The 284,934-nt window shown below is 47.9% G+C and overlaps 8 protein-coding genes and 1 non-coding gene across 14 annotated transcripts; 3 read left to right on the top strand and 6 right to left on the bottom strand.

Annotated features, from left to right (window-relative positions):
- Positions 1 to 7,339: 7,339 nt before the first annotated feature.
- LOC133061101 (U6 spliceosomal RNA) lies at positions 7,340 to 7,446 on the bottom strand. Its single transcript, XR_009693931.1, has one exon. It is a non-coding gene; the product is annotated as a U6 spliceosomal RNA (small nuclear RNA).
- A 1,400-nt stretch (positions 7,447 to 8,846) lies between these two features.
- On the bottom strand, positions 8,847 to 14,454 carry LOC133060562 (phospholipase A2, membrane associated-like). Its single transcript, XM_061148066.1, has 5 exons — positions 14,349 to 14,454; positions 12,150 to 12,199; positions 11,821 to 11,965; positions 11,457 to 11,563; positions 8,847 to 9,321 (listed from the first exon to the last, which is right to left on the bottom strand). The coding sequence occupies exons 2-5, from the start codon at positions 12,187 to 12,189 to the stop codon at positions 9,179 to 9,181; spliced, it is 435 nt and encodes a 144-aa protein (XP_061004049.1). The 5' UTR covers positions 12,190 to 12,199; positions 14,349 to 14,454; the 3' UTR covers positions 8,847 to 9,178.
- Positions 14,455 to 31,067: 16,613 nt separating this feature from the next.
- Positions 31,068 to 36,022, bottom strand: LOC133060564 (phospholipase A2, membrane associated-like). Its single transcript, XM_061148068.1, has 5 exons — positions 35,911 to 36,022; positions 33,670 to 33,719; positions 33,112 to 33,256; positions 32,741 to 32,847; positions 31,068 to 31,552 (listed from the first exon to the last, which is right to left on the bottom strand). Exons 2-5 carry the CDS (start codon positions 33,707 to 33,709, stop codon positions 31,410 to 31,412), a joined length of 435 nt encoding a protein of 144 aa, XP_061004051.1. The 5' UTR covers positions 33,710 to 33,719; positions 35,911 to 36,022; the 3' UTR covers positions 31,068 to 31,409.
- Positions 36,023 to 54,826: 18,804 nt separating this feature from the next.
- On the top strand, positions 54,827 to 78,969 carry PLA2G5 (phospholipase A2 group V). 5 transcript variants are annotated; one of them, XM_061148073.1, is made up of 5 exons: positions 54,827 to 54,849; positions 73,048 to 73,096; positions 74,272 to 74,416; positions 77,069 to 77,175; positions 77,882 to 78,969. In XM_061148073.1, the coding sequence occupies exons 2-5, from the start codon at positions 73,057 to 73,059 to the stop codon at positions 78,004 to 78,006; spliced, it is 417 nt and encodes a 138-aa protein (XP_061004056.1). In that variant the 5' UTR covers positions 54,827 to 54,849; positions 73,048 to 73,056; the 3' UTR covers positions 78,007 to 78,969. The 5 variants fall into 5 exon arrangements, with proteins under 5 accessions (XP_061004056.1, XP_061004053.1, XP_061004054.1 ...); XM_061148070.1 differs by lacking the exon at positions 54,827 to 54,849 and adding an exon at positions 68,740 to 68,790; XM_061148071.1 differs by lacking the exon at positions 54,827 to 54,849 and adding an exon at positions 69,351 to 69,454.
- A 30,561-nt stretch (positions 78,970 to 109,530) lies between these two features.
- Positions 109,531 to 127,914, bottom strand: PLA2G2D (phospholipase A2 group IID). 2 transcript variants are annotated; one of them, XM_061147821.1, is made up of 4 exons: positions 127,845 to 127,914; positions 124,357 to 124,501; positions 122,491 to 122,597; positions 117,075 to 117,462 (listed from the first exon to the last, which is right to left on the bottom strand). In XM_061147821.1, the coding sequence occupies exons 1-4, from the start codon at positions 127,882 to 127,884 to the stop codon at positions 117,314 to 117,316; spliced, it is 441 nt and encodes a 146-aa protein (XP_061003804.1). In that variant the 5' UTR covers positions 127,885 to 127,914; the 3' UTR covers positions 117,075 to 117,313. The 2 variants fall into 2 exon arrangements, with proteins under 2 accessions (XP_061003805.1, XP_061003804.1); XM_061147822.1 differs by lacking the exons at positions 117,075 to 117,462; positions 122,491 to 122,597 and adding an exon at positions 109,531 to 109,647.
- A 17,702-nt stretch (positions 127,915 to 145,616) lies between these two features.
- LOC133060333 (group IID secretory phospholipase A2-like) lies at positions 145,617 to 153,201 on the bottom strand. Its single transcript, XM_061147823.1, has 4 exons — positions 153,126 to 153,201; positions 149,655 to 149,799; positions 147,788 to 147,894; positions 145,617 to 146,025 (listed from the first exon to the last, which is right to left on the bottom strand). Exons 1-4 carry the CDS (start codon positions 153,163 to 153,165, stop codon positions 145,877 to 145,879), a joined length of 441 nt encoding a protein of 146 aa, XP_061003806.1. The 5' UTR covers positions 153,166 to 153,201; the 3' UTR covers positions 145,617 to 145,876.
- A 21,989-nt stretch (positions 153,202 to 175,190) lies between these two features.
- PLA2G2F (phospholipase A2 group IIF) lies at positions 175,191 to 184,430 on the top strand. Its single transcript, XM_061147824.1, has 5 exons — positions 175,191 to 175,387; positions 176,032 to 176,084; positions 179,258 to 179,402; positions 180,793 to 180,902; positions 184,248 to 184,430. Exons 1-5 carry the CDS (start codon positions 175,278 to 175,280, stop codon positions 184,418 to 184,420), a joined length of 591 nt encoding a protein of 196 aa, XP_061003807.1. The 5' UTR covers positions 175,191 to 175,277; the 3' UTR covers positions 184,421 to 184,430.
- Positions 184,431 to 197,500: 13,070 nt separating this feature from the next.
- On the bottom strand, positions 197,501 to 223,024 carry PLA2G2C (phospholipase A2 group IIC). Its single transcript, XM_061148076.1, has 7 exons — positions 222,998 to 223,024; positions 222,623 to 222,701; positions 218,803 to 218,876; positions 212,652 to 212,737; positions 209,871 to 210,015; positions 207,860 to 207,963; positions 197,501 to 198,457 (listed from the first exon to the last, which is right to left on the bottom strand). The coding sequence occupies exons 4-7, from the start codon at positions 212,689 to 212,691 to the stop codon at positions 198,291 to 198,293; spliced, it is 456 nt and encodes a 151-aa protein (XP_061004059.1). The 5' UTR covers positions 212,692 to 212,737; positions 218,803 to 218,876; positions 222,623 to 222,701; positions 222,998 to 223,024; the 3' UTR covers positions 197,501 to 198,290.
- Positions 222,317 to 230,226, top strand: UBXN10 (UBX domain protein 10). Its single transcript, XM_061148075.1, has 2 exons — positions 222,317 to 222,424; positions 227,248 to 230,226. Exon 2 carries the CDS (start codon positions 227,263 to 227,265, stop codon positions 228,106 to 228,108), a length of 846 nt encoding a protein of 281 aa, XP_061004058.1. The 5' UTR covers positions 222,317 to 222,424; positions 227,248 to 227,262; the 3' UTR covers positions 228,109 to 230,226.
- Positions 230,227 to 284,934: the final 54,708 nt, after the last annotated feature.

Genomic DNA, 284,934 nt, shown 5'->3' on the forward strand with positions numbered 1-284,934 from the left:
CCTCCCTCCCTGGGCTGTTCCCCTTCTGGGGAGAAGTAGGGTCCACTCTTACCAAAGGCCATGATCATGGCCAGTAGCAGGAGGGTCTTCATGTTGAGGGTTCTGTGGGGGAGAAATACAGATAGACTGGCCTAGACCCCTCTCCCAGGTGATACTAGCTTCTGCCCGGGCCCTGACTGTCCTGCTCACATTCAACAGTTCGGATGAAGAGAGTATTTAAAAGAACCTGCAGACATGCTTCTCAATCCAGGCAGGTCCTGCGTGACTGCCTTCATCAGACACACAGTACACGTGGCGAGGGTGCTTCCCAGCTTTGGTAAACATTTCACTGTTCATGACCGCTCCTTCCCCCACGAAACACTAATGAGACCTGCATGCTTCTCATTTGAATCAGTGTTCCTGGAAGGTTGTGACCGGGTCATCAGAAGAAACTTGGAGATCTCTGAGGTCTAAGCTGTGTGTCTCCCATTAGATATGTGTTACTTACCCTCCAGACTGGAGTCAAGGCTTGGGGATTCCATTCATGGAGTCGGATCCGTAGTGTTTTTCTCCTGAACTAAAGCATCACCCTCTCTTTGAACCCTTACACAGGTACATACACATATACCTCCTCCTGCACACACACACAGTCTCCAGCTCATCCACTAGTGTAGACATTCTTTTACATAATTTATTCATGTACACGCACAACACACTTGTGCACACCATACCCTCTTGTCTAACCAAATCAAGCGTGTGCAGTCTTGTACTCTCATGGACACACATGGTCACCATAGCCACTCTGGAAGGCGGCCGATGATCAGGGATTGGGTATTCATTTCTGGCTATTTACTTATCAGAGGATCCTGAGTTGATGGCTCCAAGTGACTGCCTTGTTTATTCCTAACTCCAGTTAAATAGCTGATCCTTCTGGGAGCTTAGGATGGGTGGGCTAGGGGATGGGTGGGGATGCCATCAGTTGTTGGACTCAGAGTTTGGCACGCCACTGCCCCTAGGCAATCCTCTTTTTTCCCTTCTCATCAGCAGTACAGAACTGAGGTTTTTTCCATCTTTATGTGCCATTAGCTGATGCCAAAACTGAAGATTATTTTGTCATCTTTCCTGTGGTCTCTCTCTGAGTGAATAAATTCCCATAACCAGGTCTGGGTGTGACCCTCCTGAACCCACTTCCAGGGAAGGTCAAGGGCCATCAACTGCTGACCAAGGACTTTTTCTTTCTGCTGCTAAATATGCCAGTTGGTAATAAGAAGAAGGGCAGTTAGTGTTATTTATTCATTCCATAAACCAGTCATTCAAGAGGTACATACTGAGCCTCCGCAAAGTGCCAGGACCCCCGTGAACCTCTCAGAAGGTGATGAGAACTTGTCCTGTGACCAGGGACCCCGGGGACCCCAGCAGGGAAGGGACTGCAGTGGGGCAGGTGGTCCCTATCCTGTGACTTGGACCAGCACTTCCACCTTCTTGCTCCTCTTTCTTCTCCTTTCCTCCCCCCAATCCCCCACAATCTGGAAAAAGTCAGAGAGTGTTTTGGAATTTCCCTTTCAAATATTGCCGCCCCCTCATCCCCAGTCCTCACCCATTTGGAGATGGAGCTGATAGACACTCCTTGGATCTACTGCTCTTTCTTCTTCAGCCTCAGACAGACAGTGACTCTATTTCCAAAACAGATGCCTTTTTCAAGCCCTTCACCACTCTAAGAATTTAGCTGTGATGGCCTTCAGTTAACATTTCCCAACACCCATCCCTCAAAAGGCAGAGAGCAGAGCCTGTGATGCCCACCACCTTTCTGCTCGTTCCCCACGTTCTCCAGCCCCCACTCCAGGTTAGGCCCTGGAGACTGAATCTGGTCAGGAAAATGTGGGCATCAGTGCTGACGGCCATGCCAGGCTGCAATGAGGTAAATATGTGTGCAGTGCCCCAGGCTTTCTCTGCCCCCTCACGTTGGAACCAGAAGCTGGAGGCGGCTTGGATTCCTGAGTCACAGCATGGAGGACACTTGTCAGAGAAAGGCCTGCAGACCCTCAGTGGTCTTTGTCTGGGTGAGAAACACAAGTTTCTTGTGTTAAACAACTGATCTTTGATATCAGTGACTAGGAAAAGTGTTGCATAGCACTCTTAACCCCTTAATAAGCAGTGTTGTGGCTGGACCAGACCGTATGGTTGCTACTACTGGAAGATGTCCTTCAGCCATGATCATCAGAAAACTTTGAGAGAATAAAGGTTTATTACTTATAGGATCTGGAAGTTACACGGCGCACCTAGGACCCCACGGGGAGGTCAGGGGTAGAGAGAAAGCTGGAGATCTCGGGTCTGGGGTTCTACTTTTGTTGGGGTTGAGAGTGGGGGCCTAGCGTTTTGTGTTCTCATTCTTTGTTGGTGAATTTAAACCATGTGAGCATCACTGTAAAGTGCTGGAAGAGGAAAAACAAGTGCCCAAAAGAGTCAAATTAACCAAAATCTCCAATACAAAGGAGCCTTAGAGGGGAAGCAATATGGCAATTTATGTAGTCATGTGGCTGGTGAGGTATTTATTCTAGATAGCTGTCTTTGAAGTGGATATCAGGCATGAATCAAAGGTTGTCAGGCCCCAATTAAAGGTCATCAGGCACTTAATTTACAAAAAACCAAACAAATCCTGAAACAACTGTCAGGATGTTACGGAACTCAGGTCCGGCTGCCTGCCGCTTAAAAGGCCATAAAGAGGAGAGGTTGGTGGAAAGTTTGCTTTCTGTTGGATGCTGACTACAGGGTGGGGGTAGGGTACAGAGGGCAGACACCTGTCCAACAGATAATCAGGTATATTCTTTTACAGAGAGAGGGAGAGGGCTACATGCAGAAACTGTACAGTCAGCTCTCAGAGTTATCTTGAAATTGGTCATTGGTGGTCTGACCAGCATCACCTCATTGCTTTATGTACAGTTTATCTTTTGTAGTCAAAGAGATAGTTTTTCCAGTAAGCATGTGTGGATGTGAGAGTTGTACCATAGAGAAAGCTTGCATGCCAAAGAATTGATGCTTTTGAAGTGTGGTGCTGGAGAAGATTCTTGAGAGTCCCTTAGATTGCAGGGAGATCAAACCAGTCAATCCTAAAGGAAATCAACCCTGAAGGTTCATTGAAAGGACTGATGCAGAGGTTGAAGCTCCAATACTTGGGGCACCTGGTGCCTAATGCTGTTCAGTTCAGTTCACTAGCTCAGTTATGTCTGACTCTTTGCGACCCCATGGACTGCAACATGCCAGGCTTCCCTGTCTATCACCAACTCCCGTAGCTTACTCAAACTCATGTCCACTGAGTTGGTGATGCCATCCAACCATCTCATCCTCTGTAGTCCCCTTCTCCTCCCGACTTCAGGCTTTCCCAGCATCAGGGTCTTTTCAAATGAGTCAGTTCTTCGCATCAGATGGCCAAAGTATTGGAGTTTCAGCTTCAGCATTAGTCCTTCCAATGAACACCCAGGATTCATCTCCTTTAGGATGGACTGGTTGGATCTCTTTGCAGTCCAAGGGACTCTCAGGAGTCTTCTCCAACACCACAGTTCAAAAGCATCAATTCTTCGGCACTCAGCTTTCTTCACAGTCCAACTCTCATATCCATACATGACTATTGGAAAAATCATAGCCTTGACTAGATGGACATTTTTTGGTAAAGAAATGTCTCTGCTTTTTAATATGCTGTCTAGGTTGGTCATAACTTTTCTTCCAAGGAGCAAACCTCTTTTAATTTCATGGCTGTGGTCACCAAGTGCAGTGATTTTGGAGCCCCACCAAAATAAAATCTGTCACTGTTTCCATTGTTTCCCCATCTATTTGCCGCTAAGTTATGGGACCAGATGCCATGATCTTCATTTTCTGAAGATCATGAAAGCTTTAAGCTTTAAGCCAACGTTTTCACTCTCCTCTTTCACTTTCATCAAGAGGCTCTTTAGTTCTTCTTCACCTTCTGCCATAAGGGTGGTGTCATCTGCATATCTGAGATTATTGATATTTCTCCCGGCAAACTTGATTCCAGTTTGTGCTTCATCCAGCCCAGTGTTTCTCATGATGTACTCTGCATAGAAGTTAAATAAGCAGGGTGACAATATATAGCCTTGACGTACTCCTTTCCCAGTTTGGAACCAGTCTGTTGTTCCACGTGCAATTCTAACTGTTGCTGCTTGATCTGCATACAGATTTCTCAGGAGGCAGGTCAGATGGTCTGGTATTCCCATCTCTTGAAGAATTTTCCAGAGTTTGTTGTGATCCACACAGTCAAAGGCTTTGGCATAGTCATATGCAGCAGAAATAGACGTTTTTCTGGAACTCCCTTGCTTTTTCAATGATCCAGCAGATGTTTTGCAGTTTGATCTCTGGTTCCTCTGCCTTTTCTAAATGCAGCTTGAACATCTGGATGTTTACGGTTCACATACTGTTGAAGCCTGGCTTAGAGAATTTTGAACATTACTTTGCTAGCATGTGAGATGAGTGCTATTGTGCAGTAGTTTGAGCATTCTTTGGCATTGCTTTCTTAGATTGGAATGAAAGCTGACCTTTTCCAGTCCTGTGGCCACTGCTGAGTTTTCCAAATTTGCTGGCATATTGAGTGCAGCACTTTCACAGCATCATCTTTTAGGATATGAAATAGCTCAGCTGGAATTCCATCACCTCCACTAGCTTTGTTCGTACTGATCCTTCCTAAGGCCCACTTGACTTCGCATTCCAGCATGTCTGGCTCTAGGTGAGTCATCATGCCATCGTGATTATCTGGGTCATGAAGATCTTTTTTGTACAGTTCTTCTGTGTATTTTTACCACCTTCAGTGCTGAATATTCATTGGAAGTACTGCTGTAGAGGCTGAAGCTCCAATACTTTGGCCACCTGATGCGAAGAACTGACTCACTGGAAAAGACCCTGATGCTGGGAAAGATGGAAGGCAGGAAGAGAAGGGCACAAGAGAGGATAAGATGGTTGGATGGCATCACCGACACAATGGGCATGAGTTTGAGTAAACTCCAGGAGTTGGTGACAGATAGGGAGGCCTGGCCTCCTGCAGTCCATGGGGTGGCAAAGAGTCGGGCATGACTGAGCAACTGAACTGACCCTATCTGTACTGACTCAACCATTTCAGGCAACATTCGTCTTGAAGATACTAGACCTTGAAGAGCTAGACCAGTGTGAAGTGTTGATTACCAAATTTGTCCCTACCAAATTCCTACATTGAATCCTGATGTTCATTAAGATCTCAGGATGTCTTTGGGAACATAGTCTTTGTGGAGGTGATGAGTTAGGATAAGGTTATTAGTGTGGGCCTAATGCAGGATGACTGGTGTCTTTAGAAGCAGCAGAAGTTTCGACAAAGACACACATCTTCACTGGGAGAATCCCACGTGAAAGTGAAGGCAGAGATTGTGGTGGGGATGCTTCTATACACCAAGGAACCCTAAAGATGGCCAGGTCACCACCAGAGCCTGGGGAGAGGAAGGAACAGACCTTTCTCCACAGACCTTAGAAGGAATCAACCTCACTGACACCTTGATCTTAGAGTTCAGGTCTCCAAAATGAGAGCCCAGAAATTTCTGTGCTTAAGCTACTCAGGTTGTGGTACCTGGTACAAATTCCTAGGAAATAAAAAACCCTTCAGGGATCTCTGTGGGTCCTTGCAATTTGGGGTTTGCAGATAAAGAATGCCTCCTGCCATCTCAGTAAGGAGAAGATGGTGTGACCATTAAGCCAGCAGCCTCCCCTGGCAGTGCACCTTGAGGGGATTTGGGTCAGAGGAAAACAGGATACAGGCCCTAGATAGGTAAGGTGTATATCACAGGAATGATTGCATTAAGCCCAGATTCTTGCCTCTTTTAATACATAGAAAAGTACCAAATTCATTAACTTGAGATATCTGGTTTTCCTTTAGTTTGCAGATATCTTTTGATGTTAACTACCTGGGGCTTTTTTGGGGGGTTGTTGTTTGTTTGCCATTTTTGCAAAAATTCGTATATATCCTGGCTCCTCCCTTACCCCTGAAGACAGTCTTCAGACCTACCTGAGAGACTGTATCCAGGCTGAAGTCCTCAGTAAAGCCCCAAATTAAGCATAATTCTGAATGTTTACGTCCTGCATTTTTTCCATCAACATTTTTGCTCTCATGGCCATTTGTTTTAGGCCTACATGAAGTTCAGAGGTGATGGGCTAGACCTTTGCCTTTTATTAAGCAACTCAATTTCGGAATACTGTTGTTTCTATGGTAGGCAAACTGCCCCACCCCCATGTATCCTGGTGGCCCCCGGTACCATGTCCAGGTCCCAGCACTCAAGGACTCTGGTGACGTCACAGACTGCCTCTCCTTTTCCATCTCTCAGGATTATCCTAAGAATTCAAGCTTCATTGCTTGGTTTCATGTTCAGCCTCCTTCATCCAAGGACTAATTTTAGCACTTGGAGTACATTAGTGAAAAACAAAAATACTCTCATGGGGCTTACATTTTAGTGGAGAGAGACAGGCAATAAAACAAAAGACACAATAAGTGAATGATATGCAGCTGATCCTTGAGAGACACCGTGGTTAGAGGCACCGACCCTTTACAGTCATAAATTTGTGCCTAACTTTAGTTTGCTCTAGGTGTCAACGATTCCCCATATATGTCAGTTCAACTAACCTTGAATTATGTATTACTGTAGTGCCTATTTATTGAAAAAAAATCCTAGTATAAATGGAATCCAAATCCTTGTTGTTTAAGAGTCAACTGTGATTTTGAGAATGAGCTTATGGTTGCCAGGGGATGGATGATGGACAGGTACACACTCCTATATTTAAAGTTGGTAATGAACAGGGACCTTCTCTATAGCACATGAAACTCAGCTCACTGTTATGTGGCAGGCTGTTTTAGGGGAGAACGGATACACGTATATGTAGGGCTGCTCACCTGAAACTCTCACAACATTATTTATTAACCAGCTATACACTGATAGAAATAAAAAGTTAAAAAAAGAGTCAGCTGTGGAATATTAGGTGGTGATGAAGCAAGAGGGAATGAGGCAGCAGTGATGGGTGGGGGTGGCGGGAGTGTCACGGGGAAGATGGCTGCCGTTTTACACGGGATGGACTTGCTCACTCGGGACAGTCAGCGCTCGGAAAAGTTTTCTGCAGCTGCTGATAATTACAAGTGTCAGCCTATTACCAGTGGTTGCTTCCGATATCAGGATCATGGTTGAACTTCTATATTCTCTGTTTCCTACTTTTTCTTTACTCTGCTTTTTATTTATTTTTATTTTATTTTTTATTTATTTATTTTTTCATTTATTTTTATTAGTTGGAGGCTAATTACTTCACAACATTGCAGTGGGTTTTGTCATACATTGACATGAATAAAAATATGGAACGCTTCACGAATTTGCGTGTCATCCTTGCGCAAGGGCCATGCTAATCTTCTCTGTATCGTTCCAATTTTAGTATATGTGCTGCCGAAGCGAGCACTTACTCTGCTTTTTAAAGAAACTAATTTGAAAACACATTTACAAAAGGAAGTCTTAGTTGCTCAATCACGTCCAACTCTTTGCAACCCCATGAACTCTAGCCCGTCAGCCTCCTCTGTCCATGGAATTCTCTAGGTAAGAATACTGGAGTGGGTAGCCTTTCCCTTCTCCAGGGGATCTTCCCAATCCAGGGATTGAACCCAGGTCTCTCGCACTGAAGGAGGATTCTTTACTATCTGAGGCACCAGGGAAGACCCAAAGAGAAAGTATTAGGTGCTCAGTCACATCTGACTCTTTGCGAACCCACGAACTGTAGCCCATGAGGCTCCTCTGTCCATGGGATTCTCCAGGCAAGAATACTGGAGTGGGTAGTCATTTCCTTCTCCAGGGGGTCTTCCCAACCCAGGGGTTGAACTCGGTTCTTCTGCATTGCAGAAAGATTCTTTACAGTCTGAGGCACCAGGGAAGCCTATGAAAAAAAAGTTATGTAATAAATGAATAAATAGAAACCTCAATCAAATAGTGTCAGGAGACCAGAAGGGGAATGTTATCACATCCTGTAAGGATAGAAGGGTCCAGTGGGAAGAAGGGAAGACTCCTCATCCTTCCTGGTAAGGACTCAGCCAATGAAAAGCCATGGACTCTTTGTTTCCCAGAGCCCTTCCCCACCGTACACAGCCAGCAGCTCTGGTGATGATTATTAAAGACTTCTGGTCCAGGTAAGACTATCCAAGAGGTACCCTAGATTAGAAAAGCAGAAGCAGCTGGTGAAGGCAGGACTTGCTACCGAATCTGTGGGTCCCAGTGCAGAATAAAATGCAGGATTCCACGTCATTAACAATTTGAGATGGCTGGAGCAGAGCAGTGAGCTAGGCGCAGTGACTGGGACTCTGCCTGGGGCACAAGCCCAGGAAGCCAGCCCGGGGTGAGGGGATAAATGCCAGTGTTACACTGGCCCACCTCTGGGCTGGCAACATAGGAGAAGAACGCATGTCACAGGAGGCTTGGACTATAGATCCCCAAAACATCAGGAAGAACACTTCCGTTTTTCCCCAACAGGCCAGCAGGAGTTGCCTTTACCCAGTGTAGGAGAGGTGGGAGGCTGGGTTTTGCTTGTAATAATAAGGACAGACATGTCAGACCCAGTGCTTTATCCGTTATCCCTTTTACTTCTCCAACAAGCCTGTGCACTTAATACCAGAGTGATCTCTACTTAGATGAGGGAAGTGGTGGTGGTGGGGATTTGACTCAGCCAGTCTGACACTGAAGTTTGTATTTTCAAGTCCTTACACTTGTACTATTGTACAAGTACTGGTTTGTTCTCACACTAGAAGGGCCTGGGGGTAGTGTGTGAATGTCCAGGTATGCATGAGTACATATACACACACACACATATGCATATAGTTTGCCAAGTGAATTGCTTTATTCAGAAGAGCCAACCAGGGGTGTAGCTGCTGCAGTTAAATATGACTTTGGACTTGAAGAAGAGTGGAAAATGAGGAAAAATCTTGCTGTCCAAAAAAGCAGAGGAAAGGGGCCAGTATACACACCCAGACTTTGAGCTTCTCATTCTGGATGGAAGGTTTCTGTCCGGGGAGAGAAGGACTCCTGGCTGGGCTCTAGGGTGGGAGAGGGGTTTTTCTTCATTTGCCAAGGAACATGGCTAGGGTAGGGAGTCGGGTGCTAGGGAAGGAAACAGCATTTGGCGGAAAGGCTTCCAGGATGAGGGGCCCTCAGCACTGGGGAGTCGTCCCTTGGCACCGAAACTTGTTGTAGAAGCGGAACTTTTTATCATAGGTCTTCAGGTTTGCTGCGAAGCAACTGGCAGCTATTTTATCACATTGACACAGCTGACTCTTGCAATCATCCGTATCCTCTGAAATCACAATAAATAAACATAGAATGGATGTTCGTTAATATTCCATGAATTTTTATGGAAGTTCTTGGGGGAAAAGACAGCCCCTGTTCTCCCAGGGTTTCTAGTCTGGGACAAGCCCTGATGTCCAGGTATTGCTGACTGATGGGGAGACAGAGTTCCTGCCCTCAGGAAGCCCACACCCCGTCTCATGGGGACACCAGCAGTCATGCACTGGGATTCTGTGAAAAGCCTTGCTGTGAGACACTGTCTCTTTCTTCTCCCCAGCAGATGTGTTCAGGTCCACAGCCCCTGGCCCCTGGGGCCTGGGAATGGGTCTTGATAGGTGTAAGCCAGTCATGGTCACCCCTGTTTCCTTTGTAGTGATTAGTGTCTGGGGAGCATGTGCTCTTGCCCCGACCAATGAGCCACAAGGGAAAGTCTGCTGGGGGCTTCCGGGAAGGATGAATTTCCTCTCTCAAGAGAAAGATGTGCAAAAGGAAAACCTCTTCCGTAGGGTGAAGCCATAACTCTTGGAGCCCTAGACTGTGCCTTGGAATCACACTGCCAATGTGGCAGAGCAGACGGTTGGGAAAAGACTGGATCCTTGGCAACACAGCTGAGGAGCTGCCCCCGCCCTGGCACTGCCCTCTCCCAGACTCTGTCACAGGAGAGTCAGACTTCGCCCTCTCTGAGCCTCTGTTAGCTGGGCATCTTGCTGCTTGTCACCCAGAGCCTGCTAAAGCCACAGAGCCTTGTGGAAGGTCATGATGGGAAGACATGCTTTCTGATCTGGGAGACCTCAGGCTGTTGAGGAATAGTCCGTGGTTTCTCAAAATCTCACTCATGGGTCAGTAGGCCTGGGGCACTAGGCAATCCCTTCCGGCCACCACCCATCCCTCTCCTCCCCTCCACGGGCAAACTTGCTCCAGAACGTTGTCTACACTCGCAGTCTCTCTTCACTTCCCCCCCACCTCCCAACCCACTCTAATCTGGCCTTGCCTTCACAGATCCATGGGAACAGCTCCCACTGAGGTCCTCAGTGGTCTTTCTGCCTCTAAACCCAAGGAGCCCGGTCAGCCCTTATCCTGGAGGACCCGTCTATTAAACCGGCTGCTGCTAATCCTCTCCTCCTGGCCAGCTCCTCAACCTTCTTGGCTCTTCTCTTCCTTCTCTGACTGTCCCTCCTCAGTCTCCTTTCTCGGCCTTTAAACATCATATGGGTGGGTACCTCAACTCTCTCTGCAGCTGCCTCCTGAATCTGTGTCCAGACCGTCCCTTGAGCTGCGAGTTTTTTCACAAGCAGCCTGCTGCCCATCTCCCTGGATGTTCTGGAAGCTTCCAAGCTCAACATACTCCCAGTGGAACCCCTCCTGCTCTCTCCTACCAGGCCCTCCTCAGTTATACCACCAAAGCAGTAGTACAGCCAAGCAGCAACTCCCAGTAACCTTATCCAGTCAACCACCAAGCTCCACTGATTCCATCTCAAGGATATTTTGACAGGACTTTCTAACTCTTCCATCCTGACTGCCGTTGCTATAGGTCAAACTCTCCCATCTACTTTCTGCAAGATGGCAATGTCCTTTTCCTGGCTCCCCCTTCTCTCTATCTCCATCCACACTTGGCCAGAGCCTCTGAAATGCAATTCTGGGTTTTAACTCCTTTCCTTAAGGACTGTCTACCGCTTCAGGACAAAAATCTAAATACAACACAGCCTTGGGAACTTGACCTAGCCCCTTCCCGTCTCTCCAGCATCATCCCTCATCACTCTGTCTCATCCTCACGTTTCCCTTCTGCAGCCCAGAATGGGTACAGTTCCTTCTGGCCCGTTGGACTCTGCTGTGTCCTCTTTGTGGGATGCTCCCAACCAACTCTCCTTTCCCCTGACTCCTCTCAGCCTTGAAGACTCAGTTTAGAATTCACCACTTTCAGGGAGCTTCCTTGAGCCGCAGGCTATATTCAGAGCCCCACCAGCTTTCTTACTTCCGGTCGGAGTCTACCATGTTGTACGTCGATTTTCTTTACTTCCCAGTTCACTGTGAGATTCTTGAGGCAAGGACACTGTCCCTTTGTATCCATCTTTGTTGCTCAGCGGAGTGCCCAGAGGGAGACAATGAACCAAGGAGGCTGAGAGGAGTTGTCAGACTCTTTCTTACCGCAAATGATTTCGCCCTCTTGGTAAGTAACGTTGTATTTCAGGAACTTGTTGCGACAGCCGCGACTCTTCAGGTTTCTGTAGCAACAGTCATGGGCTCTGCAGCACCTGTGACAAGACCATGCTCTTGGGGCTTCCTCCCCAGGCTCCAGGGAGCCCAGTGCCCTGTGCTCTCAGGCCTGTGCTCTGGGCAGAGACCCCTGGACATTGGTACAGTCTAGAGCAGAATGTCCAACAGTCTGGTTGCTTTTTCATCCAGGACTTCCTGGGGTTCTGTGCAAATGGGGTAACGGGAGCTTTCCAGCTCCCGGCAGCCCTGGGGCGACAGGTGGGCAGAGGGCAGGGAGGGCTGGGGCTGGCCTTACCAATCAGTTGCATCCTTGGGGGTTCCTCTACCACCCACACCACAGTGGCAGCCATAGAGGCTATAACTGGTCAGAGCTGACTTTCCTGTCGTGAACTTGATCATTTTCCGGAAATCCAGCAAACTTCCATGGACCTGCAGCAGGCCTGGAAGAAAAGCAGCTGGTGATGGGGCCTGGGACCCTACCACCTCCCACTGCCTCTCCCTGCCACCCCCTTGCCCCCACTTCTGAGAGAGGGCCAGATGCGCTGGGAAGGGAAGCTGGGGGATGAGGGTGCCTCCCTCCCTGGGCTGTGCCCCTTGTGGCCAGAGGTCAGGTTCAACCCTTACCGATGGCCATGATCACTGCCAGCAGCAGGAGGGTCTTCATGCTGCGGGTTCTGTGGGGGAGAAATACAGACAGCCCAGCTTAGATCCTCTAAAAGGTGGTCCAGCTTCTGCCCCGGCCCCTGCTGTCCTGTTCACATTCAACGATCTTGATGAAGAGAGTCTTTAAAGGAGATCACAGACACGCTCTTCCATCCCAGGGGGGATCCAGCGTGGCTGCCTTCATCGGGCACACAGGACACGTGGAGGGGGCGTGTCCCAGCTTTGTCACACGATTTACTGGTCAAAACCACCTCTTCCCCCATGATACACTGCTGAGACCTCCATGCGCCTCACCCTCCTGAGAGTTCCTGGGAGGCTGTGACCAGATCATCCCACCAAACCGGGAGATCCCAGAGGTCGTAGGCTGTGTGTCCCCCAATAGATGTAGCTTACTCACCCCCACACTGGAGTCAAGGCTTGGGAATTCTGCTCATGGGGTTAGATCCACAGTGTTTTTCTCCAGAACTAAGGCAGCACCATCTCGTTCACACTTAAACACTTGTACACAGAACACACACCTACTCGTGCACATACGCTTGTGTATGCACACACACTCTATGCTCATCTTCTAGTGCAGACATCATTTTACACAATATGTTCACGTTCCCGCACAACACGTCTGTGCACAGATCCCTTCTTGTCGTACCAAATCAGGCACGTGCAGGCTTGGGCTCCTAGGTGCCTGCATGTACATGCACACTCACGTACACACACACAGGACACAACCTCTCATCAAGGCAGGCAATCATCAGGGATTGAGTATTCGTTTCTGGCTATCTACTTCTCAGAGGATCTCAAGTTGACTTCTCAAAGTGACTGCCTTGTCTGTTCTGAACTCTAGTTAAACAGCTGAGCCCTCTGGGAGCTTGGGGTTTGGTGGGATAGGGGATGGGGTGGGGATATCGCCAGTTACTGGACTAAGAGTTTGGCATGCCTCAGCGCCTAGGCAACCCTTTTTCTTCTTATCAGCTGGCAGGACAGAGCTGAGGATAGAAAAAAACTTATGTGCCATTAGCCGATGCCAAAATTTTAGAATATTTTGGCATCTTTCCAACGGGTCTCACTTCTGAGTGAATAAATTCCCATAATAGAGTCTGGGTGTGACCTTCCTGAACCCACTTCCAGGAGAGGGCAATGGCCATCTGCTGTTGAACAAGGTTTCTTTTTTTTTTTTAAATAGGCTATTTGGGAATAAGAAACGGCATTTACTTGTATTCATTCATCCCATAAACCTGCCATTCACAGGAAGTACATTCTAAGCCTCAGCGAAGTCCCAAGAATCATGGAAGCCTCTCAGGAGGTGGTGAGAACTCATCCAGGCGGGTAGGGACTGCAGTGGGGCAGGTGGCCGCTGCCCCTGACTTAGGACAGCGTTTCCACCTTCTCTGCTTGCTCCTCTTTCTTCTCCTCTCCTCCCCGCCCCCATCTGGGAAAAGCCAGAGACTGTCCTGGTGTTTCCCTCCCCCGAGACTGCTGCCTCCTCATTCCCAGTGCTCGCCTGTTTGGAGACGGGGCTGGCTGCTCTCTCTTCCTCAGCCTCAGAGAGACTAGCTTTCATTTTGAAAACTGATGCCCTTTTCCTGCCCTCTAATACTGCTAAGAATTTAGCTCCCATGACCTTCAGTTCACACTCCTCAACACACATCCCCCCAAAGCCAGTGTGCCAAAGCTATGGGGCCCATCCCCATTCTGCCTGCTCCCCCCACATTATCCGGGTCCCCCTCCAGGTTAGACCCAGGAGACTGAATCTGGCCAGAACACACGTGGGCATCAATGCTGATGCCCACTGCCAGGCTGGAATGAGGTGAAAACCATATGCGAAGCCTCTGTCTTTCCCCACCCCTCCTGGTGGAACTGGAAGATGGAGGCAGCTTGGATCCCTCAGTCCTTGGAGGACAGCTTGTTGGACAGCTTGGAGGACGCCTGTTGGAGAAAGTTCTTTAGACCCTCAGTGGTCTTTGCCTGGGCGAGAAATACAAGTTGGTTGTGTTAAACCACTGATTACCGAGATCAGTGACTAGCAAAACTGTTACATGGCGATCTTAACCCCTCAGAAACCAGTGTGGTGGCTGGACCAGACAGTAGGGTTGTTACTCCTGCAAGATGCCCTTCAGCAGTAATCAGCAGAAAATTTTGAAAGAATAAAGGTCTATTACTTACAGGACCTGGAAGTGACACGTCGCACCTGGGACCCCACAGCAGGTCAGAAAGCTGGAGACCACTGCTCTGGGGTTCTGCTTTTATTGGGGTTGAAGGCGGGGCCTAGGGGTTTGTGTAGTCACCCTTTATTGGTGAATCTAAGCCATGTGAGCATCAGTGTAAAGCATGGAAACAGGAACAACAGGTGGCCCAAAAGAATCAAATTAACCAAAATCTCCAATACAAAGGAGCCTTAGTGAGGGGAGGCATATGGCCCTGGCAAGGTCGCTATAGGCATGCGGCTGGCAAGGTGTTTATTCTAGATAGCCATCACTGAAGTGGATATCTGGCAATCAGAGGACATCAGGCACTTATCAGACCTTGTCAGGCACTAATTGAAGGTTATCAGGAATTTACTTTACAAAAACCCAAAAAACCCCCCCAAACAACTGTTAGGATGTTACGGAGCCTAGGTCCCGGCTGCTCATCACTCAGAAGCCAACAAAGAGGCCAGTTGGTAGAAAGGAAAGCTTGCTTTATTTTGGACGCTGACAATCGGGTGGTGGGTGGTGCAGAGGGTGGATGTCTGTCCAAATGCCTGCTCTCCCCGCTAGACAGTCTGGTGGCAGGAGCTTTCATAGACGGAGGAACCCAGTGGCGGTGGTTTAGTCACTAAGTCGTGTCTGACTCTTGTGACCCCCGCGACTGAACCTGCCCGGCTCCTCTGTCCAAAGGGATTCCCCAGGCAAGAATATTGAAGTGGGTTGCCTCTCCTTTCTTCAGAGGATCTTCCTGACCCAGAGATTGAAGCTGGGTCTGCCGCATTGCAGGCATGCTTCTTTACCGACTGAGCCACCAGTGAAGCCCATAAGGCAGAGGGAAGGGGCTATATAGAAACAGTACAGTCAGCTCTGACAGTCATCTTGAAATTGGCCATCAGTGGTCTAACCAGTATCATCTCGATTCTTTTAGGTACAAGAAATCTTTAGCTCCAGGCTTGGTTGGTTTCCATTTCCATGAGGACAATTCTTAGAATTGTGGCGGCTGATATTACAGCTAGAGCCTGGTCATCATGTAGGTGACTTCTTCCACCTGGCGGGGGGTTCAGTATCCGTACATGAGCGCATAGGAGATGGCTCTGAATATCATCTTCAGCCTTGAGGAGGAACTGAAAGTCCTTGGCTATGCTTACTGACTACATTATTCTTATTTGGTCTCCTTTGACAGTTTTCCTTTGTTTCCTCATGTGCTCACTTTTCTGATTAAACTTATTCTCTGGCTAAGAGTTTCCCACAGACAAAAGGCAGGCAGAGGATGCAGTGGGACGAAGACCAAAGGGTCCTGCTCGGGTTCAAGGCTTTACACTACAGTAACCTAGCTATACAGACTCATGGCCATCCCAGGCAGCATTCATCTTGAAGATACAGTTTCCTTGGAGAGCTAGACCTGTATTAAGGGTTGACTTGTGTTCCCACCAAATTCCTGCATTGGAGTCCTAACCTCCAGTAAGACCTCAGGATGTGAGTCTATTTGGAAAGAGGGTCTTTGTGGAGGTGATGAGTTAGGATAAGCTTAGGGCATGGCAACCCACTCCAGTATCCTTGCCTGGAGAATCCCATGGAAAGAGGAGCCTGGTGGGCTACAGTCCATGGGATCACAAAGAGTGGGACACGACTGAGTGACTAATACCATTAGGGTGGACCTAACGCAGATGACTTAGAAGGAGGGGAGGTTTGGACACAGACAGACACACATCTTTACTGGGAGGATTCCACATGAAGGTGAAGGCAGAGGTCGAGGTGGGGATGCTTCTATACCCCAAGCAATCCTGAAGATGGCCAAGTCACCAACAGAGCCTGGGGAGAGGAAGGAACAGACCCTCCCCCACAGACGTCAGAAGGAACCAACCTCACGGGCACCTTGGCCTTAGACTTCTGGCTCCAGAACTGAGAGACCAGATATTCCTATTGTTAAAGCTACTCAGTTTGGCAGTGTGTGTGTGCTAAGTCACTTCAGTCGGGTCCAACTCTGTGGGACCCCATGGGACCTCACCAGTCTCCTCCGTCCTTGGGGTTCTCCAGGCAAGAACACTGGAGCGGGCTGCCATGCCCTCCTCCAGGGGACCTTCCTGAGCCAGGAGTTGAACCCACGTCTCTGATGTCTCCTGCACTGGCAGGCGGGTTCTTTACCACTGGTGCCAGTTTGTGGTACCTGGTACGCTACCCTAGCAAATAATAAAACCTCTGGGGCTCTCTGCAGGTCTGTGAAATCTGGGATGTTGGACAAAGAATGCCCCCTGCCATCTCAGTAAAATAGGATGTGTGCCCATCAAGGCATCAGCCACTACTGACAGTTCACGACGAGGGGATTCAGGATGGGAATAGGATACTGGCCCTAGGTAGTAAGATGCTTATCACAGGAGCGATATCTTCAAACCCAGACTCGTGCCTCTTCCCATGTATAGAAAAGCACTAAATTTGTTAACTTGAGATGTCTGGTATTTCTTTAGTTGGCAGAATCTTCTGAAGATTGACTACCAAGTTTTCTTTGCTGTTGTTTATTTATTTATTTCTGTAAAACCTCTTATATATCCTGGCTCCTCCCTCACCCCTGAGGACAGTCCTCAGAGCTAATGAGAGACTGTATCTGGGCTGAAGCCCTCAGTAAAGCTCCAGATAAAACATAATTCTCAACGTTTAGCTTCTACATTTTTTTTTTTTTTCCATCAATAGGTTTTTGCTTTAACGGACATTCGTTTTAGACCTAAATGAAGTTCAGAGGTGATGGGCTAGACCTTGGCCTTTAGATAAGCACCTCAGCTTCAGAATACTGTGCTTCTGTGGCAGGCAAACTGCCCCACCCCTTACATCCTGGTGGCCCCCAGTATCATGACCAGGTCCCGGCCCTCAAGGACTCTGGTGACGTCACACATGCCTCTCCTTTTCCCCATCTTTTCAGGGTTTTCTCCTGAGAATTCAAAGTCCATGGTTTGGCATCTTATTCAGCCACTTTCACCCAAGAGCTAATTTAAGCCCTTGGAGTACATTAGTGGAAAAACAAAAATACTCTCACGGGGCTTACTTTTTAGTGTAGAGAGGCAGGCAGTGAAACAAAAGCCATAATAGGTGAGTGATAGACAGTTGATCCTTGAAAGACACAGGGTTAGGGTCGCTGAACTTCTGCAGTCAGAAACCTGCGCATAGCTTTACAGTGGGCTCTTGGTATCACAATTCCCCATGTAAATGAATTCAACAAGCCATGGATTATGCATTACTGTAGAGCCTGTTCATTGAAAAAAGTCTAGTGTAAATAGACCTGCGCAATTCAAATCCTTTTGTTCAAGAATCACCTGTGACTTCGAGAATGCGCTTACGGTTGCTGGGAGGAAGGGTGGGGGAAGAGATAGTTGGGGAGTTTGGGATGGACACATACACACTGCTATATTTAAAATGGATAACCAACGAGGACCTACTGTATACACATGGAACTCAGCTTAAAGTTATGAGGCTGGGTGGGAAGGGCATTGGGGGAGAATGGGTACATGTGTATGTGTGCCTGAGACCTTTCGCTGCTCACCTGAAACTGTCACAATATTGTTTGTTAATCGGCTGTACCCCATAGGAAATAAAAGGTTAAAAAAAGTAGAGTGGACCGTGGAATGTTATGTGAAGCAAGAGGGAGAGGGGCAGCAGGGGTGGAGAGGTGCGGCGAGACTGTCCCGGGGACGATGGCTGCTGCTTTACGGAGGGCGGATGTGCTCACGTGTGACAGTCACCGCGCAGAAAAGGGCTCTTCAATTCTTAATAATTCGAAGAGTCAAGAGTCGGTGGTTGTTTCCAATATCAGGATTATGGCTGAACTCTTTCTGTACTGTTTCCTAATCTTCCCTTTGTGAGGAAAAAATATTCATTACTCTTCTTTAAAAAACAAAAACAAAATCAACAAACCTTCTTATTTGGGAATACATTTACAAGAAAGTTATGTCAGACACAAATGAACAGAAGCCTCATTGAAATGCAGTCAGGGAACCAGAAGGGGGAGCATTCACACCCGTAAGGACAGAAGAGCCCAGTGGAAAGAAGGAAAGACTCCTTTCTCAGAAAAGACTCAGCCAATGAAAAGACATGGACTCTGTTTGCTAGAGCCCTTCCCCACTGTACACAGCCAGCGGCTCGGATGCCAGTTATGAAAGAATTCTGGTCCAGGCGGGAATATCTCAGAGGAACCTAGAAGAAAAAAAAGGAGAAGTAGCATCCAGGTGAGGGTAGGACCAGCTACGTAATTTGTGGGTCCCAGTGCAGGATGAAATGCAGGATTCCACGTCATTAACAACATTGAGATGGCTGGGACAGGGCAGTAAAGTAGGCGCAGTGCCCACTGGGACTCTGCCTGGGTCACAAGCCCAGGAAGCCAGCCCGGGGTGAGGGGAGAAATGCCCTGAGAGTCCCCGTGGTGGTCTGAATTCCCAATACATTGACCCCCCCCTTCAGCAGGCTGGCAACGTGGGAGGACATGCGTTACAGAAGACGGGACTATGCCTCCCCCAGATCCAGAGCAGTCCTGCTGCTTGCCCCCAGCTGGCCAGCAGGAGCTGCTCTTGCCCAGGGAAGGAGGGTGGAAGGCTGGGTTTTACTCGCAGTGAGAAGCACAGATGCAGACAGGCCAAGCCCAGTGCTTCACACCCAGGATCCCTTTTCCATCTTTAACAGCCTGTGCGCTTGGTACCAAAGTGTGGTCTCCTTAGATAAGGGCACTAGGTTCATGGACGTGGTGGTGGGATCTGACTCAGCCGTTCTGACTCTAAAGCTGGTATTTTTAACCCTTTGCACTGGATTTTCTTGTACTAATTTGTTCTTGCACTAGGAGAGCCAGGGAACACACTCACACAGACACACTCACACAGACACACTCACACAGGCACACACACACAGACACACACACACAGACACACTCACACAGGCACACTCACACACGCGCACAATTTGCCAAATGAACCGCTTTATTCTGAAGAGTCAACCAGGAGTGTAGCTGCCACAGCAAAACCTGAGGTTGGACTTGAAGAGGACTGAAAGGGTGGAAAAACTGCCTTTCTCCCAAGGAAGCAGGGGGAAGGGGCTGGGCATCCATGCCCAGACTTGAGCTTCTGCTTCTGGACAGAGGCTTCTGTTTGGGGAGAGAAGAGCTCCTGGTTTGTGTGTGGGATGGGAGAGGGGGTTTCCTTCATTTGCCAGGGAATGTGGCTAGGCTAGGGAGTGGGGTGCCAAGTGGAAACTCAGCTTTAAGAGGCAAAGTGTCCAGGCTCAGGGGCTTCTCAAGCACTTGGGCGTATTCCCTCCGCCCTGACGGTTGCTGTAGTGTTGGAGCTTTTTATTATGGGTCTTCTTGTTTCTTGTAAAACAAATGATAGCTATTTGATCACACTCACACACTTGACATTTGCAGTAGTCTTGATTCTCTGAAATCACAAGAAAATATACATGGGATGCATGTGTGTGCCAAGTTCAGTTTTGTCTCTTTGCGACTGTATGGACTATAGCCCACCAGGCTCCTCTGTCCATGGAATTCTCCAGGCAAGAGTACTGGAGTGGGTAGCCATTCCCTTCTCCAGGGGATCTCCCCACCCAGGGATGGAACCCAAGTCTCTTATTTCTCCTGCATGGGCAAGTGGGTTCTTTACCACTAGCACCATCCAGGAAAAACAAACACTGGATAGTTGGTTAATACTCTCGGGTTTCTCATAGGAAATCTGAGGGAATAGACACAGCCTGTGTTCTCCCAGAATTTCTAGTCTGGGACAAGCACCAATGTCCAGATAATTCTGATTGATGGTGAGACAGAATTCCTACCCTCAGAAGTCCATACCCAGTCTGATGGGGACACGAGCCATGAACTGGGACTCTGTGAAAAGCCTTGCTATTAGCCTTGTCTTTTTCTCTGCCTTAGCAGATGTGTTCAGGTGCAAAGCTCCTGCTTCCCGGAGTCGGGGAATGGTTCTTGATGGGTGTAAGCCAATCACGGTCATCCCTGATTCCTTTGTAGTGATTAGTGTAGGGGAAGCACGTGACCTTGCCCTGACCAGTGAGCCACATGGGAAAGTCTGTTGGGGCTTCCGGGAAGGATGAATTTCCTCTCCAAAAAGGGCCATGTGAGAAGGGAAAGCCTCTTCCATAAGGTCAAGCCATAACTCTTGGAGCTCTAAGTGTGTCTTGAAATTACACTGCCCACGTGGCAGAGCAGAAGGCTGGGAAAGGACTGGATCCTTGGCAACACAGCTGAGAAGCTGCCCTGCCCTGGCACTGCCTTCTCCCAGATTCTGTTACAGGAGAGTCAGACTTCCTCATTGTCTGAGCCTCTGTTAGGCGGGCATCTTGTTGCTTGTCACCCACAGCCTTCTGAAGCAGAAGATATTAAGAAGAGGTGGCAAGAATACACAGAAGAACTATACAAAAAAGATCTTCATGACCCAGATAATCATGATCGTATGATCACTCACCTAGAGCCAGACATCCTGAATGCAAAGTCAAGTGGGCCTTAGGAAGCATCACTATGAACAAAGCTAGCGGAGGTGATGGAATTCCAGTTGAGCTATTTCAAATCCTAAAAGATGATGCTGTGAAAGTGCTGCCCTCAATATGCCAGCAAATTTGGAAAACTCAGCAGTGGCCACAGGACTGAAAAAGGTCAGTTTTCATTCCAATCCCTAAGAAAGACAATGCTAAAGAATGCTCAAACTACTGCACAATTGCATTCATCTCACATGCTAGTAAAGTAATCCTCGAAATTCTCCAAGCCAGGCTTCAACAGTACGTGAACCATGAAACTCCAGATGTTCAAGCTGGCTTTAGAAAAGGTAGGGAAACCAGAGATCAAATTGCCAACATCTGCTGGATCATCCCAACAGCAAGAGTATTCCAGAAAAACATTTATTTTTGCTTTATTGACTATGCCAAAGCCTTTGACTGTGTGGATCACAACAAACTGGAAAATTCTTCAAGAGGTGGGAATACCAGACCACCTGACCTGCCTCCTGAGAAATCTGTATGCAGGTCAGGAAGCAACAGTTAGAATTGCACATGGAACAACAGACTGGTTCCAAATAGGAAAAGGAGTACGTCAAGGCTGTATATTGTCACCCTGCTTATTTAACTTATATGCAGAGTACATCATGAGAAACAGAGGGCTGGAAGAAGCACAAACTGGAATCAAGATTGCTGGGAGAAATATCAATAACCTCAGATATGCAGATGACACCACCTGATGGCAGACAGTGAAGAAGAACTAAAGAACTTCTTCGTGAAAGTGAAAGAGAGTGAAAAAGTTGGGTTAAAACTCAACATTCGGAAAACAAAGGTCATGGCATCTGGTCCCATTACTTCATGGCAAATAGATGGGGAAACAGTGGAAACAGTGACAGACTTTATTTTTTTGGGCTCTAAAATCACTGCACTTGGTGACTGCAGCCATGAAATGAAAGGACGCTTGATCCTTAGAAGAAAAGTTATCACCAACTTAGACAGCATATTAAAAAGCAGAGACATTACTTTGCCAACAAAGGTGCATCTAGTCAAAGCCATGTTTTTTCCAGTGGTCATTTATGGATGTGAGAGTTGGACTATACAGAAAGCTGAGTGCCAAAGTATTGATGTTTTTGATCTGTGGTGTTGGAGAAGACTCTTGAGAGTCCCTTGGACTGCAAGGAGATCCAACCAGTCCATCCTAAAGGAGATCAGTCCTGAATATTCATTGGAAGGATGCCAAATCCAATATTCATTGGATGCTGAATCTGAAACTCTGATACTTTGGCCACCTGATGTGAAGAACTGACTCCTTTGAAAAGACCCTGATACTTGGAAAGATTGAAGGTGGAAGGAGAAGGGGATGACAGAGGATGAGATGGTTGGATGGCATCACTGACTCAATGGACATGTTTGAGTAAACTGGGGGAGTTTGTGATGGACAGGGAGGCCTGGTGTGCTGCGGTCCGTGGAGTCGGACTCGACTGAGTGACTGAACTGAACTGACCCAGAGCCTACTAGACACATCACCTTAAGGAAAGGTCATGATGGGAAGACATAATTTCTGATCTAGAAACCTCAGGCTGTTAAGGAAAAGTCCCTGGTTTCTCAAAATCCCACTCTTGAGTCAGCTGTCTGGGGCATTAGGCAATCCCTTTCAGCCACTACCCACCTCTCCTCCCCTTCATGGCCAAACTTGCTCCAGATGGTTGTCTACACTTTGCAACCTCTCTTCCTCCCATCCACCTTCCAACCTGCTCTAAGCTGGCCTTGCCTTCACAGATTCATGGGAACAACTCCCACTGAGTCCTCAGTGGTCTTCTTGCCTCTAAATCCAAGGAAGCCGGTCAGCCCTTATCCTGGAGGATCCCTCTGTTAACCCTGGCTGCTGTTAATCATCTCCTCCTGGCCCAACTCCTTGACTTCTTTGCTTTTCTCCTTTCTGGGCCTTTAAACATCAAATCGGTGGGTCCATCCAACTCTTGGCTCTCTGTGGCCACCTGATCTGTGTCCAGACCTTCCCTTCATCTGTGTGTTCCTTTATCCAGCCGCCTACTGCTCATCTCCCTGGGTGTGGGAAGCTTGCAAACTCAACATGTTCCTGCCATCTCCTACCAGGCCCTGAGAGGGCCTGGTACCATCCACACAGCACTATAGCCACCCAACAGCTCCCAGTCAACTACCAAGCTCGGGTGACCCTGTTTCAGGGCCTGTTTGTGGCACTCTCCACCCCTTGCATCCTGACCCACCATTGCTACAGGTCAATAGCTTTCTGTCTCTTGTCTGCGTCTTGACGATGGCCCCCCTATCATCTGTCTCCATCCACACTCAACCAGAGTCAGTCCTCTGCAAGGGAAACCTGAATATGTCACTTCTTTTCTTGAGAACTCCCTAATTCTTTCAGACAAAATCTAAATACAATATAGTCTTGGAGACTTGACCTAGCCCCTTTCTTTCTCTCCAGCATCATCACTCACCACTCCGTCTCATCCTCACATTTCCTTTCACCAGCACAGAATGATTATAGTTCCCTCTGGCCCTTTGGACCCCGCCATGTCCTCTTGTAAGGATGTCCCCAACCCTCCCTCCCCCGACCCCTCACAGCCTGGAAGACTCAGCTTGGAGGTCACCATTCTTGGTGTTCAGAGTCCTTTGCCTCACTTCCTATCAGAATCTACCACGTTGTATTTTCATTTTTGTTACTCCCCAGCCCTCCGTGAGCTCCTTGAGGCAGGGACACTGTCCCTTTGAATGAATATCTAGCTCTGGTGCCCAGCACAGAGGACACTCAGGGAAATGGACACTAGAGGCTGGGCGGAGGCGTAGAACTCTTTCTTACCATAAACGATTAGGCCCCAGCAGAGAGTAAAGTTCTATTTCAGGCACACGGTACCACACCTACGATTCTTCAGCTTTTTGCAGCAACAATTATGCGCTGCGCAGCACCTGCAAAGAGCTTGTGCTATTGGGGCCGCCCCCCCACCCTCCCGAATCTCCAGAGAGCCCAGGGCCCCAGGTTACATCCCACTGACCCTGGGCAGAGACCCAGGCACATTCGAATAGTCTAGAGCAGAGTTTCTAGCAGGCTGGCTGCTTTTTGAGCGGGGACTTCCTGGGGTTCTTTGATCATGGAATACACCAACACGAGACTTCGACTCCCACCCCAGCCGGGGCCACAAGTGGGCAGAGACGGGAGGGCAGGGGGTGGCCTCACTGATCTGTTGCGTCCTTGGGGGATCCTCCACCACCACCCACAGGAGCAGCCCTAGAAGCCATCAGTGGTCACAGGTTCTCCTCCTGTCATGTACTTGATCTTTTTCTGAAATCTGCCAAGTTTCCACGGACCTGCAGCAGGGCTGGAAGGGCGCTGCCTGGTGATGGGGCCTGGGACGCTGTGTCCTCCCTGTCTCTCCCCCTCCCCACAAGACAACCTCTCTTCCTCCCACTGAGAGAGGGCCAGATGCAGTGGGAACGGAAGCTGGGGGTGGAGGTGCTTCCCTCCACGGGCTGCTCCCCTGCTGGTGAGAGGTCACTGTCAACTCTTACCAACAGCCATGATCAACGCCAGCAGCAGGAGGGTCTTCATGTTGGGAGAGTTACATACAGACCCTCCCAGGTGCTGCCAGCATCTGCCCCGGCCCCTGCTGTCCTGCTCACATTCAACGATCCTGATGAAGACGTCTTTAAGAGAACTCGCAGACACGCTCCTCAGCTCCAGGCAGGTCCAGAGTGACTGCCTTCATCAGGCACACAGGACACGTGGAGGGGGCGCTTCCCAGCTTTGCTGAGTTTCACTGGTCAGGAGCCCCGCCCCCCATCAAACACTGCTGAGACCTCCATGCTCCTCACCCACCTGAGAGTTCCCGGAAGGTTGTGACCAGGTCACCCCACCAAACTGGGAGATCCCGGAGGTCGTAGGCTGTGCGTGTGTCCCCCAGTAGGTGTATCTTACTCCCCCACACACACTGGAGTCAAGGCTTGCAAATTCTGCCCATGGAGATCAGGGTTTTTCTGCAGTGATCTGCAGTGTTTTTCTCCAGAACTAAAGCAGCACCCTCTCTTTCAACCCTTACATGTGTACTCAGCTGGTAAAGAATCTGCTTGTGGTGTGGGAGACCTGGGTTTGATCCCTGGGTTGGGAAGAGCCCCTGGAGAAGGGAAAGGCTACCCATGCCAGTATTCATGCCTGGAGAATTCCACGGACTGTATCCGTGGGGTCACCAAGAGTCGGACACAACCAAGCAACTCACTTTCATTTTCACTTGTACATGCACAAATACACAACTACTCACACACACATATGTACACACACACTCTACACTCATCTACTAATGTGGACATCCTTTTACACAATATATTCACATATGCACACATACCCTTGTGCACACATACCCTCTTGTCATACCAAATTAGGCAAGTGCAAGTTTGTGCTCATGGATGTATGCAGGTACACACACACACATACACACAGACACACACATACACACACACACACACACACACACACACACACACACTATAGGCACCATTGAAGGCAGCCAGTGATCAGAGACTGGATATTCATTTCTGGCTATTTACTTTTCAGAGGACCCTGAGTTGGTGTCTCCAAGTGACCACTTGTTTATTCTGAACTCCAGTTAAATAGCTGATCCCTCTGGGAGCTTGGGGATTGGTGGGGGTGGGAATGGGGTGGAGATACCCTCCTTAGTTGGGAGACTTGTAGTTTGGATCCCCCTAGGCAATCCTCTTTTTTTCCCTTCTCATCAGCAGTACAGAACTGAGGTTTTTCCATCCTATGTTTCATTAGCTGATGCCGAATTGTAGGTTATTTTGTCATCTTTCCTGTGGGTCTCTCTCTGAGTGAATAAATTCCCATAACCAGGTCTGGGTGTGACTCTCCTGAACCCATTTCCAGGAGAGGGCAAGGGCCATCAGCTGCTGACCAAGGATTTTTCCTTTCTGCTGCTAAAGACACCACTTGGGAATAAGAATCAGGGCAGTTGGGGTTATTCATTCATTCCATAAACCAGTCATTCAAGAAGTACATACTAAGCCTCCACAAAAATGCCAGGACCCCCATGAACCTCTCAGGAGTTGATGAAAACTTGTCCCGCCCCCAGGAACCCTGGGGACCCCGGAAGAGAAAGGACTGCAGTGGGGCAGATGACACCTACTCGCCTGACTTGGAACAGCATCTCCACCTACTCTTCTGGCTCCTCTTTCCTCTCTTCCTCCTCCTCCCCTTCTAGAAAAAGCAAGAGACTGTCCAGGGGTCCCGGCACTTTCACCCCAGGCATGTACTGCCGCCCGCTCATCCCCAGCCCTCACCTGTTTGGAGATGGAGCTGACTGACGCTCCTGGGATCTGTTGCTCTTTCTTCTTCAGTCTCAGACAGACAGTGATGCTGTTTCCGAAATAGGTGCCTTTTTCAAGCCCTTCACCACTGCTAAGAGTTTAGCTTGTGTGGCCTTCAGTTAATAGTCCCCAACACCCACCCTCCAAAATCCAGAGACCAGAGGCTACGGTGCCCATCCCCATTCTGCCTGCTCCCCACATTCTCCAGGCCCCCCTCCAGGTAAGGCTCAGGAGATTGAATCTTGCCAGCAAAACGTGTGCGTCAGTGCTGAGGGTCACTGCCAGGCTGAAGTGAGGTAAAGACCACGTCCCGTGCCCCAGTTTCCGTGCCCCGAATGGTGGAATCGGAAGATGGAGGCAGCTTGGGTCCCTGAGTCATCACACGGAGAACCCTTGTCCGGGAGAATCCTCAGACATTTAGTGGTCTTTGCAGGAGTGAGAAGTACACTTTGGTTTCTTAAACTATTGATCATTGAGATCAGTGAGCAGCAAGCACGGTGGTCTCAGACTATCAATAACCAGTGCTGTGGCTGGATTAGACCTCATGGTTGTTATGATTGCATGATACCCTTTCATGATAATTATCAGAAATCCTTGAATAAAGGTTTATTATTTACAGGACCTGGAAGTTACATAGCGCAGCTGGAGGCCCACAGCGAGTTCGAGGGAAGAGAGAGCCTGCGATCTTGGGTCTGGGGTTCTGCCTTTATTTGGGTTGAGGGTGGGGGCCTAGGCTTTTGTTGGCTCACTCTTAATTGGTGGATTTAAAATACATTAACAGTAATGTAAAGCGCAGGAAGAGAAAAAAAAATAAAAACCAGGTGGCCCAAATAGTCAAATTAACCAAAATCTATAAAATAAAGGTGTGGTTGGCAAGATGCTGATTCTAGATAGCTATTTTTGACATGGATGCCTGGCAACCAGAGGTTATCAGGCACCAACTGAAGGTTATCAGGAAAATATCTTACAAAAAACCAACACACTTGTCAGGCTTTACACTACAGTAACCTGTCTATTAACAGCCACCCCAGGCCGCTTTCATCTTGAATATAGTTTCCTTGAAGAGCTAGACCTGCATTAAGGGCTGACACGTGTCGCCGTCAAATTCCTACGTTGAATCCTGACCTCCAGTAAGACCTCAGGATGTGACTATTTGAAAAAGAGGTTCTTTGTGGAGATGATGAGTTAGGATAAGGTTATTAGGGTGGACCTACTGTAGGATGACTGGTGTATTTAGAAAGAGGGGAAGTTTGGACAGAGAGACACACAGACGTCTTCACTGGGAGAATTCCACATGAAGGTGAAGGCAGAGATCGAGGTGGGGATGCTTCTATACACCAAGGAACCCTAAAGATGGCCAGGTCACCACCAGAGCCTGGGGAGATGAGGGAACAGACCCTCCCCCACAGACCTCAGAAGGAACCAACCTCACTGGCACCCTGTTCTTAGACTTCTGGGCTCCAGAACTGAGAGACCAGAAATTTCTATTGTTTAAGCTACTCAGGTCATGGTACCTGGTACAAAGTCCTAGCAAATAACACAGCCTCCGAAGATCCCTGTGGGTCTTGGAAATAAGGGATTTGTGGACAAAGAATGCCCCCTGCCATCTCAGTAAACAAAGATGTTGTGGCCGTCAAGCCAACAGCCACCCTTGACAGTGCCCCCCGAGGGGACTCAGAACGGAGGAAAACAGGGTACCAGCCCCAAGTGGGTAAGGTGCGTATCACAGGAATGACTGCATCAACTCCAGACTCTTGCATCTTTTAATACATAGAAAAGCGCCAAATTCATTAAGTTGAGATATCTGGTTTTCCTTTAGCTTGCAGGTATCTTTTGGTGTTTAACTACCTGGGCTTTTTTGTTTGTTTGCCTATTTTTGCAAAAACTCCTTACATATCCCAGCTCCTCCCTTACCCCTGAGGACAGTCCTCAGACCTACCCAACAGTATGTATCCGGGCTGAAGTCCTCCGTAAAGCCCCCAATAAAGCATAATTCTCAATGTTTAGGTTCTGTATTTTTTTTTTTTTCAGTTTATTTTTGCTTTTATTTCTTTTTTTGTATTTTTTTCCATCAACAGATTTCTGCTCTCACATCCGTTTGCCTTAGGCCGAGAAGCAGGTACAGCGGTGATGCGCTAGACTTCGGCCTTCTGTTGAGCACCTCAGCTTTGGAATACTGTTGTTTCTATGGCAGGCAACGTGCCCCACCCCGTATATCCTGGTGGTCCCTGGTATCATGTCCAGGCTCCAGCACTCAAGGACTCTGGTGACGTCACACACTGCCTTGCCTTTTCCCATCTTCCTAGGATTTTTCCCAACAATTCAAAATCGGTGGTCTGGCTTCTTGACAGCCACCTTCATCCAAGAACTAATTTAAGCACTTGGAGTAAATTAATAAAAAAACAAAAGTACTCCCATGGGGCCTACATTTTAGTGGAGAGAGACAGGTTATAAAACAAGAGATACAACAGGTGAATGATACACAGGTGATCTTTGAACGGCATGGGGGTTAGGAGCACTGACCCTCTGCACAGTCAGATACCTGCCTGTAACTTCACAGTGGGCCTCAGTGTCTGTGACACCCCATGTACATGGCTCCAGCCAGCCTCAGACTATGTGGTACTGTTGTTGTTCAGTCCCTCAGTCGTGTCTGACTCGTTGAGACCCCAGGACTGCAGCACACCAGGCTTCCCTGTCCTTCACCATCTCCTGGAGTTTGCTCAAACTCATGTCCATTGAGTTGGTGATGCCATCCAGCCATCTTGTTCTCTGTTATTCCCTTCTCATCCTGCCTTCAGTCTTTCCCAACATTAGGATCTTTTCTAATGAATCAGCTCTTCGCATCAGGTGGCCAAAGTATTGGAGCTTCTGCTTCAGCATCAGTCCTTCCAATGAATATTCAGGACTGATCTCCTTTAGGATGGACTGGTTGGATCTCCTTGCAGTCCAAGGGACTCTCAAGAGTCTTCTCCAACACCTCAATTCAAGAGCATCAATTCTTTGGCACTCAGCCTTCTTTATGTCCCAACTTTCACATCCATACATGACTACTGGAAAAACCATAGCTTTGACTAGACGGACCTTTGTCAGGGAAGTATTGTCTCTGTTTTTTAATATGCTGTCTAGCTTTGTTATAGCTTTTCTTCCAAGGAACAAGCATCTTTTCATTTCATGGCTGCAGTCACGATCTGCAGTGATTTTGGAGCCCAGAAAATAAAGTCTGTCACTGTTTCCCCATCTATTTGCCATGAAGTGATGGGACTGACGCCATGGTCTTAGTTTTTTGAATGTTGAGTTTTAAGCCATCTTTTTGTAGTACTGTAGTGTATATGTCTGTTTATTGAAAAAAATCCGTGTATAAATGGGTTTGAGCAATTCAAATTCTTGTTGTTCAAGAGTCACCTGTGGGGTGTTAGATGGTGATGAAGCAAGAGGGAAGAGACAACAGAGATGGATGAGGGGCAGTGGGGGCATCCTGGGGGAGGTCCTGTTACTTTCCATGGGATGGACGTGCTCAAACAGGATAGTCAACACTCAGAAATGTTTTCATTTATTAATAATTATAAGAGTGAGCTTCATGTAAGTGATTGTTTCCAAAATCAGAATTGTGGCTGAACTTTTTCTGTACTCTTTCCTAATCTTCTTTTGTCAGGAAATATTATTTAATACTCTTTAAAAAAAAAAACTTCTAATGTGGAAATACATTTATAAGAAAGTTACTTAAGAAACGAATAAACAGAAACCTCAGTGAAATACAATTAAGGGGCCAGAAGTGAGAGGTCTCGCTTCCTAGAATGTTAGCAGCGCCCAGTGGGAAGAAGGCAAGAGTCCTCTTCCTTCCTGGTAAGGACTCAGCCCATGAAAACCACAGACTCTGTTTCCTAGAGCCCTTCCCCACTGTACACAGCCAGCAGCTCTGGTGGAGACTATTGAAGAATTCTGGTCCAGCTGAGACCATGTCAGAGGAGCCTTGGATGACAAGAGGGGATGTAGCATCCAGGTAAGGGATGGACCAGCTACTTTGTGGGCCCCCGTGCAGAACAAAATGCAGGACTCCACGCCATTAACAATTTTGTGATGGCTGGGACAGAGCAGTAAGCTAGGTGCAGTGCCCACTGGGACTCTGCCTGGGTCACAAGCCCAGGAAGCCAGCCCTGGGTGAGGGGATAAATGCCCTGAGAGTCCCATCGGTGGCCAGCATTACACTGACCCTCCTCTGGGCCGACAGCATAGAAGACTGTGTCTCACAGAAGACCTGGATTATAGATCCCCCCAAACATCAGGAACCACACTTCTGTTTTTCCTCAACAGGCCAGCAGGAGTTTCTCTTGCCCAGGGTAGGAGAGGTGAAAGGCTGGGTTTTTCTTGTAACCATAAGGACCAAGGCAGACATGTCAGAGCCAGTGGTTTATGTCCATTATCCATTTAACTTCCCCAGTAAGCCAGGGCACTTGGGACAAACCGATCTCCATTGAGATGAGGGCTCTGAGGCTTAGGGAAGTGGTGATGGGGATTCGACTCAGCCAGTCTGCCACTGAGGGAAGTGTCAGTCCCTCAGTCCTGCCCAATGTTTTGGGACCCCGTGGACCCCATGGAGCCTGCCAGGCTCCTCTGTCCATGGGATTTTCCAGGCAAGGATACGGGAGTGGTTTGCCATTTCCTTCTCCAGGGGATCTTCCCCAACCAGGCATCGAACTCGGGTCTTCTGCACGGCAGGCAGATTCTTTACCGACTGAGCTACCAGAGAAGCCCATATTTTTAACCCCTTACATGCTGTTCCCTTGTACTAGTTTGTTCTCACAGTAGAAGTACCTGTGAGTTACACACACACACACACACACACACACACACACACAGAAACACACTCACATACAGTTTGCCAAAAAATTGTTTTATTCAGAAGGGCCCACCTGGAGTGTAGCTACCACAGCTAAACATGACTTTGGACTTGAAGAAGAGTAGAAACGGAAGGAACAAAACCTCTGGCTGTCCAAGGAAGCAGGGGCAGGGAGCTTGGCATACACACCCAGATCTGTGCTTGTCTTTCTAGATAGAAGGCGTATGTTGGGGGAGAGAAGGGCTCCTGGCTGGTCTCTAGGATGGAAGAGGGGGTTTCTTTCATTTGCGAGGGAATATGGCTAGGGCAGGGAATAGGGTGCTAGAGTGGGGAGACTCAGCCCTGGGTGGTAAGGTGTCCAGGGTCGGGGGCCTCTCAGCACTGGGGGACACGCCCCGTGCAGAGAAAGTTGCTGTAATATTGGAGCTTTTTATTGTAGGTGTTCTGGTTTCTTGCAAAACAGATGGCGGCTTTTCTATCACATTCACAGAGTATGCGTCGACACACACCTCGATCCTCTGAAACCACAAGAAAATAAGAACAGGGTGGGGATTTGTTAATATTCTATGGTTCCTTCTGGGAATTCTGAGGGACAAGACACAGGCCCTGTTCTCCCAGGGCTTCTAGTCTGGGACAAGCATTGATGTTCAGATATTACTGGCTGATGAGGAGACAGAATTCTGCCCTCAGGAAGCCCACACCCAGTGTCATTGGAACACCAACCGCTGAGCACTGGGATTCTGTGAAAAGCCTTTCTCTTAGCCCCTGTCTCTTTCTTAGATGTGTTCAGGTGCAAAGTCCCTGGCCCCCGGAGTCGGGAAATGGTTCTTGATAGGTCATGGTCATCCCTGTTTCCGGTGTAGGGATTAGCATAGGGGAAGCACGTGACCTTGCCCTGACCAATGAGCCACACAGGAAGGTCTGCTGGGGGCTTCCGGGAAGGATGAATTTCCTCTCTCTGCAAAGAGGCTTGTAAAGGAAAACCTCCTTCGTAGGGTGAAGCCACAACTTGGAGCTCTAAGTGTGCCTTGGAATCACATTGACAACGGGGCAGAGCAGAAGGCTGGGAAAGGACTGGATCCTCGGCAACACAGCGGAGAAGCTGCCCCAGCTGACCAGCATTGCTATAGGGCAAGGGCTTCCTGTCTCTTGTCTGCATCATGACCACACAGCCCCTTCCAGCGGTCTCCATCCACCCTCAGCCAGAGCAAGTCCTCTGAAATGCAAGTCTGGTCGTGTCACTCCTTTCCCCAGGAGCGCGCTAATTCTTTAGGACAAAACGTAAACAGAACACGACACCTTTCCTCCTCTCCGGCGTTCTCCCTCACCGCTCCGTCTCCTCTCACGCTTCCCTTCCGCAGCACAGAACCGCTACAGCTCTCTCTGGCCCCCTGGGCCCTGCCGTGTCCTCTTGTTGGGACGCCCCAACCCTCCTTCCCCGTGACTCCTCTCCGCCTTGAGGATGCAGCTTGGAGGTCACCACTCTGAGGAGCCTCCCTCGGCCCCCAGGCTGTGTTCAGAGCCCCGCCTTTTCCTTACTGCGAACCGGAGTCTACCGTGTTGTTTTCCCTTTTCCTCACTTCCCGCTCAACCGTGAGCCCCTTGAGGCAGAGACCCGCCCCCTGTATCTGGCTCTGGTGCCCAGCGCAGCGGCCACAGGAGAAAGCGCAGAGGAGGCCGGCGCAGTGGGTAGGGCTTGTTCTTACCGCAGGTGATTTGGCCGCGGCGAATGGACACGTTGTAGTTCAGTAACTTGGTGCCGCATCCATGATACTTGAGCTTTTTGTAACAGCAGTCATGCGCCCAACAGCACCTGTGACAAGGCTGAGCCGTGGGGAGGCCGCCCCACGCTCCGGGGAGCCCAGTGCCCCGTGGTTCCCCCACCCTGACCCCGAGCAGAGAGCCAGGGCCGAGGGGCTAGCTCAGAGCACAGTTCCCACCAGGATGCCTGCCTTTCCAGCTGCGCCTCGCTGCTGTTCTTGGACGTGGGGACACCAGCGTGAGCCTTTGCCCACCCCCCCCCCCCCCAAGCTGGGCCACACGTGGGCAGAGACGGGAGGGCCGGGGCTGGGCTCACCAGTCTGTTGCGTCCTTGGGGGTCCCTCGGCCACGCAGTCCGCAGTGGCAGCCGTAGGCTCCGTAACTGAGCAGGGCTGTCTTTCCCGTTGTGTGTTTGATCATTGCCGCGAAATCCCACAACGCTCCATGAACCTGCAGAAGGGCTGGAAGGAAATTGCCTGGAGATGGGGCCTGGGACCACGTGTCCGCCTCCGCCTCTCTCTGCCGCTCCCCCTCCCCACAAAGGTCCTTGTCTTCCTCCCACGGGGAGGGGGACAGACACGGGGGAAGGGAGCCTTGGGAATGAAGGAGCCTCCTTCCCTGGGCTGTCGCCCTTCTGGTGAGTGACAGTGAAAGTGAAGTCACTCAGTCATGTCCGACTCTTTGCGACCCCGTGGACTGAAACCCACCAGGCTCCTCTGTCCAAGGGATTTTCCAGGCAAGAATACTGGAGTGGGTTGCCTTGCCTTCCTCCGGGGGATCTTCCCAACCCAGGGATCGATCCCGGGTTTCCGGCATTGTAAGCAGAAGCTTTTCCCTCTGAGTCACCAGGGTGAGAGGTAGGATGAACTCTTACCAAAGGCCATGATCACTGCCAGCAGCAGGAGGGTCTTCATGTTGAGGGTTCTGTTGGGGGAGAAATACAGAGAGAACAGCCTAGACCCCTCTCCCAGGTGATACTGTCTTCTGCCCTCGGCTCTGCTTTCCTGCTAGCATTCAGCAATTCTGAAGAAGAGAGCCTTTAAAAGAACTCGCAGACATGCTCCTCAGCCCCAGGTGCTGTCCAGCGTGACCGCCTTCACCAGGCACACAGGACACGTGGAGGGGGCACTTCCCGGCTTTGTCCAACTTTCCACTGGTCAAGACCACCCCTCCCCACAGTATACACCAATGAGACCTCCACGCTCCTCACCCACCTGAGAGTCCCTGGAAGGTGGTGACCAGATCATCCCACCAAACTGGGTGATCCCTGAGGTCTTAGGCTGTGTCCCACATTAGATGTTTCTGACTCACCCTCCACACTGGAGTCAAGGCTTGGGAATTCTGCCTATGGAGTCCAATCTGCAGTGTTTTTCTTGAGAACTAAAGTAGCACCCTCTCTTTGAACACTTACACTTGTACACGCACACACACCTACTCACACATCCTTCTCCAACTCACACACAAGTGAATGCATAAAACATACATTCTTGTGCTCACCTACCATGGTGAACCTCCTTTATCACAATATATTCACGTACACACACAACACACTTGTGCACACCATACCTTCTTTTCTTACCAAATCAGGCACATGCAGACTTGTGCTCATGGGTGCCTGCATGTGCATGCACACACATGTACACACATGAACACTATAGCCACTTCAAGGCAGCCAGTGATCAGGGACTGGGTATTCATTTCTGGCTCTTTACTTCTCAGAGGATCCCAAGGATCCAACATCTCCAAGAGATCGCCTTGTTTATTCTGAACTCCAGTTAGATATCTGATCCCTCTGGGAGCTTGGGGGTTGGTGGGTTAGGGGACGGGGTGGCCTTATGGCCAGTTGTTGGACTCAGAGTTTGGCATGCCTCTCCTCTAGGCAATCCCCCCCTTTTTTGCCTCTCATCAATCAACTAGCAGGACAGAGCTGAGGATGGAAACACCTTATGTGCCGTTAGCTGATGCCAAATTTTAGATGATTTTGTAATCTCTTTCTCCTGAGTGAATAAATTCTGATAATCAGGTCTGGGTGTGACCACTAGTTACCTCCCCTGAACCCACTTTCAGGAGAGGGTAGGGGCCACCTGCTGTTGACCGGTTCCTTTCTTCTGCTAAATATGCATTTGGGAATAAGAAATAGGGCATTTAGTGTTATTTATTCAATCAATCAGTCATCCACAGGAAGTACATATTAAGCCTCCGCAAAGTACCAGAACCCAGGTGAGGCTCTCAGGAGGTGCTGGGGATTTTCCCTGCCCCCAGTGGCCCCTGGGACCTCCGCAGGGATGGAACTGCTGTGGGGCAGATGGTCTTCCCACTGACATGGACCAGCATCTCCACTGGCCCTTCTCCTTCCTCTATCTTCTTCTGTTCTTCCTTCATTCCTTCTAGAAAAAGCTAGAGGGTGTCCTAGCTTCCCTCCGACTCCAGGTGTGTACCGCTGACACTTCATTCCCAGTCCTCCCCCGTTTGGAGATGGAGCTGACTGATGCTCCTTGGATCTTTCTTCTTCAACCTCAGGGAGTCTGTGACTCTATTTCCAAAATAGACACCTTCTTCATGCCCTTCACCACTGCTAAGAATTTAGCTCCCGTGGCCTTCAGTTAATAATTCCCAGCACCCATCCGCCAAAAGCCAGTGTGCAGAGGCGATGTTGCCCATCATCATTTCACTTGCTCCCCACATTCTCCAGGCCCCCCTCCAGGTTAGGCTCAGGAGATTGAATCTTGCCAGCAAAATATGTGCATCAGTGCTGAGAGCCACTGCCGGGCTGAAGCGAGGTAAAGACCACCTACAATGCCCCAGTCTTTCTGTGCCTCTCGTGGTGCAAACAGAAGATGGAGGCAGCTTGGATCCCTGAGTTCCAGCATGGAGGTCAGTTATTCGGAAGAATCCTGCAGACATGCAACAATCTTTGCATGAGTGAGAAATACGCTTTGGTTTCTTACACCACTTGTCTTTGAGATCAGTGAGTAGCAAACCTGTTGCATGGTGCTCTCAGCCTATCTCTAACCAGTGTTGTGGCTGGATCAGCCGGCGTGGTTTTTTATGATTGCAAGGTGCCCTTTAACAATAGTCATCAGAGATCTTTGAAAGAATAAAGGTTATTACTTACAGGACCCGGAAGAACACAGCACGCCTGGAGCCCCACAGCACCGCTGAGGGTAGAGAGAGAGGCTGAGACCTTGGGTCTGGGGTTCTGCTTTTATTGGGGCCAAGGGTGGGGGCCTAGGCTTTTTTGTGTTCACTTTTTATTGGTGGGTTTAAAATACCTGAGCCGTAATGGAAAGTGCAGGAAGAGAAAAAAAAAAAAAAAAACAGGTGGCCCGAATAGTTGAATTAACTAAATCTCTAAAACAAAGGTGTGCCTGGCAAGGTGTTTATTCTAGATAACCGTCTTGGACGTGGATGCCTGGCAATCCGAGGTTATCAGGCATGAATTGAAGGTTATCGGAAACTTACTTTACAAAAACCCAAACAGACACCCCAAACAACTGTCAGGGTTTACAGTACAATAACCCATCTATACCGACCAACAGCCAACCCAGGCTGCTTTCATCTTGAAGATACAATTTCCTTGAAGAGCTAGACCTGTATTAAGGGTTGACTCGTGTCCCCGCCAAATTCCTATGTTGAATTCAGACATTCAATAAGACCTCAGGATGTGACTCTATTTGGAAAGAGGGTCTTTGTGGCAGTGATGAGTTAGGATAAGGCTATTAGGGTGGGCCTAATGCAGGATGACTGGTGTCTTTAGAAGGAGGGGAAGTTTGGACAGAGAGACACACAGACGTCTTCACTGGGAGAATTCCACGTGAAGGTGAAGGCAGAGATCAAGGTGGGGATGCTTCTATACACCAAGGAACCCTAAAGATGGCCAGGTCACCACCAGAGCCTGGGGAGATGAGGGAACAGACCCTCCCCCACAGACCTCAGAAGGAACCAACCTCACTGGTGCCTTGGTCTTAGACTTCTGGGCTCCAGAACTGAGAGACCAGAAATTTCTGTTATTTAAGCTACTCACGTCATGGTACCTGGTACAAAGTCCTAGCAAATAACACAGCCTCCGAAGATCCCTGTGGGTCTTGGAAATAAGGGATTTGTGGACAAAGAATGCCCCCTGCCATCTCAGTAAACAAAGGACGGGGTAGCCGTCAAGCCATCAGCCACCCCTGACAGAACATCCCAAGGGGACTCAGGATAGGGACAAAAAGAGGATACTGACTCTAGGTTAGGTAGGGTGCATACCACAGGAGTGGTTTCCTTAAACCCAGACTCTTCTTAAGTTAATTAGTTAATTTACTGGCTGTGTTGGGTGGTCTTTGCTGGGTGCGGGCTTTCCTAATCGTGGTGAGTGGAGGCTGCTCCTTGCTGCGGTGCGCGGGCTCCTCAGCACGGTGCCTTCTCTGCTTGCAGCGCGCAGGCTCTAGGCAAGTGGGCTCTGGAGCTGTGGCTCACGGCCTCTCGAGGGGTTGATCAGTAGTTGCGGCTGTGCTCAGGCTTAGTTGCTCCCAGGCACGTGGGATCTCCCCGGACCAGGGATTGAACCTGCATCCCCTGCATTGGCGGGTGGACTGTAACCAATGGACCACCAGAGAAGACCATGGCCAGACTCTTGTGTCTGCCCACACAGAGAAAACACTAAATTCATTAGCTTGAGATGTCTGGTTTTTCTTCAATTAACAGTAATTTTTTGATGTTCTACTACCTGCTTGGGGTGTGTGTGTGTGTGTGTGTGTGTGTGTGTGTGTGTGTGTATTTTCAAAAGCCCCTATATATCCTGGCTCCTCCCTCACCTCTCAGTACCGTCCTCAGAGCTATCTGAGAGGCTGCATCCGGGCTGAAGCCCTCAGAAATGCCCCAAGTAAAACAATTCTCAAGGTTTAGGTTCTGCCTTTTTTTTTTTCTTAGTCAACGGATTTTTACTCTCCTGGCAATTTGTTTTCGGCTTAAATGAATGTTCAGAGGTGATGGGCTAGACTGTGGCCTTTTGTTGGGCACCTCAGTTCAGAATATTGTCGTTCACGGCAGGCAATCTGGTCCCCCTCCATATATCCTGGTGGCTGCTGGTATCGTGCCCAGGCCCCCAGTCCCTAAAGACCCTGGAGATGTCACCCACTGCCTCTCCTTTCCTCACCTTTTCAAGATCCCCATGAAGAACTCAAAGTCCATGATGTGGCTTCTTGTCTAGCCACCTTCATCCAAGTGGCTGCAGACGGTAAAGAATCTGCCTGCAGTGTAGGAGATCTGGGTTTGATCCTTGAGTTGAGAAGATCCCCTGGAGAAGGGAATGGCTACCCATTCTGGTATTCTTGCCTGGAGATTTCCAAGGGCAGAGGAGCTCGGGGGGCTAAAGTCTATGCAGTGGCAAAGGGCTGGACATGACTAAGCACCTAACACTTTCACTCTCCAGCCACCTTCATCCAAGGACTAATATATTTATTTATGTTTATTTAAAAGGATATCTTTTAAAAATACATTTTAAAAATATTTGTTTTTATTCATTTATTCGGCAGTGTCAGGTCTTAGTTGAGATATGCGAGATCTTCGTTGTGGCACGGGCAATCTTTTTATTTGTAGCACATGAACTCTTACTTGAGGCATGTGGGATCTAGTTCCCTGACCAGGGACTGAACCCGGGCCTCTGCATTCGGAGGGTGGAGTCTTAGCCACTGGACCACCAGGGACAGCCCCCAAGGATTAATTTAAGCACTTGGAATACATCAGTGAAGAAGCAAAAATTCTCTACTCTCTTGGCGCTTACATTTTAGAGGAGAAAGACCGACAATAAAGCAGGAGACACAACAGACAGTGATTCGCAGCTGATTCTTGAACAGCGCAGGGATTAGGCGTGCTGACCTCTGCACAGTCAGAAAGCTGGGCATAACTTTATAGTTGCTGTGCATAAATTTTAGTATCTTATATTCCCCATATATACAGGTTCAATCAACCTCAGATTATGTATGACCATAGTGCATTTACTAAATTTACATATTTTTATGGAAAAATAATCCATGTGTAACTGGACCTGCAGAATTCAAATCTTTGTTGTTCAAGAGTCAGCTGTAGAAATTCAGTTGGTGATGAGCAAGGGGAAATGGACACATGAGAGGAAGCAGGAGTGTGAAGACGGCTGCTACTTTACATGGGATGGATGTGCTCAAATGGGACAGTCAGTACTCAGGAAAGTTTTCTTGTGTTATTAATAATTAGAAGAGTCAGCCTTTCATCAGTGGTTGCTTCCAATATCAGGATTATTTATGGCTGGACTTTTCCTGTACTCTCTGTTTCCTAATCTTTCCTTTATGAGGAAAAGTTACTCATTACTCTTTTTTTTTTTAAAAATAATAATTTGGAAATACATTTACAGGAAAGTTGTGTAAGAAATGAATAAATAGAAACCTCAATGAAACGGAGTTGGGCAACTAGAAGGGGGAGCTTTCACACTCTGTAAGGAAAGCGTAGCCAGATAGGAAGAAGGAAACGCTCCTCTTCCTTCCTGGTAAGGACCCAGCCAAGGAAAAGCCATGGACTCTTTGTTTCCTATAACCCTTCCCAACTTCCCTTTTTCCTCTATAGAAGAGTTCTCCTTTCCTTACTGTGGAGGGACTTGCATGTGGTGCATCAAGTTTGCAGACCCTGAGTTATTCTCTGTGGGGATCCCAAATAAACCTTACTGCTGGAAAAATATCTGACAGTCCAGGTATTTGTTTTAGGTCAACAGTTGCAATGTAGAATTCCTATATCCCCCTCATCCCCCTAATGTTAACATTCCGCATATAGCCATGGTACAATTATGGAAATCAGAAAATGGGCATTATTCGCTAATCTACAGAATTGATTTGAATGTCACCTGTTTTCCTATTAATATCTATTTTTTTCTAGTCCAGATTTCCATCAAGGATCTCCTATCACTTGTAATTTTTAGGGCACCTATGTCTTTTTTGATCCGTGACAGCGCCTTTGTCTTTCTTTGCTTTTTGTGACCTTGAGATTTCTGAAAAGCACCACTTAGGCATTTTAGACTTCTCCTCAGTTTGGGTTTGTCTGATATTGTCTCATGATCAGAATGAAGTTATGCATTTTTTGGCAAGAATATCACAGAAATGATATTGTACCCTTCTCAGGAGATCAAATCTATGGTATGTGATATTGAGAGCTCTCATTGACATTTTAAAAAATATTTCTTTATTTTTAATTGATTAATGATAGCTTTACAATATTGGTTTGATTTCTGTCATACATCAACATGAATTAACCATAGGTGTGCATGTGTCCCCTCCCTCTTGAATCTCCCTCCCACCTCCCGCCCAGCCCCACTCCTCTAGGTTATCACAGAGCCCCCGTTTGAGTTCCATGAGTCATGAATCCCAAAGAAAGGCAATGCCAAAGAATGTTCAAACCACCACACAATTGCTCTCATCTCACATGCTAATCTAGAAAATCCCATGGACAGAGGAGCCTGGTAGGCTACAGTCCATGGGGTCGCAAAGAGTCAGACACAACTGAGCGACTTCACTTCACTTCACTTCACATGCTAGCAAGGTCATGCTCAAAATTCTCCAAGACAGACTTCAACAGCATGTAAACCATGAAATTCCAGATGTTCAGGCTGAATTTAGAAAAGGCAGAGGAACCAGAGATCAGATTGCCAACATCTGTTGGATCATCAAAATAGCAAGAGAGTTCCTGAAAAACATCTACTTCTGCTTCATTGACTAAGCCAAAGCCTTTGACTGTGTGGATCACAACAAACTGTGGAAAATTCTGAAAGAGATGGGAATAATAGACCACCTGATCTGCCTTCTGAGAAATCTGTAGCCAGGTCAAGAAGCAACAGTTAGAACTGGACATGGAACACAGACTGCTTTCAAATCAGCAAAGGAGTACTTCAAGGCTGTATATTGTCACCCTGCTTATTTAACTTATATGCAGAGTACATCATGCGAAATGCTGGTCTGAATGAAACACAAGCTGGAATCAAGGTTTTCAGTAGAAATATCAATAACCTCAGATACACAGATGACACCACCCTTATGGCAGAAAGCAAAGAGGAACTAAAGAACCTCTTGATGAAAGTGAAAGAGGAGAGTGAAAAAGCTGACTTAAAACTCAATATTCAGAAAACTAAGATCATGGCATCTGGTCCCATCACTTCATGGCAAATAGATGGGGAAACAATGGAAACTGTGACAGACTTACTTTCTTGGGCTCCAATATCACTGCAGATGGTGATCGCAGCCATGGAATTAAAAGACACTTGCTCCTTGGAAGAAAAGCTTTGATCAATCTAGACAGCATACTAAAAAGCAGAGATATTACTTTGCCAACAAAGTTCTGTCTAGTCAAAGCTATGGTTTTTCCAGTGGTCATGTATGGATGCAAGAGTTGGACTATAAAGCTGAGTGCTGAAGAATTGATGCTTTTGAACTGTGGTGTTGGAGAAGACTCTTGAGAGTCCCTTGGACTGCAAGGAGATCCAACCTGTCAATCCTGAGGGAAATCAGTCCTGAATATTCATTGGAAGGACTGATGCTGAAGCTGAAACTCCAATACTTTGGCCACCTGATGCGAAGGACTGACTCATTGGAAAAGACCCTGATGCTGGGAAAGATTGAAGGCAAAAGGAGAAGAGGACGACAGAGGATGAGATGGTTGGATGGCATCACTGACTCAATGGACATGAGTTTGAGCAAGCTCAGGGAGTTGGTGATGGACAGAGGAGCCTGGCGTGTGGCAATTCTTGGGGTCACAAAGAGTCAAGAGTTAGTGACTGAACAATGGCATCAGTATGTGCTCATTATTTTTATCTATGGGTTATAATTCAGTACAATCATTATTTGTTTTCTTGGTCAACATATTCCATCTTGGTTGTGGAGAGCACCTTCAAGTTGACAGGTATGTCCTTTTGGCACACCCTCATAATATATATATATTTTTTTTCTTAGCACATCCTTCCTGTCCCCACAAGATGTTTCAAGCTTATCTTTTATTTAACATTTCCAAGCCCTGGAATCAGCCATTTCTCCAAGAAGTCCTGGTTCCTTTCTTCCTTCCTTTTCTCTTTCTTGTTTTTCTCCCCTTTGATAATGGTATTTAGAAACAAAGATCTGGGAGCCAGGGGTGCTCATTGCTACTGGGATGTCACTGCTTCTGGGCCTTTTCAGCAGTCAAAGTTGGGAAGTAAAACATTCTCTCTCTCTCTCTCTCTCTCTCTCTCTCTCTCACACACACACACACACACTCACATGCAGTCACACAATGAGTTTGCATGGATGCCTCCAATTCCAATCCAACACCAGAGGATTCCCTTTCCCTATTTATTTAAAATTTATTTTTAATTGGAGGATAATTGCTTTACAAAGTTGTGTTGGTTTCTGCCATAATGTGAATCAGCCATAAGTATACATATGTCCCCTATATCTTGAATCTTCCTTCCACCCCCTTTTCCTATTTAGAACTTCTTTCTCTAACAGGAGCTTCATTATTCACAGTGTATTTACTCATTCGTCCAACTCTAGGGCAAATCAAGTAGTTTCAGAATTGCAAACCAATCCCCCTGTGTGTGGGGGAAATATTGTTCAGTTATTTAAATGGCATCTCCCAGTGTGTGTCTTCCTATTCTCTTGACTGTGTCTTTTGAGGTATGGAAATTTTTAATTTAATGAAATGCAATGTATTTAAAAAGACATCACCAAACCCAGGATCATCTAGAGTTTCTCCTATGTTGCCTTCTAGAAGTTTTGTAGTTTTGTGTTTTGTATTTAGGTCTATGGTCCATTTTGAGTTAATTGTAAGGTCTGTGTCTAGATTCTCTCTCTTTTTTAATTGTGGAAGTTGTTGTTCCAGCACCATTTGTTGAAAAGACTGTCCTTTCTCCATCAAGTTGCCTTTCTCCTTTGTCAAAGATCAGTTGATTTTATCTATGTGCATCTATTTCTGAGCTCTTGATTCTGTTCCATTGATCTGTATGTCTGTCCTTTTGACAATAATACACTGTCTTGATTACTGTAGCTTTCTAGTAAGTCTTGAAGTGAGGTAGTATCAGTCCTCCAACTTTGTTCTTTTACTTCAATATTGTATTGGCTATTCTGGATATTTTTTTAAAAATCTCTTCACATGAACTTTAGAATCAGCTTGTCAATATCCTTAAAATAACCAGCTGGTATTTTTATTGGGATTGCTTTGAATCTATAGATCAAGTTGGGGAGAACTGACATCTTAGCAATACTGAGACTTTCTGTCAATGAATATGGAATATCTCTTCATTCATTGCATTGTTTGATATTGTCCATAAGAGTTTTGTATTTTCCTTATATAACTCTTGTACATATTTTGTAAGAGTTATATCTAACTATTTCATTTTGAGTGCTAATTTAATAATATTATTTAAAATTTCAATTTTTAATTGTTCATTGCTAATGTATAGGGAAGTAATTGACTCTTTTATTGAAGTATATGTGATACTACATTATATTAATTTCAGATGTATAGCATGGTGATACAATATTTCTACAGAGTATACTCCATTAAAAGTTACAAGATAATGGCTGTAACTTCCTGGAAAAGCAAATGGCTTTTGCGTATTGACCTTATATCCTGTAATCTTGCTAGAATCGCTAATCAGTTCCACAGGTTTTTTTTCTTTGCTATTGCTGTTGACTCTTTGTTTTTCTTTGATTTTCTACATAGACAATCATATCTGTGAAAAAAGATAGTTTTATTGCATTCTTCCCAATCAGTATACTTTTGTTCCTTTTTGCATCAGCTAGAACTTCTAGTATCATGTTGAATAAGAATGGTAAGATGGGACATTCTTGTCTTGTTCCGTATATTACTAAAGAAGCATCTAGTTTTTCATAATTAAGTATTATTTTAATTGTAGATTTTTTTCTAGATGTTCTTTAACAACCTTACGAAGTTCCTTTCTAGTCCTGATTTCTGAGAGTTTTTTATCATGACTGAGTGTTGGGGGAAGAAAAGAGTGAGTGTTGGATTTTGTCAAAAGCCTTCTGTGTCTATTGTTATGATTAGGTGGCTTTTCTTCTTTAACCTGCTGATGTGATACAGCACATTAATTGATTTTCAAATATCAAACCAACCTTGCATATCTGGGATAAATCCCACTTGACTGTCAGGTACAGTTTTTTTCTTTAATATATTACTAGATTTGATTTGCTAATTTCTTTGAGAATGTCTGCACCTATACTTATAAGAGACGTTGGTCTATAGTTTTCCTTCCTTGTAATGTTTGTGTCTGGTTTTGGTATCAGAATAATGTTGGCCTTGTAGAATGAGTTAGGGAGTTTCTGTAAGAATTTTCTGGAAGAGATTGTAGAAAAGTGGTGTAATTTCTTCCTTAAATATTTGATAGAATTCACCACTGAAATCATCTGGACCAGGTGGTTTTTGTTTTGGAAGATTATTAGTTATCAACTCAATTTCTTTAATAAATATCAGCCTATTTGAGGGATATGTTTCTTCTTTATGAGTTTTCATACATTGTGTTTTTTTGAGGAATTGTCCCATTCCTCCTAACCTATCAACTTTGTCAGCATAGAGTTGCTCATAATATTTCTTTATATCCATGGGATAGATGGGATATCCTCTTGATATCTATGGGATCAATAGTGGTGACCCCTTTTTCATTTAAAATTAGTGTTTGTTTATTCTCTCTCTTTTTAGATGCCTCACTGGAGGTTATTGATTTTATTAATCTCTTCAAAGAAACAGCTTTTGGTTTTGTTGTTTTTTCCTGGTGATTTCCTGCTTTTAGTTCCATTGATTTCTCTCACTTTTGTTTTCTTTTCTCCCACTTACTTTGAGTTTTATTTGCTTTTCTTTTTCTATTTCCAAAGATGGAAGCTTAGACTATTGATTTTAGATCCCCTTTTATAATACATGCATTCAATGCTGCAAATTCTCCCCAAACACTGCCTTCAGTGTAACCTACAAATTTTGATGAGTTGTGTTTTCATTTTCATTTAGCACAAAATATCTTTTAATTAATCCTGAGACTTCTTCTTCGATTCATGTGTTATTTAGAACTGTGCTGTTTAATTGGTAAGTATTTTAAGATTTTTCAGCTATCTTTCTGTTGTTCACTTCTAGTTTAATTTTACTGTGGTCTGAGAGCACACATTGTATGATTTCTGTTCTTTTAAATTTAAGGTGTGTTTTATCACCCAGAATGCGGTCCATCTTAGTGAATGTTTCACAAGAGCTTGGGAAGAATGTGTACTCTGCTATTATTGACTGAAGTACTCCATTATTCTGCTGTTGTTAACGGAAGTACTCTATTAGTCTTTTAGTTGATTGATGGTCCTGCTCAGTTTTGATGTTCTGTTGATAGGGACATACACAATAAGGATTGTTATATCTTCCTGGAAAACCAACCTCTTTTTTTTTTTTTTTTTCCTTCAACCTCTTTATTGTTATGAAAATGCTCCACTTTATTCCTGGTGATTTTCCTTGCTCCGAAGTATGCTTTGCCTGAAACTAAGATAGTTGCTCCTACCTTCTTTTTATGAGTGTTAGCATGGTATATCTTTCTCCATCTCTTTACGTTTAAGCTATGTGTGTCTTTATATTTAAAGGGGGTTTCTTGTAGGCAACAGTCCTGGTTTCTTTGGAAGCTTGGTTTCTGAATTAGATGTAAACTCTGCAAATAAGTTACGGTCACAGGAGTCTTGAATTCAGAGCTGATTTAATGGGAAAAGAGCTGGGGTCTGAGGCATCCACGTTCCTGGTGCAACTTGTAGCAGGGGCATCGAGATTCAGGAGATAGTAGCTCCTGCAGCAGCTTCTCAATCTGACAAGTCAATTTCCTGATTGTGTCCAGGGCCACAGGTTGGCTCATTTGGGAGATTAAAGATCTTAGTGTCCAGGTAAGGAGCACCTTCCCTTGTTGTTCAGTCACTCAGTTGTGTCTGACTCTTTGCAACCCCACAGACTGCAGCATGCCAGGCTTCCCTGTAATTTGCTATCTGGCCCATTGAATCAATGTTGCCATCCAACCATCTCATCCTCTATGACCCTCTTCACCCAATTTTTTTCCCAGCATCAGGGTCTTTTCCAGTGAGTCAGGTCCTTGCATCAGGTGGTCAAAGTACTGGAGCTTCTGCTACAACATTAGTCCTTCCAATGAATATTTAGGGTTGATTTCCTTCAGGATTGACTGGTTTGATCTCCGTGCTGTCCAAGTGACTCTCAAGAGTCTTCTCCAACACCACCAAGGTTTGAAAACATCAATTCTTTGGCACTAAGCCTTCTTTATGGTCCAACTGTAGCATCCATACATGACTACTGGAAAAATCATAGCTTTGACTAGACAGACCTTTGTTGGCAATGTAACATCTCTGCTTTTTAATATGCTGTCTAGGTTTGTCATAGCTTTTCTTCCAAGGAGCAAGTGTCTTTTAATTTCATGGCTGCATCACCATCTGCAGTGATTTTGGACCCACGATAATAAAATCTGTCACTGTTTCCATTGTTTTCCCATCTATTTGCCATGAAGTGATGGGACCAGATGCCATGATCTTAGTTTTATGAACGTTGAGTTTTAAGCCAACTTTTTCCACTCTCTTCTTTCACCTTCATCAAAAGGCTCCTTTTCCCTTTCTGCCATAAGGGTGGTGTCATCTGCATTTATCTCAGGTTATTGATATTTCTGCTGGAAATCTTGATTCCAGCTTGTGCTTCATCCAGCCCAGAATTTTGCATGATGTACTCTGCATATAAGTTAAATAAGCAGGGTGACAATATGCAGACTTGTCCTTCTTTCCCAGTTTGGAACAGGTCTGTTGTTCCATGTCCGGTTCTAAATGTTGCTTGCTGACCTGCATACGGGTTTCTCAGGAGGCAAGTAAGGTGGCCTGGCATTCCCATCTCTTTAAGAATTTTCCGCAGTTTATTGTGATCCACACAGTCAAAGGCTTTGGCCTAGTCAATGAAGCAGAAATAGATGTTTTTCTGGAACTCTCTTGCTTTTTTGATGGGATTGTGTGGTACTTTGAACATTCTTTGGCATTGCCTTTCTTTGGGATTGGAATGAAAACTGAACTTTTCCAGTCCTGTGGCCACTGCTTAGTTTTCCAAATTTCCTGGCATATTGAGTGTAGCACTTTAATAGCGTCATCTTTTCAGATTTGAAATAACTCAGCTGGAATTCTATAACACCTTCCCTAGGGTATGCAAAATTGGTTCAATTAAACTGAAACTAAAAATCACTGCAGATGGTGATTGCAGCCATGAAATTAAAAGACTCTTACTCCTTGGAAGGAAAGTCATGACCAGCCTAAACAGCATATTAAAAAGCAGAGACATTACTTTGCCAACAAAGCTCCGTCTAGTCAAGGCTATGGTTTTCCAGTGGTCATGTATGGATGTGAGAGTTGGACTATAAAGAAAGCTGAATGCTGAAGAATTGATGCTTTTGAACTGTGGTGTTGGAGAAGACTCTTGAGAGTCCCTTGGACTGCAAGGAGATCCAACCAGTCCATCCTAAAGGAGATCAGTCCAGTGGGTTCATTGGAAGGACTGATGTTGAAGCTGAAACTCGAATACTTTGGCCACCTGATGCAAAGAGCTGATTCATTAGAAAAGACCCTGATGCTGGGAAAGATTGAGGGCAGGAGGAGAAGGGGATGACAGAGGATGAGATGGTTGGATGGCATCACCGGCTCGATGGACATGGGTTTGGGTGGACTGTGGGAGTTGGTGATGGACAGGGAAGCCTGGCCTGCTGCGATTCTTGGGGTCACAGAGAGTCAGACACGACTGAGCGACTGAACTGAACTGAACTGAAAGTGAAAGTTAACTGCATATGGAATTACCACATGGCCATTTGGGGTCTTTATGACACTGGAACAATAGGCTCAAAGGGGGTCCACTTAGTTGGAGTGAGGTACAAATATGGAAAGAGGGTGTTTGTAACACTTGAATGAACAAAAAGGCTCTGGAAGATTTCAATGGACTGGCTTGTTCAACTTCTATTTCAGCTCCTTCTAGTGCACCTTCCTGCACTGCAGAGGCTGGAAAACTTATGTTAGACTCCGTTGCAAGTAAGATGACATATGTTTTAATAGTCTGCCTTATCAGATATATTGGTTTGAAATTTGAAATAAGACCTGAGTTGAATGGGCAAAGGCTCAGGGTGGAAGACATCAGTTTGCTGGTGGAGTGTTGTAGTGTTTTGTGATTCTGGTGATGGAAGCTGTGACAACAGCTTTATCATTTAGCGAGCAGAAGCAGCGTCTCCCTTGGCGGAGTGGTTCTGTGATGTGACTCTGGGAGTATTTTCTGAAAGCTCAGCCTGCTTTTCCAGGACCCCCACTCCCAATGATTGTGTAGGGTGCACTGCCCTTCTGCAGATAGTGATCTTCTAAATAAATGAGATCTCCAGTCCTGAGTGGAGCTCTAGGGGTAGTTTGTTGGGCCCAGTCTAGGCAGCTGAAGCTGTAAGGACTATGACTGTTTACAGGAGGAAGTGTGCTGTTGGAGGATGTGAGAAAAGGCCATTTGGACAAAGTACATAGAATAAAATCAAAGTGGAGAGGTCAGAAAGGGCCAGATTACTGCAGGCTTTCTGGTCTTAAATTGGCTCAACCTATGGCACTTTGAAGCGATGTTGTAAAAGCTGGAATTATTTTTAAAAGATGGAATTATTGATCTGCTTTTATCTTCAATCAATTCAGTATTTTTGAGAGAGAGATACAATATAACGGCAGGTTTAAGCTACATGTGAAAGGACTCTCATTTTGGAAATGGTTTTAAGACCCAGAAGCAACCAGAGATTAGTGTTGGAATGACCTTTAGAAGGAGGCTAGGAGCTGGATAAAGCAAATCTTTCACTGTAGCATGGAATGGACTTAATGACCCTTCATGGACCATGCAGTTGGTGATTCCTTACCTCCCTTCTGGGTTGGCTGCAAATTTCCATTGCGCAAACCTCTCTCTGAAATTAGATCCAGGCACACAGATAAAACCACCTCTTCATCTTTTCCAGAGAACATACTTCATTCTGTTTTCCAGTTTAAAATGTTGATGCTTAGAATGGCCATTTCATATTTGCTTCACTGTGACTTGCTTGCTGCCCTTACAAATCTCTCAGCACAATTATGACTGTGGGCTTCTCCTTCCTGCCTGAAATAGTGCATGTGCGGGCGCAGACCCCAAGTAGTAAGGTAGCAAGATTAACTCTAGGCTCCCCCTGAGAGAGGCTCTGAGCTGCCCGATACGCTGCTTTTCTGGGTCACAATTGACTCACAACTGGATGGAACTATGATCTGAAATTTCTAGAGGCCCAGGGCCTGCAACTGAGATGATCCAAGGAAGGGTCAGGGAAACACCCACCCGTGGCTTCTTGAAGAGTTCCTGTTTGGTTTAAAACAAGAGCCTGATTTTCCCACAGCATATAAGTGGTCTGGTTTGTGCTGGCTGCCTAGCCTGTCATTTCCTTAGATGACTCTCTGAATCTATTCAGTTGTAGCAAAATCTTCTTTGGCTCCAGGATGGAGCCAGGAACTTCTTCAGCCAGACGTCTCCGAGGCTGTCTGATGTTGGAGGAAACTGTTTTTGGAGGTGTTCTGTCATCAGCATCCTGGGGTCTGTCCCAGAGAGCCCATCTGTCCTGGAACTGGATTTCCCTTGGTTTTGAGGCTTGAGGTCAGGCATTTGAAAGGCTAGAGCCTCATCTGACTCCTGCTCAATGGATTAAAGGTAGGATGAGCAGGGATGGAGAAGGAGAGGGCGGTGGGGCAGGGGGAGCTGGATGCAAGTGGGAACTTCAAACTTTTGCCCTGGAGAAGGAAGAGCCAGGTCCTTACTTGGAATGAATGTACTTAGAATGAAAATAATACATGCAGAGTTGGAAGGACCCTTAACTAGAATGGAGCGCTATTGCCTCAGTTTACAGATGAGGAAGTATGCCCGCAGTATGGGGACCACCAGGGAGCTTGTGTGTAAAAATTCCCAGCCTCACCCAAGACCTAAAGATCAGAATCTGTATCTTAAAAAGATTCCCAGGTGTTTCATAGGCACAATAAAGCTTAAGAAGCACTGCCCAATAGTGTGAGAGCCAGGCAGATGCAAAAAGGCTCCGAACAGAGAAAGAAAATAAAATCTTGACTGTATTTGCATCGTAGTCAAGAATGTGTAGTCACTGTGAATCATCAGGGGAATTCAGATCAAAACCGTAATGAGACATCACCTCACATTTTCAGAATAGCTGCCGTCAAAAAGATAGCAAACAACCAGTGGTGTCAGTGATGTGAAGAAAAACGGAACTCTCTTGCATTGTGGGTAGGAATGTAAACTGGTATAGTCAAGTGGTATGGAAGTTCCTTGGAAAATTAAAAATAGAACTACTATATGATACGGCAATTTCCCTTCTGGGTACTTAGTAGAAGAAACAAAAAGCATGATAAATGCACCCCGATGCTCATAGCAGCATGGTTAACAATAGCATGGTTAACGATATGGAAAGAACCCAAGAGACCATCCGCAGATGAATGGATAAACAAGCGAGGCATAGAAATGTGTATATGTACACACACATATACAAGGAAATGTTACTAAGCCACAGAAAGTGAAATCTTGCCACTTGTGAAAGCACTGATGGATCTAGAGTGTATTATGCTAAGTGAAATAAACCAGGCAGAAAAATACAGATGCTCTATGATCTCACTTATATGGGGAAAGTAAAAAAACAAAAACAAAAAAGACAAAATGAAAACAAACTCACAGATACAGAGAACGAATAAGTAGTTGCCAGAGGGGAGGGGTTAGGGGTTGGATGAAATAGATAAAAGGAATTAAGAAGTATAAGCCTCCAGTTATAAAATAAATAAGCCTCAGGGATGTAATATACAACATAAGAAATATGGTCAATAATATCATAATAACTTTGTATGCAGGCAGATAGTTATTAGACCTATTATAGTGGTCATTTCATAATGTATGCAAATGTCAAATCTCTACATAATACATCTGAAATTAGCATAATTATACATCAACTGTATTTCAGCTTTTAAAAAAAGAAAGTATGTAATCAAGTAAAAGCACATATTGCAACAATAGTTCTTTTTAAGTTAATAAACGTTGATTTTGTATTTTGGAACCATTTTATATTTACAGAAGAATTGTACAGAATTCCCATGCACCTCCTTCCAGCCTGGCCACAGACATAGTTTCCACTGCTGTTAACATCTTGCGTTAGTGTGGTACATCTGTTAAAAATGAATGAACCAATATTGATGCATTATTATTAACTAATGTCTACAGTTTGCATTAAGGTCGAGTCTTCATGTTGTTTATTCTCTGGGTTTTGACAAATGTGTAATGCCAAGTATCGATCAGCACCGCGTTTTACAGAATGGTTTCACTGCCCTAAGTATCCCCCTGGGTTTCATCTACTAATGTGCTCTCTTCATCAAAACGCTTGGCAAACACTGATCTCTTTACTGTCTCAATAGTTTCGCCTATTCCAGAATGTCATATAGTTCGATTCACAGAACATGTAGGTTTTTCAGATTGGTTTCTTTCACTTCGTAAGATACCGTCAGGCTTCTTCCGTGTCGTTTTGTGATTTGACAGTTCATGTCTTTTGTTACTGAGTGATATCCCACGGTATGGCTGTAACCACAGTTTGTTTATCCATCTACCTACTCAAAGACATCTTGGTTGCTTCTGTTTTGTGGTGATGATGAATAAAAATGCCATAAACATTTGTGTACAAGTTTTTTATGTGGGCATAAGCTTTCAACTCAATTGAATAAATACCTGGAGTGCAATTTCTGGATGGCATGGGAAGACTACATTTAGTCTTGTGGGAAACAGCCAAACCGTCGTCCAGAACGGCCGCACGCACCATTCTGCCTCCCCACTAGCAGGGTGTGTTCCGGCCGTACCACGCCCTCAGCAACACTTGGCATTGTAAGGATTTTGGATCTGAGCCTTGGCAATGGTGTGTTCCGGTTGTTTTAATATGCAATTCCCTAGGGACAGGTCATGTGGAACACCTTTTCACATGCTTCTTTGCCATTTGTATATCTTCTCGTTTGGTGAGCTGTCTGCTCAGACCTTTTGCCCACTTTGTAATGAGTTGTTTTCTTATTGTTGAGTTTCAGGTGTTCTTTGTATATTTTGGATACAAGTCCCAGTCTCTGACTTGTGTCTTTTATAGAGCAGAAGTTTATTTATTTTTTACTTTAATATAATCCAACTTAGCAGTTCTTTCCCATTTCCTCCACATTCAGTGATATCATATTGGTAGCTAGAAATGAGTCAGAGTGCAAATACTTACATGTTAGAAATTTGCAAACTCTACAAATCAAGGGTTTTTTTTTCCCCATCAGAACTGGTTGTAAAACATTAGTCAGTACACCCCTGCCTCCTGCTAACCTCCTATTGAATCATCCCAGTTGATCTATTACTTTTTTTTAATGTACTAGGGAAATTTTTTTTTAAATTTTGTATACATGTGTACAATATTGGTATTATATTTGTCTTTTGATTTAACTGCTCTTCTATTTCACATTTCCCCCATTCACTTAGTAGATATGGTTATGGTCCTTTAAAAAGAAATCTGGGTAGGAATTTCTAAATAATACAGTGTTTTCTTAAATATTACTGTATTATTTATCTATAAATGACTGATATTTATGATTAGACAAAGTTCTTATTATTGTTGGAATTTCATCATAAATTATTTGTTTAGGAAATAATAAACAAGTTTATATCTAAAATTAATAATTGCAACTTTTCTGTCAATTTCAAATTTTTCAAAATAAAATTTCAGGAAAACACTGTGAATAGTCTTTGACTCAGCATTGTTGCCTTTTTCAATATATACCTTAAAAGAAAACGGTTGTAGAGGGGTAGATGCGTGTGTGTGTGCTAAGTTGCTTTAGTCATGTCTGACTCTGCAACCCTATGGACTGTAGCCCATCAGGCTCCTCTGTCCATGGGATTCTCCAGGCAAGAATACTGGAGTGGGTTGCCATGCCCTCCTCCAGGGGATCTTCCTGACCCAGGGATTGAGTCCACATCTCTTATGTCTCCTGCATTGGCAGGTGGGTTCTTTACTGCTAGGACTGCCCATGGATAGAGTGGAAAAAGCAAGTTGCAAGATGTTAAGTTCACTATTATTCCATTTCTATAGAAATAAAACCAGGAAATAATGTTAAATATTATTTGTAGATACACATCAATTTCATGGATTCGATTACCTGTGGGCAAAGAAGGAAGGCTGGATATCGGGCAGGAGAGGGGAACTGGAAGAATTCCAATTTAATGCATAAGCTTTTAATATATTGTTGTTGTGTTGTTGGCTCTGCAACGTGGCTGTGGGATCTCAGTTCCCCAACCAGGTTTTGAACCCCGGCCACGGAGTTCTGTAAAAGAGAACAGTCCTGCCCGCTGGGACTCCAGGAAACTCCCCTACGGCTTTACATCTTTTAAAACAAAAACCTGAAACAAATATGGACTAAATCCAAAAGAAAGATAAAAATTATTCTTAACTGTGGTTATTTTAAATATTATCCTTAAGGATAGAAATCGTTCTGAAAAATGATTAACTTGGGTGGATTGTGGTTCACTTTTACCTTTATACATTTCTAGACTGCTTTTTACGACTTTTATCTCCCTCTCTGATCGTGAGGGGAAAAAAGAAGACAATATCTGTATTGTGTCAGGCACTATACGAGTCAAACCAGGGGCTGCCAATCTGAATGAAGAGTCCTTCTAAGCTCCTGGGAGGCTCCGGTTAGCTGTGCGACCTTGGCCAAGTTCCTGGACCCCTGTCTGAATAGCACTTTCGCCCACGGAGTTAATGTCTGTATTAGATGGAATAAATCACGTGTTCTGTTCAGCACAGGGCCTGGTGCTCAGTAAGCACCCCACAAATGTTAATTCCACCATTATTATTGTGGCTGCTGAGTTATTAGCTAATAACCGTGCACTGGGCGGGCCCCCGTCTCCCCGCTCCTGCCTTTCTTTCCCGGCACTTCTGCAGGATTTTCGGTGGAGGGCTTATTCCTGAGCTCTGTCCATCCTTAACCTCCAAGCTCCCTGAGCAAGGACTTCCCCACACCACTACCACCCCTTCCATTATTCGTCTCTGTACCCGCCTCTCAGCCCAGCGGCTGGCACAGGGCAGGCACTCGGGACATAATGCTGGTAGGAATTCAGAAATGAATGACACCAACTTAATTTCTGGCCACTGATGCCCCTTCTCAGAACTCGCTTCCAGAAGTACATTTGCGATAGACAGTGTTGTGAGGGTTTCGGGTGAACAGGGAGGGACTCGGCCACACACGCCTGTATCCTTCTCCCTCAAGCCCCCTCCCATCCAGGCTGGCACATCGGCTACACTGCATACAAAATGCTTTTGGTGTTAAAAAATAAAATAAAAAAAGAGGTATATTTTCTTCCCCGACTGCTTCAATACTTTCCCTTCTGATCGCTTTCCTGCCCACGTGTTTTCTTAGGCATCCCATCCCCAGGATCTGGGTCCAGGCTCCTGCCTCCGTCAAGACTGAGGAGCCCAGGGATGCAAACAGTCAGGTTACTTAGCAGACTGTCAGATCCCGCAGAAAGTTCCGAGCTCAGGGCCGAGGTGGCCGCGATCCCTCCAGGCTCAGGGGATTAGCAAGGCCTGTGCAGCCGGATAAGGCCGTGACCTGAATAATTCAGGACTCACATCTACCCCCGCTGGAATTCTTTGGGTGACTGCCCAGGCCCCTTTGGCAGGAGAGCCAGTCCCAGGCTCCAGGCTCTTGCTGGACTTCCTGCATCTGCCAGGAGAGCTGGGGGCTGAGCAGAGGGGTGCCCGGCTGGGTCTGGGCAGAATTTCCTCCTCCTCACCTCCGGGACTGCCTTCGCCGCGCCCTCTCATTCACGACTTTAGGATTCTGGAGGCCTGGAACCCGTTGGGATCTGCAGCCCGTGGACCCCAGTGCTGTGTCTGGAAGTGGGGAGCCAGCAGGGCCTGGGGCTGCAGACTCGGCCCAGTGAGGCTGCTCAGGGGAACAGGAGCTGAGGCCAGGCCAGAGAGGTCAGTGGTGGGCCAGGGGACCGCAGGCCAAAACGCGGGAGTGGGACGGGCTGAGAAGGTGGCGTCTAAGGGGCCAGAGAGGGGCCCCTGGGAGGGCCGGGCAGGGCACAGACCCTGAGGGGAGTTCCCTTGGGCTGTGGCGTCCTTTACCCAGAGTGCATCAAACCTTGTGGGCCGAGTCGCTCATGTTTTAAATTTTATTTATTTACTTTTGTCTGTGCTGGGTCTTCTTTGCTGTACGCGGGCTTTCTTTAGTTGCGGTCCGGGGGCTTCTCATTGTGGTGGCCTCTCTTGTTGCAGAGCATGGGCTCTGGGCACACAGGCTTCAGTACTTGTGGGGCACGGGCTTAGTTATCCCTCAGCAGGTGGGATCTACCCAGACCAGGGATCAAACCCATGTGTCCTGCATTGGCAGGTGGATCCTTAACCACTGGACTGCCAGGAAGTCCCAAGCCATGCCGTTAAGGAGACAAGGCCTCACCTAAAAGCAGACGAAGGTTACCCAGAAGCTCATTCCTAAGATTAGGGGCAAAACTGGGCAGGGTTATCTCCATAGGGTTCAAGTTGGGACTTGTGTTCATGTTAGTCTGACAGAATTGAAAGAATTTCTTTTAACTCAAACCACACAAAACTTTCCTCTTTGGGAAAAGGAATTGTCAACAACTATTTAATTGTCCTTAACTTTTACTGAACATCCTCTGTGTGCCGGAAACTTTGGTACTCGTGGGGAGAAAAACAGATGGGGAAGATGCCAGTCCTTGCTTTTGTAGGGAGGTTTTTCCTCTTCTTTCTTCTGTCTCAACCTAGCCCTTTCTCCCTCGAATCCCAGGGCCCCATCTCTGGAAGGCAATTTAACTTTGGTTTAAGTAGACATGGCTTTGGGTGTCAAATTTACAAGGTTCAATGCAGAGCTTTGCCACTTACCAGCTGTCTGATTTGGGTGAGCCATATCTTGACCTTTGAACCTCATGGTCCTAATTGGCAAACTGCATCTGACAGTTGTGCCTGGCTCAAAGGATCGCTTTAAGGACAAATGAGCTAAGCCACATAAAGAACTTAGCATGGTGTCCGTGCTTAATAAGCATTAGCTATTTCTATTAGTCATCCAGCAAACATTTTTTTCTAGGTTCCTAGATGCTGCCAGGGGTAGAGGTGAACAAGACACCCTCAAGTATTCACATAGCCTAATTTGTTCATTCGTTGGTTGATTCAGTTAGGCAGTCAATAAACATGTATTAAGGGCTTCCCTGATGGCCCAGTGAGTAAAGAATCCACCTGCAGAATAGGAGATACAGGAGACGTGGGTTTGATTTCTGGGTTGGGAAGATCCCCTGGAGGAGGAAATGGCAACCCACTCCAGTACTCGAGAATCCCAGGGACAGAGGAGCCTGGCGGGCTACAGTCCACGGGGTTGCAAAGAGTCGGACATGAGGACTGAGCGACTAAGCAGAGCACAAGCCTTATGCTGGGTGCTGGAAGGTCAGAGTGAAAGTGCCCACGCGGCTCAGAGTCTGGTGGGGAGACAGCGTAATGGAGCGTGGCTGATGCTGTGACGAGGGAGCTCGCAGGTTGCTGGGAGAGCACAGAGACAGGAAACTTACCCAGCTTGGAGCGGGGCAACGGCTTCGGAGAAGGTTTTATTTTAGCAAAGGTAGACCTGATTTCCTTATTATTCCTCCAACTTACAGGCGTGCTTCTGTTCCAGGACCTCTGCACTTTCTTTACCTGGAAACTCCTTCTCCAGGTGTCCTTATAGCCTGCTCCCTCCCTCCCCTCCTTCACGTCTCCTCTGTAGCAAGTCCTTTCCTGGCCACCCTATTAAATTGGTTACTCCCACCATGAGCCCCCTCCCACCAACACATGCACACACGCACACACACACCACTCCCATTCCTCCTTTCCTGGTTTTTTCTCCATATTAATACCTAACGAATTCTGTGTTTTTCTCATTGACTTGTCTAGTTCTGTCTGCTCCTACCAGAATGCAAAGTCCATGGGAGCCACAAGTTCTCATAGCCATAGTCCTCATCTGTTTTAGTTCATTGCTCTTCCCAGAACCAGAGCTTAGCACATAAGTGCTCACAAAATAGTGACAGAATGATAAGTGTGGGAAGTCTAGAAAGAGGAGTACGAGTGGAGGAAGAGAGGAAAGTGGATGGGGTAACAAGAAGGAAGGGAAGGAGGGGAAAGGGGGAAGAGAGAGGGAGGGGAAAGGGAGGGGGAGAGGGCCATTGTATCGGGGAACTGGCGGGGGGTTGCATCAGACTTCTTCCTGCCAACGCACTGGGTTTTGGGTGGACCCAAGGCAAGCCTGGAAAGGCGTGCAGCAGATCATGAGGGGCCGCGTGCCTGACGGGGAGACGGATCTTCTGACTTCGGCAGCACAGAGGTTAGGACGATTGACCCAGGAGCAGAAGAGGAAGCCGCGAGCTCTGCCAGGCAGGAATCAGGGAAGCCATCTTGAAGAGGCAGCCCCTCTTTGTAAGCCTGGGGAAGGAGTTCAGATGTTCTTCTAGGAGCCACAGGCATTCTAAAGACCTGTCCTCATCTACCCCATCCTAACAGTTAGGGGTCACATCACGACCTCTCAATTGAGCTCTGGCGTCTGCTTCCTTACCACCACACCGGAGCTCTGCCCACAGGAATGGCTCGGAAGGTGGTTGCTGGGTCGGGTTGGGGTTGAAAACAAGTGGAATGGCCTGGAATCCTGAGCACCTCAGGATTATGAGCCTAGAACCTGGGATCTTAGGTCTTGGGTCTTCAGAGCCACAGGTGGTCCTAGGGCTTCCTCCGCCTCCAAAACAGAGGGTCCATTTCTGCATGGGACAACAAGTAGGCTTTGCCAGGTGAAAAGGAGGGTGAAGAGCATGCCAGGGGGGCGAACGACAGAAACAGTCAGAGAGGAAGGCTAGTTCAGGGAATGTTTCTTGACAGCAAAATAGTTGAACTGATTTTTCAAAGATAAAGGAAAACACGTCCTTGCTATCAAGTAGGTGTTTGGATTTGCATTTTTAGCAAAAGTTTTGGTGAAAGTTGAAGGTGAGTCTGTTACGTGTGTAACAGCTGAAGATAGGGCTGGCTGTGTGCATCTTTAGAGCAAGCAGCCAGCTCACTGCTACTGCTGTTGTTCAGTCAGCCAGTCGTGTCCGACTCTCGTGACCCCATGGACTGCAGCAAACCAGGCCTCTCTGTCTCTCACCATCTCCTGAAGTTTGCCCAAGTTCACGTCCACTGCATCAGTGATGGCTTCCAGCCATCTCACCCTCTGACACCCTCTTCTCCTTCTGCCATCAATCTTTCCCAGCATCAGGGACTTTTCCAATGAGTCAGCTGTTCATATCAAATGACCAAAATAATGGAGTTTCAGCTTCAGCATCAGTCCTTCCAATGAGTATTCAGGGTTGATTTCCCTTAAGATTGACTGGTTTGCTCTCCTTGCTGTCCAAGGGACTCTCAAAGAGTCTTCTCCAACACCACAGTATGAAAGCATCAATTATTCGATGCTCTGCCTTCTTTATGGTTCAGCACTCACATCCACTGGGAAGACTATAGCCTTGACTATAGGGACCTTTGTCGGCAGAGTGACGTCTCTGCTTTTCAACACACTATCTAGGTTTGTCTTAACTTTACTGCCAAGAAGCAAACGTCTTCTGATTTCATGGCTGCAGGCACCATCTGCAGTGATTTTAGAGCCCAAGAAGAGGAAATATGTCACTATTTCCACATTTCTCCCACCTATTTGCCATGAAGTAATGGGGCCGGATGCCATGATCTTCTTTTTTTTAATATTTAGTTTTAAGCTGGCTCTTTCACTCTCTTCCTTCACCCTCATGAAGGGGCTCTTTAGCGCCTCTAGTTGTAGCCAACTCATGTCATGGCTGAAATCCAGTGGAGCTGCTCCTCCCTCCAGACTGAAGTGATTCATCCTTCCAATCATTGTCACCCCTCAAATAAGTGTTGGCCACCAAATAAGTGTTAGGCTTTGTGCTAGCAGCTGATACTGTGATGAAGAGCAAGACTGAGAAGCTTCCTGCTCTCTTGTGGAAGAGGTAGGAGACAGACATCATAAGCAAGTAAAAAAAAAAAAATTACATCAAAGAGAGTTAGAGATAATGGGAAGTGCTACCGAGCTGTAGAAAGGTAAAATGGGCATGAGAAATTGCTAAATAGAAGTTACTAAACTGCTAAATTACTCAAGTTTTGCTAAGTTAATGGGAGAAGTTAAAGTTAGCTGAATGTTGATAATTGGTGGAAGTTTACAAAAGAAAAAAATCCAATTTACTAGTTTTTTTGCATTGGAATATTTCTATGATTTGTTGGTTTAATCTTGAGGACTATGATCACTGAACATGAAATCATTTCAAGTATATAAAATTTTCATTATTTGTACCTAAGTGTTAATAGATAAATCATCTATAGCTTTGCAAAAGGAAAAAAATGGTCAAATAATAAGCTGCATACAACATAATAAAAAAAAAGACAATGATGATAAGTGCCATGCAGGGAAAAAAACAGAGCCTTATGGAATTAATGGAAGAGAAGGAGGAGCTGCCTTGGGTGGGTGGTCAGGGAGGGCACCCTGGAAGAGGAGGCATTTAAAATGAGACCTGGAGGATTAGGAATGAAGAGCACCAAGTCTTGCTAAGTGTTAGTATTCTAGGCAGTGCTGCTGCCTGCTTAGTCGCTCAGTCGTGTCTGACTCTTCGCAACCCTTCGGATTGTAGGGGACCAGCAAGTGCCACAGTTCTCCGGAGAAAAGATTGGAATGTTCATGAACAGGTTGATACGAGAGCACCCGCTGTCACGGAATGTCGGACCTGGAGCTCATCTAGCCCATGTCCCACTTAAGAGATGTTGCTCTTACAACATCCCTGGATGTGACTGGTGCATGAATGAGCATAAGGGGGACCCAAGAAGGTGCAGTTGCTCAATCGTGTCTTTGCAACCCCATGGACTGTACCCCACCAGGCTCCCCTGTCCATTGGATTTCCTGGGCAAAAACACTGGAGTGGGTTGCCATTCCCTTCTCCAGGGGCTCTTCCTGACCCAGGGGTGGAGCCCGCATCTCCTGCGTCTCCTGCCCTGCACGTGGGTTCCTTTCATGCTGAAGCAGAAGGTGGACGTGCAGAGCATTTGACAACTCTCTCCACGCTACAGAGCAACTGAACGGCTCCTGCTTTTTCTGTTGTTTTTTTTTTTTTTTTAAATAATGTTATCTTTTTTTAATATATATTTTTTTTTTTACTTTTGACTGGGCTGAGGGTTTGTTTTGGCACACAGCCTCTGTGCTGTTGCACGAGAGTTCTCTACTTGCAGCAACCGGGGCGGCTCTCTAGTCGTGGTGCACAGGATTCTCCTTGCAGAGCACAGGCTCTGGGGCATGCGGGCTTCAGCAATTGTGCACATGGGCTTAGATGCTCCACTGGCATGGGGGATCTTCCCAGACCAGGGATCAAACCCGTTTTCCCCTGCATCAGCAGGTGGATTCTTAACCATGGGGCCACCAGGGAAGTCTCTGTCTGTTTTTTTTTTTTTTTAACTCTTGCTAAAATGTAATTTAAAAAATACTTTTACAAACCTAGGAACCTAACCTTCCTAACTGGCGCAACAGACATCACATGTTTCTGGTGAATCTCTTGTGTTCCTGATATTTCAAGGCAGCTCCTTTTCCTGTGAAGTCCAGCGGGGTCATGACCTGCTCGCTCAGTCACCCCTCCCACCCCACACACTACATTTCTGTTTCCGAAAAGCAGTAAACAAGAAGTGCCTCTGGGGACAGGAAACTTGCCACTCTCAAGACAGCACATTATTTCTTCAAGACACTTGAGTTACTAGAAAAAACTTTTTGGCTCTAGCCCAAATCAGACCCCTTGGTGCGCCCCGGCCTGGGGCTGGCTCTGGGGCTGGCTCTGCAATGCAGCCATGTGGGACAACTAGGCTGCCCTTTATCCCCAAATAACCTTCAGGAGTTTGGAGACAGAGGGTGAGTACCACAAGCCCACTTCCAAATACCAGGTGGCCCCCATTCCTTCCATCTGACAGGCATCCTGAGATGCAGAGATCCTCAGTTTTCCAGAAGCCCTCCTGAAATTGGGAGTCAGGACCAGGCACATCCCTCCAGGTGAGATCAGCTAGGACCTCATTCTGGGCACCCACCCTTGCTATCACCATGGAGACAGCTGCTGCCTCTGTAATCTGACTGGTCCTGGGCATGGGGATCACTCAGATGATTGCTGAGCGGTGTCACCCCACCCTGTCCTTGTATGTTTCAGTTTCAGGGATCTTGGGATAAGACCTATTCAGTCCCTTCTTAGTGAATTCACATCATCTTGCTACAGATGGAGGTCATACTGGGACACTCAGGAACAGAGTAAAACTCCTTAGCCTGACCGACACCCAAGGTTCTTTGTGACCCACTCAGGTGCATCTTTTCAGCTAGCCTTTCCCACCTTTCCTAAATTCTTATTATACACGTATAGAAACTTCCCTTTTCTGGGAAATCAAGAGGGGCCATACCCCTCTTTCCTGGAGAAAAATAGCTATGATGAACCTAGACAGTGTATTAAAAAGCAGACACATCACTTTGCCGACAAATGTCTCTATTGTCAAAGCTATAGTTTCTCCAATAGTCATGTACAGTTGTGAGAGTTGGACCATAAAGAAGTCTGAGTGCTGAAGAACTGATGCTTTTGAACTGTGGTTCTGGAGAAAATTCTTGAGATTCCCTTGGGCAGCAAGAAGAGCAAACCAGTCAATCATAAAAGAAATCAACCCTGAATATTCATTGGAAGGACAGATGCTAAAGCTGAAACTCCAATACTTTGGCCACCTGATGAGAAGAGCTGACTCATTGGAAATGACCCTGAGGCTGGGCAAGATTGAAGGCCGGAGGAGAAGGGGACGGCAGAGGATGAGATGGTTGAATGGCATCACCAAATCGATGGACATGAGTTTGAGCAAGCTCTGGGAGACAGTGAAGGACAAGGAAGTCTTGTCTTCAGTGCTTGGCGTGGAGGACTGGCGTGCTGCAGTCCATGGGGTTGAGAAGAGTCAGACACGACTGAGCGACTGAGCGACAGCAATCCGTGCCCCAGTCCGCAGTGCGTTCCCAGCTCTGCACTCGGTGAATGATGTGAGTAGCATGAAATTGACCAGGCTGGGGGCATTTACACCACAGAAATTGGCAAACGTTAAAAATCAGGACTTTTTACCCCCCGGAGAGCCAGTTATTAAATATTTACTAGAATATCACTGCCTAACTCCCTTGGCATCATGGACTTGATGGACATGAGTTTGGGTAAACTCCAGGAGTTGGTGATGGACAGGGAAGCCTGGCGTGCTGCAGTCCAAGAGGTTGCAAAGAGCTGGATATGACTGAGCGACTGAACTGAACTGACTGAACTCCCTTGTCTACCCCATGTGTTTTCAGTTTCCTGAATGAGCTATCCTAATTCATACCTATGACTCCTGTACATGCTGTTCCTTCTACCTGAATGACCTGCCTCACAGTCTTGTCCTGGTGAACTCCAGTTCACTCTCTTTTTTTTTCATTTAAAAAATTGTGATAAAATACACAGAACCTAAAATTTACCATCCTAACCATTTGAAGTACATAGTTCAGTGGCATTAAGTACACGTATAATGTTGTGCAACCACCACCATCCATCTTCATAACTCTTTTCATCTTGTAAAACTGAAACTCTGCACCCTTTAAACATTAATTCCTCATTCTCCCTCCCCCAGACCCTGGTCACCAACCTACTTTCTGTCTCTAGGATGTTGATTACTCTTAAGTGTCTCATATAAATGGAATCATACAGTCTTTGTCTTTTTGTGACTGACTTATTTCAGAAGTTCCTTCCTGTGTAAGGCTGAGTATTATTCCATGGTGTGTAGACACCATATTTTATTTGTTCATTGACTCGTCACTGGGCACTTGGGTTGTTCCCATGTTTTAGCGATTGTAAAGAATGCTGCTATCATCCTGATTGTACAAATATTTCTTTGAGACTCTACTTTCAATTCTTTGGGACACACATCCAGAAGTGAAATTTCTGGGTCACATAGTAACTCTTCTTTGGGATTGGAATGAAAACTGACCTTTTCCAGTCCTGTGGCCACTGCTGAGTTTCCCAAATTTGCTGACATATCGAGTGCAGCACTTCCACAGCATCATCTTTCAGGATTTGAAATCGCTCAACTGGAATTCCATCACCTCCACTAGCTTTGTTCGTAGTGATGCTTCCTAAGGCCCACTTGACTTCGCATTCCAGGATGTCTGGCTCTAGGTGAGTGATCACACCATCGTGATTAACTGGGTCATTAAGATCTTTTTTGTACAGTTCTTCTGTGTATTCTTGCCACCTCTTCTTAATATCTTCTGCTTCTGTCAGGTCCATACCATTTCTGTCCTTTATTGAGCCCATCTTTGCATGAAATGTTCCCTTGGTATCTTTAATTTTCTTGAAGAGATCTCTAGTCTTTCCCATTCTATTGTTTTCCTCTATTTCTTTGCATTGATCGCTAAGAAAGGCTTTCTTATCTCTCCTTGCTATTCTTTGGAACTCTGCATTCAAATGGGAATATCTTTCCTTTTCTCCAAAAGGAAAAAAAAGATCTTCACGACCCAGATAATCATGATGGTGTGATCACTCACCTAGAGCCAGACATCCTGGAATATGAAGTCAAGTGGGCCTTAGGAAGCATCACTACGAACAAAGCTAGTGGAGGTGATGGAATTCCAGTTGAGCTGTTTCAAATCCTCAAAGATGATGCTGTGAAAGTGCTACACTCGATATGCCAGCAAATTTGGGAAACTCAGCAGTGGCCACAGGACTGGAAAAGGTCAGTTTTCATTCCAATCCCAAAGAAAGGCAATGCCAAAGAATGCTCAAACTACCGCACAACTACACTCATCTTACAAGCTAGTAAAGTAATGCTCAAAATTCTCCATGCCAGACTTCAGCAATACATGAACTGTGAACCTCCAGATGTTCAAGTTGGTTTTAGAAAAGACAGAGGAACCAGAGATCAAATTGCGAACATCCGCTGGATCATCAAAAAAGCAAGAGAGTTCCAGAAAAACATCTACTTCTGCTTTATTGACTATGCCACAGTCTTTGACTGTGTGGGTAACAAGAAACTAGAAAATTCTGAAAGAGATGGGAATACCAGGCCATCTGACCTGCCTCCTGAGAAATCTGTATGCAGGTCAGGAAGCAACAGTTAGAACTGGACATGAAACTATGGACTGGTTCCAAATAGGAAAAGGAGTACGTCAAGGCTGTATATTGTCACCCTGCTTATTTAACTTCTATGCAGAGTACATCATGAGAAACTCTGGGCTGGAGGAAGCACAAGCTGGAATCAAGATAGCTGGGAGAAATATCAGTTACCTCAGAGATGCAGATGACACCACCCTTATGGCAGAAAGTGAAGAAGAACTAAAGAGCCTCTTGATGAAAGTGAAAGAGGAGAGTGAAAAAGTTGGCTTAAAGCTCAACATTCCCATCACCTCATGGCAAATAGATGGGGAAACGGTGGAAACAGTGAGAGACTTTATTTTTGGGGGGCTGCAAAATCACTGCAGATGGTGATTGCAGCCATGAAATTAAAAGATGCTTACTCCTTGGAAGGAAGATTATGACCAACCTAGACAGCATATTAAAAAGCAGAGACATTACTTTGCCGACAAAGGTTCGTCTAGCCAAGGCTATGGTTTTTCCAGTGGTCATGTGTGGATGTGAGAGTTGGACTATAAAGAAAGCTGAGCGCTGAAGAATTGATGCTTTTGAACTGTGGTGTTGGAGAAGACTCTTGAGAGTCCCTTGGACTGCAAGGAGATCCAACCAGTCCATCCTAAAGGAGATCAGTCCTGGGTGTTCATTGGAAGGACTGATGTTGAAGCTGAAACTCCAATATTTTGGCCACCTGATGCAAAGAGCTGACTCGTTTGAAAAGACCCTGATGCTGGGACAGATTGAGGGCAGGAGGAGAAGGGGCCGACAGAGGATGAGATGGTTGATGGCATCACCGACTCAGTGGACGTGAGTTTGGGTGGGCTCCAGGAGTCGGTGATGGACAGGGGGGCCTGGCGTGCTGCGGTCCACGGGGTCTCAGAGAGTCGGGCACGACCGAGCGATGGACTGAACTGACAGTATCTCTACTTTTAATTTTTAAGGAGCTGTCGTATACGGTTTCCCATAGCACCTGTACCATTTTACGTTCCTACCAGCAGTGCACAAAGTTCCAAGCTTTCCAACCCACTCTTAAAGATTCAGCCAAGGCACCTCCTCTTTCAGAAAGCCTTCAGTAACCTCTTCATCCTGGAATGAGTTCCTTTAAGGGGCTTATACGGTATTTACTGAGCAATTATTAAGTACTAGGCTCTGAGCGCGGCACTTGAAACACGTTTGTGGAAGAGATGGTTTCTGCTCTCACGACACTCCCTGTCCCATTGCTGATGAACATGTGGAGAGGATGGAACTCAAGACTGAGTTCTATGGCAGACCCCCTAGACAGGCCACTAGGCAGAGAGCAGCAAAGAGTCAGGGTGGGCAGAGGAATGGGGAAGCCCACCACGGCAAAGCCAAACACATGTTCAGCCTGTGGGTGCAGCCACTTCTCAACTCCAGAGCCAGGACTGCCAGATCTTTTAAACAGAAGCTGGAACTTTGGATTTCAGGCTGAGATCTAATGTTTATACATTAGCTATTGACTCCATTTTTTAAAAGGAACTCTGTAAGACAAGCAAAGCATTTCCAACGGTTACATACTGCCCTGGGTTGAAAGTTTATAACCAAAGATCCAATTCGACTCATCAATTACTGGTAATTATGAACTGTAACTCGAAATCAGCTTTCACTTCTCCATCTGGTCTATAAGGAAATCATGTGACACTATGCTGGATTCCTGGGAAAATCCCAATCGTTATGTCTTTATTGGGTTTCAACCCCTTTGTGTAATGGAAAGTTCTTGGACTTGAGTGACAGGACAGGCTTAAGAGTCTGATTCCACTTTTTACTAGGTGTGACCTTGGGCAAACTAACATCTGCCCCTCAGTTTCCTTACTGGCAGAATGGGATCACAGTACCCCCACAAGATTTTGTGAGAGTTAATGTCACGAATGGGCTTCCCTGATGCCTCAGTTGGTAAAGAATCTGCCTGCAATGCAGGAGACCCCGGTTCAATTCCTGGGTTGGGAAGATCCCCTGAAGAAGGGAAAGGCTACCCACTCCAATATTCTTGGGCTTCCCTAGTGGCTCAGCTGGTAAAGAATCCACCTGCAATGCGGGAGACCTGGGTTCGATCCCTGGGTTGGGAAGATCCCCTGGAGAAGGGAAAGGCTACCCACTACAGTATTCTGGCCTGGAGAATTCCATGGACTATATAGTCCATAGGGTTGCAAAGAGTCGGACACGACAGAGTGACTTTCACTTTCACTTTCAAGGTCATGAACACCGAACTTGTCTTTTGCTTGCGGTGCTATGGAAGCTCACTGATACTGAGTTCTTCTCTTCTTCCTTCCTGAGCTGTTAGCCTTGTCATTCCTTCCAACAGGAATTACCAAAGTGGACAGTGTGTGTGATGAGTTCTATTACCTTGCAGAGACAGGCAAGTGTCCTGTAGAAGGAGCAATCAAGGAAAACTTCCTGGAGGAGGAAGACTCAATGTAGACTTTCTGGCAGTGAGTCCCGGGCAATCCTATTCTATGTGCCAGCCTCCTGGGAGGCATCAAATAGTTTGATGAGGTTAGGGGTGTTTCAGCCACCCAGGGTCTCAGGGAAAGACAGTATCAGGTGTCAACAGCTGCCCAGGTCTTTGACCCTGGACAAGACTTCATGAGACAGACACGCCAAGTGGCTCAGCATGCTTATGGGGTTTTAATTCATTCCACAGACGTTTCCTGTGGACCCCACGGTGGCTTAGGTGTTGTTCTGAGTGCTGGGGTCAGAAACTAACTGGAGAAGAATCCTGCATTCAAGAGTTAAAACATTCAAAACACTTGAAGCGTTTTGAGTGTTTTAATGCTGAAGCCTGAATGATTGGTTCCATTACCAGAGACAGGGGAGGTGGGGGGTGCTGAGTCAAGGGGGACACAGTGAGTTTAGTTTTGGGGTTCCTGCAGGACATTGAGCTAAAACATTGGGCAAGTATTGGCATTTTCATTGTGTTTATTTATGTTAAATGTATATTAAATTATATAAATTAAAATAGTCATTAGTTATAAATACATTATATGTATTTATACATATATACATTATATATAAATAATACATTACATAAGTACTTATATGTATTATATAAGTACTTATATAAGTAATACATTATATACTTAAATGTAAATAAAATTATAATTATATTTTGTTTTATATATAAATTATAATTAAACTGTTTTATATAAATATAATTTATATATAAATATAAACCAATATAATATTATTTATATAATTATAAAAGTATATTTAATAATTATATTTTAAAGTGTGGGCCAGGGGAGTGCAATGAGAATGAAGCTAGAGCCAGAGGAGTCATGCATTTACTCAACAAAGCTACCTGCGCACCTACTATGTGCCTGATGCTGGGGGTGCAGAAATGAAACCGACCCAGAACATATCTTCATGGGGCTCTCAGTTTAGTGGAGAGACATAACAGCAGTGATATTTATAGCAGTTGTGATCAGTAAATACCTCCTAGATGCCAGGCACTGTGCCGAATCCCTCTGCCTGCCTCATCTCGTTGAATCACCACAGTTATGAAATGGAGTTGCTCCTGTTATTGTCCTGTTTTACAGATGGTAAAACTGAGACCTCAAGAGGTCAGGTGACATGAGTAGTCAGAATTGACATTCAGTTTCAAGCCCTCTCTGTCTGACGGGCAGCTCAGGCTGTTTGACCTGACATTGTACTTTCTCCTCTGTGAATTCAATAATTTGTTCTCCAGTCAAGGTTACTGTTGTGTGAGAGTTAGTGCCAGATGCTTCACGGTCAGGGATTTCTTGGGACATTTCAGTTCAGTTCAGTTCAGTTCAGTTCAGTCGCTCAGTCATGTCCGACTCTCTGCAACCCCATGGACTGCAGCACGCCAGGCCTCCCTGTCCATCGTCAACTCCCGGAGTTGACTCAAACTCATGTCCATTGAGTCAGTGATTCCATCCAACCATCTCATCCTCTGTCGTCCCCTTCTCCTCCTGCCTTCAATCTTTCCCAGCATCAGCGTCTTTTCCAATGAGTCCGTTCTTTGCATCAGGTGGCCTGATTATTGGAGTTTCAGCTTCAGCAACAGTCCTTCCAGTGAATATTCAGGACTGACTTCCTTTAGGATGAACTGGTTGGATCTCCTTGCAGTCCAAGGGACTCTCAAGAGTCTTCTCCAACACCACAGTTCAAAAGCATCGGTTCTTTGGTGCTCAGCTTTCTTTATATACCTGTGTACAAATATGACCTGAATCCCTGGACAGGGATAACCCACCCTGCGAGAGAGGTAGAGAGGGGAGAGCAGGCCCTTTGCAAAGAGAGACGGGGGTGAGCCGCAGGAGGGCAGAGGGCACACTGTGGCCTCTCAAAGACCAGAGGGAATGAGTTTTAAGTGGGAGGAGGTGGTCAGTGGGATGGAGTGTTTGGGAGAAGCCCAAGATTGGGTTAGACCAGGTTTTGGGGGACCCCTGGCTGCTGTCTTAGGGATGCAACAGAATGCAGGTGCAAGGGGTTCAGAAGAGAGGGGGTGATGGGCAAGAAGAGGTATCTCTGTCCTGAATCTGGGCCTTTAGAAGAAAGAGGAAGCTGGAGAGAGGTTGGCAGAAGCAAGGGATGTTTTCTTTTTGGGGGGGCTTCCTTTCATTTGGTTTAGAAGGAAGAGGCTTGTGTATACCCGTAGGCAGAGGGAGGAATGGGTTGAGAAAAAACAATGAGAAAGAACAGAGGGGACTTTTTCCCACAGAAGGTAAGGCCCTTGGACATACTGTATATTTATTTATATTCCCAACCAGAAGGGAGGCTCCTGGGCACTGGGTCTCCGTCTTATTCACAGTGGGTCTCCAGCAATAACCTGGCAGGGAGTAGACACTCAATAAATACCTTCCATATTGAAATGAGTTTGTGGGGTTCCAGGGCATGGTGCTGGTTTTGTCTAGGTCCTGGGAAGAGAAGGGTTCATGAGGGTCCTCAGAGGGGCTTTCTTTCTGATGCTGCCTTCATGGTGGGAGAGAGAGAGGAAAAAGTCAAAGGCAGAGGGAGGAAGGAGCTCACAGCTTCTCAGAAAAGTGTGTGTGTGTGTGTGTGTGTGTGTGTGTGTGTGTGTGGGCGGGGGGATGTCAGGGGAAAATGGGCTATTGATGGAGAAGAACCTTGACCGTGAGTGGCCTCCGTGTCTGTCCTGAATGCCACCCCAGCCCCCGACTTGGGTCAGGAAATAGCTGCTTCTCTACACAGAGAGGAAAAAAAATCCCCAGGGGTCTTGAGGGGTGGAGTAAGGTTTTCTGTGCGTTAATAGGAAGCCTGGAGTTGACCCCGGCAGGGTGTGGGAAGTGGGCAGGGAGGCCCTTAAAACCAGCTGGGCCCAGTTCCTGCCTCTGCTCCAGCCAGAGGACAGAGAAAAGGAGTCGCTGGTGAGGAGTCTCCTTCTGGGGGCTGCTTGGCCCGAGGGGGCTGGGGGAGGGCACGCCGAGGGAGGGGGCTGTGAGAGATGTGGCCTCCCCGGTGTTGGAAGGGCTCAGCGGGGGCTTAGTGCTACCCGTCCTTTTCAGATGACAGGCAGGAACGGGGCTGGGGCGGGATCCTGGGAGCAGGGAGGCTGCTGCACGTGGACTTGGAGGACCTGTCCCCTCGGTGACCTGGCCACCCCCGGCCCCCACGTTTCCATGCTTCCGTCAGGCTGTCTCCTCTCTCCCTGTTTCTCTTACCGCAGCCTCTGCTCCACTCCACAATTATCTCTTGGCCTTGCTCATTCTCCTCCGTGATTGCTTGATAAAAATAGTCAACCCTACGTCCTCCTCCGGGAGCCTGGGCTTCGCGGATGTTCCGTTTTTCCAGCCTTTGCCACGTTCTCTCTGACGCACCTTTTGTGAGTGTTCAGACCCCTGTTTGTGGGGCCTGGTGCAGCTCCCCCAGTGCCGACAAGCCATGTCCCAAGATGTTCTGATGTCCACCTGTGATTCTGGCTTTCTTCAGGTATGTTGAAGCCAACGGATCAGGAGACGATTGCATTTGAGAGATAGTCTGTTACAGTTTCCAAGAGACGCGGACACACTGCACCTTGCAGGGCCACACAGGGAAGCACCAGGCTTCTCTCAGGAGGCAGAAGAAACGAGGGAAAACATGGCCTGATGGTGCGGAGAAGGCAAGACTGGGCAGGGGAGGCAGGTTAGGACTGGCCAGCTGACCTACTTCAAGCAGACGTCAAGCTGTAGGGGTGATCCCTGGCAGTCTGGTCCTGGCCCTGGGGTGATTCGGGCCAGGGGATTTATTAGCTCAGAGCGTGAGAGTGAGATAGAGGAAGTGGTTGGACAAGGGAGTTTAGGATCTGCTGGTCTGCATGTCAAAGCCTTGTTCACAGGAGAACCTTTTGCTTTATCTAGGAATCAGCTAGTCTTGGAGGGGCTGAGCCTAGCAGGGTCCCCAAGATGTCAAAGCGTCATGGAGTACAGAAAATGAACAAGATGATTAATACACAGAGGCTGCTTGGAAACGGTGCAGGAGGGCCAGTCAAAGGATAGAGTCATGGTCCCAGGCTGAATCCTTGGGCAACGCACTTCCCCTTCCCAAGCGTCCATTTCTTCATCTAAAATCAATAGCAGCTATTCTCTCATTCAACAAATGACTGTTAAAGGGCAGCCCATGCCAGCAGGTTTGACAGCACCCACTCAGAGCCATTGGCAGGTTTAAGCGGACACAGACGGTGTCTGGAATGTCTTAGTTGCCCAGTACACAGCAGCTGGTGTCCACTTTCGATCACAGCCCCAGGAAGCAGTGAGGAAGATTGGCCTGGAAGGTAGGGTCCGGGGTCATCTTCGTTGGCTGTTTAGAGCTGTCAGAGCAGACGCTGTGGGTGGACAGAACCCTCAGCAATGTTCCTGGAACTCAGAGGAGCTTCTGGACTAAGGATGGCGCAGACAGGCCAGCCCAGCCGCTGGGAGCCCTCAGGAGGTGGAGGTTGTGTGTGTGGAGCCAGGCCTTGGGAGGCGCCAGGGGCTCAGGGCAGAGGGCCAGCAGAGGGGCTGTTGAACTGAGAGATCAGAGAAGGCAGGGCATCAGAGTGAAATCCCAGCAGACCCCAGGCCAGCTGAGCAGCTCTGGGTGAACAAGGGCTTCGGGATCCAAAGAGGAAAGGGAAGCAGACAGCCATTGGTAAGAAACTCCTAAGAGGCCAAGTTAGAATCCATCACCGGCCCAAGACAGGAGGAATTTCCCTTGCCTTCTGGTGTGATGTTTATGGACTCTGAGTTAGGGATGCATGTATTTGCCCAAGGGAGATGCTGGGGAGGGAAGCTGGGGTCTCCAGGCCCGCAGGGTAGAGCTTGTGAGGGACTCCGATCCTCTCAGCTCAAAGGAGAACACACCCCTCTGGGAATGGAAGACGTGTGGGGCAGTGAGGGGTGCACCAGGCCTGGGTTTGAACCCCGCCTCCACTTTCTACCGGCTGTGTGACTCCTGGTGGGTGGTTTCAACTCTCTGAGCCTCCATTTCTTTTTCTTCTTCTGTTCAACATTTGTTTATTATTTACTTGGCCGAGTCGCGTCTTGGCTGTAGGACGTGCAATCTTCGCTGGGTCACGTGAGCTCTTTTGCTGCGTCACACGGCCTCTCTAGTTGTGGTGCTCGGCCTTAGCTGCTCCACAACGTGTGGGTCTTAGCTCCCCAACCGGGAACTGAACTCAAGTCCCTTCCATTGCAAGGTGGAGTCTCAACCCCTGGACCACCAGAGAAGTCCCTGAGTCTCCATTTCTTTACTGGCCAAATGGGAACTGTTGGGGAGGAAGAAATTTTCCTCTACCCAACTTAGAAGTTCTTCTGGTTGGTCTAAGGATCAAGTCAGGGTCAGACAGACTAACAGAGGAGAATGAAACAAAAATTTTGTAACACATTTACATGGGAGGGGTCCAGGAAAACAGGAACTCATCAAAATGGCCCAAACCCTCACCTTAAATAACCATCTTCAGCGAAAAAGACCAAAGAGGATGTTGTGGGTAGTGGTTTGGGACTTCAAAGGGGAAGAAGGCAATTCACATAAAGTTGGAAAGGCAAATGTTTGGTGTCCAAATGTTTGCTGGGCCTGCAGAGACTGTAGAACACAGGGCGGACTCTGATCCCTAGGCCCTGTCAAGCTTCCCCCACCACACCTATTCCCGTATTTCTTGCAGATATCTCTGGTGATAGCTCTATGCCTGGAATAGACTATCTAAATTCTTAAGGCAGCCAAGAGGGAAGTAAAAAGAAACCTTCTGTTTCTTAAAAATAACCAGCCTAAATTAACCCTTATACCAAAGAGAAACATTTAGGGGTACAAATTTTTCTCCCTTAGAACAATGATACCTAACCTTCAGAACTGTTGTGCACAGCCAGGGCTGACTTATTTTTTAGGTATACACACAGTGCCTGGGGCCTATGAAACTATTTTAATTTTTTTAAAAAAGAAACAGGACTTCTTCACATTTTATTTATTTATTTTTACTTTCTTGGCTGCACTGCATGACATGTGGGATCTTAGTTCCCTAACCAGGGACCAAACCCATGCCCCTTGCATTGGAAGCTCAGAGTCTTCAACACTGGATTTCTAGGGAAGTCTTAAAAATATTTTAATTTTAAAGTCAGGAGAAAAAATAAATATAATATCATGAATGTATAAGAATGAATCCAGCCTGGATTGCATTTGTTTTTATACCAACACAGCCATAAGATATAATTGGAAAGCACTTTTCAGGAAGGAACAATTGGGTTGGGGGCATTTCTGATGGGAAAATTCTCTCCTATCTCTATGGGGACGACACCCCACAGGTGCCCCTCTCCTCCTAGAGGTCTCCTGGGTCAAATCCTCGAGGTTTTTGCCTCCTCTTTTCAAGTTTCAGTTGCCTGTTTACTGCCCAGCATGAGAGGGTGGGGCCTGGTGGGCCACGGAGCGGCCCTCCCTAGCCAGGAGCAGGGTCCGAATAGGCCATGAGGACCTCTGCTGATTGACATGTCATGGGCTGTGTTTTCTCTTCCAGACCCTGGAGATGAAGGGCCTCCTCATGCTGGCTTGGTTCCTGGCTTGTAGTAAGTGCTTGCTCTGAGAGCCCTAAACTTGTGGACAATAGGGTGGTGGGAAGGAGATCAGTCACGGAGGGCCTGGAGACTTGATTCTGAATCTTGGCTCTGCCCTGAACGTGTCAATTTCAGTGACAGCCTTCACCTCTCTGAGCCTCTGTTTCCTCATCCGTGACACAGGATAACGGCCGACGGGCCGGGCTGGGGCAGGATCCTAGGGGGAGATATGGATAGATGGTGCTATGTGGAGGATTCGGGGCTTGTAGATGTGGGAGGCAGATGTTTCACTTTGATACCAAATTAAAATAAAATAAAGCTATCAGAAAGCAAGACTCTTACATAAATATTCCATTCCACGATCCTGGACATTGCCTGCTCAGGCCTGTCCAGGTTTTCTGCACCCTCCACCTGCTCCCCTCTCCCACCTAGAGGCGACAGCCCAGCATAGGGGAGCTCGGGTTTAGGCCTGTCCTACAGCCCCATCACCAAGCGCACGGCCTCTGACAGGCTGTCCTGTTGGTGCTTTGCCGGATCGCTAGAGACTGCAGGAGGAGCGGGAGGCCTAGTGCAAAACCCTGGGCAGGGCAGCTGCCCCTCTGAGCCGCCGTTTCCCATCTGTGAGGTGAGGGGGCTGGCTTTCGTGTCTCTGCAGGTCCCACGCTGCCCTAGGGTTCTGTGCCCCCTGGTTCAAACAGTGTTCGTTTCAGGGAGGGAAGGGTGTATCATCAGGAGAGACAGGAAGTGCCTGTCTGCCTGCTGCATACGGATATCATATTCATTATCCCCAGTATTCCTTGGTCACTCACTATGTGTCTGTCACTGTGCTTGAGAAGTACATACTTAACCCTGTTTCAACCCTCATGGTGTCTCCAAAAGGTAGACATTCATTGTAAGCCCCCCCATTTTGCAGATGAGGAAACTGGGGCTCTGAGAGATGAAGTGATACCCGCATTAGTGATGGAGCCGGGACCTGAAGTCAGTGGCTCCTTCTCTACATCCAGACTTCTAACCCCTTCTCTATACTGTTTGCCTTCAATTTTCTCATTCCTCGCCCATGAAGGGGAGGGTAAAAAAGGGTCATCCTGGTCCCTCCAAGCCCCAGGGTGAAAGGAAGTGTGGGAGCATGTGGGGAGGTGGGAGCAGGCCTGCCTGGGCTTCATCCGGGGACACGGGCTGTCTTTCAGCTCTGCCTGCTGTCCCAGGGAGCTTGCTGGACCTGAAGTCAATGATTGAGAAAGTGACTGGAAAGCCCGCCCTGGAGAACTATGGCTTCTACGGCTGTTACTGTGGCTGGGGGGGTCGCGGCACCCCCTTGGATGGGACTGATTGGTGAGCCAATTGTCATAACTGCACTTTAGGCTCCAGGCTCCGTTCCCACATGATCTCGTTTAATTCAATATCAATTCTGAAATATGAGCTTTTAAGCACCATTTTTATAGATATGAAAACTGGGTCTTAAAGAGGTTAACTGACTTGCCCAAGATGCATCCAGTAACTTCCAGAATCTCAGTGGCTAGTGTATCAGTTGACTTAACACTACATAAAATGTAGTAGCTTAAAACAATGACAACCATTTATTTGGCTAAGGTTATGCCACCTGGGCAGGGCTTGGTGGAATGACTTGTCTCTGCTCCACCTGGCTTCAGCTTGGGCAGCTCCTCTGAGGCTGGGTGATCCGATTTCTAGACGGCGCACTCCTAAGGCTGGTGAGTTGTCACTGCCTCCTGGCTGGGAGCTTAGTTGAGACTGTGGGCTGGGGGCCTCAGGCCCTCTCCCTTAAGCCTCTCTAAGGCTGTGTGGGCTTCCCCGCAGCCCGGTGACTCTTGGGTTCCCAGGGGGAGTGGTCTGCAGCTGCATGACAAGACAGCATGGCATTTTTATGACTCAGCCTCTGAAATGCTATTGCGTCACTTCTGTTTTTCTCTTGGTCTAGACAGTCACAACGGCTCTAAGATAGAGGGGGCCTAGTTTCCACTTCTTGACTGGGGAGTGGCAGTGTTCTAGAAGAACATGTGATATGGGAGAGATTGCTCTTTGCAAAATACAACCTGCAGGGTTAACAATTCTTATACAGCTAAACATGTATAAAGAGATGGGATATTTCAACAAGTGGAGGGCAGATGGAGTGGGAGTTTACAGACCAGACAAGCAGTGACAGGAAGCTAGAATGTTCTATGTGATGATGGATTAGAGTTGAAGACTTCAGTAAAAACTCCTGGCTAGCTTAATATAGGAGCTTCCCCGGTGGCTCAACAGTAAAAGAATTCACCTGCAATGCAGGAGATGTGGGTTCAACTCCTGGGTTGGGAAGATCCCTGGAGGAGGAAATGGCAACTTACTCCAGTATTCTTGCCTGGGAAATCCCATAGACAGAGAAGCCTGGCAGGCTACAGTCCGTGGAGTCTCGAAAGAGTTGGACATGACTTAGCAACTAAACATAAAATTTAATGTAGATGCAGATGATTACATGTAGAAATATGTAAAGATATGTATATATTCATGGGTCAGTACAGACACACATATTTTTTGCTCTGTCAGCTGAAAGGCCCTAAAAGAAACAATACTCCAGAAGCAATGAGCAACATGTAGTACCCAGACCTGGTTTCCAATACTTTTCTCCAATAAGAGGAACCAAGGCTTCTTGGATGGATGACTGACCCTAGGAATTGGGTAGGAAATATACAAGATGAACCAGAGCTTTTTGTAGTGCCCAAGAGTAACGAAGGACTTGAACAAAATAAACCTAAACCAAACCCCACATTGATGTGAATATGTCAAAGAGCATAGGATCCAAACAAGAGAGCTCCCAATGGCCAAAACTGGAACAACATAGGCAGCAAAATAAACCCATAACCCATCTTATGAGAAAAACATCAGCAAAATCCCAGTAGGAGAGCATCCTACAAAAGACTTGACTACCATTCCTCAGAACTGTCAAGGTCATCAAAAAGAAGGAACGTGTGACGAAATGCCACAATCAAGATGAGCCTAAAGAGACAGGACAGCTGCATGTGATATGGTGTCCTTTACCTGATACTGGAATACAAAAGGACATTGGGTAAACACTAAGGAAATCTAAGAAAAACTATGGACTTTGAGGATTAGTGAATCAACAGTGATATGTTATTATTTAATTAATGCTTATTTAATCATGTATCAATATTGGTTTGTTGGGTTTCCCTGGTGGTTCAGTAGAAAAGAGTCCATCTGCTGATGCCGGGGACGCGGTTTCGATTCCTGGGTCGGGAAGATCCCCTGGATAAGGAAAGGGCAACCCACTCCAGTATTCTTGCCTGAGAAATCCCTCAGACAGAGGAGCCTAGTACTATAGTCCATGGGGTTGCAAAAGAGTTGGATACGACTTAGTGACTAAATAACAACCAGCAAATTTATCTGTTAGCTGTAACAAATGTACTATACTCCTGAAAGATGTTGATAATAGGGGAAACTAGGTGTGGGGTAAAAGGGGGCATTTGGTACAATTGCCTCAATTTTTCTGTAAATCTAAAAAAAAAATACAGTTGTCCATGCCTATCATCCTTGAAGTTTAGTTTTTGCACACTTCACTATGTGAATCACATATCAATTCTAGGACCCAGATTTCTCCTGTTTTGTGACTCTCCCTAAGGCCTCAGGGCCCTTAGCTGGGACATTTCCTTCCTGCTGAGATGGAGAGAGAGAGAGTGGAGGATGACAGAGTGGGAGGTTTCTTTGGGTAGGTCTAAAAGTTCTGTGCATTTCCCTGGCCACCCGTCTAGTCATGTGACCACACATACCTGCAAAGGAGGCTGGGATATGTAGTCTCCCCATGGGCCCAGGAGGAAAGAGCCAGCCTGTGAACTGGTACAAGTGTGGGGCAACCCTACTGGAAAGACTTAGCCACTATGAGATTCTTTCTTGATCAGACCTTAACCACCATGGTGGCTTCTGCTCAAGGGACAGATGCCCTCTGCTCGGGATCTGAGGCTCTTGCATCGACAGGTGCTGTTGGAAACATGACCACTGCTACGCCCAGCTGGAGACACAAGACTGCGACGTCTTGACCCAGGCCTACAGATACAGGGTCTCACGTGGCTTGGTCATCTGCGGTAAGGCTGGGTCCTCCATTCAGGTGACCCGAAGAGCCTGGGTTCCTGCTGTCTCTGAGGTCAGCTGTCCCAAGAGCTCAGCTGGTCTGTATCTTGGCGGGCAAAGATGGGGGCAAGAGAGGCAGGATACAGCAAGTCAGCTGTATCTGACCTCCAAGGGACAGGTCCAAAGGTCTTAGGCTCAACATGCTCTAGGAGTCAGGTGCTCTGCATATTTCCTTTTGCTTCCTGTGGGTGGGTTTAGTGTCCCCCATTTTACAGAAGAGGAAGCAGACTCAAAGGATTGCCAAGTGCACACAGCTAGAGTCGGAATTCAAGCTCAGGTCCATCTGAGTTCAAAGTTAAATCTAGGGATGGCATCTCCTCTCTGAGAACTGGAGTTTCTCCAGAGCCAGGGCTGTCTCCACCATCACACTGGGAACTCTGGAGGGCATCTGTGTTCTCCATCAGACTGGAGACTCTCTGAGGGCAGGAGCTGGGTCTCCCTGGGCTCAAACCTCACCCTGGGCTGCTAGCGGCTGTGCCCCTTCCATCCGATTAAGCGCCCTCAGGGTAGAAGCTGGGTGCCCTCCTCAGGCTGAGAGTAGGAAGGAGACTGGGGTGTCCACTCAGGCTAGCAGGAAGTCTTGCTCCAGGGCCAGCCTGGAGTCAGTGTCTCAGAGCATCTCTTTCCTTTCTCATCCTGCATTTGGCATCCTGTTTGCAGAACACGGGTCCCGCTGCCAGAAGCAGCTCTGCGCCTGCGACCAGAAATTCGTCTACTGCCTGAAAAGAAACTTGAGGAGCTACAACCCTCTTTATCAATACTTTCCCAACTTTCTCTGCATCTAGTCACCCTCAGAGAGCTCCTCCTGGGCCAGGAAGCTTGCTCCCCTCACTACAGCATGGAGCTCACCCACTCTGCTGGGCTTCCCAGGGTGGTTCCAGGTCTGGAGTCTCGGTGGTCCCACTGGGCTTGGAGGAGCCCCACACCCACACTCTCTGGGCCTACCAGAGAATCCCAGGAGAGTGACTCATGTCACTGGATCAAGAAGGCCAGGGTTCCTGGCCTCCACTTGTAAGAACGCCTGTTCTGGGGCTGAAAGCGCACCCCTGACTCCAGGCTGGCCGTGTGTCTCCTCATCCCTGAAGATCAGTCTTATTTCCCCAGGAGAGTGGCTTTCCCAGGACGTGTTAACTTTTCAGTTCCGCAGTCACTACCAACTTGCAGAGAATTTTTACTCAAGCAGAATCAAAAGTGACTCCCATAATTCTGCTACAGAGATATTAAATAAAATTTCTTTTCAAGACTAACAGTAACCACAGATATTTCCTCCGCCATGGGGGATTGCCTGCATCTCTTTCTTGGCTGTTGGGGGCACTAGACTCAGCGTTAACCATGCTCTCTCGGAGGATGAAGGTGCAGATTAGTAACTAGAAGGCTTCCTGGGATGAGTGCCAATCCTTCTTTGGGGCTCATATTAAACCTCGGGGATCCTCTCTAGCCAAGCACTGGACCTCATTCTTCCTCTGTGGGGTGGGGAGAAGATGACAGACAATCGTGCCATGGTGGCCTTCCAGGCCAGATAGCACCTCATTTGAATGCCAGCTTGGCTTCTCAAGCTGTGTGGTTTCAGGCTCATTACTCAACCTCTCTGATTTCTGGTCTTTTTTTTTTTTTTTTCAAGAAATTGTAATGTTTCTTATGATGTAAATTGGCAACCCGAAAGCTGTCTTGATGCTGACCTGGGAATACTGAGGTTCTGGGATTTCCCAGAGCAAAACATTAAAAAAATAGTTTTGGTTTTTTTTAAATTTTATTGTGTGTTTGACCTTTGTTGGCAAACTGATGTCTCTGCTTTTTAATACGCTGTCTAGGTTAGTCATAGCTTTGGCAACTAGACATCGGATTCTAGTCTGAATTTGCATATATCCTGGGTGCCCTTGGGCAGGCCTCTTGACCTTCCTGATCTCAGCTTTCCCACAAGGGCAGGTCTGAGAGGTCATTTTAATCATAGCCCCACTCCATTAGTGGATCGTGACATGAGTTTAGAGGGTTGCATCTGGCTTGTGCATATGTGCATACACTTGTGTGCAAGCATGTGTGTGCATGCATGTGTGTGCATGCTTGTGTGGATAAAGCACAAGTCATAAAGTGCTGCGCCAGCACATTGCGTTTCTATCCTGGGCGTGTATGTGTGGGCGGACTGGGTCTAGGTGTCAACTTTATGACATTGTGCCGGTTGCCATCAAAACCATCTGAGAAACCCTTGTTCACGTGACCGCTCAGGGCCCGCCTGGCTCTGAAGCTGAAGAGTTCTAAGTGGCTTCCATGTCTTAGCCTTAATTATATGAAACCTCATAAAGGCTTCGCCCATGGGGCTGGACACCTGACTCCCTCATCTTCTCTTCAAATATTAGGTCAGGACCGGGCTTTTTTTTAATATTACACTTTCATTTTGTATTGAGGTATAGCCAGTTAACAATGCTGTGATAGCTTCAGGTGAATAGTGAAGGGACTCAGCGGCATATGCAGGTATCCACTCTCCCCCAAGCCTCCCTCCCATCCAGGCTGCCGCATAACATTGAGCAGAGTTCACTGTGCTATAAGTAGGTGCTTTTGTCTGTGGATCTCCAAGCCTGTGATGGCATCTGTCTCTAAATGTTCAATAACTACTCACAAAGGAAGAGGACATAGACACAGGTGTGGCACGGGGTTGGAAAACAGAAATCCAAGCCACTCACGGGGAGCTAGTGCGTAAGGGCTTTGGAATTAGACGGGGACTCACAGAGTGGCTTGGTGTACTTCCTCGCCATGTGCCTTCTGAGCTATGATTTCATTCTCTAAGCCTCGGTTTTCTCAGCTGTCAAATAGCTGATGACACCTTTCTCACTAGGTTGTTTTGGTATCATATTCGAGGATATGATGCACATAAATCACCTACTGCAGTGCCTGGCACTCAGTCAATGGCATGTGGCATGGGAGAGGACCATTAAACCCAAGCCTAAACGTTTTGGCTCCAAACACAAGCCCTAGGGGCCGAGGTCAGTGTCTAGGGCAGAAGGTGGCCCTCTCCTCATCTTCCCAGGCTGCCCGGCGAAGCTCTTGCCACAGTGGATGTGGCGATCGGTGAGCTGCGGCTGTGGGGGTCCCATCTGGGGCAGCACCAGCAAGCTCTCTGGAGGGAGTAGCCGCAGCTCTGGGAGAGGCAACGTCCACGTGGAGCCCCGAACAAGCGGCCCTGCAGCCCGTCCAGGGGCTGTGCATTCCTGCACGTCCAGCCTCTGACTGGGCTGTGCCCTGAGCCTGGAGCACCTGTGCCCACACCCGTCCCACCCTCCAAAGTGAAGCTGTTAGTCGCTCAGTCATGTCCAGCTCTGCAACCCCAAGGACTGTAGCCCACCAGGCTGCTCTGCTCATGGGATTCTCCAGGCAAGAATGCTGGAGTGAGTTGCCCTCTCCTTCTCTAGGGGATCTTCCCAATCCAGGGATCGAACCCTGGTCTTCTGCATTGCAGGCGGATTCTTTACTTTCTGAGCCACCAGGGAAGCCCTTCCATTCACCAAGGTCCAGCTCAAATGCTGCCTCCAGGTGACAGCTGTCCCATCTTCCCCAGCAGAGGGCATCGTTCCTCTTCTGGGTCCCCATAGAGGACCAGTCATTTGTCTTCTCAAACATGGGTCGTTCGTTTTTCAATGCATATTCATAGAGCTCCTGTTTGTGATGGGCGTGGCTGGGCCCAGGGGACACAGAGATACTACAACAACAACAACAACAAAAGCATATAAATCTCCTTCCCAAGAAGCTAGGTCTAGGGAAAGAGACAAACATAAAGCGGACGAACACTCCCCATGAAGGCGTTAAACCAGGATGCATCTAAGCAGGAAGGTGGTGGGCTAAGGCTTCAGGCCAGCCCCCTCCCCACAGATTCTACTCCGTCTCCACCAGGGCAAGCAAAGAGTATGGACCCTGGACATAAAGGACCCAGACCTCAAAGAGGTCACTCAGTCCACCTGCCAATACAGTGGGCCTTGTGACCCTGGCTCAGAGACCCCAATTTCACACAACTGCTTTGGGATAGGAAGGGTTAAGCATTTCATCCTAGTGGGAGAAAGCTCTGCATAGGTGGATCCCATGTCCTCTAAGCCTCCCCTAGGGGCTGGCAGGTAGAAGGGCTGCCTCGGAATCACCTCTGGTTGAAAACACAAATCCCCAAGCTGAATCAGCACTTCTGGTCTGGGAACCAGAAATCTGTATTTATAAATCTGCTCCAGGGTGAAGCATATAGTGGTCAGGTGTGGAGACACTAGGAGTTTGTACAGGTCTTAAAAGTTGAGCAAATTCTTCCTTGATATACTCACATGTTATCTATGAGAATAGCTGATGTCAGCCACAGAGGCTGGGACAAGCTGTGGTCCTGATTTTATACATTTCTAAATTTGCGACAGGGCCCCCAGGTATAAAGATGTGTTCTAATGAGAACAGAATTATGTATCACTGCCTTTGTGTCCCGAAAATGTGTATATCTTGTAACTCTCTCTTTTAATTTAAAAGTTTATTAATGTTTTCATCTTTTATGGTAGGGTATTCTCTTCAAAAGTATTACTCACCTCTCTGCATTTTAAACTTGTTACTTCATTACTGGCAGAGATTCTCTTTGACCAAGCTTTATCAGGCTCCTCTAAATCCTTTATGGACAGGATGCTGTCCTTGGACCTTGTCCTCCAGAACAAGAATCATAATCGAGTTTAGTGAGAATCCCCCGCCCTGGAAATCTGATCAGATTTCCCATCCCCACCATCTCCAGGTGATGTCTGATCATTCTGGGCTGCCTTCAGCAAGAATCCACACCTCCCCTTACCCATGGTGTCACCTCTCAGTCATTTTCCATCCATTGACTCTCATCCTCTCCTTGGCTATCATTCCCCACTTGTCCATGCTGTATTTGGACTTGACTCCAATTCTCTTCCATATATGTTCTCTTTTTTCCTCTACTGAAATCATTCTTGGTTAAAAATCTGCTTTTCCTGCTTTGACTACTATCCAGCTGTGGTTTTATTTAACAGTTACATCCTTGAGACTCAAATAGAATCAGATTCATCAAGGAACCACCCCCCTCTCCCCTGCCGCAAAACCTTTCACCTCAGACCATAGGGGGCATCTTTGAAGACTTTGTCTTCACTCCTGACTCACTGATTGGGGATCCAATCATGAGTCTGACTCCTGAGTTAGTGCTACAGAAATATGTCCAGGAAGCCCAGTAAGGACAAATTTTGGTTCCTAAGGTGCTGAGTAAGTTCCAGAAGCTTCACTGGAGCTCCGGGCACAAGGAAGCTGGGCTGGAGCCTAGGTGTCTCGGTTCTTAAGTCTACAGGCATTGATATTAACAACATAGGAGCTTCTCAGTTGACTGAAACATCCCTTTTCAAACCCCTACCGATTATATGCTCTATGAATTTGGTTGTGAGTTTATTGATTGTTTACAGTTTATTGAGTGTTTACAGGGAGCTGAAGCAATTGTCACTGCCCAGCATCACGAGAGAGCATCATACTATTTATATGTTGTTAGTCCAGGAAAAAATCAAAGTATGGTTTCCGTTGAATGCATGTGGCATTAGCAGCCCTGTGAAATAAAAAGATTATAAGTTGAACAATTGTATGTTGGGAACCACTGGTAAAGAAACATGTCTCTAGAAATTGTGATGTGTATTTGTAAAACTGGCTAGTCTGCTGTACCATGCTGGTATAGGACAGGTCACAATTCTCCACTTTATATAGTTTTCTCTGTAAAAGACAGGTGGCTAAAAGTTGTAATAAAAATATGACAATAAGGGGCTTCCTGGTGGCTCAGTGATGGAGAATCTGCCTGCTGGTGCAGGAGACACAGGTTCCGTCCCTGATGCAGGAGGGTTTCACATTCCAAGGAGCAACCAACCCCAGGCACCACAGCTACTGAGCCCACGCTCTAGAGCCCGGGGGCCACAACCACTTCACCCACGTGCTGCAGCTACGGAAACCTGCGTGCCCGTGCACCGCAACTGGAGAAGCCCCCACTTGCCACAGCTAGAGAAAAGCTCACTCAGCAATGCAGACCTAGCACAGCCAAAAATAAATAAACAAAATTATAAAAATATGACAATTAAACTACCAGAAATAATAAGGGGAACAATGTACGAAAGGAATTAGGATATATTTTGATAAGGAAAAATATAGAAGGTATGAAGAATGTGTTTTTCTTAAGAAAAAAAGATAGAATAGTTTTGTCCTAAAGTAAGTCAACTGGTTGTTCCAGAATGAGAAAGAGAAAAAAAAAAAAAAAAAAAAAGGACAAAACCTATATGGATATAGAAATTTGTGGGTTTGCAAAACATAGATTTTTATACATGGTCAAGTGAGTAAACTGAATTGACTTACTCACAGTGTTTTTTTAAACTTTGATATCAAAAGTACACTGATTCAAAATTAGACTTTGGTTTTCTCTGTGTTAAAAATGACAAAGATTTCTTGGAAGAATGATCTGTTCTTAATAAGAGATTGCAAAAGGTAATCTGCCTAGGAACCAATATTTTGTCTTATCAGAATAATTTCCTACAGTTTATGTTAACTTTATTGTTACGTCCTAGATTATTTAAGAGAATTAGGCTTCTCATTTAAAAAAAAGAGCTAAGGCTTTGTACATTGTTGACATCCTAGCCTTCTCAAAACCAAATACTAAATGAAATCTTTTTCTCCATCTGAACTTGAGGTTTCCAAGAGGACCCTTGAAAATTCTCAAATGATTTGCTCAGTCACCTTGTAAAGAGAGAAATGTTGAACATAGTTTAGTTTATTTACTATGCTAAGTGTCATGGAGAGCATTGTCAAACAAGAAGGAATACTTAACCTTCCTGAGTTTATATTTGAATGGGCAAAACATTATCTCATAAGTTGTATGAAACTTCTAGAAATTTGTCGGTGTCCTGACTGTACATGATATGTTCTGATTAAATGTTATCAGTCATAATTTTAGTTATTTTAAATGTTGGGTGCCACAGAAATAATAAAATTTCCTTGTCAAATGAATTTATCAACTCTTTACCAATGGCCATTTGAAGCCTTTTTTCATTCTTGTTTGACTCTGATTCTTCTTTGAAAATATTTGCAATCAGCCACAGGCCTGAATGCTTCATGATGGTATTATTTAAATAACTGAGTCCATACAACTGGACTAGGTCGCATAAAATTGCCAACTCAAGGTCAAGCAGAAGAATAATTAATTCAGTTCAGTTCAGTTCAGTCACTCAGTTGTGTCCGATTCTTTTCAACCCCATGGACTGCAGCACATCCGGCCTCCTTGTCCATCACCAACTCCAGGAGCTTACTCAAACTCATACCCTTCAAGTTGGTGATGCAATCCAACCTTCACATCCTCTGTCGTCCCCTTCTCCTCCTGCCCTCAATCCTCCCAGCATCGGTGTCTTTTCAAATGAGTCAGCTCTTCGCATCGGGTGGCCAAAGTATTGGAGTTTCAGCTTCAGCATCAGTTCTTCCAATGAACACCCAGGACTGATCTCCTTTAGGATGGACTGATTGGATCTCCTTGCAGTCCAAGGGACTCTCAAGAGTCTTCTCCAACACCACAGTTCAAAAATTATTAATTACATGGGGCTGAATGAACTGATGAAAGATGATTATGTTTTTTGTTTGGAACATTGCTAGTTCTTTAATGTACTACTTTCCAGACATAAGGAACATTTCCCCTTGTCTCTTAAGTTATCTGTATTTGTAACATTTTGGTAGATGATTCTTCTGTACACATGATGTTTACTTCTTATCTGAACCCTCCAAAATTCAGAAATTTTATTGAGTATTCTTATTTCCATGGCGACATTATTTGCATAACTTCAGTAAAAATCCATCCTCCTTGCAGTAGGAAATTATTGGAAACATTGGTTATATTATCAAGACTTTGGCTGGAATGTCATATTTGGCAAGATAGGTATAAAATCAAGGTATGACTGCAAAGTTTTAAGGACCTAAGGTTGACTTCATGGAAACAATGCTTCCAGCATTTACTTGGAAAAACTGTCCTGGTACTTGGCTTATAGGACTTCTAACTTTACAGATGAGTAGGGAAGGTCATCTCCTGGCAGGCCCAGGAAGCTTAGGGCATCTTGGGAACATCGAGAGGAGAGGTTTATTCAAATCTATCGGTATTGCAAGAAAAATCTGGTGGTCCAGTTCTTGGCTTGGCTTCCCGGCCTTGGGAGGCTTTTAAATGTCTAAAAGTCTTACGAAAGATTCCAGCAAAACAAGCTCAAAAAAGTCTGTGTGATCGGTTACCATTCTTGCTGCTCTTATGTAAGCAATCATGCCAAATATAGCAAGACAGGACTTACTTTGTAAACAGGAATAACCTTACTTTGGTGATCTTTGATGAAAAGGGGGATGGTTGTAGAGAGAAATTTTGTATTTCCATGGAAAACTACAGTACACATTGTGAGCCAATATCGGCTACAGTTTTCCAAATTTAAGCTTCCAACTATTCTCCCACCTTCTCAATATGGCATCACTGAGAATAAAGCTGCTGTCTTCCCAAAGCCCTGCAATCTGAAGCTGGAAGACTTGATATAAGTTTCAGAGAAATCACAACAGTTTATGTGTGGGCAACCTTCATGCCTGTTGCTGGGTGGGCTACTCAGAAAGTTCACTGGAACTCTGAGGCCCTCACCAAAGACCCAATCTGAAAACCAAGAAATCTGTTATATTTTCACTTCTGTCCTCAGTCTATCATCTAAAGAGGCTTCCATACCAACATCTAGAAGTATTCTCAATTGGTTCCCCTCTGGACTCAGAACCTGGGTTTGCAACTAGTAATCTTTGCTTTTCTTATTTTCATAGAAATTCTCCCACTAAATGCCCAACTGCTCATACTATCCAGCAAATATCCTCTACAACCAACTTTCAACAGATGATTTAGCTGATCATTAACGAGCCAAAGGTAACCAAAAAGAATGGATTTGTATTTTTCAGAGGAAAGAACATCTCATCTTTCCTTGAACAAGGCAGAGAATTGACAAAGATTTTCCATGACCAAACTTTAGTCAAGCTCCCCTGAGAACTTTTTTTTGACTAGACTTCATCCTCAAAAGTAAGAATCCTTTCAAGTAGGTTTAGCCAGGGCCCCTCCCCTCAGTATCTGATCACCCTTGAGATCTAATCAAATTCCTCATCCTCCACCATTCTTCAGGTGATATCTGATCACCCTGGCCTGCCTTCAGCAGGAATCTTGTTGAGTCCATTTAGCAATCCCCCCACTTTAATTCTGATATTTTTAGTAGTTATCCATCCACACGGACACCTACCCTGTTCCCTGACTATAAATCCCCACTTGTCCATGCTACCTTTTAAACTGAGTCCAGTTCTATAGGTGGCTTGCTTTACACTATTGCAATTGGTTCTGGTTAGAACCTGCCTTTTCTGCTTTAACTACTGTCCACTTCTGGTTATCATTTGACCTTATCCTTTTCTGGGAGATTCCTGGTTATTGTGTGAATTCCTCCACACTGACCTTCTCACCATATTCAGCTGCCCTATTCCTCTTTCAGCATTACTGGCCGGGGGATAGACTTGGATTACCCTGATATTGAATGGTTTGCCTTGGAAACGAACAGAGATCATTCTGTTGTTTTTGAGATTGCATCCAAATACTGCATTTTGGACTCTTTTGTTGACTATGATGGCTACTCCATTTCTTCTAAGGGATTCTTGCCTACAGTAGATATAACGGTCATCTGAGTTAAATTCTCCTATTCCAGTCCATTTTAGTTTGCTGATTCCTAAAATGTTGACATTCACTCTTGCCATCTCCTGTTTGATCACTTTCAATTTGCCTTGATGCATGGACCTAACATTCCAGGTTCCTATGCAATATTGCTCTTTACAGCATCCATCACCAGTCACATCCACAACTGGGTGTTGTTTTTGCTTTGGCTCCATCTCTTCATTCTTTCTGGAGTTATTTCTCCACTGATCTCCAATAGCATATTGGGCACCTACTAACCTGGGGAGTTCATCTTTCAATGTCCTATCTTCTTGCCTTTTCATACTGTTCATGAGGTTCTCAAGGCAGGAATACTGAAGTGGTTTGCCATTTCCTTCTCCAGTGGGCCACATTTTGTCAGAACTCTCCACCATGACCCACCTGTCTTGGGTGGCCCTACAGGGCATGGCTCATAGTTTCATTGAGTTAGACAAGGCTGTGGTTCATGTGATTAGATTGGTTAGTTTTCTGTGGTAGTGTCCTTTTCATTATAAGGGACTGGAATAAAAAAGTAGGATGTCAAGAAACACCTGGAGTAACAGGCAAATTTGGCCTTAGAGTACAGAATGGAGTAGCACAAAGGCTAATAAAACTCTGCCAAGACAATGCACTGGTCATAGCAAACACCCTCTTCCAACAACAAAAGGGAAGGCTCTATACATGGACACCACCAGATGATCAACACCAAAATCAGATTGATTATATTCTTTGCAGCCAAAGATGGAGAAGCTCTATACAGTCAGCAAAAATAAGACCTGGAGCTGGCTATGGCTCAGATCATCTTTATTGCCAAATTCAGACTGAAACTGAAGAAAGTAGGGAAAACCACTAGACCATTGAGGTATGACCTAAATCAAATCCCTTATGATTATAAAGTGGAAGTGAGAAATAGATTTAAGTGACTAGATCTGATAGACAGATTGCCTGATGAACTATGGATGGAGGGTCATGACATGTACAGGAGACAGGGAGCAAGATCATCCCCAAGAAAAAGAAATGCAAAAAGGCAAAATGGCTGTCTGAGGAGGCCTTACAAATAGCTGCGAAAAGAAGAGAAGTGAAAAGCAAAGGAGAAAAGGAAAGATATTCCCATTTGAATGCAGAGTTCCAAAGAATAGCAAGGAGAGATAAGAAAGCCTTCCTCAGTGATCAGTGCAAAGAGGAGAACAATAGAATGGGAAAGACTAGAGATCTCTTCAAGAAAATTAGAGATACCAAGGGAACATTTCTTGCAAAGATGGGCTCAGTAAAGGACAAAAATGGCATGGACCTAACAGAAGCAGAAGATACTAAGAAGAGGTGGCAAAAATACACAGAAGAACTGTACAAAAAAAGATCTTCATGACCCAGATATTCATGATGGTGTGATCATTCACCTAGAGCCAGACATCCTGGAATGTGAAGTCAAATGGGCCTTAGGAAGCATCCCTACAAACAAAGCTAGTGGAGGTGATGGAATTCCAGTTGAACTATTTCAAATCCTCAAAGATGATGCTGTGAAAGTGCTGCACTCATTATGCCAGCAAATTTGGAAAACTCAGCAGTGGCCACAGGACAGGAAGAGGTCAATTTTCATTCCAATCCCAAAGAAAGGCAATGCCAAAGAATGCTCAAACTACCACATAATTGCAGTCATCTCACACGCTAGTAAAGTAATGCTCAAAATTCTCCAAGCCAGGCTTCAGCAATATGTGAACTGTGAAATTCCAGATGTTCAAGCTGGCTTTAGAAAAGGCAGAGAAACCAGAGATCAAATTGCCAACATCCACTGGATCATAAAAAAAGCAAGAGAGTTCCAGAAAAAATCTATTTCTGCTTTATTGACTACGCCAAAGCCTTTGACTGTATGGATCACAATAAACTGTGGGAAATTCTTGAAGAGATGGGAATACCAGACCATCTGATCTGCCTCTTGAGAAATCTGTATGCAGGTCAGGAAGCAACAGTTAGAACGGGACATGGAGCAACAGACTGATTCCAAATTGGGAAAGGAGTACGTCAAGGCTGTATATTGTCACCCTGCTCACTTAATTTCTATGCAGAGTACATCATGAGAAACACTGGGCTGGATGAAGCACAAGCTGGAATCAAGATTGTGGGGAGAAATATCAATAATCTCAAATATGCAGATGATACCACCCTTATGGCAGAAAGTGAAGAAAAACTGAAGAGCCTCTTGATAAAAGTGAAAGAGGAGAGTGAAAAAGTTGGCTTAAAGCTCCACATTCAGAAAACTAAGATCATGACATCTGGTCCCATCACTTCATGGCAAATAGATGGAGAAACAGTGGAAACAGTGGCAGAATTTATTTTCTTGCTCTCCAAAATCACTGCAGATGGTGACTGCAGCCATGAAATAAAAAGACGCTTACTCCTTGGAAGAAAAGTTATGACCAACCTACACAGCATATTAAAAAGCAGAGACATTAGTTTGCTAACAAAGGTCCGTCTAGTCAAGGCTATGGTTTTTCTAGTGGTCATGTATGGATGTGAGAGTTGGACTATAAAGAAAGCTGAGCACAGAAGAATTGATGCTTTTGAACTGTGGTGTTGGAGAAGACTCTTGAGAGTCCCTTGGACTGCTGCAAGGAGATCCAACCTGTCCACCCTAAAGGAAATCAATCCTGAATGTTCACTGGAAGGACTGATGTTGAAGCTGAAACTCCAATACTTTGACCACTTCATGGGAAGAACTAACTCACTGAAAAAGACCCTGATGCTGGGAAAGATTGAGGGCAGGAGGAGAAGGGGATGACAGAGGATGAGATGGTTGGATGGCATCACCGACTCAATGGAAATGAGTCTGAGTAAACTCCGGGAGTTGGTGATGGACAGGGAGGCCTGGTGTGTTCAGTCCATGGGGTCACAGAGGGTCTGACACGACTGAGGGACTGAACTGAACTGATTCCTCTTTCAGCAAAGAGCTTGGGAGAAAGTCTGATGAATATTGTAGAAAGAAAAGTCACATCTCAAACTCATCAATTCCAAAACGATAGATTATGGGAAGAGGCAAACAATCCATTTAGCAGCTCTAAGAACCCCTGATTTAGAGAATCAGAAAATTGTCTGGTCCTCATGTTTAAAACTCTTCAAGTCATCATTCTAAACAGCCAATTTAATACATCTGGAATGTTGCATAATTGGTTTCCTACAAATTAAAGTGAGCTGGCTGGCAGACGCTGCAATTACTCAGGTTTCAAACAAACACATTGGTTGTAAACCTTGAACCTGTTATTATCTTCCCTAAGTATCTCTTTATCTAGAGACAGTGGCACTATCACACTGAACTGTCAAAGTTCTGACACGTTTCAGCCTGCAGACTCCCTTTCTTTTTTTAATTATAATTTCTTTAAAACATTTTTATTCTATAATGAAATATAGTTGATTTACAATGTTGTATTAGTTTCAAGTATGTGAAGTAACTCAGTTTACATATACCTATATTAATTCCTTTTCAGATTCTTTCCCCGTATAGGTCATTACAGATTATTGATTAGAGTTCTGTGTACTGTACAGTAGTTCTTTGTTGATGATCTGTTTTATATACAGGAGTGTTTATATACTCTTCCTAAACTCCTAATTTATCTCTCTTCCCCACCTTTCCCCTTTGGTAACCATAATTTTTTTTCTATGTTTATGAGTCTATTTCTGTTTTGTAAATAATTTCATTTGTATCATTTGTTAAAGATTCCACATACAAACGATATATGGTATTTGTCTTTGTCTGACTTACTTCACTTAGTATGATCATCTCTAGGTTCATTCATGCTGTTGCAAATGGCATTATTCTATTCTTTTTTATGGCTGAATAATGTTCTATCGTGTATATGTACCACTTCTTATTTATCCATTCATTCTGTCTATGGGCGTTTAGGTTGCTTCCATGTCTTGGCCCCTGTAAATAGTGTGCAGACTCCCTTTCTATGTAGAACATTCCAGAACATTTTTAAAAATTGAATGTAGATTATTACGAGATTGAATACAGTTCCTTGTGCTATACAGAACATCCTTGTTGTTCTCTTTTATATATAGTAGCATGTATCTGTTAATTCCAAAGTCCTAATTTATCCCTCTCCCCTTTGATGATGATAAGTTTGCTTTCTATATCTATGAGTCTGCTTCTCTTTTGTTAATAAGCTCATTTGTACTGTATTTTAGATTCAACATGTAAGTGATATCACATAGCATTTGTCTTCCTGTGCACGCCAGACTTTTTAATATTTTATGCTTCCCAAAGTGTTTTCAGATCCATAATTCAATACAGTCTCAAAACATCCCATTTTACTGGGTGGGAAACTGAGAGACAGAGAGAGAAGTGCAAGGAGATCCAACCTGTCCACCCTAGGACGTTAGCAGTGTCAGCGTCAGCCTGCTGTCACGGTGGGGAGAGTGCCCATTGGTGTCATCCACACGCAGGCCCTGGTCCCCCAAGCCACAGTGACAACTGTCAACTGGGAAAAACAAGCACAACATAAAAGTTGAGAGTTGTGTTTTATTCAGTGGACATTCTTAGGACTTCAAGCCTGCAAGGCATCATCTCAAGCAACCTTGAGAAAACAGCTCTGAAGAGGCAAGGAGGGAGCCAGGATAAAGAGCAGGTAGTTAATACTATCACTTATTATTATTATTACTACTATTTATTAACAGCTACTGTTCATAAAACTAGATATCTCAAGGAATCTAATCTTTTTCTTGGTTTCTTTAGGCTGCACTGCATGACATGCGGGATCTTAGTTCCCTGACCAGGGATTGAACCTGAACTCCCTGCTGCGGAAGCACAGAGTCTTAACCACTGAACTGCCAGGGAATTCCCTGGCCTTTTTCTGTCTATGGGAAGATGCAAGAGCACACGCTCACTGAAATCATTCCTTGGGTAAGCACCTCAGCTACCTGGAGCCAGTGCCCTGCGCGTTCACAGCCTGGGCTTCCTCAAACTGCACCTTTGGGGGCGGGGGTAGCCTGCTGACTGCAAGAAGGTAGGTGTTTTTGTTTCTTTCCTGAGTTCCCTCAGGGCTCACCATCGGGGGTAGCTGCAATTGTTGATCGCCGGGCATCCTTTGTTTACTGCTACGGCAGGCATCATTTTTAGTCCACACAGCCACAGGTGAGGCGTCTGAGGGCAGGCCGCTTCCCCATGGCTTGATCCCATCACAGGGCTCTAAGAAGCTGGCCTCAGGGAAGAGAAGCCCTGCAGGGGAGGAAGGAAACAAGGAAATGTTTAAAAAGGTGGTTCTGTTGTTGCACAACCACGACCAACATCACAACAACAGCTGCTCCGTGCTTCACAAGCCAGTCTCTACATGCCAGGCAGAGTGCTCAGTGATTTCCGGAGGTCTGTCATTCATCCTTCACAACACTTGTGAAGACCATAACGTAACTCCCACTTTATAGGTAAAGAAACTGAATCTCAGAAGGGTTTAATGACAAAATCCCATGCCCACGAGTCAGGAGACCCCCAGGACTGTCAACCCTTGTGTGTGAAACTGATGCTGAAGATTCGGCCTCTATGCACCAGTGTTGAGTTTGAATCTCAGAGGCGGAGTTTTGTGTGAAGTGGAAAAGAATAGCTTTATTGTGTTGCCAGGCAAAAGGGGGCTTCTGCCCTTGAAAACGGTGTGTCCCAGCCTGCTCAGTTTCAGCCTGAGCCCACACCTTGACTGATGTGTTAGAGCATTTCTCCTGCCAACCTTCCACGTGGCACATTTTCTCTGGACAGTCAAGATGGATATACTGTTGTTCACCTTTTTAAATTTATTTTTTCCATTTCTTTTTCACTCTGGTCACTTTGGTGTCAGTGGAGAATTGCAGACCAGTGTTGATGAAGAAAAATTTTTCCTCTGCTTTCTTAGGTTTAGTGTGTGTGTGTGTGTGTGTGTGTGTGTGTGTGTGTGTGTGTGCATGTGCACGTGTGTGCTAAGTCACTTCAGTCATGTCTGACTTTGCAACCCTATGGACTATAGCCCACCAGTCTTCTCTGTCCATGGGATTCTCTAGGCAAGAATAGTGGAGTGGGTTGCCATTCTGTTCTCCATGGGATCTTCTCTGCTACCGAGTCCAAGCTTGCTCTGCTTGCTGCATGATAGGCCAATGAACCTGAGAGATGAGGTGTTGAGGCAAGCAAGAGACTTTAATCGGGGAGCCAGCAGACCAAGAAGACGGCAGGTTAGGACTTCAAAACAACCATCTTATTGAGATCTGGATGCCAGATCCTCTTATAGGTCAGAGAGAAAGAAGCAATGAGGAACTAAAGTCAAAAGGCAGAATAGAGAGGGAGATGCAATGGGGAAGTAAAGTGAAAGGGTCTTCAGTCCTGCAAAACATCTCCAAGGGAATGTCCAGCCTTCAGAAGGGGGCATGTTCATCTCTTCTATTCACAGGTAGGAAGGGACAAACTATCTCTCTAAGAGCTGAACAAAGGCACTTTAGTTTATAGTTAAGAAGAGGGGCAGAGTCCTCCAGGCATTGAGTATGATTATAACAATAAAAACAAGTCAGAGAAACAGTTTCCAACATGGAGTCAGAATTGACTTCCTCCCCGCAGCAATTCCCCACTGTCAAAGTCCATTCCACAGTCTTGTGGAAAAAGGGAGTGAAGACCTTTCTGCTTAGTCAGATGGATCTTTCTGGAAGTGTCCGCCATCTTTGCCAGTGTTTCAAATGTTGAGATTTGTCTTCTTTTTGTTCCTCTTTTGGAAAGTGTCTATTTTACACATTTAGACTTAGAAATACTGAACTTCAAATCCACGAGACAAGATCTCAAGTTAAGAAATTCAGTGCATATGGGAAGATGTGTCGGGAGAGTGTATAATTTCCTTGGTTCTGTCTTGTGGCAGCAAAAATTTGAGGCGATGGATGGACCAGTGGTGCAGCTCTGTGTTACAGCTCAGTTTTATTTGGTGAGCAAAGGAACATACATCCTCGAGGCGTGAGGGTGGACTAACCCAAAAGACATGAACAGAAGCCCCCAGCTCAATTTTGGCTCGTCTTTTTATATGTTTTTTTTTTTTTTTTTCACCTCCCTCTGAGCCTGCCCTATGTAAATCGGGCTAGCCAGGAGGGCTGTTTGTTTTACTTGAGGTCCTCACTCTGGTCCTCGGACCTTCCTTTGTTCTATTTTTCAAGGGCTTTCCCCTTCTTTGTCTTTTATCCACCACCATTCTGGACTCCTTTTTCCTATTCTAACTATCTAACTTGCCCCCCTCAAGAGATGGGAGGCCTAATTCTTTGGGAATAAGGGTGTCGAGGTCTCTCTGGCTACTTCTTACTGAGCTGGATGGTGAGGGGCTTTGGGCCTCCCCCTCTTGCTAGTCTCAAGCCTCAGAGTCCTTATAGCAGTGTCCATCTAAGGGTGAGTGATATTTTCCATGGTCAGGTGTAGTTTTATATGTCCTTGTTGAACTGGCACTGCATGTTGTAGCTTGTTGACCTGGGCAGAGACAAAACGGGTTAGACAGTTGATAATACATGGAGCACTCATAAGCAGCATCAATATGGTGATAACAAGGATCTGTAGAGGCACTAGCCAACTCCAAGTTTCCCCTTGCCAGGAGAAGGATCCCCCCAAGAACTCATCAGCTCGTTCTTTGAGATCCTGTATCATCCAAATGTTTTTCTTGAGGACTGTGAGATCTTTTTTTAACTTGGCTGGAGGTATTTGCCCAGAAACAACACGTCTCATTCAAGATGGCTCAAGTCCCTCCTTGTTCAGGGGTCAGGAGATCTACCTCCTGCTTATTTTGAAGTACAACCTCTGCCCAGCTGTGCTGGCTCTTTAGAGCGATCCTGAGAAATCTTATCACCAGTAACTTAACTTTGGGGTGCTCATTAGAATGGCACTCATCTGTAGTCCTGAATAGGTATCTGAGAGCTCCCGGGGGCTCGCAGGTGTATTGAGTGTCCTCTTCTGTTTTCTTCCAAGGTTTGACCCCTGAGTAGTGAATCCAGGAATTGTGTCCTCGCCCTTGACTGCTGTGGGGGTAGAAAGCATTACAGGGTAGGGGCCCTTCAGTGAGCCTTTGGGGACCCATCTTTCCAAACTTCAATTAGGACTTGAGTCCCTGGAGCATATCGTGGTGGCTCTTTAGAATCTTTTGGGTCCTAGTTGACACCCCACAAGTGTATATATTGTTGGAATTGTCCAATGGCCTTGGTATAAGACTGGAGGGTTTGAGCCTCTGGATCTAGGAAGGGGTCATTGACACAAACAGAATGTCTCCCATATAGCATCTCATAAGGACTAAGACCAACCTTTTCCTTAGGGGCAATATGGGTGTGAGAAGAGCTATTGGTAAAGCCTCCTTCTATCCCAGGGAGGCCTTCTGGGTTATCTTCTTTTTTTTTTTTTTCATTTATTTTTTAGAGTTGGAGGCTAATCACTTTACAATACCGCAGTGGGTCTTGTCATACATTGACATGAATCAGCCATGGATTTACATGTATTCCCCATCCCAATCCCCCTTCCCACCTCCCTCTCTACCCAATCCCTCTGGGTCTTCCCAGTGCACCAGGCCCAAGCACTTGTCTCATGCATCCAACCTGGGCTGGTGATCTGTTTCACTATAGATAATATACATGTTTCAATGCTGTTCTCTCGAAACATCCCACCCTCACCTTCTCCCACAGAGTCCAAATGTCTGTTCTGTACATCTGTGTCTCTTTTTCTGTCTGCCATATAGGGTTACCATTACCATCTTTCTAAATTCCATATATATGTGTTAGTATGCTGTAATGTTCTTTATCTTTCTGGCTTACTTCACTCTGTATAATGGGCTCCAGTTTCATCCATCTCATTAGAACTGATTCAAATGAATTCTTTTTAATGGCTGAGTAATATTCCATGGTGTATATGTACCACAGCTTTCTTATCCATTCGTCTGCTGATGGGCATCTAGGTTGCTTCCATGTCCTGGCTATTATAAACAGTGCTGCAATGAACATTGGGGTACACGTGTCTCTTTCAGTTCTGGTTTCCTCGGTGTGTATGCCCAAGAGTGGGATTGCTGGGTCATATGGCAGTTCTATTTCCAGTTTTTTAAGAAATCTCCACACTGTTCTCCATAGTGGCTGTACTAGTTTGCATTCCCACCAACAGTGTAAGAGGGTTCCCTTTTCTCCACACCCTCTCCACCATTTATTGCTTGTAGACTTTTGGATAGCAGCCATCCTGACTGGCATGTAATGGTACCTCATTGTGGTTTTGATTTGCATTTCTCTGATAATGAGTGATGTTGAGCATCTTTTCAAGTGTTTGTTAGCCATCTGTATGTCTTCTCTGGAGAAATGTCTGTTTAGTTCTTTGGGCCATTTTTTGATTGGGTCATTTATTTTTCTGGAATTGAGCTGCAGGAGTTGCTTGTATATTTTTGAGATTAATCCTTTGTCTGTTGCTTCGTTTGCTATTATTTTCTCCTGTTCTGAAGGCTGTCTTTTCACCTTGCTTATAGTTTCCTTTGTTGTGCAAAAGCTTTTAAGTTTCATTAGGTCCCATTTGTTTATTTTTGCTTTTATTTCCAATATTCTGGGAGGTGGGTCATAGAGGATCTTGCTGTGATTTATGTCGGACAGTGTTTTGCTTATGTTCTCCTCTAGGAGTTTTATAGTTTCTGGTCTTACATTTAGATCTTTAATCCATTTTGAATTTATTTTTGTGTATGGTGTTAGAAAGTGTTCTAGTTTCATTCTTTTACAAGTGGTTGACCAGTTTTCCCAGCACCACTTGTTAAAGAGGTTGTCTTTTTTCCATTGTATATCCTTGCCTCCTTTGTTGAAGATAGGGTGTCCATAGGTTCGTGGATTTATCTCTGGGCTTTCTATTCTGTTCCATTGATCTATATTTCTGTCTTTGTGCCAGTACCATACTGTCTTGATGACTGTGGCTTTGTCGTATAGGCTGAAGTCCGGCAGGTTGATTCCTCCAGTTCCCTTCTTCTTTCTCAAGATTACTTTGGCTCATGGAGGTTTTTTGTATTTCCATACAAATTGAGAAATTATTTGTTCTAGTTCTGTGAAAAACACCGTTGGTAGCTTAATAGGGATTGAATTGAATCTATAGATTGCTTTGGGTAGAATAGCCATTTTGACAATATTGATTCTTCCAATCCATGAACACGGTATGTTTCTCCATCTGTTTGTGTCCTCTTTGATTTCTTTCATCAGTGTTTTATAGTTTTCTATGTATAGGTCTTTTGTTTCTTTAGGTAGATATACTCCTAAGTATTTTATTCTTTTTGTTGCAATGGTGAATGGTATTGTTTCCTTAATTTCTCTTTCTGTTTTCTCATTGTTAGTGTATAGGAATGCAAGGGATTTCTGTGTGTTAATTTTATATCCTGCAACTTTACTATATTCGTTGATTAGCTCTAGTAATTTTCTGGTAGAGTCTTTAGGGTTTTCTATGTAGAGGATCATGTCATCTGCAAACAGAGAGAGTTTCACTTCTTCTTTTCCTATCTGGATTCCTTTTACTTCTTTTTCTGCTCTGATTGCTGTGGCCAAAACTTCCAAAACTATGTTGAATAGTAGTGGTGAGAGTGGGCACCCTTGTCTTGTTCCTGATTTTAGGGGAAATGCTTTCAATTTTTCACCATTGAGGATAATGTTTGCTGTGGGTTTGTCACATATAGCTTTTATTATGTTGAGGTATGTTCCTTCTATTCCTGATTTCTGGAGAGTTTTAATCATAAATGGATGTTGAATTTTGTCACAGGCTTTTTCTGCATCTATTAAGATAATCATATGGTTTTTATCTTTCAATTTGTTAATGTGGTGTATTACATTGATTGATTTGCAGATATTAAAGAATCCTTGCATTCCTGGGATAAAGCCCACTTGGTCATGATGTATGATTTTTTTAATATGTTGTTGGATTCTGTTTGCTAGAATTTTGTTAAGAATTTTTGCATCTATGTTCATCAGTGATATTGGCCTGTAGTTTTCTCTTTTTTTTGTGGCATGTTTGTCTGGTTTTGGAATGAGGGTGATGGTGGCCTCATAGAATGAGTTTGGAAGTTTACCTTCTTCTGCAATTTTCTGGAAGAGTTTGAGTAAGATAGGTGTTAGCTCTTCTCTTAATTTTTGGTAGAATTCAGCTGTGAAGCCATCTGGTCCTGGGCTTTTGTTTGCTGGAAGGTTTCTGATTACAGTTTCGATTTCCTTGCTTGTGATGGGTCTGTTAAGATCTTCTATTTCTTCCTGGTTCAGATTTGGAAAGTTATACTTTTCTAAGAATTTGTCCATTTCTTCCAAGCTGTCCATCTTATTGGCATAGAGCTGCTGGTAGTAGTCTCTTATGATCCTTTGTATTTAAGTGTTGTCTCTTGTGATCTCTCCATTTTCATTTCTAATTTTGTTAATTTGGTTCTTCTCCCTTTGTTTCTTAATGAGTCTTGCTAATGGTTTGTCAATTTTGTTTATTTTTTCAAAAAACCAGCTTTTAGCTTTGTTGATTTTTGCTATGGTCTCTTTAGTTTCTTTTGCATTTATTTCTGCCCTAATTGTTAAGATTTCCTTCCTTCTACTAACCCTGGGGTTCTTCATTTCTTCCTTCTCTAGTTGCTTTAGGTGTAGAGTTAGGTTATTTATTTGACTTTTTTCTTGTTTCTTGAGGTAAGCCTGTAATGCTATGAACCTTCCCCTTAGCACTGCTTTTACAGTGTCCCATAGGTTTGGGGTTGTTGTGTTTTCATTTTCATTCATTTCTATGCATTGTTGGGGTCCTTTAATGGACTGGAACCTTGTGGTACGGAGTCGACGATAAGAAAGTGAAAGAGAGAAAGAGAGAGAGAGAAAGAGACAAAAAAGACCCTGGGACCTAAGCTCTGGTGGAGCAAAGGTGCTTTAATGATTTTCCTATGAGTATATATAGGCTGTGGTACAAGAAACTTCTTTCGGGAATGATAGAGATCAGAAAACCAAACGTACAGCAACCGTTACCAAGGGAACAAGGGGTAATGTAATCACAAGGTCAGGACACAATCCATATCTCAAGAAAGGGGAATGAGACTAAGCAGTTTTGTCCTAAAGAGAATGTTTACTAAAGGAGACCCAAGCCTGCCTCACACAATGACCTCAGTCCCTGGGAGCAGCGTGCTGTTCCGCTTGAAGAGGGACAAAGGACTCATGAGAGACAGCACGTAGGAATCCTCCCGTCAAACATTCCCTGACAATGCATATTTTGATTTCTTTTTTGATTTCTTCTATGATTTGTTGGTTATTCAGAAGCGTGTTATTTAGCCTCCATATGTTTGAATTTTTAACAATTTTTTTCCTGTAATTGAGATCTAATCTTACTGCACTGTGGTCAGAAAAGGTGACTGGAATGATTTCAATTTTTTTGAATCTGGGTTATCTTTTTTATCACTGATTTTAAGAATTGGTTGGCTCTTTCTACTTTTCCTGAAGACTGAGGCCTCCGGGCACAATGGAGATAATAAGTAATACCCAATGCTTTACAGACCACTTAGGTGACCTTGAGAGTAAATGATGTCCCATTGTCACTTTGTAATGACCTGGGCAGACCAAATCTTGGAATGATTTCATGGAACAGTTTTTTTTTTACCACCTCCTCAGCCTTCTCAGTCTGGGTGGGAAAGCCTTCAATCCATCCTGTGAATGTATCTATCATGATTAATAGGTATTTATACCCTTGAGAAATTGGCATCTGGGTGAAGCCCATCTGCCAGTCCTCTCCTGGGTAGGTCCCAGGTCGTTGGACAGGCTGGACCAGATGGGGTCTTCAAGTTTCTTGGGGGTTGTTTAACTGACAAGTGGGACAAGAGGAGACCACTTGCCTTATGGTCATTTGGAGGCCTGTTCCTCTGAAGGACCTTTCTAGTAATCTTTGGGGGGCCTTCTCCCCTAAATGAGTGGTGGCATGTAAGGAGTTAATCAACTTCCACTGGAGGTTCCCAGGCAGAAAAAGGAGTCCCTCCTTTTGGAACCACCCCATATGATCTTGAAAGCCCTTACTTTTTTTTTTTTTTTCATTTATTTCTATTAGTTGGAGGCAAATTACTTTACAATATTGTAGTGGTTTTTGCCATACATTGACATGAATCAGCCATGGATTTACATGTGTTCCCCATACTGAACCCCCCTCCCGCCTCCCTCCCCATCCCATCCCTCTGGGTCATTCCAATGCACCAGCCCTGAGCACTTGTCTCATGCATCCAACCTGGGCTGGTGATCTGTTTCACACTTGATAATATACATGTTTCAAAGCTATTCTCTCAGATCATCCCACCCTCGCCTTCTCCCACAAGTGTCTAAAGACTCCCACAGAGTCTAAAAGTTTGTTCTATACATTTGTGTCTCTTTTTCTATCTTGCATATAGGGTTATCGTTACCATCTTTCTAAATTCCATATATATGCGTTAGTATACTGTATTGGTGTTTATCTTTCTGGCTTACTTCACTCTGTATAATGAGCTCCAATTTTATCCATCTCATTAGAACTGATTCAAATGTATTCTTTTTAATGACTGAGTAATATTCAATTGTGTATATGTACCATAGCTTTCTTATCTATTCGTCTGCTGATGGGCATCTAGGTTGCTTCCATGTCCTGGCTATTATAAACAGTGCTGCAATGAACATTGGGGTACACGTGTCTCTTTCAGTTCTGGTTTCCTCGGTGTGTATGCCCAAGAGTGGGATTGCTGGGTCATATGGCAGTTCTATTTCCAGTTTTTTAAAGGAATCTCCATACTGTTCTCCATAGTGGCTGTACTAGTTTGCATTCCCACCAACAGTGTAAGAGGGTTCCCTTTTCTCCACACCCTCTCCACCATTTATTGCTTGTAGACTTTTGGATAGCAGCCATCCTGACTGGCATGTAATGGTACCTCATTGTGGTTTTGATTTGCATTTCTCTGATAATGAGTGATGTTGAGCATCTTTTCAAGTGTTTGTTAGCCATCTGTATGTCTTCTCTGGAGAAATGTCTGTTTAGTTCTTTGGGCCATTTTTTGATTGGGTCATTTATTTTTCTGGAATTGAGCTGCAGGAGTTGCTTGTATATTTTTGAGATTAATCCTTTGTTGCTTTGTTTGCTATTATTTTCTCCTGTTCTGAAGGCTGTCTTTTCACCTTGTTTATAGTTTCCTTTGTTGTGCAAAAGCTTTTAAATTTCATTAGGTCCCATTTGTTTATTTTTGCTTTTATTTCCAATATTCTGGGAGGTGGGTCATAGAGGATCTTGCTGTGATTTATGTCGGACAGTGTTTTGCTTATGTTCTCCTCTAGGAGTTTTATAGTTTCTGGTCTTACATTTAGATCTTTAATCCATTTTGAATTTATTTTTGTGTATGGTGTTAGAAAGTGTTCTAGTTTCATTCTTTTACAAGTGGTTGACCAGTTTTCCCAGCACCACTTGTTAAAGAGGTTGTCTTTTTTCCATTGTATATCCTTGCCTCCTTTGTTGAAGATAAGGTGTCCATAGGTGTGTGGATTTATCTCTGGTTGAAAGCCCTTAATCTTAACTTTAAGAGTCTCACCTTCAGTATATGAAAGAGTTTCTGGCAAATCAGTCTGTGAAACTAAGGTAGCAACCCCTATTAGGTTACTGTTCTGTAATGCTGTTCTCTTAGCTGCCTGATCAGCTTCTTGGTTCCCTTGTGCCACTTCCATGCTCCCTTTCTGGTGTTCTTTACAATGGGAGACTGAAACTTTAGGGGGAAGATGGACTGCCTCCAAGAGACTAAGGATGTGATCACCATATTTGATTGGGGACCCTCAGATGGTCAAGTGGCCCCTTTCTTTCCAAATAGCCACACGTGCATGTAGCACCAGAAAGGCATTCTTGGAGTCAGTGTAAATGGCTACTCTCTTTCCATTTCCCAGTTCTAAAGTTAGAGTCAGGGCTATGTGCTTAGCTAATTGGACTGAAGTATCTGGTGGCAAAGGTTTAGCCTCTGTGGTCTAAAAATTGGAGACTACTGCATATCTGGCTCTTCTTTTTCCATTCAAGACAAAGCTGCTTCCATCAGTGTACCAGATTTCCTCAGGATTGGTCAGAGGATCTTCTGACAGTTGCTATCTAGGTTTTGTCCAATGGTCCAAAGTTTCTAGGCAAGAGTAAAATGGGAGAGAGTCATCAGGGATAGGCAGGAGAGTGGCAGGGTTAAGAACCTCACACGGGGATATAGTCAGGCCTGGATTTTCCCTCAGCACTACTTGATATCTGAGGATCCTTTGATCAGACCTCCATAAATGGCCTCTCCCATTTAGGAGCTGTTTCACTTGGTGCTCGGTAAAAATAGTTTGCCCCCAAAAGAGAGTTTTAAAGCATCTTCTGTCAGGACTGCAATAGCTGCAAAATTTTGGAGGCAGGGAGGCCAGCATTGGGCAGGTGGTACAAGCTTCTTGGATAAGTAAGCTACAGGCTGGGGCTCAGGTCCCAACCTTTGAGTTAACATTCTTAAGGCTATTACTTCCTTTTCATGGATATAGAGTTGGAGTGCTTTTTCTGGATCTGGCAACCTCAAGGTGGGTGCATTCTGTAGCACCCAAAATGGTACAGGTTTAGCAGGAGAAGGCTCTGGAGTAGGAGGTCAGGACAGAGTAGGTAGCCCCTGTGTCAACCAAAAAATTCTTGGACCTACCTGCCACATCCAGTTGCACCCTTGGCTCCAGCCCCGTGATGGTTATCTGTGACAGGCGGGCTGGTTGGAGTAGGCCACTTCAGTCTTATTGAACCATTGTGAGGGAAGGCTTGGAGCTTGTACCTTGATGCTCTTGGGTCCCAAGGGCAGAGTGCCACCCAGTGTCCCAGCTGATGGCATTCGTAGCAAGTGGTTTTAGGAGACTTGCCACAGTTTGGACACTCTTTGGCCCAATGTCCCGCCTGACTATCGATTAGGCATTTGCCTCATGCCTTATTCTTCAAGGACTTGGGGTTTGCCATAGGGCTTCCCTGGAAAGTGGCCAGCATCTGAGCATGACTTGTCTCTTTCCTTCTCTCCCCTTCCTGGGCCTTGGCCTCCCTCTTCTGTTCTCTGTTATAAAAGGTATTGGTGGCTGTCTGGACCATCTCATCTAAAGAGGCAGCAGGGTCCTGCTGCTGTAGCTGTTGTAACTTTATCTTGATGTCTGGTGCACATTGGGGCAGGAATTTGTCCTTTAAAATCACCTGTCCCTTGTAAGAGTCTAAGTCCAGATTGGTAAACTTTTGGAGGGCCTCTTTTAGCATTTCCAAAAAGGCAATGGGGTTCTCATTGGACTCCTGAGTTATTACTGAGACCAGGAACAGTCCCACAAGTAATACACTTCCTTCTATTTCCATGGGTGGACTTCCTTAGGTGGGGTGAGTCTTTCTGTTGCAACCTGAGAGCCAGGCATCCCCGGGTCAGGGTGCAGATCCCCAGGCAGGCTGAGGCATGACAGCTTCCTGGAGATTGAATCTCTGGGCAGGTTGAGGCAGGTCTGCCTCCCGAGAATTGGATCCCTTGGAAGGTTGAGGTATGTCGACCTCCTGGGACCCCTGGACTGGCAGATCCCCGAGCAGGTTGAGGTGTGACAACCTTGCAAGGACCAGATCCCTAGGCAGATTGAGGCAGGTCGACCTTCTGGGAACCCCGGGCTGGAGTTGGTCATCCCCAAGTTCCCCAAGCATGACCAGGGCTGGGTAGGATTAAAGGGTTGTAATCTTAATTCATGGCTGGTTTGTCCACTGTGGATGGGAATAGATATCATGATGTAAAGCAATCCAAGTCTGTGCCCTGAGGCTGGGAACCTGGGGAAATAGCCAAAAGCCTTATCCTCTTATTGCTCTGAGGGAATGTTAAGCCACTGATTTCCTCCCCTAGTCCTCCATAAGAGCAGCTTAGGGTGTTTCCAATGGTAAACATCTCATTGTCATAAACCCACTCTAGGTAATAACAGAAGTAATGACAAAGGAGCAGGTTCTCTGGTCCTGTTAGGGGCATTAGGAGTAATTTAATAATAATAAGCGGGATGGAGCAATGTTGCCTACAAGGGGGCAGTGTCCTGGTTGCAGGAGTTAATAAGTGGCTTAAGAACAAATTGATAACAGGCAACAGACCAGAAGTTCCATAAAAGTAGAGTGGAGATTTGATTCAGGGGTGTGTTTGTAACTTTAGGAGAAGGGTGGCAAGGCCCAAACCACCTGCAGGGCTAACTCCCAAAGTGGCAAACATTATCCCTGGAACCTAATTGCCTTGAAGGGATGCCACCAACAGAGGGACTTCCAGCAGGCATTGTGTGCCTGTCACCCACCCTAGCAGGTTCACTGAGAGATGCTATTGTTGCAAATGTTATAGGAAACATGGAAGCTGAAGGTCTGATTATCTAGAGGGATTAGATATTATACAGCATTTCTATCCCAAAGGCCAGCTATTTTGTGGTTGTCCCTAGAAGACAGTAGAGGCAACACTGTGGGCCTGGACGGGGCTCAGGAAGAGAGCATGAAACAGGAGGGAAGGGGGCAGGGCACAATTTTTGAAGAAATGACATACCCCAGGGGCATAACAGAAACCAATTAAAATCAAGTGGGTCCAAGATGACAAGTCAAATTCATTTAAACCTTGATCCTCAATCTTCAAACTAAATGACACACCCAGAGGCACCAGGACAGTTCCAAGACACTGTCCAAAGACGGAGGAGTGGGTGGTTCCCCAATTGTTGGAATGATCCTCCCACTCCTTAGCATATGAAAACACCCAGCTCAGGAAAACTAACCGCACCACATTCCACGGCCCCTGCACTCACCTTCTGCAATGGCCTACACCGTATGGGGTGTGCGTCTCTCCGAATCCGAACAAATCTACCTCTTACTATTGCTGTGTCTCTCACTGAATTTTTTGCAATAAGACAGCAAGAGCCTGAGCTTCATTAGGTCCTAAAACCAGGCACCGTGGGTTTTGACTGGGCCCAAGTCCCAGTCAAACATGACTGAGTGACTAAGCATAGCCCAGAGTCCCTGCCACGTGGGTTTGAGTCCCAGTATTAGGTAAATGGTTTCAAACACAACTTTCAGAAATGGAAAGATGATGACCTGCCCAATCAAACAGTGGCATAGATGGAGAGAGGAGCTGAGGATGGGAGGAGAAAGCAATGGGAAAAATGTACCTACCAAGGGATCCCCTTCATAACCTAGAAGAAAATCTGCTAAATACCTGACCTGTGTTCACAGTTTTCATTGACTTGATCCTTGGCACAAAGAAGATTAAGGACAGAAGAAATCCACTAAGGCACAGGAGATAGTAGAGCCTTCAAGACAGCCTGGGGCACCCACTGCTGCTCGCCTGTTCATGGGGTGTTGAAGGAAAGAAGGAACAAGAGATTGCAAAGGAATTAAGATTTTGTTAGCCATATGTCATAGGGGCAGGACCTCCTACCCCAGTTGGAGGTCTTTTGGAATCTGAGACTGAGCCATGTGAGCTTTCTGCTGAGTTTGTTTTTGCTGTCCCAGTTTCCAGCATGCTGGGCTTCTTGTCACTTCCCCTGCGCTGGGTTTTTTCCGCGTTCAGCTTCCCCCACAGGAGCTTTCGCCAAGTTGGGCTTCTGCTGTGCTTGGCTTCCGCCTCATGGGGGCCGAGCCGAGATTGTTTCAGCCAGGTTAAATCCGAGTCATGGCACCATATTTGTCAGGGGAGTGTGTAATTTCCTTGGTTCTGTCTCACCACAGCAAAGATTTGAAGCGACGGATGGACCAGTGTTACAGCTCAGTTTCATTTGGCAAGCAAAGGAAAATGCATCCTCGAGGCGTGATAGCGGACCGACCCAAAAGACGCGAAGAGAAGCCCCGGGCTTAATTTTGGCTCCTCTTTTTAAATGTTTTTTTTTTTTTTTTTCCCCCTCCTCCCTGAGCCTGCCCTATGTAAACTGGGCTAACCAGGAGGGCTGTTTGCTTCACCTGGGGTCCTCACTCTGATCCTCGGACCTTCCTTTGTTCTATTTTTGAGGGCTTTCCCCTTCTTTGTCTTTTATCCACTGCCATCCTGGATTCCTTTTCCCCATTCTAACTACCTAATAGATGCAAGAGCCAGGGCTCATGAAAATTATTTCCCAGTGTCTCCTGCTTTGGCCAGTATGTTCTTTTCCACTAGCGCCACCTGGGAAGCCCTAAATTCAGTGCTTGTGCATGTGTGCTATGGGGGACTGCAAATTAAACTAAGAAAAGACAGACTAATAGGAGAAAAGGCACGAGCTATTTATTAATATTTACATGCACAGAAGTTCACAGAAAAGACATGAGACTCAAAAGAAGTGGTTAGACTCAAGGCCACATCTATCTTTTTTGCAATGAAAAGAAGGTTTAGATTTTGAGGGACAGTAAATTATGGCAAAATGACTAGGAAATATATGAGGAGACTAAAGGAAGAAAAGAGCTATTTTAGTAAAGTCTGCTTATGCAGATTCATTCCAGTGCCGACTCTCCATCTTTAATGATAAGAGTTGTTTTTCTCTCCATAGTACAAGGACGATGGGTGAAGGACACATTCCTCAAAGGGAAATTTATGTCCTACTTTTAGGCAGATAAAGGGAGGGCAAAGAACTCTTCATGCATCTGTCAATTCTCAATTGCCTTTAGCTCAAAATAACTCTTATGCCAAAGTGGCATATTTTGGGATGGAGTATTCTGATCCCTTTCAAGGCCATGGAGCAGGGGGGTGACAGAAGCAGCATTCACATTGGCATCGCCTGGCTCCTAGCCCAGTACCTCTTCACTGCCCTCTTTCCTTGCGGTGCCTGGGCTTCTCAGGAGCAGACCCACGCTCCTCACCCTCGTTTCTAGGACCTGCTACAGCATCACCTGGCCCAGCACTTCCTCGGGCATGGGGCTTCCCGGAGAAGAGGGTGACTAGCGTTGGCTCAGAGGGTGCCTGGGTCAGTCCCATTCGGTTCCTTCCCAATCCTTCAGATAACATCAAAGCCCAGGCGGTGGCAGCTGGGGGCCTGGGTGTCTTTCAAAGTCTTGCTCTTTTACCCAACAACTACTGATTATGCCTCTTCTGTAACAAGAGTTTTCATCTTATTTTTTTTAAATATGTATTCATTTATTTATTTGTGGCTACACTGGCTCTTCTTTGCTGCACACAGGCTTTCTCTAGTTGTGGCAGGCAGGGCTGTTCTCCAGTTGTGGCCTGAGAGCTTCTCACTGGGCGGCTTCTCTTGCTGCCCTGCACAGGCTCTAGGCATGCAGGCTTCAGCGGTTGCGGCCCTTGGGCTCCAGAGCACAGGCTCAGTAGTTGAGGCACTTGGGCTTTGTTCCTGCTCTGTGGCATGTGAGGTCTTCCCCGACCAGGGATTGAGTCTGTGTCCTTTGCATCTCAAGGCAGATTCTTAACGACTAGACAACCAGGGAAGCCCTACTGCTTTATTTTTATGGTCACCTTCTGTTTAGGATGCGTGATGCTCTTTTCCATTTGCCCAAGTGATGTCAGTTTCCTTCTTGAAAAAATTTATTTAGATTTTAAAAAAGTATAGTAGGGAGTTCCCTGCTGCCCCAATGGTTAGGACTCCTCACTTTCACTGCTGAGGGCCTGGTTTCAATCCCTGGTCAGGGAACTAAGATCCCATAAGCCGAATAGTGCGGCCAAAAAAAAAACCTGAAAAAAAAATAGAGTAAAAGTGGAATATTAAACCAAACACCAGGACGCGGATGTGTGAAAGGCTGGGGTTTGGGAAGTGTAACCCCACCTTCTTCTGTCTGATGGATGGGGCAGCGGGGGCCCATAGAACAGGGCTTAGATGGAGTTGGAGCGAGTCTCCCATCTTACAGACCAGCGAGCAGTGTGGGCACAGGAGGAACAACACCCGTGGTATCAGTGAGCTGGTCAGCCTGGGGGTGGCCTTGAGGATGGACGCTGCCGGCTCAGTGTGAGCCGTGGGAATGTGGGAGGCAGTGAGGCACAGGGTATGTGGGAGGGATGGGGGACCGCTGATAGAGGAGAGGGGGCGGGGGTTCTCAGGCACACACATCAGACTCTCTAGCAGGCTCCTGGCCCCCACGCCACACCTGCAAAGTCAGACCCACTGAGGGCGGGCCCCAGGAACCTGCATTTTAAGCAAACCTCACTTCTGCCCCCCGGGGATTCTCGTCCACCATAATGCCTCAGAACCATGCTGCCTTAAGGAATGTGCCATCTGGGCTGGAGAAGGTGGCATCAGAGTGGTTTTACTTCCCGCACTCAGTCTCTGCCACGTCCTGCTGAGTGACTTACCTCAGGCGAGTTATTTAACTTACCCGAGTCTGTTTCCTCATCTTTACAATAAGATCAAAATAACCGCCTGGCAGGGCCATGTGTCAGTCAGTCAGTTCAGTTCAGTCGCTCAGTCATGTCTGACTCTTTGCGACCCCATGAATTGCAGCACGCCAGGCCTCCCTGTCCATCACCAACTCCCGGAGTTTACTCAAACTCATGCCCATTGAGTCAGTGATGCCATCCAGCCACCTCATCCTCTGTCATCCCCTTCTCCTCCTGCCCCCAATCCCTCCCAGCATCAGGGTCTTTTCCAATGAGTCAACTCTTCGCATGAGGTGGCCAAAGTATTGGAGTTTCAGCTTCAGCATCAGTCCTTCCAATGAACACCCAGGACTGATCTCCTTTAGGATGGACTGGTTGGATCTCCTTGCAGTCCAAGGGACTCTCAAGAGTCTTCTCCAACACCACAGTTCAAAAGCATCAATTTTTTGGCACTCAGCTTTCTTCACAGTCCAACTCTCACATCCATACATGACCACTGGAAAAACCATAGCCTTGACTAGACGGACCTTTGTTGGCAAAGTAATGTCTCTGCTTTTAGATATGCTATCCAGGTTGGGCATAACTTTCCATCCAAGGAGTAAGCATCTTTTAATTTCATGGCTGCAATAACCATCTGCAGTGATTTTGGAGCCCCAAAAAATAAAGTCTGACACTGTTTCCACTGTCTCCCCATCTATTTCCCATGAGGTGATGGGACCAGATGCCATGATCTTAGTTTTCTGAATGTTGAGCTTTAAGCCAACTTTTTCACTCTCCTCTTTCACTTTCATCAAGAGGCTTTTTAGTTCCTCTTCACTTTCTGCCATAAGGGTGGTGTCGTCTGCATATCTGAGGTTATTGACATTTCTCCCCGCAATCTTGATTTCGGCTTGTGCTTCTTCCAGCCCAGCGTTTCTCATGATGTACTCTGCATAGAAGTTAAATAAGCAGGGTGACAATATACAGCCTTGACGTACTCCTTTTCCTATTTGGAACCAGTCTGTTGTTCCATGTCCAGTTCTAACTGTTGCTTCCTGACCTGCATACAGTTTCTCAAGAGGCAGGTCAGGTGGTCTGGTATTCCCATGTTTTTAAGAATTTTCCACAGTTTATTGTGATCCACACAGTCGAAGGCTTTGGCGTAGTCAATAAAGCAGAAATAGATGTTTTTCTGGAACTCTCTTGCTTTTTTGATGATCCAGCGGATATTGGCAATTTTATCTCTGGTTCCTCTGCCTTTTCTAAAACCAGCTTGAACATCTGGAAGTTCTTGGTTCAGGTATTGCTGAAGCCTGGCTTGGAGAATTTTGAGCATTACTTTGCTAGCGTGAGAGATGAGTGCAATTGTGCGGTAGTTTGAGCATTCTTTGGGATTGTCTTTCTTAGGGATTGGAATGAAAACTGACCTTTCCCAGTCCTATGGCCACTGCTGGGTTTTCCAAAGTTGCTGGCATGTTGAGTGCAGCACGTTCACAGCATCATCTCTGTAAAGAAGAAAACATACATAAGGTTTTTATCACAAGGAAACCCGGAAAATGGCTTTTTCTCGTCTCCCTTTTGGGAAGCCAGAGGATACCACAAGTGATTTTTTCTTCTGCTCTGTGATTCCCAGACTTGGGGTGTTTGGGGCCTGGGAGGGACATTCTGCCATCAGCAGAGCCAGGAGCAGAGGCGGCTTCATCTCAGGGCTAGATCCTCGAGGGGTCAGAACAGCCTCAGCTTCTGCTGGCCCCAGCCCAGCCCGGCCCCTGGAAGGGTTGCAGACAAAGTGGCCCACATGGAGAAAGACCTTGGACCTCACTTCCATGGCCTGTTGGGAATAAGGGAGTGTTCCTGGCAGAGGATGGGCAGCTGATTTCTGATAGTCCAAGGAAGGGAGCAGGGAGGTGATAAAACATGCCTCCTCTCTGAAAGTGTTAATCGTTCAGTCACGTCTGACTCTTTCTGACCCCATGCACTGTAGCCCGCCAGGCTCCTCTGTCCATGGGATTCTCCAGGCAAGAATACCAGAGTGGGTAATCATTCCCATCTCCAGGGGATCTTCCCAAAGCAGGGATTGAACCCTGGTTTCCTGCACTGCAGGCAGATTCTTTACCATCTGAGCCACCAGGGGGACCCTAGAAATCTGGACACCCCACCCCTTTCACTCTGTTCTCAGCCTTCTCACCAACCAGATGTGCTATTAATCAGGAAAGAGATGAAAGTTTGGTTAAAAAAAAATTCCCTTTCATGGAAATCATGAACAGTCTTAAGAGGTAGGTGGTGTCACCCCATCTGACTGATCACAAATTGAGAATCAGAGAAGTAAAACTCCTGGTCCAAGGTCACACAGCTGGGAAGTAACCCAGTTTAGAGAAAGAAGGTGAGCTGTCCTCTCACTACTCATTCATTCAACAGATATTTCCCATGACCCTGGTGTGGTCTGGTTGCTGGGGAAGTTGTGGTCCCTCCCTGAGTTTGTCATGTTTACGTGCTCGTGAAGCTCTGGGGTGATGCAGATTAGTGGATGAATGAGTAAGTGATGAGGAAAACCGTCAGAGAGTGTGAAGCAGAGAATGAAAATAAGGCTGGAGACAGGGAGTAGGCGAGGGTGGGGAGGTGGAGGCTTTAGGCTGGGAGAGCAGGGGCCTTTTCTCTGGGGGCATGACTGTCAGCTGAGCTCCGGACGAGAGAAGGGGCCTATTTTGCAAAGAGCTCAGGGAAGTGCCCACCAGGAGAAGCCCCAAGGTGGGCACGGCTTGGCCAGGAACCTAACGCAGTGAGAACAGACTGGCAGCCCTCAGCCCACCTTCTCTGACCTGCTTTGAGGTTTTACAAACTGTCTTAAAATCTCTCTTTTTTTAAGTGAGAAAAAAAGAATGAGAGAGAGAGAGACAGCAGGTCCTGACTCTGGATGGTCCAGCTGACCTGGGGTCAGATCAGCTCCCAGGCTCACTTCAGCAAGGATGTCAAGGACCCCAAGTGTGACCACTACTGTCCCCTCTCAAAGGGGGAGGGGCAATGACAGGGGCCCCAGCCCCACCTTCACATCCCACTGAAAAGGAAGGCGCAAGATCCAGCTGGAAAAACAGGCAGAGACATGGGGAAGTCATCTGCCCGTCACTGCCCTGGGCTAGGCGCCCGTCCTGCGGAGACAGAACGCTACATCCAGGTGCGGATTGATCCAGGTGAGGACTGGAGCAGCCAATGGTGGGAAGGAGATTTGTGCATGATAAAGTGCTCCCAATGTGGGGGCTTGATCTGAGCACAACTCTTATTGTCAGTATAATTATTACTCACTATACCTTCCCCCAGGATCCTGTCTTGCTGTACCCCACCCTTGCCTCATCTCTGGGTGTAGCTGTTCACCCCCTCACCCCGGTGTACCCAGGGCTGAGTCAACAACTGTTTCAGTAAGAAGTGTGGGAGGCAGGATGAGACACGGCCCTGGAGCCAGAGAGACTTGGGTTCGAATCCCAGCGCTGCCACTTATCAGCAAGTGACTCAATGTCAAGGTTCAGTTTCTGCAGCTGGAAAACACAGGTGTTAATTCCAGTGTTCTGGGGGAGGTAATAGCAGTGGGCGAGTGGGCACCCCAGGTGTTCATTGTCCACCCTGCCCCACCTCTGCCATTTCCAAGCCTGAGCCCGGAGGAAAGAGGAAGCGCTGTAAGTGTCCTTCCATCTGCCTCCTTCATCCTGGGGGTGGAGGACAGAAGCTGCCCGTGAATCTCTCCTTTCTTTGTGCCTCTTATCCAACTCCAGCGGCTGGAAATGGACCCAGAATGAGAACTCATTGGGCAGGAAGTCCTCCTCCTTGGGTGCTCAGTCCTGGCTTCCCTGAGCTCCCACCTGCACATCCCAAGATTTGTTCCAAAGTCCTATGTCATTACCAGCCTGGGATTCATTCATTCATCCACTTGTTCATTCGTTCAACAATCAATTGATCACTTGCTATGTGATCACCAGGCACCAGCACTAGGTGCTTGGCTCACAGACGGTGCTCCAGGCTGAGTCCTCCTTCCGACCCAGCCCGAAACTTGCCCACCCAACACCATCCTATGAACAACCCCAACAGCCTCGGTTCTGGCAGCTCCCTGCCCCTCAGGGACATTGACCCCTGTCCCTTCTCAGGGGTCAATCAGTTTAGTTCAGTCGCTCAGTCGTGTCCGACTCTTTCTGACCCCATGAATCGCAGCACGCCAGGCCTCCCTGTCCATCATCAACTCCCGGAATCTACCCAAATCCATGTCCATCGAGTCGGTGATGCCATCCAACCATCTCATCCTCTGTCATCCCCTTCTCCTCCTGCCCCCAATCCTTCTTAGCATTAGGGTCTTTTCCAATGAGTCTTCGCATGAGGTGGCCAAAGTATTGGAGTCTCAGCTTCAGCATCAGTTCTTCCAATGAACACCCAGGACTCATCTCCTTTAGGATGGACTGGTTGGATCTCCTTGCAGTCCAAGGGACTCTCAAGAGTCTTCTCCAACACCACAGTTCAAAAGCATCAATTTTTTGGCACTCAGCTTTCTTCACAGTCCAACTTTTACATCCATACATGACTACTGGAAAAACCATAGCCTTGACTAGACGGACCTTTGTTGGCAAAGTAATGTCTCTGCTTTTAAATATGCTATCCAGGTTGGGCATAACTTTCCTTCCAAGGAGTAAGTGTCTTTTAATTTCATGGCTGCAATCACCATCTGCAGTGATTTTGGAGCCCTCCAAAATAAAGTCTGACACTGTTTCCACTGTCTCCCCATCTATTTCCCATGAAGTGATTGGACCAGATGCCATGATCTTAGCTTTCTGAATGTTGAGCTTTAAGCCAACTTTTTCACTCTCCTCCTTCACTTTCATCAAGAGGCTTTTTAGTTCCTCTTCACTTTCTGCCATAAGGGTGGTGTCGTCTGCATATCTGAGGTTATTGTTATTTCTCCCAACAATCTTGATTCCAGCTTGTGCTTCCTCCAGCCCAGCATTTCTCATGATGTACTCTGCATAGAAGTTAAATAAGCAGGGTGACAATATATAGCCTGACGTACTTTTTTTCCTATTTGGAACTGGTCTGTTGTTCCATGTTCAGTTCTAACTGTTGCTTCCTGACTTGCATACAGGTTTCTCAAGAGACAGGTATGATGGTCTGGTACTCCCATCTCTTGAAGAATTTTCCACAGTTTATTATGATCCACACAGTCAAAGACTTTGGCGTAGTCAATAAAGCAGAAATAGATGTTTTTCTGGAACTCTCTTGCTTTTTCAATGATCCATTGGATGTTGGCAATTTGATCTCTGGTTCCTTTGCCTTTTATAAAACCAGCTTGCACATCTGGGAGTTCACAGTTCACGTATTGCTGAAGTCTGGCTTGGAGAATTTTGAGCATTACTTTGCTAGCGTGTGAGATGAGTGCAACTGTGCGGTAGTTTGAGCATTCTTTGGCACTGCCTTTCTTTGGGATTGGAATGAAAACTGACCTTTTCCAGTCCTATGGCCACTGCTGAGTTTTCCAAATTTGTTGGCATATTGAGTGCAGCACTTTCACAGCATCAGGGGTAAATAAATCCTGAGAAATATAAACCAACCAGGGTAATTGCATCATCTGGGGCCATCATGGTTTACGTCTTGAGCAGGAGGTCTGCTAGATGGTGGTGGCAGTAGGGCATATTAAAGAGACAGGAACAGACAGCGTTTCCTCTGCTGGGTGTTTTCACGTCTGGACAGTAGCTGCTATCTTAGAGACAGGAAGCGAGATGCCCAGAGGGCAATGACAGCCCAGGGAGGATGGCCAGGAAGGAAACCGGAGCCGATGACGTCATCAAGCCACTCAAGAGCCACCTTCCTGCTAGATGTCTCGTCACTTGTTGTTGAAACTCACTGAGTCAGAGTTTTTGGCTGGAAAGCTTCCTGACCAGTGTGAATGGGAGGGGTTGCCAGGGAGCAGAGTGGGAAGCGTGGCAGTGGGAGTGGTGCCTTGACTCTGGGCTCTGTTGGTTGAGGACCCCCTGGAGGTTCCTGTTCCGGTTCCGAGCCTCAGGGTCTCCATTGTAAAATGGGGATAATAACGTCCTTATCTGCCAACACTGGTACTGTCACAAGGCCACAGTTTGGGCACTCTGATGAGCCAGTGAGGACACCAGCTCTTGACCCTGTATCTTGAGTAGACCTCATGTGTCATGATCTAACATACACAGGTTCGGTGCAGAAAGGAGAGAAGAAGTGGGTGAAAAGAGGGGGTTTCAGGTTTCAGGTTTTGTCTCTGTATAACAACAACACCCAGGTGGCTTAGCGGTAAAGAATCTGCCTGCCAATGCAGGAGACCTGGGTTCCATCCCTGGGTCGGGACTATTACCTGGAGAACGGAAATGGCAACCCACTCCAGTATGCTTGCCTGGGAAACTCCATGGACAGAGGAGCCTGGTGGGCTACAGTCCACGGGGTCATAAAGAGTCAGACATGACTTAGCACTCAACAACAACAAGTAACAGTTGGATTTTAAAAGAGAAATTACCATGTGTCAAGAATTGTGCTAAGACTTAACACACATTAACCTTATTTAGTATAGTGGCTTCATCTTATTTTCTTATTTCCATCTAACTTCACACACAAGGAAACCTAGCTTTTTCATATAAGCTCACAAGGCAGACGGTGGGATAATGACTTTTTTTTGGGGGGGTGCACTGCAGTTATGACCAACCTAGACAGCATATTAAAAAGCAGAGACATTACTTTGCCAACAAAGGTCCATCTGGTGAAGACTACACTTTTTCCAGTAGTTATGTATGGATGTGAGAGTTGGGCTATACAGAAAGCTGAGCACTGAAGAACTCCTGCTTTTGAATTCTGATGTTGGAGAAGACTCTTGAGAGTCCCTTGGACTGCAAGGAGATCCAACCAGTCAATCCTAAAGAAAATCAATCCTGAGTGTTCATTGGAAGGACTGATGCTTAAGCCGAAACTCCAATACTTTGGCCACCTGATGTGTAGAGCTGATTCACTGGAAAAGACCCTAATGCTGGGAAATATTGAAGGCAGGAGGAGAGGGGATGACAGAGGATGAGATGGTTGGATGGCATCACCGGCTCGATGGACATGAGTTTGAGTAAGCTCCCGGAGTTGGTGGTGGGGGATGCTGCAGCCTGGCATGCTACAGTCCATGGGGTCGCAGAGAGTCAGACACGACTGAGCCATTGAACTGAACTGCACTGAACTGCAGAGCTTTTGGGATCTTAGTTCCCCAAACAGGGATCAAACCTGGGCCCTTGGCAGTGAAACTGCAGACTTCTAGCCACTGGACTGCCAATAAAGTCCTTGGAATCTGAACCTGGCACCCATAGTTCGGAGCCTCTACTATGCTCTCCGGCATTAGCCTCTGAGCTTCACATGGAACGAAAACCACTCAGTCAGCTCTTTCACAGATGTGTGTCACAGACCGGAGGGTGTGGGTGGCTCCAGGTGCCCCGGCCACGTAGCTGGAATCACGGCTAAGCATATATGAATGACAGGTTGGGACTTCTTGTAAGAATATATTCACCATCTATCCATCCATCCATCTGAAGGCAGTTTCCCTAACAGTCAAGCCTGAGATAAGAATTCCTGGGCAAGGGAATGATTGATTGAGGAAATGCCCTTAGGGAGAAACCTACAGGAGAAAGAGGAAAACAGGTTGGCCAGTGCACAAATCAAGACATCTACCCTGACCCAGGAGGAGCTCTGGGGCAAACAGTGTACGACCCAGATGGTCTTGCATCAGGCGGGGAGAGGGCGGTTATGCCCTTCACGGTATCTCCCAACTCACTGGTTAGAGGTGGGCAAGGAAGGGTGGGTGATAGGCAGAGCAGCGCCCAGCAGCCTGGGGAAATCCTCAAGTAAAGGAGGTCAAAATACAGACTTGGCAGTCGACCCCTGGGTTGGGGACCTGGGCCAGGAGGGGATCTGGGTGGGGCCTGAACTCCACCTGCCCCCACCTCCGTCTCTCCTCTGGGGGCTCCTTTGATTCCAAAGCACTGACTGCGCGCCTAGCACCTGGGGGAGCAGAGGAAGCGGAGATGCGAGAGACCCGGACTCCACCCTCCCGGAACTCCAGTCTGCTCGAGCGGGCCAGAAGACCGCATGCCACGCGGGTGGGAGCTCAGCAAGGTGAAGACCCGTGAAGTGCCGCGGGAGCTTGAGGGTGGCAGTGAGCCCTTGGAACTTGAGAGGAAGCGGCCCTTGGACCCCGAGGAGCCTAGGGTGGGCTTAGCTACCTGGGAGACAGCAGGCCATCGGAGCATCACTGCAGAAGTCCAGGTTGAGCAAATGCCTGGCAGCCAGAGAGGAAAGAGTGCCCGGAAGTCCCATGGCCTGCAGACCCAGTGCCTGGAGCCCAGGCAGCTGGCGGCTCGGTCCAGTCCTTCGCTCGAAAAGTATTTCCTGAGCCCCTTCTGGGCTTCGGGCACCAGGGCTGCAGTGAGTCCAAGACAGGCATGAGGCAAGTCTGCGAGGCTCCCCAAGGCTCCAAGGGAGAAGGACACAGTGCCAGGCAGAAACGGGACCCAGGCTCCCCGCCCGCCGCCCCCCGCCCCGTCCTGGATGGTGCAGGGCCTTGGGGTTGTGGGGTTTTTTTCATTTATTTATTTTTAATTGGAGAATAATTGCCTTATAACATTGTGTTGGTTTCTGGCACACATCAGCCTGAATCAGCCATAGGTACATGTGTGACCTGGGACGACTGGGGGGGATGGGCTGGAGCGGGAGGCAGGACTCGGGGCCTTGGGGTTTGAAGAAGTGGCATCCCACGGACAGAAACATCCGTATCGCCCTTTACAGAGACCACTCTGGCAGCTGCTTGGATGGTGTTTTAGGGGCATGGGGAGGCTGGAGGGGCCTGGTGAGTGGTCATGAAGGGAGAACCTGCCCCACCCCACCCCCCCGACCCTGCCCCCAGTGCCCACCGCTTTGGCCCAAACACTCTCCCCTGGCTCCTTCCGGGCCTTGGTTTTTCCTAAGATCTCAATCCACCCTCAGAGGAGACAGCTGGGGAGATTCAGAAGGTCCAAGAGGCATGTGGGAGCTAGGGGCGAGGCTAATACCCTTCCTCTTCCCGGGAGTGCTTTAAAGGCGCCAGACTGGGGTTGGGGGTGTGGCCAGTGGTCCTGGGGGTCTTCCCCGGAGCTCAAAATGCTGAGGGACAGGCTAGAGGGTCTGGCACTCGGGGATCTCGCCCTCGCAGCTGGACAGATAACGCAAGTCATTCTTGTAGGTGTTCAGGTTCCGCTGCAGGCAGTAGGCCAATGTCTTGTCACAGGCACACAGCTGCTGCTCACACCAGCTCCCCTTGGTGGCTGTGAGAGGGTGGAGGAAGGCACTTAAGCGGTCTGCCCCTTCCCGAGGCGGGGTGGGTGTGGCCCCTGGATGGGAGCTTTGAAGGCAGCTCAGCCCTTGACCAGCCTTTGGTGCCCTTCCCAGCTCCTTGAACTCTGGCTCTGTGACCTTGGGCATGGGGCATGACCTCCCTGGGTGCCATTGCTCCTTCGTTCATTCATCCGTTCAGTAAACAGCTGAGCACCTATCCTTCGGCAGTCCCAGGAGGGAGAGGAGAGCAGAATGGACATGCGAGTTCACACTCCCCTGGGAGTGTGGGGGGGGGGCGGCAGGGGGCAGATGTTGGAGAGGTGTGTGGTCGTTGTTGTTCATTCGCTCAGTCGTGTCTGACTCTTTGTGACCCCACGGATGGTAGTGTGCCAGGCTTCCCTGCCCTTCACAGCAGTGAGTGCAACTGTGCTTACCCGGGAGTAAGGAAAAATGCAGGGGCCCTGAGCTGGTAACCCATGGGACTGACTGAGTGTCAAAAGCCATCTGAGCTGAGATCAGAAGAGCGAGCTGTTGCTCCTACTCTGGAAAGCCAGGGTGGAGGAGAGGGACTGTTCCTGGCAGAAGGAACAGCATGTGCAAAGACTCTGAGGAAAGACGGGCCATGGTGCTTCAGTTTCACCATTTGTCAAATGGGGATAAGAGAGCCAGACCTACTGTATAGCATGGGGATCTCTGCTCAGTATTTTGTAATAATCTATAAGGGAAAAGAATATGGATACATATATATATATTCAGATTAAAATAAGTAGGCAAAGCCTTTGGCACATAGTAAAGTAAAGTAAAGTCGCTCAGTCATGCCCAACTCTTTGTGACCCCTTGGACTGTAGCCTACCAGGGTCCTCTGTCCATGGGATTTTCCAGGCAAGAGTACTGGAGTGGGTTGCCATTTAAGTGGTCAATAAATGCTGGCCATTACAGCTGTTGCCGCTAAGTTCTCAGTTAACAGGGACAGTTGGTGAGCCCATTCAGCTTCCAGCCCCGGGACTTGCCGCCTTTCTCTGGGCGTGGACCCTGGGACTTGGTGACCTGGGTTACAGCCCAGGCTTTCTCATGTGTATCTGTGTAACCCTGAGAAAACAGTTCACTCTGGTTTCCGTTTTCTTGTCAGTAAAATGGAGATCAGGGCTTCCCAGGTGGCTCAGAATTCGGCCGCCAAGCAGGAGATGTGGGTGCAAGTCCTGGGTCAGGAAGATCCCCGAGCAAGGAAATGGCAACACACTCCAGTATTTTTGCCTAGGAATTTCCATGAACAGAGGAGACGGGCGGGTCACAGTTCGTGGGGTTGTGAAGAGTAAGATGCAACTTAATGACCAACAACAACAACAAGAAAATGATCACCAGAGGGGGGATGATGCCTAATGGGTTGCTCTAAGAACCGATGATGAAGGAAAAATGAACAGTAACCTCGGTAACTCAATGAAACTAAGCCATGCCGTGTGGGGCCACCCAAGATGAATGGTCATGGTGGAGAGGTCTGACAAAATGTGGTACACTGGAGAAGGGAATGGCAAACCACTTCAGTATTCTTGCCTTGAGAACCCCAGGAACAGCGTGAAAAGACAAAAAGATAGGACACGGAAAGATTAACTCCCCAGGTCAGTAGGTGCCCAATATGCTACTGGAGATCAGTGGAGAAATAACTCCAGACAGAATGAAGGGATGGAGCCAAAGCAAAAACAACACCCATTTGTGGATGGTACTGGTGATAGAAGCAAGGTTCGATGCTGTAAAGAGCAATATTGCATAGGAACCTGGAATGTTAGGTCCATGCATCAAGGCAAATTGGAAGTGATCAAACAGAGGATGACAAGAGCTAACACTGACATTCTAGGAATCAGCGAACTAAGATGGACTGGAATGGGTGAATGTAACTCAGATGACCATTATATCTACTACTGTGGGCAGGAATCCCTTAGAAGAAATGGATTAGCCATCACAGTCAACAAAAGAGTTCGAAATGCAGTACTTGGATGCAATCTCAAAAATGACAGAGTGATCTCTGTTCATTTCCAAGGCAAATCATTCAATATTAGGGTAATTCAAGTCTATGCCCTGACCAATTATGTTGAAGAAGCTGAAGTTGAACAGTTCTATGAAGACCTACAAGACATTCTAGAATTAACACCCAAAAAAGATATCCTTTTCATCAAAGGGACTGGAATGCAAAAGTAGGAAGTCAAGAAACACCTGAAGTAACAGGCAAATTTGGCCTTGGAGTTCAGAATGAAGCAGCACAAAGGCTAATCGAGTTATTCAAAGAGAATGCACTGGTCATAGCAAACACCCTCTTTCAACAACACAAGAGAAGACTCTACACATGGACATCACCAGATGGTCGACACCGAAATCAGATTGATTATATTCCTTACAGCCAAAGATGGAGAAGCTCTATACAGTCAGCAAAAACAAGACTGGGAGCTGACTATGGCTCAGATCATGAACTCCTTATTGCAAAATTCAGACTGAAGTTGAAGAAAGTGGAGAAAACCACTAGACCATTCAGGTATGACCCAAATAAATCCCTTATGACTATACAGTGGAAGTGAGAAATATATTTAAGGGACTAGATCTGATAGACAGAGTGCCTGATGAACTATGGATGGAGGTTCGTGACACTGTACAGGAGACAGGAATCAAGACCATCCCCAAGAAAAAGAAATGCAAAAAAGCAAAATGGCTGTCTGAGGAGGCCTTACAAAGAGCTGTGAAAAGAAAGGAAATGAAAAGCAAAGGAGAAAAGGAAAGATATACCCATTTAAATTCAGAGCTCCAAAGAATAGCAAGGAGAGATAAGAAAGCCTTCATCAGTGATCAATGCAGAGAAATAGAGGAAAACAACAGAATGGGAAAGACTAGAGACATCTCCAAGAAAATTAGAGATACCAAGGGAAACTTTCATGCAAAGATGGGCTCAATAAAGGACAGAAATGGTATGGACCTGACGGAAGCAGAAGATATTAAGAGGAGGTGGCAAGAATACACAGAAGAACTGTACAAAAAAGATCTTCATGACCCAGATAGTCATGATGGTGTGATCACTCACCTAGAGCCAGACATCCTGGAATGTGAAGTCAAATGGGCCTTAGGAAGCATCCCTACAAACAAAGGTAGTGGAGGTGATGGAATTCCAGTTGAGCTATTTCAAATCCTCAAAGATGATGCTATGAAAGTGCTGCACTCAATATGCCAGCAAATTTGGAAAACTCAGCAGTGGCCACAGGACTGGAAAAGGTCAGTTTTCAATCTAGTCCCAAAGAAAGGCAATGCCAAAGAATGCTCAAACTACCGCACAATTGCTCTCATCTCACACGCTAGTAAAGTAATGCTCAAAATTCTCCAAGGCAGGCTTCAGCATTACGTGAACCGAGAACTTCCAGATGTGTAAGCTGGTTTTAGAAAAGGCAGAGAAACCAGAGATCAAACTGCCAACATTCAATGGATCATCGAAAAGGCAGAGTTCCAGAAGAACATCTATTTCTGCTTTATTGACTATGCCAAAGTCTTTGACTGTGTGGATCACAATAAATTGTGGAAAATTCTTCAAGAGATGGAAATACCAGGTCACCTGACCTGCCTCTTGAGAAACCTGTATGCAGATCCAGAAGCAACAGTTAGAACAGGACATGGAACAACAGACTGGTTCCAAATAGGAAAAGGAGTACGTCAAGGCTGTATATTGTCACCCTGCTTATTTAACTTCTGTGCAGAGTACATCATGAGAAACGCTGGGCTGGAGGAAGCACAGGCTGGAATCAAGATTGTGGGGAGAAATATCAATAACCTCAGATACGCAGATGATACCACCCTTATGGCAGAAAGTGAAGAGGAACTAAAGAGCCTCTTGATGAAAGTGAAAGAGAAGAGTGAAAAAGTTGGCTTAAAGCTCAACATTCAGAAAACTAAGATCATGGCATCTTGTCCCATCACTTCAGAGGAAATAGATGGAGAAACAGTGGAAACAGTGCTGACTTCATTTTTCTGGGCTCAAAATCACTGCAGATGATGACTGCAGCCATGAAATGAAAAGATGCTTACTCCTTGGAAGGAAAGTTATGACCAACCTAGACAGCATATTGAAAACCAGAGACATTACTTTGTCAACAAAGGTCCATCTCGTCAAGGCTATGGTTTTTCCAGTGGTCATGTTTGGATGCAAGAGTTGGACTATAAAGAAACCTGAGCGCCAAAGAATTGATGTTTTTGAACTGTGGTGTTGTAGAAGACTCTTTGAGAGTCCCTTGGACTGCAAGGAGATCCAACCAGTCCATCCTAAAGGAGATGAGTCCTGGGTGTTCATTGGAAGGACTGATGCTGAAGCTGAAACTCCAATACTTTGGCCACCTGATGCAAAGAACTGGCTCATTGAAGAACTGATCCTGGGAAAGTTTGAGGGCAGGAGGAGACGGGGATGACAGAAGATGAGATGGTTGGATGGCATCACCGACTCAGTGGACATGGGTTTGCATATGAACTCCGGGAGTTGATATGGACAGGGAGGCCTCACGTGCTGCGGTTCATGGGGTCACAAAGAGTTGGACACGACTGAGCGACTGAAATGAACTGAACTGAACCTCGGTAGCCTGAGTGATTTATCTAGTATGCATCTGCAGGGCACGTTGTGTCTCCTCTTTCTTTAGTTTTTCAGTTAACTTTATGCAGCAGAATACTGTTCTCATCCTCAGTTTCAGAGGAGGACCTGAGGTTCAGAGAAGGTAAGCAAAGTGTTCAAGGTCACACAGTGGTCAGCGGCGGGTCTGGGATCTATGCTGAGGTCTGGCAGCCTTCCAGATCCTAAGGGGTCAAAGTCTCTATGGGACCTCTCAGTACTCCTACCCCTATTGCTGCCTCTCCTTCCCAGCCCAGATATCGCCACTGGACATATGAGAAAAACAGAGAGGCTGAGCAGCCTGGGCTTTGTCACACAGCGCGTGAAAGCAATGTGTGCGACAACTCCTTTGCTCAGGCTCCAACTCCAACCCGGAGGCCCCGGCACTCACAACAGTGGACTTTGCCCCGGAAAAAGGTGTAGTCATAGTGGTCGTAGCGGATGTCACAGTCGTGGGGAGTCAGGTCACCGTAGCAGCAGTCGTGTTCATGACAGCACCTGGGAGGAGAGGACAGGAGGTGGGTGAGTCCTTGGCGGACTCGAGTCTCAGGTTGCCCCTGCCCCAGAGCAGAAACTGCGTGTCCGCCTCAGAAGTCAAGGCCTGCAGGGTCTAGTCTTCTTTCTAGCTAGAGCTTCTCGAGTGCTTCCTGTGTACCAGGTGGTGGTGTAGTCTCTAAGTCGTGTCTGACTCTTGCGACCCCATGGACTGTAGCCCGCCAGGCTCCTCTGTCCATGGGATTCTCCAAGCAAGAATACTGGGATGCGTTGCCATTTCCTTCTCCAGGGGATCTTCCTGACCCTGAAATCGAACCCGGGTTTCCTGGATTGCAGACAGAGTCTTTACCTTCTGAGCTATGAGGGAAGATTCCCTCCTGTGTACCAGGCACCTGCTCTATTGAGGAATTCTCTCTTAATCCTCTTGGCCGCTCTAGGATAGAGGTACTAGTATTATCCCCATTTCACAAATGAGGAAACTGAGGCTCTGGGAGGTCCGGCCACCTGCCCAGGATCATACAGCCTGTATGTGGCGGGTGAGGGTGCTGACCTCAGGCCTGGCTGGCTCTCATCCCTCCTCTGGCAGATCCCTGGGTTGCTGTGAAAGCCAAGTGAGATCATGGCAAAAAGAAGTGGGACTTTTTAAAATCAGTGTTCAATGGCAAAGGGAAGTGTTTGTGGCTATTCTAACTACTTTGGGGTTGAGAGTGCAAGGCAGCCTTCAGAAACTCTGGGGAACCCTCCAGAAGGGCTGGGGCTGGATCGGAGCTCAGTGGAGTTCCTAGCAGGGAAAAACATGAGACCATTCAGCTAAGACCTAAATCAAATCCCTTATGATTATACCTTGGAGGGGATTGATAGATTCAAGGGATTAGATCTGCTAGACAGATTGCCTTGAAGAACAACCATGGACTGAGGTTCGGAACATTGTACAGGAGACGGTAACCAAAATCATCGCAAAGAAAAAGATGTGTAAGAAAGTAAAATAGTTGTCTGAGGATACCTTACAAATAGCTGAGAAAAGAAGAGAAGCGAAAGACAAGAGAAAGGGAAAGATAAATCCAAGTCAATGCAGAGTTCCAGAGAAGAGCAAGGAGAGGTATGAAAGTCTTCCTCAGTGATCAATGCAAAGATATAGAGGAAAACAATAGAATGGGCAAGACTAGAGATCTCGTCAACAAAATTGGAGATACCAGGGGAATATTTCATGCAATGATGGGCTGAATAAAGGACAGAAATGGTAAGGATGTGACAAAAGTGGAAGAGATTAAGAAGAGGTGGCAAGAATACACAGAAGAACTATACAGAAAAGGTCTTAATGACCTGGATAACCATGATAGTGTGATCACTCACCTACAGCCAGACATCCTGTTGTGTGAAGTCAAGTATGCCTTAGGAAGCATGACTAGGAACAAAGCTATTGGAAGTGATGGAATTCCAGTTGAGCTCTTCCAAATCCTAAAAGATGATGCTGTAAAAGCATCCATGACGCTCAATAAGCCAGGGGAATTTGGAAAACAGCAGTGGCCACAGGACTGAAAAAGTCAGGTTTCATTCTCATCCCAAAGAAAGGCAATGCCAAAGAATGTTCAAACTACCACACAATTGTGCTCATTTCACACGCTAGCAAAGTAATGCTCAAAATCCTTCAGGCTAGGCTTCAACAGCCCCTGGTACCAAATGAATAAATGGACGGAGAAGAAAGAGGAGAGGAAAGAGGCGGGTCCCTGGGTAGAGGCAGAGCACGATTGGGAGGAATTACCAGTCCGTGGCATCTCGGGGTGGGCCTTGGCCACCAAATCCGCAGTAGCAGCCGTAGGACATGTAGAAGAAGACGGGGGTCTTCCCCGTCACTTGTTTGATCATCTTGTTCAGGTCCAGTATGTCGCCCTCGGCTGGAACCACACCTGCCAAGGAGCCCAGACACAAGGAGAGAACGTGAGACTCAGGGGAGTCCAGTGGGCTGCAGGCCTGGCACCTCTGCTCTGCCTGGGCCAAACCAATGACCTTGGATAATAAAGTAACAACAAACCCTATGGCTGTTGAAAATATAATGACAATTGATAAGTGATTACTAGGGATCTTTTCATGTAGTGATCTATTGACTCCTTGCATCCCGTGAGATACTCTTTTTTTTTTTTAATCTTTTTATTTTGGTTTATTCTTGATGTAGAGAAAAGTTGCCAAGATCATATAAAGAGGTCACATATACCTCCCCATTCAGTTTCCTCTCATCATGGTATATGTATGAAAACTAAGAAAGCAATATTGGAACCATAAATCCTGTTTTTAATCCCCACGAGAGGAATGAACGCACGGAGGTTCAGTAACTTGTTCAGGTCACAGTAGCGGGTAGACAGAGGGGCAGGGTTGAAACCCAGGGCCGTCGGGTCCTGCTCTCCGTCTCGGGGTTCACACTCTACAGCAGGAAGATGCTCCCCACCACCCCCACTCCCCCCGCAGCCCATAGAGAACCCACATAGTATGCACGGGGCTTCCCTGGGTGCCCCGTGGCAAAGAATCTGCCTGCCAGTGCAGGAGACACGGGTTCAATCCCTGGTCCAGGAAGACCCCACGTGCCGAGGGGCAGCAAAGCCCGTGTACCACAACTATCGTGTCTGTGCTCTAGAGCCTGGGAGCCGCAACTACTGAGCCCACGCCCCCTAGAGCCTTCCTTCCACAACAAGAGAAGCCAGAATTCCTCACACTGCTACTAGAGAAAAACCTCACCCAGCAACGGGGACCCAGCACAGCCAAAAATAAAATAAAATAAATAAAATCATTAAAAAAAAAAAAAAAAAAAAAAAGGCTTCTTTTAAAAAAACATGCCTGACTCCTTTGGGAAGTAGTGTGATTTAGAAATCAATGTTTTTCATGAATATTTTTCACTTCAGTTATAATATCTTCTGGTTAGAATTGATCATAAGGGGAATTCATTTTACTGCGAGAGAGAAACATTACATTGAGCTAGGAGAAATAACATACATTAAGTCAATGGATTTAGGGAAGAATTTGGGGGAAACAGACGAGATGCAAAGGGGACTGGAATGTACCTGTGTGCAACCTCAGGGGATGACCCAAGAACAGAGATGGAGCCCAGAGTCTCAGAGAGATTGGGCTGGGGAGGTCCTTTTCGGTGACCCCAGTTTTGGACGCTCACCCCCTACCCTCAAGTAAATGGTGTTATAGTGAAAGCTCTACACTCAAATAAAGTGAGTAATAACCAGGGGAGAGCCCTCCACTGGGCAATGTTGGGGCTGGGATGAATTCATGCAGTGGGCCGGGGATGCCATCCAAAGCAGGGAGCTTGCCTGGTGAAGAAAGTGACAGTTACTTGGTGGTGTCCGACTCTTTGTGACCCCACGGACTGTAGCCTGCCAGGCTCCTCTGTCCATGGGATTCTCCAGGCAAGAATACTGGAGTGGATAGCCATCCTGTTCTCCAGGGCATCTTCCCGACCCAGGGATCGAATCTGGGTCCATTTCAGGCAGATGCGTTACTGCCTGAGCCCCCAGCGCGGCAGCTAGACGGTGACTGGCAGCGTCTGGGACCTGCAGGTAGGTCGTGTCCCCAGTGTGTGGAATCCACATCGCCGCTCTAGTTTGCCACGGTGGCTCTAGCTCTACAGATGTTAAAGAGAAACCTTATTAATTCTGACTGTGCTGAGGAATGACCCCAGGCCCCCTGGAACCCCAGATTTGGTGATGAGGCCCCAGAAACAGCCCACGGCCAAGAGAGTTAATGTCCACCCAATAGGCCAGCCAGGGATCCGAAAGCGGAATCTCACCTTTTGCTGCACCTCCATCCCCTTGTGCACCTCAGGCCTTTCTAGTTCAGCTTAGAAGTCACCACACAAATTCACACCTGAATTCTACAGCTGTTCCTCGCCAAGCAAGTTCAGCTTGGATTCAGGGTGATTTCGGTGGTCTTTTTTCTTACAGTTTTGCAGTGAGGTCCTCCCAGCCCTGGGGAATCGAGGAGCTCAACTTGTGGTCAAGAGGGCTTCGGGACACTGACTCAGGTTGACAGTGATTCCTGCCTTGGCTGCTTTTTCCATCCTCAGCTGTCGCTGAGAGGGATGGAGCCCCTTCTCCCAAGGGTTAGCGACAGTGGTTGGGCAATGTCTCACCGCTAACTCATGTGTGCACTGTGTGCTAACTTACTGCGCGCTGTTACTTACACTTGCTAAGCGTTTTGTATAACTTTTCTCATTAGAGTCCTTCTAACAACCCAGTGAAGAGGATGTTATTGTGCCCACTTTACAGATGAGGACATAGAGGGGTAGGGGGAGTTGGCCAAGGTCATACCACCAGAAACTGATGAGCCAGCATCTGAATGCAGGTTCATCTGTGTATTTCATCTCTACGCTGTATTGTCTCTTTGCATCTGAGAAATGAATTTCTGTAGTTTGACTGCAGTTTTCCTAATGGTTTTCACTGTAACCCTGGTGATGTGTTCCTCTCGGGAATTTGCGAGCCCCCAAAATAATGTAAAGCACATTAAAAAATGAAATGCAAATCCTTTCTCATATCACATATTCTGAGATGGATCAACAAGTAAAAAGTCCAGTTTGCTAGCAACTGGATTTGCAACATCTGATCTGTTAAAGATCAGGTGGAAACTTCACCATTTCCCAATGGACAACAGAACCCCCAGGGTCAAGGGTGCTGAAACTGTTCCAAAAATGTGGTGGTTTATCACTAAGTTGTGTTCAACTCTTTCGACCCCAGGGATCTAGCCTGCTAGACTGCTCTGTCCATGGGATCTCCCAGGCAAAGATACTGGAGTGGATTGCCATTTTCTTCTCCAGGGGATCTTGCCAACCCAGGGATCGAACCCGGGTCTCTTGCATTGCAGGCAGATTCTTTACTGACTGGGCCACAGGAAAGCCCCCTAAAGGTGTGGAGACGTATGCATATGTAAGAGATCACTATTATCTGGTGAGAGGGACACAGGAGAGCAGATCCATTTCTGTAGTTTGTGTCCAAAGTACCACAGACGTCAGTTCAGCTGGACCCCAGTCTCTGAACTTCTAGCTTCTTGTCCGTTCCTGCCACACTGCTTGGCCGCCCATAGCTCTCTGACCGAAGCCACTGTTCCAGGGGACTGAGCCACTGATGACTCCTTGCAGGGGCCGAATAGTGGAGACCGGGGCTGTGAGACCAGCCCAGCAGCTCCGATAGGAAAGAGACACAGGGCATCCCGGCTTCCCTCCCTGCCTTCCCGGCTGTGGGTGCTGCCCCCACTTACCAGCGAAGACCACCAGTGTGCAGAGGAGGGAAAGGTCCATGATCCCAGCACAGAGCAGTGGAGCCGGCTGCTGGAAGTCCCCTCTCGGCCAGCAGCCCCTTATATCAGATGACCCCTACCCGCCAAACTCGCTCCCACCCCTCCCAGCTCAGCTCTGGCGGAGGTCACCCATGCTCTTTGTGTTTCCTCTTTTCTGGCAAAGCGGAGTTTTATTATTTCTGTTTTTAATATCTTTAAAAAATGTTTTTGATTGCATGTTTGGCATAGAATATTTGGAAAACATGAACAGCTACAAGAAATTTAAAATCATTTGTGAATCCATTCATCATCATTAATTTTTTCAATGAAATTGACATATAACATTGTGTAAATTTAAGTTAATAATATATTGATTTGATACATGTATATATCATAATCTGAGTGTTAGTGCCGCAATAATTAGCATTTCTATCACGTCACATAATTACAATTTCTTTTTGTGGTTGGAATCATTAAGATCTAGTCTCTAGGCAAGTTTGGTGATTATAACACAACATTGTTGTCTATATTCACTATACTGTCTCTAGGCCTCATATACTACTTGTTGCAAGTTCATACACCTATACAAAATTTGTCCTAGGCCTCCATGTCCCCTACTTCCTGGTAACCACCATTTTACTCTCTATTTTAACATGTTGCACACACACACACTCACACACACACACACATACATAAAATGACATCTGTTTATGGACTCATCCATTGATGGGCACTTACGTTGCCTCCATCATTAAGATCTTGGTGTCAATGTTTTCCTGGTTCTATTACTATACATATATATATATATATATATATATATATATATATATATATATATCTTTCCACACGTCTCCCTGACCAGATTAGGTAAATGCTACAGGTAAAACACTGTAGTCTCTCTTTTCATTTACTAAAATAACTTGAACATATTTCTATGTTGTTAAATCACCTTCTGCAGAAACATTTTGAAAGGTAGTCTTGTATGCCATTCATTTAAAGAACCCCCTATTGTTGGGCATATGGGTTATTTCCAAAGCTGTACTATTCTAGACCACTCAGCAGGACAGTGAAAGAAATCTTTGAGATGAAATCTCGTCCCTGCCCAGAATTGTTTCTTTAGGGTCTACTCCTTAAGTGGGCTTGCTGAGTCAAAGCACACACACAATTTGAAGGCAATTGATATGTGTTGACAACTTCTCCTGCAGAAGGTCTGCCCCAGTTTAAAATGGGACTCCTAAGGAGGCAAATGATGTGGACCCAGCCCAACTAGGGTGGAGATGCTGATGGCAGGATATGCTTGGCATTACAAATGGATAGTCTACTACAAACGCTCTACCAGGAACCTTCTAAGGTTTGCTGGAGAGTCCATGAGAGCAGAAGTTGGGTTTCTTCTGTGCCCGTCAGATGGCTTTCAAAAACATAGAGCACAGGCTGACCTCTTTGCTGCCAGCTAACTGGTCTATCCCCCCAAAAAAAGTCAAGTCACTGCTGGGTGATCTCCCTCTCCCTCTTCCCTGTCTCTTTAAAATTGAATTTACCTTTATCCCTAGACTCAGTCATTAGCTGATCATCTCATACATGAAAAAGCAATCTGCATGCAAAATACTAAGCAGCAAATACATGCAATCTCGCTGGCATATTCTTTGGCATGCCTCCCCCATGTGATCTCTGTAGTTACTCCTTTATGGTCTTACCAATGGGTGACCTTCCTGGGCACTCTTCTAGATCTGTGTTTACCCTTCTGAGCCCCAGCTTCCCCCTGAGTGGGTATCAATCGGGCAGAAGCAAAAAGACCCAGGACTTCTGCTGATTCCAGAAGTCTTTGCCCTAGTGGGAGAGACGACTTGATAGATGCTGCAAAAAGTCTTCAAAATCTGCTGTCCCAGACATCCCCAGAGGTCCCAGGGCACAGTTCAAAGGGACCACATTCAAACTTTAGCTTCTTCTCCTACCAGCTTGGGACCCTGGGCAAATCACTCGACCTCAAGAGCCTTGCTTTCCTTATTTGCAGAACATGGACAATGTGGAGACAACTGTCCCTCTCTCCTCTGATGGCCGTGGGGTTTAGAGACCACATACACACAACACAGTTCACACAACACACCCGCAGAGAGAATGCCGTTATAGTGACCACAACACAGGTTATGGAGCATCACATGGAGACGAAGAGGCCGGGAGGTGGGACCCAAGCCCAGGCTGCCTCCCTAGCGTTCCAGCTGCTTCACTGGGAGAAAGCTGCTCAGCTCCGTGTCTTCCATTTTCTCACGTGTGAAACAGGGTGGTGAGAGTGTTACTGAACCAAGCTTGAGTCTGCTTGCCCAGAAAAGCCAGTCTACTGACCTCAGGTCATGGTGAAGCAAGGGTGTCGTTTATTGCAGGGCACTAGGCAAGCAGTCCACAGAGCCAATGCTCAGTTCAGTTCAGTTCAGTCACTCAGTCTTGTCCAACTCTTTCTCAAAAGGCCTTAATTCCCATAGTGGCTTTCAGGGAAAGGCTTTAAAGACAGGATGAGGGGGAGGGGTTTGGGGGTGTGTGGTCAGCCTGTGGGCATTCTTCTGACTGGTTGGTGGTAAGAGAATTAAGGGGTCAATAGCTTCAACCTTCTGGTTCCAATCGTCTGGAGTCTATGTGCTTGTGACACCTTACAGGTAACTTCTTCCACATGGTGGAGTCTGTGAAACAGTTCATAAGACTGGCTCAGAACAGCCCTGAAGGAGGAACTGAAGGTCCTTGGCTTTGTATAATGGCTAAACTTATTGTTTTTGCCTTCTTGACTACTTACTTTTGGCTTTACATTTTTCTTACTTTTCTGATTAAATGTATTCTTTGGAACTTGGGGAAGACCTCGAGGTTAAAGTTTTTTTATAGTGAGCAGCAGGTGGAGGACCTAAATGAGGGCAGGTCTGTCCTGGGAAAGCACCATAGGGGCCAGCTTGATTACCATAGCACATCCTTCATAGGCTTGTGGGAATTACATGAGGTGATACCGGACAGAGCTCAGTCAGTAGCCAGAAACCAGCAAATGTGAGCTACGGTCACTCCCACCACCATCATCTTCATCTGCACCTTCACTGCTTAAGATGAACAGAATAAATAACGAACCTTTTCTTTTACTTTGTCTAATCTGCATTCATCCTATCCACTCTATCATCTCAGTGTATTTGTTTCTCTCTAGAAAATTGATCTAGTTTTTTTTTTTTTTTTTTTTTTAATATCTTCTATGTTTCTAATTGGCTTCCCTGGTGGCTCAGACAGTAAAGAGCCTGCCTGCAGTGCAGGAGACCCAGGTTAGATCCCCGGGTCAGGGAGATCACGTGGAGATGGAAATGGCAAGCCACTCCAGTATTCTTACCTGGAAAATCCCATGGACAGAGGAGCCTGGCAGGCTACAGTCCGTAGGGTCAGAAAGAGTCAGACACAAATGAGCTACTTCACTTTCTTTTTCTATGTTTCTAATTGACAGGTTCAAGTTTTCCTCTATTTTCTTAACCATATACAATACAGGTGTAAGACTGTCATAATATCTTTATCTACTAATCCTATCATTTTTGTTCCTGGGTCTGTTTCTATCGATTTTTTTTTTCATTATGACTTTTAGGTTACCATTGCTCATCATATAGGAAACACTCTGGGGACTTCCCTGACGGTCCTGTGGTTAGGACTCTGAGCTTCCTCTGCAGGGGGTGCTGGTTCGATCTCCTTTTGGGGAACTAAGGTCCCCCATGCTATGTGACCAAAGAAAAGAAGAGAAAAGACTATGATAACAATAAATCTTTGTCTATTTTAAAAGGGAAGTTTATTTAAAACAGATTTCCAGAAGTGAAATTGCTGAATCAGAAGATGGAAAGGTTCTTAGTGTTCTTCCTTTTTCTGAAATTGGTAGAAATTTAGAAACTCCCTAGCTTTTGGCTCCATCAGCAGCATATAATAGATGGAACCGATCATTTCCTGAGACTTTCCAGCAAATCTGTGTCTTCACTTCCTTGGAAACAGTGGGGACACACTTGGTGATACTGTTCACCTATGATTCATCAAGATCTCCAGGTGGACGATGAAGGAAGCCAGAGAGGGCTTAGACCCTGAAGTGCAAATTCTATTAAGAATAGTTACCATCAGCGGTGGGCCCAGCGAGGTTAGGAACACGCCCAGAGTCATGCAGCAGCAGGTGAGTGGCAGAATTTGGGTCAGAATACAGGTCAGCCAGAGCTGCCCCTACTACATGCAGGGCACTGTTCTAAGTGGTTCACACAGAGGAAGTGCAAAGAGGCACTGCCCGAATCCCCATGATGCAGGTGAGTCATTGTACCCAGGGGCTACTTTCTTAGCCAACATAGATGGAGGTGGGAATGAGAAGAGCTGGCAGAGCTTGGAGCCTGCTGCCCCCAACCTCACTGCAGAGACGGGGAACCCCCATCTCCTAAGAGACACCCCCTTTCAGCCAGTGACCAGAGGCCTTTGCTTGACTCAGGTGCTAAGTCACTTCAGTTGTGTCCAACTCCTTGCAACCCTACGGACTGTAACCTGCCAGGCTCCTCTGTCAGCCCTTCCCACAAAGTCCCATTTACTGAAATGGTCCCACTGCCTGGATTCCATCTGTGATGAAACCTGCCAGAGGGGGCTAGATGCAGCTCAGAATTATTATTATTAATGCAGAAGGTTTGCAGGGGAAGAGGAACCTGAAAGAAGCTGGGCTTACCAAGAGATGTTCACACTAAGTGAAGAAAAGCAGAGAAACTCAAATACTCTATGACATCACTTATATGTGGAATCTTTTGGAAAAAAATGACACGAGTCAATTTATTTACAAAATAAAAACGGACTGACAGACTAAGGGGAAAGATGGGGGAGGGAAAAATTAGGAGTTAGGTTAACAACACACTACTGTATATAGAGTAGATAATCAACAAGGACTAACTGTACAGCACAGGGAATTCTACTCAATATTGTGTAAGAACCTTTATTAGAAAAGAACCTGAAAGAGAACAGATACATGTATGTGTAGAGCTGAATCTTTTTTGTACCTCTGAAACTAACACAGCATGATAAATCAACTACACTCCAATACAAAATAGAAATTAAATTAAAAAAATAGAAAAATAGGTTAAAAAATATGTATACCTATGGCTGACTCATGTTGAGGTTTCACAGAAAACAACTAAATTCTGTAAGCAATTATCCTTCAACAAAAATATAAATTAAAAAATATAAAGAAAGGAGCTGGGCTTCCTTGGGGTCTTCTGCACTTCATCTCTGACACACTCTGGCAAGCGAGGAGGAGGGAGAGATTGAAATTCCTTTGTGGGAGAGTGACCCACTTTTCTGCAGCTGTACCAAAGCAGAACTAAAGCAAGTGAATTAAATGATCAGAAACCACTCAAAGGTCTGTCTGTTGCAGAATAGTAGATTGTGTGATTTTACCACACCAACAAACCACAGCTATACATAACAACAGGGATTAACTTCACAAACCTTATGTTGAACCCAAAAGAGTACAGATTGTAGGAGAGATTTATGTGAGCTTCCAGACAGTCAGGCTAATCTGTGCTTTTAGAAGTCAGGACAGTGGCTACCCGTTGAAGGGTGCGGTGACTGGTGGGGTTACTAAGAGGGCTTTAGGGATGCTACCGACGGTCCTTCTCTTTTGGTGTTGGTGACGCTGGTCTGTTCATATTCCGAAAATCCTTCCAGCTGTTCAGCTTTCATTTGTATGTTCTTGTGTATCATTTATAAGTCCATGAATGTGAGTAATCACAACGCAAATGAAGATCATGAGAGGAAAAGCAAGTAGACTCAAACTTTGGTAGGAAGTACTTGAGATATCCTTCTAAACGATCAGACAATCCTTCTAGATAATCCAATATCCTTCTAGATGATCAGATATCTTTCCAGGTGACCCAGTATCCTTCCAGGTGATCCAATATCCTTCTAAGTGTTCCAATGTCCTTGTGTGTGTGTGTGTCTACGTGTGTGCTAAGTCACTTCAGTCATTTCTGACTCTTTGCGACCCCATGGACTGTAGCCCGCCAAGCTCCTCTGTTCATGGGATTTTCCAGACAGAAATACCAGAGTGGGTTGCCATGCCTTTCAACAGGGGATCCAACACTGAACCAAGGATCAAACCCATGTCTCCTGTGTCTCCTATGTCATCCAATATGTTTCTAGATGGTAAGATATCCTACTAAATTATGAACAGCATCTGAAACTGTGCAGTGAAAACAAATTTCTACTTCGATATCAGGCAAATCTGGCTTCAAATTCTAGCTTGTGTATGGCATTAATTACATTAGTTTGTCTCTCTGAACCTCAAGTTTCCCATCTGAAGCTGGGGCCGACATGCACTCTTTGAGGCTTGTTGTCATGATTACAAGTAGAAGGGTTGGCACACAGTCGAGAGTAAATGCATGGCACCTGGTGACCCCTCTCCCCAGGAGAAAGGAGTTTAAAGTTCTGAGCTCCCCTTACACCTCAGGCCCAGAGACTCTTGCTTCTAAATGATAGAGTTGGTCATGGAGCAGGGAATTTCCACTTAGACCTCTCAGACAAGTGGCCACAGAATGTGATTTCAGAATCACTCAAAACCCGCCTCCCCAGCAACTTCAACATTGCCATTGCTTGAAGGTTCTTCTTGTTTTCAGACTTGGCCTGAGTCCCTGTGACCTTCCTTAAGGTCACATTACCCTGGGAAGCAGCAGAGCCTGGGTATTCAGAAGGAGGCTTGGGGTTAGATAGACCAGATGTGGATCCTGACCCCCACTTGTGTTTTCTCGTCTGTTAAATGGGGTGAAGGAACATGAGGCCACCCAGCTATTGGAGTTCTTGTGAGAATTCTGAGATATGGGGCTTGTACCTAAACAGCATATTTAAAAGCAGAGATATTACTTTGTCAACAAGGGTCCATCTAGTCAAAGCTGTGGTTTTCCTAGTAGTCATGTATGGATGTGAGAGTTGGACTATAAAGAAAGCTGAGCTTCGACAAAGGAGGCAAAGATATACAATGGAAAAAAGACAGCCTCTTTAACAAGTGGTGCTGGGAAAACTGGTCAACCACTTGTAAAAGAATGAAACTAGAACACTTTCTAACATCAAACACAAAAATAAACTCAAAATGGATTAAAGATCTAAATGTAAGACCAGAAACTATAAAACTCCTAGAGGAGAACACTCTCCGACATAAATCACAGCAGGATCCTCTATGACCCATCTCCCAGAATATTGGAAATAAAAGCAAAAATAAACAAATGGGACCTAATGAAACTTAAAAGCTTTTGCACAACAAAGGAAACTATAAGTAAGGTGAAAAGACAGCCCTCAGATTGGGAGAAAATAATAGCAAATGAAGCAACAGACAAAGGATTAATCTCAAAAATGTACAAGCAACTCCTGAAGCTCAATTCCAGAAAAATAAATGACCCAATCAAAAAAATGGCCCAAAGAACTAAACAGACATTTCTCCAAAGAAGACATGCAGATGGCTAACAAACACATGAAAAGATGCTCAACATCACTCATTATCAGAGAAATGCAAATCAAAACCAAAATGAGGTACCATTATACACCAGTCAGGATGGCTGCTATCCAAAAGTCTACAAGCAATAAATGGTGGAGAGGGTGTGGAGAAAAGGGAACCCTCTTACACTGTTGGTGGGAATGCAAACTAGTACAGCCGCTATAGAGAACAGTGTGGAGATTTCTTAAAAAACTGGAAATAGAACTGCCATATGACCCAGCAATCCCACTCCTGGGCATACACACTGAGGAAACCAGATCTGAAAGAGACACGTGTACCCCAATGTTCATTGCAGCACTGTTTATAATAGCCAGGACATGGAAGCAACCTAGATGCCCATCAGCAGACGAATGGATAAGAAAGCTGTGGTACATATACACCATGGAATATTACTCAGCCATTAAAAAGAATTCATTTGAATCAGTTCTAATGAGATGGATGAAACTGGAGCCCATTATACAGAGTGAAGTAAGCCAGAAAGATAAAGAACATTACAGCATACTAACACATATATATGGAATTTAGAAAGATGGTAATGATAACCCTATATGCAAAACAGAAAAAGAGACACAGACGTACAGAACAGACTTTTGGACTCTGTGGGAGAAGGCGAGGGTGGGATGTTTCTAGAGAACAGCATGTATATTATCTATAGTGAAACAGATCACCAGCCCAGGTGGGATGCATGAGACAAGTGCTCGGGCCTGGTGCACTGGGAAGACCCAGAGGAATCGGGTGGAGAGGGAGGTGGGAGGGGGGATCGGGATGGGGAATACATGTAACTCCATGGCTGAGTCATGTCAATGTATGACAAAACCCACTGCAATGTTGTGAAGTAATTAGCCTCCAACTAATAAAAATAAATGAAAAAAAAAAAAAAAAGAAAGCTGAGCACCGAGGAATTGATGCTTTTGAACGGTGGTGTTGGAGAAGACTCTTGAGAGTCCCTTGGACTGCAAGGAGATCCAACGAGTCCATCCTAAAGGAGATCAGTCCTGAATATTCATTGGAAGGACTGACGCTGAAGCTGAAACTCCAATACTTTGGTCACCTGCCGCAAAGAGCTGACTCACTGGAAAAGACCCTGAGGCTGGGAAAGATTGAAGGCAGGAGGAGAAGGGGACGACAGAGGATGAGATGGTTGGATGGCATCACCAACTCAATGGACATGGGTTTGGGTGGACTCCGGGAGTTGGCGATGGACAGGGAGGCCTGGTTGCTGCGGTTCGTGGAGTTGCAAAGAGTCGGACACGACTGAGCGACTGAACTGAACACAGTAAGTGTTCAATAATGGTAGTTGCTGCTGTTGCTGCTTCTGCTGCTGCTAAGTCGCGTCAGTCGTGTCCGACTCTGTGCGACCCCATAGACGGCAGCCCACCAGGTTCCCCCGTCCCTGGGATTCTCCAGGCAAGAACACTGTAGCAGGCTGCCATTTCCCTCTCCAATGCATGAAAGGGAAAAGTGAAAGTGAAGTCACTCAGTCGTGTCTGACTCTTCTCGACCCCATGGACTGCAGCCCACCAGGCTCCTCCGTCCGTGGGATTTTCCAGGCGAGAGTACTGGAGTGGGCTGCCATTACTTCTCTGAATGGTAGTTGATGTTGGTGTTATTAGTACTATCTTGTGGGAGGCAAAGACCACGTGTCCAAGAAATCACAGAGGAACCCAGCAAATGATTGATTCAGCAGGCATTTTGTAAGCACCCACTATATGCCCCAGCCCCGAGGCAGACCCAGCGCACTGTCTGGGGTGCAGACAGGAAGCAGTAAGACACGTCCCCATCTGCTAGGAGGTTACAGTGTCCCTGGGACCAGACGTTTTTGAGCTGGTTGGATCCTGAGCTGTGTCACCCCACAGTGGCCTGTCTGGTGGGTGTGGGTTGGATCCTTGCATTAATTTGCACAAGCTGATTTGTGTGGAAGTGGACTGCCTGAGGAGTCAAGATTGGGGAGGGGTATGACTGTGGACCGCCAGATCTGGTGGCTTTGACATGAGCACTGTGGACAGAGCCCTCAGGCGCAGGCTCCAGGAAGCTCCAGGCCCAGGCTCTGGTCACCGAGAGGGGCCCTGCATGGCACAGGAGACAAACGGTGCCAACTCAGTGCAGGACAGGGCTGGGGGCACGCCCTGCCTCTGCAGAGCTCGGAGTGGCTCTGACACTGGAAGGTAGGAAGACCCCACTGGGCCTCTGCAGGCCCACAGCATCGGAGTGCTGGGACCTCCAGGAACAGCAGCGGGGGTGGAGTAGGGGAGCAGAGCAGAAGACTGAGAGGCCTCGGACTCCCCAGTCTACTCTGGAGGCCCCCAGAAGTAACAGCAAGATTTTATGTTGTGAAGATTTAGGAAGGAGCTGACTTATGTGGACCAGACCGGAGACCAGAGGCATTTCTGGCTGTTAGTATGATTCTCCCAGGGGCCCACAACCTCTCGAGACCAGGTGGAAGGGTACTCCCAAGAGATACACCATTAGCAATGCTTTGCCTTTTTAATTTTAATTTATTGCAGTATAGTTGCTTTACAATGTCATGTTAGCTTCTACTGCACAGCAAAGTAAACAAGCCACACACGTATGTGTATCCCCGCCGTTTTGGACTTCTTCCCATTCAGGTTACCCCAGAGCCTCAACTGGAGTTCACTGTGCTAAACATGATGTTCTCTTTAGTTATCTATTTTGTGTCATTGTTGTTCAGTTGCTAAGCCATACTGCTCTTTGTGACCTCACAGACTGTAGCCCGCCAGGCTCCTCTGTCCATAGCATTTCCCAGGCAAGAATACTGGAGTGGGTTGCCATTTCCTTCTCCAGGGGATCTTCCCAACCTGGGGATTGAACTCAACCCACATCTCCTGCATTGGCAGACAAATTCTTTACTGCTGAAATACCAGAATAGTACCGGTAGTATACATACCATTTACACGAGGTCTTTGATATCACCATTGGTACAATGGGTATGATTTGTTCCGTTTGCAGAAGGGATTAGTGGAGCTCTATAGGGTCAAGTCATGTCCCAGGCAGAGCACTGACTAGACCCGGTCTCCTCTCTCTCAAGCCTGATTCTTTTCCAGTGGGCCTTCGCCATGGGCCATCTGGACAATGGGAGGTGTTATGGGTTGGACTGTGTCCCCCCACTCCCACAAATGTATATACCCCAGTACCATGTTTGGAGATAGGGTCTTTACAGAGGTAACTGAGTTAAAATGAGATCATTAGGGTGGGTCCTAGTCTAACATGACTTGTGTCCTTTAAGAAGAGGAGATTGGGACACAGGCAGGTAGGAGATTGTCATCTGCAAGCCAATGACAAAGGCATCAGAAGGACCCAACCCCGCCTGAAATGGATCAGGACCCTCTGGTCTTTGTCCCCCATGTCCTCTGCCTGCCTTTTGTCTGTGGGTAAACCTGAGCCAAAGAGTAAATTTAATCAGAGAAGTGAGAACGTGCAGAAACAAAGGAAAACTGTCAAAGAAGACCAAAGAATAATCATGGAGCCATTAAGCGCAGTCAAGGACCTTTCGTTCCTCCTCCAGGACTATAGGTAATACCCTGAGCCATCTGCTGTGAGCTGTCTTCTAGGTACTGAAACCCCTACCAGGTAGTGGTTATGAGGTGCTGGCTGGTCACCAAGTCATGTCCGACTCTCGCGACCCCATGGGCCGCAGCCTGCCGGGCTCCTTGGTCCGTGGGATTCTCCAAGCAAGAACACTAGAGTGGGTTGCAGTTTCCTTCTGCAAGCAATTTCCTTCTACCTGGTGGAGAAGTTAATTGCCTGATGACCAGGCCGTAGCCGTGACATACGCTGCCACAGTCCCAAGAATTGGCCTCAGGGAAGTGGGAACAAACTGACCCTAGAACTGAAGACCAACTATCCTTAAAACAATCAGGATGATGTTTGTCAGACCACCAACAGGCAATTTCAAAATGACTGTCAGGGCTGACTGTGCTGTTTCTGCATGTAGCCCCCTTCTCTGTCTATAAAAGCTCTTGCCCCTTGATTGTCAGGGAGGCAGGATATGCCTTTAGATAGACATCTGCCCCCCTCCCCAACCCCTCCTAGTTGCTAGCATCCAAAATAAACTTTCCTTTCCAACTTGCCTTGCCTCTTTATTGGCTTTTTTGGAGCAGTGAGCAGCCAGACCCCACATCTGGTTACTTACAATACCTTGGTCTCTGACTTCCAGCTTCTAGAACTGTGAGAAAACAAAATTCTGTTGTTTAAGCCAGCCACCCTGTGGTGTTTTGTCATGGCAGCCTAAGCAAATTAACACAGGTGTTAGGAGAGCCCAGACATAATAATGGATGCACAGGCAGGCTTCCTGGAGGAGGTGAGCGGCCTCTGTCACGACCTTCTTTCTTCTGCTTGGCCCCCTTCCTCTCCCCATGATGTCCACATGCGCCATGTCAGCAGGAGAGACTGTTCTGAGGGGCTGTCCTGGTCCCCAGGCTGCTGCCTGTAGCCAGACCTTCCCTGACTCCCTGAGCTACATGGCTTCCCGTCTTGCTGTCTCAGTTTCCACCTCCATAAAATGGGAATAATGTCCTTTGATGCCTCCCTCCTCCATAGTCAACTGCTTACAACTAGGAATTAATCGGCTAAATAGGCACTATACACTGTTCATGTGCTTCTCAAGGCCAGAATGCTGAAGTGGTTTGCCATTCCCTTCTCCAGTGGAGCATGATTTGTCGGAACTCTCCACCATGACCCGTCCATCTTGGGTGTCTCTACACAGCGTGGCTCATAGTTTCATTGAGTTAGACAAGGCTGTGGTCCATGTGATCAATTTGATTAGTTTTCTGTGATTGTGGTTTTCATTCTGAAATGGCAACCCACTCCATTCTTGCCTGGAAAATCCCATAGACAGAGAGCCTGGTGGGCTACAGTCCATGGGGTTGCAAAGAGCTGGACATGACTGAGCGACTTCTTTCTTTCTTTCTACCCTCCAAGGGATAAGGATAAGAGGCTTATGGGAGCTTCCTGATGGGAGAGACTGACTGAGGGGAGAACTGGGTCTTGTTCTGATGGGCGGGGCCATGCTCAGCAAATCTTGAATCTGCTTTTCTGTTGATGGGCGGGGCTGTGTTCCCTCCCTGTTATTTGACCTGAGACCAAACTATGGTGGAGATAATGAAGATAATGGCGACCTCCTTCAAAAGGTCCCATGCATGCACCACCGCACACAGTGCCCCCGACCCTGTAGCAAGCCACCATCACCCACGCCTCTGCTGGAGACTCCAGGACACTCACAGGCAAGTCAGTCTCTTGTGGGGTTGCTGTTCCTTTCTCCTGGGTCGTGGTGCACACAAGGTTTTGTTTGTGCCCTCCAAGAGTCTGTTTCCTCAGCCTGTGTAAGTTCAGATGGCTCTATGGTGGGGTTAATGGCAAACTCCTCCAAGAGGGCTTATGTCATACCCAGCTCTGCTGCACCCAGAGCCCCTGCCCCTGAAACCGGCCACTGCTGACCCAAACCTCCACTGGAGACACTCAAACACTCAAAATCAGGTCTGGCTCAGTCGCTGTGGGGTCTCTTGGTGTGCGCAAGGTACTGTTTGAGCCCTCTGAGAGTCCCTGGCGGGTATGGGGTTTGATCCTGAATGTGATTTCGCCCCTCCTACCATCTTGTTGGGGCTTCTCCTTTGCCCTTGGGCATGGGGTGTCTTTTTTTGGTGGGATCCAACATTCTCTTGTCGATGGTTGTTCAGCAGCATGTTGTAATTTTGGAGTTCTCGCAAGAGAAGATGAGCACACATCCTTCTACTCCGCCATCTTGATCCAGCAGAGACGGAGCCCAAGCAAAAATGACACCCAGCTGTGGATGTGAGTGGTGATGGAAGTAAAGTCAGATTGCTGTAAAGAACAATATTGCATAGGAACCTGGGATGTTCAGTCCATGAATCAGAGTAAATTGGAGGTGGTCAAACAGGAGATGGCAAGTGTGAACATCAAAATTTTAGGAATCAGTGAACTAACATGAACTGGAATTGGGTAATTTAATTCAGATTACCATTGTATCTACTACTGGGGAAGAATCCCTCAGAAGAAATGGAGTAGCCATCATAGTCAGTAAAAGACTCTGCAATGCAGTACTTGGGTGCAATCTCAAAAACAACAGAATGATCTCTGTTTGTTTACAAGGCAAACCATTCAATATAATGGTAATCCAAGTCTGCCCCAACCAGTAATGCTGAAAAAGCTGAAATTGAATGGTTCTGTGAAGACCTACAGAGCCTTCTAGAACTAACACCCAAAAAAAGATGTCCTTTTCATTATAGAAGACTGGAATGCAAATGTAGGAAGTCAAGAGATACCTGGAGTAACAGGCAAATTTGGCCTTGGAGTACAATATGAAGCAGGTCAGAGGCTAACAGAGTTTGCCAAGAGAATGTACTGTTCATAGCAAACACCCTCTTTCTACAACACAAGAGAAGATTCTACACATGGACATCACCAGGTGATCAATACTGAAATCAAATTGATTATATTCTTTGTAGCCGAAGACAAGAAGAAGTTCTATAGGAGGAGTTCTATACAGTCAACAAAAACAAGACTGGGAGCTGACTGTAGCTCACATCATGAACTTCTTATTGCTAGATTCAGACTTAAATTGAAGAAAGTAGGGGAAACCACTAGACCATTCAGGTATGAGCTAAATCAAATCCCTTACAATTATACAGTGGGGTGAGAAATAGATTCAAAGGATTATATCTGATAGACAGAATGACTGAAGAACTATGGACAGAGTTATCTGACATTGTGCAAAGAATAGCAAGGAGAGAAAGAAAGCCGTCCTCACTGATCAATTCACAGAAATAGAGGAAAACAATAGAATGTAAAAGACTAGAGATCTCTTCAAGAAAATTAAAGATACCAAGGGAGCTTTTCATGTAAAAATGGGCACAAAAAAGGGCAGAAATTGTATAGACCTAACAGAAGCAGAAGATATTAAGAAGAGGTGGCAAGAATACACAGAAGAACTGCACAAAAAAGATCTTCAAGGCCCAGATAATCACGATGTTGTGATCACGCACCTAGAACCAGACATCCTGGAATGTGAAGTCAAGTGGGCCTGGGGAAGCATCACTACAAACAAACCTAGTGGAGGTGATGGAATTCCAGTTGAGCTATTTCAAATCCTAAAAGGTGATGCTGTGAAAGGACTGCACTCAATATGCCAGCAAATTTGGAAAACTCAGCAGTGGCCACAAGACTGGAAAAGGTCTGTTTTCATTCCAACCCCAAAGAAAGGCAATACCAAAGAATGTTTAACTACTGCAAATTGCACTAATTTTACACACTAGCAAAGTAATGCTCAAAATTCCCCAAGCCAGGCTTCAACAGTATGTGAACCATGAACTTCCAGATGTTCAAGCTGGATTTAGAAAAGGCAGAGGAACCAGAGATCAAATTGCCAACATTCACTGGATCATTGAAAAAGCAAGAGAGTTCCAGATAAACATCTATTTCTGCTTTATTGACTATGCCAAAGCCTTTGACTTCGTGGATCACAAGAAACTGTGGAAATTCTTAAAGAGATGGGAATACCAGACCGCCTTACCTGCCTCCTGAGAAATCTGTATGCAGGTCAGGAAACAACAGTTAGAATTGCATATGAAACAACGGACTAGTTCCAAATTAGGAAAGGAGTACGTCAAGGCTGTATATTGTCACCCTGCTCACTTAACGTCTATGCAGAGTACATCATGAGAAATGCTGGTCTGGATGAAGCACAATCTGGAATAAAGATTGCTGGGAGAAATATCAACAACCTCAGATATGCAGATGACACCACCTTTATGGCAGAAAGTGAAGAGGAGCTAAAGAACCTCTTGATGAAAGTGAAAGAGGAGAGTAAAAAAGTTGGCTTAAAGCTCAACATTCAGAAAACTAAGATCATGACATCTAGTCCCATCACTTCATGGAAAACAGATGGGGAAACAATGGAAACGTGACAGACTATTTTTTTGGGGCTCCAAAATCACTGCAGATGGTGACTGCAGCCATGAAATTAAAAGACGCTTACTCCTTGGAAGAAAAGTTATGACCAAACTGGACAGTATATTAAAAAGCAGAAACAGTACTTTGCCAACAAAGCATGGTTTGCAAAGCTATGTCTTTTGACTAGCTAGTCAAAGCTATGGTTTTTCCAGTAGTCATGTATGGATGTGAGAGTTGTTCTATACATAAAACTGAGCACCGAAGAACTGATGCTTTTGAACTGTGGTGTTGGAGAAGACTCTTGAGAGTCCCTTGGACTGTAAGGAGGTACAACCCGTCCATCCTAAAGGAAATCAGTCCTGAATATTCATTGGGAGGACTGATGCTGAAGTTGAAACTCCAATGTTTTGGCCACCTGATGCAAAGAACTGACTCACTGAAAAAGATCCTGATGCTGGGAAAGATTGAAGGCGGGAAGAGAAGGGGATGATGGAGGATGAGATAGTTGGATGGCATCACCCAGTCAATGGACATGAGTTTGAGGAAGCTCCGGGAGTTGGTGATGGACAGGGAGGCCTGGCGTGCTGCAGTGCATGGGGTCACAGAGAGTTGGACACTGCTGGGTGTCTGGACGGAACTGCACAGCTTTTGGGATCTTAGTTCCTCAAACAGGGATCGAACCTGGGACCTTGGCAGTGAAACTGCAGACTTCTAGCCACTGGACTGCCAATAAAGTCCTTGGAATCTGAACCCGGCACCCATAGTTCGGAGCCTCTGCTATGCTCTCCGGCATGAGCCTCTGAGCTTCATGTGGAAGGAAAACCACTCAGTCAGCTCTTTCACAGATGTGTGTCACAGACCGGAGGGTGTGGGTGGCTCCAGGTGCCCCGGCCACGTAGCTGGAATCACGGCTAAGCATATATGAATGACAGGTTGGGACTTCTTGTAAGAATATATTCACCATCTATTTATCCATCCATCTGAAGGCAGTTTCCCTAACAGCCAAGACTGAGACGAGAATTCTTGGGCAAGGGAATGATTTATTGAGGAAGTGCTCTTAGGGGGAAACCTACAGGAGAAAGAGGAAAACAGGTTGGCCAGGGCACAAATCAAGACATCTAGCCTGAACCCAGGAGGAGCTCTGGGGCAAACAGTGTACGACCCAGATGGTCTTGCATCAGGCGGGGAGAGGGCGGTTATGCCCTCCACGGTGTCATTCTCCCAACTCACTGGTTAGAGGTGGGCGACGAGGGGTGGGTGATGGGCAGAGCAGCGCCCAGCAGCCTGGGGAAATCCTCAAGTGAAGGAGGTCGAAGTGCAGACTTGGCAGTCGACCCCTGGGTTGGGGACCTGGGCCAGGAGGGGATCTAGGTGGGGCCTGAACTCCACCTGCCCCCACCTCCATCTCTCCTCTGGGGGCTCCTTTGATTCCAAAGCACTGACTGCGCCCCTAGCACCAGGAGGAGCAGAGGAAGCAGAGATGCGAGAGACCTGGACTCCACCCTCCCGGAGCTCCAGTCTGCTCGAGCGGGCCAGACGACCGCATGCCACGCGGGTGGGAGCTCAGCAAAGTGAAGACCCGTGAAGTGCCGCGGGAGCTTGAGGCTGGGAGTGAGCCCTTGGAACTGGAGAGGAGCCCAGGGTGGGCTTAGCTACCTGGGAGACAGCAGGCCATCGGAGCATCACTGCAGAAGTCCAGGTTGAGCAAATGCCTGGCAGCCAGAGAGGAAAGAGTGCCCGGAAGTCCCATGGCCTGCAGACCCAGTGCCTGGAGCCCAGGCAGCTGGCGGCTCGGTCCAGTCCTTCGCTCGAAAAGTATTTCCTGAGCCCCTTCTGGGCTCCGGGCACCAGGGCTGCAGTGAGTCCAAGACAGGCATGAGGCAAGTCTGCGAGGCTCCCCAAGGCTCCAAGGGAGAGGGACACCGTGCCAGGCAGAAACGGGACCCAGGCTCACCGCCTGCCGCCTCCCGCCCCGTCCTGGATGGTGCAGGGCCTTGGGGTTGTGGGTTTTTTTTCATTTATTTATTTTTAATTGGAGGATAATTGCTTTATAACATTGTGTTGGTTTCTGGCACACATCAGCCTGAATCAGCCATAGGTACATGTGTGACCTGGGATGACTGGAGGGGTGGGCTGGAGCGGGAGGCAGGACTCGGGGCCTTGGGGTTTGAAGAAGTGGCATCCCACGGACAGAAACATCTGTATCGGCCTTTACAGAGACCACTCTGGCAGCTGCTTGGATGGTGTTTTAGGGGCAGGGGGAGCCTAGAGGGGCCTGGTGAGTGGTCATGAAGGGAGAACCTGCCCCACTCCGCCCCCGCCCCCTCCCCCAGTGCCCACCGCTTTGGCCCAAACACTCTCCCCTGGCTCCTTCCGGGCCTTGGTTTTTCCTAAGATCTCAATCCACCCTCAGAGGAGACAGCTGGGGAGATTCAGAAGGTCCAAGAGGCATGTGGGAGCTAGGGGCGAGGCTAATACCCTTCCTCTTCCCGGGAGTGCTTTAAAGGCGCCAGACTGGGGTTGGGAGTGTGGCCAGTGGTCCTAGGGGTCTTCCCCAGAGCTCAAGATGCTGAGGGACAGGCTAGAGGGTCTGGCACTCGGGGATCTCGCCCTCGCAGCTGGACAGATAACGCAGGTCATTCTTGTAGGTGTTCAGGTTCCGCTGCAGGCAGTAGGCCAATGTCTTGTCACAGGCACACAGCTGCTGCTCACACCTGCTCCCCTTGGTGGCTGTGAGGGGGTGGAGGAAGGCACTTAAGTGGTCTGCCCCTTCTCGTGGCGGGGTGGGTGTGGCCCCTGGATGGGAGCTTTGAAGGCAGCTCAGCCCTTGACCAGTCTTTGGTGCCCTTCCCAGCTCCTTGGACTCTGGCTCTGTGATCTTGGGCATGGGGCATGACCTCCCTGGGTGCCATTGCTCCTTCGTTCATTCATCCGTTCAGTAAACAGCTGAGCACCTATCCCTCGGCAGTCCCAGGAGGGAGAGGAGAGCAGAATGGACATGCGAGTTCACACTCCCCTGGGAGTGTGGGGGGGCGGCAGGGGGCAGATGTTGGAGAGGTGTGTGGTCGTTGTTGTTCATTCGCTCAGTCGTGTCCGACTCTTTGTGACCCCACGGATGGCAGCGTGCCAGGCTTCCCTGCCCTTCACAGCAGTGAGTGCAACTGTGCTTACCCGGGAGTAAGGAAAAATGCAGGGGCCCTGAGCTGGTAACCCATGGGACTGACTGAGTGTCAAAAGCCATCTGAGCTGAGATCAGAAGAGCGAGCTGTTGCTCCTACTCTGGAAAGCCAGGGTGGAGGAGAGGGACTGTTCCTGGCAGAAGGAACAGCATGTGCAAAGACTCTGAGGAAAGACGGGCCATGGTGCTTCAGTTTCACCATTTGTCCAATGGGGATAAGAGAGCCGAACCTGCTGCATAGCATGGGGATCTCTGCTCAGTATTTTGTAATAATCTGTAAGGGAAAAGAATCTGAAAAAGAATATGTATACATATATATTCAGATAAATGTATGTAGGCAAAGCCTTTGGCACATAGTAAGTGGTCAATAAATGTTGGCCATTACAGCTGTTGCCGCTAAGTTCTCAGTTAACAGGGACAGCTGGTGAGCCCATTCAGCTTCCAGCCCCGGGACTTGCCGCCTTTCTCCGGGCGTGGACCCTGGGACTTGGTGACCTGGGTTACAGCCCAGGCTTTCTCATGTGTATCTGTGTGACCCTGAAAAAACAGTTCACTCTGGTTTCCATTTTCTTGTCAGTAAAATGGGGATCAGGGCTTCCCAGGTGGCTCAGAATTCGCCTGCCAAGCAGGAGACGTGGGTGCAAGTCCTGGGTCAGGAAAATCCCCGAAGAAGACAATGGCAACACACTCCAGTATTTTTGCCTGGGAATTCCCAGGCACCAAAGGCTGGACAGAGGAGATGGGGCGGGTCACAGTTCATGGGGTTGCAAAGAGTAAGATGCAACTTAATGACCAACAACAACAACAAGAAAATGATCACCAGAAGAGCGCTGCCTCCTATCCGGGCTGCTCTAAGAACCCATGATAAAGAAAAATTGAACAGTAACCTTGGTAGCGTGAAGAATTCATCAAGCATGCCTCTGCAGGGCACGTTATGTCTCTTCTTACTTTAGTTTTTGAATTAACTTTATGGAGTAGAATACTGTTCTCATCCTGAGTTTCAGAGGAGGACCTGAGGTTCAGAGAAGGTAAGCAAAGTGTTCAAGGTCACACAGTGGTCAGCGGCGGGTCTGGGATCTATGCTGAGGTCTGGCAGCCTTCCAGATCCTAAAGGGGTCAAAGTCTCTATGGGACCTCTCAGTACTCCTACCCCTATTGCTGCCTCTCCTTCCCAGCCCAGATATTGCCACTGGACATATGAGAAAAACAGAGAGGCTGAGCAGCCTGGGCTTTGTCACACAGCACATGAAAGCAATGCGTGCGACAACTCCTTTGCTCAGGCTCCAACTCCAACCCGGAGGCCCCGGCACTCACAACAGTGGACTTTCCCCCGGAAAAAGGTGTAGTGGTAGTGCTTGAAGCCGATGTCACAGTTGTCGGATCTCAGGTGACGGTAGCAGCAGTCGTGTTCGTGGCAGCACCTGGCAGGAGAGGACAGGAGGTGGGTGAGTCCTTGGCGGACTCGAGTCTCAGGTTGCCCCTGCCCCAGAGCAGAAACTGCGTGTCCGCCTCAGAAGTCAAGGCCTGCAGGGTCTAGTCTTCTTTCTAGCTAGAGCTTCTCGAGTGCTTCCTGTGTACCAGGTGGTGGTGTAGTCTCTAAGTCGTGTCTGACTCTTGCGACCCCATGGACTGTAGCCCGCCAGGCTCCTCTGTCCATGGGATTCTCCAAGCAAGAATACTGGGATGCGTTGCCATTTCCTTCTCCAGGGGATCTTCCTGACCCTGAAATCGAACCCGGGTTTCCTGGATTGCAGACAGAGTCTTTACCTTCTGAGCTATGAGGGAAGATTCCCTCCTGTGTACCAGGCACCTGCTCTATCGAGGAATTCTCTCTTAATCCTTTTGGCCGCTCTAGGATAGAGGTACTAGTATTATCCCCATTTCACAAAGGAGGAAACTGAGACTCTGGGAGGTCCGGCCACCTGCCCAGGATCATACAGCCTGTATGTGGTGGGTGAGGGTGCTGACCTCGGGCCTGGCTGGCTCTCATCCCTCCTCTGGCAGATCCCTGGGTTGCTGTGAAAGCCAAGTGAGATCATGGCAAAAAGAAGTGGGACTTTTTAAAACCAGTGTTCAATGGCAATTGGAAGTGTTTGTGGCTATTCTAACTACTTTGGGGTTGAGAGTGCAAGGCAGCCTTCAGAAACGCTGGGGAACCCTCCAGAAGGGCTGGGGCTGGATTGGAGCTCAGCAGAGTTCCTAGCAGGGAAAAACATGAGACTTTTCAGGTAAGACCTAAACCAAATCCCTTATGATTATACCTTGGAGGTGATTTAATATATTCAAGGGATTAGATCTGCTAGACAGAGTGCCTTGAAGAATAACCATGGACTGAGGTTCAGAACATTGTACAGGAGACGTTAACCAAAATCATCACAAAGAAAAAGATGTGTAAGAAAGTAAAATAGTTGTCTGAGGATACCTTACAAATAGCTGAGAAAAAAGAGAAGCGAAAGACAAAAGAGAAAGGGAAAGATAAATCCAAGTCAATGCAGAGTTCCAGAGAAGAGCAAGGAGAGATAAGAAAAGCCTTCTTAAGTGAACAATACAAAGAAATAGAGGAAAACAATAGAATGGGAAAGACTAGAGATCTCGTCAACAAAATTGGAGATACCAGGGGAATATTTCATGCAAAGATGGGCTGAATAAAGGACAGAAATGGTAAGGACCTGACAGAAGTGGAAGAGATTAAGAAGAGGTGGCAAATACACAGAAGAACTGTACAAAAAAGGTCTTAATGACCTGGATAACCATGATAGTGTGATCACTCACCTACAGCCAGACATCCTGTTGAGTGAAGTCAAGTAGGCCTTAGGAAGCATGACTAGGGACAAAACTATTGGAAGTGATGGAATTCCAGTTGAGCTCTTCCAAATCCTAAAAGATGATGCTGTAAAAGCATCCAGGACGCTCAATAAGCCAGGGGAATTTGGAAAACAGCAGTGGCCACAGGATTGAAAAAGTCAGGTTTCAATCTCATCCCAAAGAAAGGCAATGCCAAAGAATGTTCAAATTACCACACAATTGTGCTCATTTCACATGCTAGCAAAGTAATGCTCAAAATCCTTCAGGCTAGGCTTCAACAGCCCCTGGTACCAAATGAATAAATGGACGGAGAGGAAAGAGGAGAGGAAAGAGGCGGGTCCCTGGGTAGAGGCAGAGCACGATTGGGAGGAATTACCAGTCCGTGGCATCTCGGGGTGGGCCTTGGCCACCAAATCCGCAGTAGCAGCCGTAGGACATGTAGAAGAAGACGGGGGTCTTCCCCGTCACTTGTCTGAGCATCTTGTTCAGGTCCAGTATGTCGCCCTCGGCTGGAACCACACCTGCCAAGGAGCCCAGCCACAAGGAGAGAACGTGAGTCTCAGGGGAGTCCAGTGGGCTGCAGGCCTGGCACCTCTGCTCTGCCTGGGCCAAACCAATGACCTTGGATAATAAAGTAACAACAAACCCTATGGCTGTTGAAAATATAATGACAATTGCTAAGTGATTACTAGGGATCTTTTCATGTAGTGATCTATTGACTCCTTGCATCCCGTGAGATACTCTTTTTTAAAAATTTTTCTATTTTGGTTTATTCTTGATGTAGAGAAAAGTTGCCAAGATCACATAAAGAGATCTCATACACCTCCCCATTCAGTTTCCTCTCATCATGATATATGTATGAAAAGTAAGAAAGCAATATTGGAACTATAAATCCTGTTTTTAATCCCCACGAGAGGAATGAACGCACGGAGGTTCAGTAACTTGTTCGGATCACAGTAGCGGGTAGACAGAGGGGCAGGGTTGAAACCCAGGGCCGTCGGGTCCCGCTCTCTGTCTCGGGGTTCACACTCTACAGGAGGAAGACGCTCCCCCACCACCCCCACTCCCCCCGCAGCCCATAGAGAACCCGCACGGTATGCACGGGGCTTCCCTGGGTGCTCCGTGGCAAAGAATCCACCTGCCAGTGCAGGAGACACGGGTTCAATCCCTGGTCCAGGAAGACCCCGCGTGCCGAGGGGCAGCAAAGCCCGTGTACCACAACTATCGTGTCTGTGCTCTAGAGCCTGGGAGCCGCAACTACTGAGCCCACGCCCCCTAGAGCCTTCCTTCCACAACAAGAGAAGCCAGAATTCCTCACACTGCTACTAGAGAAAAACCTCACCCAGCAACGGGGACCCAGCACAGCCAAAAATAAAATAAAATAAATACAATCGTTTAAAAAAAACCTTATAAAAAACATGCTTGACTCCTCTGGGAAGAAAAGTGATGTAGAAATCAATGTTTTTCATGAATATTTTTCACTTCAGTCATAATATCTTCTGGTTAGAATTGAGCATAAGGGGAATTCATTTTATTGGGAGAGAGGAATGCATTACATTGAGTTAGGAGAAATAAAATGTATTAAGCCAATGGATTCAGGGAAGAATTTGGGGGAAACAGATGTGATGCAAGGGGACTGGAATGTACCTGTGTGCAACCTCGGGGGATGACCCAAGAACACAGATGGAACCCAGAGTCTCAGAGAGACTGGGACTGGGCTGGGGAGGCCCTTTTCGGTGACCCCAGTTTTGGATGCTCACCCCCTACCCTCAAGTAAATGGTGTTATAGTGAAAGCTCCACACTCAAATAAAGTGAGTAATAACCAGGGGAGAGCCCTCCACTGGGCAATGTTGGGGCTGGGATGAACTCATGCAGTGGGCCGGGGATGCCATCCGAAGCAGGGAGCTTGCCTGGTGAAGAAAGTGACACTCAGTGGTGTCCAACTCTTTGTGACCCCACGGACTGTAGCCTGCCAGGCTCCTCTGTCCATGGGATTCTCCAGGCAAGAATACTGGAGTGGATAGCCATCCTGTTCTCCAGGGCATCTTCCCGACCCAGGGATCGAATCTGGGTCCATTTCAGGCAGATGCGTTACTGCCTGAGCCCCCAGCGCGGCAGCTAGACGGTGACTGGCAGCGTCTGGGACCTGCAGGTAGGTCGTGTCCCCAGTGTGTGGAATCCACATCGCCGCTCTAGTTTGCCACCGCGGCTCTAACTCTACAGACGTTAAAGAGAAAACTTACTAATTCTGACTGTGTTGACGAATGACCCCAGGGCCACCTGGAACCCCAGATTTGGTGATGAGGCCCCAGAAACAGCCCACGGCCAAGAGAGTTAATGTCCACCCAATAGGCCAGCCAGGGATCCGAAAGCGGAATCTCACCTTTTGCTGCACCTCCATCCCCTTGTGCACCTCAGGCCTTTCTATTTCAGCTTAGAAGTCGCCACACAAATTCACACCTGAATTCTACAGCTGTTCCTCGCCAAGCAAGTTCAGCTTGGATTCAGGGTGATTTCGGTGGTCTTATTTCTTACAGTTTTGCAGTGAGGTCCTCCCAGCCCTGGGGAATGGAGGAGCTCAACTTGTGGTCAAGAGGGCTTCGGGACACTGACTCAGGTTGACAGTGATTCCTGCCTTGGCTGCTTTTTCCATCCTCAGCTGTCGCTGAGAGGGATGGAGCCCCTTCTCCCAAGGGTTAGCGACAGTGGTGGGGCAATGTCTCACCGCTAACTCATGCGTGCACTGTGTGCTAACTTACGGCACGCTGTTACTTACACTTGCTAAGCGTTTTGTATAACTTTTCTCATTAGAGTCCTTCTAACAACCCAGTGAAGAGGATGTTATTGTGCCCACTTTACAGATGAGGATATAGAGGGGTAGAGGGAGTTGGCCAAGGTCATACCACCAGAAACTGATGAGCCAGCATCTGAATGCAGGTTCATCTGTGTATTTCATCTCTACGCTGTATTGTCTCTTTGCATCTGAGAGATGAATTTCTGCAGTTTGACTGCAGTTTTCCTAATGGTTTTCACTGTAACCCTGGTGATGTGTTCCTCTCGGGAATTTGGGAGCCCCCAAAATAATGTAAAGCACATGAAAAAATGAAATGCAAATCCTTTCTCATATCACATATTCTGAGATGGATCAACAAGTAAAAAGTCCAGTTTGCTAGCAACCGAATTTGCAACATCTGATCTGTTAAAGATCAGGTGGAAACTTCACCATTTCCCAATGGACAACAGAACCCCCAGGGTCAAGGGTGCTGAAACTGTTCCAAAAATGTGGTGGTTTATCACTAAGTTGTGTTCAACTCTTTCGACCCCAGGGATCTAGCCTGCTAGACTCCTCTGTCCATGGGATCTCCCAGGCAAAGATACTGGAGTGGATTGCCATTTTCTTCTCCAGGGGATCTTGCCAACCCAGGGATCGAACCCGGGTCTCTTGCATTGCAGGCAGATTCTTTACTGACTGGGCCACGGGAAAGCCCCCTAAAGGTGTGGAGACGTATGCATATGTAAGAGATCACTATTATCTGGTGAGAGGGACACAGGAGAGCAGATCCATTTCTGTAGTTTGTGTCCAAAGTACCACAGACGTCAGTTCAGCTGGACCCCAGTCTCTGAACTTCTAGCTTCTTGTCCGTTCCTGCCACACTGCTTGGCCGCCCATAGCTCTCTGACCGAAGCCACTGTTCCAGGGGACTGAGCCACTGATGACTCCTTGCAGGGGCCGAATAGTGGAGACCAGGGCTGTGAGACCAGCCCAGCAGCTCCGATAGGAAAGAGACACAGGGCATCCCGGCTTCCCTCCCTGCCTTCCCGGCTGTGGGTGCTGCCCCCACTTACCAGCGAAGACCACCAGTGTGCAGAGGAGGGAAAGGTCCATGATCCCAGCACAGAGCAGTGGAGCCGGCTGCTGGAAGTCCCCTCTCGGCCAGCAGCCCCTTATATCAGATGACCCCTACCCGCCAAACTCGCTCCCACCCCTCCCAGCTCAGCTCTGGCGGAGGTCACCCATGCTCTTTGTGTTTCCTCTTTTCTGGCAAAGCGGAGTTTTATTATTTCTGTTTTTAATATCTTTAAAAAATGTTTTTGATTGCATGTTTGGCATAGAATATTTGGAAAACATGAACAGCTACAAGAAATTTAAAATCATTTGTGAATCCATTCATCACCATTAATTTTTTCAATGAAATTGACATATAACATTGTGTAAATTTAAGTGTACAATATATTGATTCGATACATTTATATATCATAATCTGAGTGTTAGTGCCGCAATAATTAGCATTTCTATCACGTCACATAATTACAATTTCTTTTTGTGGTTGGAATCATTAAGATCTAGTCTCTAGGCAAGTTTGGTGATTATAACACAACATTGTTGTCTATATTCACTATACTGTCTCTAGGACTCATTTACTACTTGTTGCAAGTTCATACACCTATACAAAATTGTCCTAGGCCTCCATGTCCCCTACTTCCTGGTAACCACCATTTTACTCTCTATTTTAACATGTTGCACACACACACACTCACACACACACACACATACATAAAATGACATCTGTTTATGGACTCATCCATTGATGGGCACTTACGTTGCCTCCATCATTAAGATCTTGGTGTCAATGTTTTCCTGGTTCTATTACTATACATATATATATATATATATATATATATATATATATATATATATCTTTCCACACGTCTCCCTGACCAGATTAGGTAAATGCTACAGGTAAAACATTGTAGTCTCTCTTTTCATTTACTGAAATAACTTGAACATATTTCTATGTTGTTAAATCACCTTCTGCAGAAACATTTTGAAAGGTAGTCTTGTATGCCATTCATTTAAAGAATCCCCTATTGTTGGGCATATGGGTTATTTCCAAAGCTGTACTATTCTAGACCACTCAGCAGGACAGTGAAAGAAATCTTTGAGATGAAATCTCGTCCCTGCCCAGAATTGTTTCTTTAGGGTCTACTCCTTAAGTGGGCTTGCTGAGTCAAAGCACACACACAATTTGAAGGCAATTGATATGTGTTGACAGCTTCTCCTGCAGAAGGTCTGCCCCAGTTTAAAATGGGACTCCTAAGGAGGCAAATGATGTGGACCCAGCCCAGCTAGGGTGGAGATGCTGATGGCAGGATATGCTTGGCATTACAAATGGATAGTCTGCTACAAACGCTCTACCAGGAACCTTCTAAGGTTTGCTGGAGAGTCCATGAGAGCAGAAGTTGGGTTTCTTCTGTGCCCATCAAATGGCTTTCAAAAACATAGAGCACAGGCTGACCTCTTTGCTGCCAGCTAACTGGTCTACCCCCCCAAAAAAAGTCAAGTCACTGCTGGGTGATCTCCCTCTCCCTCTTCCCTGTCTCTTTAAAATTGAATTTTCCTTTATCCCTAGACTCAGTCATTAGCTGATCATCTCATACATGAAAAAGCAATCTGCATGCAAAATACTAAGCAGCAAATATATGCAATCTCGCTGGCATATTCTTTGGCATGCCTCCCCCATGTGATCTCTGTAGTTGCTCCTTTATGGTCTTACCAATGGGCGACCTTCCTGGGCACTCTTCTAGATCTGTGGTTACCCTTCTGAGCCCCAGCTTCCCCCTGAGTTGGTATCAATCGGGCAGAAGCAAAAAGACCCAGGACTTCTGCTGATTCCAGAAGACTTTGCCCTAGTGGGAGAGACGACTTGATAGATGTTGCAAAAAGTGTTCAAAATCTACTGTCCCAGACATCCCCAGAGGTCCCAGGGCACAGTTCAAAGGGACCACATTCAAACTTTAGCTTCTTCTCCTACCAGCTTGGGACCCTGGGCAAATCACTCGACCTCAAGAGCCTTGCTTTCCTTATTTGCAGAACATGGACAATGTGGAGACAACTGTCCCTCTCTCCTCTGATGGCCGTGGGGTTTAGAGACCACATACACACAACACAGTTCACACAACACACCCGCAGAGAGAATGCCGTTATAGTGACCACAACACAGGTTATGGAGCATCACATGGAGACGAAGAGGCCGGGAGGTGGGACCCAAGCCCAGGCTGCCTCCCTAGCATTCCAGCTGCTTCACTGGGAGAAAGCTGCTCAGCTCCGTGTCTTCCATTTTCTCACGTGTGAAACAGGGTGGTGAGAGTGTTACTGAACCAAGCTTGAGTCCACTTGCCCAGAAAAGCCAGTCTACTGACCTCAGGTCATGGTGAAGCAAGGGTGTCGTTTATTGCAGGGCACTAGGCAAGCAGTCCACAGAGCCAATGCTCAGTTCAGTTCAGTTCAGTCGCTCAGTCTTGTCCAACTCTTTCTCAAAAGGCCTTAATTCACATAGTGGCTTTAAGGGAAAGGCTTTAAAGACAGGATGAGGGGGAGGGGTTTGGGGGTGTGTGGTCAGCCTGTGGGCATTCTTCTGACTGGTTGGTGGTAAAAGAATTAAGGGGTCAATAGCTTCAACCTTCTGGTTCCAATCGTCTGGAGTCTATGTGCTTGTGACACCTTACAGGTAACTTCTTCCACATGGTGGAGTCTGTGAAACAGTTCATAAGACTGGCTCAGAACAGCCCTGAAGGAGGAACTGAAGGTCCTTGGCTTTGTATAATGGCTAAACTTATTGTTTTTGCCTTCTTGACTATTTACTTTTGGCTTTACATTTTTCTTACTTTTCTGATTAAATGTATTCTTTGGAACTTGGGGAAGACCTCAAGGTTAAAGTTTTTTTATAGTGAGCGGCAGGTGGCGGACCTAAATGAGGGCAGGTCTGTCCTGGGAAAGCACCATAGGGGCCAGCTTGATTACCATAGCACATCCTTCATAGGCTTGTGGGAATTACATGAGGTGATACGGGGACAGAGCTCAGTCAGTAGCCAGAAACCAGCAAATGTGAGCTACGGTCACTCCCACCACCATCATCTTCATCTGCACCTTCACTGCTTAAGATGAACAGAATAAATAACGAACCTTTTCTTTTACTTTGTCTAATCTGCATTCATCCTATCCACTCTATCATCTCAGTGTATTTGTTTCTCTCTAGAAAATTGATCTAGTTTTTTTTTTTTTAATATCTTCTATGTTTCTAATTGGCTTCCCTGGTGGCTCAGACAGTAAAGAGCCTGCCTGCAGTGCAGGAGACCCAGGTTAGATCCCCGGGTCAGGGAGATCACGTGGAGATGGAAATGGCAAGCCACTCCAGTATTCTTACCTGGAAAATCCCAAGGACAGAGGAGCCTGGCAGGCTACAGTCCGTAGGGTCAGAAAGAGTCAGACACAAATGAGCTACTTCACTTTCTTTTTCTATGTTTCTAATTGACAGGTTCAAGTTTTCCTCTATTTTCTTAACCATATACAATACAGGTGTAAGACTGTCATAATATCTTTATCTACTAATCCTATCATTTTTGTTCCTGGGTCTGTTTCTATAGATTTTTTTTTTTTTTCATTATGACTATTAGGTTACCATTGCTCATCATATAGGAAACACTCTGGGGACTTCCCTGACGGTCCTGTGGTTAGGACTCTGAGCTTCCTCTGCAGGGGGTGCTGGTTCGATCTCTTTTTGGGGAACTAAGGTCCCCCATGCTATGTGACCAAAGAAAAGAAGAGAAAAGACTATGATAACAATAAATCTTTGTCTATTTTAAAAGGGAAGTTTATTTAAAACAGATTTCCAGAAGTGAAATTGCTGAATCAGAAGATGGAAAGGTTCTTAGTGTTCTTCCTTTTTCTGAAATTGGTAGAAATTTAGAAACTCCCTAGCTTTTGGCTCCATCAGCAGCATATAATAGATGGAACCGATCATTTCCTGAGACTTTCCAGCAAATCTGTGTCTTCACTTCCTTGGAAACAGTGGGGACACACTTGGTGATACTGTTCACCTATGATTCATCAAGATCTCCAGGTGGACGATGAAGGAAGCCAGAGAGGGCTTAGACCCTGAAGTGCAAATTCTATTAAGAATAGTTACCATCAGCGGTGGGCCCAGCGAGGTTAGGAACACGCCCAGAGTCATGCAGCAGCAGGTGAGTGGCAGAATTTGGGTCAGAATACAGGTCAGCCAGAGCTGCCCCTACTACATGCAGGGCACTGTTCTAAGTGGTTCACACAGAGGAAGTGCAAAGAGGCACTGCCCGAATCCCCATGATGCAGGTGAGTCATTGTACCCAGGGGCTACTTTCTTAGCCAACATAGATGGAGGTGGGAATGAGAAGAGCTGGCAGAGCTTGGAGCCTGCTGCCCCCAACCTCACTGCAGAGACGGGGAACCCCCATCTCCTAAGAGACACCCCCTTTCAGCCAGTGACCAGAGGCCTTTGCTTGACTCAGGTGCTAAGTCACTTCAGTTGTGTCCAACTCCTTGCAACCCTACGGACTGTAACCTGCCAGGCTCCTCTGTCAGCCCTTCCCACAAAGTCCCATTTACTGAAATGGTCCCACTGCCTGGATTCCATCTGTGATGAAACCTGCCAGAGGGGGCTAGATGCAGCTCAGAATTATTATTATTAATGCAGAAGGTTTGCAGGGGAAGAGGAACCTGAAAGAAGCTGGGCTTACCAAGAGATGTTCACACTAAGTGAAGAAAAGCAGAGAAACTCAAATACTCTATGACATCACTTATATGTGGAATCTTTTGGAAAAAAATGACACGAGTCAATTTATTTACAAAATAAAAATGGACTGACAGACTAAGGGGAAAGATGGGGGAGGGAAAAATTAGGAGTTAGGATTAACAACACACTACTGTATATAGAGTAGATAATCAACAAGGACTAACTGTACAGCACAGGGAATTCTACTCAATATTGTGGAAGAACCTTTATTAGAAAAGAACCTGAAAGAGAACAGATACATGTATGTGTAGAGCTGAATCTTTTTTGTACCTCTGAAACTAACACAGCATGATAAATCAACTACACTCCAATACAAAATAGAAATTAAATTAAAAAAATAGAAAAATAGGTTAAAAAATATGTATACCTATGGCTGACTCATGTTGAGGTTTCACAGAAAACAACTAAATTCTGTAAGCAATTATCCTTCAACAAAAATATAAATTAAAAAATATAAAGAAAGGAGCTGGGCTTCCTTGGGGTCTTCTGCGCTTCATCTCTGACACACTCTGGCAAGCAAGGAGGAGGGAGAGATTGAAATTCCTTTGTGGGAGAGTGACCCACTTTTCTGCAGCTGTACCAAAGCAGAACTAAAGCAAGTGAATTAAATGATCAGAAACCACTCAAAGGTCTGTCTGTTGCAGAATAGTAGATTGTGTGATTTTACCACACCAACAAACCACAGCTATACATAACAACAGGGATTAACCTCACAAACCTTCTGTTGAACCCAAAAGAGTACAGATTGTAGGAGAGATTTATGTGAGCTTCCAGACAGTCAGGCTAATCTGTGCTTTTAGAAGTCAGGACAGTGGCTACCCGTTGAAGGGCGCGGTGACTGGTGGGGTTACTAAGAGGGCTTTAGGGATGCTACCGACGGTCCTTCTCTTTTGGCGTTGGTGACGCTGGTCTGTTCATATTCCGAAAATCCTTCCAGCTGTTCAGCTTTCATTTGTATATTCTTGTGTATCATTTATAAGTCCATTCACAACGCAAATGAAGATCATGAGAGGAAAAGCAAGTAGACTCAAACTTTGGTAGGAAGTACTTGAGATATCCTTCTAAACGATCAGACAATCCTTCTAGATAATCCAATATCCTTCTAGATGATCAGATATCTTTCCAGGTGACCCAGTATCCTTCCAGGTGATCCAATATCCTTCTAAGTGTTCCAATGTCCTTGTGTGTGTGTGTGTCTACGTGTGTGCTAAGTCACTTCAGTCATTTCTGACTCTTTGCGACCCCATGGACTGTAGCCCGCCAAGCTCCTCTGTTCATGGGATTTTCCAGACAGAAATACCAGAGTGGGTTGCCATGCCTTTCAACAGGGGATCCAACACTGAACCAAGGATCAAACCCATGTCTCCTGTGTCTCCTATGTCATCCAATATGTTTCTAGATGGTAAGATATCCTACTAAATTATGAACAGCATCTGAAACTGTGCAGTGAAAACAAATTTCTACTTCGATATCAGGCAAATCTGGCTTCAAATTCTAGCTTGTGTATGGCATTAATTACATTGGTTTGTCTCTCTGAACCTCAAGTTTCCCATCTGAAGCTGGGGCCGACATGCACTCTTTGAGGCTTGTTGTCATGATTGCAAGTAGAAGGGTTGGCACACAGTTGAGAGTAAATGCATGGCACCTGGTGACCCCTCTCCCCGGGAGAAAGGAGTTTAAAGTTCTGAGCTCCCCTTACACCTCAGGCCCAGAGACTCTTGCTTCTAAATGATAGAGTTGGTCATGGAGCAGAGAATTTCCACTTAGACCTGTCAGACAAGTGGCCACAGAATGTGATTTCAGAATCACTCAAAACCCGCCTCCCCAGCAACTTCAACATTGCCATTGCTTGAAGGTTCTTCTTGTTTTCAGACTTGGCCTGAGTCCCTGTGACCTTCCTTAAGGTCACATTACCCTGGGAAGCAGCAGAGCCTGGGTATTCAGAAGGAGGCTTGGGGTTAGATAGACCAGATGTGGATCCTGACCCCCACTTGTGTTTTCTCGTCTGTTAAATGGGGTGAAGGAACATGAGGCCACCCAGCTATTGGAGTTCTTGTGAGAATTCTGAGGTATGGGGCTTGTACCTAGACAGCATATTTAAAAGCAGAGACATTACTTTGTCAACAAGGGTCCGTCTAGTCAAAGCTATGGTTTTTCTGGTAGTCATATGTGGACGTGAGTGTTGGACTATAAAGGAAGCTGAGTGCCAAGGAAATGATGCTTTTGAACTGTGGTGTTGGCGAAGACTCTTGAGAGTCCCTTGGTCTTCAAGGAGATCCAACCAGTACACCCTAAAGGAGATCACTGCTGGGTGTTCATTGGAAAGACTGATGTTGAAGCTGAAACTCCAATACTTTGGTCACCTGATGCAAAGAGCTGACTCATTTGAATAGACCCTGATGCTGGGAAAGATTGAAGGCAGGAGGAGAAGGGGACGACAGGGGATGAGATAGTTGGATGGCATCACCGACTAAATGGACATGGGTTTGGGTGGACTCCGGGAGTTGGTGATGGACAGGGAGGTCTGGCATGCTGCAGTCCACGGGGTCTCAGAGTCAGACACAACTGAGCAACTAAACTGAAATGAACTGAACACAGTAAGTGTTCAATAATGGTAGTTGGTGTTGCTGTTATTAGTACTATCTTATGGAAGGCAAAGACCACATGTCCAAGAGATCCCAGAGGAATCCAGCAATGAGTGATTCAGCAGGCATAAGGTTTCGTTTGTGCCCTCCAAGAGTCCGTTTCCCAGTCCTGTGTAAGTTCTGGCGGCTCTATGGCAGGGTTAATGGCGACCTCCTCCAAGAGGGCTTATGTCATACCCAGCTCTGCTGCACCCAGATCCCCTGCCCCTGAAACCGGCCACTGCTGACCCAAACCTCCACTGGAGACACTCAAACACTCAAAATCAGGTCTGGCTCAGTCGCTGTGGGGTCTCTTGGTGTGCGCAAGGTATTGTTTGAGCCCTCTGAGAGTCCCTGGTGGGTACGGGGTTTGGTCCTAAATGTGGTTTTTCCCCTCCTACCATCTTGCTAGGGCTTCTCCTTTGCCCTTGGGCATGGGGTGTCTTTTTTTGGTGGGATCCAACATTCTCTTGTCAATGGTTGTTCAGCAGCATGTTGTAATTTTGGAGTTCTCGCAAGAGAAGATGAGCACACATCCTTCTACTCTGCCATCTTGATTGAGCAGAGACGGAGCCCAAGCAAAAATGACACCCAGCTGTGGATATGAGTGGTGATGGAAGTAAAGTCAGACTGCTGTAAAGAACAATATTGGGATGTTCAGTCCATGAATCAGAGTAAATTGGAGGTGGTCAAACAGGAGATGGCAAGTGTGAACATCAACACTTTAGGAATCAGTGAACTAAAATGGACTGGAATTGGTTAATTTAATTCAGATGACCACTATATCTACTACTGTGGGCAAGAATCCCTCAGAAGAAATGGAGTAGTCATCATAGTCAATAAAAGAGTCTGAAATGCAGTACTTGGGTGCAATCTCATAAACGACAGAATAATCTCTGTTCAATATCATGGTAACCCAAATCTATGCCCCAATCAGAAATGCCGAAGAAGCTGAAATTGAATGGTTCTGTAAAGACCTACAGAGCCTTCTAGAACTAACACCCCAAAAAGATGTCCTTTTCATTATAGGAGACTGGAATGCAAATGTAGGAAGTCAAAAGATACCTGGAGTAACAGGCAAATTTGGCCTTGGGGTACAATATGAAGCAGGTCAAAGGCTAACAGAGTTTTGCCAAGAGAATGCACTGTTCATGGCAAACACCCTCTTCCTACAACACAAGAGAAGACTCTACACATGCACATCACCAGATGGTCAATGCTGAAATCAGGCTGATTATATTCTATATAGCTGAAGAGAAGAAGAAGGAGAAGTTTTATACAGTCAGCAAAAACAAGACTGGGAGCTGACTGTGGCTCACATCATGAACTCCTTATTGCTAGATTCAGACTTAAATTGAAGAAAGTAGGGAAAACCACTAGACCATTCAGGTATGACCTAAATCAAATCCCTTACAATTATGCAGTGGAAGTGAGAAATAGACTCAAGGGATTATATCTGATAGACACAGTGACTGAAGAACTATGGATGGAGGTTTGTGACATTGTGCAAAGAATAGTAAGGAGAGATAAGAAAGCCGTCCTCACTGATCAATTCACAGAAATAGAGGAAAACAATAGAATGGGAAAGACTAGAGATCTTTTCAAGAAAATTAAAGATACCAAGGGAGCTGTTCATCTAAAGATAGGCACAATAAAGGACAGAAATTGTATAGACCTAACAGAAGCAGAAGATATTAAGAAGGGGTGGCAAGAATACACAGAAGAACTATACAATAAAAGATCTTCATGCCCAGATAATCACGATGTTGTGATCACTCACCTAGAACCAGACATCCTGGAATGTGAAGTCAAGTAGGCCTTAGGAAGCATCACTATGAACAAAGCTAGTGGAAGTGATGGAATTCACCTCAATGGATCATTGAAAAAGCAAGAGAGTTCCAGAAAAACATCTACTTCTGCTTTATTGACTAAGCCAAAGCCTTTGACTGTGTTCATTTCAGTTCAGTTCAGTCAGTCATATCTGACTCTTTGCAACCCCATGAACCACAGTACACCAGGCCTCCCTGCCCATATCCAACTCCCGGAGTCCACCCAAAACCCATGTCCATTGAGTCGGTGATGCCATCCAACCATCTCATCCTCTGTCGTCCCCTTCTCCTGCCCTCAATCTTTCCCAACATCAGGGTCTTTGCAAATGAGTCAGCTTTCCGCATCAGGTGGCCAAAGTATTGGAGTTTCAGCTTCAACAACAGTCCCTCCAATGAACAGCCAGGACTGATGTCCTTTAGGATGGACTGGTTTATCTCCTTGCAGTCCAAGGTAGATGACAACAAACTGTGAAAAATTCTTCAAGAGATGGGAATACCAGACCACCTTACCTGCCTCCTGAGAAATCAGTAGCAGGTCAAGAAGCAACAGAGAACTGGACATGGAACAACAGACTCGTTCCATATCGGGAAAGGAGTATGTCAAAGCTGTGTATTGTCACTCTGCTTATTTAACTTCTATGCAGATTGCATCATGAGAAATGCCAGGCTGGATGAAGCACAAGCTGGAATCAAGATTGCTGGGAGAAATATCAATAACCTCAGATATGCAGATGACAGCACCCTTATGGCAGAAAGTGAAGAACTAAAGAGCCTCTTGGTGAAAGTGAATGAGGAGAGTGAAAAAGTTGGCTTAAAGCTCAACATTCAGAAAACTAAGATCATGGCATCCAGTCCCATCACTTCATGGCAAATAGATGCGGAAACAATGGAAACTGTGACACACTATTTTTTCAGACTCCAAAATCACTGCAGATGGTGACTGCAGCCATGAAATTAAAAGACACTTACTCCTTGGAAGAAAAGTTATGACCAACCTAGACAGCACATTAAAAAGCAAAGATGTTACTTTGCCAGCAAAGTATGGTTGGCAAAGCTACATTTTTTGACTGGTTTGTCAAAGCTATAGTTTTTCCAGTAGTCACATCCAGTATGGATGTGAGTGTTGGACTACAAAGAAAGCTGAGCACCGAAGAAATGATGCCTTTGAACTGTGGTGTTGGAGAAGACTCTTGAGGGTCCCTTGGACAGCAAGGAGATCCAACCAGTCCATCCTAAAGGAAATCAGTCCTGAATATTCATTGGAAGGACTGATGCTGAAGCTGAAACTCCAATACTTTGGACACCTGATGCAAGGAACTGACTCATTTGAAAAGACCCTGATGCTGGGAAAGACTGAAGTTAGGAGGAGAAGGAGACAACAGAGGATGAGATAGTTGGATGGCATCACCGATACAATGGACATGATTTTGAGCAAGCTCCAGGAGTTGGTGATGGACGGGGAAGCCTGGCATGCCACAGTCCATAGGGTCGCAGAGTCAGACATGACTGAGCGATTGAACTGAACTGAACTGAAATAGTCATTATATATGTGTGTATGTATATATTAATAAAACATTTTTGTTTCAAATGTAGAGGGAACATGTGTTTCTTAATTTTTTGTTTCCTTAAAGGCAAGTTTGCTCATGGTCTGTTGCTTTAGTTGTGTCTGACTCTTTGCATGCTGTGGACTGCAGCCCGCCAGTCTCCTGCCCACGGAGTTTTCCTGGCTAGAACACTGGCGTGGGTTGCCATGCCTTCTCCAGGGGATCTTCCCGACCCAGAAAATGAACCCATGTCTCCTGCATTACAGGTGGATTCTTTACTGTGGAGCCACTGGGAAAGCCCCAAAGTCAACTTTCTAAACTACAATTTACACAAAATTTGGTATGGTCGGTCTTTTTAATTTGGGGCACCCTAACAGGTTTGTAACAGAATTTCATGTAATGTCAGTTTTCACTTTCCTAATGTCTAATGATGCGGAGCATCTTTTCTCTATGCCAGTTTATCAATCTACATCTTCTTTGGTGAAGAGTCTGTTCAAATGCTTTGCTCATTTTTAAAACTTGAGTGATTTGTTTTTTTACTAAGTTTTGAGAGTTCTTAACAAATTCTGGATAAAAGTCCATTATCAGATGTGTGATTCGCAAATATTTTCTTTTGGTCTATGATGTGTCTTTCTACTATCTTCAGTTCAGTTCAGTTGCTCAGTCGTGTCCGACTCCTTGCAACCCTATGAACCGCAGCACGCCAGGCCTCCCTGTCCATCACCAACTCCCGGAGTTCACTCAAACTTGTGTCCATCGAGTCGGTGATGCCATCCAGCCATCGCATCCTCTTGCCCCCAATCCCTCCCAGCATCAGGGTCTTTTCCAACGAGTTAACCCTTTGCATGAGGTGGCCAAAGTACTGGAGTTTCAACCTCAGCATCAGTCCTTCCAATGAACACCCAGGACTGATCTCCTTCAGGATGGACTGGTTGGATCTCCTTGCAGTCCAAGGGACTCTCAAGAGTCTTCTCCAACACCACAGTTCAAAAGCATCAGTTCTTCGGTGCTCAGCTTTCTTTATGGTCCAACACTCACATCCATACATGACTACTGGAAAAACCATACTTTTGACTACACAGACTTTGGTTGGCAAAATAATGTCTCTGCTTTTCAAAGTGCTGTCTAGGTTGGCCATAACTTTTCTTCCAAGGAGCAAGCATCTTTTAATTTCATGGCTACAGTCACCATCTGCGGTGAGTTTGGAGCCCAAGAAGTAAAGTCTGTCACAGCTTCCATTGTTTCCCCATCTATTTGCCATGAAGTGATGGGACTGGATGCTGTGATCTTAGTTTTCTGAATGTTGAGTCTTTAGACAGCTTTTTCACTCTCTTCTTTCACTTTCGTCAAGAGGCTCTTTAGTTCCTCTTCATTTTCTGCCATAAGGATGGTGTCATCTGCATACCTGAGGTTATTGATATCTCTCCTGGCAATCTTGATTCCAGCTTGTGCTTCATCAAACCCAGCATTTTGCATAATGTACTTGGCATAGAAGCTAAATTAGCAGAGTGATAATATACAGCCTTTATGTACTCCTTTCCCGATTTGGAACAAGTCTGTTGTTCCATGTCCGGTTCTTACTGTTGCTTCTTGACCTGCATACAGATTTCTCAGGAGGCAGGCAAGATGGTCAAGTATTCCCATCTCTTGAAGAATTTTCCACAGTTTGTTGTGATCCACATAGTCAAAGGCTTTGGTGTAGTCGATAAAACAGAAGTAGATGCTTTTCTGGACTCTCTTGCTTTTTCAATGATCCAACAGATGTTGGCAATTTGATCTCTCGTTCCTCTGCCTCTTCTAAATCCAGCTTGAACATCTGGAAGTTCTTGGTTCTTGAGAACTTTGTTCATATGGCATATGTCAAAAATTCCTTCCTTTTTAAAGCTGAATAATATAATCCATTTAAAAATAACTTTACCAAAGTATAATTTGGATATCATACCATTCCTTCAAGAGTATAATTGTTTTATATATTCACAGCTGTGCAGCCATCACCACAATCTAATTTTAGGACATTTTCAACACACTTCAAAGAAATCACCCCAACAGTTACTCCCCAACCTCCTCTACCCCCCACTCCCTTCCCTAAGCCCTGGGGGTGGTGGCTTAGTCACTAAGTCAAGTCCAACACTAAGTCATGTCCCAGGCTCCTCTGTCCACGGGATTTTTCCAGCAGGAATACTGGAGTGGGTTGCCATTTCCTTCTCCAGGGGATTCTTCCCGACCCAGGGATCAAAGCATGTCTCTTCCATTGCAGGCAGTCTCCTGCATTGCAGGAGGATTCTTTACCTCTGAGCCAACAGGGAAGCCATCTGTAAGCCACAGGCAATGGCTAATCTACTTTCTGTCTCTATAGAGCTGCTTCTTCTTCAATTTCATGTAAATGAAATCATGTAATATTTGGCCTTTTATGACTGGCTTCTTTCTTTTAACAATGTTCTTGCGATTCATTCATCTTATAGCATGTATCAATATTTTATTCTTTTTAATTGTTGAACAGTTGTCAAATAAGACATGAATTCAAACAACAGTTGAATAAAACATGAATAATGTTCCATTGAATAGATATTCCACCTTTCATGTATCCATTCATCAACTGATAAACACTTGTTTTTTGTTTTCTTTTTTCTGATTTTTGGTTATTATGAATAATGCTGCTATGAACATCTGTGTGCAAATTTTTGCGTGGATGTATGTTTTCATTTCTCTTTGGTACATACCTAGGAGTGGAGTTGCTGAGTCATGTATGGTAACTCCATGTTTAACACTTTGAGAACTGTCAAATGTTTTCCAAAGCGGCTGCACCATTTTTACATTTCCATCAGCAAAATATAAACTTTCCAACTCCTCCACAACCTTGCCAACACTTGTTATCATTTGTCATATATATATATATATATATAGAGAGAGAGAGAGAGAGAGAGAGAGAGAGCCAATAATGTCATCCTAGTGGGTGTGAAGTCATCTCTCATTATGGTTTTGATTGTGTTTCCCTAATGACTAATGATGTTGAGCAAATTTTCTTGGGCTTATTGGTCATTGTTAATCTTCTTTAGAGAAATGTTTATTCAAGTCTTTCACCTGTTTTTTTTCCCCAAACTTTAAGCTTCTTATTTTGTATTGGGGTATAGCAAATTAACAATGGGGTGATAATTTAGGGTGAACAGTCCTTTACCTATTTTTAAATTGGGTTGTTATTTTATTGCTGACATACAGGAGTTCTTTACATATTCTGGACCCAAGTTCCTTATCAGATGTATAATTTACACATATACTGTTCTATCTTATGGGCTGTCTTTTTACTTTCTTAGGGGTATGGTTTGCAACACAGAAGTCTTTAATTTTGATGAAGTTCAATTTGTCTCTTTTTTTGGTCCCTTATGCTTTTGTTGTAGTTTCTAAGAAGCCACTGCCTAAACTAAGGTCACAAAGATCTACTCCAATGTTTTCTTCTAAGAGCTTTATAGTTTTAATCCTTACAGTTAAAGCTATTATCCATTTTGAGTTAATTTTTGTGTATGGGATGGGAAAGGAAACCAGCTTCATTCTTTTACATGTGGATATCTAGTGTTTCAGCACCATTTTTCTAAGGCCTCTTTTCTTCTTGATTGTCTTGGTACCCTTGTTGAACTATGGTCCATTCTGATTAATTTTTTAATATGGTGAGAGGTATGGAAAAATTCTTTTTTCTTTTTTTCTCCTTCCTCCCTCCCTTCTTTCCCTCCTCTCTCTTTTTCATAACTATTGTCAATTGTTCCAGCACCATTTTTGAAAATCTATTCTTCCTCCTTGGAATTGCTTTTATACTTTTGTCAAAAATAAATTCTGCATAAATGTGTAGGTCTAATTCTGGATCATCTGTTATATTTCATTGATTGTTTGTCTTTATACCAGTCTATACTGTGTTAATTAAAGTAACTTTATAAGCCTTAAAATTAGGTCATCTATAAATCTGTCAACTTTGCTGCTTTCAAAGTCAATTTGATATTTTAGGTCCTCTGCATTTCCATATGCATTTTAGGATCAGTTTGTCAGTTTCTACAAGAAAAGTGTACTAGGATTTTGATTGAGAGGGCATTGACTCTATAGAGCAAATGACACCTTAAGAAAATGCAGTCTTCTGATTCATAAACATGGTCTTTCTTGATTTCTCTGGGCATTGTTTCATAGTTATATATGTACAAGTCTTCCACAAGCTTCCCTAGTGGCTCGGATGGTAAAGAATCTGCCTGCAATGCAGGACTCCTTGGTTTGATCCCTGGGTTGGGAAGACCCCCTGGAGAAGAGAATGGCTACCCACTCCAGTATTTTTGCCTGGAGAATCCCATGGACAGAGGAGCCTGGTGGGCTATAGACCATAGGATTGCTAAGAGTTGGACACAACTGAGTGACTTTCTTCCTTCTTCTTTTCCACGATTCCTAAATATTTCATATTTTTGGAAGTTACTGTTAAAGTATATTTTTCAATTCATTTTCTGGTTGTTTATTGCTAGTAAACATGAAATTAAAAGAAATTAAAAAACATGAGATTGCAGCCATGAAATTAAAAGGTGCTTGTTCCTTGGAAGAAAAGCTATGATCAACCTAAACAGCGTATTAAAAAGCATATTCCTTTGCCAACAAAGGTCCGTCTAGTCAAGGCTATGGTTTTACCAGTGGTCATGTATGGATGTGAGAGTTGGACTATAAAGAAAGCTGAGCGCCAAAGAATTGATGCTTTTGAACTGTGGTGTTGGAGAAGACTGTTGAGAGTCCCTTGGACTACAAGGAGATCCAATCAGTCCATCCTAAAGGAAATCAGCTCTGAATATTCATTGGAAGGACTGACGCTGAAGCTGAAATTCCAATACTTTGACTACCTGATGTGAAGAACTAACTCATTGGAAAAGACCCTGATGCTGGGGAAGATTAAAGGCAGGAGGAGAAGGGGACAGCAGAGGATGAGACTGTTGGATGGAGTCACCAACCTGATGGGCATGAGTTTGAGCAAGCTCCAGGAGCTGGTGATGGACAGGGAAGCCTGACATGCTACAGTCCATGGGGTCACAAAGAGTCAGACACGACTGAGCAACTGAACTAAACTGACTGTTAGTAAATAGGAATACAGTTTTCTTGTATTTTCATCTTGTATCCTGCTCCTCCTTGCTACTAAACTGAATTAGTTCTAGCAACTTTTTTGTAGGTTCTATAGGATTAAAAAAACAACAACAACATTATGTTTGTGCGACTGACTATGTGAAAGCCTTTGACTGTGTGGATCACAATAAACTGTGGAAAATTCTGAAAGAGATGGGAATACCAGACCACCTGACCTGCCTCTTAAGAAGGTAGGCAACAGTTAGAACTGGACATGGAACAACAGACTGGTTCCAAATAGGAAAAGGAGTACATCAAGGCTGTATATTGTCATTCTGCTTATTTAACTTATATGCAGAGTACATCATGAGAAACACTGGGCTGGAGGAAGCACAAGCTGGAATCAAAATTGCCAGGAGAAATATCAATTACCTCAGATATGCAGATGACACCACCCTTATGGCAGAAAGTGCAGAAGCACTAAAGAGCCTCTTGATGAAAGTGAAAGAGGAGAGTGAAAAAGTTGGCTTAAAGCTCAACATTCAGAAAACTACGATCATGGCATCTGGTCCCATCACTTCATGGCAAATAGATGGGGAAACAGTGGAAACAGTAGCTGATTTTATTTTTCTGGGCTCCAAAATTGCTGCAGATGGTGATTGTAGCCATGAAATTAAAAGACGCTTACTCCTCGGAAGGAAAGTTATGACCAACGTAGACAGCATATTGAAAAGCAGCGACTACTTTGTCAACAAAGGTCCATCTAGTCAAGGCTATGGTTTTTCTGGTAGTCATGTATGGATGTTTGAGTTGGACTATAAAGAAAGCTGAGCACAGAAGAATTGATGATTTTGAACTGTGGTGTTGGAGAAGACTCTTGAGAGTCCCTTGGACTACAAGGAGACCCAACCAGTCCATCCTAAAGCAGACCAGTGTTCATTGGAAGGACTGATGCTGAAGCTGAAATACTTTGGCCACCTGATGTGAAGAGCTGCCTCATTTGAAAAGACCCTGATGCTGGAAAAGATTGATGGCAGGAGGAGAAGGAGATGACAGAGGATGAGATGGTTGGATGGCATCACCGACTCAGTGGACATGGGTTTGAGTGAACTCCAGGAGTTGGTGATGGACAGGGAGGCCTGGCGTGCTGTGGTTCATGGGGTCGCAAAGAGTTGGACATGACAGAGAGACTGAACTGAACTGATGTTTATGCGAATAGAGACAATATTCCTTCTTTTCCAGTCTGAATGCCTTTTATTTATTTTCTTGCCTTATTGAACTGGCTGAAACAACAAGTAAAATGTTGAACAGAATAGTGATACTGGAGATTCTTGTTTTTTTCCTAATCTCAGAGGGAAAAGTAATCAGTCTTTGCCCATTAAGTACATTGTTAGCTGCAAGTTTGTTTTTTTTTTTTGTAGATGCTATTTTTCAAGATGAGGAAGTTCCCTTCTATCTCAGTTTTCTGACAGTTTTCTTAAAAATCAGAGACAGGTGTAAGATTTTGTCAAATGAATGAGGTTTTTTGCATTTATTAAGATAATTATATGGTTTTTCTTTTTTATTCTTTAAACAGGATATATTACCTTGATTGATTTGGTGTAAAACCTAGCTTTCCTCCTTGTCATAAACTTCACTTGATCATTGTATATTTTCCTTTTTATATCTTGTTGGACTCTGTTTGCTAACATTTTATTAAAATTTTTTACATCTATGTTCATGAGGGATATTAGTCTGCATTATTTTCTTATAATGTCTTCATTATTTTTTGTTTGTTTGTTTGTTGTTAGAATAATCATGGCTTTATAGTACAAATTGGGATGCATTCCCTCCACTTATATTCTCTGGAAGAATTTGTGTGGATGAGCTCACTTGTGTCCTCCCAAAATTTATATGTGACGCTAACCCCTAGTATCTCAGGAAAAAAGTGGAAAGTGAAATTCGCTCAGTCTTGTCTGACTCTTTGTGACCCTATGGACTATACAGTCCATGGAGTTCTCCAGGCCAGAATACTGGAGTGGGTAGCCTTTCTCTTCTCCTGGGGATCTTCCCAATCCAGGGATTGAATCCAGGTCTCCCACATTGCAGGTGGATTCTTTACCAGCTGAGCCACAAGGGAAGCCCAATATCTCAGAAGATGATTATATTTGGATAAATGGTTTTTAACTGAGTTTAAATGAGACCATCAGGGGGCCCAGTCCAGGGGCCTGGTCTTTATGAGACGAGGGAATTCAGACACAGAAAGAAACAGAAGGGATGTGTGTGCACCAAGGAAAGAATATGTGCAAACACAGCAAGCTGAGGAGAGAGGCCTCAGAATGAAATCAACTCTGCCAACACGTTCATCTTGGACTCCAACCTTCCAGAAATGTGAGAAAATGAATTTCTGTTGTTTAAGCAACCCAGTCTATGGTACTTTGTTATGGCACTCCTTGCAGCCTAATACAGTTGGTATTATTTCTCCTTTAAGTATGTGGTTGTATTCACCTGTGAAGTCATCTAAACTTGAAGTTTATTTATGAAAAGGTTTTAAACTACATGCTCCATTTGTTTCATAGACATAGGGGCTATTTCCAGTTGAATGAGTTTGTGTCTTTCAAGGAGATGGAACTTTCCATCTTAGTTGTGGAATGCACTGCCTTGCATTCATTTTAGCACAGAAAAAACGACATAAACACATACCCTGCACTGTAACTGTGAATCTGCCGTATGACACAGGGAGGTCAAACTGGTGCTTTGTGAAACCTAGAGGAGTGAGGTGGGGTGGGAGTTGGGAGGGAGGGTCGAGAGGCAGAGGACGCGTGTGCATCGATGGTGAGTCATGTTGATGTGCAGCAGAAACCAACACAATATTATAAAGCAATTATCTTTCAACTAAAAAAAATACATTTTTAAAAGACAATAAAACCATCAGTTATTCTACTGTCTAAAAGTAACCCTTGCGAATGTTTTGCTGTATATCTTTCCAGATGATTTTTATACAGGTGCCCACCAACTCTCCTCAACAACACCCCACCCTTTTTTTTTTAACAAAATTGTTATCACCATAATATCCAGGGTTTTTGTAATCATCAAGTCTTTGAAAACATAATTATGGATGGATGGTTAAAAATTTGCTTAACTAAGTCCTTAATTTGAGATGCTTCTGATTTGGGGGGGCGGTAACATTGTAAAGAATACCACAGTCAATATTCTTTTTCATCTGCCTCTAGGAACTACTCAGGTTTGTATCTTGGTTTATAGTCCCAGAAGTGGAATTACTGGGTCGACAAGTTTATCCTTGACTTTTCTGATTGAGTGCCCTGGCTGGGAGAGGAGAGAGGGAGGAAGTGCCCATCCTCCCCTTGAGGGACCAGCCCAACCGGTGTCAGCCCGTGGGAGTGTGGGATGAGAAAATGGCCCAGGACTATGCAAAGACTCCCAGGGCACCCCCGCCTGCCCTCCGCCCCAGCCATGACCTCCTTGGCATGGATCTAAGTGGCTCCCGGTTACCTGTATGTTGGCAGCTGTGTCATCAGTATGGACTGGGCCTTACTTCTTGGATCTTCCTCCTTTGGAGTTGAGTGATATCATTAAGAAGCATCTGCAAAAATCGAAGCAAGAACTGAAGCCAAGCTCTGTACAGACAAGTGAAGGCAAAGACCAGCTTCACCCTCCCATCGTCACACTCCGATCACAGGGAGCGCCCGTCTGACAGGGCGGATGCAACCCCTGTCCTTGGGGGAACCCTTGGCCTTTATTGGAGAAATGACAGCCCTCTGCTCCCCAGGATCCCTGGCCTGAGTGCAGTGCAAAGACCCACAGACCAAAACATGTACAGGTGCCCACAAAAGACTGTATCAGCAGGTACCAGTCACCGGCATCCATGAAGGGATGGGTGATTAGATGCAGTGGGACTTTTCTAGGATAACTTCCTGGGAAAGAGAAGGGTCTAGACTCATAGATAGGAAGTTGGGCAGGGGAAGAGGAGGGGTTTGGGAAGCGGGAAATGGGACCAGCCAGCCCGGTTGGTTTGGTAGAGCTAGAAGTACAAGGCAGAAAAGCCGGGGATGGGGAGGGAAGTCCTGGGTGGGGAGGGGCTCACTGCTGTTCCTCACCAGCAAGTCTGGGGACGTCAGAAGGATCAGATGATGAGAAGGTGGGGGCGCAGTTTGGAGGTTTCATTTCTGGTGGAACTCTTCTCGCCTCCCTCCCTGTTCCCCCTCCCACCACCTTAATCCATTTCAAGGCTGGAGAACAGATCTTGGCTCCCTAACACACGGGTTACAAGCTTGAGCACCTGCCTTAAGCCTCACGGCGCACAACACCTGCGGTCTGTTATTATCGGTGAGCAGGATCCTTACTCAGCGACGCCTGGTTATACCCACCGTGCAGCTGAGGACACAGAGGCCCAAGGACCGGAGCCAGCTTGTCAGGATGGCAGAGTCAAGAAGTCGGGGTGCTGGGGTCAGAGCATCTTATCCGTGTAACCGTCCACACTGGGGGTCTCCCAGGGCTCCAGCCCCCCCTGCTCCTCCCCGCTCCCCACAAGAGGCAAGTGGCACTGAGTCCCAGGCCACCAAGATCTCAGCCAGAGGTGACCGGGTTCCCCAGGGCACATTTGGCGATGTGTGGAGACATTTCTGCTTCTCGGAAGCCGGCGGGGGGCGGCGGGGGGAGCAGGGCGGAGCGTGCGTGCGTGCTGAGTCTCTTGCGCTGTGTCTGACTCTCTGCAGCCCTATGGACCACAGTGCCCCCTGGGAAGCCAGGGTGGAGCCCAGGAAGGCGGCAGCTACTGGGTCTAGTGACGGAGGTGAGGGGTGCTGCCCAAGCCCGCAGGAGGCCTAGGATGGCCCCACCAGACGGACGTCGGGCCACACGGCAGTGGTGAGGGGTGCAGACTCGCCCCATCCCCGGTGCGCGGGCTCGCCCTTCCACGCCTGCGCTGGAGGCTTCCTGCTGTCGGCCTGCAGCCGTGGCCCGCTCCAGTCTCAGCCAGAGGTGGGCACCCGCTGCTTGCAGATGTAGGTGGAGGGTTCTCTGCAAATTCTAGACTAAAGCCCTTCCAGACCTGAAGGGAAGTCCTACAGGCACACGCGTGTCCACACGGAGGGCCTCCCTGACAGAGCCGCTCCGTGACCCAACCCTGTTCCAGCTCCGTGAACTCTTTTTTTGCTCTCAGGCCCCAACTTCTGGGCTTCCGTATTCATTTCGGCATTGTTCAGTCAGGAGCGCCCAGGCGGCTCTAGTGGAAAAGAATCGGCCTGCCAGTGCAGGAGTCATGAGAGACGCAGGTTCGATCCCTGGGTTGGGAAGATGCCCTGGAGGAGGGCATGGCAACCCACTGCAGTATCCTTGTGTGCAGAACCCCACGGACAGAGGAGCCTGGCGGGCTGCAGTCCGTGGGGTCGCAGAGTCGGACACGGCTGACGAGACTGAGCATGCACACGCTGCTGAGTCAGTTTGGCCAGGATCCCTCATCCTGACGTCTGATGGGGCTCCTCACCCCCGTCGCTAGGTGACGCCACCCTCCCTGCCTTCAGCCAGATCCTTCCAGTGGGTTAAGCTAGAATGTCCGCTACTCCTGGTGTTTCTTATTAGTAATTTCCCATCCGCTGACCTCCACCTTGGCTACAAATTCCCACTTTCTAGGTTGTTCTATTTGGCGTTGAATCTGATCTGTCTCCTCCACAGCAAGACTCCATCAGAGCGGTTTCCAGCCTTCTCTCTCTTGGTTATGGTGGACTCGGGGTGTTGCCGGGGAAGCCTCAGTACGTTGACCCAGAAGCCTGCTCATCAGTCCCCAGGATGCAAGACTCTCACAAGTTCCTTTGATGGAAAGAAGTTCGATGGCAACTTCTTCCCAGCGAGGCTCACAACCTTCAACTTCTCTCTACGAGGACTCTTGGGAGTCAGCCTCCACCGGGTCCAACGACCCCCTTGAATAAATGGTCTGCCTGGCTGTGCTTTAACAAGTATTACTGAATACTTTTCTTTAACTTATCCTCATCCCTTTCCAGTGGGAAAGGAGAGAACGTGGGCTCGTTTCCCTGCAGATGCCTGGGGAAGGGCCAAGTCCTTGTCCAGTACATCCCGCAGGCCCGAGCACCCTGGGGTGGGATGTGACCGGGCAGCCGTGGGCGGGGCGGGGGCGGAGGGAGGAGGCGGGGCCTCCTTTTTCTAGGCCATGTGCCACCTGCTTCCTGCCCAGGGGCATTGCCCCGGCACTCCCTTGCCAGTGCGCGGCAGCAAGACGCTGGGGCCTGCTCCCCACAGCCTTTGGAGCAGATTGTGGACCCTGCGAGCCCTATGTCGCTGGCCCCCCAGGACCCAGAAGATGCCAGATGGGGCTCCGGCCAACCCCAAAGGGTACAGGAAGAAGGGGCTGGTTAGACACCCCCCTGGGAGGAGGGACCCAAGGCTCAGGACCTCTTCAAGAACCTCCAGGTAGGTGCCTGCCTCCCTGGGATGGAGCCCTCGGTGGAGATGAGCAGAGAGGTGGGTGGAGAGCTGGCTCCTAGAATCCACTTCTTCAGAAAGTCTGAGCCTCTGATGACGGCTGAGATATTGCATTTTCTGCACTACCAGAGCCCTTGGGATCCATCAGTCCTCGTAGGCACTTGAGGCCCAGAGAGGGTAAGGGATCTATTGATGGTCACACAGCATTTTGGAAGTAGAGTTGCAGCTATAATCCAGGGGCTCGGGTCTCTTGGCTCCAGGTACAAAAGTCAGCCACTAGGTGGGGTCACGTGACTGGCGTGCAAATGAAAGGGGCTGGTTCTGCCGTGTGACCAGATCCAACCCCATGAGACAGGGAGCTCTCCTGTCTTGGAAGCCTGGCTCGGTGTGGAAGGGAAGGAGGCTTCTTGTGCCTCTCGGCTCTGCATTGCTTTTCCTCCCGGAGGTGCAGGCAGGTGGGAGATGCTCAGATCTTCCTGCAGGAGCTAATCACAGGGCAAGGGCAGCAGGAACCCGGGCATCGAGGGGTGGTGTTGACCGAGGATGTAACGAGGCCCAGGAGGGAGCCACAGGCCAGGAACCACATGCGGCAGGAGGGACAGACTGAGGACTGGGCTCTCTCCCCCTCTCAGATCTCGCCTGGGGATGAAGAGTTTCATCATCATCACCATCCTGGCTGGCAGCGGTGAGTGAAGGTGCCGGGAAACCCCTCCTTCCGACCCGGACTCCAGCCTTTCTCCTGTGACTCAGCCATTGGCCACAGGCTTTCAGACCCATCGCTGGGTCTCTGCTCCCTGGCTCCACCGGGCTTCGTTCTCACTGTGGGGCTGTTTACTCCTCCAGCCACCTGTAAACACGCCCAAGGCGGTCAGCATTAACTATTTACGAGCCTCCACGGCTCAGGGCACACAGCTGAGCAAGCATCGTAAAGTGCTGGTGGTGTCTGGGCGTCAGAACACTCGGCGACACTAGGGCGCTTGTGTACACAGGAAAACGTGTTTGTGTACACACGCGTGTACGTGCAGACAGGAACTAGTGAGCTTGCAGGCAGGTATCCGCAGGTCTATGTGTAGGGGGTGTGTCTGGGCACATGGTGATGTCTGTGTTGCATAACACACGTCTGGAAGAGGGGTAAGCACGTGTTCACGGCAGCGTGTGTGTCTCTGGAGCGTGTAGGTGTATGTAGGGCGCACACATCTGCACACGCGTGTTGTGGAGCAGTATCTGGGTGTGAGACGTACTGGAAGATGATGGAGGGGGTCCGGGGGCCTCTTCCGTCTTCTTTCTGGAGGGACCCCCCCCACCGCCGCCCTGGACCACAGAGGCTGCTGACTCACGGGCAGGCGTCCTGGCGGCAGGTGCCCTGTGTGGGCAGAAGAGAGGCTGAGTGTTCCACTGGCTGGCTGTCCAGCTGGTCAGCACCCCCGGAACCCAGCCACGTTTGAGACAAAGAAAGACAATACCAGAACCAAAATGAAGTTAAGTGCAGCCAGACATGAGAAATGGTTGGTTGAATTCAGGCACAGTGGCCTGTTATTTAGAAAATAACCCCTTGAGTCCAGCCCAGCCCAGGGGCCTGGCACAGAGGCTGCAGGCTGAGTGAACACAGGTTTTGTTTCTCCTGCTCTGAGTGGAGTGCGGACGTGGCCGCCCTGGGTGTTGCACGTGCGTGAGTGGGAGTGTGTATGCATGTGTACAGGTGTGGGAGGTGAGTGTGGGTCTGTTTGTGAGACCACGTGCGGGTGGGAGGTATTTGTGGGTGAGTGTGCGTGTAACTGTGTGATATATGGAGGAGAGTGCGCGGCGGGTGAGTGTATGTTTACATCTGCCTGTGTGTAAGGATATGACGTGTGTCTGTCCTGCGTGTGGATGGGTGAGTTTTCGGTGAGAACTGATGGTTGAGGGGTCCCGGGGATGGAAGCTGCCCCCCACGGGGCTAACACCTATAGGATTAGGGGCAGGAGGCCAGGACCTCACAGGGGGCAATGGGTCCCGGGCCCTGGAGGGGAGGGTCTGCCTTACTTATGAACCCTGCCCCTGGCCCCGCAGCACTAATGGAGAAGCCTGCTTGCAGATGGGGGTCTGTCTGACCCCCAGGCTTCTGGGGACACATTTGATTCTGGTGACAAGAACCCTGAAGAACAGAAAGGACTGGGGGAAGCTGATGTTCCTGGGGACCCTTCCAGCCCCCGTCTCTCTTCCATTATGGCCAAATCAGAGCCAGGCCCCCAGGTCGCAGGGACCCCTTCCTCCCTGCCCCAGGCCCAAACAGCAATTTATAGGCTGTAAACCACCCTCTTAAGGTCGTCGGCATTTCTCCCCGCACCTTCGTTTCCTCTTTCATTTGCTACTTATTCTCTGTAACGACAAAAATCCCAAAGATTGACTGGAAGAGGCAGGTGGAGCAGGATTCCCTAAATCAGCTCTCTGAGACGCCGTGGGAAGAGCAAGGGTCTGGTGCGAGCTGGGTGCTTGCACTTCCCTGGAGGCTGGGGTTGTTATTCCCATTTTACAGATGGGAAGACCGAGGCCTAGGGAGCCTTAGTTCTGGGCCTGCATCTGTCTGACTCCAAAGTTTGTGCCCTTCTCACCGAGGCAGGTTGAGGTGGTGAGCTCCCCCATCATCACTAGCGATGTTGGACAGCCAAGTCTCCAGAAGCAAGTCATTTCAGCCTTTGGGATTCCATCTGGGCTCTGTTTCTGAAATTCTTGGCTTCCTCCCTCTCCCAGTGCATTTCCTCTATCAGGCCAGGAGCGGGGTGGGAAACATGACTTGAGAGCAGGGGGAAAGGTGCTGAACTAGGCGCCTTGCCCCGGGCACAGCTGGAGGAGCCTCCCAGGGGAGCAGCAGGGGTGAGGGGTGGTGAGCTGGCATCCCAGCCCCCGGGGGTCACGGACCTGGGTTCAGGTCTGGGCTCTGCCACAGATGTCCAGGCTGCATGGAGCAAACCACCTCTCTGAGCCTCAGCTGCTCATCCATAAAATGGGGTAAGACCGGCCCTCCTGCCTGTGTGTGTTGGGAGGGTGTGGACAGCTTCACCCAGGTAAGAACCCAAACACCAGGCTCGATGTTGACTTCGCCATGAGCCACCACACCCGCGATCCTGGGAGGCAGGGAAATAGGAGGGCAGCAGACGGCCCTGGGGTGAGCTGCCTGAAGAACGCCAGGAAGCCAGCTCCATGATTCTGCTGGTATCGGAAGGGTTGTTGCACTACCTGTGAGACAAGGATAAAGGGGAAGAAATGTATACATGGGCACGTGTGTGTGTGTGCATGTGTGAGTGTGTTCACTGCAAGTCCAGAACACCCAATTGTCTCCAGATTAACCCTGAGATGCTCTGGCCCCAGGCCCTGCTGGGAGCCCAGGAGCCAGGCCAAACCAGCAGGGCCCAGAACCGTGTTCAGGAGAGCACGTGGCATTTGGGAAGCCCCTTAGGGTGTGTCAGGCACTGGGCTCTCCCTGTCCGGGTCCAAATTCTGCCTCCACTGATTTTCAACAATGTCTCCTTGTGCCAGTTGCTAAATGCTCTGGCCCTCGATCGCCTCATCTGTAAAATGGGTTTTTTTTTTTAAACAGGGCAGCAGTGAGCACTTGATGGATTCAGGCATGGAAGGGCGTCGGGCAGGGCCCACTATCACTTTATTCTGGGGGATGTGGGGCTCAGGGTGAGGACGTGGGCAGTGCACCACACGGGGCGCCCTGTGGAGTGCTCCCTCCTTCTCCTCTGCCCTCCTCCCCTGCCCCCTGTCTCCCGTCCCCTGGCCTCAGCCCTGGGGAGTTGGGAGGACAGCCAGGCAGGTGGGAGCGGCCACGAACGGGGCCGGGAGCTCACCATACCCCTCTGTTCTCTCTCCCAGTCCTGCCTGCGGCGCGCAGCAGCCTGCTCAACCTCAAGTCCATGGTGGAAACAGTCACCGGGAGGAACGCCATCTTGTCCTTCGTGGGCTACGGCTGCTACTGCGGGCTGGGGGGCCGCGGCCTGCCCATGGATGAGGTGGACTGGTAGGTCCCGAGAGGCTGGGTTACTCTCAGAACTGGGCGGGGACAGCCCAGGTCAGACCGTCCAATCTCCAAGTGGTGGGAGAAGGCCTTTCCCCCAAGGAGGCTTGTTCGATGAGTTTGTAACCAGAAGCCTGACATTTGACCTATGTTCTCCTCAACCGTCTGGGATGCTTCCTATTGTCCATTTCCAAGGTCTTGGGCTTGGAGGCATTAAGTTCAGTTCAGTTCAGTCGCTCCGTCGTGTCCGACTCTTTGCAACCCCTTGAACCACAGCACGCCAGGCCTCCCTGTCCATCACCAACTCCCGGAGTTTACCCAACTCATGTCCATTGAGTGGGTGATGCCATTCAACCATCTCATCCTCTGTCGTCCCCTTCTCCTCCTGCCTTCAATCTTTCCCAGCATCAGGGTCTAGAATTTCCATTCTCAGCGGAACTTTTGACCTGTCCCCGAACACACATGGGCTTCCCTGGTGCCTCAGACGGTAAAGCATCTGCCTGCAATGCAGGAGACCTGGGTTCCATCCCTGGGTCAGGAAGATCCCCTGGAGAAGGAAATGGCAACCCACTCCAGTACTCTTGCTGGAAAATTCCATGGACAGAGGAGCCTGGTGGGCTACAGTCCATGGGGTTGCAAAGAGTCGGACACGACTGAGTGACTTCACTTTCACTTTTCTTTTCACTTTCTTTCAAACACACATAAGATCAGTAATCACAAAGCTGGACAAAGCAAGGGCTGAGACCCCTGCTTCCTTAGACAGGAGGCTGTGTAGGGCAGGACCGTGCCTCCCCCATCAGACTGGAAGTTCCTGGAAGCCATGGCTTGTTCTCTGCTCCTTTCCCCCATCCAAAGCAGCCAGCACCGAGTCTGGTATCCCTGGGGGCTTCATAAATGCATATTGACTAATATTGCATATTGACTAATGCATATTGCCTGCCTTTCACGAGAGGGGATGGGACGGCCACATCAGCAGTGGTTCCCTGTCCCCCACCCCCAAGCCCCTCTTACCCCTCCAGACCTTGGTCCCTCCCTGGCCATCTTGCACAGTCAGGAGTAGCCCCTTCATTTAGCCAGTCTCCTCCGCCGTGGACTTCACCCAGGCCCCTCCCTCCCACCCGGACCCCTCCGACAGCTGCAGCCAGGGCTCTGGGTAGGGAGAGCTGGAGCTCTGGGGAGATGACAGAGAGAGGGGGTCATGGACAAGACTCCGGAGCGCTGGCCTGACTCCTTCTGGCTGTGTGACTTCAGGCAAGTAACTGCCCTCTCTGAGCCACGGTCTGAAGCTCTTACTTGTGAGGGATGGGAACAGTTGATCAGGTCAGGGCTCACTGCTGGCGGGAGAGGGGCCAAGCCTGGCCACATCTGCCTACCCTCCCCTCCCTGCCCCTAGGTGCTGCCATGCCCACGACTGCTGCTACCAGAAGCTCTTTGACCTGGGCTGCCACACCTACGTGGACCACTATGACTACACCATCGAGAACAACACTAACATTGTCTGCAGTGAGTGTCCCCCACCATCACCCCCTTCCCCCAGGAAAAGCAGGAACTGCCAGCCATCGCCCTAGCCTGTGCCGGGGGCTGTGGGCAGGGCTGCCAGATGAAATATAGGATGTCCCACTAACTCTGAATTTCAGATAAACAATGAACAGTGTTTTCATGTAAGTTTATACCGACTCAATGGACATGAGTTTGAGCAAAATGCAGGAGGTGGTGAAGGACAGCAAGCCTGGTGTGCTGCAGTGTCACAAAGAGTCAGACACAACTGAGCAACTGAACAACAAATATCCTAAATATTGTGTGTGTGTGTGCATGTGTGTGTGTGTGCATGGGTGTGTGTGTGTGCGTGTGTGTGTGTGCATGCTAAGTTGCTTCAGCAGTGTCCAGCTCTATTTGACTTGATGGACTATAGCCTGCCAGAGCCCTCTGTCCATGGGATTCTCCAGGCAAGAATGCTGGAGTGGGTCACCATGCCCTCCTCCAGGGGATCTTCCCGAGCCAGGGATCGAACCCGACTCTCTCATTTCTCCTGCATTGGCAGGTGGGTTCTTTGCTACTAGCATCGCCTGGGAAGCCCAAATATTGCATGGGACATACTTATACTAAATCTTAGCAGAACATTAATTAGTATTAATATAAAATAAAGAATTAGTGTAAGTATATCCCACAAAATATTTGGGATACACTTATACTAAAACTTCCCTGGTAGCTCAGACGGTAAAGCGTCTGTCTGCAATGTGGGAGACCTAGGTTCAATCCCTGTGTTGCAAAGATCCCCTGGAGAAGGAAATGGCTACCCACTCCAGCACTCTTGCCTGGAAAATACCATGGATGGAGGAGCCTGGTAGGCTACAGTCCATGGGATCGCAAAGAGTCGGACACGACTGAGTAACTTCACTGGTGGTGGTATACTAAAACTGTTTATTGTCTGAAATTCAGATTTCACCAGGCACCTTGCTTTCATTTGCTTGCTTGCTGAATCTAACAGGCTCTGGCATATAGCCCTGAAGCGCTCTGAGGCCCCCACCTGAATAGACACCCTGATTCTTCAGGCCCCACTTCAGCTTTGGAGAACTTAGCGACCTTGACCCAGTGGGCTGAGTTTGGAGCAGGCCCAGTTCTCTCTGTTTTTAACTAGATCCTCGGGTGATTCTGAGACTCTGTAGCAGGCTGGCCTGGGAGTCTGGAGTCCTGTGCTGACACCCAGGTTCGGCCAGCATCTCCTCCCCGTGTGGCCCTGGGCAGGGTCCATCCCCACCTGGCTCCAGTCTCCCCATGGGTACATTGAGGGCTTTGGATGTGAGCAGACCCCCTCCCTTCTAGTTCTCTCACTGGGACCCCAGTAAATGAGGTGGCCCCCTGCTAGGAACACCCAGTGTTTCTAGGGATTTGAGATGCTGGAGCCAGGCCTGGCAGGTTCCCTCACTCTACCATGGACTCTCCACGGTCATTCCCTCCCCGAGGGGCGCAGCATCCCTGCCTGTGGCAGCTCCCCTCAGTGGTCCTGCCGGGGGCAGCAGGCGTCCCCTGGGTGGCCCGGGCTCCCTCTGTCCCCTTACATTAACCAGGCTGTGTGTCACGCCTCACTAAGAGCTCACGAGCAACGTCAGCTTTGAAAAAAAAAAAACAAAAACAAACTCAAGACTGCTGTTCTCTGGGAAAGAGTCTGGTGGGGACCCAAGCACTTCTGGGGCCCCTTGGCAGCCCAGGGCTGAGAGTTCCTCAGATGCTGCTGTTCAGATGTAGAGTGGAGGCGCTGCTTGAGAGAGGAGTCCATTAAGCAGATCAGATCTCCCTCCTCAACCCCCAAGACTGTGGACCAACCTGAGTTGTGGTTTTCACACTGGGTTCTGGAGACTTCTGGGACCAGCAGGTCAGCTGCTGTGAGCGTTGATGGGGAGGTACCCCTGAGTGGTCCAGCTGGCCCTTTGCTGTATTTTATAGCTCAAATGGCTTCTCTTTTAGCCACTTGAGATATTCATCTTTGATAAAGTGTTTCACATCAGAGAAAGGATTCTGCTGATGGAAAGTTTGCAAGTTTGCAAACCACTGGGCTAGTGGGTGGTTCTTGAAGAGGGTTTCCTGAACCTGCAGCATCAGCATTACGTGTTAGAAACGCAGTTATCAGGTTCCCCAGACTCACTGAATCTGAATCTCCAGGGGTGGGGTGGGGCAGCCTTTGTTTTAAGAGCCCTCCAAACAGATTTCATTTTCTTGTCCGCTCCAAAATCACTGCGAACAGTGACTGCAGCCATGAAATTAAAAGACACTTGCTCTTTGGAAGGAAAGCTATGATAAACCTAGACAGCATATTAAAAAGCAGAGACATCACTTTGTTGACAAAAGGTCCATATAGTCAAAGCTTTGGTGTTTCCAGTAGTCATGTATGGACGTGAGAGTTGGACCATAAAAAAGGCTGAGTGCCGAAGAACTGATGTTCTCGAATTGTGGTGCTGGAGAAGACTCTTGAGAGTCCCTTGGACTGCAAGGAGATCCGACCAGTCCATCCTAAAGAAAATAAGTCCTGAATATTCATTGGAAGGACTGATGCTGTGGCTGAAGCTCCAGTACTTTGGCTACCTGATGTGAAGAGCTAACCCATTAGAAAAACCCTGATGCTGGGAAAGATTAAGGGCAAGAGGAGAAGAAGGCGACAGAGGATGAGATGGCTGACTGGCATCACTAACTCAACAGACATGAATTTGAGCAAGCTCCTGGAGATAGTGAAGGACAAGGAAGCCTGGCGTGCTGCCGTCTGCAGGGTCACAAAGAGTCAGACACAACTTAGCGGCGGATCAGTGACAAGCAGCCTATCCTAAAGCTCACCTGAGCTGAGAACTCAAGGGTAGATGATCTCTGAAGGCCAATAATAACAACGTTTACTCCGTGGGAGGCACTGAGCTAAGCTCTGCTCAAGTGTCTTGCTCCCTCCACCCTTACCACAGCGCCCTCCAGAGTGGGGGTGTTGGGATTCTGGGCTTGAAGCAAGGAAGCCTGTGATGGCAGAAAGTGGGGAGGAGGCGGGGTGGAGATGGGGGGATTAGTTCCTGACACCTGAGTCCCTACCCCAGCTCAGCCCCGGGCTTGCTGGGTGACTTAGGCAAACCACACCCCATCCTGAGCCTCAGTTTCCCCAACTCAACACTGCCCAGCTGGGCTTCCATGGTTCTCTGTTTCCCACACGTCAGGGGCCCCTGGAGGGCTGGGGATGCAAGAGGCTGGGCCCCGGCCCTGACCTCCTGTGCCTGCAGGCCCGGGGTGGGCCCCCCGGACGATGGTGCGGCCGGCCCGGGACCACTTTCGGAGGCCCCCTGTGACCTCGGGGTCCGCACGCTCCACTCTTCACAGGCGAGCTCAACCAGACCGAGTGTGACAAGCAGACATGCGAGTGTGACAGGAGCGTGGCTCTGTGCTTCCAGAAGCAGATATACAGGGAGGAGCACCGCAACTACCTCAACATCTACTGCCAGGGCCCCACGCCCAGCTGCAGCGTCTACGAGCCGCCCCCCGCACCTCCCTAGGTCCCCCGGGGGCTGGCGGAGGGGCCGGGAGGAGGCTCTGGCTCTGGGGGCCAGGTGGATGGAGCAGGCAGACGTGGGGGTGGATGGGGAGCTCCCGGGTGCATCTGGCCACCTCCCCCCGGGAGCCCTCCAGCGAGACTGGCCCCAGAGGAATAGGAAAGGTCTGGGTCCTGGCCCTGGCCACCAGGCTCCTCCAGCCCAGCCCTGGGTGTGGCTTTGTCCTGGACATGGCAGGGGGCACATGCCTTGTTGGGGTCTCTCCCAAGCGTGGAAGAGATTGGGGGCCTCTGAGAGGGGCCTCTCGCTGACTGAGCCAGGCATGAAAGGGTGGATCCCAGGGTCTTCAAGACCCAGGCCTGAGGCAGCCAGCACAGGCCCAGAGCTCACTGTGTCCTAGGAGCAGGCTCCCAGGCAGACAGAGTGCTGGTCACAGGTCTGGGTTCTGGGGGCCCCTCGGCTGCTACTGTGGGACGAGTTGGGGTGATCCATGCTTTGGGGGCCTCCAGAGCCCTGTTAGAGAGCATCCTGGCCCCCATCGAGTTGGCACACGTGTCCCGGCCCAGATCGGATGGTCAGAGGGCTTGTGTCCCAGCCCTGAAATCCAGCCTCAGTGACCCAAAGAGCCTCCGAGCAGGCTCCTGGGCCCTGACAGAACCCACGTGCACCCCGCCCTGCCCCAGCTCCACAGGGACCCAGATGGGGGCACACACAAATGTGCTCCCCCGGGCAGGCCGTCCTGCCTCTCCCGCCTACCCACTCAGGTCAGGGGAGCAGCCTGGCCACAGCCCCGCAGCCCTGACCAGCTCTGAGGAGGCCCCGACAACACACAGGCCCCGGGTCCCTGACAACACACAGGCCCGGGGGTCCCAGCCCAGACGGCCAGGCGTCCCCCGCGCCTGCCCCCACGTAGCAGCCAGGCAGGGGCGGAATGGGCCAGAAGCCTCTCTCCCTGGACAAGGAGGGACAAGGCCGCAGCCTCAACTCCGAATCCCCCTGATGCGGGGGCGCGGAGAGCCGGAACCCAGCTCGGGGAAGAGGAGACGGAGGCAGGAGGGACCGGGGCCAGGCAGGAGGCCGTGGGGAAGATTCAAGAAGGGGTAGACGGGGAACAGGATGAGGACAGGGAAGGGAGGCGGGAGCGGGGAGACAGGGTGGGGACCAGACTCCAGACCAGAGCGGTCTTGGCAGGAGAAGCGGGTGGAGGAGCCTCGGGGACGGGGGACCCCCTTGGGCCCAGGTTCCCGCTGGGGCCCAGGGGACTGCGGGCCGGGGGGAGGAGGGTCAGGCCCGGCAGGCCGCCCCCTGACGCTGCCCCAGCCCTCATGTCTCCCCAGGTACGCCTTCCTTGCCTGCCCTGCTGACCTCAGGTGTCAGCGGCCTCCGGGCGACCAGGGTGCCCCACCACATCCCGCCTTCTGTCTTTGTCTGGTGTCAACCCCGAGGGGCCCAGTGGTGCAGCGCTGTGACCCCAGGGATGCTCAGAACATCCACCAGGAATCTCGGCCCTCCCCAGGGCGCCCCGAGGACTTACAGTCCCCAGGGGAGGGCTGTGGGAGTGGCGAGAATGTCTACAAAAAACCACGACAGGACTGGACGGAGCCTCACCAAACCACAGCTTCTAGGACGCCTGCCCCAGGGGCTGGGGTCAGCACTCACTCAGTGTGGGACCACCGCTCACCCCATGCTGTCCTGCTGGCCACACGGGGTGACGGCTGTGGTCCCCCACCTGCCCTGACCCCACCTGCGCAGCCACCAAGGTCCTCCCAGGAGCCCACCTTCTCCTCGTTCTGGGCTGACCCCCAACTTCTCTGAGCTGAATCTCTGCCCCTGCCACCCCTCCCCCCAACACCAGGCAGGGATGGAGTCAGGATGGGGAGCCCCCCCAGAGGTGGGGACCGCAGAGGCCTGGGCCCCTTGCCCATGGGAGCCCTGGCTGTGCCCCTCCACACACAAACACACCCTCACCCTCCTGAAAGTCCGGGTGTTGGGAGGTGATTCTGCTGCTAAGGGGTTCTGCCTGCCCCCCAACCTCACCCTAGACTCTCCCAGGTGCTGCGACCCCAAGAGACTGTTCACAGGACTCAACACCCCTCCTCAAACTAATAAAGGCCTCCTTCCTCACCTCCTCGCTGCTGGATCCTCCCTGGCAGGGCACCCACTGTCCAGGCGTCGGGGGAAAGCACAGCGGCTCCCTGCCAGGTCTCCGGCTCTGGCGAAAAATGGGCTCCCTGGTGCCCAGCGGTGGGCATGTCCTGCCCCCTTCCTGTCCCTGGCCTAACAGAAGCAGCCCCCCTCCAGCAGAGGCACAAGTGTCGGGAGGGTTGGAAAGTAGGGCTGTGGTCCAGCGATCAGACAGCGTGAGCAGCCAGTGGGCTGAGAGCTTGCCCGGCGTCCACTCCATGATGCTCTCCGTCCATCCCATCTTTTTTTCTGTTGGAGAACCGAGGCCCAGAGAGGGCGGGTAACTTGCCCAAAGTCACCCAGGTCGTTAGTGATGGTGCTGAACTCTGAATCCTCAGCCTCTGACTTTTCATGTCACCTCCTTGCACCTTCTTAACGAGGACTTGGGCCGCTGGGGCCAGTGGGACAAGTGACTAAGAGTCCAGCAGGGTGCCAGCTCCAGGGTCCTGGCTTGACCCCTTGCCTGTGAGGGGCATCAGTTTCCCCAAGAGCTGAGAGACCAGAGCAGCTGTTTCAGAGGCTCCCCAAAGCTGCGGATTTTCCTGGGACACCCAGGGGTGACCTCTGGGGAAGGGGAGGCTGAGCAGACAGGGGTTGGAGGCCTCCTACTCATCCTTCCATGAGCAACCCTGCTTTTCCTGCGGTACCTACTGCCCCTTCACACGAGCTACTGCAAGCAGAAAAGGGACTCTTCGGCCGAAAGGTTGAAAGCCTTGGACGTGGTCATCCATTGATTGGTTCGTTCATTCAGTGAACCTGTCCTGGTGGTCTCCTATGGGCAAGACTGGGCTTCACGATAGACACCGCTGATCAGACACAGCCCTTGCCCACAGGAAGCCCACAGCCTGGGGCGGGGCGGTGGGGGAGGCAGACACGTGGACCGACAGCCTTGACGTATACGGCCAGGTGGGGTCAGGATGGAGCCAGAGCACGTCTGTGTCAGTCCTGAAAGTGGCCCCCAAGTGGGGGGGTGGAGCTGCAATGGTGTATTAGATACCTCTGGAGGTGGCGAGGGAGAACGGGGCCATGGTTTTTGAGGAAGGACTTTGCTTAACCCAGTCTGGGTGGTCTTTCTCTCCTCAAGTTAGTGAGGTCTTTTATGCTAAGGCTTGAGGAGGGCACTGGACCTCCTTCTGCTGGTCTGAGGGTGGCCACCGACAAAGATGCTCTCCTTGACCATAGTTTGGGCAGGCTCTTGTGAGATCTTTTCCCAACTAGGCCTCCACATGTGGGTTTCTGTCACCCCATTTTAGTAAGAATCCTGCTACGTCAGTTCATTGAGCACCTCCACCCACCCTCAGTATCTGATCAGATTTCTCCTCCTCCACCCCTCCCCCCACCAGTGATATCAGATCACCCCCACCCTCCTTCTCCAAGAATCCTGTTTGGTCAGTTCAGCAGGAATTCCCTACCCTCTCAACTATTTTCCATCCCCACCTCCAACTCCTGCTATAAATCCCCACTTAAGAAAACTCAGGATTTCAGGGTGCTGAAGAGCAGAAACCCACACAATGCCGTAAACCATCTATACTCCAGTAAAAAAACAGAAAACTGAGGACTTGAAAACGTATTTGGAATTGAGCCCAAATCTATACTGGCCCCTGTTGCAGGAGTTATTGAATAAAAGTCTGTTTTGGCCACTTTACTGTCCATCTCTGGTTTGCTAGGAGCTGTGACTCAGATGGAAGAGTCAGATTCACCACTGGACCCTGGGATCTCTGCCAACTAAAAATTGTCACTTGCCAGGTACTTCCATAAAAAGGAAGTCACTAGACACTGCAGCTGCTGACTTTCAACACTCCCTAAAAGGAGTTCAGGGTGGAAATGAGCCTCAGGAATGAGGCTCTCTGTGCTCTGGGAAAAAGTGGCAGAACAGGTCTTCAGATAGTTAGATATTTTCAGGAGAAGATTTTATGAGCCCAATTTCTAGCATCTTCTCATATCTAGAAAAGCACTAAAATCACTTATGGAGACATCTGCTCCTCATAACTAAACAGCAACCTTCTTGAGTAACAGGAATCTTTTGTCAAAATGTGTGCTTGATGGTGCATAACTTCCTTCACCAAAATCACATATATTCTGATGCCTCCCCTCTTTAACTCTTTGGAGCATTTCCTCAGCACTATTTCAGAAGCTATAGTTCTCATTTTGCCCTAAATAAAACTTAACTCACATCTCTCACATTGTGCCTTTCGGAAAATTCGACCCCTCTCACTTTCAGTGGGAAAACCTAGTACCGCCTCATGGGTTATTACATCACAGTCCTATTCACTGTCTCTGAGCTATCTTTCACTTCTCGGTTAGACGCCATTTGCCTTTATGCTTTGTTATCTGCCTTTAAACCCGCACAGATTCTGCCATCCTGCACATTTGATTAATTCTTCTAGTTTTCTCCAAAAGTGTGGCTACAAATCTTCAAATGAATGTTTCCAATTTTTGTCCCCATCCTTCTCAACTTGGAATCATGGGGAACTAAACCCAACTCTCCAGAAACTTATAGGAACTTTCTAAAGAAGCCCTGTGACCTGAAGTTGGATGCATCCAGGATCTTCTCCAAGACTCGAACGTGACCGAGACACCGATGTCTGGGCCATCCACAAAGATGCTGCAAACTGCAAACCAGGAAGAAGACAGATTGCCGCCGCTCTCCTCGCTTCCCCATCTACAGATGCTTCAAGCTCAACCTCTCAGTTGACTGCCCTCTCGACTGAGAAACTGTTTAATTGCTCTACTCATTAATTTCTGTTTTTCTTCTCTTTTTTTTTTCATAGAAATCCCCCTCCTTTACATGTTTAATGGTTCACAACCATCCAGAAAATACCCTTTACTGCCAAGTCTCAACAGATGGTTCCACTGGTCACTAATGAACAAAAAATGATCAGTTGAGAAATGAACTGCTGAAAAAAGTTTGCTATGACCAGTGCGTTCTCTTTGAAGAACTCTATTAGCCTTTGCCCTGCTTCATTCTGTACTCCAAGGCCAAATTTGCCTGTTACTTCATGTGTTTCTTGACTTCCTACTTTTGCATTCCAGTCCCCTATAATGAAAAGGACATCTTTTTTGGGTGTTAGTTCTAAAAGGTCTTGTAGGTCTTCATAGAACCGTTCAAGTTCAGCTTCTTCAGCATTACTGGTTGGGGCGTAGACTTGGATTACCGTGATACTGAATGGTTTGCCTTGGAAACGAACCAAGATCATTCTGTCATTTTTGAGATTGCATCCAAATACTGCATTTCGAACTCTTTTGTTGACTATAATGGCTAATCCATTTCTTCTAAGGGATTCCTGCCCACAGTAGTAGATATAATGGTCACCTGAGTTAAATTCACCCATTCCAGTCCATCTTAGTTCGCTGATTCCTAGAATGTCGATGTTCACTCTTATCATCTTTTGTTTTACCACTTCCAATTTGCCTTGATTCATGGACCTACCATTCCAGGTTCCTATGCAATATTGCTTTTATCACCAGTCATATGCACAACTGGGTGTTGTTTTTGCTCTGGTTCCATCCCTTCATTCTGTCTGGAGTTATTTCTCCACTGATCTCCAGTAGCATATTGGGCACCTACTGACCTGGGGAGTTCATCTTTCAGTGTCCTACATTTTTGCCTTTTCATACTGTTCATGGGATTCTCAAGGCAGGAATACTGAAGTGGTTTGCCGTTCCCTTCTCCAGTGTACCACATTTTGTCAGACCTCTCCACCGTGACCCGTCTGTCTTGGGTGGCCCCACATGGCATGGCTTACTTTCATTGAGTTAGACAAGGCGTGGTCTGTGTGATCAGATTGGCTAGTTGTCTGTGATTGTGGTTTCAGTCTGTCTGCCCTCTGATGCCCTCTCTCAGCGCCTACCATCTTACTTGGGTTTCTCTTACCTTGGATGTGGGATATCTCTTCACGGCTGCTCCAGCAAAGCGCAGCCGCTGCTCCTTACCTTGGACGTGGGGTAGCTCCTCTTGGCCGCACTCCTGAGCCATCACAGCTGCTGCGCAGTGCCAAGAGAACGCACTGGTCATAGCAAACACCCTCTTCCAACAACACAAGAGAGGACTCTACACATGGACATCATCAGATGGTCGACACCGAAATCAGATTGATTATATTCTTTGCAGCCAAAGATGAAGAAGCTCTATACAGTCAGCAAATTTAAGACCAGGAGCTGACTGTGGCTCAGATCATGAACTCTTTATTGCCAAATTCAGACTGAAATTGAAGAAAGTGGAGAAAACCACTAGACCATTCAGGTATAATCTAAATCAAATCCCTTATGACTGTACAGTAGGAGTGAGAAATAGATTTAAGGGACTAGATCTGATAGAATGCCTGATGAACTATGGATGGAAGTTCATGACATTGTACAGGATACAGGAGTCAAGACCATCCCCAAGAAAAAGAAATGCAAAAAAGCAAAATGGCTGTCTGAGGAGGCCTTACAAATAGCTGTGAAAAAAGGGAAGTGAAAAGAAAAGGAGAAAAGGAAAGATATACCCATTTGAATGCAGAGTTCCAAAGAATAACAGGGAGAGATAAGAAAGACTTCCTCAGTGATCAGTGCAAAGAGAAGAACAATAGAATGGGAAAGACTAGAGACACCAAGGGAACATTTCATGCAAAGATGGGCTCAATAAAGGACAGAAATGGTATGGACCTAACAGATGCAGAAGATATTAAGAAGAGGTGGCAAGAATAAACAAAAGAACTGTACAAAAAAGATATTCATGACTCAGATAATCACGATGGTGTGATCACTCACCTAGAGCCAGACATCCTGCAATGTGAAGTCAAGTGCGCCTTAGGAAGCATCACTATGAACAAAGCTAGTGGAGGTGATGGAATTCCAGTTGAGCTATTTCAAATCCTGAAAGATGACGCTGTGAAAGTGCTGCCCTTAATAAGCCAGCAAATTTGGAAAACTCAATAGTGGCTACAGGACTGGAAAAGTTCAGTTTTCATTCCAATCCCAAAGAAAGGCAATGCCAAAGAATGCTCAAACTACCGCACAATTGCACTCAACTCACACGCTAGTAAAGTAATGCTTAAAATTCTCCAAGCCAGGCTTCAGCAATACGTGAACCGTGAACTTCCAGATGTTCAAGCTGGTTTTAGAAAAGGCAGAGGAAAAAAAAGAAAAGAAAAGGCAGAGGAACCAGAGATCAAATTGCCAACATTCACTGGATCATCGAAAAAAAAAGAGACTTCCAGAAAAACATCTATGTCAGCTTTATTGACTATGCCAAAGCCTTTGACTGTGTGGATCACAATAAACTGTGGAAAATTCTGAAAGAGATGGGAATACCAGGTCACCTGACCTGCCTCTTGAGAAACCTGTATGCAGGTCAGGAAGCAACAGTTAGAACTGGACATGGAACAACAGACTGGTTCCAAATAGGAAAAGGAGTACTTCAAGGCTGTATATTGTCACCCTGCTTATTTAACTTCTATGCAGAGTACATCATGAGAAACATTGGGCTGGAGGAAGCACAAGCTGGAATCAAGATTGCTGGGAGAAATATCAATAACCTCAGAGATGCAGATGACACCACCCTTATGGTAGAAAGTGAAGAAGAACTAAAGAGCCTCTTGATGAAAGTGAATGAGGACAGTGAAAAAGTTGGCTTAAAGCTCAACATTCAGAAAACTAAGATCATGGCATCTGGTCCCATCACTTCATGGCAAATAGATGGGGAAACAGTGAAAATAGTGACTGACTTATTTTTCTGGGCTCCAAAATCACTGCAGATGGTGATGCAGCCATGAAATTAAAAAATGCTTACGCCTAGGAAGGAAAGTTATGACCAACCTAGATAGCATATTAAAAGGCAGAGACATTACTTTGTCAACGAAGGTCCGTCTAGTCAAAGTTATGGTTTTTCTGGTAGTCATGTATGGATGTGAGATTTGGACCATAAAGAAAGCTGAGCGCCAAAGAATTGATGCTTTTGAACTGTGGTGTTGGAGAAGACTCTTGAGAGTCCCTTGGACTGCAAGGGAATCCAATCAGTCCATCCCAAAGGAGATCAGTCCTGGGTGTTCATTGGAAGGACTGATGTTGAAGCTGAAACTCCAATACTTTGGCCACCTGATGCAAAGAGCTGACTCATTTGAAAGGACCCTGATGCTGGGAAAGATTTGAGGGCAGGAGGAGAAGGGGATGACAGAGGATGAGATGGTTGGATGGCATCACCGACTCAATGGACATGGGTTTGGGTGGACTCTGGGAGTTGGTGATGACAGGGAGGCCTGGCGTGCTGCGGTTCTTGGGGTCGCAAAGAGTCAGACATGACTGAACTGAACTGAACTGAAAAAAGTTTGAACAATGTGAGAGTTGCAAGTTAAGTTTTATTTGGGGCGAAATGAGAACTGCAGCCTGAGAGACAGTGTTTCAACTAGCTTTGGGAATCTGCCCTGGGAAGGCAAGGAGAGGAGCTAGGACTATATCGGAGTTTTGCAACAAAGGGCAGGTAGTGGTGAATATCAAAAGCTTCTTGTAAATGAGTGAAAATCAGGTATCCCAAGTTAAGGAATTTTGCGCCTTTCTATGTATGGAGAGATGCAAGAGTCTGGGCATGCTGAAATCATTCCTTCGATTTGCACCTCACCTATCTGGGTGTAGCATCTTGTGTTTTCACACCCTGAGTCTCCCCAGGGCTCACCATAGGGAGTGGCTGCAGTCTGATGGCTGCTAGATGGCAGGTATTCTTTCCTTTGAAGTTCCCTTAGGGCTCACCGGCTCACCATTTGCGCAGGCTGCAATCACTGATGACTGCGACATCCTTTGTTTACTGATATGGCAGGAAATATTCCATTTCTTAGAACTCATACAGTTCAGGAGAAAGATCTCCTCTTTCCCTGAACAAGAGGAAGGACTGGCAAAGACTCTCTCCTTGACCAAACTTCAGTCAGGCTCCTCTGAGACCTTTTCTCAACTTGCCCTCAACCTGCGGACTTCTGTATTCATCCCTGCATCATTGCCGTGTCTTAGCAATGCGTGCAAGGTAAGTCTCTCCAGTCGTGTCTGACTCTTTGAGACCCTAAGGACTATAGCCCACCAGGCTCCTCCGTCCAAGGGATTCTCCAGGCAAGAATACTGGAGTGAGTTTTAGCAAGAATCATGCTATATCAATTTAGTGAAGATTCCCACCTTTCCTCAATATCTGATCAAATTTCTCACCCCACCTGCCCTGCCCCTCCACCCAGCTCACAGGTGATATCTGATCACCATGACCTGTCTTTAGCAAGAATCCTGTTAGGTCAGTTTAGTAAAACCCCCCTACTCTCTTAGCAAGGTTCTATCCCCTGATTCCCCCCACCCTTCTCCTTAGTTAGAAACCCCCACTTTTCTTTGTTCTGTTAATAACTCAGCCCAGGAACTTCCTCCGGCGGTCCAGTGGCTAAGACTTCACGGTCCCAACGCAGGGGGCCTGGGGTCCATCCCCAGACGGAGAACTAGATCCCACATGCCACAATTGAAGACCCCTATATGCACAACTGAGGCTGAAGCTCCTGCCTGCCACAACTAAGGCCTGGTACGGCCAAATAAATGAAAAGAAGAAGAAACAAACAAACAGACCTGAGCCCTATACTGTCTCTTTTCCCCCTGTTGCGATAGTTAACAAAATCTACTTTCACCACTTTAACTTCTGCCCGGTTCTGATTTTCTGCACCATCTCTGCCCAGAGGTTGGTCAGCCTTCCATTCTCACTCCTGTTCTTCAGACCCTTCCAGGGAGCGGCTGTCGTCTTTTCTAGAACTTGGGTGACACCTAGTGGTCACATAGATGATGATGATGTTAGTAGCTCAGTTGGGTCAGACTGCGACCCCATGCACTGCAGCCCGCCAGGTTCCTCTGTCCACAGAATTCTCCAGGCAAGAATAGAGGCGTAGGTAGCCATTCCCTTCTCCAGGGGATCTTCCTGTTACCTAGGGTCCGAACCCGGGTTTCCTGCATTGCAGCTGGATTCTTTACCGTCTGAGCCACCACGGAAGACAATGGGCCACGATCGGTCACCATCCAGGCTTTGCTCCACACCTGATGCCCCTCTGGGTCTGAACCCAAAGTGAGAGACGCTGCCCAGGCGGGCAACGCCCAAGAGAGCACTAGGAAATTGTCAGTGTCACTGCACCTTAGCATCGCCATCAACACACATCTCACAAGGAGCCGACCGGGCGCAACACGGACTCTGTCGCTCAAGGGCCACTTGGCCTTGGGTTAGTCACCCCACCCCCTCCCAGTCTCCACCTGCCCTTTCTGTAAAACGTGGGTAATAATGACGAGCATCGTGGGGTCTGAGAACCACATGAGGCCATGGAGGTGGATGCTCCCGGCACAAGGCCTGGGGTCGAGACTGGAAAGTCAGCACTGGAGATGGGGGCCCTGGGCTGCGTGTTGGGACAGAGGTCCTGGTGGCCAGGTCCGCAAAGGGCAGCGGGTGGAAGTAAGGAAGATGCTGATGGGGATGGATGGCCTGTGACCTTCTCCGGCACATGGAAAGCTGGCAGATCAAAGCTGTGGTTTAGCGAGAAAACCGGGCTCTCTGCACAAGGCTGCCGGGGGCAGGGAGGGGAGGAGGAGGGGGAGGCAGAAGGAGGAGGGAAGGAGGCAGCTTGGTGCCCTAGACCCACGGCCGGGCACCCGACGCCTGCCCAGCTCTGACCTGACCCAGCCTGCCCAGCTTTCCACACTCAGGGCCGACCGTGAACGCAGGAGGCGGCCCTGTCCTCCCCGGAGGCTGGCACAGAAACAGCGCTGTCAGCTTCCCTGGCTACGGCTTCTGACGAGCAGCTGATGCTGCCAGCTGTGGCCACTAGCAAAGCTGGGCATCGGGAGGCGGGGGTATGCACACGCGCCTGGAACCCCGCTGCCCTCCTGCCCCCAGGCTGGCAGTCTGGGGTCTCAGGATGTCGGGGCCCAGGAAGAAGAGCCAAGTGTATTAAGCACTTCCTGCAGCTGGCACTGGGATCAGAGCTCTGCGTGTGCCAACTCGGCTAACCCTCCTCGAACCCTACGAGGCGGGGGCTATTCAGAGCTTTGTTTCTAGGAGGAGGAAACGGGCCCAGAGAAGCCAAGTTAGTTACTCGAGGTCAAGCAGCAGAAGCAGGGTTTGAACCCCAACTGCAGAACCTTAGCCTCAGAGAGCAACCCGTCAACTCCCCGCCCCTCATTGCGAGAAAGGGGAAGGGAAAGAAGAAAGTTAGAATCGAAAGACACGGGTTCCCATTTCAGCCCCACCCGCCGGCTCAGACCCTCTGTTTCCATCTGTGAAATGGGGATGACGCTGTCCTGAGATCCTGCTGCTGACCAACAACATGAGGACAGGTGAAAGGGGGCTTCAGGAAGGGTCAGGGGTACACGAATGCTGGTTCTTCATTATCATAGGAAGCCTGGGGCCCAGAAAGAGGAAGGGGGCTTGTGTGCGGTGGTCCTCACTCCAGGGTCCTTCACAGGAGACCCTGGCCTTCTCTCCAGCCCCCTCGCTCACTGCCTCCCACCCCCCTCCATCTCCACTCCTGCCTCCAACTCACCTTCACCCCTGGCCTCCGGGGCAAGAGCCTCCTCCCTTATCTCCTGCCTGGCTTCTGCTCATTCCCTCTGCCTCGCCCTCTCTCCCTTCTGTCTGCCTTGCCTGGCTTACTCCCAACTCACATTCAGGTCTAGAAGCCTCTGCTGACCAGCAGGCCTGGATGGGGTACCCCCAGGTATGTCTGCATCTGGGCGCCCCACTCCTCACCTGTCTCCAGCTCAGCTGTGAGCTTTAGGTGTCAAGGGGAGAGGGGGCCTCCTATTCCCACTGAACCCCCAGCATCCAGCCCTGTCTCAGCACACTGGGCATCTGGGCATTGAGTGAACGCACGAATGAATGAATGAAACCACACAACAACTTGGTGGCTCAGTGGTAAAGAATCCGCCTGTCAATGCAGTTGACAAGGGTTCAATCCCTGGGTCAGGAAGATCTCTGAGAGGAGGAAATGGCAACCCACTCCAGCATTCTTGCCTGGGAAATCCCATGGACAGAGAAGCCTGGCGGGCTATACAGTCCGCGGAGTCACAAAGAGTTGGACATGACTTAGCGACCACAAACAAACAATAACCAAACCCAGAAGCTCAGCTTCCCCGCAGGGCAAGTGTAAATCCCGGGGCAGCCTCCTCCAGTACCCTTCCCCCTGGTCTCTCCAGAACTGGATTCTTTCTGGGATGAGCCTGCGGCAGGAACCTTAGGGTAAGGAGAGTCAGCTGGGCTCAAGTCACTGTCCTTCCACGTGTCACCTGTGTGGCCTTGAGCCTCGGGCAGCTGGGGATTTATCACTTCCGTTCAGTTCAGTCGCTCAGTCATGTCCGATTCTCTGCGACCCCATGGACTGCAGCACGCCAGGACTCCCTGTCCATCACCAGCTCCTGGCGTTTACTCAAACTCATGTCCATTGACCGTCATGGCTGGGCGGTCTCCTATCCTCCTGCAGGCCTCTCTGGGCTTTTTTTCTTGGCGGTGGCAGTGTTCTGAAAGAGGGTGTGCACTGGGCCTCCTGCGTCCTCGCTGGGGAACTGGTGGGCCACCACTTCCATCATGTTTTATGGACCACAGTAAGTCACAAGGCCAGTTCAGAGTTCAGATTCACAGCGAGGGGAAACAGACTCTACCTCTTGATGGGAAAAGCTGAGCATTAGGACAAGGAAGCCTGGCGTGCTGCACCCCACGGGGTCGCAAAGAGTCGGACGTGACTGAGCAACTGAACAACAGACTGAGGGGTGAGGATACAGAGAGGGAAGAACAATGGCGGTCATTTTTTTTTTAACCAAAGAGTCTTTATTTATTTATTTATTTTAATTATTTGGCTTCCTTGGGTCTTAGTTGCTGCACATGGGCTTAATTACCCTGTGGCTTTTGGGATCTTAGTTCCCTGACCAGGGATTGAACCCACATCCCTGCATTGGAAGGCAGAGTCTTAACCACTGGACCCTGGGGAAATCTCCAGTTGTGGTCATTTTTGCAATCTCCCATACAAGCTGAGCGTTAGAATGATGAGAGTCCACCCAGACTGGATCACTTTAGTATTTATTATAATTTATGCCTCGTAACCAGGGGCTTCTAAATGTGACCAGAAACCTTGGGATACCCCTGATTCGTCCTCCCCCACTCTTTCTCCATCTTTTTGGCATCTTCCTGGCTGTGACGTCCGGGTGGCAGTCGTGGGCATGGATGTTCCCAGGCTCTGTCTCCTGAGAGGTGAAAATGGCACCGATGTTTGCCTACCTTAGGGTTTTCAGAAGGCAGACCTCCAGGAAACAAGGGGTCCAGGTGCACCTGTCGGGGCCTTGGCATGTGCCCACCCAAGACCTTCTTTTCCAGGATCCTTGCTTGGCTACAGCTGGATCTGGGATGTGGGTCTGGTACTCAAGTCTGCCCGGCATCCCGATTTTGGGGTGGGGATGAAGGGAAAGTTTAAGGCAGATCCTGGGGCCTTTTCCCCTTTTGAAATCTTCCTGGGATGGGGGTAGGGGACATCTCTCTACCTTGTCACTTTGTTTGATAGCTTCTTAGCACTTACTGTGGTTGGAACAAATCGTTTATTTATATTTATGATCTGGCTCCATCGAAGGCCCAGATTCTGTCTCTTGCACTGTTGATCTCCAGCCCTCTGATGCTGAGTAACAAAGGAGTACCCCGGGCCTGACCAGGGACCCTGTGGCCTCGCTAGCACTGGAGTTTGTGCTTGCCGCAGTGGGGCCGGCTGGAGAACTGCTTGAAGTTCTTCTCGTAGGTGGGCAGGTTCTCTTTGAAGCAGTAGGCAGACTGCGTGTCACACTCACAGGCCTGCAGCCCGCAGAGGCAGCTGACGCCAGGACCAAGGGCGCATTCGCCTGCAGGGAGACAGAGGGTCACGGGGGCTTCCAGCCAACCCCCAGGGCTTGGTTCTAAGATTGGGGAGAACAGGGAGCTCACTGCAAGAGGTCAAGGGTTGAGAACTGAAAGGAAAAAGGAACTGGGAATCCTTCTCCTTCATCTCCAAGCCCTTCCACCATCAGAGCTAGACATGCCCTGAAGAGACACCTGGAAAGAAACAGGAGAAGGGGCAGGTGTGGGCTGCACGTGAGTGGGGGGAGCCTTGAGTTAGTGTCCCCAAGCAGCTCCCAGGGCAAGGACACACAGCCCATCTTCTCAGAACTCAACTCCTATTTCCAACAGCTTACCTGGCATCTCACCTGGAAATCACTAGCATCTCCAGTATAAGATGCCCCAAAGGAAGCTCTTGATGTAAGTGCCCCCCTGCCCTACCCACTGATCTGGCCCTCCACCCACCCTTTCAGCTTCAGAATTGGTACCACCTCCCGCTCAAGTCAGAAAACTAGCAGCCAACCTTGACTCCTGCCCTCCTTTCACTTCCACATTCCATCCACCCCAAAAGTTCCGTGGATGTCTCTACATTTAGAATATTTCATGCTCTGCCCTCCTTTCCCCATCTTCTTGGCCATGACCCCAATCCCTGTCATCACCAGCTCTCCCGCCCTAATGGAAGGAAATAAACAGGGGCTGTCTTGGAATGAACGAGGTTCACTCTCTTGCTGAAAGCCCCGCTGTGGTTTCCTACTATTTGAACAAAGACATCCCAAGTCCTTGCCATGGACTCTGAAGCAGGCTTGCCGGAACAGGGCCCCTGCCTGCCTCTCCACGCCCCCAGCCCTCCACTCTCACCTGTCCTCTGCTCCAGGAACACTGGCCTCTTTGGGTCACATGCTTTGGTTGGTCTTGTCCCAGGGCCTCTGCACTTGCTAGTTTCTTTGTCTGAAACACTTCTCTCCAGGATCTTCAAGTGGCTGGAGGCATCCCACCTTTGGGTCTTGGTCAAATTTCCTCTCTTCAGAGAGGATCTCCCTGACCACTCCAGCTAAACTTCTCCAGCCACTCTCCCTCATGTCCCCGTTTGATACGCTGTACTTTTCGCATCTCTCACTCCTCTTATATTTGTTTACTTGCTTGTGTCTGTCTCTCCTTGACAAAGTGTAAGCTATGTGAGGCTGAGGCTTTTTCCGTCTTGTCCCTCCCAGTGTCCCCAGCAAGTAGAACAAATGCTGGCACACAGTATGTGCTCAACTAACAGTCCTTCAGTAAATGAATGAAACGTTAATGGGCCTTTGGGATTGAGTGTCTGCGTTGTGGCCAAATAACCACTAGGTGGGGATCTTTTATTTAGTAGTCAGAGTTGTCCGAGTGGTGTTGCTGTGTGTGTGTGTGTGTGTTCAGTTCAGTTCAGTCGCTCAATCATGTCTGACTTTTTGTGAGCCCATGGACTGCAGCACACCAGGCCTCCCTGTCCATACCAACCCCCGGAGTTTACTCAAACTCATCTCCATTGAGTTGGTGATGCCATCCAACCATCTCATCCTCTGTTGCCCCCTTCTCCCGCCTTCAATCTTTCCCAGCATCAGGGTCTTTTCAAATGAGTCAGTTCTTCACATCAGGTGGCCAAAGGATTGGAGTTGCAGCTTCAGCATCAGTCCTTCCAATGAATATTCAGGACGGACTGGTTGGATCTCCTTGCAGTTCAAGGGGCTCTCAAGAGTCTTCTCCAACACCACAGTTCAAAAGCATCAATTCTTTGATGCTCAGCTTTCTTTATCATCCAACTCTTACATCCATGCATGACTACGATTCCCAATCTCTTTGGCACCAGAGACCAGTTTCATGGAAGATGATTTTTCCACGGACTGGGGATGGGAGAGGAAGGGATGGTTTCAGGATGATTCGAGGGCATCACACTTATTGTGCACTTTATTTCCATTCCTATTACATCAGCTCCACCTCAGATCATCAGGCATTATTAGATCCTGGGGGTTGGGGACCCCTGGCATAGGCAGCCTCCATTCTGTTCTGAGGCTTGGGGTGAGGAAGTGAGGCAGCCAGATCCCCTGATGTGTTGGCCTTGGGCAAGTTACTTTCAGTATCATTTATAAAACGGTGATAAAAACAATAGCGTCAAAAAGAAACAATGCCGTCTGCTTCAGGCATCATGAGGATTTTCATTGTTGTTACAGATGGAGTGGTCTGGATATGCCCGGAGCACAGAGGCCTCTATAGACGCTGTTATCATGACGATGCTGCACACGTGGGAAGAAGAAGGCCCCTCTGAAGCTGGGCCAGTGCTGGCTACAGTCTGGTTGCTTTCCTTCTCCCTCTCTGAAGTCCACAATTCCTGCAGGAAGCTGTCCTCCCCCAGCTCGCTGAAGCCTGGGCTTCTCAAGACATGTTGACGCCCACCCCACGCCTCGGTAGCTCTCCACTCACCCTCGGGAAATGGGCCGGGGACGGTTCCTGCCATTCCCGCTGCTCCTGGTGCCTGGATCGCCTTTGCCCTCGCACATCCGTGACAATCCTACAACACCCACGGGGCCCCCGCTCCCCTGGGGCTCCCCGAGAGCCCCCGTCCCATCCACGTCCGGGCCTCTCGCCTCTGCTGCGCCCAGCTCCCCCCGGATTCCCTCCCCAGGCAGCCGCCGTATGGAGGCCCCCAGGTCGTGAGGCTGCGCACGCAGTAGGGCTATTTGGGCGCAGGGCTCCGGCCCATCCAACCTCTCCTTCCTCCCAAAGGGCCTGGTGCCCTGTGCCGTCCATCACCCAGGTGCTGCCTGCCTGGAAACCGGAAGGGAGTCACATTTCCCACGCTTTCCTCTCTCTCCCCTTCTCTCTTTCTGTCTCTCTCTTGGTCTCCTATTCTTCTCCATCTCTTCTTTCGTGCATCTCCTTTCACCAAGCCTCCCTCTTCCTTTCTCACCACTTCCCTTTCTTGCTTTGTCTTCTGGTCTTTTCCAGAGCGCGAAGCGTAGTTCTCTCCTGACGATCAGCTCTACGTCTAATGACTGACCCGGTCCCCAGGCCGTGGGGACTGACCCGGCGCGGCAGTCTATCGCCGTGGGCATCCCACAGCTGTAGTAGGGTCAGGCCTGTCACTCACTAGAAGAAGAGGCAGCCCTGGGCCAAGAAATGCCAGGCCTGCAAGTCATCTTTTAACAACAAGCCCAAATCCAGATTCTGCATCCTTCAGCTTGCTCATGGAGAAATGGAGACATGAAGACGGAACTGATCATGCTTTCGCATTCCATGAGACAGACTGAAAGATTTCCACCTGGGCTTCCCAGGCGGTGCTAGTGGTAAAGAACCCGTCTGCCAACTCAGGAGACATCAGAGACGCGGGTTCCACTCCTGAGTTGGGAAGATGCCCTGGAGGAGGGCATGGCAACCCACTCCAGTATTCTTGCCTGGAGAATCCCATGGACAGAGGAGCCCAGGGATCTACAGCCCATGGGTTGCAGAGTCAGACATGACTGAAACGACTTAGCACGCACGCAAGCACACACTTCCACCAATGAGATGGGAAGGTGTACGCTCCTGCGTGAGCTCACTTAGACTGCCTGCCAGGCAGCTCCCTGTCTGCACCTGGCCCGTCCTGGTCTCTGAACCCTCTCCTTGGGTGCCCTTGTTTTAAAGCTCAGAGCTCTACATAGCGCCTGAGCACTGCCCACTCCCCACTTCTCCCTGCAGAGACTCCCCAGTTCTCCCCGCAGCCCTCTGAGCTCCAGACACCAATATGCGTGTGTTCACATAGCCCCTCGAGCATCCGATGCGAATCTCACAACCAGCACGGCTCATCCAGGCTCTTGCTGTGACCGCAGAGTCTGTGCACCTCTATCCGCACAAGCTCATAGATGCATGGTTACCCCCAGATGCTCAGGACAACGATGTCAGAGTCAGCCTCCCTCGCCTTCAAGCCTCACACCGAATCCAACACCAGGTTCTGTCGGTTCACCTCCCAAGCACGCCCAGCATCTGACACTCCACCCCAGCTACCGAGCCACACGACGGTCACTTCCCCCCAGTGTGACGGGAACAGCCCACTAGTGGCTCCCCCTCTTTCTTCCCTTGCTCCCCAACTTCTCTGGGCAGGGGCCAGAGTCCTCTTTCTAAAGGAAAATTTGAGCTGATCACTTTCTGCTTGAAGGCTTCTCCCTGCAACTGAAGGAGCAGGGGAGCCCCTCACTCCACAGCCAGGCCTCGCCAGACTCGTTTCTCGTGGGACACCCACCCCCCACCCTCCTCTGGCTAAATGCCACCTCCCTAGAGAGGCCCTTCCCGACACCTGAAGTAGCACCCACCCCCCACTGCCGTCCTCATTCAGTAGCTCGTGGCCTTATTTTAGAGGTTTCACAGCACTTGTCGCTACCCGAGTCTATCTTTCTTTCTGAATATTTCATGGACTTTCTCCCTGCCTGCACATAAGCTCCTTCCAGTCATGCAGTTTGTCTTTTTCTTGCAGATATTCGGCAGCAAACACGCGGTAAGGGCTCCATCACCGTTTGCTGCTGCTTCACTGGCTGGACTTAGACACGGCCCGCCGGGCAGTGAACAGAGTTCCCATCCCAAGAAATGGGGAGTCAGATTCTGGGTCCAGATCTGCCGCTTGAAAGCTCTGGCAACTCAGGGACGTTGTTCCTCTCTGAGTCTCTTCCCTAGGCTTTCAAATGAGGGTACAGGTTCTTGTACAGACTATTTCATGAATTTCTTCACTCATTTGATCATCGGATATTGATTGAGTTTCTAACATATGCCTGGCCTTTGGCTAGGAAGCAGGGGGACAGGTCTGAGCAAGCACACCCCACAACTGCATGGCTTCAGGCATCCTTCTCTGTGGCTTTATGAGGGTAAGCACCCACCCCCCACCCCGGGGCTCCTCAGGGGCTCAGCAGTGAAGAATCCGCCTGCCAATGCAGGAGACGTGGGTTTGATCCCTGGTCTGGAAGATCCCCTGGAGGAGGAAATGGCAACCCACTCCAGTATTCTTGCCTGGGAAATTCAAGGGACAGAGGAGCCTGGGGGAGGCTATAGTCCAGGGGTCGCAGAAGAGTCAGACACGACTGAGCATGCATGCACCGCCCCTCCCCGCCCCCAACAAGTGCTCCCCAATCTCTTGGAGCTCAAACTCCAGTTGAGGGGAGAGCTGACCCATGAGTAAACAAATAATTGAACAAGATGAGATGATGTCAGGTTGAGACAGATTCTAGAAAAGGACAAGGGTAATGCGTCAGTGAGTGGAGGTGTTGTTGTGAGGAGTAAATTCAGCAAAGGAGAAAGATCTTTGCAAACTACAAACTCCAGTGGTTACCTGGTTCGCCCTCCACCTTGGGCAGAGGGCAGAGTCACAGGCTCAGAGACGGAGGTGACAGAGGGGCCTCGGGCTGGAACTCTGGCTCTGCCGCCCACGGCCGGGCCCCTCCCTGCCCGACAGATGTGGGCACGCGTGGGTGGAGGGGGCATCACCAGTGGCAGATCTTAAAATCCCTCGCGAATGCCAAGTGCTTATGCAAGCCCACTCAACAGAGGGCTAATGACCTCCCCAGTCGCCTGAGGGCAGCCGTCACCACTGGCAAGTTGGCCCCAGGGCTTGGGTTTCAGGCCTGTCTCTGCACTGCTCTCCCACTGACATTTCGAGACGTGGACAGACCAGGCTGTTTTTCTCCTTTCCCTTCCCTGCTCATACCAACCACATTCAGGAGCAGCCACTGGTTGCTAGGCAACCCGGAACTAGGCTTGGGTGCCAGATTTCAGAACTGGGAGGCTTGGGAGGTGATTAACCCTTGCAGGGCAGTTCTTTGAACTGCAGTGTAACTGGGGATTGTGGTGGGGGGTGGGGGGAGAGCCATCATCCTATAAGGGGTTAACGACATTAGCTCAAGGGGAGGCCAATGCAGAGGAGATGCTTCCAAGAAATCTCTCAACAGTAATAAAGAAAATACCAGTGCTTTCCCATGAAGTGAAGGGGGAAAGGAAACTAGGGTTAAAAAAATAAAAAGAAGACATCTCAACTTCTAAAATGAAAGGTATTAATTAAGCACCCACTCCGGGTCAGACCTCTGAGTTGGGGAGGGCTCAGTCTTTTTGCAGTCCCATGGACTGTAGCCCACCAGGCTCCCCTGCTCATAGAATTTTCCAGGCAAGAATACTGGAGCGGGTTGCCATTTCCTCCTCCAGTGACCTTAGAGACCCCAGGAAGTACTGAGTAGTGCTTTACAGAGGAGGGGACTAAGGCCCAGGGTGGTCGTGTAATTAATTCAGCTGGAAAAGACGAAGCTGGGATTCAGGCCCGGCTCTGCCTGACTCCAAAGCATTTGCTGTCTCTGGGCTTCTCAGTGAGGTGCACGGAGCTGGGACAGGAAGATCCAGGGCGCTGCAGGGGGACAAGCTCCTTCGGCTTTCCTTTGCCCCCTGGGCCGGAGCCGAACATTCTGACAGGCGTGCTGTAGGTAACAAGACTTGCATCTGTGCGTGCCCCCCAGTCCAGTCCCCTCCCAGCAGTCTCACGCCAGCGGGGAAGGCGGTGGGAGGCAGGAGCACCAGCTGGGGTCGGACGACCTGGTCTGAGTCCCAGCGGTTCTTTCCTCGGCTGTGTGGCCGTGGCTGTCTCACTTCACCTCTCTGAGCCTCAGGGTCCTCCCGATAACGGGGAGGACAGTGCCCACCTCGGAGGCTTACTGTGGATTCAAAGAGCTGAGTGCCAAGCCTCCTTCAGCTGCTGATGAACTTCAGCTATGGTGAATGCACCTGCTTTACGGATGCAGACTCAGAAAACTCTGGCCAGCAGTGTGTTCCAGAGCACCGGAAAGTCTCAAGACACATGAGATTGAGTTTGCCTGGGGCCTGGGTCAGCCCTTCCCCGTCTCTGGGCCTCAGTGAGGGGTTGGTCGGACTGCTCTCCAAAAGCACTGGCAGCAGGGCCCGGGGCTGCCTCACTCTGTGCCCCTGGCCCTGGCACAGCGCCGGCCCTGGATGGGTACCCTGTGGGTCCTCAGTTGATACTGGGCACGGGAATGGATGTGGGTGGGGATCACTTGGGGTCTCAGCCCACATCGGCAGCAGGAGCCAGGCCACCCGGCTCCCAGCCCTGTTCCTGGAAATAGGGACTTGGCAAGCTGAAGCTCCAATACTCTGGCCACCTGATGCGAAGAGCCGACTCACTGGAAAAGACCCTGATGCTGGGATAGATCGAAGGCGGGAGGAGAAGAGGGCGACAGAGGATGAGGTGGGTGGATGGCATCACCAACTCAATGGACATGACTTTGAGCAAACTCTGGGAGATGGTTAAGGACAGGGAAGCCTGGCGTGCTGCAGTCCCTGGGGTCACAAAGAGTCAGGCGCGACTGAGTGACGGAACAGAGGTGGGTGTGGGAACAGCAGGGGGTCAGCCTGGAACTCACTGGCTAGGTCAGCTACAGAAGGGGGTGCTAGTGCCCTGGTGAGGATGGGTAAACGTCCCTCCTCGCTAACTCTCTTAGACAGATGCTGGACTCCGGGATTCCTGGTCAAGCTTCAAGAGCAACTGGCCGCTGCTGCTTGGCAGGGGCCAGCATCTGTGGAAAGCACAGCCCAGGCCACGAACGTTCCAGCCCATCTCTGAGGTCCTGCCTGCACCTACCACCAACACCCAGCGTGATGTGCCAAGCAGGCAACACGTTCTGTGCCACCTGCTGGGGCTCCAGCCTCTGCTCCCAGGTCACTTTCCTCCATCTCCTGGGGTCCCCGGCTGCGGCTCTGGTCCCCACGACGGAAGGTGAAGAGGGTTGCTAAAGAAACTGCTCCAGGAGCAGAGGACCCAGGCCCGCCCAGAAGGGCAGAGGGTTTGGTCGGGGGCGTGGGACCGCAGGGCAGGAAGGTCCTTGGCACCTACTGAAAACCTGCTTCCCTCTTCAGAGCTGTTTCCCTCCTTCTCGGCTCCTGGGCTCTACGGGGGCATCAGGGGAGAGAGCTCTCAGAGCGCATCTGCTCTCCCAGCGATGCCCGTTCCACCACCCTAAGGTGACACCTGACGTGACAAAGGTCAAGTTCAAGGTGAAACGAGATGAGACGAGACCATGTGAAGGCGAGACCGTGAGCCAGATGGAGAGGCCTCGGGTAGCTTTTCTGCGTGCCCCTCCCCCACCAAGCGAGAGCCGGCCTGCCCCATTTCCCGCCCCCACCCCCCAACACGCTGGGTCGGGAGGGACAAGAAACTCGGTGCCACCACTTGTGGAAGCAGGCGATCCTCTGAGCTCACCCTCCTCCAGTCCCCCCTCGTCCCCCATCCACCAGACCGTGATCCCGCCCCGTGTTCTGGACATGGCCGAGGGGGCCTCACGGTGGAGATTCTTTGCTTTAGGCTGGAGGGCGGTCAGGAACTCTTCTTGCACTCACATAGGAAAAACGGGGTCCCTTCCCCATCGACAGTAGGCCCGAAGATGGGAGAGCGGAAAAGCAGACTCCGCTGAAGCTGGGCCTCCCGCCCCCAGGGGTCTGGGCCAGGTTCCAGCTCCCCGGCGCCAGAACCGGGCAGACCATGCCAACCTGACTCAGTGTGTCCTGGGCCTGAGCTCTGGGTGGAGATGAAGGCAAGGGAGGTGGTCTCCCCGCCCCGCGAGGGGACAGATGATCTCCAAGACACGCTCACAGCTCTGAATAAACACGCAAGGGAGGACAGTGTTTCCCGTGACTCCACAAGGCCGAGCGGAAGGCGAGTCACACACTCGAAGGGGCGTTCAGACCACCCGCCCTGCTGAACTGAACGGCCTTGGAGACAAGGCTGTGGCCAGCTGCCTGCAAGTGAGCTTGCGCTTTAGATCCAGCCTGCCCTACCCACCGCCCAGCCGCCCCGGATCATGCTGAGAGCTCGCAGGCCCCTCCCCACGTGCTGCATACTCAGCGCTGGCCCGCCTGTCCTCTGTCCTCTTCCCTGAATGGCCTCGAAGACAGATGGGCCCCCGACCCGGCCCCCCCATTCACTCTGCTGTCCCCCATGGCACCTACCCATCTTGGCACTCAACCCCCTTCACAAATATTTGTTCAACTGAAAGACAGCCGAGCTGCTTTGTTAACACACAACAGACATCGGGAAGAAGCTTCTCAATAGCAACAGCTGCCAAGCACAGCCGCAAGATTCAGTGTAATCTTCGGTCAACAACTACTTATCGAGCCCAGGAGAGGCCCCGGGTGGGCGGCGGGGACTGTGTGCTGAAACCCGAACTCCAGGGGAAGGAGCTGGGGGCACAGCTGTGAGCAGGGACCGGGGTTGGGGGGGACCAGGGCTGGGCTCTCAGGAAGCGTTGATGCTCAGAATTGCCACTCTCCATCCCAAAACACTTGGGAAAAAAAATCTCCTTTTCCCAAATTTCTCTGGGTCCACAAGGCTGAACTGAAAGAAAGGCCCAGGGTCAAGGACATTCTCTGCCGAGAGGACTACTCACAGACCACGGTCCCATTGACCATGTGGAACTGGTAGCCGTTCAGCAGGGGCTGGCAGCCGAGCCGCTTCACCCTCTCGTAGCAGCAGTCGTGGGCCAGGCAGCACCTGTGGGCCAGATGGAGGGAGATGGGGGCTTTCCTGAGGATGGCCCCAGGGAGAAGGCGGGAAAGGACTCACCCGCCTCCTTCCCAGATGACAACGTGCGGAAGGCAGGGAGGTGACTTCCTGACGGTGTTGAAAATCGTAGAAAGAGCCCTTCTCTACCTACTGCTGGCTTATGAGCTCCTCATAGTGACCCTAGGAGGTGCAGTCCTTGTCCCCATTCTGCGGGGGAGGAAACGAGGTTCAGAGGTGAATTTCCCCCAAATCTAGGCTCCCATGACGTATTCATTCATTTAATGACTTGCCGTTGTTGTTCAGTCACTACGTCGTGTCCGACTCTCTGAGACCCCATGGACTGCAGCACTCCAGGCTTCCCTGTCCTTCACTAACTCCCAGAGTTTGCTCAAACTCCTGTCCACTGAGTCGGTGATGCCATCCAACCATCTCATCCTCTGCCGCTCTCTTCTCCTTTTGCCTTCAGTTAACGACGGAGCACCAACTATGTGCCCAGCCCTCGGAGAGGCTCTGAGCAGACAAAGGTCAGCACGTCAGACATAATCCTTCGGTCTTTGCTCTGTTGAGGCTCAGAGCCAGTGAGACGGCAATGGGATAGACGGAGCAGGGACAGCACTGGAGGAGAGAAAACAGCTGGGGATGGCCTCGGCCCGCCTCCCTAGCCAAGTCAGAGCGGCAGGAATGCAGAGACAGGGACTGGCCGATCCCCTGGGCTGGACGCTCAGTCTTCCTCCATCACCATCTGCATCCACACGTGGGCTCCTGGTTGTCTGTCATCTTTGGCTAACAGTGCTGGAATGCTCATCAGCCTTAGGACTCGGAAGGGGAGGCACCGAGCGTTAAAGGGCCTGGACTTTGAAACAAGAAAACTCTGGTGCAAATCCTGACTCTGCCACTCAAGGGGCTGAAGGTCTTCGGGCTCTGCGGCTTTGTTCAGTGGGTCCCCCGTAAAATGTCCACCAGTGTCCCCCGTAAAATGGAGACGGTGGCCTGGCCTCGACCATGCGCTAGCAGGATTAAACCAGGCCCTGCGTGCAGAGCACCAGTCCCAGGGCTCAGCGCGTGCCGGGCATTTTGGCAGTGCCGGGCGCCCTCCAGGGCTCTGGGGTCTTCCTGGCTGGAACAATCTGTGGTCTCAAGAGCCCAGCCCAGAGGGCTGGAGCTCCAGGGGTGATATTCAGGCCCTGCTGTGGGGCTATATTCATCCACACTCTGGTGAAAGCGGCCAGGAACATTTTGCTTCTTATTTCTTCGAATAAAAAGATGCACAGACCGTCCTGTCTCCTACTTCCCTGTTCCCTCGCCAGATAACACCAACCTCCACCTTTTCTGGGAACTCACACTCCCCCCTCCCCATCCTGAGAAGCAGGCCTGGCAGCCAGGTCTGGGCCATGTGGCCTCACCCAGATGGACAACTTCTCCAAACTGGGCCACTCAGATTCTCTCTCCTTCCCGCAGAATGGAATTAGGATGGGAGACAGCGGGTCAGTCTTGCTGCACTGATAATCCTAAAATGTGAGGGCCCTAGAAAAGACGGCATTTGCCACGAGGACTGAGAGCTGGCGTTTTTCTAGAGCTCTGGGCAGGGCTGACCACACGATCTGCATAGTGCAACATGAAAACGAAGGGGCCCCTTATTCAAACACCATCCAGCATTTCAAGATGGTGACAGCCGAGCAGCAAACCTCCTGCGGGCCCCAGACGGCAGGAAGCCAGCCCCAGCCCTGGGCCCCTCAGGACCTCCCTCCCACTCCCATTCAGTTTTGTCCTTCTGCTCAGGCTCACCCGAATGGATTTGTTCCTTGCAATTTGCAAGTCCGAACATCCTCTCTCTCTTCAAGAAGGGATTTCAATGAGAATCGAGTGACAGAAAGCCTCAGAGCCTCTGCACTCACCTGTCAGTGTTATCCACGGGGGTCCCCTTGCCCCCGAGCCCGCAGTAGCAGCCATATCCGTAGTATGAGAAGAAGGCGCTCCGCCCTGTGATGTGTTTGACCATCCTTTGAAACTGCCAGAAGCTGCTGTGCGTGGGGGCCATCACTGCCGAGGAGCAAATAAGGAAGAAGGGAAGAAGTGATGAGAAAGATTGCTTTCACATCCCCTAGCCGGAGCCCCCTAAACTGAACGCCAGCCCCTTTAATGGGGACAGGAGAGGGTCAGTCAACTGCATCACACAGCTAGTTTCTTGCTAACCCAGGAGGAGAACCCAGTTTCCAGGACATTCAGGACAATGCTGTCAACTACAGTCTGCTCCCCGCAGGAAAAGACCACCGTCCCGTTCAGAAACACCCTCAGGTCTGATGCTAATCATTAACAAGAAAGGTTCAAAGCCAGAAATGCCAGTCCCTGCAAAAATCACTGGGGCTTTTACAGTCTTACAGGAGAAACAAAATACTTAAGAGGCAGAAAAAGCTGTCCTCAATTCATTTTTTTAACAGCAAATACAGGTGGCACAGTGGTAAAGAATCCCCCTGCCAATGCAGGAGATGCAAGAGATGCAGGTTCGATCCCCGGGTGGAGAAGATCCCCTGGAGTAGGAAATGGCAACCCACTGCAGCATTCTTGCCTGGAAAATTCCATGGGCAGAAAAGCCTGGCAGCCCATAGTCCATGGGGTCACAAAGAGTCAGACATGAATGAGCATACACACACACACACACACACACACACACACACACAAAAGAACTTAGCAATTTTTACTTATACAAAGTGCTTAGGAAAGTGAGGGGAAATATATATATGTATATGTATATATTTATATATATGTATGTATATATATATATATGGAGAGAGGAATGTTTGCTGCAGCATTATTTGTGATATCAAAAAATTGGAGACTACCCACATGCCTGCTGACAAGGAGATAATAACTAAATGATGTCTTGAAAACATACTACTTTTAATAGCAATATCACTAGGCAGTGGGACTGGGGAAGTAGGTGGAGAAAAAAACAGGCAACATTAACCCTAAATACATTCATGCTGTCTGATATATATATTTTTCACAACAAGTCTGTGTTAATTTTCTATTGAAATGTTGGCAACACATGTATGTAAAGGCCCGAGTGTATGTCAGTCTTTCAGTGGTGTCTGACTCTTTGCAACCCCATGGACTGTAGCCTGCCAGGCTCCTCTGTCCATGGGATTCTCCAGCAAGAGTACTGGAGTGGGTTGCCATTTCCTCCTCCAGGGGATCTTCCGGACTCAGGGATCAAAGCTTCGTCTCTCTGGTTTCCTGCATTGGCAGGTGGATTCTTTACCCCTGCACCACCTGGGAAGCCCAGGTAAAGGCCTAAAAGGATGTATACCAAACTCTGAAGACGGTTTACATAGAAATGGATAAGGGTCTGTGAAAGATGGGAAGGATTTTATCTTGTTACTCTATACTAATGTATTTTACTTTTTAATTACAAGTGAATATTAGTTTTACAATAAAAATAAAATAAAAACATGAAGAAGAAAACCCAAAATGGGAGGTTTAGGGATATTTTTCCAGGAGCCCTCCCATCTCATTCTGTGACTTTGGATGCCCTGTGGTCCCAAACACTGCGGAGGGGCCCAAGCCTGGGGGCGGTCTCTGCGGCCGAAGCAGCGCCTGGAGAGAGGGTAGGACCATCCTGAGACACCGCTCTTGGGGTACACAGAGCTGGGTGTTTGCAGCAGTGGTCCTTCCTGCACACGGATCCCCTGCCTCTAACATCATGATCTTGAAAAAATGGTGCCTTCCACCACTGACTAAGTGAAACGGGGACCCCATTTTTTACATTTTGACTTAGGGACCCAAAAGTGACTGCGTCACAGCTGAAACAGAAAAATGGGTTTGGGCAAATCTCCACTCATCTCATCAAAGCAACAAGTCAGAGAGTTTTCCAGCACACCCAACACTAGGAAACACCTAGTAAGTTCTCTTTCACTTTGCAGAGATATGTAATCTGATCTCCTGGAAGCAATGACTTATAATTACCCATTATTCCACAGGTCACCGTAAGAATGCCTTTCTGAGGAGAATTAATTATTCCTACATTAGCTAGATGTATGTCCACGCTTTTGTTCTGGAATCCATACGACTTTAAATGAAGGCAACTTAAGATGAAGACAACAGACCAGGGTGACCAAGGGGACCAGAGGCGGGGGATGAGTCAGGAGGCTGGGGCTGACAATGCAGGGCTGCACATAAAACACGTGACTGATGAGAACCCACCGTATACACAGGGGACTCTGCTCAGCTCTCTAACGACCTGTGTGGGAAGCAAGCCTATAAAAGGGGGGACACATGTACATCCGTAAACTGCGCCATGCAGGGAAAACTAACACAGCCTTGTAAATCGACTATACTCCAATAAAAATCTATTTAAAAATAAGTAAATAAAGGCAACTGGCATCCAAAGACTCCTGAAAGGTATGTGTGCGGTACAACAGTGGTCAGATGCCCTCTTTCTTAGCAAATGGTTAGCAACCTTTGATTTTCTAAATGTTCTGTGAGATCCCAGCACTGGGGTGAGTGCTTTTTGCAGAAGCAGCAGAAGCAGGAGGCCTTCGGGGGGGGGGGCCCACTTCACTGCGGGCTCCCCTCTGAGCGACCCGTGATTCCGCTCACCTGACGCCACCTGAGGAGGGGTCGCCCCAGAGACAGACAGGGGGTCACACCCTGGAGCTCGCCCGGCTGTGACTACTTACAGCAGGAGGCAAAGACCACGAGAACCCCGAAGACCTTCATTCCCGAGGAGCTCAGGCGGTTTTCGAGAGCGCTGCCAGCTGAAGTCCTATTTGGAGAGAAAATAACCAAAATGAGGGACGCCATGTGGTAGCGAAACCCACAGCCACAGCGCAGGTCTTCGAAAGCCCTCAGTGGAGGGCTCCGAGCAAAGAGACCTTTTCAAACCTAATCATCTCTGAATACAATACCCCCTCGGGTATTTAGACCTAAATATAAAGATAAGAATGGTTCAATTGTTTGAAAAGTCCATGTTTTTGTTTTTGTTTTTTTTCAATTTCTTTCTTTGGCAACACTAAGCCTTCATCCTTTTTTAGTTTTCTTTTGAGGAGTCAATATTTCCTGTGTTGCCAAGTTGACAGGCAAATATGGTTCGTGATGGGAATCCACTGTGGGAAAGTCTGGCCCCATTTACATGGCAGTCCCCCTGGGTTTTCCTTCCTTGATGACCAGGTAACTTATTCATAAACCTAGCCCCTCTGAATCCTAGCTTGCTCTCCTAAAGAGACTAAAATTGCCTATCAGTCATTTCAAACATTTATTAAGAAATTAGTTGGAGTCTTAAAAAAATTATACAAATGAACTTATTTGCAAAACAGAAATAGACTCACAGCCATAGGAAACAAACTTATGATTAGAAAGTGGGGGATGGAGGGATAAATCAGGAGTTTGGGATTAACAGAGACACACTATTGTAAATAAAATAGATAACCAACAAGGACCTACTACATAGTACAGGGAACTCTACTCAGCACTCTGTAATAACCTACATGGGAAAAGAATCCGAAAAAGAATAGATATATGTATAACTAAGTGGGGCTTCCCTGGTGGCTCAGATGGTAAAGAATCTGCTGCAATGCAGGAGACCCAGGTTCAATCCCTGGGTCGGGAAGATGCCCTGGAGAAGGGAAGGGCAACCCACTCCAGTATTCTTGCCTGGAGAATCCCAAGGACAGAAAAGCCTGGTGGGCTACAGTCCATGGGGTTGCAAAGAGTCATATAGGACTGAGTGACTAACACATACAAGTCATTCTGCTATGCACCTGAAACTAACAGAACATTGTAATGAATTACACTCCAATAAGAAAAAGAAAAAAACACTTAGCAGATCACTGTAGCATATCTATCTATTTCGAATAAAGTAAATTCTTTGTAAAGAAGAAATAGAAATTAGTAAATGCGAGGTGCTATTTTCCTTAAGGGCTTCATATCTGTACATTATTTAATCCTCGCAATAACCTGAGAGACTCTATTATCAGTTTCGAGATGGAGAAACTGAGGCCCGGTGAGTTTGGACAACTTCCTCCTGCTCACACAGCCCCCTACTGCACCGACTTGTGGAGGTCAACTAAAATAAATTAAGCAAGTAAAACAGACCGGCACTGTAAAACTCTGCACCAGGTGACCGCACCCTTCTTACCACTATTGGCAACGGTGCATGCGTACCTGCTCAGTCATGCACGGCTCTTAGCAACCCCATGGACTGGAGCCCGCCAATCTCCTCTGTCCATGGGATTTTCCTGGTTAGAATACTGAAGTGGGTTGCTATCCCCCCCATCCAGGGGTGTCTCCCAGACCTAGGGATCGAACCTGCGTCTCGTGCATTGGCAGGCAGATTCTTCACCTCCGAGCCATCTGGGAAGGTCATTAGCAATGGTAAGGGTAGCCATAGCCCGCACACTTCTCACAGGATGGCAGAGGAGAACGTGGGCTCAGGATCCCATGTCCTCACGTGGAGCCCCGTGGCAAAGTTTCCCAAGAAAATTTCAAAACAAGTGTCCTGCCGGAGCATCCTGGGAGAATTTGCTACTTTTGCCCTCATTGGCAAGATTCTGGTAGATGCTGAGAGGCTGGGCCTGACCGGGCCTGGTCCCAGCCAGACTTCATCTCAGATGCTGCAAGGGATGTTTTCAAATTAGGTTCCATCTTACAGGCTGACTTCCTTTGTTTCTTTTGAGTGTGAAAAAAAAATAACTGTGTGATGGTTTAGCCCACGACGAAGGGACTCATACCTTTCAAAAGAGCGAGTGATGACACTTTGGTGAGAAGAAAGGGACCTGGGTGCATTTCTGGTAATGAGATAGTACAGGCTCTTATTAAGCATCAACTATTCCCTGGGGGCTCAGTGGTAAAGACTCTGCCTGCAATGCAGGAGGCCTGGTTTTAATCCCTGGGTCAGGAAGATCCCCTGGAGGAGGGCATGGCAACCCACTCCGGTATTCTGGCCTGGAGAATCCCATGAACAGAGGAGCCTGGAGGGCTACAGTCCATGGGGTCTCAGAGTCGGACACAACTGAAGTAATTTAGCACACACATGCCTTCTTCTAAGGAGACAAGATTGTGGCCCCAGGAGGGCCTCCAAGCTGGTTGGAGACCAAGTAGGTAAGTATAGACCATACATGGATCAAAAGCGCCCCATGGGAAGAAAGTCTGTGTGGTTCTCCAGGGCTTCCTGAATGCTTGGCAGTCTCTGGCAGGCCCCCTCTTTAGGGCAGGGATATCAGCTGCTCCTGACGCTCTTACTCACCCACTGGGAACTGCCTCTGTCTGCTCCAAGGTTGTGACCCTGCCCAGCCAAGATGGGAGGAGCAGCCCCTGGAGGTGATGATTTAAAGGGCCAAGCCCCCAGGATGTTGAGAAAAGGGAATTCTTGGGCACTGTTGACGGGAATGTGAATTGGTGTAGCCAAACAGTGTGGAGGTTTCTCAAAATATTAAAGACAGAACTACCACCAGCTCAGGTCAGTTCACTCTTGTCTCAATCTCAATCAATCTCAATCTGAATTGCAAACGAGATTCAGTCTCAGTCCTGTCTGACTCTTTGTGACCCCATGGACTGCAGCACGCCAGGCCTCCCTGTCCACCACCAACTCCCAGAGTTTGCTCAAACTCATGTCCATTGAGTCGGTGATGCCATCCAACCATCTCATCCTCTGTCATCTCCTTCTTTTCCTGCCCTCAATCTTTCCCAGCATCAGGGTCTTTTCCAATGAGTCAGCTCTACACATCAGGTGGCCAAAGTAATGGAGTTTCAGCTTCAGCATCAGTCCTTCCAATGAATATTCAGGACTGATTTCCTTTAGGATGGACTGGTTGGATCTCCTTGCATCACTACCGTATGATCCAACTATTCCACTTCTGGGTAGTTATCCAAAGAAAACAGAAACACTAATCTGAAAAGACATATGACCTTTATATTCACTGCAGCATTATTTACAATAGCCAAGATATGAAGCAACCTAAGCATTCCTTGACATGTATATATAATGAAATATTGTTGTTCAGTTGCTAAGTCACGTCCAACTCTTTGCAACCCTATGGACTGAGGTCCTCTAGGCTCCTCTGTCCATAGGTTTTCCAAGCGAGAATACTGGAGTGGGTTGCCATTTCCTTCTCCAGAATGAAATACTACCCAGCCATAAAAAAACTAAATTGTTTGCCATTTGCAACAACACGGATGGGCCTAGAGGATAGTAGGCCAAGTGAAATGTCATACAGAGAAAGACAAATACCATATGATTCCACCTATATGTGGTATCTGAAAAACAAACAAATGAACAAATCAAACAGAAACAGAGTCATAGATACAGAGAACAAACAGGCGGTTTCCAGAGGGAAGGGAGGTGGAGGGTTGGGCAAAAGAGGTGAGGGCATGAAGAGACACGGACTTCCAGTTATCAAATGTCACGGGGATGTAATACACAGCATAAGGACTATAGTTAATAATATTGTGATAATTTCATGTGGTGACAGATGGTTAACAGACTTATCGTGGTCATCATTTCGCAGCATGTTTCATCAGCCACTACAGTGTACTCCTGAAATGAACATGATACTGTATGTCAACCGTACTTCAGTAAAAAATAAATAAAGGGTGGCCCCCTTGCCTCCTCCCGGACATCTCTGAAAGGCCAGCCCAGGCCCTGAGCGCCCTGGGGGGCCGGCTGTGGCCTCTGCAGCTGCCTCCAGGTGTCAGCTTCTCCTGCTCCCCAACTCTGCCTCGTCCGCTTTTATACAGATGTTCTCTCCAGGGAGCCTCCCGGGGCTGCACCCCTCCGCCTGGGCCTGGGTCCAGGGAGGCCAGTCTAGGAGAGTGATGGGTGTGCCCCCTAGTGGCTGAGTAAATAAATGCCATTGAGCTCAGAGAAAGGAGCCCTGGACTCATCTCCAAAAGGAAGGAGGCATTTGGGGGGGCCTTGCATGACCTCAAATTTGTTTTCTGCATCTATTTGCTCCTCACTGCAACCTTTCCAGGTTGCACAGGATCAGAGGCACAGAGACTTGATGAAGGGGGAGATGGAGGGAGCCAGTGGGTAGGCGGGTCCCTAAGAGCGACTCTGTCAAACCCATCAATTCATCTTACATGGACAGTGATAAAACATTGCTCGTTTTTTTCTCCCCCTGGAGAACATAAGGAGGAAGGAGCCTGCAAGGTCTGTAAGGGTCACGATTATGTTGTTCATCTGGAGTCCAGCTAGCCCTGTGCCTGGCACCAACTACTAAAGAAGATGGCCAGCGTGCATCACGTTTACTTTATACGTGGCACAATTCTGACCACTTCACACATATTTACACATTAAGTCCTCATATCGAGTCCTCGGCTAGATAAGTACTGTCATTATCTTTGTTTTTCGGATAAAGAAAACTAGATGTGGAGAGATGTGCAGTAATCAATATTTGAGGAAGGCAGTAATCAATACTTGAGGATCAAATGAATGAATGGTCTGAGTCCTACCATGCTTCAAGTCTCATAAGTAAAAGCAAAGCTACAACCATGAAGGACCAGAATGAGGCTAAGCCTGGCACCGATGATCAACCCCAGTTCATGGACGATGGGACAGAGACTGGCAGAGGTTAGGTATGCTGCCTGCAAATTGACAGAGCCAGGGCTTAATCCAAGTGTGTCTGAGTCCACTGTGCTTTTGTTTTTGTCTGCCCATCACGAGGTTTGTGGGCCCTTAGTTCCCCAGCCAGGGATTGACCCCATGCCCCCTGCATCTGATCGTCTGACTCCAAACTCAGCACCCCGAACCCCCTTACCCGCGGGTCACTGAGCCTAGCCCTCTAACTATCCAAAACACAGCTGAGAAAACAGAACCGCAGACCACGCGGAGCATCCAAGCGCACGGCGCAATGCTCTCACGGAGGACAAAATTCTAGCAAGAGAATCAGCCTCTTTTTCTTAGACGCAGAAGTAGGACAGGAATGACAAAAGGAGTGGCTGCTCTTAGCAGGAGGCGAGGGAGAGAGAGGAATGATTAAAAGGATAACTGACCGAGCCCGTGAACCTGGGGCTGTGAGTGCGGGGCAGATGGCTGCAGTCATGTCAACAGGGTTTCACCTGGGGTGTAGTTAATGCCTTCCAAGCCCCGGGAAAACGCCGCGTTGTGCAGAGTCGACCACTTCTTGGCAGAGCCACTGAAGCTCTCCGAGCCTCAGCATCTTCATCTGTGGGGCGGAGACAATAATCCAGCCCCCCACGGACTGCTGGCAAGACTCAGCAAGCTCCCGATGGTAAAAGCACTTGGTCAACAGTAGCCAAGGTGAGTTACCACGTCTGGTATGCTTTGCTGAAGAACACTGGGAAGTAGGCAATACATTTCTGGATATTTTCCAACCATATGGCAGAAATAATATTAAAAAAAAAACAACCAGCTGCGGTACTTCAAGGGGCAAATTTCGTTCTCTAGAAACTTCTCCCTCAGGAAGCTGATTCATCGGGAGGCATGACTAACTGTGCCAGTCTCTTGGCCTCTTTACCAAAAGGCCCACCCAGTTTACCTTCTGCTTCAAGGCTATCTGGGATCTCAACAGACATGTCTAATGAGACGGAGGACAGACAGAGTGGGACACAGGGGCACAGACGCCAAAATCCACAAGTCTCTAATTGAAAAATAAACAAACAGAAAGGCCAGTTGGTCTCTGGGGACAAGCTGCTAAGAAACGGAAGCTCCTGCCTTCAGCCCAGCCCTGGGAGAGGTTATTTCCACTTCAAGCCACATACCCTCGGGGGGGATACCAATGGGCAGCTTGCAGGGTCTCTCATAGACAAGTTAGCTGGTGCAACCAACATCACCACTGCCATTACTTTAATTCTCACTGGCTATGTACCTACCACAAAGCAGGGGACACCGACACGGGCAAGCTCCTGCCCACAGGGAGATCATGACCGACTGAAGAGGAGGTGCCCTGTGAGACGAGAACAATGGGTAATGGACTTAACCCCCATCAAGCATTCACTGTGTGCCACACGCAGGGCTGAGACCTTTACATGCGTCATCTCATTTCACCCTCACAACAATCCTGTTCTTATCATCTCCACTCTCAGATGTGAAACTGAGGTCCAGAGAAGTTAAGGCATTTGCCCAAGGTCGCCAGCTAGCAAGTGGTGGAGCTGGAATTCAAACTCAAGCCTTGACCCCAGAGGTCATGCCTGCCGCCTCGTGACCAGCACAAGAGGCGGGCACAGGGCGAGTGCCAGGTGGGAACGCCAGGGTGGGAGATGCGGCTTCGGGGTACACAATGGGCTTTGGAATCAGCCAAACTGGGGTTCTAACATGCTCTGCCAATCATTAACTTGGGGGGCTCTGAAGTTCAATTGTTTTTTACAACTACACTGTAAGGAGGAGAGTGATGAAGATCAGGAGAGCTGACCTAGTAAAGTCCACGGTGCCATCTTTGGTATGTTCCACTGGACTGGAAGGGGTTAGAGAAGGCACAGCAGGGTGTCAGGGCGGGCGGGTGGGTAAGGTCAGGAAAGGCTTTAAGAAAGTGGTGATTTTTAAGAAGAGTCTCGAAGGGTCAGTGAATTTGGATTAACTTCAAGGAAGGGACCAAGGTCAGGCAGGCAGGCGTGAAGACCCTGAAGATGAAAAAGCTGAGGGTGCATTTGGGGAACAAGCTGGCTGGAGCCCAGGATGAGGGCTGGGGAGCACAGAGACCCAGGGCTGGAAAGGAGGTGAGTCCACATGTAAACCCACAGGGCAGTGATCCAGGGCCATGTTTACTGAGAGTCCACTTTGTATATGCATCAGAGACCCGGTATTACAGGGTTCATCCTTTAAAGACATCCTCTTCAAAGGAGGCAAGACAAAGGCAGAGAGTCAGCCTTCTCTTTAACAGGCAGGCGGAAGAGCAACTGGCTGGCCGGCCTCCTCTGTTTCCCTTCCCTGCAGTCCCCGCCCAGAGCTGTGCATTCTACGGCCCCTGGGAGCAAAAGACACAGGCCGCTATAGATGAAACAGACCCCGGGAGAGCACTGTTTCCGTGTGCCCACATGGGGACACATCCACGCCCACAAACACTCACTCACACACACACAAACGGGGTGAGAAGCCAATTTGATTTTCCAAAAGATTGCATAATCCCGAGGTGATATTAAAATAGCTGATGAAGAATCCACTTTCATCTTCTTTTGGGGTGGGCGTTGAAGGGCTGAAGAGCCCGGCTTAGATATTTTCTGACAAAACCATTTACAAGAAACAAGCCGGCAGCACAAAGCTGCAGAGCCATCAGCTCTGAAAACCTCCACCTTCTGCACCCTCGTGGGTCCTCAGATGCCTCCCTGGGTGTGCAGGGCAGGTGAGGGGGTGACCCGCACAGGAAGCCGGCCCAGCCTTGGCCCCTCTCCAGCGGCTCCCCCAGATCAGGTGCTTCTTTTCTGAGATGGGAAGAGACACCTCTACCGAAACAATCCCCCCTTCTCCAGGCCCCCGGAGAACTTCCAGTCCCTGCCAGTCACTTGGCACATAATCATGTCCGGCCAGCACTGCTCTTCCAGCCTGTGGCTCAGACTCTGCTGAGAAGAACCTGATTTGTAACTCCCTACGGCTGCACAACTTGTCTGCTCAGCCAAGTGTGAACACCATGCCGGAGGGTCGGGGCCGAGCTCCATTAGAGTCCTGGGTCCACATATCTGAGCTAGCCAAGGTAGCAAATGTATCGCCATGAGGCTACACAATGAATCCGAATTCCTTCTTCTGATGATATACGGCTCTTGAATGTCTCCTAACACAATCTTCTAATAATCTATGTGAAAGCGTTAGTGGCTCAGTCGTGTCTGACTCCTTGCAACCCCATGGCTTGTAAACCACCAGGTTCCCCTGTCCATGGAATTCCTCAGGCAAGAATACTGGAGTAGGTTGCCATGCCCTCCTCCAGGGGATCTTCCCAACCCTGGGATCGAACCCGGGTCACCTGCATTGTGAACTGATTCTTTATCATCTGAGCCACCAAGTCCTCAGATGATACAGTTGCTAGTCATTCCTTTGTGAATTTCAAGAGTCTAGAACAGGGCCTGGAAGACCAAAGAGTCCAGGGAGGACTCCTTCTGAGGCTCCCTTAGTTCCATCTTGGAAGAAAACCTTCATCTATTAAGTTGGGATTTGAGGTGGGCATGAGGCAAAGGAAGGGGATGAAGGGTTGTGGAGACTGGAGAAGAATGTTCCAGGCAGAGGAGACAGCAGGAGTGAAGGTCTGGCGTGTGAGAAGGCTGTGGAAGGGCAGGGCCCCGTGGACAGGGGCAGGCTTCAGGACAGCCCTGGAGCAGCCGCTGGTCTTAGAATCAGAGGACGGGTCCCCTCCCATTGGAACCGGAGGGAGAAAGAAAAGCAAGCAGACAGAAGTAGGCGAGTCTGTAGGTCTGAGGGCAGAAAGCTGAGGAAGCTTCCATCTGACCGCTTCTATTTTCTCTCTGAAGAGAGAGAAAGGTTACTTTCTGAGCAGGAGGAGGAATGGGGAAAGGTGAGGGATGCCAGGAGAGAGGACAAGGTTTGAAACAGTCAGTGAGAAGACAGGAGTCAAAACCAAGCTGGGGGAGAGGCGAAGGATTTCTGTGTCAAGGCTGAGGGTCCAGTTGAGGCTGGAGACTGCACGTGTCCATGACATCACCGCCTGTCAGGATTTCTCCAGGACCTTGCTGTGGGTGGACTGGCTGGGATTTCATCCGGTGGGAGTGATGGAAAGACAGGTCAGGGCTTGAGAGGGAACAGCTGAGGCAAGGGAGCTTGGATTCGACGGGGTAGGGAAGACGCAGGTTGATGGGGAGAAAGAAGAAAAGGCCATGAACCAGCCTCTGGAAGGTGTTGGAAGACAAGTATGGTAGAAGTGGCTGGAGTTAACCACAGCGGAAGGAGTGGTCAGGAGGGTCAGAGGGCTGCAGATGTAGTTACAGGAGGGTTCTGGATGTGGCCTGGGAGTGGGGGGCCGATGGGGAAAGGAGGAGGTCAAGAGGCAGGTGTTGACAGGGCGGCGCTGAGATAAGGCACACACATCAGGCAGTCAGCGGTACCAGACCCAAACAGACGCCCCTGCAACAGCCGCTGGGATTCCCGGTTTCACAAGAATCAGCCAGCTCAGCAGCTTCTTCTGAAAAGCCGGGACACTGAGGAGGGTTCAGCGCCTGAGCCACTGCTCACAAAAAGGGTTTGAGGCAGGCAGGAGGCCGCCCACAGCCCCAGGCTCCCCTCCCCTGGTGTCCTCTCCCCCCAGGGGATGAGCAGCCAGGCAAGCGAGGCAAGGAGGAGAGGAGGCAGGGGACGCCGGCACGGGTCCCAACCCCAGGTCTCCCAGGGACACCCCCCACCCCCACCGCGCCCAGCCCCTCCCCGCCCCCTTTGGCCGGTTCCGGTCAGACCGGAAGCACGTGGCCGCCCACCCGCGTGGTTGCCCGGGAGACCCAGGCTGTTTACCCGCGGGCTGGGCCCTGCCACCGACAGCAGATGGAGCCGTGCGGGGAGGTGAGCGCGGCTGGCGGGGCCGCTGGGTCTGTTTTCCGCCTCCCCAGGGGCCTGGAGGGGCCAGACTCGGGCCCCAGAGGGCTCGTCCGTCCTCCCCAGAGCAGGGCCCAGGGGCGAACCCCAGGAAACAGGCCAGGGTTCCCAGAGGGAAGGGGCTGCTCCCCAGGGGCAAAGCCAGCCCGGCTGGCCAGAGCTCACCGTTGCTGCAGTGGGACGGTTCCCGGGCTCTGCTGAAGCCGAGGGGCCTTGGAAACTGAAACCGTTGGGCCATGTCCTCCTGGGTGGGCAGTACAGACCGGACGCTGACTGAGAGGGACAGGCGGACGTCCTGTGACATGGGCAGAGGCCGGAACCGGCTCTGAGCCTCCCCCAGACCAGTGCTCTTTCACCCAAGTCAACTGGCACTTTCTAGAGGCTCTTTCTTGCCCCTCCTCCCACATTGCTCCTGCTGCCTAAGCTTGCTTCCTTCTGGAGCTGCCTGTACTTGGAAAAGAATTGAGCTCTTCCCCTCCACCGACCCCTGATCCCTGCTCCTCACTGCTGTTGGAATCATCCCCAGTTCCTTTTCCAAACCTTTGATCACTTGGTGTCCTTGTGGCCCCGTTTTCCACTCCCCCGTTTTGAACGGGGCACTCTGCACAGGACAGTGTATTCCAATCATTAGTCCAGGCAGAACTGGGAATGGTACCAAAGTGTTCTCATTTTCAGGCCAACTGTCCTCTCCTGATTCTTCTGAGTGTTTTCATCCTGAAAGCCTCACAAGGAGGGGTGGGGATTGGCAGGGGAGAGTATCAACTGATAAACATTTTTAGAAGACCAATTCCAAACAAATGTATGTATCCTTGGCATATACCAGCAGATGGTGTGTGGGTGGTTATATTTTATTGCATTTATCGTAGGCTTAGATTTGGGTTGTGAGTGATACAGGGTGGTCTGACCCGCTAGGGGGAGGTCGGAGCCTTTGGGAAGCAGGAATATGACTTTAGGTTCTCTGGTCAAAGTTCTCCTTCTTTCCAGCCACTTTGGGAATTAATCCTAAGAAGTGGGCACCTGTCCTTTAGGCGGTTCCTTGGGAACAGTTATCAGTGTTTGTTTTCTGACTCCTAGCAGGCCTCTGGGTACATCTATTATGTTTTAAGTAAACAGGCCACTTGCCTATTCAGCTGGCAGCTTGACGGAAGCCTCCGCCTAGATCCTGTCAAAAATCACTTTGTGGTTGAGAGTGTGCCAGGCCTAGAGGTGCTGAGCTGAGCTGAGCAGGGTTGACGATGGCGGTGGCAGAAGCCTTCCAGATAAGAGTGTGAGACCCACGGTGAGAATCTAAAGGCACCGCTGGCCCAGGTCCCCAGACACCTGTTCCCCCACCTCCCCTCTCTGTGCGGGAGAAGCTGAGGAGAGTTGGTGTTCCCTCCACGAAGCAGATGGTCCCTGCGCTCGCGAGGAGGCAGAGGGTTATGAAAGCAGGTTCGATGGAACGCTTTTACCTGAAGGAGGTGTTAATCTCTAAATAACCATGAGTGGGCTTAGAGGAATTAGTCATAATTGAGGATTTTTTTCCCTCTGAGATAGCTCAAAGTCATGTTATCTTATGACCAGGGTGTCTTGACTATGACACCCCCTGAACATGGATAATTATATAGCACCAAAAGGTATAGAAAGTGCATGCACACAGTCAAGTTTTACAGTTAAAAATAATCCAGCAGAGAGCCTGTGAGAACACATGACTTTCCTCATCAAAGTTGTTAAGGAAGAGGTTTCTAAGTTACCAAACTTACTGACAGTTAAACCTTCCCCAGGCATGTGTGGGAGTTAGAAGCCAAGTCTGTGATAATTCTGTAGAAGCTGTGGCGAATTAATAGCCCTTCCTCGAGGCGGGGAGAGAGGGGGAGTTGGCTTCCCAGTTGAGCTTCTCTTTGACAGAACAGTTGGGCAGTTCTGACCTTCCCATGCCACCGAGTCCAGGTGCAGAGCTGCTTAATTACAAGTGAAAGGCTTTGAAATTGAAGGGGAAAAAACCCCACATTCTTCACAGTTGATCAGAAAATAGATTAAATTAACAAGGAGTTGGGCAGGCTTTTTTTTTTTTTTTTTTTTTGATGCTGAGAAGGCTCCCAAACTCCCCAGCAGCCAGATTGAGTGTGAAAGACAAGAAGTGGGAACTTGGGAGTGTGGAAAGGCTAGGGCTGTGAGCACAGTGGAGTACGCACAAGGGCCTTGCAGCTAAGGCAGAGCAGACTTTGAGCTGAGTAGGACTTAATACACAGGGATGTTGCGTGTTTGTTTTCAGTTGTGGTTTTAGTAGCGAGGAAGGCCATACACCCTAAAATGAGGCAGTGGTAGTAGGAGGCACAGAATGGGAATATTGGGGTGCAGAACTAAGAGGCTTGAGTTGAATCACTCAGGGTTGTGTGATGAAAGTCGCCTGGAGTAAGTCAGTGAGAGGTAAGTATGTGACTCGAGGGTGGGATTAGGAGGACTTCCTGGTGGCCGGGTGCTTAGAACACTGCTTTCACCGCCGAGGGCCCAGGTTCGATCTGTGGTCGGAGAACTAGGATCCCACATGCCTTGTGGGGCGTGGCCACAAATAAATAAAAAACTGTGGGAGAAGAAGGGACACATTAGAACACTTTTGGGGGGACAGTTTCATAAGCAGTAGCTCGTTGGGGGCCACCTTCGGGCATTTCTGAGCAGTGAGGGGGGCAGACATGGGTCCCACGAGTCACCCAGCTAGTCGGAGGTGACTGGGAGTGGACCCACCGCGGACACCCTGGAGAAGAACTCTGAGGCAGCTGGTAAGACTTTTGGACCTTAAATAATTGAAAGCCCTAAACACACAGGAAACCTAAAGCAGAAAACCCTGAACCTTTACAAGTCTGGTTTTCACGGCCTTACCTACTCTGTTTCATATTACTGTCCTCCTGCTGCAGACAAAGAGGCTGAGGTTTAGCGCTAGTTACATAATATTTTCCGGCCATGCAGCTACTTGTATAGATGAAGAAAGCAACGTGCCAGAAATGTCAACAGCTGGCGAAGACGCAACACGTGATTGGTGGTGGGGGAGAGGCCGAGCCTGGTCCTTGAGGATTGGGTGTTACAGACCTGGGTTCTGTTTCTCAGGCTGGCTTGATGGCCTTGGGGCTATCACTCTTCCTTTCTGGGTTTTTTAAAAAATATTTATTTATTTATCTGGCTGTGTCTGGTGTCAGTTGCATCACATGGGATCTCTGATGCGCTGCACGGACTCTGGTTGCAGCGTGCGGGCTTAGTTGCTCCACAGCCCGTGGGATCTTAGTTCCCCAAGCAGGGGTGAAACCCATGTCCCCTGCGTGGCGCGGTGGATTCGTAATCACTGGACCACCAGGGAGAGTCCCCACACCACCGTTTCTGTGTGGCTCACCAGCTAACAGGGCTTCAGACGGTAAAAAAAAATCTTCCTGCAACGTGGGAGACCTGAGTTTGTTCTGGGTCGAGAAGGTCCCCTGGAGGAGGGCATGGCAACCCACTCCAGTGTTCCCATCTGGAGAATCCTCCCGGACGGAGGAGCACGACAGGCTGCAGTCCGTGGGGACACACGGAGTCGGACACGACTGACGGCTCAGCACAGCACTGCGCGAGATAACGACTGCGTTGGGCGGTTGAGAAAAATAAAGGGAAGACGCTTTCGTGCTGCATGCAAATGACGAACCCCCAACGCCAGCGTCCATAAAGGCAGTTTTCTTGGAGCAAAGCCACACCCGTTCATTTCCACACTGTCGATGGTGGCTTTCACACCACTCGGGCAGAGATGAGGAGCTGCGACAGACGGTGGCCCACAGAGCCAAAAATATTTACTCTCCGGCCATTTATGGAAAGGGACTGCCGACCCCGGTCTGGAAGCCGAGTCCTCCCTGAGTGCTGGCCAGTGCGTGGATCAGCAGGGGGTCTCCTCTCCTCCCCTGGCCCGGTGACTGGGGGCCGCAGAGGGTCAGTGCGTGAAGTGACGTGCACAGAGCCACCCAGCACGGTTGAATGAAAAGAAGCTCTGGGAGGAGGGGAAAGAGGGAGGAAGGATGGAGGGAGGGAAAAACCGCGTGGCAGAGAGGGGCTCTTCCCCAGTGAGGACTGGGCCCCTCCTCTGTGAGGAGTGCAAGCCGCTTGTGGGTCTGGCTTTCAGCTCTTAAGTGAAGCTGAGCGTGGCTTCCCAGCTGGGCAACCAAACTGGGTTCCTTGCCCTCTTTGGAAAAAAGGGAGCCCCTTGGTGGCTCAGACGGTCAAGAATCCACCTGCAATGCGGGAGACCTGGGTTCCATCCCTGGGTCAGGCAGATCCTCTGGAAAAGGGCATGGCAACCTACTCCAGTATTCTTGCCTGGAGAATCCCATGGACAAGGGAGCCTGGTGGGCTACAGTCCATGGGATTGGAGAGTCAGACATGACTGAGCAACTAAGCATTCCTACATCATAGGCAGTCTCCTGCATCCCAACCGGATTCTTTACCCCTGAGCTACCAGGGAAGCCCAGTCACTCTCTGGTGCAATACTTTTATTTTCCTCATAGCAGCTGTTACTCTTTCAAAAGATCTATTTGGTGTAGGTTTAACACCAGTCTCTTCTCACTATAATATTTTGAGTTGCAGGGACTTGGGTTCACTGATAAATTCCAATGCCTAAAGTGAATGAATGAATGAATGAATTGCAGCTTCTAGAGAGAAGCTGCTCTGTACCACCCCTCTCCCCACCCCCACTGTGACTGGTCCTTATTCTGGCCCCTGGGGAGTGAAAGGCTCAGGTCCAGAAGTCCCAGAATGTTTAACCCATGGCCTCCTCTTTTCTCCTGCTTCCTTAGGGGTGTTGAGAAGCCATGGCCACCGAAGCCCCTGTGAATATAGCCCCCCCTGAATGCAGCCCTGTTGGCAGCACAGCGACTGACAGCTTCCTTTGGCAGCCAGACTCACTAAACATGCATGTCACGAGGCCCAAGTCCGCCAAGGGGCGTACTCGGCCAAGACTGCACAAGCGCCTGGGCATGGAGGGGTGTTCTGGCCGCGCACCACCTTCTCTGCCTCCGGCCATTCCCTGCGAGTCGCCGAGCAGCCAGAAACCAGGAGCCTGCACCCCCAAATCTCCAGATCAGGGAGCCCCCAGTGAGATCCCGGAGCTGCTGCAGCAGGTACCCTTTGGGGCATCCTCTTCCCTCAATAAATACCCAGTCCTCCCTTCCATCAACAGGAAGACCCTGGAGGAGGGCGCCCTGGAGACAGTCGCTAAGAAAGCCGGCTCCCTGCAGCTTAACAGCGCCCAGGCTCTTTCCCAGGAGAAGACCTGCACCATGAAGATGGGTGAAAAAGATCCCCAGGTTCAAGCCTGTTCCCCAGAGAGGAGAGTCCTCGTGCGGACCGAGAGACAGACCTTCTCCAGGGCTGGAGACCTGGAAGAGCCATCAGATCAAGACCCCAGACTGCTGCTCGCCGTCCGCTCACCCTCAGGCCGAAGGTTCGTCCGCCACTTCCGGCCAACTGATGCCTTGCAGACCGTTGTGGCCGTGGCCGAGCACACAAACAAGGCCACCTACCGACCCTGCAGCGTCGAAACGATGGAGGTGCCCAGGAGACGTTTCTCTGACCTCAGCAAGTCTCTGCAGGACTGTGGAATCCCCAACAAGTCGGTGCTGGGCATCTCCCAGGAAGAGGGGGAAGGCTGGTCCTGAGTCCGCAGCCATCGAACTGGGGTCGTGGGTGTCTCAGCGAGGAGCGTGCATGGGTGCCACGGCCTCTCCGGCAGCTTGCTTCCAAGTGCCATGTGGACCTGGTGCATCTGTGGCTCTTGGGATGCCCGCCTTCCAAGCATCTTCTTCAGAGCTGTGAAATCTACACACGCACCGAATGTGTTATGAAGATTTTCTTCCCGTTGTTCAATTCTCTCCATCGCTGGAGTGAACTGGCAAGCGACCAAGGCTGTTCCCCAAAGAGCTGTTCCCAGGCCTTCTCCTTTGCTGCTCAGGTCCTTCCTGGAGCACCTGCTTGCCTTTACAATGAACTTGCACTCATTTGAAGCCAGTGGTTCACCTTTCTGTATTTGATGCAGGATTAAACACTTCCCAGAGAGGATTCTGGCCTGTTAAATAACCAGGGTTGAGGAAGTACTGCACTGGCATTTGTGTTTCTTGCAAGCATCTTTAAGAAGCAGGCAATTGACCCTGTTTGGGCAGCAGCCCCTCTGCCAGTCTCGGGTGGCTCGAGTTCTCGGGGATTACCATTCATGTGAGGTGGTTTCAGGGGAAAGAACAGGTCTTTAGCTAATACCCCCCAAGATCCCCCAAGACATCAACATTTCCAAGAGAGTCCAAGAGCTGGAAAATAAATCCCTTCCGTAAGCAGCGAGTAGCCAGGAGCCACTTTATATTTATAACAGAGTCTAACCAGGTTTACAATTTTTGGTAGCTGCTCTCTGCACAAAATTTCCCCCAAACAGAAAAGCCAGCAGAATCTGACATCCTTGGCATTTGTCAGTGGTGGTATCTTTTGTTTTTAAATGACACAAAAACCCACAAGTCTGCACAAGTTTGTAGGAAAGGCCCCCTTGGCTGATCTGGGTGTGGGCGTGCTGTTTTATCCCCCAGTTTCAGGGTCTTCCAACTTCAAGCACAGAGGCGTCCTGGAGATAACACAGGTGCCCGCGTTCTCTGGTTTAGAATCCCCTGGAGGAAGAGGGCGCCTGGGTTTGGTGTCACTCTGCGGCACCTGTGCTGAGACCATGTGCCCGAGTAAATGTCTGGCCAATCAGCATGATGCCAGCAGCTGTGAGGCAGACCCCCGAGCCTCGTTCTTCCAGCTCTGAAGTGCTGACGTGGAAATCTGCCAAAGTTCCCTCGTGTGGTGAGCTCAGCAAGGCTCCCACGTCGCATCTGGATCCCCTTTATGGCCAAATCACCATGCAGAGTGGGGAACACTTGTCCTCCCAGAGCCCTGCTGTCAGGAAGCTCTGAGTACTGATAAGCACCCCCACTTGCTAGGTACACAGAGAAGGCAGGACTGCTAGAAGCATAGCAGCAAGCGCATGTCGGGACTTCCCTGGTGGTCCAGCAGCTAAGACTCCAGGCTTCCAATGCAGGGAGCGTGGGTTCGATCCCTGGCCAAGAGACTAAGATCCCACATGCTGCCAAAAAAGCAAAAGAAACCAAAACCAAAAACAGGTGCATCTTGTGCATAGGTAAGGCCTGCAGTTGGAAATGTTACTTCCAGCAAATTGATAACACAGCCCTGGAGGGTAACACCAGCATCATTTCTCTGAAGAAGGCTTGCCTTGTCCCAAACCGCATCCCACACCACCCAGATCATTCTAGAATAGGCTATTTTGGAATGTTTTGCAACATTTCTTAATGCCATTTGGTTAGCCACTCCTCTGATTGCAAAGGTCAGCCAGGGCGGGCAATGCTCGGCCAGGCCCCCGCACTGGCCACATCCTCCGGCCGCTGACCACGCAGAGGGCCAGGTAACTCAGGCCTGGTACTCACAGTCCAGGAGTCTTGCCTCCCACCCGGGACGAGAGCTCAGAACTCTGGCTCTGATCTTGGAGGCTGAAGGAAGAGCCTCCCACGAAATCACACCTACTCTGTGGTAAGAATAAAATCCCACCCACCTGGGACTTGGTAATTTCTCCAGGCAGGAAATCTTTAGAAAACTGCAGTGAAATGGAGCATGCTTGAAGGAGTTAGAATGTTGTGCACTTAGGGATTTGCTGCTGCTCTTAGCTTAGAATTTTGGGGTGGTGGGAAAAAAAATGGAAAGCATAAAGCATAGAAATATTTTAGTATATTTGGGGATCTGTTAATAAAGCTAGATTTGAAACTCCTTAATAAGCTTTGTGTGTGTGTGTGTGTGTGTGTTGGAGGGGACAAAAGATGATAATACTAACAAGGTCAATTTACGTGAAAATGAGTCAGTAGAGAAGTCCTCTTATTTCAGCCCAAGACTTCAGCCACCACACTTGGCCTGTGGACAGCAGCTGCGTGGACCCGGTCTGCAGTTTTCTCCTTGGCAAAGCACTTGGGTCTGCTGTGAGTTCCAAGTCTTCTTTCCCAGGCACTCCAGATGTCTGCCCTTCCCAAAGCTGCTGATCTCAGCTCATACCAGAGCATTATGGTGGTTTAGTCACTAAGTCGTGTCCAGCTCTTTGCGACCCCATGAACTGTAGCCCACAGCTCCTCTGTCCATGGGACTTCCCAGGCTAGAATAATGGAGTCAGTTGCCATTTCCTTCTCCAGGGGCTTTTCCCGGCCCAGGGATCAAACCTGATCTGCATTGCAGGGGGACTCTTGCATTGCAGGCAGATTCTTTACCAGCTGCGCCAGCAAGGAAGCCTATCAAAGCATTAAGCTTGTTTGTATGGAAAGAGACTTCTGAATTTCTCCCCCAGATCATTCCACATACTCTCCTTTTGAGATTGGCAAGAACAGACTATATCAGAATGTCAGAATTCTTGGCTCTGTAGGTGGTACTGCCCATCAGGTGCCCTGGCCCCATGGGCTAAGCCGAACCCAGGACCCAACTCTTGGTGGCCCTAGTAGGTCTGAAGGTGGCCCCTCTGCAGCAGGCCTGACTTACTTGTTTAACCAACAGTAACCCAGGGCTTGCCCTGTGCCGCGCTTGCTGGCCAATGATGGCACCCTAGCATGATGGCGTTGGCACCCTAGCATGATGGCGTTGGCAAGAAAATGTGGAAGCACCTTAGACTGTAGACTCCAGCCAGCTGATGGTGACGGCTGTTGCTCTATCTGGGAGGGCTCTGGAGTGAGGGCCAGGCTGGATGGCGTCTGGTCTTCTCTCCATCTTGTGGAAACTCAGGGGAGCCTCCTCCCCACCTCTTCTAACACTGGCCCTGGGATGATCACTCGTCAGGGACCTGAACTTTGCACAGGACAAAGCATTTCATGCCAAGCCACTCCAGCGCATCCCCTGATAAAGTCCAGTAGGTAAATTCGACCTGGCAGCAGAAGGAACAGCAGGAGAAAGAAGTGACTCATCTCGTAGAATCCAAAAAATTTTTATCAACAGATGGCAGGTTCTAACACTACAGTCCCTGCCCTGAAAGTACCCAGGGACCCAGCCCACAGCCGCGAATCCAGGGCAATCCTGCTGAAGAGGCAAGGTAAGCGTGACCATGGGCTGGCAGCCACCCTGAGTGCCCCACAAACAGACAAAACAACCAACACGACAAGGCTTGAGGCTTCTATTCCAGTGCAAAACTTCCAGGACTAGTGACGGATCACTCTCACTATCAGGCATGACAAAAGCAAGGCCTCCCACACACTAGACTTTGCTTTTGTTCACACTCTACAACCATTTGAAACCATTTGTCTGATGGCAAAGAAAGCCACCTTGCCCCAAGAAACAAAAAAAGTTTCTCTTTACACATTTTTTAACTAAGGGCTTCATCATAAGTTGAGATAAAAGGGTGCACAGTTCCCTGTGGTTCAGGGTATACTTTAGATGAGCCTTTTATATAGTCAGTGGATCTACTTTTATGCCTTTTAAACACAATTGCAAAGAAAACTAGATCACTTTGCTTCAGCGTTAGTTTGGAAATCATTCTGAGAATAACACAGGCATATCTGTTTTCTTAGTCCCATCAAGGCAACACCCCACAATAAAGTTAAGACTTTGAGCATGTTTACCCTTGCCCTGAAACCAGAACCGACCAAACTCCACCATAGAAGCGGGGGGCGGGGCGGGGGGGCAGGGGCCCACTGTGGACGAGTTAGCCATCCAAGAGGAGCAGACCCTTGGTGACTCACACATCAACACACAGGACAGTCACTCACATCACAAACATGAAACTGGGTGTTTTATTTTGTGTCTACACTGGCGATGCGACGTTTTCCTCTCCTGATGAGGGCAGTTTCCACCAGCCCTGGCTGATGTCCCTCCGCGTGCCCCTGTCTTCAAACGCTTGAGGAAACAGCAGCCACCCTGAACAGCTGATGCCCAAGCCCAGGTCCCTGGGAGTATTTTTGGACACACTTAGATCTCATCTCAAGAAGATGAGCAGCTGATATGACAGCTTCGAATAGGTCCAACGAAGCGAGCCTCAGTCCCACGGTCCTGTGGAGCCGAGCAGACTGTAGGGGTCAGGGTGGGAGATGAGAGACCTACACCTGGATGCTGTCAGTAATCAGGGGCGAGGTGGTGGTGGCTTGGGCCAGGATGGTAGTCATAGACTTGATGAGACATGGTCGGATTCTGGATACATAATCCATTTTCTTAAAAGACAAGATAATTTGACAAGTTGGGATTTACCCAAGTGGACTTTGTTATTGTTCAGTCGCTCAGTCCTGTCCGATTCTTTGCAACCCCATGGACTGCGGCACACCAGGCTTCCCTGTCCTTCACCATCCCCCAGAGTTTACTCAAACTCAGGTCCACTGAGTCAGTGATACCATCCAACCACCTCATCCTCTGTCATCCCCTTCTCCTCCTGCCCTCAATCTTTCCCAACATCTGGGTCATTTCTAATGAGTTGGCTCTTCGCATCAGGTGACCAAAGTATTGGAATTTCAACTTCAGCATCAGTCCTTCCAATGAATATTCAGGACTGATTTCCTTTAGGATTGACTGATCTCCTTGCAGTCCAAGGGACTCTCAAGAGTCTTCTCCAACACCACACTTCAAAAGCATCAGTTCTTCAGCACTCAGCCTTCTTTATGGTCCAAGTCTCACATCCACACATGACTACTGGAAAAATCATAGCTTTGACTAAATGGACCTTTGTTGGCAAAATAATGTCTCTGCCTTTTAATATGCTGTCTAGGTTGGTCATAGCTCTTCTTTCAAGGAGCAAGTGTCTTTTAATTGCGTGGCTACAGTCACCATCTGCAGTGATTTTGGAGCCCAAGAAAGTAAAGTCTGTCACAGCTTCCATTGTTTCCCCATCTGTTTCCATGACGTGATGGGACCGGATGCCATGATCCTTGTTTTTTGAATGGTCTGCCTGCAGCTGGCTGGGCACTCCTGTTAACAGTGGGCTGGGGCTGGAGCAGACCCAGGATGTCTGTCGGTGGCACCCACCAGCCAGAGCAGATACACGGTCCCACCTCTCTGCTAGAGGGTGGATGTCAGAGAGGTGCAGCTATCAGCTGGCCCAAGGCCCTGTGGCTCAGATCTCCTCATTGCAAAGAACAGAAGAACAGGTGGGCATGGAAATTATGAAACAAGGAGCTTTGTTAATTGCACCAAAGACAGTGGTTTTATCTGCCCTCTTGAGAGGAAATGCACCCCAAATCGGATGTTGGATTTGGATGAATGGAATGAACAGAGGCAGGGGAGGGAGGCACGGAAGAGGTTCAGATAAACAATGTATTATTTTACTGAAACAAGGGTTTCTTATAAAGTAACCTTGGCCGGTAATCACACCCCTAGAGTTAGATGGTAATTGAGTTAAACTGTACATTAAGTGAAGTGAACATTTTAGTTGCATCTCTTAATTAAAACAATTAATAGCTTTGAGATTCTCTACACGCTTTACACAAAAAACTATCATGCATTTCCTTCCTATGCACATTGGCTTCTGGTCAGAGTTTTGCTCCAGCCCAGGGATAAACCGCAGGGTCGACCCAGACCTGACTTCCATGGGCCATGTCCCGAAGACTCCGGATCCAGACCCTGTAGAGCTTTGTTAGTTTCTCCAACTCAGGCCTGGACCTCAGCTCGATTTTTTCCTTCTTTTTTAAAAAAATTACTTATTTTCGGTTGCCCTGGGTCTTTGTCACTGTGCCGGACCTTCTCTAGTTGCAGGGGGGGGCCACTCCTCCCTCCAGCGCACAGGCTTCTCACTGCAGTGGCCTCTCTTGTTGCCTGCACAGGGTCTGGGCACACAGGCTTAGGTAGTTGTGGCCCATGGGCTTAGTTGCTCTGCGGCATGTGGAATCTTCCTGGACCAGGTATCGAACCTGTGTCCCCTGCATTGGCAGGCGGACTCTTACATGCTGTCCCACCAGGGAAGTCTGCTTTTTTCCTTCTTAATGAAGTTCCTAACAGGAGCGCATCTTATTTAAATTAGCTGTAGTTCAAAATATATTTATAGGCACCTATAAGACAGGCATGTATTGAATCTTTGAGGGAAACAGACCAAACCCAAATTTCCTTCCTTAAGGGAGGTTACATTCTAATGCCTGAGACAGAAAAGAAAAAATATATATAGTAAATAATATATCGAGTAGTATGATAGAGAAGGATACAGGTGATGGGAAATGGAAAAGCAGAGCAAAGTGAGAGGGGTCTGGAGAGCACGGGGGGTTGTAGAGGACGCGATCTCACACGGGGAGGTGGTTGGTCCAGGCAGACCTCACAGACAAAGCAACGCCTGAGCAGCAGAAAACTTGAAATATCAACCATGCTCCTGGGAGCAGGGGGTGGGGGGATGAGGACTCCAGGGGCGGGGAGCCTGCTCCCAGCCGAGGGGATGCCCAGGTCCCAAGGAGGGAAGGGCAGTCCGTCAGTGCGGCTGGAGGGAGGAGTGGGCGGAGCTGTTGGAGATGGGGGTGGGGAGACAGGGCACCTGGGACCTCTAAGACGCTGCGCCTCCGGGTAGGACGGGAGCCCCCGCAGGGCGCCGTGAGAGGGTCAACCTGACATACACACTCAGATCAGCGCTCCGGCTGCTGTGATCAGACCAGACCAGAGCGAAAGACGGGAAATCAAGTGGAAGCCATCAGGTCCACAATCCAGGTGTGCAGTGAAGACCAGGGAGGTGGCCACAGATGTCGTGAGAAGCAGTCAGCCTCTGGGTATCTAATCCATTTACTTTTTAAAGAAGTAATACTTGAGTTTATTGTAGAAATAGTAGTAAAGTAAATGCTAACCCACACTGTGCATCATCATCATAAATGATTTTTCCAGGCTGAAAAGGCTGACTCTAGAATCCATTATACTCTCCCTCCAAAACAAAACACATGGGAAATGTGGAAAATACAGAGAAGATTGAAGGGAAAAACCGAAAACCATCCATACTCCTTTCAGTCACAGATAACCATTGTTAATATTTTGGTATACGTTATCTCATTCTCAAAGATTACATTATTTTGCACATTATGTTCTTGCCAGTAGGCACACATGCATATTTTTAACATTTGTAATCCCAGCAAAATCGGCAGAACTATATTCTTTTTCCAAATTTCTATAGTCTTCATGATTATTATAAGACTGAGTAAGATTTCAATGTGTTGATCTACTGTAAATTATTAAGTATTTCCCTTGGGGGAACATTTGCACTTTGCCAGATTTTTTTGTTTTTGATTCAGAAGTCAAGGCTGGAATCTTCTTTTGTGTAGCTTTTTGCAGCTTTTGAATTATTTCTTTAGGACAGATTTGCAGGAATAGGATGTGAAAGTGAAAGTCACTCAGTTGTGTCTGACTCTTTGCGAACCCATGGACTTCTCCAGGCCAGAATACTAGAGTGGATAGCTGTTCCCCTTTCCAGGGGATCTTCCCAACCCAGGGATCAAACCCAGGTCTCCCGAATTGCAGGTGGATTCTTTACCAGCTGAGCCACCAGGAAAGCCCAAGAATACTGGAGTGGGTAGCCTTTCCCTTCTCCAGCAGATCTTCCCGACCCAGGGATAGAACTGGGGTCTCCTGCATTGCAGGCAGATTCTTTACCAACTGAGCTATCAGAGAAGCCCTGATAGGCTTCTGCCACTCTGATAGGAATAGGATAGGTTGGTGCAGTTATATACACACACAAAAAAAAACTTCAGTTTTTTGCTTTGCTTTTTGAAGGGTTATATAACAAGGACCTAACAGTTTCACTGCAGCTTCTTCAGTTTTGAAGTTACTGCTTTTCCAAATTCACTTTTGTTGAAAATAGAACCTAAAAGTTTTTTAAACATATTTTTCATGTCTTTGATTAGTCTTAACACTTTTTACATGTCTTTCAAAAATATTTTTAATATTAAAATTAAAATTCAAGGTGCAGTTAACTTGTTGTCATAATCTGGGACGCTATTCCACTATTTCAGTACTTCCTTCCAGCCAAGGAAAGTGGGGACTGATGGGGGAGGTTTGAGAGAGAAATTTGTTCTTAATATTCATATTTGTTGATATGTGCATTTTTGGTGACAGAGACATTGTACTTTTCTATATATATAGAGAGAGTCATGAACTAAACTATATTCATGTTGGATTTTTATGACTCAAATCTTAGTTAAATGCATGTCTTTTCATTGAACCAACAAACTGGACACGTAGAGGCAGCAGACACAGAACACAAAGGTGAAGCAGGCGGGTCTTTGCTCTTAGGGAGTTTCCAGCCTAGTGGGAAGAGGCGTGTAGATTTTTAAAAACCACGTGTGGTAAGTATCATGCCTGCTTTCCACCTCCTTTGACTGTAGTCTGAGACCAGCTATGCGCCAGCGTGGCAGAAAACAATCCCATTGGCCTGCAGCTAATAGTCTTGGAAGGAGGCCTCCCCGCTCAGCTGCCCAGGAGCCTGGTCAAAGCCATGAATGACCCCCCAGCCACAGTCTTCTCACTCCTTTTAATCTGGGTTTTAGAAAGAGGATGGAGGCGGCAAAGGCCAGTGTGGGAGCCCAGGAAACCAGCTCTCCTTTGCCCCCACTGCTGTCCGTCCTGGAGAGGGGCCATGGAGGAGACAGTCCGGGGACTAGCTGGAAATGCTCCCAGACGAGGTGCTGGCTCGGCACGCTGGGCTACGCCCCTGCCATCCTCCCCACGATGCCCCACCAGCCACGGCATCCGGCACCAGGCAGTTCAGGGGTGAGCTCGGTGCTCAAGAGAGACCAGATCAGCATACAGACTCAGAGGCAACCTCGGAGGCTGCGCCTTGGTGTTCAGGCAGAGGAGAGGGAGGACCAATGTGTCCAAGGGTAGGGGGCATGCAGCTGGGAGACAGGGGTGAGGCTGCAAGCTCTGGGGGCAGTTCAGACCACCCCCAACAAGCCTTTGACTCAGCAGAGCCATGCTGCCTCCCAAGCGGCTTTGAACTCGATGACTGTGTCCAGTAGGCAGACAACTTCAGAATGGACTTTTAAAGGGGGCCCCAGCATCCCAAAGGCCCTGGAAGGGTTTTAAGAAGATTCGCCCCAGACCTTCTGGAGTTGGAGCCTGGGAACCACACTTTTAGAAGCACCCCCAGGGAATGGTAAGGGTCCCCAGGCTACGAGCTGGTTGGCTGGGTCATTCCAAGGTGACTTCCAACACCTATGGTCAGTGATTCTCTTCAGCGCCATCTCCACAGGCCAGACCACAGGCCAAACCAGGGACTCAATGACTAGCCACCGAACCTTGGCAGGGGGGCTTCCTCCTCCCTCCCCCTGCAGCCTTGGGCCCAGCCTTCTCTGAAGTTCTCCGTGGGGAGTGATTGATCGCTCCCTTCCCTGGGTTTCCCCAGCTCAGTGCTCCCCTCCCCCAAGCACTGCCCTGTGGAGTAGAACGAGCAGAGGATGTGACCTCTAAAGTCCCCGCTCCTACTGAGCGGCTCATCCTCCACCCGAGCCGCTGCCTTCCCGCTGCAGATGAGGACAAGTGCATCTCAAGGGGCCGCTGTGAAGACTCAGACGGAGCAGCGCTTACTGAGAACGTTCTGACACCTGTAAAAATAGGGAGAAACGCTCATTTCTGTTTCAGGACCTACCCTCTTACACTGTTGCCGTTTCTCTCTTCATTGGCTCCACAGACGTTTACGGAGCAGCGGCTTTGCTTCAGGGGCTGGGGGGTGCAAGAATGAAGATATGCTCATGGTCCTCGGGAAGCCGCCCGCCGCCCCCCAGCCCTGCACTGAGGAAGGCCCATCAATGCACAGGAGACTGTCATATCACTGGGTTAGCATGACCGTCTAAGCAGCGCCCCGCACGCAGTAGGCACTCAGCAAGCACTGCGGGGGTTAGTGAACGCGCTGAAGGATAGGATGGAATCACAGATGGAGGGCGGGGGAAGCTTCTGGGGGCTCCGGGGGCCCGGTAGGAGAGACCCAGCCAAGGGAGGAGCGATGTTCCAGAACCAGCGCACAGCTGGGCCCTCTGACTTCGAAACTGGCCCATGACTGGTGGACGTATACACACTGCTATATTTAACATGGATAACCAACAAGGTCCTACTCTATGGCACAGGCAACTCTGCTCAATGTTATGTGGCAGCCTGGACGGGAGTTTGGGGGAGAATGGATACATGGCTATGTACGGCTCAGTCCTTTCGCTATTCACCTGAAACCATCACAACACTGTTAATCGGCTATATCCCAATACAAAAAAGTATGTTAAAAACAAAACTGGCCCACGACTCATTCATCCTGTCTTCCTCTGTGTCCTAACAATGGGGCTGCCCATGGTAGCTGTCAACATCTCCAAAATGAAACTGCCTTAAAATATCCTGCCTTCTAAACAAAACAAAACACATATTCAGCATCAAAGGCATAGACCTGACTTGGGTCATTGGGGTCACCCAAGCCCTTCAGCCTGTTCCCAGTGACACGTCTCCACTGTGCCATCCCCGAGGAGCTTGGCATGGTCTGCAAAGTCCCTGCAGTGCGCTGGCTAGAGCTGGCAAACACAGATTAATTCTGTCCATCTGCTTTGGTCTGCATCCACGTATTTCAGAGCACGTCCTTCATTACCTTAATCAAGATAATACATTCTTAGCGGTGAAGACAGGGAGGTTCCTGTTCTCTAAATGCTTCCCATTTTCACAAGAACAGAAGCTCAGTCTGCAGGGGAGACAGCCCCTGGATACCAGATAAGGAATCCAATCCTTTAATGACTTTTGCTCAGGCTCCTTTTGGAGACCACATTTCTGAGTGAAAACCCTGCAACCAGAGACAGAATGTAACCCTGAGGACATGGGGGGGGCGGGGGTGGTGGTGGTGGTGATTGCATTTGGGGTTCCTCTATGACCTCTGCCCTTAGATACATTCAAGAAGAGAAACAGTGCCTTGGGGCCAGGAGGGTTTACACCTTCCCTGTCTGGAGACAGAGGCTGGGCAGTCTCTCAGGGATCCTTCAGTTCTTTGGTTCTGCAGCCCACAGGGGCTGGATCTTTATTGCTCATAGCTGGAAATTTGGCTTAGAGTGAGAGCTCCTGCCAACTGTAAGCATAAACAGGCTCCTTCCTGCAAAACGCTCAAAACTGAGGTTCAACAACTACCACAGAGCCCTCTGACCCAGCCAGCTACCCAGCCCAAATGGGCCTGCGTTTCTGTGCCATTTACACCTGGGGCCAGGTGAGCAAGTGAGGTGCGCAGACGGCCTGCCTGAGCTCCAGACCTCTGGCACTTGGAAAACAAGTCTTCCCTTGTTTAATGCACAACGTGTGCCTAAACTGACGCTATGACAGGAGAGGTGGTTATAGGAGGGTGCTGTGCAGGTCGGATGCCGTTTCCTCCTCTGGAAGGAGATCACAGAATTTGGAAATGTGCGGCTCGGACTTCATGCAGAACGATCTTGCTGCACCGACCTGATCACTCTTTTCTCCCTCCCCCTCCTCCAACTACTGCTCAATCTCTGGCCCATTAATCTGCTTTGCTGTTGCTGTTCAGTCACTCGGCCACGTCTGACTCTTTGCGACCCCATGGACTGCAGCACTCCAGGCTTCCCTGTCCATCACCAACTCCTGGAGTGTGCTCAAATTCATGTCCCAGAGTAAAGAATCCGCCTGCGGTGCAGGAGACCTGGGTTCGATCCCTGGGTTGAGGAGATCCCCTGGTGCAGGAAATGGCAACCCGCTCCAGTATTCTTGCCTGGGAAATCCCATGGACAGAGGAGCCTGGCGGGCTACAGTCCGTGGGGTCACAGAGTCGGTCATGACTGGGCAACTAACACACTTTTATGTCCATTGCCATTCAACCACCTCATCCTCTGTCATCCCCTTCTCCTCCCGCCCTCAATCTTTCCCAGCATCACGGTCTTTCCAATGAGTCAACTCTTTGCATCAGGTGGCCAAAGTATTGGAACTTCAGCATCAGTCCTTCCAATGAATAGTCAGGGTTTTCCTTTAAGATTGACAGGTTTGATCTCTTTGCTGTCCAAGGGGCTCTCAAAAGTCTCCTCCAGCACCAACACTTGAAGGCATCAATTCTTTGGCACTCAGCCTTCCTTGTGGTCCAACTCTCATATCTGTACATGACTAGTGGAAAAACCATAGCTTTGACTATACAGACCTTTGTTGGCAAAGTGATTGAACTTGGGTCTCCTGCATTGCAGGCAGACTCTTTACCATCTGAACCACCAGGAAGATCCCAATCTGCTTTTCTTTTTTTTTTTTTCTTTTACTTTCTGAAATTTTCTTATTTATGGATTTGCTTGTTAGCTGTTTCCCAACCCCAGTATAAAGTTCACAAGGACTGGGAACTTGCCTGTCTGCGCCCCTGGCACCCGCTGCCTGGCTGGTAAACATTTTGGGAAGAAGTGAACGCAAGCCCCACGGGCCAAGAGCACGTGCCAGTCACGCTGGGTTTGGGCTTCTTGAAAATGGCAACCGAAAGGTCCATCACCCAAGAGCAAGTGGGACCCTTAGCCTCCTGAGCTATCTTCTCCAGGCCAGGGCTGCTGCTGCTTTACCCTGAAGTCACTGGAGTTAACCTGAACGGTATCTAAGCTGTGGGGGCAAAGTCAGCTGTTTGTGTAAGGCGGCCAGGCCACGGGGCTCCATTCTCTGCTCCCACCTATGGCCAGGTCGCCTGGAGCACCGTGTCGCCCCTCCGCTTCAGCTGCCAGTGTCTCTCGTTAGGGTGGTTTGTGTGCTTAGCTTCCAGGGTCGTGAGAATTTCCAGTTATCACACAGGAAGCTTCCCCGGTGGCTCAGATGGTAAAGAGTCCGCCTGTAATGCAGGGGACCTGGGTTTGATCCTTGGGCTGGGAAGATCCCCTGGAGAAGGGAATGGCTACCCACGCCAGTATGCCGGCCTGGAGAATCCCGTGGGGAGAGGAGCCTGGCGGGCTGCAGTCCAAGGGGTCGCAAAGAGTCGGACACAACCGAGGGACTCACACACACATTTACACAAAGCACCTAGAACTGAACGTGGCACATTGTCACCCGCTCTTGTCAACAGCTCTGCAAGGAACTCAGACAGAGGTGCTCCGGCTGGTGCTCAGATGAGTCGGAGGCGTGTTCCTGAGCCGGGCGCCTGTGCCGACGGCAGGCGGGACTCCAAGGGATCTCTGTCCGGCCCCGCGTCACGGCCTGGTCGGGCTCCCGCGGCCCTGCGCCGCGCCTCTGGCTGCTCCACAGCGCCACCTGGTGTACTTCCTGGAAGAGCGCCTCACCCCACCCCAGGCCGGGCTACGATGAAGTCCGCGGGCACACCTGGGCCACCTCCGCCCCTAACCCCCGGGCGCAGACACGAGTGAGAGCTACAGAGCCACTTGCCGGGCGGCGTCTGAGCTTCCCCCTGAGCGGCAGGAAGAAGAGGAGAGGCGGCTGCATTTTGCCCAGGGGCGTCCCACCCTCTGGCCTCAGCGTCTCTTTGCACCACAGCTGAGGACTCCCGCCCACCAGCACCTGTGGGACCCAGGGGGGATTTCTAGCTGACGCGAGGAAGGGGCAGGAGGGGACCCACTTGTTTTTAGTGTCTGCTAAGAACCCTGGGAGCTCAGCTGGTAAAGAATCCCCCTGCAATGCAGGAGCCCCAGGCTGGATTCCCGGGTGGGGAAGATCCCCTGGAGAAGGGACATGCTACCTGCTCCAGAATTCTTGGGCTTCCCTGGCGGCTCAGATGGTGAAGAATCCGCCTGCAATTCGGGAGACCTGGGTTCCATCCCTGGGTCGGGACGATCCCCTGTAGGAGGAAATGGCAACCCACTCCAGTACTCTTGCCTGGAGAATCCCCAGGAACAGAGGAGCCTGGCGGGCTACCGTTGGGATCTCAAAGAGACCCCAGCACGACTGAGTGAGTAAGCACAGCACAAGAACCTCGTGGGCAGATGCTCATTTGACCTTCGGGGTTTTCCTCTGAGGCCGGCGTCACCTGCTCCCTTTCTCAGATGGGGAAGTGGAGATTCAGGAAGCACGTGTGACTGCCCAGCACACGGGCAACTCTGATACTCAGTGACTAGGCCATGTGGGGTGGGAGGAGTGGACTCAGCATCCAGTCTGGGTCAGAAAAGCCCAGAACGCCTTCACTCCCACCCCCAGTTGAGAACGCCTGCCAGAGTTTCGTGTCCAACTCTTTTGTGACCCCCCCCCCCCCCCCGCCACCATGGACTGTAGCCTGCCAAGACCCTCTGTTTACGGGATTTCCCAGGCAAGAGTACTGGTGTGGGTTGCCATTTCCTCCTCCAAGGGATCTTCCTGACCCAGGGATCAAACCCATGTCTCTTATGTTTCCTGCACTGGCAGGCGGGTTCTTTAACCACTCAATCACCTGGGAAGCCCGCCACAGCTCAGAGCGCATTGCAGTTCTAGGTCCCAGTGCTTCTCTGTGTTGTGATCCCAGATGTGATGAGACCTTTTAATGGCATTTAATATCTTCTAATCTTCCGTTACACAATTCCCACGCCTAGGACAATTTCTGGGGTAAATGTTTACCCTAAGTCTCCTAAGGAGGCCGAAATGGAAAGTGTGTGACGTTTCTTAAGGCCAGGCTACACCGTTCAGAGATACCCAAGCCTCGTGCAGAAGCTGGGGGGCAGGGGGCAGGGGCTGGCCCTTGAATAACAGGAAACATCTTGGCCTTCATCAGGCAGGAGGCTCCTTGGTGGTCAAGGAGTGTGCGAACTTCTGCTGGAGAACGTCGGAGGAGGCCTCGTAGATGGGGGTCACCTTGTAGCTGAGTTTTAAATGATGAAACAGGAGGTTCCAGGCGGGGAGGGGGGGAGTAGGGGACAGACTGTCAGGCAGTGGGATGAGTCTGGAGCCAGGAAGGGCCTGTCCTGCGTGACTGGTGAGTGCAGAGGACCTGGGATGTGTCTTCCTGGGGGGAGGGGGCGGTGTTAGGTGGGGTGATTGTCAAGGGGCCCTGACAGCCATGCTAAGGACTGTGCACTTGACCCTTGGAGGTCAAAGGGGAGCCTGCAGAGATTTTCAAAGAGGAGCGTGCATGTGTGCATGCTTAGTCACCTCAGTCATGTCTGACTTGGTGACCCCATGGACTGTAGCCCGCCAGGCTCCTCCATCCATGGGATTCTGCAAGCAAGAATTCTAGAGGAGGTTACTGTGCCCTCCTCCAGGAGGTCTCCCTGACTCAGGGATTGAAACCGCATCTCCTGCATTGCAGGCGGATTCTTTACTGCTGAGCCGCCAAGGAAGCCCCAAAGAGGAGCGTTCAGTTCAGTTCAGTTGCGTCCGACTCTTTGCGACCCCATGAACCGCAGCACAACAGGCCTGCCTGTCCATCACCAACTCCCAGAATTTACTCAAACTCATGTCCATAGCATCAGTGATGTCATCCAACTATCTCATCCTCTGTCGTCCCCTTCTCCTCCTGCCCTCAATCTTTCCCAGCAACAGGGTCTTTTCAGATGAGTCGGCTTTTTGCATCAAAGAGGAGTATATCATGACTCAAATCAGAAGTCGGTTCTAGACAGGCCTCTTGGTGGCTGTGTGAGGGTGGAGGAGGGTGAGACGGGGAGGTCTGCTTGGAGGGCCTGAGATAAAGCTATTGCCACATAAAGTACAGCTTGCTCCCGGGCACTCCGCAATTGACGAGGCCCTTTACAGAGGATAGCGGGGGCGCTTTTCTATTAACCATGCTGGTGGGTCAGCAATGCTGCCTGGGCACAACCCGGACCCCTAGGGTGCTCGGAGGAGGGCCGGGCTGCAGTGAAACAGACCCCGGCGGGCAGCCCACCACCCTGCAGGCTGTGTTTCGTCCAGCACAGTCACTGCAGTCAGCCTGGCCCCTGACACACCAGGCCGAGGCGGTTGGGACCTTCTGTGGGAGTCATGGGCAGCCGCCCTCCCTGGCCCCTCCGCTCCTTCCCTAATTCACAGAAAGGGACACATCGCCTCCCTAAATGAGGATGTCATGAATCTCCCAGGCAACAAACACCCTAGTCACTGGCAGCGTGCCACACTCTCACGTGCAAGCCTTGTGCAGAGTCTCTCTTTCAACCTCACGACAACCCCAGAGTGTGGCTCCAGAAGAGTCAGCAAATGCCAGCATGATAGGAGGGTCCTTGCCAAAAAGAGGGAAACAGTTTGGAATCATCCAAACCCAGAAATCCCGAACTAGCGGCTTTTTGATGCCCAGGGTACATCATCAGAAACCTCTTCCTTCCTCCTCACCTCTCTCATCCTCCCCACATCCCACCAGAAATCGGGGCTGTTTTTAAGGCCTCTGGTAAACGCTTTCTGTCTATCAAAATGTCTGCTGAAAACCTATCACACTTTTCCTTTTAAGTCCTTCATTAATGGACGGGGTAGCCTTTCCCTGAGAATTTTTCATTTCTGCCCGACCTGGGCCACAGCTCTGAGCTTTAATGAGGTGGTCTGTGGCTTTTCCAGTGTGCTCATTAGTTACACTTCTCAATTCCTGGTTTTAAAAAGACATTAGACTCCTACAGGCACACAATGAATTTCTTCGCCCCTAACAATCTCACCCCTCTGTAACAAGGCCCTAGAGAGGGGCTGGGAGGCAAACGGTCTCATCGGCGAGTTTACTGCATGGAGCAGTGTTGGGGGGACACTGGTGTGAGCTACAGCTGGTCCAGCGGCTCAGAGATGAGTCCAAGCAGGATTCCAGTGTGAATCTCTCAGGAAGACAGCTCAGCTGGCAGAGTGAACCAGGATCAGGATTCCAGACAACTGTATTGGCAAATTTGCTCACATGCCATTTGAAGGAAGGCTACAGGATTAGCTGTTGACAGGTGCTTTTTAGGGGTGGAGGTTTGTGTTGCTAAGTTGAGGATGTCAGTTCTTTGTTCGTCTATGAGAAGGCCAGCAGAAGGTCTGACCCTCACTAGGGCCGTTTGCCAGAGAGCTGCCCGGAGCCGTGCCTGAGAAGGGGGTCTCCCCCAAGGGGAAGGTCTTGGGGTTTGGTCCACACTTCCTCGTGTCAGAAGCCAGAGCGGGGCAGAGAGGGAGACAGCCTCAGGGTGTCACTGCAGCAGAGTGGGGACCAGGGAGCAGAGCCTCCAAAGCTCCTAGCAAACGGCAATTGTCGCTTCCCTGGGAAACCTTGGATGCTTAGGGCATCCAGTTTCGCTCTGGTCTTATTGAAGCAGAGTCGGGAACTCCTGGAAAAATGACCGTCAGGGTTCTGCAGCCCTGGCCTATCGAGGAATGTGCCGGGACGGCCTCCCTGAGTTACTAGTAAACTAAAGAATCTCCTCGAATAAGGTCAGAAGAGACCGCAGACACGCTTTCGTGAGTCCCACTGTCTGACTGACCTGGGCTCTCAGGAGACACCCCACCCTACGGGGTGATGCAAAGACTCCAGCCTCAGCAGGAGACCCCATACCTCCGGGCGTGACTGCCACATAGCAGCCCAGAGCCTTTTTTCTTTTTTTTAAAGGGGGGGCTTCCCTGGTGGCTCAGTGGTAAAGAATCTGCCAGCCAATGCAGGAGACACAAGTTCGATTCCTGATCGACAAATATCTCCTGGAGAAAGAAACAGCCACCCACTCCGGTATTCTTGCCTGCACCATTCCATGGACAGAGGAGCCTGGCGGGCTACAGTCCCTGACTGAGTGACAGAACAACATCGACAACAAATAGTTGATTCACAATATTGTGTTAGTCCCAAGTGTGCAGCAAACTGAATCAGTTATGCATCTACATATGTTCACTTTTTAAAAAAAGATTCTTTTCCCACAGAGGCCACTAGAGAGTATTGAGTAGAGTCCCCTGTGCTACGCAGCAGGTTCTTCTTAGTTACCTATTTTATATATAGCAGCATGTATATGTCAGTCCAGTCTGTCAATTTATCCCTCCCTCTCCCTTGTTCCCTGGTAACCATACAATTGTTTTCTACAGCTGTGTCTCTACTTCTATTTTGTAAATAAGTTCATTTGTATCCTCTTGTTTTAGATTCCACAGATAAGCGATATAGGGCTTTCCGGGTAGCTCAGTTGGTAAAGAATCTGCCTGCAAAGCAGGAGACCCTGGTTTGACTCCTGGGTCAGGAAGTTCCCCTGGAGAAAGGAGAGGCTACCCACTCCAGTATTCTTGGGCTTCCCTGGTGGCTCAGATGGTGAAGAAATCACCTGCAATGCTGGAGGAGACCTAGGTTTACTCCCCGGGTTGGGAAGATCCCCTGGAGGAGGGCACGGCAGCCCACTCCAGTATCCTTGCCTGGAGAAGCCCCATGGACAGAGAGCCTGGTGGGCTACAGCCCATGGGATCACAAAGAGTCTGATACGACTGAGTGACTGAGCAGACACGTGAGTGATACATGATATTTGTCTTTCTGAGTCTGGCTCACTTCACTCAGTGTGACGATCTCAGGCTCATCCATGTTGCTGCAAATGCCATCATCAAAAATCTACAAACTGAATGCTGGAGAGGGTGTGGGGAAAAGAGAGCCCTCCCACACTGAGGTGGGAGTGGAAGTTAGTACAGCCACATGGGGACAGCTTTAACTGTTGCTTCTTCACCTGCATACAGATTTTGTGGGGGCTCCAAAATCACTGCAGATGGTAACTGCAGCCATGAAATTAAAAGACACTTGCTCTTTGGAATAAAAGTTATGACCAACCTAGACAGCTTATTAAAAAAGCAGAAACCTTACTTCGCCAACAAAGGCCTGTCTAGTCAAAGCTATGGTTTTCCCAGTAGTCATGTATAGATGTGAGAGTTGGACAATAAAGAAAGCTGAGCGCCGAAGAATTGATGCTTTTGAACTGCGGTGTTGGAGAAGACTCTTGAGAGTCCCTTGGACTGCAAGGAGATCCAAGCAGTCCATCCTAAAGGAAATCAGTCCTGAATATTCATTGGAAGGACTGATGCTGAAGCTGAAACTCCAATACTTTGGCCACCTGATATGAAGAACTGACTCATTAAAAAAGACCCTGATGCTGGGAATGAGTGAAGATGAAAGGAGAAGGGGGCGACAGAGGATGACATGGTTGGATGGCATCACTGACTTAATGGACATGAGTTTGAGTAAGCTCTGGGAGTTGGTGATGGACAGGGAGGCCTGGCGTGCTGCAGTCCACGGGGTCACAAAGAGTCGGACACGACTGAGCGACTGAACTGAACTGATGGAGAACAGTATGGAGGTTCCTTAAAAACTAACAGTAGAACTACCATATGACCCAGAAATCCCACTCTTGGGCATATATCCAAAGAATGTCATAATTTGAAAGCATATATTCACCCCAATATTCATTGCAGCACTATTTACAATAGCCAGGACATGGAAGCAACCTAAACATCCATCAACAGAGGAATGGATAAAGATACAGTACAAATATACAATGGAGTATTACTCAGCCATAAAAAGAACAAAATAATGCCATTTGCCTGGAGCCTTTTTGAGCCATTTCCTTCTCTACAAAGTAAAGATGTTACCACCTGCCCGGCCTACTTTCCAGAACTGTTCTCTGGAACCAAAGGGAGAGAATAAGTATGGAAGCGTGTTGTATCCTGTAAAAGCCTGACCCATGCCATGTGAGGAGGTTAAAGGTCACAGTGGTAAAAGTCACCTGAACCAAAGGGCTCACGGGACTCAATTTCACCCCCGAGTGAATCTGAACCCCAGAGTCTCCTGTTCTGCTTGACCAAATCCCTGCCAGGAGAGTCCTGAGAGCTTGGATGTTGATCTTAATTTCTGAGTTCCCCAAATATTCATCTGAAACTGGCAAATCTTTACAAGGGTGAGCACTCAGAAACAAATGAGAAAGAATCTCTCGCACCTATGCCAGAAAACATCCCATGTCCTCAGAAGGTAGGAGAATGATCCAGGCACCCCCGTCTGGACCCGGTGCATAGAGCAGGATGGAGCCCCGCTGTTTCATGACCGTCCACCAGAAGGTCAAGGTCAGAAGGCTCCTGAGCCACTTTCTGTTGGCAGGGAGGTAGACGTCAAGGCCAGCTGTCTCCAAAACCAAGGGCAGCTGCAGGGCAACCAGGTGGTCATCTGCCCAAAGATAGAAAGCAACCCTTTACCGAGATTCTGCTTCCAGAAGGGACTGGCATTTTGCTCTTGGAAGACGACTTCCCAGCTGGGAGCTGACCTACATCGCCACCCCGCCCACACTAGTCATTGTTTACATGGGGAGCCTGTTCTTGGGCCACTGGCCATTCTCTGGTTCCCAGCCTATTAACTGGTTTGCCGTGGTTCTCTTGCACCAACTGTACAGAATCCCGCTCTGGGGTCTGTCCACTGGCTACCCTGAAGGAGTCCAGGGGGAGCAGATGCCCCCCAAAGGCACTGCCGTGACCCCAAAGGGGCGTCCTCCCACAACAGCCCTCTTTGAAGAAGGGGTCACTTGACTGTTGCTCAAAACTATGATGACCCCAGGGCAACGGAGCAGGGAGGCTGCAGCAGGGAGGAGGCGGGAAGGCAGGCCGCCTAACCCGATGGAGGGCCGCTCTCCTTTCTTTCTTTCTGAAGACCAAAACAGAGTGGAAGCAGGAGAAGGCAGAGGGCAGAATGGGGAGCTGGCAGGAACGATGCCCCCGCTTAAGGAGAGTCAGGGGAGGTCGCTCTCTTGGTTGGGAAGCTAAAGACACAGTGGAAGGAGGGTCACAGGTCAAAGTGCTTTTCGAGGGTCACCGGGGAGGACTCTGGTGAGGAGCCTGGATCAGAGGCGGAGAAGTGACTTAGCCGGTTGGTGGAAGCATATGGACCGGCTCCTCAGACTTCCCGGCTCCGAAGCCAATGAATGGTCTTTCAAGTCATTAGACAGATGCCTTTATGACTTCCCTTCTCAAGCTGTCTGTGGGTTTGTATCTGCTTTATTCACAGCTATATCTGAGTGCCTTGGAAAGTGTCTGGCTCATAGAAAGAAATCAATAAATATTTTCAGAGTAAATGAATGCCCTATTTAGCTATACTTTTCTTTTAAAGCTGACTGGATTAAGGAGATATATTCAGGCTGTTTTAGACCTGGAAGTGCATTATATAGGGGGCTTCTTTACATGCTAATCACGGTCCAGGATCAATAACATGGGGAGGGGGGCTGTTAGCTGGTCTAGGGGATGGCTTGTCACAGCCGTGACAATGGTGTCACTGTGGGGGCTGGCGGGGAAGGAGGGCAGAGGAGACTGTGAACTGAGCTCGGAGGTTTTTCAGTTAAGGGCATTTGGTGAGAAAAGGAGAGCCGGATGGTGTGAAGCGACTGAAAGATGGAGATCAAAGCCCGGAAGGAGATAAAGGGGCCCCGGCCTGTGTGCTGGGGAGGGACAGCTCAGTTCAGGAACACCGAGTAATGAGCTGGGGGCCCTGCCAGCATCCAGAGCGGAGGACTTGTCAGACATTGTCCTCTGATAGATGCTTACAGAGGCTTGGGGACATGCTGGCTTTTATGCCCTGCTGCTGGTTATCTCGGTGATTCATGCGGCGCCAGGTCCCTGCTTAGAAACGCATCTGATTATAACAGTGTCCCTATGGGAAATATCTTCATCATAAAGTACTCTTTGTAGCCCCTTTCCCAGGGATGAAAGTGAAAGTGAAAGTCTCTCAGTCGTTTCTGATTCTTTGCGTCCCCATGGACTATAGAGTCCATGGAATTCTCCAGGCCAGAATACTGGAGTGGGTAGCCTTCCCCTTCTCCAGGGGATCTTCCCAACCCAAGGATCAAACCCAGGTATCCCACATTCCAGGTGGAATCTTTACCAGCTGAACCCCTGAGGGAAGCCTTCCCAGGGATGCGCTGGCCTAAAAAGCAAGACTTCTACATCTCAGCAGACTCCTGGACGCTGCCACACAGCCCAGGTGTGACCACACACTTCGGAGGACGGTGACTTAGCAGGACAGTGGGGCTAGAGATAGAAGCAGGTGAAGGCGGGGCCTCGCTGGGGGCTGGACTTTCTGTTCGAGGGCTGCAGGACAGGTTCCGGCACTTGGCCTTAGAGGCTGTTCCGTCATCCAGGGAACTTAGGCATTCTTGCCTGGGGTAGGCCAGGCCGTGTAGGGCCCCACAGTGACTCACCCAGGGCCCTGGGCACCGAAGGTTTTATCAAATCTTGGCCAGTTCAGGACATTCCGGTCCACAAAAGTCCCTGAGTCAGATTCCCTGGGATAGAAAAACAAATGAAAAAAGTTCCTCTTACCCTAATCAGCTTTAGAGAAATTAAATGAAAAGAGAGAGCACAAAGGTTAACAGCATGGCTTTCACAGTCACACTGACGGCTGAAGGCTCTGCCAGCAATCTAGAGTTTAAGACAAGATGGGCGCGTCCTTCCTGCTGAAGTGATGACCCGGGAGTCAAGGGGAGGCCCAGGCTCTGAGGAAGAGAATGCAACCAAGAAATTCTTTAGCTGTTTTAGGGTATCCAGGAGGAACTAGACTTGAGATTTACCTCAAAGCACAGCCATATGTTTCAAGTCAGCATTCAGGATTTTATTTCGAGGGAATGAAGCTAGGCAGTGGCTTTCACCTTTGCTTCCACCCCGCAAGCTGACACTGAATAATGCAACATGCATTTCCCCCTCCACAGTCTACCCAATCTGGTTGCCTTTTCGCGGTAGACCAGCTGAGAAGCCTATGCATCGTGCAGCTCCTCACAGCAGTCTCTGAGTGCAAAAAACAGGGGTGCTGCACCCCACTCCCACTCCCACTTCTCTTCTGGGATCTGGGGGACCTGGAAAGAAGGTGCACATTTTTGCTTAGCTCTAAAAACACAGTGGAAAGGCAACTGGCAGCCCACATGCATACTTGCTAAGTCACTCAGTCATGTTCAGCTCTTTGCAACCCCAAGGACTGCAGTCCGCCAGGCTCCTCTGTCCATAAGACTCTGCAGGCAAGAATACTGGAGTGGGTTGCCATGCCCTCCTCCAGGGGCACTTCCTGACCCAGGATCGAACCGGCATCTCCTGTGGCTCCTGCATTGCAGGCCGATTCTTTACTGTTGAGCTGCTGAGGAAGGCCTGGCAACCCACAGGCTCTTTCTAGTCTCTTCCCTCTGGGCACAGGTGACCTGTGGCATCTTCTGCTCCATAACCTAGTGCCATGGATATGGTCTGATCTTGTGCTGAATTCTTGGCAGGTCGGTGGGTGGTGGGGGGGGGACGGGGGAGACAATTTGCTCTGGGAGCCCAGCCAAGGCATTCTATAGGACAGTAAACAACCAAGCCTGCTCGTCAGACATTGGTCCCTACGTGTGCTCACCGGCACCCTGGAAGAGATCCGAAATGCTCAACGGATACTAGGAGCTCTTTTATCTTCTGGTTTCTTTACTGCAGGATAGCGCAAAGAATGCTGAACCAAGGCCCCGGTGATGAGATTCTGTAGTGTTGATGCTGCCACAAGCCGGCTGTGTGACATTCGGGACGTCCATTTCCTTCTCTGATTCTCAAGCTCCTTTGGTAGCAAATGAGGGCGACTGATTTCTTTGGTCTACTTCAAGGATGCCCTGGTAATTTTTTTTTTTTTAAGCCGGGGGGGGGGGGGCGGATTTTTTTGTTTCTCCACTAGATGGCGATATGTCTCCAACTGCAGCTGGCCGGGGCCTGCGGCAATCTGGCGGGTATTTGTTCAGCGGTTCCACTTGGCCCAGCACGGCGATGGCGAGGGCGGGGCGGGGAGGGGGTTCGCTCTTCCAAGACCAGAGGGAGCTGGTGCGATCTGGCTGGGCAGGTTGAATCAGGAAGAACAGGAAACAAAAAAGCAATGTGGTTTAAAGGATGACGCTCGGGCTCAGGTTGCACAGGCCAGGCAGGCTCCTAAAGGCAGCCCCTGCAGTCGGAAACCCACAGCACCGCCTGTGTTGCCTCATGGACCCAGTTTTCACCAGGACAAGACCCCGAAGATTACGCACAGTCTCTGTGCCGGAGCCCGTTTGCAGCTAAGCTTTCTGGAATGTCAGCCTCACAAGTCAAAGGCCCAGAAGCTTTAGGAAGAACCTTGAGGTCAAGTGCCCTTTGCCGCAGAATCCCTGCCACAGGGTTCCCGAGTGGTGGGGGTCCAGGTGACCTGGGATCTGCACCTTTCCTCGTGTCTGTTCAAGTCAGACACGACAAGACTGACATATTTTCCCTTTCTGCGACAATCTCAACGGTTTTTTGTTTTTTAAAAGAGAAGGTCAAAAAAATAAATAAATAAAGAGAAGGTCAGATAGTTCAAGTCAACAAGTGTACCAGAATAACCATGTTTTTAAATGTAGTCAGTAAATCCTTCTCTAAATACGTAAAACAATACAATATTGTACAATGTAAGTAAAAATACTTATAGCTTTTGTGGGAAGAAAACTGTATAAATGTATCTAAAGCTATGTTAAATTTTGTGTGTATGTGTTAGCAAATATTAGAGTATAAGGAACAAATCCAAAGATGGTTTGGTTTGTGGCATTTGTGCATTTGGGGGGAATTTTTCTTTCTTACATTTAGAATGTTCTTGGTTTCGCTCTGATGGTTGAGAAATACCAATAGCAGTTCCCTAATTAGACTAGGATCTTTTGACTTCTAAAAATCTTCCTGTATATCCCTAAAAATGTGTTTCTGCTTTAAAATCCCTTTCAAGTTTTCTGCCCAAAGGTCAGAATTTCCATCAATTGTGACTGTTCCTGAGTTATTTTTAAAGATTCCCTTTCTCAGCCTCACTGAGATGCTTTTCCCATTGATATTTTTTAATATAATGTTTTGGCTATAGCAGAATAATTATTTGTTCTTCTCTCTTTAAACTGAAGGCAATGCAATATTGAAATATTTTCTAAAAAATAAAGTCATCATCTCACCTCTATAAAGTAACTCCTTTCCATGCAGATTCCCTTCTGGGTGCTGGATATATATATGCCTATTTTTGTATAGTTGTAATCACAGAATACATGCTATTTTGCAGAATACTTACTTTTACAAACTTGCCAAAATGTATCCAATATCTGGCTGATGTTATTTCCAAAATGCCAAAAGTCTCAGTACCTAACCCAAAGATCCTTCAGAATGATAATCACTTAAAGCTGAAATGATACTGGGGAATTACATTACCTGTCATGACTGTTTTAGTTCTTAGAAACAGTAACACCTGTGGGTTCTGATCAGTAGGAAAGGACTCTGAGGCATCCACACATATGGTTCAATGATCCTGTAGACAGACCCACTGAGTTACTACCCCTTCCTCTGCCCTCCCCTGGGTATCTCCATGCAGTGTTTTGAACTTCTAATTCTTTTTGTTGTTGTTGTTTAGTTACTAAATCATGTCTGATTCTTTTGGGACCACCAAGGACTGCTGCCCGCCAGGCTCCTCTGTCCATGGGATTTCCCAAACAAGCATCCTGGAGTGAGTTGCCAATTCCTTCTCCAGAGGATCTTCCCGACCCAGGGGTCGATCCCGAGTTATTATTTATCTGTGTGTGATGATGCTGAGGCAGTGTGTTCTATCCTGGCCCATTGCTGAGCAGAGCGCCTCACCATCCACAGTTTAATGAGAGATTCCTAGGAGTGCATCTCCTTTTGTCAGAGACAACGGGCAGCAATCTATGGCAGAAACTGGGCTTCTGAGAGAGGTAAGGAATAAGAAAAGAGGCTTCCCCCAACTCCCAGTGGGAGGGGAGAACTAGAAATAGTTCTCGAGTACCAAGAGTCTGCCTTGCATCTCCCACTTGGCAAGGAGGAAGCTCACAACCACCAGAACACACACTTTTACTTGTACCACTGACGCCCCCGTCCTTCTACAGACTGTGATATCCTTCACCGATCTCTGCAAATCTAGAGAATCCAAAACAGTTCCTTTGCTGCCTGATCACTGGCCCATCCCTTAGGCTCTCTGAGGCTCCCCAAGAAAGGGCAGGAGTGATTTCAATTAACTTCTGGTAGGAAAGAGGCAGGGAGTCACTTCAACACCAAATATATTTCTGGCTCTACAAAGAGGTTCAGAAGTCACTTTACAGCACAGTGTTTTTGCTTTAACTACCCAAAGAACAAGTCAGGATCAGTGCTAATGTTTAATTAAAATAAATACAAAATAAGCTACTGTTGTGTCCTTACATTCTGCTCAGAGCAGCCTTGCAGATACCAGTAACGAGACATGGCAGGCCAGTAATTAAAATGTAGACTTTGCTTTCATGCCATTGCAGGGTAAGAATGGGCACGACTTGCTAAAATACTTCCACACGATGGTAATTACTTGATACTTCTCTGCAAGGTTATATTAAAGCATACCATGCAACCCCAGATGCCAGGACAAAAGAGGTACCTTTTAATAAAGCTCTATCACATAGTCATCTATTTATTCTCTGCCTTGACTCAGAAAGGATTTGAGGTAGCCAACAAAAACAATGATAAGAGAAAAAAATGCTGTCATTTGTGAGTAACTGTTACATGTCAGACATTGCATACCAGGCATTTTATTTACATTGCCTATAATTTTTCAGAAAACCCCTAAGGAGAGATGTTATTAGTACTAGGGAGGCAACAGGCATAGAGGTGAAGTACCAGGTCCTGGAGTCAGACTATCTGGTGTTAAATCCTGGCTCCATCACTTACTAGCTGTGAGACTGCAGCAAGTGGCCTAAACCCTCTGTGGCTCAGCGTAGCATCTGTACAATGGAGACATTAGTAACTACTTCCTGAGGTTTAGGGCTAAATGGAATCAGCATGTAAAGTAGTTATGAAAGTGCCTGGCACATAGGAAGCGCTCAGTGAATGTTAGTAAGGGGGCAGAGACATATACTGCAGACGCAGTGGCCTATGTATTTTCCTAAACATTCAATCACCTTGTAGTTGGGCAAAGTCATATGACTAGTTTGAGTCAATGAAATATGATAGGAAGTGACTTGTCATTTCCAGACACAACAGTTAAGAGACAGTGCCTGACCTTTTAGCTCTCACTTCACTGGCTCAGTGACCCTAGAAACGACATGTTGGGTGATGGCAACCTTGGATGGAAAGTACCTGCATCCCAGAGTCATCAGATGGAGGAGGGGCCAGGTAACGCACGTCAGATATTACAAGAGCAAAAGGTCAATTTTCACTGTTCTAAACTACTGAAAAGCAGAGACATTACTCTGTCAACAAAGGTCTGTCTAGTCAAGGCTATGGTTTTTCCAGTGGTCATGTATGGATATGAGAGTTGGCCTATAAAGAAAGCTGAGTGCCGAAGAATTGATGCTTTTGAACTGTGGTGTTGGAGAAGACTCTTGAGAGTCCCTTGGACTGCAAGGAGATCCAACCAGTCCACCCTAAAGGAGATCAGTCCTGGGTATTCATTGGAAGGATTGATGTTGAAGCTGAAGCTCCAATACTTTGGCCACCTGGTGCAAAGAGCTGACTCATTTGAAAAGACCCTGATGCTGGGAAAGAGTGAGGGCAGGAGGAGAAGGGTATGACAGAGGATGAGATGGTTGGATGGCAGCACTGACTCAATGGACATGAGTTTGAGTGAACTCCGGGAGTTGGTGATGGACAGGGAGGCCTGGCGTGCTGTAGTCCATGGGGTCGCAAAGAGTCGGACACGACTGAGTGACTGAACTGACTGAAACTACTGATGTTTCCAGATTTACCTGTTAGGGCAGCATAGGACACCACATCCTGAGTAATCTAGCACTATCATGTTATTCTGATTACCTTCTTTTTGCACTTTGAAGAAACCGAGAGTCAACTAACCAAAGAGAAAACATCCGTGTGAACCTAGGAACCTATTAAGCTGCAAATGTTGCATCTTCATATGGACATTTGCCTCTTTGGGAGTTCTCACAAACTCCTGGATGCTACAAAAAAGTTTATCTTCAGTTAAGCACTGATTAAAAAAAAAAAAAAATCACCAGAGATGGTAACTGTCAGGGAATATGTGTATGTGCTTCTTCTGAACCTAGACTGTGACCACCTTTTAAAACTACATCAGAAAACTGGTAGGGAGAGAAGCTTAGAATTCTCTTATCATTCTAAGGAGAGTATACCCTGAATCTCAACTATGAGTTACCTTAGATGGGCTGGTGTGCTGGAGATACCAGTAACAGGAGACTGGAGGGCCGCTAAGGAGGAGCTCGAATAGTCTGACCATTGCAAGGGGAGGAGGAGAGCCCAGGGACGCTGAGCAGGCGGGGAGTCCGGGAGTCCGGCCCACTTCCTCTGGCTGCCAATAGCCTTCCTGCCTGCCTCATCTCCCATGTACTCTGTAATCATTCAGCACCCCATCCTTTTTTCTTTTGAAGGTTCTCAGCAAGAATAACATTATATATTAAAGCAAAAAGCTCGTTTGGAAGATCCTCCGTACTAAGCAAGTAGGCATGGAAACGATCTTTCCAAATACTAGGCTAACTCAGTGTCTCCACTCGGCTTCCTCACTGTGAGGTAGTGGACGACACGCTGCTTACATGGTTCCTGCCAATCCTAAATGTCTGGTGTGAATGAATGAGGACGGGTGGCAATATGTCCTCATGTGGGCCTGAATTTCACAGCTTAAAAACATCAGTAGAAGCAAAATGCAATGTTCATTCTGTGCCTGGGTGATGTTTTTTTATTCCATCCACAAAATCATCACAGTTCTTACTGCCTGCCTCACAGGGATGATATAAAAATGAGCTCAGGTGCTACAATACACCTTAAAGGCATCCCGTTAAATGTTATCTCAGTGCTAAACCGGAGGAGGCAATGGCTCCCCACTCCAGTCCTCTTGCCTAGAAAATCCCATGGACAGAGGAGCCTGGTAGGCTGCAGTCCTTGGGGTCGCTAAGGGTCGGGCATGACTGAGCAGCTTCACTTTCACTTTTCACTTTCATGCATTGGAGAAGGAAATAGCAACCCACTCCAGTGTTCTTGCCTGGAGAATCCCGGGGACGGGGGATCCTGGTGGGCTGCCGTCTATGGGGTCGCACAGAGTCGGACATGACTGACGCGACTTAGCAGCAGCAGCAGCAGTGCTAAACCTTAACATCCAGCAGCCGCCACTTCCTCCTATTTTCTAATCTAAAAGTTCTACCACGATCACCTCCCTGGACCTATGAGATTTCGCCTTTACTTCTGTTAAATGACACTTTTACCTGGATCACAGTTATTAATGTGTGCTGTGAAAAAATAGAAAATATGAGGAATAAAATAAAAGTCTCTTACAGTCCCTCTTCCAAGGAACAACTTTGGTACAGTTATCCTCTTGGATCATTTCCTTTTAGTCTTCATCTATCTTTGCAGATTTAAGTCAAGATCAGGCTCAATAAACAACTTTTATGTCCTACATTAACGTTACCTCATAAACATTTCCCCGTGCCATCTTTAAAACTTCCCTATAAAGGCAACTCTTTTTCATGGTGTGTTCTAATCCCCCCAACCACATCATCATTGCTGGACGTCTCGGGTGTTTCTGATGTTTTCCTGCTATGAGTGAGGCTGGGATGAATTTCTGCAGTTTTTTGGGTGTTCCTAATTATTTCCTTGGGAAATACTCGTAGGTATGACTAGTGTGTACTAAAACAGTTTCCAGCAAATACCCAATACTGCAAAAAGAGTCAAGAGAATCCAATTGTTGGATTTGATGCTACAAATGGCCCACTCAAGGCTTTCAGGAAGGGCCTATGAATAGAAAAGCAAAGGATTCCAGTGTAAAGATACAAAGAAAAGAATAGCCCTTCAGGTTGCTCTTAAACAAGGGTTAAGATATTGTTATATGGTACCTCTTAACCAGAGAGCTATTAAATGAAAATCAGACATTAGTGTGAAAAAGTATATTTCTATTCAAGGGAAAGAATCTGGCCACCCACATCTTGCTTGTAATTCAACAGGCTCTCTACAAAGCATGTATTGCCTACAGACACCAGCTGACAGACAGAAAGAGCTTTGGAAGTATGACCTTCGTGTGTCCTCCATCTGAGAGCTTCCTTGGGAAGCTCAGCTCTCGTCTAACCAGTTGCCAAGGATACCCTGAAAAGCTGCAGAAGCGAGACTCAAGTAGTCCAAGTAGCCTTCACTGGTTAAACACTTTATCTTTTTATTTTGACAGATTGATTCATATTTTTCTAACACAAAACAGGGAAAATACAGAAAGCTATCTGGGCTACATTCTTCGTATGCCTTCAGTCACATGTAACTATTTATCATGCAAGAATCTATCTTTAAAAGAGACTTTCCATCAATAAGCATCACAATGGTGATGTTAGTGACAACAGTAATTAGAGCAGCAAACCCTTTATTGCACTCACTTCCATGAAAATGGTGAGTACATGGATCACTCATAACTGGTTCAGACAAGCAAGCAAGATCAAGGCAAGTCAAACTAATGATTTTACCTGGAAAAAAAAAATGTGGTTTATTAACAACAAATGTTCCTTAGGTGACTCCATGGGTCAAGCACTTGGCTGGGGGCTTTATAGACATTTTCATCAGTCCCCACAACTACCCTCCTGGGGAGGGGCTATCAGTCCCATTTTGCAGATGAGGAAACTGAGGCCCACAGAGGTGAAGGGACAGATTGCACACCAGGGTTGGAACATGGGATCAAGTCCTGAGCTTTCTCTCTTCTTTTCCATTGCCTTTACTTCCTCAGCAAATCCAGTAGGTTGACAATAACTCTTAGCCCAAAGCTGGGAGGTGGCAGAGAATCAGAAGGGGTGCTCTAAGGGGAAACAGCTGACCCAGGTAAATGATTAATGGGAACAGGGACTTCTCTGGTGGTCCAGCAGTTAAGACTTCACCTTCCAGTGCAGAGGGTAAGGGTTTGATCCCACAAGCTGTGGAGCAGCCAAAAAACCAAAACATAAAACAGATGCAATATTGCAACAAATTCAATAAAGACTTCAAAAATGGTCCACATCAAAAAAAAAAAAATCTTAAAAAAAAAAAAAAGAAATAAACGGGAGAGAGAAGTGAACACCAAACCTCAGACCCTTTAGCCAGTTCCTTCTAGATTGTGGTGGGAGGGGGTCGCTTCCACCACAAACAGTGAGAAACAACTGCTTGCAGCTTTTATACTCAAGGATGCCTCTTGAGAGGCTCTGTTCAACTGTCTTCCAAAAAAGAACAGTTACCCGGTCTCCAAGGAAAAGAGTCCAATTTTACTTTTTCCCCCAAGGAATTTCCTAAGCCCTTGTCCACACACAGAAAGCGCCAGAGCCTTTATATTGGGGACTGTATTTGGGCCAAATCCTGCAAGAGGAGATTAAAAACAAACGAACAAAACATTTCCACTAGAAAATGTGAGAAGTGGCCCTTCTTTTGAAGGTAGGCACTCAAAACGACAGGAAATCTGTAGAGGGGCCAGAACCATGACAGGTGGTGAAGACAAGTAGGAGAGACAGCCACACTCGTCTTAGGAAAAATGACTCCAAAGAAAGTCAGTTTATGCTGTGGGCCTGGTGGGTGAAACTGAGATGGCACCACTGAAATCAGAGACTCCTGTGACTTGCAAACTAAGGAGTTTTTCCTCCAACATTTTCCTATTTATTCAGTGCTACTGACTCTTGAGCACCGAAGAAAGGAGCCTAGGAATATTGGACTGGAAATCAGGATTCTGGATTCTAGAACCAGCTGTGCCAGCAGTGAGCTGGAGCTTATCCTTACCTTTTTATATAAGAAGGAAGGACTGTAGACTAGCTTAGGGCCCTTCCAAGTTTTGTCTTTGCTGCCTTGGGTCCTTGCTGTGGCACACAGGCTTCTCTTGTTGTAGAACACGGGCTCGTGAACGCACAGGCTTGGTAGTTGCATCTCAGGCTTATTGGCCCCGAAGCATGTGGGATCTTAGTTCCTCAACCCGGGATTGAACCCACACCCATGTCCCCTGCCCTGGAAGGTGGACTCTCAAACCACTGGATGACCAGGGAAGTCCCAGAGCCCTTCCAAATTCAAATTCAATGTAATTTATCCAATTGGGCAAACATCTAGACAGAAAGCTGAGCGCTGAAGAATTGATGCTTTTGAACTGTGGTGTTGGAGAAGACTCTTGAGAGTCCCTTGGACTGCAAGGAGACCCAACCAGTCCATCCTAAAGGAAATCAGTCCTGAATATTCATTGGAAGGGCTGATGTTGAAGCTGAGACTCCAATTCTTTGGCCACCTGATGTGAAGAACTGAGTCATTTGAAAAGACCCTGATGCTGGGAAAGACTGAAAGCAGGAGGAGAAGGGGATGACAGAGGAGGAGATGGTTGGATGGCATCACTGACTCAATGGACATGAGTTTTGAGTAAGCTCCGGGAATTGGTGATGGACAGGGAGGCCTGGCGTGCTGCAGTCCATGGGGTTGCAAAGAGCTGGACACGACTGAGCGACTGAACTGAACTGAAATGGGCAGACATGTATTCCACATGCACGCTGTGCCAGGCACTGTCCTTGCTTTAAGATGTAAAGACTCAATCCCAGCCCTAGAGAAACTCAAAGTCTGGCAGGAGAGTGTAAACAAATAATCCAAGTAGTCTGTGAACTGGATGCAGCAAAAAGTAGCCCAGGGAAGGCAGCATCAGTTCTGAAATAGGGGCCTAGGGAGGTTTGTAAAGTTAATGACATCTAAGCTGGGTTTCAAAGGATTATGAGGCAGTTATCGATGGGGGAAGAAGGGGAGATGTCTGGTAATCGGCTCCTGGATCCTTTCTAACCTGGAGTAATGCAGAGGTCAGATTTCTGTAAGCTCATGGAGCAAAGGAGCTGGGCTGTTGGCTGGCTCATAGGGGAGCATGGTGCACAGCCTCGGGAGAGTCCAAAGGTGATTCTGCTGGGAGATGCCCTCAACTCAGGGATCCAAGTAGGTGTCCTCTAGGGCAGGGCTATTCCAATGTCCTTCCTCAGAGCCTTGGGGTTCAGAGGTGGGGCTGACAAGAGGAAGGCTGAGCGAGCAGGGTCTCAAGCCCAGCCTTCCCCTTTCCAGGGGGTCACCTGGAAAGATCTCACTTTCAGGGGCTCTGTTGCTTAGACGCTTTTGGAAACCAGTGCTCTCAGGTCTGTGTGGTCATCAGTCCACAGTGACCTCCTTGCAGAAAGCCTTGAATGTGAAATCCATCGCCACAGGGTGTATCTCTCCTCCTGTCTCTGGCGGCTTCTTCTTAGTTGTCTTGGTGAATTCCCAAGATTCCCCCTTTCCTTTTAAGATTAAAATATATATCTATTTGCCTGCGGCCGGGTCTCAGCACGCACGCAGGATCTTCACTGCACCCTGCAGGGCCTTTTGTTGTGCCACACGGACTCTGCAGTTGTGGCTCGTGGGCTCCGGAGTGCTTGGGCCTCATTAGTTGTGGCTCACAAGCTTAGCTGCTCTGTGGTATGTGGGCTCTTTTTCCCCCCAACCAGGGAAGGAATCCGCATCCCCTGCATTGCAAGGGGACCACCAGGTCAGTCCCTCATTTCCTCCTTTTCTGAGAGACGGCTAAATGGTGGAAGTCCTCAGGCCTTGGCTTCACGCTTGTACTTCCTTTGGGAGCAGAGGCTTGCCTCCCCACAAGGAAGTCTTATGGAACTCCACAGACTTCAGTCTACTGTGGGCCAAGGACCCTCCACTCATCCAGGTTCCAGACCTGCCAGTCCCACTGCCCTTCTCAAGGTCACCATTCTCATGCCTCAGATTAAATATGGCCAAGACGTGAGTTACCATTGTCCCAGCCCCAGACCTGGTTCAACTGTCTCCCCACCACTCTTAATCTCAGTAAATGGCCCCACTTTGAACCCACCCACCACTAAAGCATATGTTTGGGAACCCCTCTTGATGACTCCTTTCTCACTCCCAACATCCAATTAACCAACAATTCTTGCTCATTCCATTTTTTCTATAGATCTCTCAAGTGCACCCCCCCCCCTCCCCATTCCCACCATCAGCATCTTAGTGCGGGCCACCATTGACTTTCATTTGGACCACTTTAGAAACCCAGATCATTGGCCCACTTCCCATCTGGACTCATTCTGTTCAGTTCCCCCACACAGCTGCTGGGAGATTTCAAGAATACAATCTGATCCTAAGAATCCCCTGCTTAAAACCTTTTAATGCCTTCCTTCCAGTCGCAAATCCTTCGTGTGACTTAAAAGGCTACGAATAATTGGGCATTGCTCCAGGCTCAGCTCATGAAATCCTGCCTTTTCTGTCTCTGCTCCAACACGTGGCACTTTTCCTAGGTCCGAGAACAAAGCCTGTTCTCTCTCCCTCCCACCTCCCGTGTGCTGTTCTGCAGCCGGAACTCAGCTGTAGCCCCTCTGCCCCACAATCCCTTACGTGACCTTTGCATCTCAGCTTAAAGCCCTTTATGCAGCGAACTCCGCAGTGTCCACACAGAGCGCTCAGAATCTCTCTTTTGCGGTACATCACACACTTCACTTACAATCGTTTGTTTATGGTCTGTCTTCCAAAGAGTCGTGTTTCATTCAAGGCTCTACAGCTTGTGATCAGCATGGTGCCTGGCACAATAGATGCTCAACGTATATTTTTAAAAAGTATTTCATTGGGATGTCCCTGGTGGACCAGTGGTTAAGAATCCACCTGCCAGTGCTGGGGACACGGGTTCAACCCCGTCTGGGAAGATCCCCCAGGCTGAGGGGCAACTGAGTCTGCGCGCCACAGCTACTGGCGCCCACGTGCCCTGGAGCCTGCGTGCCACAACCAGACGAAGCCGCCGGTAAGAGAAGCCGCCGCAAGGAGAAGCCGGTGGAAGGAGAAGCCGCCGGAAAAAGAAGCCGCCGCGAGGAGAAGCCGCCGCAAGGAGAAGCCGGCGCACCGCAACTAGAGAGGAGCCCCCACTCGTAGCAGCTAGAGAAAGCCCACATGGCAGCAAAAGCCCAGCACAGCCCCAAATAAACAAACAAATATACTTAAATTCTTTTCTTTAAACACTTTGTACATCCCCTCTTTTCTTCAGTGGAAGTCCCATCCGCTCTCCTGTTCCCTCTGCCTGAGCTTGTGGTCTGTCTTCCATCATCAGGCCCTCTGACCTACTTGCAGACCTGGCTTCACAGGATCCCTCACACCTGTGTGAGATGACTGCAGCCTAGAAACCAACTTCATTTTCTACCGAGTCATGCCTACTATGTCAGAATTCACCCACTATTGTTATTTCTACCAAAAAAAAATCATCATCCAAACTCAAGAGTTCTGTGTCTGGCGCCCAGCATCCAGGTTAACAGAGGGTCGCGGCGGGGGGGGGGGGGGGGGGGGGGGGGAGAATAAAGTAGATGTATTATTTAAAACAGTTCTCTGGTTTCAATACACACACACACACACACACACACATACACATACACACTATGTGGGATGTGCTGGTTACATGGCGATTCAGCCGAGTTGGGATTTATAGCCTTTAACTCAGAAGGTCGGTGGTCAGGGGTGGGGATCAGTAGGCAGAGCAAACCCCTTAGAGGTAGAAGGTTGGTAAAGTTTCAGGCACAGAGGAAAGGGAAACCTTGCTTTCCGAAGCCCAAACGCTTCCCCCCTCTGCAGTGCAGTCTCGAGCTGGCACAGGCAGTGTGACCAGGAGCCAAGCGGCAATGACAGCGGCTGATTGGCTCAGCAAAGCCTGGTTCAAAGCAATTAAAAGGAGAGAGTGTCATCTCCTGAAGAGGTTACAAGCAGAAGGCCTGGGATGCTTTTTCCTTTCTTAGTTGATCTGGGCTGTCAACGACTTCATTAGCAACCTGATCAGGTTCTAATTAGCACCCTCATTAAGTGCCTTCAAATCAGAACCTGGGGAGCTAGAAGGGAAGGTGAGAGCCAGTTGGACAGGACCTCTTGCAAGAAATGAACATGGGTTTCTGGACCTGAGTCAGTGGCATAGACTTCCCTCTTAAAGTGGATTCCCATATGGGGGAGTCCTCTGAACATTTTATTTCTGAAGTCAGCAGTTCAACCCTTTATTGAAAAAGCCTAGGCAGTAAAGCAAGAGGAACTACTTGCTTAAGAACAACATGGAAAAATAATTGGGAAATGTTTCACAGGCAAGCATAAAGGGAAAAAGCAAAATTAATGCGTTTGGCTCAGGGGTTCTGCTCATATGTTCTCTAAGATGGCTTTCCTTGACCTTAGGAAACCCTGGGACTCTAGGCAACCAAGAACAATCTTGGAAAGACCTTTAAAACCTAAGATTCATGGAAATCCAGCATCATTCCTTGCAACACCACAATGAGGCAGGCATGGATCCTAACACACACTCCACTTTAAAAGTACTTAACTTTTGAGATGTTTGTTGTGAGGTGGTAGCAGTTGTTTCTCAGCTGTTTGTTCCTTTCAGCTGCCAGTACCAAGAGTCCTTCCGATCATGATCAGCCTAACAGACTGTGGGATGGCAGCCAGGTCAGAGCCTTACAACAGTCCAACATAAGGCTTGGGAATTTTATTCTTCAAAACCACAAGTATCAAATTTCAGCTGTTAAAAAGATTTTTATTTTTTTTAAGTCAAGCCCAGAGGAGAGGAAAGATCTTTCTTTTCTAACCTCTCTTCTTCAAAATAATTTCTCCTCCTTTTCCTGTCTTTATAGCAATCAAAAAAGGGCATCACATAAGAAATTCCTCAGTGTGACTCCTCATTTAAGCAAGAATTTTTCACACATATGTAATGAAAGGGTTTCCCTGGTTGGCCAATGCAAGGTCTTAGGACCCAGATGTTATGAAGCCACTGTCTCCAGAATTTCCTAAGCCCAGAAAGGAGATGGCAAGTAGGTTCAATCCATTCAGCTACAGTGGGTTGAACCAAAGATAGTGTGAGAATGAATAGAACTGAGTTTCTTCCGACAGCTCTTCCGAACTCAGGGGAATGTGTGTATGGTGTGTGTATCTGTGGAAAGGGTTATGGGCTAGAGGAGGAAGGGATATGAATTCATTCTAAGACTCTCACTGGTTTGTGTTATGAACAAATCAAGGTCACTACTAAAATATATCTTCTTTAGTCATGACCTCACTGCACTCCCCTACATTTCACATGGTGATGACAGAAACTGAAGTTAACTAAAGACCTTAAAGTCATGACATCAGAGTGACCTAAACCAGTAGCCCTTCTGGGGCAGGGGGTTGGTTGGGTGTTTACTGAAACAGGAGGAAAGAGGTGGGGCACAACCTTAAGAAGAACGATATGGCCGCGACACAACAAAAAACAGTTGGAGCCAATAGGTCCAAGATGGCGGAAGATTCGACTTCCGGGAGACCTTCAGCCTCATTATACACTTATTGTAATATATTAGCATGCTAAGTGACACACCCACCCACACAGTGACAGTTCTGGGGCCAACCATAAAAGGTCAAAATGTGGGCGGTGACCCAATTCCTGGAAATCTCCGCCCCTCTCCCAAAATAATTGGAATAACCTTCCCACTCATTAGCCTATGAGATTACCCAGCCCATAAAAACTATTCGGGGCTCTCTCACCCTCTGAGATGGCCCACATTCTGTATGTGAAGTGTGTTTCTCTCTAAATAAACGTACTTCTTACTATCACTTTGTCTCTAAATTCTTTCACGATGAAGCAAGAACCTTAAATTTACTGGGATCATGAAGGACACAGGCTTTAGGGTCAGAACGTCCGGAGTGTGGCCTCAGGAAGGGGTTTTGTCTGAGCCTCGTTTCTTTCTCTATAGAATAGGGTAAGACTCTCTCCTTACAGAAATTTTCTGGATACTGAACGAGAAAACCCTTCTGGTGCTGAGCACAGGGCTGTTGTTCAGTCGAGAAGTTGTGTCCGACTGTCTTGTGAACCCATGAACTGTAGCCTCACCAGACTTCTCTGTCCCTGGGATTTCCCAGGCAATAATACTGAAGTGGGTTATCATTTTCTCCCCCAGGGGATCCTGACTCAGGGACCAAACCCAAGTCTCCTGCATTACAGGCAGATTCTTTACCACTGAGCCATCAGGGGAGCATGGGGTAATTACTAAGAAGTGTTCGAGAGGTCTCCTCCTCCTCTCTCTCCTCACCTTTTCCAGTGGGATGACTCCTCTCCCAGTCTCCTTTTCCTCTTCTCCTCCTAGAAGCACACTTCTTAATTCTAACCTTTGACGTCAGAAAGTATGTTTTCATTGATTTAGCTGTAGGTCAACTGAATCCAAAACACAGGCCCTCAGTAGAATCCTTTGCATATAATTTTCATGGATTTTATGCTTTCCTAGAAGTCTTGTAATTCATATGTAAACAATTGAGGTTTGAGATACTTATCAAAACAGTCTAAAAATCAAGCCCTGAGAACAATGGCTCATTGTCCTCATTATTCCAGGACTTTCTCAGAATCCCTTTACCCGTCTCTTGTCATAGAACTTCAAATGGCAGTTACCCTTCCCTCCGCCTCCACTTGCCTGCTTTGCATTATCAACCTTGACAAAAGCACCCATAACAGACAGGCAGGTGACCTTACTCAAGGGCAAAAATTGAAAATAAAATTGCTAACACAATTCACAAGCTTTGACAGACTGACTTTTGGAGCAGCCCAAATGGGAAATGCTCTGATTATTCATGCAAATGACAGTTCTGCCCATCCTCCTTGAAAATTACATCACTTAAAAACTACATGCAGCCCACTTCAATGGCTATTCACTGCACTTGCAGGCCACTTTCCAGCAGGGTAGAGGAGACTGGAGAGAAAGAACATGGAAAAAGAAGGGAAGAGGAAGTGGGGAAGGGACAGATCCTAAATAACCAGACAAAGAGGCAGGAGGAAGAAGACGAACCAGAAAAGCAAACAGAGGACAAAGGTTGAGAAAAGCAGATAAAGCAAGGACAGTGTGATTTTGATGCCCTGTAGGGCCCTGTGGGGCTCCTGGGCACAAAGCCTTTCTGCGTCCCCCACTTCTTTGATTATAGGAAATAGCCTTCATTCGGCCTCCATGACCTTCCCTGACTTCCCAGGGGCAGATTCCAACAGTTGCTAATCAAAGGAGGAGCAGCCTTGAAACCACCCAAGGCAAGATTAAAGAGATCAGAGACCTATTCCCTGGGGAATAGGGGGCATAGTTCTTGAGACTCTTGTCTGCTGTGCTCCCCCTTTGCCTGGCAAAGAAAGCAAGCCACTCTTTCTTTCTACTCCATAACTTTGCCTCTGTACTTCTGTTTGGCATCAGAGCACAGAAAGCCAAGGGTTTGGCATCAATTTCAAGGAAACCAAGTAAGTGGGGGAAGTTAAGAAGGAGTTTTCAGCAATGTTTACTCCTGAAACCAAGCAGGACCCTGTGGGGCCCTTCCAGGTTCAAAAGTTACTGAACCAAACTTGGGCCCACTCACCCACGCAGTAAAGCCGATTACTGACACCAGGTTGCGGTAAAGGATTGTGCAGTGTTTATTATAAGGTGCCAATAAAAGGAGAACTGGTGGCTCATGCTCAAAAACCCCCAGACTCCCCCAAGGGTTTAAGCAAAACCTTTTTAAAGGCCAGGTAAGGGAGGGGGGGTTGCAGGGTATGTGATCAGCTCATGTTCAAATCTCTGATCAGATGGAGGTGAGGTTATGGAGTGGTATCACAGGGGTTCACATTATCAGTCCTTAGACTCCAGAAGGTCTGTGGGCTACTACATGCTCATGGTTACCAAATAGTTAACACCTTCCACTTTGTGGGGTGTAAACCAACTCAGGAAACAGGCATCAGATACTATTATTTGGGTACTTCAGAGGGGAGCTAAAGCAGAAGATATGGGGGAGGGCTCTGACCTGCAAAGGCCCCATAGAGTTCTACTCAGTTACACAAATCCTTTCCCTGTTCCTGTTTCTAGTTTGTAGGGAAAAGGCTTCAGCTTCCTAGACCTTCTGTGAGTATCAAAGAGCAGATTCAAACAGTTGCTAATAGAGAAGGGGAAGGGAATGTAGAAACAAAGGAGGAGCAATCAGGAAACAATAGTGCAGTGATTAAATCAGGATCCTGGTTCCTCCTCAAGGGGTATACATAATAATATCTGAGTTCTTCTGTAGGAACTAATGCTCCTAGCCAGGTAGAAGATGGTAACTTCAACCAGATGGAAGATGGTGAGGCCCTGTTACCTCACCACCAACCAATCAGAAGAAAACCACATGCCCAAATTTGCCCAGTTTCTCACTGAAAACCATCTAGGGTGCTTGGTGTTTTTGAGCATGAACCACCCATCCTCCTTGTTTGGCCCTGAAATAAAGCTTTTCCTGCTGCAAAAACTTATGTTTTGGTTTATTTGGTCTCACTGTGTGTCCTGCATACAAATTTGCATTCAGTAACACTGCTAGCGATGTCCAATATTTACTGCCCTTTCACCATGTGCCAGGCTCTGAGGAAATGACATAAACTGATTAAAATCAAACAGGTCCAAGATGGCAGATGAGTGGATTTCCACTAGATCTTGAGCCTCTGTATATGCTCATTATAACACATCGCAGGCTAAGTGACATAACCAAAGGCACCACGACAGTTCCAGGGCTAACCATAAAGATAAAAGAGTGGGTGGTGGTCCAATTCCTGGAAACCCCCAGTCCTCCCCCAAAATAGCTGGAATACTCCTCCCATTGGTTAGGCTATGAAACTACCCACTCCTGTGTCAAGGCTGTATATTGTCACACTGCTTATTTAACTTAGATGCAGAGTACATCATGAGAAAGCCTGGGCTGGATGAATCACAAGCTGGAATCAAGTTTGCCAGGAGAAATAGCAACAACTTCATAAATGCAGATGATACCACTCTAATAGCAGAAAGTGAAGAGGAGCCACAGAGCCTTTTGATGAAAGTGAAAGAGGAGAGTAAAAAAGCTGGTTTAAAACTCAACATTCAAAAAACTAATATGGCATCCAGTCCCATCACTTCATGGCAAATAGATGGAGAAAAAGTGGAAACAGAGACAGATTTTCTTTTCTTGGGCTCAAAAAATCACTGCAGACAATGACTGCCACCAAGAAATTAAGAGATGCTTTCTTCTTGGAAGAATAGCTGTGACAAACTTAGACAGTGTAGTAAAAAGCAGAGACATCATTTTGCCAACAAAGGTCTATATAGTCAAAACCATAGTTTTTCCAGTAGTCATGTATGGATGTGAGATTGGACCATAAAGAAGGCTGAGCAATGAAAAATTGTTACTTTCAAACTGTGGTGCTGGAGAAGACTCTTGGAGATCAAACCAATCAATTCTCAGGAAATCAACTCTGAGTATTCATTGGAAGGACTGGTGCTGAAGCCGAAGCTCCAATAATTTGGCCACCTGATGTGAAAAACTGATTCATTGGAAAAGACTCTGATGCAAGGAAAGACTGAGAGCAGGAGGAGAAGGAGGCGACAGAGGATGAGATGGTTGGATGGCATCACTGACTCAATGGAAATGAGTTTGAGCAAGCTTCGGGAGATAGTGAAGGATGAGGAAGTGCTACAGTCCACGGGTTCAGAAAGAGTTGGACACGACTTAGCAACTGAACAACAACAACAACACATGAGGGATTATATACTCCCACCGTTAAGCCCAAACACACACTGGTCTCAATGCATGTTCTCAGTTTGGGGAAGATGGGGCTGGGAGAGGAAGAAGGATTTAAGGTAGCATATAGGCACCACATTAAGGAGGAATAGGGGAAGGAGAAAACTGTCATTTAGTGAGCAGCCACGAGCTCCTAGATACTCAATCTTCTGCTTGTTCCTTCTTAGCAACGACCCTATAAAGGAGTATTGGCCACATCCTTATCTCTCAGGTTAGAAAACTGAGGTACAAAAGGTGAAGTATTTCCCCCAGTTTACTGAGCTAAGTAACTTGGTGGAATAATTGGGCTTTGCACTCAGGCTCCTCCTCTTCCTCCACTCCGGTGGGCGGAGACGCTCCGTGAGAGGGCAGAATGCCACTCTGGTCAATGGCTTCAGCTGCCTAGGAAGGCCGCGGGTCCTGACACCTTCCTACGACCCTCACCTCCCCCAACAGGCCAGCCAGGAGTGCTTCCTGCAGGGAGGCAGCTGCTCACACTGCCCCAGCTCACGGTCACTCGGGGAGGCTGCAGCAGGCAGACATGCCGACCGCAGGGATGGCTTCTGGCCCAGTTCCAGAAGCCTGGGCCACCCTCCTCCCCAAGAGGATCAGCGCTTCTCAGATGGCTGAGAAGCTCAGCAACTCCATGAGCTGGATGGCCACGAACCTGTAACAGAAAACACAAGCAAGCCCACTGCTGCTCCTGGGTGTGCTGGGTTATCAAGCCTGTTGAGTTCCTCTTGTGTTTTCTCAAGAAAGACCTGGGTTCTAACCCAATTTTTTTCACTTTGGATAAATGATGGGAGCTCTCTGAGCCTCAGTCATCACCTGTAAAATGGGGTGATGATAGTTCCCTGAGAGATTGTCACAAGACAGTGTTTCCCTCAGCAGGAAATGGGGACACGGAGCTTATTAGGTGGTACATTGATAGAGCATTAAAGGACAGGGAATCACAAGTTGTTTTTTGTTTGTTCCCAGTTCTTTTTCAGTAATTCTAGTTAGGGCCAGAAGAAACACCTGTTCAGATCTAGTATGTGTCCAAGGCCTCTTAACACTTGCTAATCTTCCTTTTAGCAAGAAGAGGCTTCAGGTCCAGAGGATTATCCAGCTGGAACTGGTCAACACGGCTTTGTTTTAATTAGGTCTATCTTCCTGATCATCCTCTATTCATGGTAAGTGACATTGCTATTTACAGTAGTGACAACTCTTCTTTTGAAACACATTTAAGTAATAATGTGAGTCAATTTTAAAGAAAATTAAGTAATATAATTGTATAGGTGGTACACAGTAATGGCAAAAATTGTGAAGATAGAACACAGATGACTAAATTTTGGAGAACACTGTTAAAAAGACTACAGAATGCATGCCAAGTGCCTCTCATGCTTCTACCATATACTGGGTACTCAATGGATATTAGCTATCATGTTATAATTTTTTATTATTAGCCTTGGAGTTTAATTGCATAGCACACTGCCAAAGTACCCAGGAGCTCCAATATTTTTTCATAGTGCTCTGGCATGAACACAGCCTTCTTTCTAATAAAGGAGGAGAAGAAGAAAGGGAAATAGATTCAAATAATTTGAATTCACGGTTCAGTTCCATCATGGGGTAAGTCAAATAACCTGGCCAAGTTCAACTTCTCCATGATAATAGCTAGTATTTATTAAGCACTTGGTACATGCCAAAGCATTGTGTTAAGGGCTTTACATTGAAAATCCTGCTTAAATCTCACAACAATCCTATGGGAGGGGGATTCTTGTCTTTATCCTACAAATGGGGAAATAAAACTCACAGACATCATTTGAGTTACTTCAGGTCACACAGCTGGAGAATAACAGCACCAGCATTCAAACCTGGGTCTTTCTGACTCCATTCCTGCCTCCCAGCATTGACAGGAGGATTGAAAGATATGGTAAAGAGGATGTACCTTCTGCCTAACAGGCATCTGACAAATGGCTGTGCCTCAGTAGATTAAGAACATTCCTGGTCAAGGCACCAAAGGAATGTTCTTTTCCCAAAGTGGGTTCAAGAGATGCACAGGAGGAAAGAGGGAGGAAACAGCTGCTGCTTATGGGGAGTTATGTCAGGCAACATCCGGCTTTTAGCATTTACAAGAAGACTGGAACTTGCACTCCCTTGGTGCTTGCCTTGAAGAAAGACAGCTAATGAGGATGAGCATGGGTGGGTGTGCAGCAGCTCATCTGCTCCTGCCAGCCACATTTTCACTTTGGAGGCTCAGGGCTGACAAAGAGCGCGTTGTGGGGAAGAATTACCCCCCTCCAATCCAGAACAGGGACCGACTCTCAAAGGGCTGTGTGCAGTGCTAGGAGGCTGGAAGAGGCTGAGAGGCACAGCAGAGGCCAGGAGAGAGCTGCAGACAAGCCCTATCTCCCTGAAGAGCATAGACAAATGAAAACACAATGTGATTAGGAGGCAGAGCTGAGAGTGGTTCAATTCGCAGCGGTCCACACCTGCCAGGGCATCCACAAACGTAGAGAACTGCCCTGATTTAAAGGAATCAGGTGCATGAGACAAGTGTTCAGGGCTAGTGCACTGGGAAGACCCAGAGGGATCGGATGGGGAGGGAGGCGGGAGGGGGGATGGGGATGGGGAACACATGTAAATCCATGGCTGATTCATGTCAATGTATGGCAAAAACCACTACAATATTGTAAAGTAATTAGCCTCCAACTAATAAAAATAAATGAAAATAAAATTAAATTAAAAAAATAATAAAGGAAAAGTAAGGCTCTAACTTCTGGTCCTAAACAGCTGGTGCTTGTACTGTATAAATGATCACATCATTATTTATGAGGTTAAATATGTAAGTTTTAAAAAATCATCATTAAAAAAGTGTGGCCTAAAAAGCCCATATGACATTGATGATTTTTCAGTTTTCTTGAAAAGTAATCTCTGAAATGAAGGAAGAACATAGTTCATTGGAGGAAGCACCCAACTGAAGTGGACGGGCCATTGAAATGGGTGTGGGAGTGTTAGGGGAACCACTGACTGACACTGCCTGGCCTGGCCAGGCACCATAGTAACCACATACATGAGTTACCTTAAACATGAGGTCCTGGTAAGGAACGAGAAACTAACAAGCTACCACCAACCAGAAGAATTTGGGAAAGGTCAAAAGGAGAGGGAGAGGGCAATGGCACCCCACTCCAGTACTCTTGCCTGGACTATCCTATGGATGGAGGAGCCTGGTGGGCTGCAGTCCATGGGGTCACAGAGAGTCGGACATGACTGAGCGACTTCACTTTCACACATTGGAGGAGGAAATGGCAACCCACTCCAGTGTCCTTGCCTGGAGAATCCCAGGGATGTGGGAGCCTGGTGGGCTGCCGTCTATGGGTTCGCACAGAGTCGGACGCGACTGAAGCGACCTAGCAGCAGCAGCAGCAAAAGGAGAGAGGAGACTCCAGCCCATGTGTCCTACCAACCTCCCAGAATCCTTTTCACTGGAATCCATCTTGGCAGTGTTGCCCACACCACCAGGAAGGACCCTGAGTCAGGGTGATTGGCCTGAGACAACAGGAAACCAACCCCACCAGAAAACCCGAGCCTGCAGCCGCGGGGCAGAGCAGTTCTCCTGGGTCCCCTCACCCTGCTGCTCTCCACGGGCGCCCCTTCCCAATAAAGTCATTTGCTTTATCAGCACAGGTGTCTCCTCACATGATTCATTTCTGAGTGTGAGACAAGAGCCCACTCGCGGGCCCTGGAAGGGGTCCGCCTTCCTGCAACAGCAGTGCAAGGATGGGAACAGTAGGCACAGCGTTTCCGTCTGCTTAGCTCTCAAGGGAAGATGGGAACAGCTCCGTGGGGACAGGAGAGGAGAGAGAACTGGATGCCTGGAGGCTGTGTGTCAGAGAGACAGGAAAACGACACCTCCACAGGAACATTTAGGAAACGGCCCTGTTAATTTTTGACGGGCAAGAGCTGATAAATGTCGATTGAAATGGCTTGTGTGTGTATTGTGCAAATGAACCCAGAGGGGACAGATGATGCCTCAGGGTCACCGCCTGTCGTATTCCAGTACCAGGCACTTTGAAAGGGGTGAAGAATGGCTGACTTAGTCCTTAGAATACCTGAGTGGGAGTCAACAGTTTTGAACACCATTACTTCAGATCTGACTCACTGTGGATAACATTACGTTTATTTCCTATTTACAGAAACCAGTTTCCAACACATGATAGATCCTATTTATTCAATTTACCACCTACATATCTGCCAGATATTACTGACGTCCAGAGGCTTAGCAAATTCTAGTCTTTCAGACACATTTGGAAAAGCTATGCCTTTTCAATTATGATCTGAAAACAGTAGCACTCAATGGTCTCAATCACACTAAATTAACAGATGGGTCATGAATTGTTTAAAAAACCAAACAAACTTAGACGTGCTGGAGGAGAAAATCCTGTATCAAAAGTAGGTCAATCCATCAGATGACGATCTTACCACAAGAGAGTCCCACACTAGCTCTTTTGGTGTTGTGAGATCAATGCCAGTGTGGGGAGATGGTTTCCCATACCAACAAGCAATTCGCAGGTACCAGCAGGGTGCTGGAGAATTCAACTCAACTCTGATACTACCCAGAAAAAGAATCAGATTTCACAGGTTGAAGACTGCCACCCCCACCCCTAACTTCAGTTGCCAGTTGCAAACTTAGGTTTGCTGCAGGAAGGGGCCTGAGAGTGGGCTCTTGTCTAATACTCAGAAACGAATTGTATGTGGAGACACACATGCTGACAAAGCAAGAGATTTTATTTGGAAGGGGCCCCTGGGCGAAGACCAGCAAAGTAAGGGAGCCCAGGAGGACTGCTCTGCCACGTGGTTTTATGGTGATGGAGTTGGTTTCGGGTTGTCTCTGGCCAATCATTCTGACTCAGGGTCTTTCCTGGTGGCCCGAGCATCCCTCAATCAAGATGGTTTCCAGTGAGAAGGATTCTGGGAGGTTGGCAGGATGTATGGACTAGAGTCTCCGCTCTCCGTTTTACCTTTCCCGAATCCTTCTGATTGGTTGGGGCTTGCAGTTCTGCACCCCTTACCTGAGTCTCCTGTTTTTAAGATAACTCACGCAGGTGGCTATTATCTTGCGTGGCCAGGATAGCAGTTTCAGTGTTTCCCCCAACAGGTTGTTACTTGTGCTTCTGACCAACGGGCTACAGATTGGCGGTTCCAATGACCTCTTCCTTGGATTTCAATCAATTTTCTAGAGTGACTCACAGAACAGAGAAACAGCCTACTTATTAGGTCACTGGTTTATTATCAAAGAACATAACTCAGGAAGAGCTGGATGGAAGAGGTGCACAGGGCAAACTATGGGGCAAGGGCACAGAGCTTCCATGGCCCCTCCAGAGTAAGCCACTCTCTCCAAATCTCAAGTGTTCAGCTTTCCACACCCTGTCCTCTGGGGGTTTTAATGGAAGCGTCATTGAGGGATGATTGATTAAATTGTTGGCCATAGCTAATTGATTCATCATTCAGCCCCTCTCCCCTCCTGGAAGGCAGTGGCTAGGACCGCAGATTCCAACCCTCTAATCATATAATTTGGGTCTTCTTGGAATCAGCCCGCAACCTCAGGTGGGGTCCAAAAGTCGCTTCATAACAAAAGACACCTCTAAGGTTCTCATCACTTAGGAAACTCCAAGAGTTTTAGGAGCTCTGTGCCAAAAAGACCAAATATATATTTCTCACTATAAATCACAATATCACATCAGCCATCGCCCCTCTCAGCCAAGGTCAAAACAAAAACCATTCATCACCCTCGTTCTCAAATACATATTTAATGTTTTGTTGGTTCTATGAGGTTTTCAAAAAGTTGAAAACTCAATGACCCAGCCAGGTTTCAAGAGATTACACAAGAAGACAGAACGGTTTTGAAGCTACATGTCCTCAGATATGAGGAGGCCACACAGTAGAAGAAATGACTACAGGCAAAAGGCAAATAATCACACAGATTCCTTTCTTTATTCCCACTTTCCTCAAGCCCTTCCATCTTAACTTGAATGAATACAGACTACAGCTTTTCTTATCTAGCCAACACTTATTTAAAAATTCAACAGAGCTATGCTGTACTTTGTACTAATTTGCCTGTAGGGCTATAACAGAATGAGGCTTGGTTTTTTTTTTTTTTTTTTTTTTTGACAAGCCAACATTTAGAGGATATAGGATAAACTGAAGACAATATTTACACATCTACCAAGGGCTGTCTGTCTCTTTAAAAAGACATTTACAGTAGCCTACTATTTTCCTTTTTTTTTTCTTCCTTTATTGTTGTTGTGATACTACTTGTGCAATAAATAAAAACCAGGAGAAAGCCAAAAAAGAATCCGGTCTTTTTTTAAATCCATTTTTTTCATAACAGCAAACCAGGAAGAATTAAATCACCATAAACCTAGTTAGATTAGCAATCCTGCCAAGTTAGCTACCTTCCCTCCCAAACACATTGCTGCAACAGCTACTAAAGTGAAACAGGAAGGGGCTTCTTAAATGGTAGAATGCAACCAGTTTACAGACAGTGAGATAAGTGTGTGGCCTCCTAGACACCTTTTGGTGGTAGTTTATTCGCTAAGTCGTGTCTGACTCTTGCGACCCCATGGGCTGTAGCCTGCCAGGCTCCTCTATCCATGGGATTCTCCAGGCAAGAATACTGGAGTGGGTTGCCATTTTCTTCTCCAAGATACCTTTTATCCATCATAAATCCTTCTTCCCCTTCTGATTTATCCCTACAGAGATAATTCAGTTGCTCTATGGAGATCTTTGGCAAGCAGAGCATTGTAAGAGGTTCAGTGATGGTTGCAAAGAACTGAATGGCCAGGTTCAATGCCCTCAGGCCACTGCAGGAAACAGAAGGATGAACAACCCTCAGCAGTGGTCTCTCTCTGCTCCACTCTATTCTCTGCATTGCCAGGCTGACCTTCCCTCCTGTTACCGACATTTATTGACTTGGGGCCCAGGCTTCAACTACCCTGCTTCCAGCAACAATCCTGTTTTCATTTGGAAATGTGCTCCTCCCTGATTCTCATTCAATGTGGTGTTAGGGAGGAAATTTCCCTCTGCCCTTCCAGGTTCTATTGGCTAGTCCGAGAATTAAACTGACATGAGACAGATTAACGGGAGAAAATCAAACAAAAGTTTAAAAATTTGTATACATGGGAGAGACCAGGAAGATCCCCTGGAGGAGGAAATGGCAGCCCACTCCAGTATTCTTGCCTGGAGAATCCCATGGACAGAGGAGCCTGGTGGGCTACAGTCCATGGGGTCCCAAAGAGTCCAGCACAACTGAAGTGACTTAGCGCTCATGGAGAGACCCAGGAGAACTGAATAACTCACCAAAATGGCTGAAACCCTCATCTTAAATGTCTTCTTATGCTAAATACAAAAGAGGGTGTCGGAGGTAGTAGTTTGAGACCTCAAAGGGAAAGAAAATGGACATGGGGTGAAAAAACACATGTTTGCTAAATAAATGTTTGCTGGTCCATGCAGAGACAATGGGACACAGAGAGGAATTATAACAGACTTATGCTGGGTTCCTCCCTGCCTCCACACCTAGTTCTCACTGGAGTCATCTCTGGTGATGTTCCCTTTCTGGAACAGGTCATCTATCTATTGGGTTGGCCAAAAAATTCACTCATGTTTTTCCATACCATCTTCTGGGAAAACCCGAATGGACTTTTCAACCAACCCAATACATTCTTTGGGCAGGGAGGGGGAAAGTCAAAGCTTCTTCCTGAGTCTTTCGGGGCTTGGTTGTTTTCAGCTCAAAATAACTTGTGTGCCAAAGATTTCCATTTTGGGGTGGAAAATTTTGTTGATTTCACCTAAAGCTGGGAAAAGTGGGCTGTGAATTTGAACTAGGACTAAGCCACTGGGCACACTGCATTCCTTGAGTAATAAATATTTGTCCTGAGAGGTGCACAGGAAATAAACCAGTCTATCTGAGCCAGGTAGCTGCAATCCCAGAATCGTTATTAGAGCCGCAGGGAACCTAGGAAATCTTTTTCCTAGATTTCAGCCTTGAAAGACATGATCCTGGAGCTGCTGCATCCACCCTATCACCATGAGGCAGACCAAGGAGCCAACCCAAAGGATGCAGAGCAGAGAGATTCAGAAATAAATAAGTTTCATCATCTGAGCTGTAGTATCAAGCTCTGCCTATTTGGAATGGGTTTCTCTTGCTGGCAACTAAAAGTGCCCAAAGATACATTTCTCATGCCACAGATTTGCAAATGTTACCACTCATGCTCAAAAACTATCAATGGCTTCCTATCATCTATAGAATAAAGTTTAAATTCCTTAGCCTGGCACCCACAGGCATCTACAGGGTGGGCTCAATTTACTTTTCCACCTTTATTTGCTACCTCATATGATAGTCCTTTTCTGTCAAACAGGTATAAAACTTGTCCCCTGAATATTCAGAGCTCATAGAAAAGGATCTTTGTTTTAGTTTAAGAAATAAGTCTCATCCACCCCAGGTTCCAGTGATCTTTTTCTTTTTTTCCTTCTGAATTTTCATGACACTCATTGTCTTAAGATTTCTTTGGTACTTGACACAAACTATCTTACTGCTTGCATTCTCCCAGACATTATTCAACGGGCATCTGTGTATGCTAGGCAGAGTGTCAGGTGCTGAGGAGATGTGGTGTCTGTCCTCAAGGAGCTTGCAGACTAATGGGCGAACCAATAAACAAATACTCCTGCAAATTCGTACCATATCATTATAATTAAGTAGAATTTTAAAAAGTCAGGGCTTTATAAGGAGGCATAATAAGAGAACCTCATCTAGATATTGGGGGCAGGGGAGGCTTCCCTAAAACAGTGACCATCAGTGCACAAAGAGATTGGTGTGGCTGGAAGAAGGCAACGAGGTGGAGAGCTGGAGGAGCTGGGGTTACAGAATCAGCAGGGCAAAGTCTGTGAACTGTCAGAGGGCTGGGGAATGACTTGAAACCGCAATCTTTCAGCAAATGTGTTGGGGGATTTTAGGCAGAGAAGTGACCTGAGCAGCTCTGTACTTAAAAAGATCACTCTTGTTGTCACGTGGAAAATGGATTAGAGGAAGGCGCTGAGAGACAGCTGTTACAGTGTTCCAGAAGCAGATGACAGTGGCCTGAGCTTTGGAGTTAGTAGAGACAGAATTGGGTGGATTCCAATTACATTTTGAAGGTGTTAACAGAAGCGGTATAATTTAGTGCTTCATTGGATGTGGGCAGGGAGCTGTGAGAGACAGGAGACTACAAGGATGATTCCTGGGTCTCTGGCTTCGGGTACTCAATGAAGATGGAGAACACTGAAGGAGAGCAGGTCTGGAGGAGAAGGCAGCCTGTTTCAGATCAGTTTCACTTAAAGTAGTCAAGGAATAAGTACATCAGTTAAGTAGACAATGGGATATATTGGTTTGAAGCTTAAAAGAAAAGTCTAGACTCCAGATATAAATTTGTAAGTCTCAGGCATGTTAGTGGGTGTTTAAAGCTATGGAGGTAAATGAATTCACCCAAGGAGAATATAAAGTGAAAAGATGCCCTGGACCATATCCTAGAGAACTCCAATTACCAAAAGTTGAGTTGTTGGGACAGGGGTGACACAAATAAAAAATAGATATCCCTCATTTCCAAATAGACTGAAACTTCTTGAGAACAGGAAACTTGCCTTGTCTCCTGTTTCTTTGAAGGGACAGTGGGTTGAGCTTAACAGGTATTAAAGAAATACTCACTGTTGTTGTTATTAAGTCACTGTCTTGTCCAGCTGTTTGAGACCCCATGGACTGCAGCACGCCAGGCTCCTCTCTCCTCCACTATTTCCTGGAGTTTGCTCAAAGTCATGTCCATTGAGTGGGTGATGCTATCTAAGCATCTCATCCTCTGCCACCCTCTCCTCCTTTTGCCTTCAATCTTTCCCAGCATCAGGATCTTTTCCAGTGAGTTGGCTCTTCACATCAGGTGGCCAAAGTTATTGGAGTTTCAGCTTCAGCATCAGTCCTTCCAATGAATATTCAGGGTTAATTTCCTTGAGGAGATCAAATTTCCTTGATTTGATCTCCTTGCTGCCCAAGGGACTCTCAAGAGTCTTCTCCAGCACCACAACTTAAAAGCATCAATTCTTCGGTGCTCAGCGTTCTTTAAGGTCCAACTTCCACATCCATACATGACTACTAGAAAAGCCATAGCTTTGACTATATGCACCTTGTCAGCAAAATGACGTCTCTGCTTTTCAATGTACTGTTTAGGTTTGTCATAGCTTTCCTTCCAAGGAGCAAGTGTCTTTTAATGTCAACGTATTGTGGACTAAACCAAACAGTGGACAGAACATTAGGCTGAGAATCTCAAGACATATATGCTAAAATGTTATGATTTTAAGTGAAAGAAAAAAACCTTTAGTCGACACTCATAATTTAACTGGATGTGACAGACCCTCATTCAACTAGTATTAAGTTTATCCATCTACTATTAAGACACTTCCGAACCGTTCAGAAGGAGAAGGGCCTGGCAGAGGATGAGATGGTTAGATAGCATCACTGATTCAATGGACGTGACTTTGAGCAAACTTCATGAGATAGTGGAGGAGACAGGAGCCTAGTGTGCTGCAGTCCATGGGGTCACAAAGAGTTGGACACAACTTAGCGACTGAACAACAACATGGAAACAAGCATTGTGTAGGAGAGAAGGGTGCTTTCCATCTTAATAATGACCGTGTTTAATTCTCACAACATGCCTATGAGTAACAATCCTGCAGAAGATAGCTTTTATGTGTGATAGCTGAAGAAACGGAGGTTCCCAAAATTTCAGTCACACAGTCAATAAGCAGTGGGACCAGAATTCAAACTCAAATCTCTTCATCTCCAAATCTGTGCTTTTTCATCTACAATTGTCCCAGAATCCCTGCTCAATAACACATAGTTCACAATAAATTTACAAACAATGCAAAGTGGTCTATGATGAAATGTCAAGGTCAGAGAAGGGGACTGTGAGTGCTACAGTTTAAAAAAGGAAAGATAACATGATATGGATGGTTAGGAAGGTGTGATAGATTAGCTGAACCTTTTTAAGAAAACTTTTTATTTTATATTGCAGTGTAGTTGATTAATAATGTTGTGTTAGTTTCAGCTATACAGCAAAGTGATTCAGTTACACATATATCTACTCTTTTTCAAATTCTTTTCCCATTTAGGTTGTTACCTAACATTGAGCAGAGTTCCTTTGTGCTATGCAGTATATACCTTGAAATAAAAGAACTTAGTCAAGAATGCACATTCATAGGACAGGGCAGAAAATCCTAAAGCCACAGCACTAATACAAGAAGCACAATAAAGCTTCAGAAATTCTCCTTTAATGTGCCTCACCAGGTCCTTTGAGAATATGCTCCCAGGGTTAGGGGCATTTCTGTGATGAGGGATACAGACCAGGAGCAGGGAAAGCACTAAGATTCTTCCTCAAGATAACTAGGGGCCTGGGAAAGCATGTAACTTTGGCCTCAAACAGCATTAACAGAAAGATATGTCAATCACGAGTAAAAGAGACACAGCACTGGCTTAAATAAAATAATGGAGGTTGTCTGTGAAATCTCGATTTAGTCCTAATTTAACCCTACTCACATGAGATTCCACACTACGTTCTTTCCCCTCGATACGGCAAGTTCCCTGAGAGCAGGGCACATTTCAAAACCATTTTCTCATGTCTCGAGGGCTTGGCACAATGCCTTGTCCAAACTAGTTTTTCTATAAACATGTTTTGAACTAGTTGAAAATACAATTATACTATATGTCCACAAATGGAGCACTGAGCCTTGTGAATGAAAAAAAGGAAGCGAAGAGGGTGCCAAGGGTGTTCTTCCTATTAGTGGATTTTTAATCAACCAAGAGGGGAAAGAAGAGAAACGGCAGCCAAAAGTTCCATTTCAACGTCAACCGTTTTCAACTTCCCAAATTAATTAGGAGATGGAAGTATATGCTGAACACGCCAGAGAATTACACTTAGAGCAGTTACAAATTACCAACTCACTTTAACCCCTCTGAAGTAGTGAAGAAACACTGTATATGAAGGGCAGGACCAGTCATCTATTTGCACAGGGAGCCAACCCTGCCCTCAGCTCTTCCAGTGAGTAATTGGATGCATTTGCAAGAAATCTGGCCAGGGAAAGTGGGGTGACCTGAGGCCAGGAAGCAGCAAAGCTTGACCTCTTTGTTAATAAAAACGAACTACAAACAGAAATGTGAGTTCCTAAGAGCTCGCATTTATAACACGCCTAAAAGCATGCCAAGCACTTTCACTTCCATCATCTCATTTGATTTCCTCACAGTAATCTTGTGATTAAGTAGCACTTCGTGCCTTGGTAAGAGCCGCAACCAGTATGCACAGAACTACAGCCACATGGGGACTGTTTCTCCCATTTCATCCATGAGGAACCCAGGCTCAGAGAAGTCAAAAGTTAGCGAAGGTGTCTCCCGGGCTCCCGGAGGGGATAGGGCTCAGTTTCTCCATCAGTTAAATGTGCCCATGAGCTGAGGCGATCCCCCCTAATGGCTGGTCCACTGTGCCCCTAAGTTCTCCTCAGCCAGGCGCGCTGAGGTGATTCCCCCTCTAATGGCTGGTCCACGGCGCCCCTGAGAAGTTCTCCTCAGCCAGGCACACTGAGGTGATTCCCCCCTAATGGCTAGTCCACGGCGCCCCTGAGAAGTTCTCCTCAGCCAGGCGCGCTGAGGCGATCCCCCCTAATGGCTGGTCCACTGTGCCCCTAAGTTCTCCTCAGCCAGGCACACTGAGGTGATTCCCGCTCTAAAGGCTGGTCCACGGCGCCCCTGAGAAGTTCTCCTCAGCCAGGCGCACTGAGGTGATTCCCCCTCTAATGGCTGGTCCACGGCGCCCCTGAGAAGTTCTCCTCAGCCAGGCGCACTGAGGTGATTCCCCCTCTAATGGCTGGTCCACGGCGCCCCTGAGAAGTTCTCCTCAGCCAGGCACACTGAGGTGATTCCCGCTCTAAAGGCTGGTCCACGGCGCCCCTGAGAAGTTCTCCTCAGCCAGGCGCACTGAGGTGATTCCCCCCTAATGGCTAGTCCACGGCGCCCCTGAGAAGTTCTCCTCAGCCAGGCGCACTGAGGTGATTCCCGCTCTAAAGGCTGGTCCACTGCGCCCTTGTGGCTGCCACCTCCCCTTGCCCACTTCGAAGGCCCCGTCCGCGGGTGAGGGAGGGCAGCCTCACCCTCAGACGGTGGGCCTCACCCGAGGCTCTAAGCGGGAGCCGACCCAGACTTGTTTCCCAGGAGACCACTGCGCCTGCGCAGGAGGAGCCACTATTCCCCCCCGGATGGGAACGCAAGTCCTGGACTTCTGTTCCGTAGCCAGACTCTCCCAGTTGCCCTCACTCTTGAGGAAGAGCCACCTCCATACCAGAGAGACTTTCAGAATTCTATTCCAAACTGCTAGTTAGGAAAAGGAAGTTAAATCCTCAGCAAAACGGTGGCTCCTGGGAAGGCAAGAGACAGACTGCCTGGTTCCAATCGCGACTCCACCATTTACGACCTAAAGACCTGGGGCCTCTGTTTCCTCATCTGTAAACCTGAGTTTTCAATGTGTTTATGAGGTAAGTTGCCTATACTAGAGCAGCGTTTGGGACATAGCAAGCATTATACAAATGTAGTTTTGTTATCGGAAATATTTTGCTGGACAAGCAGGCCATCAATACTACCCTTCAAATAGCCTTTTTGCTGTTGTTAACATATGATTAGGAGATTTGCCGTCAGTTCTCTTGACTTCCAAGAAGTCTTATTCCTTTACCTGTATGTTTCAACATACTTCCTTATCTGCAAATCCAAGGCATTTTCCCAAAAGCGTGTCTTGGTTTGTGCTTGTATACCACAGAAAGCCTGTAACCTATTAAGGTACTCAAGAGTTGTCACTTAACATTTGGCTAACGATGGCTTTCCCAGTATTTCCTTCCTTTGTACAGATTTTTCACTAAACAAACAAACAAAAACCTTACTTTGACTTCTGAGTCTGTGGTCTTCCTTTCCTTATCTGTAATAGATTGCGAAAATCTTCCCATCCCTGTATGCCCTCTCCTTTGCAATATGTGTTTGCTGCATTTCCCATCAAGGTTTGGGGCTCACTTCTCTACTCCCTTAAATCTGGGCTGGGCTTGGGACATGCTTTGACTAAGAGAATGCAACTTTCTCACTGTGGAAGTTCTGAAGCCTAGTCATCACTTCCACTCCTTTCTTGCTGGTAGGGTGACCAACCATCCTGATTTTCCCAGCCCTAAGGAGTTTCTCAGGATGTGGGATTTTCATTGCCAAAACCATGAGAGTCCCAGGCAAGGCAGTGTGGCTGGCCACCCTACTTGCTTCCCTGAGACTGTCCTCTTCCTTAGACATGAACAATCCTGAGGCAGGAGTGGCCCAGTCAGCCGCAGCATTCGGTTCTTCTGGTCCTAGTCCAGCTGCAAGATGGTAGCAGCTCCTTGGGTTGAATCAGATGAGACCAGCACAACCACGCAGCTGAACTTATCCCCAACGGCTGTCCTACCGCGGTGTGTGCAAATGCAGGGGTCATTGTCTTAAGCCATCTCATTTTGAAGTGGTTTGTTAGGCAGCAGTAGATAGATGATCAATCCCGTAACCCCTTAACTATAGGGCATTACGCTAAAAACCTAAGGAGTAGACTCCAGCTCTAAGGAGTGGCCCTCTCTCACCACTTGTCCATTCCTTTATCCATTCTAAGAGTATTTACTGAATGCTTCCTAAGTACCAGGAACTGTACCAAGTGCTTAATGTCAGATAGTGACCAAAACAGATGGGTACCTTGCCCTCAATAGTTTTGTCAGTTTTGGGAAACAAATATTAAGTGAATAATTGTCAATTACAAGGTGCTTTGAAAAGGACTAAATTGGAGTGAAGGAGTATAAGAAAGCAAGGTCTTTTTTTAAAAAAAGGAGCATTTATACTCAGTTCCAAAGAGTTGTTGTTCAGTCACTAAGTTGTGGCCGACTTTTTGAGACACCATGGACTGCAGCATGCCAGGCTTCCCTGTCCATCACTACATCCCAGAATTCACTCAAACTCACGTCCATTGAGTTGGTGATGCCATCCAACCATCTCATCCTCTGTCACCCACTTCTCCTCCTGCCCTCAATCTTTCCCAGTATCAGGGTCTTTTCCAATAAAGAGTTATCCAGGTAAAACTGTGTTGAAATGTGTTCAGGGCAGAGGGAACAGCAAGTGA

Source organism: Dama dama, chromosome 8 (assembly GCF_033118175.1).
Source record: "Dama dama isolate Ldn47 chromosome 8, ASM3311817v1, whole genome shotgun sequence".
Taxonomy (NCBI): Eukaryota; Metazoa; Chordata; class Mammalia; order Artiodactyla; family Cervidae; genus Dama; species Dama dama.

Excerpts from the sequence above, each read along its gene's own strand:
- UBXN10 (XM_061148075.1), top strand. The coding sequence starts at position 227,263 with ATGGCCACCGAAGCCCCTGTGAATATAGCCCCCCCTGAATGCAGCCCT.
- PLA2G2F (XM_061147824.1), top strand. The coding sequence starts at position 175,278 with ATGCCAGATGGGGCTCCGGCCAACCCCAAAGGGTACAGGAAGAAGGGG. Across the intron at positions 176,085-179,257 it reads CACCATCCTGGCTGGCAGCG|TCCTGCCTGCGGCGCGCAGC; the intron begins GTGAGTGAAGGT and ends TCTCTCTCCCAG. Across the intron at positions 180,903-184,247 it reads CAACACTAACATTGTCTGCA|GCGAGCTCAACCAGACCGAG; the intron begins GTGAGTGTCCCC and ends CACTCTTCACAG.
- PLA2G2D (XM_061147821.1), bottom strand. The coding sequence starts at position 127,884 with ATGGACCTTTCCCTCCTCTGCACACTGGTGGTCTTCGCTG. Across the intron at positions 124,502-127,844 it reads CACACTGGTGGTCTTCGCTG|GTGTGGTTCCAGCCGAGGGC; the intron begins GTAAGTGGGGGC and ends GCTCCTTGGCAG. Across the intron at positions 117,463-122,490 it reads CCGGGGCAAAGTCCACTGTT|CCACCAAGGGGAGCTGGTGT; the intron begins GTGAGTGCCGGG and ends ACCCTCTCACAG.
- PLA2G5 (XM_061148069.1), top strand. The coding sequence starts at position 69,969 with ATGTCCCAAGATGTTCTGATGTCCACCTGTGATTCTGGCTTTCTTCAG. Across the intron at positions 70,017-73,047 it reads GTGATTCTGGCTTTCTTCAG|ACCCTGGAGATGAAGGGCCT; the intron begins GTATGTTGAAGC and ends TTTCTCTTCCAG. Across the intron at positions 77,176-77,881 it reads ACGTGGCTTGGTCATCTGCG|AACACGGGTCCCGCTGCCAG; the intron begins GTAAGGCTGGGT and ends TCCTGTTTGCAG.
- LOC133060564 (XM_061148068.1), bottom strand. The coding sequence starts at position 33,709 with ATGAAGACCCTCCTGCTGCTGGCAGTGATCATGGCCTTTG. Across the intron at positions 33,257-33,669 it reads GGCAGTGATCATGGCCTTTG|CCCTTCTGCAGGTTCATGGA; the intron begins GTAAGAGTTCAT and ends ATTTCCTTCCAG. Across the intron at positions 32,848-33,111 it reads CCCAAGGACGCAACAGACTG|GTGCTGTTGGGCGCATGACT; the intron begins GTGAGCCCAGCC and ends GCCTTGTCACAG.
- LOC133060562 (XM_061148066.1), bottom strand. The coding sequence starts at position 12,189 with ATGAAGACCCTCCTGCTGCTGGCAGTGATCATGGCCATCG. Across the intron at positions 11,966-12,149 it reads GGCAGTGATCATGGCCATCG|GCCTGCTGCAGGTCCATGGA; the intron begins GTAAGGGTTGAA and ends CTTTTCTTCCAG. Across the intron at positions 11,564-11,820 it reads CCCAAGGATGCAACTGATTG|GTGCTGCAGAGCCCATGACT; the intron begins GTAAGGCCAGCC and ends GTCTTGTCACAG.
- PLA2G2C (XM_061148076.1), bottom strand. The coding sequence starts at position 212,691 with ATGAAGGTCTTCGGGGTTCTCGTGGTCTTTGCCTCCTGCT. Across the intron at positions 207,964-209,870 it reads CCCGTGGATAACACTGACAG|GTGCTGCCTGGCCCACGACT; the intron begins GTGAGTGCAGAG and ends TCTGGCCCACAG. Across the intron at positions 198,458-207,859 it reads GGTCAATGGGACCGTGGTCT|GCGAATGCGCCCTTGGTCCT; the intron begins GTGAGTAGTCCT and ends GTCTCCCTGCAG.
- LOC133060333 (XM_061147823.1), bottom strand. The coding sequence starts at position 153,165 with ATGGACCTTTCCCTCCTCTGCACACTGGTGGTCTTCGCTG. Across the intron at positions 149,800-153,125 it reads CACACTGGTGGTCTTCGCTG|GTGTGGTTCCAGCCGAGGGC; the intron begins GTAAGTGGGGGC and ends GCTCCTTGGCAG. Across the intron at positions 146,026-147,787 it reads CCGGGGGAAAGTCCACTGTT|CCACCAAGGGGAGCAGGTGT; the intron begins GTGAGTGCCGGG and ends ACCCCCTCACAG.